This window comes from Mustela nigripes, chromosome 2, assembly GCF_022355385.1.
Source record: "Mustela nigripes isolate SB6536 chromosome 2, MUSNIG.SB6536, whole genome shotgun sequence".
NCBI classification, from domain to species: domain Eukaryota; kingdom Metazoa; phylum Chordata; class Mammalia; order Carnivora; family Mustelidae; genus Mustela; species Mustela nigripes.
The window spans coordinates 171789110-172047515 of record NC_081558.1 but is presented as its reverse complement, the minus strand read 5'-3'; the positions used below and the strand labels follow the sequence as shown (position 1 = coordinate 172047515).

General features: G+C 38.5%; 2 protein-coding genes, 1 long non-coding RNA gene and 1 pseudogene across 5 annotated transcripts; 3 read left to right on the top strand and 1 right to left on the bottom strand.

Moving 5' to 3' along the window:
- The first annotated feature begins 48268 nt into the window (after window positions 1–48268).
- On the top strand, window positions 48269–48540 carry LOC132010584 (non-histone chromosomal protein HMG-17-like; annotated as a pseudogene).
- A 23739-nt stretch (window positions 48541–72279) lies between these two features.
- On the bottom strand, window positions 72280–103811 carry LOC132012278 (uncharacterized). Its single transcript, XR_009402578.1, has 3 exons — window positions 103726–103811; window positions 80675–80765; window positions 72280–72985 (listed from the first exon to the last, which is right to left on the bottom strand). It is a non-coding gene; the product is annotated as an uncharacterized LOC132012278 (long non-coding RNA).
- Window positions 103715–256257, top strand: COL8A1 (collagen type VIII alpha 1 chain). Of its 3 annotated transcripts, none has more exons than XM_059392101.1 (5): window positions 103734–103805; window positions 179883–180057; window positions 204383–204503; window positions 251325–251655; window positions 254336–256257. In XM_059392101.1, the coding sequence occupies exons 4-5, from the start codon at window positions 251328–251330 to the stop codon at window positions 256240–256242; spliced, it is 2235 nt and encodes a 744-aa protein (XP_059248084.1). In that variant the 5' UTR covers window positions 103734–103805; window positions 179883–180057; window positions 204383–204503; window positions 251325–251327; the 3' UTR covers window positions 256243–256257. The 3 variants fall into 3 exon arrangements, with proteins under 3 accessions (XP_059248083.1, XP_059248084.1, XP_059248082.1); XM_059392099.1 differs by having other exon boundaries at window positions 254333–256257; XM_059392100.1 differs by lacking the exon at window positions 179883–180057 and having other exon boundaries at window positions 103715–103805; window positions 254333–256257.
- Window positions 206368–207096, top strand: LOC132012277 (large ribosomal subunit protein uL6-like). Its single transcript, XM_059392102.1, has one exon. The coding sequence runs from the start codon at window positions 206418–206420 to the stop codon at window positions 206994–206996; it is 579 nt and encodes a 192-aa protein (XP_059248085.1). The 5' UTR covers window positions 206368–206417; the 3' UTR covers window positions 206997–207096.
- Window positions 256258–258406: the final 2149 nt, after the last annotated feature.

The following is a 258406-nucleotide window of genomic DNA, read 5'->3' as shown; positions in this document are numbered from 1 at the left end:
GAAAGAAAGAAAGAAAGAAAGAAAGAAAGAAAGAAAGAAAGAAAGAAAGAAAATAAATTAGGAGAGAAAGTGGAAATTAGCTCTATTTCCCATACTTAAAGGCCCTCAATAGGATATATGTGATAGACACTACACGTTTATTTAGTTATTTTTAAATATGAAAAAAGCACATTGTATAAAAATGGTATATATAAGAAGTGAGTTTTTCTGTCACCCCATACCTTCAGTATCTATCCACAGAGGTGGCCACTGTTAATTATTTTGTGCATACTTGTGGAAAATTTCCATATATATGTGAATATTTGTAAATGTCCTCAAGCACAATATACATATTATTTTTCCTCAGGTTTCTTTTTCACTTAACAGTTTACATTGGAAACCTCATAATAATTCATTTTTCAAAGTCTCCATTTGATGAATGTTTCTAGTTTTTTGTTATTGTGAACAATATATCATAAGGGTGAGGGAATACTGATAAAACTGTTCAGCTTTTGACTTTACATGTCAGGTCCCTGAACTGATTCAGTGAGCATGTGTTGGGCCAGAGGCAATACAACTGAAAGTAGAACGTAAGTGGAATATGGAATTTAAAATTAAGTCACTGCAGCATGGAGCTCATTTCATATATATCACACAATAAGTGTTACTTATGAGTCATACCCATATGTAAGAGAGTATTTAGAAGGATATGCAGATGTAACCAATATGTGCATCTTTACCCCCAAGGCATTTACACATACCAATGCTCTTATGCCTCTGAAACTAAATAAAACCTGATCCCCTCTGTATTGACCACATCAATGCGATTGCCTCTGAAAATTTTCAGGTTTTTGAGATTGCTTGGCTGGACGACCATGGACAAGGCTTTAATTTCTGTGGTCCTGTTTCCTCATGATTATAACAAGGCTGTCTATTCCAACTCCTAAAATTTCAACAATTCTGCTTTTCTCAGCTCTCACTGTTAACATTTTTAAGAGTAAAGAAGAAATGAAATGCCCTCTCCTTTCTTTTCCCCACTTTTTTTTTTTTTTTTTTTTTTTTGGATTAAGTTTTAAAGTTAAGGAGAAGTCGCCTTGGGAACTGATTCCCTAATATTTTAGGATTTTTACACTGGCCTCTAACTGCAATCCCTGTATTCTCTCCCTGATCCTTGTGAAGCATTAGAGGTTCTTTAAATCTCCTCTCAGGAAGGAAATTAAAAGAATAAAATGTTGGAGAAAGAGACCATGAGGGTGAAACTCGAACATTACCATAATTTTCTATTGCTGTTGTTGTACAGTCTTCAAAAATTATAATGCAGCCTTAAATAAAAGCTCTATATGCAGTCAACTGCAGTCACATGACAGGTCATGCTGAATTAAGGCAGAAGAAATTGCCAAATTTCAGAAAATATCATAGAAGATGCAAAGTTAAGAGTTTAAGGGAATATATAGGTCTCAACATATTATCAGGCAAATTCTAAGCATCTGGTCATTTAAAGCTCTTAGGAAGTTGTTTAATTTCCAGTGACTTGTAACTCAATTAAGAAAAAAAGCAAAAGGGGCACCTGGGTGGCTCAGTGGGTTAAAACCTCTGCCTTCGGCTCTCAGGTCATAATCCCAAGGGTCCTGGGATCAAGTCCCACATCAGGCTCTCTGCTCAGCAGGGAGCCTGCTTCCTCCTTTCTCTTTGCCTGCCTCTCTGTCTACCTGTGATCTCTGTCAAATAAATAAATAAAAATCTTAAAAAAAAAAAAGAAAAGAAAAAAAGAAAAAAGCAAAAATTTGAGTTTAACCAAAGAGAAAATTAAAATACAATTCTAGAAGCCCTCAACACATTTCAAAATCACTCAATCAATTCTAAAGGTATAACTGCCTAAATTACCAGTATGGATTATGAAAAACCATATCATGACTGCAAGTACCACTACCAAAGATAATCCTATAGAATCTTTAGGAATATGAAAAAAAGCATAGAACAAATTTTAAAATGTTAAAGAAAAGTGGTATGTAGATTTTCCTTTAACAGTTAAATATTCTTAATTTAAAAATTGTGTGTGCATTAACTATAATGTTTTCCCTAGAAAGATTGTATTAAATAAATATTTAAGTTTAGAAGAAATGACAGTTGGCTGAGATATGTTTCAGTGGCATATTACTGAGCTAAAAAATCTAAAGAAATACAGTAAGTACATAGAATTGGCAATCTCAAAGGAGTGATTCATTAATTCAGCTCAGGAGAGTCAAGAAAGTTTCAATATAATATTGCCAAATTTTAAATACATTTGGAAGGATAATACATAGATTCCCAGTCATAGAAGAGGGGAAGGGCATTTCAGGAAGAGAAAATGGAAGGCACAAATGCACTGAGAACTGCTTGGAAAAGAAGGGAAAAATTTAGTATAATTTCTACAACATAGTATATGTGTATAACAGGAAGAGGCAAGGCAAGAATATATGGTAGGACCACAATGTATGGTGGAGTTTGACACATGCTCAAACACCCTGACTTCTTTAATAACAAGCATCCATGCTAAACTATAGACCCATGTGTTTTATCATAGCATTTAATGACCACATGTTAAAAAGGAAGCTGAAAAATAACCATTGGCTATGGCAATGACTCAAACATTCTCTATTTCAGTCTTCAGAGCACCAGCATGCAAGATGACATTTGGGAATATAATCTCTCTCTCTTTCTCTCTCGCTCTCTCTTTCTCTGTCTCTCTTTTCTTTTTAATTTGAATGTAGTTAGTTAATATGCAGTGCAATATTGGTTTTTGGAGTAGAATTCAGTGGTTCATCACTTACATACAACATCCAGTGCTCATCAGAACAAGTACCCTCCTTAATCCCCATCACCTCTCTGGCCCATCTCCCATCCACCTCTCTCCATCAACCCTTAGTTTGTTCTCTATCATTAAAAGTCCCTTATGGCTTGTTTCCCTCTCTCTTTTTTTACCTTTCCCACTTCCCATATGTTCATTCACTCTCTTACTTAAATTCCACTTATGAGTGAGATTGTATGGTATTTGTCTTTCTCCGATTGACTTGTTTCACTTAGTGTAATATATTTTTATCTCCAACCATGTCATTGAAAATGACAAGATTTCATTCTTTTTGATGGTTGAGTAATATTCCATTGTGTGCGTATGTGTATGACCACACACACACACACACACATACCCACATCTTCTTTATCCATTCATCAATCAATGGATACTTGGGTTTTCTCCATAGTTTGGCTATTATTGATAACACTGCTATAAACATCAGGGTGCATGTACCCCTTCAAATCTGTATTTTTATAGCATTTGGGTAAATACCTAGTAGTGCAATTGCTGGATTGTAAGGTAGTTCTATTTTTAACTTTTTGAGAAACCTCCAAACTTTCTCTAGAGTGGCTGTACCAATTTATATTTCCACCAACAGTGCAAAAGTGTTCCCTTTCTCCCCATCCTTGCCAACACCTATTGTTTCTTGTGTTGTTAATTTTAGCCATTCTGACAGGTGTGAGATAGTATCTCACTGTGGTTTTGATTTGTATTTCCCTGATAATGAGTGATGTTGAGAATCTTTTCATGTGTCTGTTAGCCATCTCTATGCCTTCATTGGAAAAATGTCTACTCCTGTCGTCTGCCCATTTCTTAACTGGATTATTTGGTTTTGGGGTGATGAATTTGATAAGCTCTTTATACATTTTGGATACAAGCCCTCTATCAGATATGTCATTTGCAAATATCTTCTGGGAGTATACTTTCTTTACATCATATTAAAATAAGCAAAAGGCCAGCTATTCTAACAAAAGTTAGATTGTAGATTTCCACATCTTTACAATGACTACTGGAACTGCATCCATGAGGTATGTAGATAACACAGTAGTAAAAAATCCCAAAGAAATTAAAATCCTAAAAGAAATTAAAAATAGAGCTTCCCTATGACCCTGCAATTGCACTACTGGGTATTTACCCCAAAGATACAGATGTCGTGAAAAGAAGGGACATCTGTACCCCAATGTTTATAGCAGTAATGGCCATGGTCGCCAAACTGTGGAAAGAACCAAGATGACCTTCAACAGATGAATGGATAAGGAAGATGTGATCCATATACACTATGGAGTATTATGCCTCCATCAGAAAGGATGAATATCCAACTTTTGTAGCAACATGGACAGGACTGGAGGAGATTATGCTGAGTGAAATAAGTCAAGCAGAGAGAGTCAATTATCATATGGTTTCACTTATTTGTGGAGCATAACAAATAGCATGGAGAACAAGGGGAGATGGAGAGAAGGGAGTAGGGAAATTGGCAGGGGAGGTGAACCATGAGAGACTATGGACTCTGAAAAACAACCTGAGGGTTGTGAAGGGGTGGGGGGTGGGAGATTGGGGGAACCAGGTGGTGGGTTTTAGCAAGGGCACGGATTGCATGGAGCACTGGGTGTGGTGCAAAAACAATGAATACTGTTATGCTGAAAAGAAATAAAAAATTTAAAAAAAGACAAAAAAAAAATCCCCAAACACTCATGGTCTCAAGACTTTGTAGCTTTAAAAGTTAAAGTAGCTTTAACTTTTTTTAAGACTCTATGTGTTTTCTCCAGCTATATTCCCCCTTTCCCTAGCCTATTGGTATATTTACTCTTACCCATACATAACCTGGGTTTTGCCAAATTCTGTGTTCATACTATTCTCAAAATCTTCTTTGCCTAATCTATCTGCTCAAATTCTACTGATTCCTCTCCCCTTAGCTTGAACATTACTGAGCATATACAGGAAGCAAGAAATGTGTTTGATGGCATGCGGTGATGGTAAAAAAAAAAAAGGAATGGAACAAATATATACTGAATGCCTAGAACACACCTATCACTGGAGAGAGTTTCAGATCATTAATTTTATGTAATCCTGTGCTAAGAACTATCAGTGCTCTGGAGTCTAGAGCCAAATGCCTGCCAATTTCCCCTTCACTGTTTTAGTCTTATGCAACTCTATCCTCTCCCTCATATCCCTTCTATGATGCTTTCACTAGATTTATTAATATTCTTGTGTTCCCTACTTCCTTGATAGCAATTTTTTCTTCAAACACTCCTTATCCTTTAGTGAACTCAAACTTTTCCATGGTAACCTCAAAGCCCTAAAAATATATATCTAAAATTAAGGATTTTTTTTGAAAAAGCATTATTGCTACCATTACAAAAGGTTCCTATGATTCATTTCTGTCAGCTAACAAAAGAAGAAATTTTCAGGATCATTTCACTAGCCTTTCTTGGATATTTGGTAGTAAATAAGAATTTTTGGCAAGACAAAGAAATAAAAGGCGTCCAAAACAGAAAGGAATAAAGTTATCACTGTTTGCAGATTATATGATTTTGTGTATAGAAAATCCCAAAGACGTAACCAAGAACAGTTGGAACTTATCAACAATTTCAGTAAATTTGTAGGATGCAAAATCAACATATAGTAGTCAGCTGCATATATATATACTAACAATGAAACTTCTAAAAAAGAAATAAAGAAAACTAGCCCATATGCAATAGCATCAAAAAAAAAAAAAAAAAAGACTCAGGAATGTAACCAAGTGAAAAATCTGTACAATGAAAGCCATAAGATTTTGCTGAAAGAAATCAAAGGTACAAACAAATGGAAAGACATCTCATATTCATGAATCAGAATTAATGTGGCTAAAATGTCCAAACTACACAAAGCTATCTATAGATTCGATATAATTCCATCAAAATACTAATGGCATTCTTCACAGAAATAGAAAAAACTATCCTAAAATTTGTGTGGAAACACAAAACCCAAATAGCCAATGCAATCCTGAGGATAAAGAACAAAGTTAGAGATATTACACTTCCTGATTTTAAACTATGCTACAAAACTATAGAAATAAAAACAGTATGGTATTGGGCGCCTGGGTGGCTCAGTGGGTTAAGCCGCTGCCTTCGGCTCAGGTCATGATCTCAGGGTCCTAGGATCGAGTCCCGCATCGGGCTCTCTGTTCAGCAGGGAGCCTGATTCCCTCTCTCTCTCTGCCTGCCTCTCTGTGTACTTGTGATCTCTCTCTGTCAAATAAATAAATAAAATCTTAAAAAAAAAAAAAAACACAGCATGGTATTGGCATGAAAATAGACAGGGACCAATGGAACCGTTATAGAAAGCCCAGAATTAAATCCCAGAAAATATGATCAACTATTATCAGACAAAAGAACCAAGAATACCCAAAGGGGAAAGGATAGTCTTATCAAAAAATGGTGCTACAGGGACGCCTGGGTGGCTCAGTTGGTTAAGCAGCTGCCTTCAGCTCAGGTCATGATCCCAGCGTCCTGGGATCGAGTCCCACATCAGGATCCTTGCTCCGCAGGGAACCTGCTTCTCCCTCTGACTCTGCCTTCCACTCTGTCTGCCTGTGCTCGCTCTCGCTCGTTCTCTCTCTGACAAATAAATAAATAAAATCTTTAAAAAAAAAAAATGGTGCTACAGAACTGGAAAAAGACATGTAGAGCAATAAAACTGGATCTCTATCTCACACTACTCACAAAAATTAACTTGAAATGGTTTAAAGGCTTAAACATAAAACCTGATACTGAACTACTCCTAGAAGAGAATGCAGGGAAGAAACTCTTTGCAATTGGATATGACATCAAAAACACAAAGAACAAAAGCAAAAATCAGCAAATGGAACTACATCAAACTTTAAAGCTTTTGCACAGTAAAATAAACAATAAAATGAAAGGCAACCAACAAAATGGGAGAAAAATTTTACAAACCATAGACCAAATAAGGAGTTAACATCCGAAATACATAAAAAAATTCATTCATCCCAGTAACAACGAAAAAAAAATCTGATTAAAAAATAAGCAGAGGAACTAGACATTATTCTAAAGAAGATAAAATGGCCAACAGGTATATGAAAATATACGCAATATCATTAAGCATGAGCAAAATGCAAATCAAAACCACAATAAGACATCACATCACATCTGTTAGAATGTCTACCACCAAAAAGACAAGAGAACAAGTGCTGGTGAGGCTGGAGAGAAAAGGGAAGCCCTGTGCACTATTGGTGAAAAGGTAAATTGGTTCAGACACTATGACATGGAGGTTCATCAAAAAATAAAAAGTAAATCTATGATATGATCCAACAATTCCACTTCTGGGGATATACTCAAAAGAAATTAGACAGAATACTAAAGAGATATATGCGCTTCTGTGTTTGTTATAATTTTCACAGTAGCCAAGATACGAAAATAATCTAAGGGTTTACCAATGGATGAATAGAAAAAGAAGATTCTGTATATATCTATACAATTCAATATTACTCACCCATGAGAAAGGAAGACACTCTGCCATTTGTGACAATATGAATAGATCTGGAGCACATTACACTTAATGAAATATCAGATGGAGGAAGACAAATACTGTATGTTATCACTTATATGTGGAATCTAAAAAGACCAAAAAAAAACAAAAAAACAAAAAAACTTTAAAAGCATAAGCTGGTGGTTACCAAGAGATGGGGTTGCAGGAGATAGCAAAGATGTTTAAGAGTACAACTTGCAAGGTATAGTACATAAGCCCTAGAGATCTAATGCACAGTGTGGTGAATATAAACAATGATATTATATTATAATCATCCAACTTGCTATGAGACTAGACCTAGTTACTCCAAACACTAAAAAGAAAGGTTCATTATGTAATAGGATAGAGGTGCTTATTATCACTACAATGACAATCATATTAATATATATAATTATATCATATTAACATGCCGTACATCTCAAATTTGCAAGCTATATGTCAAGTATATTTCAATTAAAAAATTAAAAGAGTTCTGCTAAAGTTCTGTGTAATCAATACATTTATGGTCCTGATTTCTTAGAAATGATGACTCAATTACTTCTTAATGAATTCTGGAAGAGAACACTAGGTATGTAAAGGTTGAGGGCACTCTAATCATGATATTATACACCAAGGCCAAGATAATCATTCATTCAAGTGTTTCAGACTCCAAGTATTTTCCCTGCTGGGTAAGTCGACAAGCCACAGGGACTCATTCAAATGACAAGTGGGACCCAAAGATATTAAAACTGACATCAAAGATCAGATGGTTAGGGTCAACGGCCTATTGAGTATGAACTTCTGCATTTTGATGATGAAACTGGGCCATTTTGAATTTCAAAATCTGGTGAAGTTAGGTTTTTAAAACAGTAGTGTTTGTCAGACAAAATTTGTTTTAAGGACTTGGTTACAAAATCTTGCCAGAAACCAGAATCTGGTCTCTAGAGAAATAATAAACTCTGTTTATTCTAGAGTCACATGAAAGCATATTCCAGTGGGGGAAAATTAGTATTAGTAAAATCAGGTAATAAATGGTTCTTCAGAAACTGTGGTGTGAATCATATGAGTCTGCAGTATTTCTGCAACACATTATTGGTTGAGACATCTTGTCTCATTTTGGCCATTGCCGTCATGCCCCCTCTATTTTTCTGTCATCTTAGAGACTAAAAAGGTAACTATGAGAATTTTTTCCATGAGAAAACCCCAAACCAAGGAACTATGGAAGTTGAACTTGAATTTTTTAATCAAGTTTGAGGGTTGTTGGGCAACACAAAGGTAAAGCTGACAAAAGCATGTGTTGGAATAGAAGCAAAAATGAAAAGCAAAGTCATTTCCACACTTTCCACAGACTCAAGAAATGAAAGCAGCTGAAATGAGAACAATTCTCCTTGCTTACCCTTCAGAGACAAAGCAGCAGGAAATTGTGAGATTCCTCCCAGAGCCCCACTTGCGAGGAAGCCCATTTAGCAAGTGGTATGAGTTGTGGGATCTGTTGTTATTGGTTTTCTTCCCTGGGAACACAGCACATTGGGGATTCAGCCGTACCACAAAACGGTCTCTAAACCCTCAGACTTGTCAAATGCAGACTGAGAACTACTCCTTATGGGTTTGCAAAGAGCCATAACTCTCCTTTTTGGCTCCTCATTCTTGGCACTCTCGAATTGCTAGAAGAAAGCTTTTGAACCCAACTTGGTATTATGGGCCACCATTAGCTCAGCCTCCTAACATCTGTTCTGTGTTTTTGTTGCATAGGGAACCTGAAGACTTCAAAATGCAAGTGACAAGCCAGGAACTAAGCCAGGGAGATTCTTCAAGGAGAGAAGCACCCAAATATAGCTTCCATCTTACTACTTACCAAAATTAAGTCACAGTTTTCATACTTGACTGAAGTTCTTCAAAATACAAAAAGGAAACAGGGGCGCCTAAGTGGCTGTCAGTTAAATATCTGCCTGTGGCTCTGGTTATGAGCCCTGGGACTGAGCCCTGCATTGGGCTCCCTGATCAGCCAGAAACCTATTTCTCCCTCTCACTCTGCCCCTCTCCCCAACTTGTATTCTATCTTGCTCTCTCTCTTTCTCTCAAATAAGTAAATAAAAATCTGGGTGGGGAGGAACACCAAAAGGAAAAAAGAAACTCCAAAATAATTTACTAAAACAGAAATATAAATAAAAGCAATTCCCAAATGCATATATTTCAGGGGGTGGGGGTGGATTTCATTATGTATAACATCTAATATTTATTGTTAGTGCCTGCTATAAACCAAGCACTACTATAAGTATTTTATGGGTATGAACTATGTAATTCCCACAATAAGCCACAATAAATTAGCTGGGTGGATATCGGTATCATCTCTGTTTTACTGGTGAAAGAACTGAGACACGCCTCATGTCGAAGGTCCCAAAACTAAAAGTAGCAGAGCTGTGATTTTAATACATGTGTAGGCTGGTTCCAATATCCATATTCCTAGCCATTTGACCATACTGTCTTTCCTGCTTACAAAAGCATAGAAAGTCAAAGGAATGAAAATCAAGTTCAAAGGTTTAAAAACCTCCTAATTTTTACATACTGGTAATTACTCCCACAGGAATCTATGAATATCCAATTTCTTTTCAGGACTCCATATATAGATACACAAGTCGACTGAAAAGTACAGAAGGCATCTTTAGGTTCCTTCTCTTTCATAGACGGGGCATTGCTGGACCACAGCAGGCAGTGGTAATTCTCACTGTGCTACCCAGACTTATGTGAGAGCGAAAGCGAAGGGTTAATATGCAGCTGGAGAATCACTTTTGTTGATAATAAGCCATGTCCGTTAGGAACTGTGTCTCTTTGGTTCACTCTTTGTACGTCAGTGTTCTTTAGAGAAACGGAATCAATAGATTAGATAGATGATAGAAAGATTGATAGATCGATCCTAGTAAATATATGCATACACAGATTATGAGGAATTGGCTCATGGAATTGTTGAGGCTGTTCAGCACAGTCCGCCTTCTTCATGTTGGAGATCTAGGAAAACCAGTGGTATCATTCCAATCTAAGGCAAAACACCCAAGAACCAGGGGAGCAGTGGTGAAAATCCCAGTCCAAGGACAGGGGAAGACGGATATCCCAGTTTAAGCAAACACACAAGAAGCAAAAGGGTTAAATTCCTCCTTCCTCCAGCTTTTTGTCCTATTCAGGTCCTCAACAGATTGGACGATACCCACCCCCACTAGGGAGGTCAAGCTGCTTACTGAATCCACTAATACAAATGCTAAGCTCCTCAAGAAACATCCTCACAGGCATGCCAGATACCATGTTTAATCTATGCACCCTGTGGCACAGTCCAAGCGACACGTAAAATTAACCACAACTGCTGTATCCCCAGTGTCCAATACAGTGCTTGATATATAGTAGCCATTCAGTCACTATTTGTTAGGTGAGTGAATTCAATCATGTGTGTATATGTAGCACATGGATGCCCCATAGGGTGATCTGGGACTATATCATGCACCTGTATCTTTAATTTATTATGGAGAGTTTTAGACAATTGTGCATTCACAGAAAACGCAAACATTACACTTGGTGAAATGCCCAAATAGAAGCAGACAAGACATGTTATTTTTAAAGGAGAAGGAATGCCTGTTTAGATCTAGGTGAAATGAGCCTGACATAGATCAATAGGAAATGGTAAAATATAGATGCTACCTCATTAAAGCATTTTTAATATAAATTATGGACCCAAAATAAATTAAGAGTCTCTCCTTATAATTTTTATCTGCCAACTGTTTATTAGAAAGATTTAACTTGGAGATATTGTTTTTACCATACCATCTTTACTGCCAACAGTTTTGAAAAATATAGTTGATTAAAGAGGATAATTATTCCTATTGAAGACTGCACCAAAATGGTAAAAAATATATCAGTTGTATGTCATCCAGAACAAAAAGAGATTAAATTTACCTCATCCCTGGATGTGGTATTTGGCCCCAATTGCATTTTTGCAGCAGGGTGGAGTTTGAGATCAAAAACACAAGAAATATTATGCATTTAATGAAAGCCAATCTTCTGGCAACTAGGCTAAGCACTCTTTTGTCCTATTTCTGTGGAATTTTGTTCATATTCCAGAGAGCAGATATTCTTTATTCCTACAGAACTATAGCCTGAAGAAAGATGGACACCATATCTGCAGTAATGTTTGAAGGCCAGGTTCTTCATTTGTGAAATAAAAGTACATATGAATACTCAAGCAGAAAACATTATACATTTAGCCCTTTCACTTTAAAAATGAACACAGAGGGGCAACTGGGTGGCTCAGTCGGTGGAGCGTCTGCTTTTGGCTCGGGTCATGATCCCAGGGTTCTGGGATCAAGCCCCGCATCGGGCTCCCTGCTCAGTGGAAAGCCTGCTTCTCCTTCTGCCTGCTGTGCCCCCTGCTTGTGTTTTCTCTCTCTCACTCTCGTTCTATCTCAAATAGATACAAATCTTTTAAAAAATGAACATAGAAGTTTTTCCTGAAAGAAAAAGAAGAAGGATCATTATTTCCTGTCAAAACTATAAAACCATTAATATTTTTAGAGCTCAGAGGACCTTGGAAATAATCTAGTCCCATCTCCCATCTCCTTGGAAAAATCTAGTTCATAAGCAAAGAAACCGGAGTACTAAAAAGTACAATGATTGATCCATAATCTCAGACCTACTGGACAAACCTGAGACCAAGATCCAGGCCTTCTATGTATAGTCCAGACATTTTCTATTGTAATATGCTGTCTCCCTGCAGTGCTTTCCGTCCCACCCTCACACGATTGCTAAGTGGCTTGGTATCCCCAGTCTCTAGTAAGAGTTTCAGGACTGCTTCTCATGTCCAGAGACAAGGCAGTGCCCTGGAAACCCGGCACCAAGTATCCTGGGGTCTCTTTAGAGTTGTTGTCAGCACCACCACCAGGACATTGACCAGTATATAGAAGTTTTATTTCCTTACAGTTTCCTTATAATTCTCATTCCATTGTGAAACCCTGGGTCAGATCCACAACACGACCATGTTTAATTTGTTCTATTTTATGAAAGAAAGAGTTCTTTAAGACAATGACCTAAAAGGCACCTTTCAATTTCAACTTTGTGTGTTGAGTGTGTGTGCGTGTATGTTTTCCTGAATAGCCAAATTTACCCACTGTCTGAAAAGAAACCACTTAACAAACTGCCCTCTGGATAGTTCTTTCACATCTTTTTTTCTTTCTTAATATCTCATTGACTTTTCCTGGAAATCAAATCTATGATAGAGCAGCACATATCGGAGCCAGAAAGACAAAACTCCTGTGCAGCAAAGAAGCTGTAAAGGCTTGAGTTGATTTCCATGGTGCTCTTCATCATATTATTTAAACTGAACCATAATCCCCAAGTCAGGCGGGTTGATCCTCATGGCATCAGGCCACTAAGATCAACTTTGTCCCCACTGACGTTCCTGGCACTCTAGCCTACAGATGCCCAGTGTTCTACAACGTAGTGATGGCTGGGTAGTAGGCATACTCATGTCCATGAGCATCAAACTACTGACACTCTCATCTAGAAAATAAATTCCTTGTAGAATAAAGAATTAACTGGATCTCCTTTATTCTACAATAACTGGAGATTAATAGAATGGAACAAGGTACAACATATGTGATTATAATGAGGAAAGACCCCCTAGAGCTTAAAGTGAATCCCAACACTGTTTTGTAGTAGTTCGATTTCCTAGAACAGATGTAGGTACCATTTAGAGATGCAAAAAGCTGGAGGCTGAAGTAACCATCAACAACTGCCTCAACCCTTGGTTTTGATTGAGCTCCAGGGCTTCAGTTCTGAGAACTGAGGGACTTAGATTATGATACCAGCCTGGTTTCTCATGTGCCTGTCCACAATAAGCCCCTTCATGGTCACATGGTTTTCATATCTACCAACAGAATATAACATCCGCTTTCTCTCAAAAATCCATGTAAATTTTGAAAATCAGTGGGAAAAACGTCTCTGAAGCATGGAGATGTCAGGGTTATTATTGCAAATCCTCAGTTCTACCTATTGGATCTTAACAGAAATTCCAGTTTCATAAAAATTATTGGTAAGGGAGACTAGAGTGACATTTACAAGTTCTTTCCATAACACTTTATGGTTTTGCACATTATAATTCAGTAGTAAGGAGAAAAGAAGAAAACACTGCATATTTTCTCTCATAACTATTCAGAATCTTCAAAATTCTTATGAGAAATTACCAATTTCTATTTTTATGAAATAACCTTAGCCACAACCCATTCTATAAAGGTAGTATTTAATTAAAAATCATTTCCAAATTACTGTAATTATTGACAATAATGACAAATAATTCTTCAGAATATTCTAGCAGAAAACTGTGGAACTTCATTCTCTTTTTCACATATTTAGCTCTTCATTCACTTTAGTTTTATTCTTATAATTTACAACGCAGAATAGTTATTGTGATTCATTTAATTTTGTGCTTATTTCAATCAAGGTCCACACAAAAGCATTCCCCAAACTTTTTTTTTGTAATCTTATTTTATTTTTTTCAGTGCTCCCCAAACCTTGTAATTTGTTAATAATTTTCAATTTTTTTTAAAGATTTTATTTATTTGACAGACAGAGATCACAAGTAGACAGAGAGCAGGCAGAGAAAGAGGAGGAAGCAGGCTCCTGAGGAGCAGAGAGCCCAATGCGGGGCTCGATCCCAGAACCCTGGGATCATGACCTGAGCCGAAGGCAGAGGTTTTAACCCACTGAGCCACCCAGGCGCCCCAATAATTTTCAAATTTTTTTAAACTTTTTGCAGGAGGTAATTCACAGGTACAAAAGGAGCACTTACCTTAATATGCAGAAATATCTCAAAAGGGATAGCAGCTAACTTAGCCAACTCAAAATGAATCAAGGTATCTAAACCTGATGTGGATTTGAGGTTGAAGAGGAAGAATCATACTGATTGGGGTGGAGGAGTGTGGTCTTTGTAACTATCAGGAATTCCTCTCATTACTTACTATCGCTATCATTTGTATTATGTGCCAAACTCTGTATCAAGTCCTTCACATGGAATTTCATCACTCAATTTTCACAATAAACTCTATGGAATAGGTACCCATTTTACTGATGGTGTGCTTAAAGATCTAAGAGGTAAATTGTCCACTAAGCAACAAAGTCAAGAAATGAACCCAAGCTCTCTGAATCCAAGATCAAGATCTTACCTTCTCAGAGTAGGTAAGTCAAGTAAAAAAAGAAGACCCACTCTATCCTTTGACAAAATTTAATTACTAGGAACTGACTGCTACATTATATGTTGAAATCTGGGGTGCCTGGGTGGCTCAGGCATTAGGTGTCTGCCTTTGGCTCTTGAGTTGTGATCCCAGAGTCCTGGGATCAAGCCCCACATCAGCCTTCCTGCTCAACGGGAGGCCTGCTTCTCCCTCTCCCACACCCCCTGCTTGGGCTCCCTCTCTCGCTATGTCTCTCTATCAAATAAATAAATAAAATCTTCAAAAAAAAAAAAAAGGCAAAACAAAAAGATGTTGAAAACTTAAATGGTCAGTTTCAAATAGGTAAGTTCTAAAGGTGGTGCAATGACCCTGAATGTGAGAAAAGATGTTGATTCTCTACTAATTAGGACAATGGAAACTGAAACAGCAATGTATTATCTGTTTTTTCATCCATTACTTTTGGATGTAAGAGTTAAAAATGTTAACAATATCTGATTTAGGTGAAGATGCTGGCAAATGGGCTTTTCTTCCCCGTACTATTAATTGTGACTAATGCTAAGTAAGACATTTTTTTTTAAGAGTAAATTCAACACTTGCAGTTTAGAAAGACATTTAACATTTTGGATGGAAAGAAAAAAATGAAATGTTGATGAAGGATAATATTTCTCAATATTTACCTATTTTCCCTGCATGCTCTTTTACAATTTTTACTCTCCATATTTCTTTAACAGGAAGAATATAGTCATATTATCCTTATGTAATTTAAGACATTTAGACTAAAGAGTAGATCATGAGGGTTCCATCAGCTAAATTGTATCTACTTTTCATTTACCATATTCTTTAATCACCATTTCCTGTTATTCCTGGGATATCTGGGGGAGATTCCAGCTTCCCCTTTTCCTGCCAATCAGAAAAAGTGCTAGTATCAGGGTTCCCTCAGTCTGCTAACACAAAGACTCCCATGGCTAGCCCCTCTATCCGTCCTAAATGGAAAGAAGATACTGAAATTGATCTGAGTTGATTTTCTACTGAAATAGACATACATCAGAAGCCCCTAGAAATACCCACTCCTCTGCCATTGTTGCAAGACTGGGTGGGCTTTTAGGCTTTGTAGTGACATGGTATCTGTTCAAGGCTCAGGATGACCAACATGCTCCCAGGAGAGAGCCCTACACCCTGATCAGCAAACACTTACAGGCTGTGACTCTGACTCTAAGGTTACTTCTTTTCTACCTGCCAAGTTCCAGGTTTTAGATGGTTTATTCCTTCCTGTCAAGTGTCTGCTTATTCCTTCCTTCCTTTGGCACTCAATACTGCTATCTAACTTACCTACAGTGCCTACAAGACTCTCCTTCTCACACAAATTCTCCTGGCCACCACTGCCCCTGAGGGCCTGCCCATCCTCGTATTCCAGACTTTGGGGCTTCAAGAATCTGTAAATTAAACACAAAAATAAAGTAGAGAATTGGCAGAAGGTGGCCAAAGTACCAAGTTTGCCAGGATTGTAATCAGAACAAGTAATACCATCTATTGTCACCATCATTTTATGGAAGAAAGGCATGCTAAAATGGAAAAAGTTTGTAATCTCTGTAAAATAAAAATCTATCTTAATTACAACAATTAGGTGACTGTGGGGAAAGATCTGAGGTGGTGTAGGGACATACAACAAGAAGCTAGCTTACTGAAAAAATAGGCCAGACTATTTGTCTAGCATAGGGGACCCTCTTGGAACCTAGATGGAAGCCATGGGGAATGCAACACTTCCCCTCACAGCTTAAGGTCAATATCAGTGAGTTCCCCGTGCTAAGTTAAGGAGTCACACTAGTTGCTCTTCTCTCTCAGAAAACTCCATCTGTCCATCATCAGCTGCCTGCAGGCCACACTGGAAAATGTCTAGAAAAAAGAAGCTCACTCAAGCCCAGAATTTGCTGCCCCCTTCCCCAATTCAAAGGCAGCTCACAGACTCTTGTGTTTTACAGCCTGGAATACTTTAAGCCCCCCTTGAAGATACTCTTGTACAGTTCTTGTCCTGCAAAAGGCTGCAGAGGTATGGAGGAAAAGCCCCAGCAGAAGTACATGGCTGAAACTAGACACTGGCACCCCTGCAGTGCTCATTCTTGTAATGGACATGAACCTGTCCATGCAAAAGTTTTTAGGGCAATCACTGACACATGACCACTGTGAGACTCTAAAGTCCAAAATGTACTTACTACGGACATTTTCTTTTTAGGTGAACACAGTTCTTGAAATGCAGTTCTTTTACATTTAATAAAATCTATTTTAATATTCACCCTGGTAACTCATCACATATTTGTTCTAAAGTCAAAGGCTAAGTGCCAAAATGGCTTTTTTTTTTCCTCTCTTTCCTAAAAGCCTAATTTCCAACTACTTTACCTAGATTGCCAGCAGTAGAAATATCCTAACCCTCTCAGGCCTCAGGGAACCATATCCCTGACTTTTTATCAGGAATCTGTGAAAGGGAAGAAAAGGAATGGGGCTAGGCCCAGAGCCAAAAAGGAGTTTCAGTTATGAGATAATTGGTCAATTTCAGTGCACACAAGAGCGTCCACAAAGGACAGATTGCATAGATGCTCCTCACTTCCTTGTACAGCAAGGAGATACTAATGGTCAGTTTTTACAGTGGTTATGGCTTATTTGCTCCAGTAACATTTGGTGGAAGAGGCACTGCCTTCCACCCAGGCTTATTGCTAAATAATACAGAAGCTAGAAGGAAATGCACCAAGAAAGTTGAGAATGTGAAACATGTGGTGAGGTCAGGACACAGACTCCCACATGCCCACATAACACATGACTTTGCACTTTCCTCTATCACTCTGAACATGAATGCCATTTCTATCACCATCATTAATTAAAATAAAAGTTCTTAAAACTTGCTGCGCCATTCATCTCTAAAGCTAAGTAGGATTATTCCAGGCTTTCAGCCTGAGTTTTCAAAAAGCCTTGCTGATTAGAAGGCTAAACATTTATATTTTGCCAGCACTGACTATACTGATTGCTAGCAAGTGTTTATGTGATAACCAAGACCTAGCACAGAGATGCAGAAAAGGACAGTGAGCACAATATGCATACGTAAGGGGTACCCAACAGGAACAGAGCTGACTCCTCTTTGGCAAAGGAAGGAGGTTAACTCACAGACTTTGAGGCACTTTCTAGAGCTAACATTTTCTGGCTCTGATTAACAGCCAACTTTTCAGAAGGCATCTACTGCTGAGTAATAGGAGGTTCAAAATCATTCAAAGGCTGGTTATCAATTCTTAGTGCCCCATATTCTTTTTTTTTTCCTTCCTGCCTTTTCCCATGTACTCATTTCTCCTTGATACTGCTAATTAAAGAGGAAAGAAAGAGTTCTGGTAAGTCAAATCGAATGGAATAGAAAGCTGAAGTTCTGAGGTTACCACAGAGTTCTCTACATACTTAAGTTCTCTGAAAGACCTTTTTCTTCTGTGACACCCAGCAGAAAGAATTAGCTGGGGTTGGGACTCTACCAACGCCTAGAGATTTGTCACAAAAGTACCTCTGAAGGAAAAATCTAGGAGGGAATGCAGTCTACTTCTGCGAGAGACCCCACCACAGCTGGCAACCGGGAAATCCGTGGGGTTTGTGATAAGAATGAAAGCAACCAATAGTCTTTCCTCTAAAAAACAAAACAAACCCTGAAGCAATGACTTGCAAGTTTATAGCAAGCTTATCTCCTTCAGTTCAGGAAAATTTGTCTGCCAACTAAGTGTTACTTGTTACAAATACGAAGTTAAATCAACAACTTTCTTGGCATTCATGACGCCGGTAGGTAAAAGAACCTGTGATATGTGGAATTAACTTTTCAGGTTCTGAAAGGGATTCATCAATTTTAGAAAAATAAACCATTTGATGAGTGTTTTGCCGGCTCATTTACACTCCATTCCCAATCATAACTGTTGACTCCCCAAGCAAAGAAACAGAAAGGAAGTGTATTGTGTTCAGAACAGAACTGAGTGCTACTTGGAATAGGGGTTAAACACATATACATTTATTTTTACCATTACTTCCTACTACCATTGTTACTATTATTAACGTTGTACATTAAATAGTTTACCAAGTGCTTTCACATATTTTTCCCATTGGTGCATGACTCTCCCAATCCTGTGATGTAGATAAAATACTTACCTATCTCAAGTAATTTAGCATCTGTCACCATTCCCACCATCACTGGCATCTAGTGACCACTAACTGCATCCCAAGTTGTACACTCAATTTTTTATGTGGATCATCTCATTTAATCCTCACAACGACCTTAAGCAACTGCGAGTATTATCTCTATTTTAAAGATGAAAAAACATGGTTGATTGGGGCCTGGAATCTGGGGCTTAGGAGTCCAAGTCCAGTGTTCTTTTCACATTGTTTTAATAATAGAGTTAAGAAAGAACAAAGAGAATGCTAAAGTTTCCAGTTCATTTCATATCAGTTCCCTTCAGACAGAAATAAAGCAAGAAAGGGACCATGAAAAGAAAGTTAAATTTGCAGCCTCTTCCCAAAATAAATACTTACAAAAATGCAGCAGACAAAAGTATTTGCCAAATCTTCTGGAGCTTTTATAAATTGCAGTAATGTTGCAACTCCACTATACTAGCAGCTAAATGCAAAATTCTACTTTTAATTCTCTTCCTGATCAAAATACCAAACAAACAAACAAGAAAGCTATTAAAATAGAAAATAAAGAGGACTTTGTTAAGAAGCCTGACCATATGGGGTGGCCTACCATGACTGATAAAACTCTTGGGTTTTCAAACCACCCCAGTTGCAGCCTGGTTGGTCTTTGACTCTACCAGATTCAATTTCTACTCAGAAGTATTTAACAAGCACCGATCGCATGTGTGGTGTTGTAGGATATAGAGATGAATAAAACACTTATTGTTCCTGACTTTTTGGAGGTTATTATGAAATAAAGACAAAGACAGATAGGAGACTAATTACAGTGTAATAAGTTCCAGAATAAGGGATTTATCCCAGTACTGGGAATTAGAGGAAGCTTCCCTGAAAAAAAGTGGTATTTAGATGAAACCTGAAGGAACACCAGAAGTTAATCTGATGAAGAGGTAGTGTGAGGACTCAGGGGAGAGGGAAGCTGAAAAGCAAGGTATCCCCCACAAACCTGAAAGATAATCTATATCCTCCAGGAGGTGGAGGTTTCCATCATCTATCTAACCCAGAATGTAAGTTCAGAAGAGAGCAGGTTATATAGAGAGTCCATCTTTAAAACATTTCTCTTACTCAGCCAAGAATTCCCATACTCTTAAGGAACTAGCTTGTACCTCCCCAGCTCTGAAAGGACTGCAAAGGAAACACACTGATCGTTTCTCAGCTCATTACAGCAGTACTTTCACGAATGTCAGAAAAAAGGGAGGAGATGAGATAGTCATTTAACAGGACAAGGGAGGAGGGTGCCTGGGTGGCTCAGTCAGTTAAGTGACTGACTCCTGATTTCAGCTGAGGTCATAATCTCAGGGTCTTGAGATCAAGCCCAGTGTCAGGCTCCACACTGGGCATGGAACATGCTTAAGATTCACTCTCTCCCTCTCCCCCCCCACCCCCCCCAAAAAAATTTTTAAAAAAAATGAGAGACAGAGAAAGAAAAATAATTGGGGTAGGGATGTAAAAAAGGAAGGCATACCCTAAAAGAAATAGACCACAGCAATGAAAAGTTTAAGAATTTATTAAGATGAGCTCTCAGTTACATACCTCTGGCTTAAAGAACTTATAACACATTATTCCAGATTCATTTATACTGCACTTGGGACCACCAGTGTAGCAGATTTACTTTCCTACTTTCTGCTTAGGTTTGTTAAGCATGTGGATGAGAAGCAACACACTAGAAGCCTTTGTTTCATTCTTTTACTTGGTACATCAGTTCCTTAATTCATTTTAACACTCACACAAAAATTAGTGGTTTGTTTTGCTTTTGTTTTTTAATATGAATTGCTAAGGACACCAAATGACAAGATAAGAAAACAGCCCCAGGAGCACTAGGAAAGAAGTAATTCATGTGCTAAATATTCTCCATCTCTCCCTCTAGATACACATATCAATCTTTTCCACCCTGCTCTGTGTTTCAGAGGTTGACCTGCCTCAAGGAGTTCCCGTGAGGTTTCTTTCAGTCAGCTGTGGTCAATGGGAGGCACCAATAGGAGATCAGAGAAGAGGGATCCGCGATTTTGAGGTACTTTGTCATCCCTCATTGGTTTCCATTAACCTTGCTCACACCTTGAAATAGCCCCTTCGTTCATCCCTCCTTACTGGCTTAAGTTGCATCTGCCACTTCTCTCCCCAACCCCGCCCCTCAAAATGGAAAAAGACACTTTAGTCACACAGAAGTACAATGCAAGCTCAGGGAAAGCATGATTGGCAAGAAAAAGGTATATTTATGAGAATAGTATGTTAGAGCAAGAAACCCATTTGAAAATGTGTTTGGAGCATATCCATTGAATTCCTCCTCTGTAGCAAGGAGAGAGAAATAACAGTGCATTGGGAGGAGATGAGAAAAGATACAGCCAGAACAATTTTAGACAATGATTCAGGATAACCACCAAGGGATAGGACACCCAGAGGAAATATTTGGGAGGCATTGATAAGGACACGGGACTTTTCTGAAGCCCCCCGAAATAATAAACCTTCTAAGTATTCACCTCTGCACATTTCCAGAACTCGTTTCCCTCTTGGACTAAGGTAACCCTGGCTAAGACAACCTCAGTGGCCTCACTCTAACCCTTCTTTCCAAAAATGAAGATTTTATAAGAATACTTATCAATTCATCAATGATTTTGTTAAGTTATAGATGACAGGCTGTTAATAGTATTGTGAGAAAAGAAGAAATTCTTATCTCTTTATTACAACAACTATGGTAAAGTTCTACTGGCTTTTCTCAATTACATGCATTAAGGAATACAAATTTAGCTAAAAGTCAAGTACTAGTCAATCAGTGAATTCCTCTCTAATGGGCTTGAGCCAATCACCAAATATTTATTAACTATCTCTTTTTCTTAGATGAAAAAACACATATTATACTATTCAAGGTAAAGCTGCTCATTTTAATTTCTGCCATCTTCCTGTGCCGTTCCTTAAGTAACAATGACAGCTAAATTATTTTTTCTCAGCCCAAGAGTAATGTGTTGGGCTTCCTTTTTAATGACAACAATCTTTTTGTTGCCAAATGCTTCACGTCTTAAATAATGGCTTGAATCTTGGCTGCAATTATAAGATAAGCTTGTTCTCATAACCTTTTCACAATGGATTTTCATCAGCTCCTTTATAAAGGAAATTAAAATTTGCATTTAACTTCAAGTTCATGTGTCTGAAATTGGACACACCATTAGCACATTCAGACATGGCATTTATAAAGAAATAATAATTGCTTTATATGGTTTTGATTAATGTTTTATCTCTCAAGGAAAAGAGAAGGAAAATCTAACTGAAATTAATGAAGAATCAACAGAGGTAGAATGAGAGGGTAACTCAGAAGTGAAGATAATGTATTTCTTTAAATTCTGTAAATATAATGTGCTAACTTCTAAATACACCTCAAGGAAAATCTATTTACCTTCCAAAATTACTCAGTAACATCTGAGATCCAGACAACATAACCACAAGCAGGTTTGATGTATAACAGAATGTAATTTTGCCAGACAATAAAGGCCACAATAGGTATACAGTGAGTGACATGACATCCTCATTGCTCAGGATAGACAGCACAAGAATAGCTATGGTCTAATAAAAGCAAGATGTCCCCAGGAATTAACAAGAAACTCCTTTCAGACAACATTTTCAGCTCATTTTTTCCAGAACCCAAGCTGGGACTTTGCATAACCTGAGAGTAAACATCCCTCATGCCAGGACTTGAGAAATACCAAACTCCAAACTTGTGGAGAAGTATCTATCCATGATCCAGGACTCCAGGTCCCTGGCTTGCCCCAAATGTCTCCTTCCTTTAATGTTGAGCAAGGACTGCCAACTTTGATAGTAGGTGGGATTTGCCCATAATACAGTCTCAAACAGGAGAAAGCATTCAAAACTAAATGAGACAATGGCTAATTCAAAGGCAACATCTGTGGGAAATATGATTGCAGACTAGGAAAGCAAGTTGTCTATCAGGAGACGAGTGATTCATAAATGTTTCTGGCAGGGTCTCACACAGATGGAGTCGTGCACACATGCTATTTTTTTCCTGCTAGGATTTTTGCCCAACAGAGTAAGTGATTGCAGACCTGAGTGACTATGCATTGTGATCGAAAGCAAATGTAATGAACTTTCTGATCAAAGCACCATTGAATCTCTTTCCTTGTGATATTTCCTATTCTGGCTCCTTCCCTTCAGTAGGCAACTTGGGGAGGTTCTTGACTGAAATGTTTGTGCAGATGCAAATGCTGTGACTTCCCTCCTGGCAGGAATTTCAACCCCAAGAGGATACTGCGAAAAGAAAAATCCCAGTATCTACCTCCGCGCAGCTCTGGAAAAAAAATGCCATCAGTCCTGTTTGGGCCAAATGAAGTACAGGAGTTGATCTTTAGTGCAAAGATACTATGCACACAGAATTTGAGAATGTTAGAATTGGGATCTTAAGGCTCACAGTCCATACTTCTCATTGTACGGTGACTGAGACCCAAGGAGATCAAAAGGACTTGCCAAATGTCTCCTAACTACTCAATGACAGAACCAGGATTACAACCCAGTTCCTTTGATTCTAAATTTAGTGGACTTTCCCTCCATTGTGACATAGAAATTTTTTCATTCATTAATTCATTTATACTTCAAAATATTTATTCAGTGCCCACCATATGACAATCAATGTTCTTAGTGCTAGAATAAGAACAAGGAACAAGAGAGAGAAAATCTTTTACCTCAATCAGCTTACATTCTAGCAGGAGAGAATAACAAAATTCAGATAAACAAATAAATATATAATGTTATGTCAGGTAGTGGCAAATGCTTCAGAGAAAATAAAGGTTAAGGGGTGGGGTGGGGGCAGCTATTTAAAAAATGGTGCTTGGGGAAACTCTCAGCAGTGATATTTGAGCGGGGTCTGAGTGGAGTTATGGTGTATGCCACACAAATAGCTGAGGGAAGAACTTTCCAGGCAGAGAGAACAGTATCTACAAAGTTCAGGAAGCTGGAATGACCTTAGAGTGCTTGGGTGGTAGGGTGGGGAAGGGGTTTTTGCCTGGACTAAATGAAAGGTAACAGTGGGAGTGAAGTCAGAGAGGCCACTAAAGGGCTTTCAGCAGGGGAACAACTTGATCTTTGATTTTTTTAACAGGTTTGATGTTACGTGAACAAACTGAAGAGAGGGGAGACAGAAAGGGACCAGGGAGTCCAATAAGAAGACACTTCTGTAAGGCAGAATTTAAGTTCTTGGAGAGCAGAAATTTTTATGTAGCTTGTTCACTGCTGCAAAATCAGCACCAAGAATTGTGCCAGGCACATTACTGAGGTGTTGGAGATGTTTGCTAAATGGACGGATGCCTGAGCCGTGAGATAGAGGGAAAATTGACAGTGGCTTGGATTAAGGTAACAGCAGTAGAGACAGTGAGAAATGGGTAGATTTGGTAATATTTTGAAAACAGAAGTAACGAAAAGCTTCAATGTTGGATATGTATACTTAGTAAGAAAGAACTGAAAAGTTGCTCCTAGGTTTTTTGACTTAAGCCCTCCAGGTGAATAGAGGTAAATTCTCAGAGAGAAACAGATTCCTTGGGGAAAATTGAGAATTCTGTCTTGACCATGTTACATTTGGCCTGTATATTGCTCTTTCAAATGGAAATACTGCGTCGGGTAAGCAGCTGGACTGTCTGGAACTCATGGAAGATATTAATGTTAGAGATATAAGTGGATACCACTTAAAACCACTGAACACAACAATGTCACCAAAAAAATAAGTATTGATGAGGAACTGATAGCATCCAAGGAGTCCAGAATATCCCAATGTTTCTGGGTGGGTAGTGGAAGAAGAACCAGCAAAAGCTTTTGGCCTAAGATGAAGTGGTACAGGCAAAAAAAAGCCTGACAATAGGAAAACTTTTTGGTTTACATCAATTTTTGTTGAGGTATCCCAGAAGCCAAGCAAGGAAATACTTTGAGTGATAAATTGTTTCAGTTATTCCTGAAAGGTCAGGGTGAGGTCTGATAGTTAATCATGGTATTTGTCCACACAGGTCATTGGTGACATGATAGAGACAAAACCCTCACTGGAATGAGTTCAAAAGGAAAGGAGAGAAAAGGAAGGGGATGGTATAAGAATAGATCATCTTCCTCAGTAATTTGTTATAAAACGTATAAAGACATGAGGAATGATTTGGAGAAGATGAGGAAATCAAAGGAAGGTTGGGTTTATTTTTTAGGTGACAGTCATTACAACAAGCTTGTATGCTGATAGGAAGATCCCTTAGAAAGGGAAGAGTTCATGGACAGAAACAGGATACATACAAGGGAGAAGTCCAGGTTAGACAAAAGAAAATGAAATCCACTACACAAGTAGAGACCTTACCTTTAGAACAAGAGCAGGTTTAGTTCATCTGGAAGGGAGTAAAGGCAGAGAACTGGTGAAGGTAGGATTCGGTGGCACCAAAGACAGCAGGTCCCGTTCTGAATGTTGATTTGTTTTTTTTGTTTTGTTTTTTTTTCCCCCCCGTGAAATAACAAGGTCATCTACTGAGAACATGGGGAAGGAAGGGGCATCTGAAATTTAAAGAGGAAGAGATGAGGTGGCAGCTGTAGGAGACTGATTCCCAGCAAGATACTCTGTGCAGCACCGGCACAGAATGGAATACCATTAGAGAATATTAACAGTCATCCAGGTTCCAAAAAAAAAAAAAAAAAAAAAAATAGTACCACTGGCAGAACCAGGTGTGGGCAGTTAGGGGAAAGAAATGGCTCCAAGCAAAAAAGACATGTAGAAAGAGGCAGCAGGAGGTGTTTTAAACAATACTGTAGCAGCCTTATAAATTTCAAAGAGAACGTCAAGATGGAATAGATCAATGTTGCTTTTCATGGAGATGCAAATATTAAAGAGTAATAAATCATTTTTTCCAGGAGGAAAACATTTGCTACCTAAAAGCATTAGTTCTTTCATTTATTAACTTGCAGTGAAATAAGACAGAGCCACACTTTGAACCAGCAACCCTGCATATGTATTAGGACATTTAATTATATAATAATATATCCTGTACTGGACAGAAGGTTAATAACTTGTTAAGTTGAAGCAATTATCTAACAATAATAATTGCAACAGTGACAGAATTATATGTTCAGAGTGCTTAAGAGTGTAGGGATTGGAACACTCATTTAATCTGAAGAGTTCTATTGTTTATTCTCTATGGTAGTTTTTATTTTTAGCTACCTGCTTTTTTGTGGAAGGTTTTAATTAATCCCTTTTACTGTTTTAAAAATCTCTCTCTTAAGTACAGTTTTAGATAACACTGCAATTCAAATCTTTGAGTAGTTTGAAGGTTTCCTTTTTCCTTCAACACTTTTAAAACACATAAGTTCCACTGTGAGAGATCCAAAAAAAGCAATATAAATAGCTTAACAATTCTGGACCTTCTTTGGGTTAAAGGAACCATAACACTGCCTTTTTTTAAATTGGTTTCTCACCCTACTTTGTGAGGGAGGTATCAAACCACACACACACACACAGTCTTAGTTCTATCGGGCTGTTATAACAAAAATATCATATACTGGGTAGCTTAAACAACAAATACTTAACATTTATTTCTCATAGTTCTGGAGGCTGGGAAGTATCAGGGCAGGGTGCCAGCATGGTTGGGTGTCTGGTTCAGACTGTTGACTTCTTGCTGGGTCTTCATATGGTTGTTGCACATGGTAGAAGAGGTGAAGGAGCTCTCTGGGGCTCTCTTTTATGAAGGTTCAAGTCATGAAAGCTCCATCTTCATGACATAACCACTAATCCTGATTACCTGCCAAAATTCACATCTGCTAATATCATCACATTAGAGGGTAGGATTTCAACATATGAATTTGGGGAGACACAAACACTCAGTCCATAACACACACACAACACACAACACACAACACACAACACACACACACACACACACACCCCTTACAGCTTTTTTTCCAAACTCAAATGTATTTAGGGCAAGTAACTGCCTATTCTTTAGATTTCATTGCAAGGAAGTGCCCTCATAATTTACTTTTGTTTTTATTCTGAATTTAAAAATGAACTTTCTATTTGAAACATCTTATATTGTGCTAACCCAGGTCTTAATAGAATATTTTCAAAATGGTTCAGTATATTCTACTAAGTTGAAATTTTTTTCTTTCAAAAGAAAACCTGTTCTTCATTTCCACTATTAAATGTCTTTCTTTTTCTACTGATCCACTATCACATTGAGTTTCTGGAAGAACATCACTATCACCTTTGTAGATCCATCAGATTTCCTTGGATGAAGTAGAAGCCCACTTGTCCCACACAATCAAGACCATGGCTAGGTGTCTAATTTTTTGAATGAGCTGATCTCAACAGGACAAAAAACACAAAAGGATTATTGTTCTATGGTGTTCACTTCTGTTGTGATCAATGTCCTCTCTCTGTGCTGCTGTAATCAAGTAAATTGCACAATCTCAGGGCTAACCAGGAATCTGAGAGGACAAAGTGGGGAGGGGGAGGTAAGATAAAGGCTTACAAGTCCAACTTAGTTACAGAAACAGGCCTGGATTGAGATAATTAGCTAATAACCCAAGGTTACATAATGTTAAAAGCTTAGTGTTTGGCATCGGGACTATATTCAAGTCCTAGCCATACAGTTTGGTGGATGTTTAACCTTTAAAATGTCATTAATTTTTTCTGACACTAGCTGTCAAGTGAAGATAATGGCCTTACCTCAGAGACTTGTGAGAATTTAAAAAAGAAGAAGAAGAAAAAGATGTTTCATGTAAGGAATTAGCATAAAAAGCCTATGTTATGATTTTTTTTTTTTGGCTCAGTTTGTAGAGAATGGATCTCAGCTAATACTCAAAACAGTCCTACAGGTAGACTCTATTATTACCATCTCTGTTTTATAGACAAATAAGTGTCGAAGTACAGAGAGTGTGAGTAAATTACTGAAGGACACAGAGCTAGTCAGAGTTAGAGACAAAATCTAAACCCAGATACAGAATGGTTCTGGAGTCTGTCTTAACCTCTATACTAAACTGTTCCTCATAGCTCTTTGTTCTGAAAGATCTGTTGAAATAGGAGTTAAAACTGTGATTAGAGTCAGTCAGTTGGTAGAAAACAGTGATAACAGGCAGAAGTCAACTTTAGCACCCAAATAGGCATTATGTGCTGTTATGGGTGATATGTCCATACAAAAATGGACATCAGACAATAGGTCAAAGTCCAGGAAAGACTGGCAGAATCTTTTGGAGGAGGGGAATCAATACTATCCAGTGTCCAGCTCTCATAGAATAAAACTTCAAAGCCATGAATACACATGCAGACAATGTTTCAACTGTAGGATGTGAGGGAAGAAATCTTCTCTTTATTGCCCTGCACCTTAAGTCTGATTGGTGGAGGAAATGACTTGGTACACATCAGATAGCTACAGACCTCAAAGAAAGAGAATCAAAGTAAGGACGGACACCATCCATAAAATAGCAAGATTTATTGAGACATTTCCCATCAGCAGCATATTTTATACTTTCTTTCCTCTGTTTAGCACTTTATGGTTACAGATGTAGGATATTAGCCTGGATATGCTTGGCTGAGTTTGCTTAACAGCAACATGACTAGTAGTTCCAGATGAGACACAAATGATTATGCTGGTTTGACCTTTTTTATAAACTGCTGAATGCCTATATCCTTTTGTAGAATTTCCACCCTCTCTTCTTAAATTGGACAGTAGCTTGTAACTGCAAAGTTGTAACTAAATTTCCTTTGATTATGGTTCTGACTTCTCAGAAAGTTGTTTCCTTCAGTGGTTGTTAGATACATGGCAAAACAATTCCAGGACCAGGTTGTCCCTGATTTTCCTCGCATAGTCAAGCTGACACTGGAATTCTCTCTTGATTAGCTGCAAAGGGACTAGAAAAAAACAGCTGCTAAACTGAACATCTTTACCCAGTTCATATTTACACCTATGCTATTCCTCTCCATTCCTTTCTTCTCCCCTATTCTCCTCTTCTCTCCTCAGATGTCTCTAGATAAGACTCACCAAGACTACCAGCTGATTAACACACACTTCTGTTCCCTGTAGGGCAAACAAGCTGTGGGCAGTCAGCACCAAAACCAGGGACAGCTCCTTTCCCTGGGGCTTCCCAGCCTGGTTCCCAGTTGTGGTTTTACTGCAGGGCTGTAGTTGGTAGCTAGGAGGTTCTCCAATCTCCCACCCTCACTGTGGCTTTTAATATTAGAGTCTGTCTGAACTGTTAAGTTTATCTGCTATAATATTTTCAGAGCTCTCAAGGTCTAGTGATAGATCAGTAGAGTCAGCAGGCAGTTACAGGAAATGCTTGATCCAGTCTTAAGTTAGCATTTACAAATCAAAGCTTCTCTACTCCTATTTGTTAATCTAATAAATCTCATATGGTTGCTTGGGTACACTCACAATTATGGAAGGGGTGGGGAAATAATAATTTCTGCATCAGTGTTTCAGAGTCTATCCTGTATGAGTTGAATTTGCTAGGCTGAGCTCCTGGAATACCTACCTCACTGTTTCTAGGGTCTCAACAAGTTCTTCTGATGCTTATATAAACTTTTAAGAGGACAGGAGTTACAGTTCCAGTACTGTCTGGACATAACTTAAAAGCTTAAACTGGCAATTCTAGAGTTATCTGAGCATGCATTGGGACATACCCTATGTTTGGGGGGATATTTTAGATAGTCTCTGGCATTCCCATCATCTCAGACTTATATGATGCAACTACAAGTGACTGAGTTGGAATGTGGTTCAGATGCAAGGGATGTTACATCTTGGAGAGTCGGTGTTCCCTGGGGAAGCTTAGGGAGCCACTTAAGACTTCATTGCTACTAGAAGATACTCTAGTTTGGGAACATTAGTTTCTCCAAGTATAACACAGAGTACTGAGTTGTTGCTGAGTAATCACTAGATTCTTCAACCTACCTGCCCTAGCTCATGGATAGCTTTGTGTCCTGTCTTAAGGGGATTTCAAGTATTTATTTATCTTTTTCTATCAGAATAATAAAGCACTTGAAGATTCTTTTTAGAATCTCATGCTTAGGTCTAATATATAGATATATACATATATATATGATATATATATGTTATATGATATGACATGCATATAATACATATCATAATATCATATATAAATGAAACTAAGCAGGAGCACACCCAGTATGGACTTCATTGGCTAAAAACAGTTTCTACACCAAATGGCTTTCCCAGATTCAATGTGTTCAGCTGAGACCATGGCAGACAGTGCCAAGTGGGCAGACTGACATTTGCTCTCAAATAATACAGGATTCAGTTACTGTAACATGTTTGAAGGAATTCAGAAAATGAGAAGAAGCTAGATACATCAGCTAAAGGACACTGAGTTTATAGTCACGGATCAAGGACTCAGTAGTATGAGTCCAGCTATAAGAATAAGCCCTGTTTAGGGGCACCTGGGTAATGCTACCAGTTAAATATTCAACCCTTGATCTAGCTTAGTCTTGATCTCAGGGTTTTGAGTTCCAGCCCCACACAGGGCTCCACACTGGCATGGAGCCTACTTAAAAGAAAAGTAAAAAGAAAAAAAGAATGGGCCTTGTTTGGCCATATACAGGTTGAGGAGGGAGACACATTTTATCAATCTCAGGAATTCCAAGGAACCTCTAGATCTAGATTCTCCTGGCCAAGGTAAATCTCGATTTAGAAGTATTTACTACTGCTGGTGGATCAAGGCATTTTTCAGGGACAGTATATGTCCAACTATAGGTTACTGTATGCTCCCGAGATCTCAATAGATGGAGAAGGGCCTCCCTTACCATGTACTTTTACTGAAGCAGCATATTCGTATTTGGCCAAGATGTGGCACACTCACAAGTGAGTTTCTTCTGTGAGATATCATGAACTTATTACAAAGTAGGTACTGTACAGCATGGTGATTGTGATCCTAGATTTTTAGGATCTACTCCTAGATAATTCCAGAAATACCACCTAGGGGAAAAAGTTTCTCCTACAGGAATTATACTAATTGTGTCAATATTTTCCATATACACAATGATAACTTCTTCATATGTCAAAATTACTTGAGGTAATGTCTTTGAATGTTTTTACAATTCAGCTGATTCTAACATGAAACCTTCTGTAATCTCAGACAGGGTAAGGGAAGGCCGGAACTAGTGAAGGTACATCCATGGAAACTGACTTGACTATAGATGAAGTCTTGGCCAGACAAGCTGAACACATTTATTTTAGAATTATAAGTATAGATACTCTGCCAGACTTGACCTCTGTTTGAAGTCCCTGTGAACCCCAGAAAGAGGAGACACATGGATTTAGAGCTCAAGACTAAAACCAGAGCTCCAATTATATCTTTCATTTCATTGACAAAACAAGGTAAGTTTCCAAAATCTGACAGGGCCAGGAAATGTCTTGAAAAGCATAAGTGGATTTGGAGGGCCTGTCAGTCAGTTAATACTGCAATAAATCTGCATAACAAACCCACAAAACATCACTGACAGAGAACAATAAGCACTTACTTAGCTCATGCAATGCAAGTTGACTGGAAGTTAGCTAATTCAGATTGGACTTGGCTGGACAGCTCTGTTCCGCATGTCTCTCAACATTCTCCTGGGACTAGCATTAGTCTGGGAATGTTCTCATAAATACAGCAGAAGCACAAAAAAGCAACTGGCACACTGGACTTAGCACCCAATGCTATTGCCCAAAACAAGGCTTATGACCAATCCCAAAGTAAGGGGACAGGGAGGCAAACTGTAGACCTTTAATGGTAGAAACTGAACATAGCAAAGAAGATGAGTACAGGGAAGTTTATCAGCCACAAAGGTGATCAACAAGCATACTGAAAGACAAGGGACCATAATGGGACTTCTGCACAGATGTAAAGATTACCATCAGACCTGCTTTCCCAAGTCAGAGGTGCCCCTGCAAAATGAATTCCCTTCATGTGATACCTGGCCTCTATTACTACTGACTCTAGAATAAGAAGAATGAATATGGAGTTAAATTTCCTCTGGCCAAGGCATACCTTCCAAAACAGCTCTTCAAGAATGAAATGGTGCTCATCATTCCCCTTAAACATTATTCTTTAAATTCACTTAGCATACAACTAATATGTGAATAATTAAAAATATTCCAAATACCTTACAAATCCTTTATTATCTGGACTCAGAGTGGTACACACTAGTTATTGTACAATATTTACATGGAAAATAAACAACCACTATGTCTTTGCCAGGCTTTAACAATCTGACCATCTGGGTGTGGACAGAATGAACTTTGAAATTAATCTTCAGGGACGTCCAAATGCATTAAATTCTCAGTAGGCTTGGCAGTAATTGTAGAAATTACTGTGTTATGACTACCAAGTAAGAAATCTAGGTCTATCATTTGGATACAATGAAATTATTATAAAATTAAAAGCAATTCAATAAGGCTTTGGCAACCTAATATCATGTCCTTGAATTCTGAACAGTGTGTGAATCCATGCAAATTGGCCTTCTCTAGTATGATTTTGTATAATCATAGAGGAATTAAGACAACACTTGACATTACTTTGATTTTTGGACCATACCTTAAAGATTGTTCTGTGTCTTCACAAACTTTTGTACTTGTTTTTCTCTTTTATGTGTCTTGCCAGAATATTTTATCTCAGAATACTTAACCAAGTGCAACTCTGCAGCTGTTCTCAGTTAATATCTTCAGGTTAAATCAGTACACACACTGCAAACTAAACCTGCTTGGGGTGTTTGTTTTTAAAGTCAGCAAGTGCATGCACAGCTTTGAGACTTGTATTTTCCTCCCAGCATTCTCCAAATCAGAATGTTCCAAAGAGATCGAATAGGTCATTGCACCTAGAAGAGTGGGCATATATTTCAAGGACATAATCATCATTAAGGAAAAATATGATGCACATTGTGTTGGTTGCCCAGATTATCAATGATTGTTACTAGAAAAAACGGATCTGCCTGTAAAGCCATAAACACATCTAGAGATCATTAAATTTCATTCTTTAGATAATCCCCTTTATTTTCCTAAACACAGCATGCCACCTAGCCTTAAATAAATATTTAAAAATATTTTCTCTATCATGGCAGCTAACAAATATAAGCTGACCCTATACAGCTAAATTATATGCAGGTTATTTTGACATTTTAATATTTGTTAAAGTAAAAAGTTAGGCCACCAAAAAATTCCACAGGGCATTTGTGACAGTGCAAGCAGAAGTCACAGTGGTAACGAACTCATCAGTCTATGCACCCACTGGCCTAGAGCAGTAGCTTCCACTCTTTGACTATGACACACTGTAAACACACATTTAACATCACAACTCAATACATACGTACTCACATTCTCACACACACATAACTGAAATAATGGTTTTAGGAAATGGTTCTTAAACTCACTATATGATGCACACTCATAATTTTGCTTCTCTATTTCATTATGTTTTCAAATGCTGATAGCAATGTACTGAAAATTATTTCATAGCCCCCTAATAGATTGGGATATTTTTTTGAGTTTTGGAGAAGTTGTGCTTTCATGGATGTGAAAGCCCAGGTTTTCTGGAAATCTGACCCCCTGGCAAAGCTTTAGTGCTTTGGAAGTTTTATCTCAGGAAGGCAAGAGAGAGGGGAAAAGGAAGAGAGTCGGGGGAAACAGAAGAACACATATAAAATGGTGCCTTACTGAACTGGCTGCAGCTTCATAGGACAGCACAGCTGGTTGTCTTGTCACAGAGGACAGACATCTCCACCAAGTCTGCATGGACCGATCTGTGGAGCATGAAGGAGGAAGGCAAGCTATTAATGGCTAGCTTACTTCCATGTGTATTCTCTACTTGGTCAAAATTTGCTCCATTTCAACCCCCCCCCGCCACACACACACATTTCTGCATTATGTCACCCAGTTCTTCTGGGGCAGACTCTCTTCCACTAAGGTCGACCCCAAGCTAAGACTGCTGGGGCACTGCTCTTGGAAGAGATGCTGATATCCAGATCTTGCCCCCAAGGGTGCCTGAGATGGAGGGATGAATATGACAGCTGGTATTTTAAGAACCTGGAGATGCCTCAAGTTGTCATTGTTCTCTAGCCAGGAAGCGGGATGGGTAGCCAAGGTCCAGGAGTCATATAGGTCTGACCACACCAAAATCAGGGCCACAGTATGTGGAAAAGCACAGATCTTCGAGGTGGAAAACCTAAGTTCATATCCCTCTACCTCCACTTCCCATGTATGTGATATCTATGTAAGTTGCTTTACCTCTTTGATGGATATTAGTACCCTTGCAGAGCTGCTATAAAAACTAGAGATAATGTATAGTTTACTCCAAAAAGACCTTTTATATCTTTTATTAGACTTAGTCCTAAATAGGTTATATTTTTACGCTACTATAAAAGGAATCTTTTTCTTTTCATTAATGCAATTAAATTTATATACAGCAAACTTGCTAAGAATTATTCATTTTAGTTTTTATCTGTAGTTTTCTATTCTCTATACAAAGAATCAATATCTGTTAATGACACTTTTGCTTAGTACTTTGCAATATTAATGTCTTTTTTTCAGTTTTACTTCCTTTATTAATTTTTTTCAGTCTTCCAAAATTGATTGTTTTTTTTTTAAAGATTTTATTTATTTATTTGACAGAGAGAGATCACAAGTAGGCAGAGATGCAGGCAGAGAGAGAGAGAGGAGGAAGCAGGCTCCCTGCTGAGCAGAGAGCCCGATGTAGGACTCGATCCCAGGACCCTGAGGTCATGACCTGAGCCGAAGGCAGCGGCTTAACCCACTGAGCCACCCAGGCACCCCCAAAATTCATTGTTAATGCATCACACCCAGTGCTCCATGCAATACGTGCCCTCCTTAATACCCACCACCAGGCCCACCCAATCCCTACCCACCCTCCCCTCCAAAACCCTCAGTTTGTTTCTCAAAATCCACAGTCTCTCGTGTTTTGTCTTCCCCTCTGATTTCCCCCAACTCACTTCTCCTCAGTTCTACTTTCTGTGCTAGCTAGAGCCTTCAGTACAACATTGAATAGACACAAAAATAGGCACACTTGTCTTGTGCCTAATATGGAAGGGAAAACTTACAGTATTTCATTTTAAGATTTTATTTATTTGAGAAAGAGAAAGTGTGAGAGGGGAGAAGGTCAGAGGGAGAAGCAGACTCCCCATGGAGCTGGAAGTCCGATGCGGGACTTAGTCCCTGGATCCCTCCAGGATCATGACCTGAGCCAAAGGCAGTCACTTAACCAACTGAGCCACGCAGACACTCTCAGTGTTCCATTAAATTTGTTATGTGCTGCACACTTTTAAAAAATTCAATTTAATCCAAGGATGACAAACTCCTTTTCATTTCTAATGTGCTAAGAGGTTTTTGTGGGGTTTTTGGGGTGAATGGTTTTTGAGTTCTAAGCAATTATTTTTCAGTAAGCATTGATACATGATTAATTTCTTATCTGTTAATGTGGAGAATAACACTGATTTTTCTCTTTTTTAAAAAATACCCTGCATTCTAGGATGAGCACAACTAAATATCTATACTGTATTTTTTTTAGACATAATTGAATCATCTTTCCTAATTACTGTATCTATATTCCTGAATGAGATTCACCAGCAATTTTTCTTTCTTCCATTGCCCCTATCAGGTTTGGGGGTTCAAGGTTACATGAGCACCATAAAATGAGTTGGGAAATGTTCCCTCTTTACCCTATTTTGGAACAGTTCCTGTAAAATTGAAAGTATTTTTTCTCTGAATGTTTGGTTGGGCTCCATGGTAAGACCACCTAAGGCCTGAGTTTTCTCTATGGGAAGATCCTCGACTACTTGTCAATTTCATTAGTGGTTAGATGACTTTTCATGTGCTCTATTTCTTCTTGACTCAGTTTCATTACGTTAAATTTTCCTAGGAATTTATCCATTTCATACAAATTTTCAAATTAACTGGCATAAAGTTGTTCATACTATCCTTTTATTATCTCCTTAATGCTGGCAGTTACAATTACGATCTTCGTATTGTTTAGTTGGAACAGTTCTTTTTTCCTGATCAATCTTGACAAAAATTTGTCAATTTTATTAGACTTTCCAAACAATGAAGTTTTTGTTCATCCTTTTTATTAAATGCTTCTTTTCCATTACATTAATTTTGGCCCAGATCTTCATTATTTCCTTTCTTCCAAATTATTTGCATATATTCTGTTCTTCTTTTCCTATCCTCTTAATATACCACTCATTGGGTTTTAATCTGTGTTTTTGTTTTAATATAATCATCAAGAGTTAAAATTTCTAACTGCTGCTTTATCAGCATCTCATAAGTTCTTGAGAGCAACACTTTCACTATCACTCCATCCTAAATGTTTTCTAACCTCATTATATTTTCTTTGACTTGTGCTTGATTTACTTAAATGTATTTTTTTTAAACAAGAGGGAGTCGCTCTGCAACAATAGTTTCCTTTTTTTTTTTTTTTTTAAAGAGTATGAGAGGGTGGGGAGGAAGGACAGAGGGAGAGGAAGATAATTTTAAGCAGGCTCCACATGCAGCTCTGAGCCCCACACAGAGCTTGATCCCACAACTCTGAGATCACAACCTGAGCCAAAATCAAGAATTAGATGCTTAACTAACTGAGCCACCAAGGTGCCCCACTTAAATGTATTTCTTAATTTCTCTCCATATGGAATCTCACTGGTTATCTTTTGGTTATTGATTTCCAGCTTAACTACAGTGTGTTCAAAGAACGATACAGAACATTGAAAATTATTAATCATATAATTATTAAAATTATATGATCAATTGTTACAAATGTCCTTTGTGTTCTTGTACTGAACGTATATTATGCATTGCGTGGGCATGCTTTTGTAGATGGCCATCAAGACATGATTTTTAATCATATTCTTTACTTTGCTTACTGATTTCCTATCTGTACCATCAGTTTCTGACAGGTATATTAAAACCTTCTACAACTGTGAACTTATTTATTTCTTTATTAGTTCTGTCAATTTTTGTTTTATTCATTTTGCGATATGCCATCAGGTACATACAAATTTTAAATTATTATATTTTCCCAGTGAATTAAATGTCTATTACTAGGGGAAGAGATTAATTATGTTTTATACTTTAAAACACATTTTTGTGATATAAAAATAGCTACAGCATCTTTCTTTTGGCTGGACTTTGTCTGATTCATTTTTCCATCTTCCTTTTATCAACCAGTCTAACAATCTTCATATTTTAGCTAAATAATTTATTTCATATAAATTGACATTTTTACTTAATACCTACTATTTTGATAGGTATTTTCTATATATTCTGTTTTTTCCCCATTCCTTTCCTTCTCATTTATTACCTTTTAAAAAATTGATTATTTTTTTTCTCACTTTTATTTTCCTTTGGTAGCTTGTGTAGTGTTTCTATTTTTTTTAGTGGTCTTCCTAGAAATTACAGCAAATATGACATCAAAATCAATGTCTTTACTCCTCATATGACACAATTTTAACTTCAGTCACTTCCCTTCCAACTCAAGTTCTATCATTTTCCAATATATTACTTTTGCTATTTCAGTATTTTAGTTTTAACCTACTTCTCATCCTCTTCTTTAAGTTTACCATTATCTTTGTTCACTTTTCTCTTACTGAATCTGATTTTCCATCTAGAATCATTTTCATCATTCCTGAAATATATCCTTTAGAAATTACTTTAGATAATCTTTTGGAAGTAATCTTGATACAGGTTTGCCTGCAAATGTTAGTCTGCCTTTGTTTTTATAGGATACTCTTACTGAGTTAAGAATTTCTAGGGGTGCCTGGGTAGCTTAGTCAGATATAGTCAAAGGGAACTTAAGGCTTCAGGAGAGTCACACAGATATGGCCAGTTTCTAGAGGTAATTTCTGTATATTAAGATCATTCTGGGAACTTATTAAAATGCATATTCTGGGGGTGTATGGGTGGCTCTGTCGGTTCAGCTTCTGTCTTCAGCTCAGGTCAAGATCTCAGGGTCCTGGGATTGATCCCCATGGCAGGATTTCTGCTCAAGCAGGGAGCCTGCTTCTCCCTCTTCCTCTGCCTGCTATTCCCACTGCTTGTGCTCTTTCTATCAAATAAATAAATAAATAAAATATTTAAAATAATAGTTTTTAAAAGAATTTATTTTTATTATTATGGTGATTATTGTTATATACTACTGAGAACCTGAGTAAATCTCTCGAGAATTATTTTGAATGAAAAGTCTAACCTCAAAAGCTTAAATACTGTGCTATTCCATTTATATGGTATTCTTAAAATAACAAAATTATAGAAATGAAAAACATATTATTGGTTGCTAGGGGTTAAGTAGGAACTGGAATGTGGGAGGAAGTAGGTATAACTATAAAAGGGCAATAGGAGGTATCTTTGCAGAGATGGAAACATTCTTTACCTTGACTTCAATGTCAACATCATGGTTGTTGCTACTCTATATGGTTGTACAGATTTTAATATGTTATCACTGGGATAAACAATGTAAAACATATAAGGGATCTCTCTGTAGTATTTCTCACAACTATTGTTGTGAGATTTGGAAACTACAACCACATGAAAATTAATGTTTAATTTAAAAATGACTTTAAAATGCATGATGTATACTACTATTTATAGAAAATTAAATACGTGCATACTAAAAAATAATTCCTCATTGGCAATTATTTCTTCTTGGCAAACTGAAGATACCATTTCACTGGCTTCTGGCTTCCATAACTGCTGTAAGAAATAAGCTGTCAATCATCCCTTTTTAGTGACCCATTTGTTCCTCCTGACTGCCTTACAGATATTTTCTCTTTTGTGTTCTCTGGTTTCAAGCTAATGTGTTTTGGTGAATATTCTTCTTTAATACCTGCTTTGGATTCATTGACTTTATGTATCTGAGGATGTATGTCTTTCAATAATTCTGATTCTCCCATTCTTTTTATTGGCTCATTATGAAACTCAAATTAATCTTGTGGCAGATATCTCACTCTCTCCTTTGTGTCTCTTAATATTTTTCATATGCTCTGTGCATTTGTTTTTAAGTAGGGGCTAGCATTTTCCAGTTCCCTTTACATGGAAGGGAGGCAAAGTGCTCCTGTCCCAGCTTTTGGAAAGAAAGTCCTAGTCCTCTGATGGACTTCACATCTGCATTTTGTTTTCTGTCTCATAACTCTAAAAGGAAGCTGAAGCTGAAGGTTACTAGGTTCAATAAATATCCTCGAGACAAAACTAAAATTTAGAGAAAGCTAGCTCTCTGGATTTCTTTTTTCACCTGCCTTAATTTTAGCCTGACAAGTCCTAACTTTATCACCTGCTCAGTGATGCTTTTAAACACCATTATATAGCATTTTTAGTAGTTTTCAGTGGGAGGATTTCCCTGAGTACCTGGCCTACCATATTAATAGAAACAAAAGGCAAAATTGTTTCTGTAAATTTTCAGGTACAGACAAGGAGTTCAATAAAATTACCTGTATTATTGTTAAACTTGATTCTCCTAGCCTAATTAGCATGTCTGTTACTTTCTTTCCTTTGTGGAAGCATCATTCATTAAAAAAAAATAATAATAATAGATGTTTTTAAATCAGTAAGGAACTAATTCTTCATTGGTTTTCCTATTAATAGAATGCCAAGGCTAAGTTCCGAATTCTAGTAATTTGAACCAGAAAAGTAAAAAACCATAGTTCTACATGTGTCCCATGGTTCTCTAATAAGACAGGAAAAAAAAACCCAGCTCCTTTACTTTAGGTTTGAAAACAATACCTTTGATCATGAAAACACAGTGAAGAGCTGAAAAAAAAAAAAAATACAAAATGTAGACCAAATTATACAGCAAAATTTTTTAAAAAAAAAGAAAACAAGAAACCTATTTTTCAAGTCATAAATATTAGTTGGTTAATATAAAAAGGAATGTGTTTTATGAATGTGTGGCTGTATCTGATCAAAACTCCAGTATTTGGTGAATGTTGCTGTCTCTGTCTAGAGGAATGGAAAAGAGGTTTGATGCTGTAATTTCAGAACTTCTAAACCAAACAGGGTCACTGTAAGGATACATGAAAGTCATCATAATCTTAAATCACAAAAGTAAATATGAACATGCCTAAATGCCAATATCTCCTTACTATTATCTCTTGCCAAGTTTCTGCTGACAGAACTAATTAAAGGAAAAGTGACATTTTCCACATTTATCTCATTGGTAAAATATCAACCATATGACTAGCTTTTGAAGTGTCAGGATAATGGTAACATTTAACACTTCTCAAGGGAATATGTCAAAGAGAGACCCAAACTGTTACTTAATACTGTTGCCCCTTTTCAGATGCGAAGCTATAATTCCAAGGACAGCAGTACTTCAAGAGTGGCACATCTGTAAAAACAGAATCAATCATGATAGAATAGTTCTTTTATTTGTTTGGTTGGTTTTACCATATTTGTTATATGGATCAAAATGTTATTGAAACCCTAAACTCTTACAGCTCTGAATTATGAAACAGTCATTAGTTATCCTATGGAAGGATATGAAAAGTTATGAACACTTGGATATTTCTTCACAAGTACAGGAACCAAAAGGAAAGAGAAGCTTGGGGTCATGTAAGGTGCATCCCCATTCTCAATGGAGAGATGGCCAGTAAAAGGAGGAGAAGTAAGCCAGTCAGGAGACAGTTTGGAGTTAGTGTGAAGTGTACCGAACCACTTGTTTGCAAGTTCCCAAAACCAGCCCCAGGAGAGGAACTGATAAATGGAACTAGAAGAGATCAAAAGAGTGAGGAGGCAGACTTCAGACACTTACCTGTCATATGTGTGAACTTTATTCTAGAGAATCAAAATGCAACAGCAGGACCAGGACCACCATGTACAATCTGCAACAGTTATAGGAGGACAAATATTGGTAACTAGATTGAACACCAGTATGAGTCACACTAAGGGAAAAGCACTAGTTATGCATAATTATATTAAATTTTTGAGAAGCAGATATGATTGCAGAGTTTGCTGATTTCTAAACCTGCTCCTACTCTTAAACCTGAATCATAAGCTAATGGGTGGGGCATTTGAATCATGAGCCATAAGGACTCATAGTTTATCCTAGTTCCAGAACCAAAGTAGGAATTCTGTATTTTAAGTGGGGGGCAATTCATCTTTACATATAATATAAATTGAAAGTTAAACAAGGAACCAGAAAACATTCTTTAAAGAATGCTTTCCAATGTACATAAAGTCCTTAGCTTTTCACTCTCTAACACTGCTTGCTGTTGAACCAACAGTATTGTAAAACCATTCAGTTGAGAAGAACAAATAGGAGCTGATACCTAAAGTGTGCCAAGAAGTCTTCACAAGACAGACAAATAAGACATGATCCTTACCACTGGAGAAAACATTCTTTATCAAGAGGCCATAAAGCCTCTTAAAAGGAGCCTTGTACAATTTCTTACTTTTAGTATTTAGTGTTTGTATCCATGTGACTCTAAGACATGTAGTCACAAGGCAGAGGCACCATAAATGTTATTAAATTAAAAAGTACCACTCATTTGGCCTATGTATTAGTTTTCTATAGCCACTGTAACAAATAACCACAAATTCAGCAACTTAAAACAATAGTCACTATCTCACAATTCTGTGGGTCAGAAGTTCAGCATAATATCTCCCCAGGTATCTCTACTAAGAGATCGTGAGGCAGAAATCAAGGAGTTAGGTGGGCTGGGATTTAATCTAGAAGTTCTAGGGGAGATTCCACTTTGAGGTAATTTCCCTACTGATGTAGGACTAAGATTCTCATTTCCTTAACATGTGGCCCTTTCGTCTTCAATCCAACAATAGCACCTGAAATCTCTGACTTACTCCTCTGCTAGGAGGCAGAGAAAAATGCTTTTTAGGGTTTATGTGATTATATTAGTCCTGCCCCCAAATAATTCAGGATAATCTCCTTATTTTAAGTCTAGCTGATCAGTGACCTTAATTATATTTGTAAAGTCCCTTTTTCTATGTAACATAATATTCATAGGAGTAACATCAGAGAACCAAAATGTTCTGCCTACCACAAATCATTTGATTCCAAGTGATATAAATTATAGTTTAAGCCAAAAGGGAGCTTATTGACTACCTGGGAAATTAGGAAATAATGCTGCCTTCATCCAGGGCAAAACCATGCCTGAAGATTTAGAACTCTGAATCTATCTCTCAGCTTTGTCCCCTGGTGGGTATGGGGGAAGGGCTTCATTTTCTCCTACTGTAGATGGATTTGCTTCAGTTCCTATTTTCTATGTTCCCAGATTAGTGACCCACAGAAAAAGGGAAATTTTCTATTCTGAAGTCCACTCAGAGCTGCATTTTCTGGACTTTGAATTTAAGCAGAGTATTTCAGTAATGGGAAAGTGGTTGGTGCTCATTTATTCTAATACCATAATAACTCATTTTTATACTGAGACCCACTATATCTCTTGGAGCACTCTGGGTCATGACCTTTCCTGACTCTTACCTTCTTGCCCTCCTATAGTAGATGCTGTGGTACCCCATCTATATCTCTTTTACCAGCCGGTGTATTTACTACACAGACTCTTAACAGCTTTATACCTTCAACTTTCTCCAGAATATTGCCCTTGACTGACTGGGATATCTCATTCAGAAATGCCTGGGAGGGTTCAGTATCCCCCACTCCAAGGCAATCAATGATTGACCGATAGGGAGGAATGAAAGTCCAGTCTAAAATACACACTTCCTAACTAAACACAGACTTTACCTAAGACCACATCCTTATGTAGCTCTTTGTTCTTACCTAGACTACTTTCTTCAGTTTCTTACAAGTTTTCCTGAAGAGCAATCCCTCAATAAACCATGGGAACTTCAATCCCCATGTCAGGTTCTGCTTTTAGGGAACCTACCAAAATACTTCCTGACTTTAACTGCCTTGATACCCCACCCAAATTCTCATTTTTGCTCACCTCACCCAGAGTTCATTTTTATTGCCTAAAATCTAAGAATTCCAACTAATATGCTATGAATAGGGAGAGGGAGGAGAGGAGAGAGTGCTTCATGACCACACCACCACTAGGGCCACATAAAGTGAAAAAACAGGTTGTGGTGAGAAAGTTAGTTATTTTTGAGTGTCTTAAATCCCTGACTAGTTCGTATGATTCAAGAGAGCAAGAACCATGTGCTAATCACCTTTTATATCTTCCAGAGCATATAGCACAAGGCCTTGAACAAAACAGATGTTTAATAAATATGAGTGGATCAATTTCACAAAGGTAAATTCTCTAAAGTGATTATGGTTTCAAAAGATAATGTGGAAACAGGTCTGTTGGAAAGGAATGAAAGTGTTTTTCTTATATGGGTCATATTAATTATAATTAATATTTACCTAGTAAATTATAGTTCACAAAGTTCATCTGCATATATTATTTAATTTACCCATTTCAACAATCATGCAAGTTTGAGTTTTAATAATAGCCCCACTTTACAGATGACCTTCAAGGAAGTAGACTTGCCCAAACAGCATATTTCATAAACATTTAACAAGAACATCTGCCCCAAATCCTGTATTTCTTCTTCTGAGCATGATCTCCCTGGCAAAGCGGGTCACCCACACACACCTACAAGGTCTTGTATTTTTCCAGAAAGGACCTAGTGCTTGTTGTTCTTGACACCTGAGATGAAAGAGAGTGACTAGACTGAGGTGATGACAAAGTATGTGGTGCTCTGCAGTCTGTTACTTTTTTTCAAAAAGGAGATTAATAGCAGCAAAAAGTCAAGCCATAGAGGATGCCTAAATTATGTGTGGAAGACAGCAAGGGATGAAGCAATCAGGGGTATATGAAAAAGCAAGGGAAACTTTGCCCCATTCACAGCTTTCAGTCAGATTTTATTATTGCTCTCTTCTGATTCCTGGCATCTATTGTTTCAGCTGGTGAACACTCTGAGTTTCTCCCCCTGCAGAAAAAAGCAAAGCCAATCCAATTTCTCTTCAATTAAAAAGTTTCACTCACATTCTTTAAAACATAATTAATGAGAATGGTGTGTGGCCACTTCCAGACCAGGAGCCAAAACTTTTCCTTTAACTATTAGGAAAACACCTCTCACCCAGAGAGAGCGCTCTCCTACCTTGTTCTCAATGTCAAAAAGCAGAGAGTGAGAACAGGTCATCTGTCTCCAGTCTATAAGTATCATATGGGCCCCTTGTCTGGTCCTTGGGGTCTGACAAAACACAGAATTTATCTGATAAGTTGTTGGAAGATTCTCTGCAAATCTGTTTGAAACTGTCTGCTTGCTGGAGCTTCCACATTCACACTGATGGTGTCTGATTTTCCATCCTTGTTTTTAATAAAACTTTCCAACTAGGGCCACTGATATCAAGCTAGTTGGTTCTAGGGCTGTTAGGCTTCATTCCAGCTGAAAAAAAAAAACAGGCAAACCTTTCCTGGGTACGACATTTGTCCTGTCAGCCCACCATCCACCTAAAGACACCAGAAGTCACTCTCTTCTTGCCTGGCAATGTCCTCAATGTCAGCCAGAAGATCCTACCAAGTAGATTCCAAGCATACACAGAAGACAAAAATCATTCTCCTTGATATATTTGTCCTTTGACCTAGAATTTTAAAGCACCTTCCCAAGAACCCAAAAATGAAATCTCCCTCCTAAGATCCCATTTTATTGGCCAGTATTCTTCCAGCCAAAATGGTGTCAGTCACACATTTGCTTACATTCTGATTTAAAGGTCAAAGAAGTTAAGGGGTGTACTCAAAATCATCCAGGGGCTCAGCAGTCAAAGGTAGAGTTTCCTGTCCACACTACCCTTCCTAGGTCTTAGCATGGTTGTTTACAAAGACTATTTTCTTTGAAAGAGCTTGTAAGTTTTTTTCATAAGTCAAACCAATAATCTTAGTGCCAGATTCCAAATATAGGGACACTTCACCACTTTTTTTTTGTCTTTTATCTTCTCTATTTAAGAAATTACTACTTTTAACTATAAGAACATCTAATGATGTTATTTCATGGAGAGAGGATGTAGGGTTGAGGAAAGGGAAACTAAAATCCATTGGTGGTCCCAGGAAGAAAGTAAAGACCTACTCAAAGTAGAATAATTCAGAGGGAGGTATTTCAGCAAGATGATTCACTAATGCATGGATTTAGGAGTTACAAAGGTGAGTGCAATAACCTGGGGACAGTGACAGCTGAGGTTTCACCACCAGTGGACCAGAAGAGAAAGGAAAGGAAGCAGTTACCAGAATTCAGCAAGAGAGTTCTGTGTAGTCCACTATCTTGTGAACAATTTTGATGTTTTGGTAGAGGAACACAGCCAGGTCTCACAGGGAAGGGGACAAGGAAGTATATCCCTGAGCTATCATCCCCCTCACACAGCTTCCTGCAAGGGCTTCCGTTTGGCCAAACCTGAAAGAAAGCCTGCAGTCTTGGAGAGCCCTGATGACATAGTTCATACAGCTCAGCCTCTCATGGCTGACAATTTTGCTAGGTTATGTGATGCTTGCGAACAATAATAACAAACTGTGTATAGCCTTCCTGATATGTACCAGGTACCCCTACTTTATTTCTTCTAACCCCTCCACCATCCTCTATTACAGGCATTTTATATCAGTCTTAGAGATGTGGAAAGTGAGGTTCAGAGACTTTCAATAACTTGCCCAGTGTTGTCACACAACTGGTAAGTGCCCTTCTGGTTTTGAACTTCATTTTGTCTACCACCAAAAGAACTATTCTCTCTGGTATGTCCCATAGCATGTTAAGTACCCATCATTGTATTTAGTACATAATAAGTTTCAGTAAATGATAGCTTGGCAGATAATACCATTAATGATAACAAAAGAGCTGCCTCTTATCATGCAATCGCTATGTGCTATGTGCTGTGCTAAACCCTTTATATATCTCAGTTAATCTTTATAACCACCAATAGATTTTGTCCAAGAAAAAAAATTTCACTTATCACTGGAGAGATGCACAAATTTTTAATCATGGGCTGTGTTAGCCATTAAAATATACTTCTCAGATCTCCTTCTTCAGGAGCATAATTGACTAAGAGTCCAGGGCTGCATTCTGAAATCTCACTACTATATTTGCTCTGAGGTCACAATTTCCACCTACTCCCAATCAATGACCGAGTGCAATAGAGACACTAAAATCGGGCCCTCTCCTGGGAGATGTCAAATTCCTCTGATAAATAACTTTGGCTTGAAGACTTCTCCGTGGCCTCACCAAACTCTTCTTAAACTTGCAGTTTGGTCTAAGATGTTTCTGGCCAAACTTCATTACAGGGCAGACATGCATTATAGTCTGAAGTTTCTCCCAGGCTTTCCCAGCTTCTTCCCCTTTTTTTGTTCACAGGCATTTACCCCTAAAATTTGCTACAAGTTTAATTCTGCCTTGGGTTTTTGTTTGTTTGTTTGTTTTTTTTTTTTTTTTTTTTGGCAGATCTGTTTCTTAGCAGACCCTGCTAACACAGTAGTCTCACTGAAATTATAGTCTCAAATATACTGTTTTATAGATAATTATTGAGTATCTGTTGTTTACAGAGTTGTATAAAAGATAACTTAATTCAGCACCTATCTACAAGTAGCTTACAGTCTAGCAATACATTTGGTATGTCCAAAGATATGCTGTTGCTGGTTACCTGATATGCCAGAAGGAGAGACCATCGTGGGTGGTCAGATTCCATCCTTTTGTGTTTTGTTCTATTATCAGTGGGAATTCCATGCATGTTCCCTGGCAATGTGTTTCTTTGAAAACGGTTCTAAATCCAATATCAAACTGTGGTTTTTTTGAATTATAAGTGGAAATGGCTTGGCAGAAAGAAAAAAATGAACCAGCTGTCCTTGTCCAACTGTTTGAAATATGGATTTTCCAAGTATCCATTCTTTCCACTATTTTTTTTTTCCCCCAACAAAGACCCCACAAAATATGTTTACACTCAGGAAATCCTCCATTCCTTTGAGGTAAATGAAGGCAGAAACAAAGTCACTGACCTAAAGCATTCTTTTTATTTATAGAACAGTCTACTATCTATGTGCATCCCCCCACCAAAAAAAAAAAAAAAAAAAAATCTTTCCCTGAGATTTTCTTATGTAGATATTTAACCAGTATTCTTTTCTTTCCTCATAAAAAGCTTTGGGATGTATAGATGTATGTAACACACACACACACCAGAAACACACAAAGAGAAAGATAATTCTGGTTGCCTCTCTTTTTGAGTCTGAGAATTTAAAAATGGAAGACAATTCCAAATTTCTATAATTTTCTTGCCAGAGGGAAATCATGGGATTTTATTTAAAAAAAAATAGCCATGAAGTCCTAAAAACTAACAAGCACCTTTTTAACAGGCATGAGTCTGTAACAACTGATGAATCATTCTGGAGGCAGGATGAAGGGTTATATAGCTCACTTTAGTAACCTCTAGTTATGCTAAATTAGTTTAATGATTCAACTGATTTCTCTCCTTTGATATGTTATTGAAAAACAAACACATAAAAATTTAGTCAAACTCAGGGCACCTGGATGGCTCAGTGGGTTAAATCCTCTGCCTTCAGCTCGGGTCATGATCCCAGGGTCCTGGGATCGAGCCCCCGCATTAGGCTCTCTGCTCAGCAGGGAGCCTGTTTCCTCCTCTCTCTCTCTCTCTCTCTCTGCCTGCCTCTCTGCCTACTTGTGATCTCTGCCTATCAAATAAATAAATAAAAATCTAAAAAAAAAAAAAATATTCAAACTACTGAAGGGAAAGAAAGCCTCCAAAACTTTAAGATGTCTTCCCATGGACTGAGGTACCTCTGTTTATACCGAAAACAGCCTACCAAATGTAAGAGGTTAATGGAGAAAGTCTCTGTTTTCTAGGGCTCTTTAAATGATCTGGCCACAGGTCTTCAGTTATTATATTTGTGGCATCTAGCTGATTCTGAGAATCCCAGCATGAGTTCTGATAAGTACTCAAAGAAACATGGGTCTCAAGTTGTTATCCCTTCAACAACTGAAGGGATCTCAGTGATATCTCACCAGCCTGACCAATCAGAGGTCTCTGTCAGTTGCCTGGCATGCAGGACACCTATTTAGCTGAAGGAGCAGAATCTGCTCTATCTTAGGTTTCACTCCAAATAATCACCCTTATTTGAAAATAATTCTTGACAGAAATAGAAGAAAAATAAGAGAGTGTTGAAAACAATGAAATGAGTAAAATTTCATGAACTTTATTAAATCTCAAGAAAAGCCTTTGTCTTTTACAGAACCTTGTCTCCCTTCTCTGTGGTCTGTAAACTTTCACGGTCCTAGCACATACAGTAGTTCCCCCATATCTGTGGGGGTAATTTCCAAGACCCCCAGTGGATACCTGAAACCTCAAATAGAATCAAACCCCACATATACTATAAGTTTTCCTATACATACATACTTATGGTAAAGTTTAATTTAAAAATTAGGAGTAAGAGATTAATAACAATAACTAACGATAAAAGAATTACTATAATAAAATGTATGTGGAGTAGTATGAATAAGTAGAGGTAAGAATGACCCATGCATGGACTGACCAAAGCCCACACTCTGCCACATGCCTGTGTCCAGTGCTTATGTCCACTGCTGTCACCACCATGCCCAAGAGAAAGTCTGAAGGAAGATGCTAAAGGAGATAGAGCCAACGGGAAAGATGAGCCACAGAGAAGATCTGCAAACTTATCTCCTAAACCTGTTCCTCCAAAGCCAGAGCCTAAACCTAAAAAGGCCCCTTCAAAGAAGGGAGGGAAGGTACCCAAAGGGAAAAGAGGGAAAGCTGATGCTAGCAAGGGTGGGAAGAACCCCACCAAACAGAGATGCCAAAACAGACCAGACACAGAAGGCTGATGGTACTGGAGACACTACGTGAAGCATGTGCAGTTTTGATAACTGTGTACTTCTGATGTCTCTATGTTTGAAATACCATTTTTTATCAAGTTTTATAAAAATGCAGAATATTTTTGGTGGGTTTTTTTTTAAGATTTTTTTATTATTTATTTATTTGACAGAGAGAGAGAGATCACAGGTAGGTAGAGAGGCTGGCAGAGAGAGAGGGAAGCAGGCTCCCTGGTGAACAGAGAGCCCGATGTGGGACTCGATCCCAGGACTTGGAGATCATGACCTGAGCCGAAGGCAGCGGCTTAACCCACTGAGCCACCCAGGCACCCCTGGTGGGTTTGTTTTTTTTTTTCAAGCTATGTTGTTAGCCCCAGAACATTTCATTGCTATCTTGGGGAGAGGGCATATGTCACTAATAGAATAGCTCCAAAGCTAGATTGATGCAGGAGAGAAACACCTTTCCTTTCTGGTTTTGAGAAACTTCCTCTTGGTTCCCAGGAGGAGGAATTCCTTAGTGTTGGTTCACATTAGCCACCTTGTCTTATGGTGTGGAAAAACTAAGATTCATTCTTGTGTCCTCTTTGCTCTCTGCCTTCAGCATAGATTTGATTCTCTTAAACCCAGAGACCTGTTGGAACTTGATGCCAAGTAAGGTTCCCAGTGTGTCAGGTAATCTGGAATTTCCAGTGTCAACCACTGGTGTCAACCAGTGTCAACCTTAAAAGACTTCTTTTCTTAGCTTGTGGATCTTCAGATTGATAAATCTGCCATTTTCACATCATTTCCTGAAAGTCAGGGCTGGCTTGTGAAATGTGTTGAACAACATGCTAAATGTGAACTGTCCGCCCTCACTCTAAACTTTCCCTGCTCAGAGCATCACATGAAGACTTCATGGGGTTTTATGATGGCTTTCTGATTTTGGTAGTCCACTGAAGAAGGGCATTTGAAAGCTGCTGTATACTCTTTTTTTAATTAGTTTCAGAGGTAGAATTTAGTGATTCATCAGTTGTGTACAAGAGCCAGTGCTCATCACATCACGTGTCTTCCTTAATGCCCATCCCCCAATTACCCCTTCCTCCTCCCCTCCAGCAACATTGTTTGTTTCATAGAGTTCAGCATCTCTTATGGTTTACCTCCCTCTCATTTTCATCTTATTTTATTTTTCCTTCCCTTCCCCTATATTCATCTGTTTTGTTTCTTAAATCCCACATGAGTGAAATTTGTTATATACGCTTAACGATTGTCCATGTCCTGCCTGAAATACCATGATTGTTTATAAAAAATATCTTTCATAAGATGGATACTTTTTTTTTTTGAAAAAAAAAAGTTGCATGAACATGTCTCCTTTTCTCAAAATACTGTATTGTATTCACACATCCTGTGATGATGTGAGATGAGAAAATGCCCACGTGATGAGACGAAGTGAGGTGAAAGATGTAGACACAGTGATGTAGCATCCTGCTACTCATGACCTCATGAAAGGAAGTCAGAAGAAGGATCACCTGCTTCCAGACAGAAGCTGACTGCAGGTAACTGATATTGGGGGAGTGAGGGATGGGGAGAGGGAGGCGCAGCAGGAAACTACTATAATTTAGTCCCAATCTGTTTTTTTTTTTTTAAGTGAGCTATTCTTATCTTCCTTTACCTTGAGTGTAGGAATCAGCATGTGTGTCCATCCCTATGATCCATCCCACTCAGGAAAATATGCAGTGATTTGCACATAAACCAATAAATAGAAAATGAAAATTGGATGGCCTAGGAAAAATAAATCAATTATTTTTGCTTTCACATATATTTTAACTTTCTGGACTACTGGTGATCAAATTAGTAAAAGAGAAATATTTCAAAAATTCACAAAGTTCTTTTCTATAATATATATTATAGAATATAATATATATATGTGTGTGTGTGTATATATATACACATACACAGATACAGACATTTGTAAACTGAACAATATTTGTCTTTAAATTTCTATGACCAAACTATCTATGTGACCACAGAATTGTTAACTGGTTGTTTTTGTCAGGTAGAGTCTTTTTTTTTTTTTTTTTTTTTAATCTCTTTCTTTCCTGGCTCACCTTCTTTCCTTAAGTCTTTCTGGGAAATTTCCCTTTCAGATTAGGTCAAAAGGCCGTGGACTTTGTACTTTCTGTGAGACAGCCCTCTGGAGGAAAACACGAACTGACCAGGATGGGCAGAGAGAAGATTCCCCTGAGGAATATAGCTGAGCTTCAAGAGGCATTTCCCAGGGTTATATGGCATGACATTTCAAGGTGGTTGAGTCAGAATTGTAGCAGTTGGAAGGAATCAAGATTCTAGCAGGAAGGTTAAAGCACTTAAGAGCTGAGGCAGCGGTGATCAGAATTTAAGGGGCCATCTGGGAAGCAATTCTGACTCCACAAGCAGCAGTCTCCAGCCTACCCTTTTTGTTTCATGCCCAGAATTTTTGGAGCCGAGTTGATAAGAGGAGAAGCTGTGCAGGAAGAAAGAAAGTGCTTGCCATGCCAGTGGCTTTTCTCTTCCTTTTATGCTCCTTAACTCAGCAACAAGCCATAGTCCTTATTAAGCACAAATACAACAGGGGTCATTTTCACCTGACAAGAATTGCACTCTGTAACTGAAAGCTATCATACACTTTTGCTAGCACATTTAGTATTACTAATGACCTGGAATACTGAAAGATTTTTTTCCAATCCCTCAGACAAAAACAGAAGTGGCCACATCAGTTAGGCAGCACTACAGAGAATTTTGAGCATCTGGATATTTAAGTAATTAAGATGGCCCAGAATACTTCAGTCTATTATTAAATGCAGACCAAAAAACGAAGTAGCTTCCACAGTTCACAGATATATCCCCTGCCTTATCTTACTTGAGTATTCTGCAGGCTGAGCACTGGACTCAGAGACCCAAGAACTGCAAATGAGCCCTGGTATCACTTACTATTTTGCAACGTGGGCAAATTACTTAGTCTCTTCAAGCCTGATTTTTCCCATCTACAAAACTGAATTATTTTTATTTGCCTTAGACAAAAGATCTTGTAAGGCTCAAAAGGGGTCATAGATTTGAAAGCATCTTACAAATTCTAAATCATGATGCAAGAGATGTTGTTAAAGGAATTAGCTAGTAGTGGGGGTCCTTTGCTGATCTTTGCTTGAGTTCCATTAACCATCTAACATTTGGGTGGTCCTGACCTGACCACTATGCAGTCCTCAGGCAGACCTTTCATTGTCTGAATCCAGTATTGGGTGGAGCACAAATGAATTGAAATCAAATCAAATCTGCGTTCCGCTTGTTCCTGACAGACCTCCTGGTAATTAGCATTCCAGAATTGTTTTCAAAGATGAGAATTGCAAGAGAAATAAAAATCACATGGCTTTAGGTCCCTAAACTATAGGGAATTGTCTTTCCCATGTATTCTGTTATTTTGGACCATCCAAATTAAATGATATCAGTTTATGTATTCCGTAAGAATCTACATAAATATTCATGTTCTTTGCTCAAGTTCTAAAAAACTGTAGGGAAAAGTTTTCCCTTGCTCCTTGGATCTCAGAAAAGATGTTTTAGCCTTCCTACTAAATCATTTCAAATTATGTTCCATGCCCACAGTGTGCATTATATATCCTGCCAGTCAATAGCTAGACTGCAAGGGCACTCATCCAGATTCTCATTTTTACATAAATGGCTTTAAAACACGTTCTCTATATTACATCCTAATCTCATGCTGGCCCAGCAAAATATACATGATTCAATATAATGCAAATAATATTATGATGAGAAAAAGTTACCAAGGAGTCAAAATGTGTTATAAAGACTTACTATAAAATCCATATGCTCACTCTGAAAATGTTCCAAATAAGCCCTAGAAACTGACAGTTTAATGTGGTACTGAAAAGGTCAGATCAAGAAGCAGGAAGGCTCATGAAACCAAAGCACATGCAAAAGAAATAGCCAAACGAGTATCATGACTCCCATAAAGAATTCCATATAACATGAGGTCCAAATTTCTAGTACCAAACTTAATTTACTTCTGTTCATATCAGAGACAAAATGTCTTTTATGAGAAACACTGAAAAAGCAGAGAAACGTAGCTATCGTGTTTTGCGCTAATCTAAATCAATGGAAAATATAGCCACAAAATACCTTCCTTAGAATAAATGTGAACACCTACATTTTAAATCTTCCCACATACCAAAATTTTACATGTCCATCTGCCATTTAATTCAGTTGTCTGATGAGAATTCTCCATGTGCATCATACTTGACTATGTTTTCTATATAGTTTGCAGCTGGCTTTCTAGAATAATGTTTCAGGTATGATTATTGGTTTATATAATCTTCTGGTGTTTTTTCAGAATGTACATCTTAAATAAGTTTTGCTTACATAAGTGTAGCTTCAAATATGCATCTTTTAAAAAAAGATTGAAAGATTTGCCAACACCTTCTAATTCAAACTTCTGGCCTATCACACCATTCCTGTATTGTATCACATTCCTATAGTCCAGATGGAGAAACTGAGGCAGAAAGGGGAGACTCTGATCCAAAATATTCAGTGATTGAGTCCAGCAAAAGAACTCCTGTTTTCAAATTCCTTTTATTATAATAGTTTTCTTAAGTTGCCTTAGAAGATCTTCCTCCAGGCATGATCAGAACTCTGACAAACAATGAACTACTTTGAAAAACAACAAATTGTCTGCTGGAATGCCTTCAAACTGGCATATATGAAATCAAAAGCCAATAGGACCAAATAACCTTCACTCAGGCTGCATGACCATTCCAACAGTAAAACTCTGAAACACAAACATGCAACCGTTCAGAAAAAAATAAGAGCTTCAACATTTCTCTCAATCCAACATAAATCAAAACAAACAATAATGGTCATGAGAGGCTTCAAAACCATCCTGGACAAAGCAAATCACTAAGCTCTAATGTAAAATAATTGCAGACAAGCTCTCTTCTCTGAATCAAGCAGCAAACCCAGGGGAACATATCCCTTCCTCTTCTACTTTTCCCACCAATAGAGCCACCTAATCAATGTGAACTGGGGGTATACCCACTCCAGGGGGAAGTGGAATCCAACCCCCACCCTGCATTTAAATTATAATAGGGGCCAACAAAATATTTGATCACATATTTTTTGCATTGAGGGAAAGCACAAGAAAATCAAAAAGGAACACAGAAATCATAGGCAGAAAGCAGGCTAAGCCAGCATTCTCCTAACTCTAGAACGAGAACTTGGAACAATGACAGGGAAAGATTGAATTCTGAGGATACTTTGGCTTGTGGCTACTGTTAAGTACCCTTATATTTTGATTCAAAAGCTATTTATTAATTCTCATAGCAACACTAGTAGCAATGTGCACTTAGGAATTTGGCCTTCCTTTTAAAATCCAAAATTGATAGACTATTTCTGTCTCAAAAATATAAAGTGAGAATCAGTAAAAGACAAACAACAGTGTCACAGCAATCAGTTATAAGTCAGCAAAAATAGTAACAAAGGAAACAAAAATCCTCACTTGCTAGCTGAGAGACACCACTCCCTCCCTTCAATAATGTTTGTTACAGTATAGGTATAATTTTATGTTTATGTTGCAATTACTTCATGACAAGTTCTTCCTCAGTCTAGGAGTCATTTTGGAAATGTTTTGAATGGCGAAGTGTGTTTTGAATCATTCAGGAATTCATAGCAAATTAAAGTATGCAAAACTAAATTTCATACATCTTCTAGACCTATTTCTAAACTGAGAGTCATTCAAAGAAATTATGTGTTCATGTATATTTCATCTGTTACAAATTCATGACTTTTTGAAAGGAAAATGTTTATAACCGGCATAGAATCATAGGCTTGTAAGCTAAAAGGCTTTGGAGACCACCTACTACAGTGTACTCAACAGAAAAGGAGATGGGGTTAATAGGCCAAACCCTAACCTTCAACATGACAGTTTCAAATAGAAAATAAATCTATTAAGACATTGCCAATTACTTTGTAAGTCATATTGCAAGCTATGACATTAAAGCCTTGTTCCAATCCTTTCTCACTAACTCCAAAAGAGAAGTCAGATTTGATATTTTATAATTTATTTCCTAAATATAAGAAGCCATATGTACACACAGCAAGCCCTTTATAATTCTGATTTTCATATATTATTTGTATTTTTTTATTCCTGATGATAGCATTTTCAAAATTGTGAGTAGGAAATATGTGTTTGTCTTTAAGAAATATCGTGTGCACAGAGGAAATTTGAGAAGGTGCCTCTCTGTAGCCTCTGCAGAGAGCAAGAATTAATATTCATGGTTGCATGTAATGAATTTTCACTGTCAAAATCATTGTGACATTTCAAGGGAAAAAAGTTCCACAGTTTCTGAATACCTATAGTGAATGTACAATTTATGATATTACACCAACTGATTTATACTTTCTTCCTGCAAAGAGAATAAACTGAATGGGTGGGTAACAGCAAACGTATCAAAATGGGCCATTTCCTGGATCTCCTTTCACTCTAATTGATAACTAGTCTTTTATGCCAAATAAACTCAGATCTTAAGAACCCTTATTTCAGTAGTTAAAGGGCAGATACAAAACAGCCTGATTCCTGCCGATCCTTCAAAATTTATCTGTTAAGGAACTGCCGAATCCTAAACTTGAGACCATCTTGTTTAACATCTTCGTTCCCAAGATGAGAAACCTCCATCTAGAGAGACAAAGAGCCTCGCTCAATGCCCCAGACAATAAAGTATGGTTTATAACTAGAACTCCAAAGGCCAGTGTTCCTGATTGGCTCTTCTGAATGATAAGTGCAATGAGACAACATAAGAGAAGTGTCTAGGGGGCTTCCTCCTCAAATCAGAATGTGACCTCCATGTATACTCACATCTTTTCATCTGTCATTTCTGGTTGGTACTCAACTATCCCATTGAGTTGATATTCACATGTTTATAAAATAAACCTAAATTCAACTCCTCTAGACTATTACTACTTAAAACACACATTTTGTTTCTTCAGACTCCAAAACCTTGCTCTTAAAACTTTCACGTAAAAGTCTCATCTGTAATTTAAAGATATCCTACATCCGTCTCCTCCAAGATGATGTCCTACAGGCTTCAGCCAAAAAAGGAAACTTCTAAGCCCTAGGATATCCCACTCACACCTCTTCTTTAGCATTTGTCACATGCTTCTTCTCTGTAGTGATGTTTTCTATGTGCATTTCATCTGCCCCACCTTGTCTAAAACACTTTAAAGTTAAGCCAGGACAGTATTCCTCCTTCAGTTACAGTCTTAAAGCACACCATTTATCTTTTGGGGAAGCCTATCAGCCCCTGTGAGATCACAGGGACTGATGTGTATTACAGTGAATTATTTATGAATCTGGATCCTGCAATAAATTAAGAAGCCCTCATTCTTTGGGGTTATGTTTGTTTTTAAAAGCTCTCATTACACTTAATCTATTAATTAATTAATCTTTATGGACTTTTACCCTAAAAATCACCCGTCTGTACAAAATCGTACAATAAAAACTACGAGGCTTCTCTTGGTATGGGGTTAGGGGTACAACTTCAAAAAAAAAAAAAAGACAGTATTTAAAAAGAGAAAGGAAATAATAAAAACAATGGTAGCACAATTTTATACATAAGTGGTTAAGAAATACATAAATACAATAGATATGGCAAAAAAAAGACCTGACATTTGCTTGAGGAAGTGGGCATCAGAAGCACTGTCGCTTGTGAGTTATTATAAAGTGGTAGAAGGAGGGTTATCTAGAATCAGATGGAAAGTTTAACACCAGATGTAGACGGGTGTGGCGCCTAACGCACACAGAGAACTGAGGTAGTTGGAGATGTATGAGGTGTCTATGTTTTGTGTTTTCCCAGGCAGCTTGGTTCAGCTGGGTGCAGTTTCCTGCCATCCCTTAGTATTTCTTGCAAAGGAAATTGTGCATAAGCCAAAGCAAAATTCATGTTATGCTCAAAGTGTTCCCTAATATATCAATTGCATTGGAACAAGTTCACATTTTTAAAGTAAAGTGTTATAACAGAAGTGACTGCTTATGTACCTTTAGATGCCAGCGCTTTCATTCCTATGGATTAGATTTCCAGGATAAAGATTGATGGGTTGATGGATTTGTGTCTGTGTTTATTTTGTTTTGTTTTGTTTGTTTTCTTAAATATTGCCAGATTGAACCCCAAACAGTTTTAACAAGATATTTTCTATTTTCACAACCTTAGAGAAAACAATTCAATCCCATACCATACATCCCGTGCTTTTCTCAGTTTGAGATAACAACTGTGTGACTGAGTGAGATTTCCAGGAAAGGATCCTGGATCCTGCTTTGTACTAACCAAAGCAGCCAAATGGTTAACCTAAAAGAACTAAGCTTTTCCTAGGACAGCTAGGGAAAAGAGCTACTCCTACTCATCTGCCATTTACCTCCATCTATATAACTCAGGACGTAAAGAAGATTCTTAGAAGATACTTCAGACCCCAAGGTACTTTTTAAAATAACGTTTTTCAGGTTATAAAAATTTGAAGATTCTCTTTGGGGCAGTGCTAAACATATTTTAAAAAGAAAGGGAAAATAATATTTACTTATGACTCCACCAGGTGGAGATAGCCAATTTTAATATATTGGTGAAATCTCTCATCTGTTGACATAATGACATTTAATTCTACCTTTACTATTTTCATGTCACAATTATTATTAAGGTATTTTATAATTAGCACTATATACTTGTACAATACCCCATTTTATAATACATTTTAAATTTAGACATTTTTCTACCATTAAAAATTAGATTTTTTTCAAGTGTATTCTATTATAAATATCTCTTCCATTTTTGTGTGCATATAAATATAGGTATTTATATGTATATATATATACACACATATATGTAGTCTACATATATTATATACATGTAACTATTTCTTTAGAATACTTTACAAGGAGAATTCCTGGAGTAACATAAAAATATGTTTAAGGCTACTGACATACTTTGCAAAATTCCTTTTCCAAAAAGGTACACCATTTACAATTCTACTAGTCCAGCCTTATTAGATTTTAATATTTTTTGTAAGCCTATCCTAACTTGAAATACTACATTTCATTTAATTTGCATTTCTATTACTTACAAGAATAATTTCTTTTTTAATTTCTAATAGTCACTTTTTTTTTTTAAGATTTTTTTTATTTATTTGAAACAGAGAGAGAGAGGTCACAAGTATGCAGAGAGGCAGAGGCAGGCATAGAGGAGAAAGCAGGCTCCCCGCTGAGCAGAGAGCCTGATGCGGGCCTCGATCCCAGGACCCTGAGATCATGATCTAAGCCGAAGGCAGAGGCTTAACCCACTGAGCCACCCAGGTGCCCGTCACTGTCTTTCTTTTTCTGAAAATTTTCAGGTTCTATTTTGTGCCTTTTAATTAGAGACATACTTAATCTTGACATATTCATTATATTAGTCCTTTGTCTATTATATTTACTGCAAATATTTTAACTATTTATCTTTTTATATTTTGAAGTTTTTTATATTACTGACATTTTACTAAAGTTTTAAATTTTTATCTCATTAAACTTATCAAAGTTTCCCTTGGGTCATCTCAACTTCTTTGCAATTTGAGATTTTTTTTTCCATTTACGGTCGGTAAAATTCACCCTTGGTGATATAGGGTTCTATGGGTATCAAAAAATAAACGGAGCCCTTTAATACCACCACAGCTGAGACAGAAAACCATTTCACCACAGCATTTCCCTCACGCGCCACCTCTAACCCTGAGCCCTAATTCCTGGCAATCACTGATCTATTTTCCATCCATGCAGAATTGCTAAGATGTTATATGATGGAATCACAACATGTAACCTTTGGGGTCTGGCTGCCTTCAGTTAGCAAGGCAAATTTGAGATTCATCTTTGCTGTGTTAGTCATAATTCATTCTTTCTGTTGCCCAGTAGTAGTTCCTGGTACAAATGTACCACAGTTCGTTCATCCGTTTACTACATGAGGGACAACTTAGTTGTTTATAGTTTGAGGCAAATATGAATGAAGGTACATTACCTTCATTACACATTACACATTACCACACAGACTGTGTGAATGCAAGTTTCCACTGCTCTCCGATAAATACCTAGAAGGATATCTACATCATATGGTAAGTTCATGTTCAACTTTGTAAGAAACTGCAAATCTCTTTTCCAAGTGACTGTAGGTTTCTGCATATCTATGAGCAGCGGCTGGCAGTGGCAGTTGTTCTAATCAAGGTCAGTACTTGGTATTATCAGTTACTTGTTTTTAGCCATTCCAATATATAAAGTGGCCTCTTATTGTGGTTTTAATTTGCATCCCCCTAATGACTAATGAAGTTGAGCATATTCTCATATGCTTATTTACCACTGTGTATTTTTGGAAAAGGGTGTGTTCAGAGGTTTGTTGTTGTTATGGTTACCCTCAACACACCTCATTCTTCGAATACTTTAACAATACCTTTAGGGTACAGACACGTTTTTCTAGAGGGATTTTTATCAGTATCTCATCATCCCTCAGTCTTAGACTACCCTTTGCTTTACCTCAGAGAAGGGATGGCTCCATATTGTTGCAACCAACCCCACCTCACCCAGGAGTTTTCAGCTGGTATTTGTAACTTGATACTCAACTGCACTGCAGGAGGGGTGGTATGGAAGCTTCTGTTCTAATGAACACTTGGTGTTAGACATGCTCTGTGTCACTGGGTCTGGAATCTGTTACTTTCAATGCTCCTATCCCTTCTCCAGCCATAGTTCTAGACCTGGGACAAATATATACATGTGCTTCCTTCAGAGATAGAGGATTTTTTCTGTTCACTTCCGCCAGATGCAAAAGCTTTTTACCATTGCCCTTCCCCACACACACATTAAGGCTTTTGCTTTATAGAGGATGTAGGAAAGAAGTGTCCTGGTGAGGTTTTGGTCATTCTGCAGTGACAGTAGCTCGATCAGTCTTGGGGAGTGAGATCCCATACTGTTGGACTTAGACATAACCTCCAACCCTGGCACCATAGCTCTTTGTGCCAGTACTGGGAGACCAGTGACAAAGGCTAGCTGACAATTGGCCAAGACATTGTGTCCATTGTGTTTAGTACTGATTCCTTGGGTGATGCCTTCTGGTAAGAGTTAACATTTCATAAAAGGACGTCCATACTATTTTCCCACCTGCTAGTTCTACCATGCTAGTTCTAGTTCTACCATGTGCCTCTTTCCCAGACATCCTTTTCTCTAATATCCCAATATTTCTCCTTTCACCATAGCCACCATCACCCTGGTCCAACCACCAAACCATTAGCTACAACTCAGAAGTCCATGCATTTCCTTATCTCTGGCTGCTTTTCTTTCTACACAAAGTGAATTATGGAAGCTCTGCTTATTAGGAGAATTTTCCCTCACTACTCTCTTTCAGAGTTATCCCAAATGGGATAGCAGGAATCCTTTTATAGCCTGCCTTAATATATCAAGCCTACACATATGTGAAATAAGCTCTGCTTTCATTCTCCCTCCTTTGGTTGATCTTAAGGAATACCTCATGATTGTAAAATGAATGAGAGGCTCTGAAACAAGTTTTAGATGGCATGTGTCTATGGACAACCAATTCATTCCTGACCCTAGATATGCTACTCCCTTCTTAAAATGTTTTACTGTTTTCTGGCTGACCTGATAGCTTTATGAGTCTGACATTATTCTGCTAAAGATGATCAGCCCTTGTGACAAGATCACCCTATGTCTCAAGGTAAGACAATCTACCTCCACTCATACTCAGCAGCAAACCAAGAGCTATTTCCAAATGGCTTATAGTTCTCCACCACAAATGCATTACAACATCTACTGCAGTACAATAATTGTAGATGGTATGTCACTACTTCAAAACCAAAGGTCTACATTGTGATTCCCCTACTGGAGCTTTCCATAATCTCCACGGGATATCTTCTCCTACCACAGGTACTTTATGACCAAAAGGTCTGCTGAACTGCAGGCCCAAGTGGCAGGGCTTATAAAATAGCCTGAGCTGCCACCAAAGCCTTTCCTCCTCTGGGCCTCACTCAAAGCCAGCAGTCTTCTGTGTCAGCTGGGAAATGTTATCACAGTAGTATGTGTGAAATATGAAAAGTACGAAATATACTGCTTTTGAACCAGAGAGGCCATCAAGGTACTTTGCTTCATTCTTAATGGTAGGAGTTTCTTTCATATTGGAGGGATATTCTGGTCACCTCACTAATGTGCTGGGAAAATGAATGAATCCGCAGAGTTTATTTCCTACCATGTATGTTAGCAAGGCCTTGAACGTACTTGTTTGGTCCAAGTAACATGGTATTATCAATAAATAGGTGTGATATTTTATGAGACCTCCAGGTGGTCCAGGTCCTATTGGACCACATTATGACAGAAGATGGTAAAGTTAACAGGACCCTGGGGTAAGAACAGAGATGTATACTGTTGTTTCCCTCATGGGAATTAGACCTGCTTCTATCTTCCTACTAGGTATAGAAAATAATGCATTTTTCAGATCAGCCTTGAACCTAAGGTTCTGCTCTAGCAAAGATATGGAAGCTATAATTGGAACTACCCTTTGGTTGAATTTACTATCCTCTAAGATCGAATCTGGTTTTTGTAGGGGCCAGAGAGGTGAATTAAATGAAGATGTGATAAGGAACTCCTCCTCTGCATCCTTTAACTCTCCAAAGGTGACATTAATATCTGTCACCACCCCTCTACTCAAGATATATGTTTTTAATTCACAATTTTGACAGTGGAGTGGAGGACAGTTTCAGATGCGTCCACTAAATCTTTTCAGTGGAAATTATAATAACAGTTTACCCCACAGGCTTAGAACCCAGTATGTATACACTGCCAGCTACCAAGTATGTCTATTCCAACTATACATTCAGCGACTAGGGAAATAACAAGGTGACTCTATGTCTCCAGTGAATCCATGTGATCTAGTCCTAGATCAGGACTCCATCTCTTACCTGGCCTCCACTCTGACAAGGGTACATGATGATGTTTCAGGTACCTAGGTATCAATGTCGACTGGACACTGTCCACCAATTCTCAAAGTGTTTAGGTACTACCCATTTCCCAGTGGACAGCTACCTGTGTAAATAGTCCAAGTCCCTTTGGGAAACGATTAAGGGAACTATTACTGTATATAATTGCCATGGTGTTGTGGACTCCTTCCTCATGGGGCTCAGGCTTCTACCTGTGTCAGTGGGTCTTAAAAGTACAACTTTCTTTTGGATGTCATTGGCATCTTTGATCATCCATTCTTGATTTCTTTATTTAGTATAAATTAATATTCTTATAAGAAATATTCTATGGGCGCCTGGGTGGCTCAGTGGGTTAAGCCGCTGCCTTCGGCTCAGGTCATGATCTCAGGGTCCTGGGATCGAGGCCCGCATCGGGCTCTCTGCTCAGCAGGGAGCCTGCTTCCTCCTCTCTCTCTGCCTGCCTCTCTGCCTGCTTGTGATCTCTTTCTGTCAAATAAATAAATAAAATCGTTAAAAAAAAAAAAGAAAGAAAGAAATATTCTACCCATCTATTTTTCCCCGAGCTCTATCTTGCACCAGAGCTCTATGCAGGTCAGGTCCCCTGGCTGCCAAGCTGACCATGCTATTCATTAAGATAACTACACATACCTTATTTAGAGTTCAGTGCTCCCACCTGGTCTTTTTTACCAGCCTGTACTTAAACAGGACAATGATCAATCAGCTTCTCATCCATGCAGGTGCATGTCTTTCAAATTCCTCACCACTTTAGTGGATAACATGTCCATCAGGTCTTCCTGAAGTATAGTCAGCTGGTGGATGTTTCAAACTTAATTTAGATATCTACTTGAGCAAGCCCTGATCTCCCAGCCTTTTGATCCCTGCCTCTGCGGTCTGCCATAGGAGTCCAGACATTTCTACTTCATTTAACATGGGTTCTCATTTCTCCCAAGATTCCAAGAGCCATCTGAGCAGTACATTTTCTTCATCTTCTGAGTTTCTTGAAATGTGTTAAATCTTATAACCTGGAGGAATGTTCTCATGTAGATAAATTCTCCCTTATCCAGCATGATGATCTACCTCTACCCCTTGATCCAACATCCTCAGGATATAAATATATTACACACACCCTCCTGGCTCCCACCAGTACATATTAGCCTGGACCTATAGTTCCTTGGGTATATATTGTCTTTGCTCCTTTAGTAGACCCAGCACTCCCTAGCTGGATTAAGTTGTAAATTAACCCTAGTTCTTGATCCAGGAATGTAGGTAAGGGTAGTTCCTGAAGGGAGTGTGTGTTGTCTTTGAAATCCTGTGTGTCATCTTCAAGAAGCAAGGAGCACTAGCATTTAACAGTGTGGAATGGGCCACTTTCATGGTTCCAGAGCTAAGAAGATCTGAAGATTCAAGGCTTCTAAAGACATAAACACAGATATCCCCATTTCTAGTCTCAGGATCCTACTGCTTTCTAACCAGAGCCCTAATCTTGTTAAAGGAGACTTGTTGGGGTTGAAAATTCAATCTTCTCTGAAGTTCCACTATGCATATAATCAAACCCTGGACTTGATCCTCAAATTTTTCCTCCTCTGGTTGTAAGAGATAAAAATTCTCTGCTGCCAAGGCAGTCCTCTGGTTTGCACACTATACCTTAAATTTGTGATTAACCATCCTTAGCTTTTAATTGATTTTTTTTTCCCAATGCATCGCTTGCACATAGCAAAAACCAGCCAATTTCACTGGCCAAATAATCGCTAATTTACTGTAACTTCTCAAATGCCTGAGATACTGACCCTACCAGAATATTCCCTTTCCTTGTATCCCATCTCAATTCACCACTTGAGAATGTTCTAACTGCATTGCTACAGCATGCCAGAGGTTCAGTGTCTAACACACCATTAGAGATGGGGTTGTCATTGTCCTCCTGCCAGTAGTGATTCAGCTCCAAAATTCCATTGTAGAGTCTCAGACCACTTCCGACCAACTAGTATTTAAGCTGGGTTCCCCAGAAAACAGATGCACAGGCTGAACAACACTCACATATGAGTAAGTTGGACTGTAGTACAGTTGTAACAGGGGCCTTAGCCAATCCTATAAGAAGCCCTGGAGCTAAAATATCTATTCAGAGCTTTCTAGAATTGAACCAAGGAAGCAGAGTCTTTGTACCTCCACATAGGTCAATGTGACCTGTCTCCAGGGACAAAGGTACCCTTAAACAAGGCAGCTCCCTTTGTTCTAGAGCAACTTCCAGAGATACTCAGGTGTAAGGCGTCCACAGCCATTACTCCCCACAGGTGTGGGAATAGGTGCCACAGACCCTTACAGGATGAATCTAGATGATACATTAAAGTACTCATTACACACTTCCACAACAACAACAAAATTGTAGTTGGAAGATATTTCTAAAAGTCAGTATACTCTCTCTCCAAAATAAATAAATAAATCTTTAAAAACAAAATCAGTTTAATGATCAGGTAGGAGAACAAATAATGTTCTAAGTGGGGAATTTCACATGCCCAAGCAAAAGCAGGGTCTGACTATTACAATTATCAGTAAAAACCTTTCATAGAAGTCCACAAAATGAACAGGTATGAGAATAACTGTTATAAGTGGAAAAATTAATATCATACAGTCACTAGTAAATAAAAATAGGAAGGGACCAAACAAACGCATGCTGAGAGATGCGCTCTCATGGCACAGGTCGGCAGTGTTCGTCACACAGCCTCTGCCAAACCTGAATCCATCTCCACCTTTCAGCTGGTACACTGGGTCTAAACAAATAAACCCTGCCTATCTTCCCTGCTACCACTGCCTGTGTTCTCCCTCAAGGGCAGGGCAGACATGGTGGGAGGTCTGATTCCAAAACGGATATTGTTCTGCGCAATTACATCAAGGAATACTCTTCCGTCAGCTCTCTACTTTCACTGGGAAAAACCAGCAGAGAAGAGATGGAGGAGGGGCATCTAGCTGCCGGTACCTCGCACAAGTAGCTTAGAAGCCACCACTCTGTCCCAACAGCAAGCAAAAAGCTGAACAGACTTAAAAATCAACATCTCCTCTTGTATCTGTAATAGAAGAGAGAGCACAGGGCAAACCGCTGCCTCCATTAGTCAGAGGCAAATAGTGGGAGTGACGGCTTCCTGAACGGAGACCTACCTTGGAAACCAAGTGCGGCCTAGGAAACAAGGAACCGTCATGGTCGAATTGTCAGAGGCTCCGCCCCGACAAGTCTGAGAGCTAAAAACTCCACAGGGATCCGGTCATAAGGGGACACCACAATATTGTGAGAGCATCCAGGAGCACCGAGCAGATTCCCTTAGAAAATACCAGGGGAAAAATTCTCTTGTGCTTCCAGCAGAGAGGAAGAAAGGAACCATTTTGAAATACGCCAGCATGCTCTCTGTTCTTCTCGGACACGGAAGGGGAAACACCCAACTTCAGCCCACACTAGCCATCCTGTACCACCTAAGAGGGTAGAAAAAGACCGGCAAAACTCTTGTGAAATTCCCGGTCCAGGGGCAGAGGCTCACTCAAAGACTGAAACCTAATCATAGGACTGTGGGATGCTTCCCGTCCCCCCACGCCCAACCATCACCTTACTAAAGATTCATTCTACAGCAGTTTCTTTTGTCTAGTACATCATGTCCAGCTACAGAGAAAAAATTATAAAGCATACCAAAGAGCAAAAAAAAAAAAAAAAACCAATTTGAAGAAGCAGAGCTAAATCAGAACCAGACATGGCAGGGGTATTAAATTATCAGCCCAGGAATGGAAAACTATTATTAACATGCTAAGAGTTCTAATAGATAAAGTAGACAACATGCATACAAAGCAAAATAAACAGAGAGATGGAAATCCTAAGAACCAAAGAAAAAAAAGTACTAGAGCAAAAACACTATAACAGAAATAAAGCAGGCCTTTGGGACACCTGGGTGGTTCAGTCAATTAAGCATCTGACTCTTGGTTTCAGCTCAGGTCATGATTTTAAAAAAAGAGAATGCCTTTGATCGGTTTATTAGTAGACTAGACACAGCTGAGGAAAAATCTGTGCGCTTGAGGACATCTCAATAGAAACCTTCAAAACTGAAAAACAAAGAGAAGCCTTAAAAAAACAATATCCAAGGACTGTATGACAATTACAAAAGGTGTAGCTCTTGTGTAATGGGAATACCAGAATGAGAAGAAAGGAACAGAAGAAATGTTGGAAAAAAAGACTGGCAATGTCTCCGAGTTCATGTCAGATACGAAACCACCAAATCCAGCAAGCTCAGAGAATACCAAGCAAGATAAATACCCAAGAAAAGAGACTGAAATTACTTGAGTCCATCCCTTCCCTCTGTCCAATTAATCAGCATAGATTATAGAAAGCATGCATTTCACAATTCTGACCATTATCTAGATCAGTCTTCTTCATTCCGTTTGATGTGTCAGTTACTCTAATCAGAGACTCCTGAGATCCACCAACCCCACTTCTCCTGCTGGCCTTGCCAAAGAAACTTCTTAGCCCTGTTAATGGTAGGAAAAGTACAGTTTTAAATAAACAGAGCTGAATGAGGTGGCTTCTGGACTTTATTAAATGCACAGATAAATTATCATGCTACAAAAAGCATAGAAATTGTTATATTGTAAATATAAATATTCTACTAACCCATTCAAGGCCAACTTTAAGCTCAGAACTGGCAATATGGGCCAGCAGTGATCTTTGGCTTTAAATAAACCTAAATTCAAGTCCTGGCTCTGCTTCCCTATAACTTTGTTTTCATGGGCAAATTATTTAACTGGACTAAGCTTCTGTTGCCTCATCCATAAAATAGATACATTAATGACACCAACTTCACTGAGTGCAATAAGGATAATTTTGCAAAAGCATATGCAAATAGCACCGGACACAGCACTTAACTCCTTAATTAATGATACCTATGCTAATTTATTATTATTGGTATTACTATTAGCCACTATGTAAGCAGTCTCCTTTCCCTGTGTTATGGGTTTGTCAGAACACAGCCTACCAACAACAAGAGTTGGTTTTTTAGTATTTTAAATTGTGGCCCTCCAGAGGACCAGGAACCCAACTGTTCTTGTTTAATGTGGTTTGTTCTGCACCATATGCGTGTGGGCTTTTAATAAATGCTATTTGATGATGATGATGAGTTCCTGGAGACAGAGCTGTGTTCGGCAGAGTCACTACATTATGCTTGGCCTAACATTCTGCTACTCAACTCCAGGAATGCTCTTCTGAACAGTACAGAAACTTCTGAAATTTCCATTTGAGGTGAAGTACCACTGCCAGGAAACCTCACAAAGGGAGTCATTAACCCTCACCTTTTCTTCTTGTGGCCCCTTCCAAACTGACCCTCAGAAGAGCTTTCTCAGCAGGCTTCCCTGGAGCTCTCAGCAGTCCTGTGCATTCCACAGCCCTGCTATCTGCATGCTTCCCGGGAAAGCAAGGGGCTCAAAGCCACTGAGCTCAGTGCGCCAACTCCCAAAGTCCAAACTGTGGAGAACAGTTTATGACAACTCCAGCAGAAGGAAAAACACAACCAAGGACTCAGACTTCAGCCCCTAATCAATACAAAATGAGTTTACAGCTTCAGGGATTAAACTCAAACAAGGATTAAACTTTTTAAGAACAATGTTTGCATTAAAAACAGTGATGTATTAAAACACCAAGCCTGAAAACTAAGATCAAAAGACTTTTTTTCCTCATAACTTACGTTAAAGTGACTGAGGCAGGGGGGCAGGTAGGAAGGGTTTTTTATCCAATGTGGATCAGGCCCTTTAAAGGGCACAAGCTCTTTTCATAAGTAGTTTGTATTCCAACCCAGGAGGGCTTGGGTGTTCTGTTGGTAAGTTCTCCTCACTGCTATAAAACTAGATATGCCAGCTACATTTGAATTAAGTCTTTTTTGTTTCAGATGTGCCCCCTTTATTTTTGGAAGATAAAGAATTTCTTCTTGGGTGAAATGTAAAATTTCTTAACCTATGAAATTTCTACCCTCCTGCCCAAAAGTTGAGTTGGAAAGGGTCTAGTGACTCCTGGTCCATCCTTTCCAAGTAGGATGCTTTGAACAGAGTGCTGTCAATGAACAATGCTTCCTTTCAGACAACCTGGCTTTTCCAAACATAGAGATAGCTGTGATGCTTTGCCAGACCAAGAGAGAGCCCTGAGTTTCACAGTGATGACCTGGACTTGAAGCAAAGTTATGAGCTTTGCAGACAGTCTGTCTATGCAAGCTTAGACCTGGTTCCCAAGGTTCGTTGAGTCTACTCCTTATAGCAGGGAAGAATGAAAAGAGATTCAAGAAAGTAGAAGGACATCAAATTACATTTGAGGGCAAAGAAGATACAGGGAGTGGCCTGAGATCACTTGTCTCTCCTTGGAAAACAACAAGACTATGAATTTAATATTGCAAAAGTCATAGAAAAGAGAAATCTTGCCTTAGTGCTCCTAAATTTATGTTTGTTGTTATATTCCAAGCCATTTAATCAAATTTTACAGTCACTTGATCAATCATTTCATCAAGTTTTTAAATTCATCCACAGAGATTTTGCAACAATATCTTGGAGTTTTTTGGGGTTTTGGTTTTGGTTTTTTTTTGTTTGTTTTTTTTGTTTTTTGTTTTTTTTTTTTTTTTTGCATTGTGGACAAGCTGTTGTTACTGGCAATGTGTGTAGGAACTAGTCCTGGTGACCTCTCTGTGAACCCACCAAAAGTCAAAATTTGCAATTTCTTGTTCAGTGTAAAGCTGAGCTTTGACCTTGAGGACTTTGTTGTGGTGGCTTTCCCCAGGAAATCAAAGAGACTGGTCATTTCCCAAGTCCCCAGAAGCAGTTCTGTTGTCAGAATCTCTTAGGGGCCTCTGAGTAAGCATCTTTCAACTTAATGGTTCAAGTACAAATTTTTCATTGGTATAGAGAAGCTAGTTTCTAAATTTCAAGTCTTGCAAGAGGTATCAGGAAGACAAAAAGGAAGTAGGGAAAAAAGGGAACTGGTTTTGAGAAAAGAAGTGAGAGGCTATAAAGTATGAGAGGAGGGGGTCTCTTTGTGCTGTATCAGTCTTTCCATCTTTTTTATTCCAATCTTTTTGGAATGTCTCCCTTCTTTTGTCACATACCTTCCATTGTTCTTGCTGGCTCTTCTTAAGTAGAGAGTAAATACTTTTCCTGCCAATTACAACAGAATGTCTCACACCTCTGCTGAGAACATTCTGTAGGTTGGACTTCATTCCAATTTACTTGGATGCCCTTCCTGTTGACCTTATTTTCCTTGTGTCTCCCGTATCAGCCCTCCCCAAAAAGCCAGGTACTGCTAATCTACAGATGTTGACATAACTTTTGTCACCAGCGATTTTACTTGTCAAGAGCAGTTGTGCGTGCTATCAGATGTCCAGAGCCCAGAGGATCTTCCTTAGGATAAACTTCAGTGAGACGTTCAATTTGTAGATTTATTCACCCATTTCCTCTTCCTCTTGTTTACCTGGCCCATGGGACAATTTTTCTCTCTAAGAAGCACATGGCTTTGTGAAGGCCAACATCAGTAAGACCGTATTAATTGAAAGAGCATCCATTATTTGCCAAACTTTGTGAGAAAAACAAAATGTACCTCATGCACAGAGCTGAAAAGGACCCTACAGCTTCAGTCTAAAAGTATTATGTCTCAAACAAAGAAATTGGGATCCAAAAAATAATTTTTTCAAATCATCTTACAATATTGTGGTAGAACTAAATAAAAAAACAGTTCTTATCACAGTTGCTGGTCTCTCACATGCTCATGGGTCTTTCAGTTGCAATGACAAATTCTGTAACATTCTTAAATTATGTAACATTATTTTTATAAATTAATTTATTTTCAGAAAAACAGTATTCATTATTTTTAAATTATGTAACATTATAGCCTATTTCCATATAAACTCACATGGTTCCTCTAGTTTAAAAAAAAATCTATGCTGTTTGAAAATGTTTATTGATGGCTCATCTTCCTAATGTTCTCTATAAAAGCAAACTCTAAAGAGTTGATGCATTATTCTATTCTTTCCAATATTCAAATTCTCACAGACCTCATAGGTCCCAGAAAGTCCTTTCTATCAACAGTCCTAAAAGAGTCATAAAAGAACATACAAGTCAGCAGTGACCTCAGTGAATACAAAACTGCATATGACAGGAAGTCTGAATGGAAAGCTTCAGAATTATATGTAATAATTGAAAGATGGTAACTCTTATTCTGATCAGTAAAAATTATGGTAAATTAGGCTTAGTAAAGCATTCAGTAGTGTCCACATTTTTTTTTTAATTTTTTAACAAATTTTCCAGGTATTTTTTTCATTTTTTTATTTAAATTCAATTAATTAACATATAATGTATTTGTTGGTTTCGGAGATAGAGGTCAGTGATTCATCAGTCTCATATAATACACAATGCTCATTTCATCACATGCCCGCCTTAATGTCCACCACCCAGTTATCGCATTCCTCCACCTCCCTCCCCTCCAGCAACTGTCAGGTTATTTCCTATGATTAAGGGTCTCTTATGATTTGTCTCCCTCCCTGGTTTCATCTTCTTTTATTTTTTCCTCTCTTCCCTTTATTGTGTTTCTTAAATTCCACGTATCAGTGAGATCATATGATAGTTGTCTTTCTCTGATTCACTTATTTTGCTTGCCATAATACCCTTTAGTTCCATCCACATTGTTGCAAATGGTAAGATTTCATTTATTTTGATGGCTGAGTAACATTCCATTGTGTGTGTTTGTGTGTGTGTGTGTGTGTGTGTGTATACCACATCTTCTCTATCCACTTACTCCAAACATTGCTTCCAAATTTTTAATCCAAATAATCCATTTACTACTAAACACATGTGTCTCAAGTCTGTCCAGAATTCCTTTGAAGGAAGCATGTGTGTATGCATGCACATGCATGCATGAAACTTTCACTTAGTGAGACTTTGTGGAATAACTACAACATGTAGAATAGAGGGACTTAGAGAAAAAACAAGAAAGCACATTCTCTGTTTTAGAAGCCATGTTGCTCAGCCCTCAATGTACCTGCCTTCATCCAAGTGTCTCATCTTTTGACTTGGACTACATACACCCCAGGTGTTGGGAAGAAAACATATAAATAACAGTCCTCACTTCAAGTTTTTCCTCCCAATACCTAGTCTATGCTGAAGTTCATTCTCGCTTCCAGTGTGTGTGGTACTACTTTTCACATCTTTTGAGTTCAAATTCTCAACTTCTTGTACAGACTCTAGGCCAATATTACTAATGCTGTATTTTCTGATACTATCTGGACCCTGAGTTCTTAGAGTCTCTCTATTTCCTGGCTTGTGTTCACTGTCTCTGCAGCCCCCATTTCTTACTGACTTTAACTCAATCTGTAGTCTTCACCAATGGTGCCCTTGATACTATCATTGCTAGACCTTTCAGACTTTCCAGTATCTTCTATTCCTGATATTTTAAAAAGAAATTAATCTTAACAAATAAGACATATGAGTGAGGTCTTTAAAAATATCAAGGTGCATCTGATCTAAAAAAAAAAATTTAAAAAATCAAGGTGTAGAAGAAAACCCTCTGGGGCATAAGCATGATCAAAAGTCATTCATTAAATTTAGAACTGCCCATAAACTAGCAGACCTACATAACTCTGACTTTCAAACAATCCAAACATTTGTGTAGTATTTTCAACATTTTTTCAGAAAAATTAAAAGGCATTAAAACAAACTTACATAAGGAATTTGGTCTAAAAATTTTCTCCCAGATATATGTCCTGGGGTCAGTAAATATTCAGAATGATCTCTTGCATTCTATCTAGTCAGTTCCAGAATCTCACACCAATGAGCCTAGAGCAATGACAGTCATTTCTTCATTGATTTAGGATTAAAATGGCCCTATGGCCTCACGTAGACAAAAAATAGTAGCAGACATTGATGTATGTTGAAATAATTTTCAATACTAAAAGTTTGATCCCTTTATTTTTCAGAAAAAAATTAGACAATATTAACTTCTAACATTCCAGCTGAGATTTTTAAATATTGAATACAATGGAAATCTATTATAACCTGCTGTATTAAATACTTGGGTATCTGAAAAATGAGTGTCAGTTCCCTAAAATATGCCTGGTGTTGAGATAATATCACTAATCCTGCATCCACCAGTAATTATATTTTATCAAATAATTTAAAGTCTTTAAGCTTCAATCCTCTCATGTGTAAAATAGGAAGGTATTTGTTCAAGTGAATGAAATTTAAAGTCCTTCCAATTTTGAAGTTATTTGATTATGTATATTTTATAACATTATTTGTGTATCACCCAAATTTTAGTCCTGTCCTTTGGCAAAAATAAAAAAAAAAATTTAAATAAGCATAAAGTGAAGTTTCATACAATGTCTCCATGTGCTAAAAGCCTGTAATTCTCATTGACTCTGAAAGGAGTTCTGCAGATGTGGAAGGAAGAACATAAATACTGTGCCTCTGTGAAGTGAAACTGAATGACTGTGAACCAGCCAGCTGCATCAGGAATGACTTCACTTGAGCTGTGCTCTGGTGCCTTGCACTCAAACCAACTGTGCCACAGTCTTGTATCCAATTTTATTTAGGATGAGAAAGTGTTAGGAGAGACAAGAGAAACTATTTGCCTGCAGAAGATGAGAGACTGAGAGATATCACAACTAACTGGCAAGTCATTGGTGATTAGGAAATTTCGCAGAGACATCTGCTAGGTTTTTCTGTTTTGTTTTATTTTGTTTCAAAGTAATATCCAGTTGAATATCAACATATACCAGACTCCATAGGAACAGAAGGATAAATAAGATCTAACTCTTGCCTTCAACTCTGTATGGAAATAAGACATATACAAATAGATATAGCACAGTGCAGTAGAGACTGATCCACAAATAACTGATAGAACATTCTCCAAGAACTCCAAATAGGTCTTAGGCTAATCATCATCAAGTCACTGTGATATGCATCACATATACATAAATGATATGCACACACACACACACTTATTGTAAGCCAAGAAAAATGACCATGGTAATTAAATATTTTTAAAATAAAAATACTGAGCTGGATAAACTTGGGGAACATTCAGTGAGGCATATAATTATAACCTTAATGACCCATTTTACCTCATTAATAAAAGTGTTGGCATTTGTTGTTCTAGCAGAGATCAATAAACCTGTTCAAAGCAGACATTTCATACATGCCCCTGTATTAAATGAAATGTTTCATGGAAACACTAACCTAAAAGCAAAATGGGTGACTCCATCCCAACACACTGTTCCTTGGAATTCCTGATAATCTTGTTTATAAATTAAAGCATTAGAGGGGTGCCTGGGTGACTCAGTCATTAAGTTTCTGCCTTCGGCTCAGGTCATTGTTTTAGGGTCCTGGGATCAAGTCCCGTGTCAGGCTCCCTACTCAGCGGAAAGCCTGCTTCTCCTTCTCCTTCTGCCATTGCTTGTGTTTCTTCTCTCGCTGTCTCTCTCTTTCTGTCAAATAAATAAATAAAATCTTTTTTAAAAAATTAAAAATTTCTAATTTTTATTGTTCTTTTCATGTATATAAGTTTTCAATGGAATCTTTAATATCTAATGGAAATGGCACATTTAGTAGAAAATACAAAATAAACCTGAATGTCTGTAACAGTTTAAACTTCCTTGTAAGACTGGCCACACACATATAACTCCTCTTTCCAACAACATGCTCAAATGTCAGTAAAGGAATAAAAAGATGTACATATTAGAAAAACAAAAATAATGAGAAAGAGAAGAACAGAGTATGAGAGAGTTCAACAATTTATTAGAACACTGCTGGGCAGTGTTTATTAAGGTAATTAATAACTGATTAAGGAATAGTAATTAAATTAACTACAATCTGAAGTGCTTGCAAAGGAGGGCCTGAAGTCACGTTCCTTAGAAGCAGAGACTGAAAGAGGAATTCCTGCACAAATCATTTACTGATAGTCCACTCTCAGGAGAAACTTATAGAGGCAATGAAGCTAAATCAAGCTAAAGCAGAAGAAAAGGCAAGTCAGCCATGTGAATTTAGAGGACATCTAGCCTCACCCTGATTCCACAGAGTACACTGGAGGATAAAGTGTATTAAAAGGTTCTCCTATCCAGAAAGAAAGGCTGGGCTGTTATATCCCCGCATAGTTACTGCATGGCCATGGGACTGTCCCAGGCAGAGAGAGAAAAGTGCCATCTCCCTCAGTCCTGGATCATTCTGCAAAGAACAATGTGCAGGTGTGAGCCATAAGCAGTCAGAATCTGCAGCAGTAGGGCGCCGGTGTACATACACTCCTAGTAAAAGCGATCTGAGAAGGGTGCCACCAGCATCTTGTACAGTCCTACCCTTGCCCAGCTCAGTCTGCTGGCTTCTCACTTAAGTTTACCCCATCTGGTCCCTGCTTTTCCAAGATTCTAGTTGGCTGCAGTTTCCAATACAACTTACAGGAGAAGAGTTAGTGGGATGAGCTATTGTATCCCTGCTGAAGTTGCCCCAAAATCATAACTGACATACATCTCCTTCTGCTATTGATATATACAACAATGCAACAACATGGCTGAAATTCAGCATAATTATGCTAAGTGAAAGAAGACATACACACACCAAAAAAAAAAAAAAATTAGCACAAGTGTTATGAATCCCCTTATAGAAAACTCTAGAAAATAAAATCTAATTACTAAAAGAAAGATTAAGTGTTGCCTGGAGAGAAGTTATATGGACAGAAGAAGAAGGAAGTTATTTTTTTTTTAAATGACCAGCATCCTCCCATTTTCTTTTTCTTTAATTAATTTTTTTAATTTTTTTATAAACATATAATGTATTTTTATCCCCAGGGGTACAGGTCTGTGAATTGCCAGGTTTACACACTTCACAGCACTCACCATAGCACATACCCTCCCCAATGTCCATAACCCCACCACCCTCTCTCGACCCCCCTCCCCCCAGCAACCCTCAGTTTGTTTTGTGAGATTAAAAATCACATATGGTTTGTCTCCCTCCCAATCTGATCTTGTTTCATTTATTCTTTTCCTACCTCCCAAAACCCCCACATTGCATCTCCACTTGGAGGAAGAGATTATAAGGGAGCAAGAGGAAATTTTGCAGAGCAATATATGTGTTCACCATCTTGGTTGTGATAATAGTTTCATGAGTGTACATATCTAAACTTATCAAATCTTACATTATAAATATACACAGGTGACTGTAGTCAATGAAAACTCAATAAGGCTCTCAAAAATACACTCAAAAATAAGGGGGTGGTATATTATGGACATTGGGGAGGGTATGTGCTTTGGTGAGTGCTGTGAAGTGTGTAAACCTGGTGATTCACAGACCTGTACCCCTGGGGATAAAAATATATGTTTATAAAAAATAAAAAATTTTTAAAAAATGAATAATTTTTAAATAAATACAGAAGTAAATAACCCATTTTATTCCAATGTCATTAATTCATTCATTTGATGGTTACCATATAGTTCCATTCTGTGAGACATTGTGCTAGATGTTGGGAGCAGAAATATTTCTAGGTTATGATTTCATTTCCTAAGGACTTCACAAATTTCTGAAATAATAGTCACCTAATATTTGAGAAAAATTAGCTATGATATTTGTTTCAAAGATGGTAGTTAATGTTCCTTACATTTCCCTTATATCAAAATATTGAATAAACTCAATAAATAATGTTAGCAGTCCTTTTCACGTAAAACCTTCTTGTATTAGTAGCTGTTTCTGTGTTTCACTTTACTAACCATTGCTCTTGGGGTGTCAATAGTATCTTCCCCTTTTAATGCTAGTATATTTATGTTCCAAAATTATCACAACTTATTGACCATCACTAATGATGCAGCCAACTCTTGATCCGTATTTTGACAGTGGATTTTCCAGAAACCTAGCTTTCGTCTTTGCACCCTTCTGCATTTGGGGACATTTCATTGCTTGTTAGCTCCTCCATCAAGGGTATTCATTAGGAAAGAAAAAGCAAACAATCCATCCAAAAATTCTGCCAAGAATAATAAAATATTAACATTGGAAGTAATCTCCAAAGTAATCTATTCCAACAATTATGCAGTGCTAGAACTTCCTCTAGCCTGTCCCTGATATAGTCATCTAAACTAGATCCTGCTTGAACATTCTGAATAATAACAGAGCCAATGCTTGTTTACTACATTAAGAGCATTTACAGTGCCCTGGTTTTGCTCACCTTCATGGTAGCAGTTCAAATAGAAGCTCCAAGGTGGTTGGAAACAATTTTAAATTTGGTTAGGAAATAGTAATAGGTATGTTAGTTATCATACATACACACACGCCATCACACAATGTTTGGAGGAAGGAAGGAAGGGAGAGAGAGAAAAGGAGTGAAGAAGGAAGGAAGAAAGAGAGAGAGAGGTTGGGAGGGAGGGATGAAGGAAGGAAGACAGGCAGAGAGATGGGAGGAAAGAAAGAAAAGAAATAAAAAAAAAAAAGAAAAGAGGAAGGAAGGAAAGAAAAAGAGAGATAAGAGATAAAGAGGAAGGAATGAAGGAAGATAGGAGGGAAGATAGAAAGATGGAAGAGAGGAAGGGAAAGGGAAGGAAAGTGAGGGGAAGGGAGAAAGAAAGAGGGAGAAGGAAGGAAAGGAGGAGAGGGAATGAGGAGAGAAAGAGAGGGAGGGGAGAAGAGGGGAGAGGAGAGAAGAGGAGAGGAGAGGAGAGGAGAGGGGAAGGGAAAGATGGAGGAAATGTTAAACTAAAGAACAAGTCCATTAGTTCTATGGGCTGAACTGTATCCCCTCCAAATCCTCTTGCTGAAGCCCTAATCCTCAATGTGACTGAATTTGGAGATAGCGCTTTTGGGTTCAAAGAATTTATAGGGGAAATTTCCTAATGTGATAGGATCAAGGGCCTTATAAGGAGAGGGAGAAAAAAAGATCTCTCTGTCTCTCTCTACTCTGTGAGGACATAGCAAGGAAGTGGCCATCTGTAAGGCAAGAAGAGGGCCCTCAGCAGAAACTGACCAGGATCTCAGACTTCCAGCCCTCGGAAATGTAAGAAAATAAAATTCCTTTTGTCCAAGCCACTCAGTCTATGATATTTTGTTATTGCAACTCTAGCTTTTTACTAACAAATTCAGTCTCAGGAAGACTTTTTGGAAGTCCATTAAGGCATTTGAGAGCTCAAAATACTCTTTTGTATACCTCAAGCCAACTGAAAAAATGTTTAAGATTCACTTTTGTTCGCACCACTTATTCAATCTTAACTTGATTTGGGGGTGGGGGGAGAAAACAAAAAGAATATGGGAGAGAAAGGAACCCGTAAAAGGGGAGATTGGACACCAGGATCCTGGACAATATCCTCTGACATAACTGACGCTCAGTTGCTCCTCTATAAAATGTACGGCTGAAATCTTAAGTGACTCCAAAGCTTTCCTCCATTTACAGACTCTCCAAACCTTTCAATCTTAAAGGCCCCTGTAATATTGGAGGAAAAGGAACAGATTTGTAGCCAGTTTGGCTAAATGTATAAAGGACTTTCTAACCAGATAAGAGGGAATGATGACTACTTACTAACAATGAGCATTATAGAATTCTCCATAAGGAAGCTCAATTTCTCCTATTAAGGATTAAAGTGCTCTAAAACTAAACCTTATTATTATTTGAAGCTCAAGTGTGAAAAGAAAAATGATACTTGAGGCCTCCAAAAGTTTAGCCTGTAATTTCCCCTTCTATATAAAATGATTCATTCATCCAACATACACTAGAGACTTAAAGTTAGCTTGATTCCAACACTGAGAGTCAAGAACTGGAAAGCACTCTATTATTAGTTTTTCTAATGAACTCAATAAATATTAATAATTGGAGGTATGTATATTTTGATGTACAAATATAATCTTTCTATTTAATATAAAAAAATATGTGCACTGAAAGAGAAGGATACCCTCGATTCAGGGAATTTAAATGTGGGAAGACACTTCAATTACACTCTTTCCTGAAATCACCTCAGATGGCTTCAGAGATAGCAAGGTGCCCCCTTGTTGGAGCTTCCAACAAGGAGCTTCCAACTGGAGCTTCCAGTATTTGATTCTCTCCCCTGTAACTGCATCTTGTTACATTATAATATCCATTTAAATATGTCTAGAGAGTGTGGTGCCTGGGTGGTTAAATGTTCAATTCTTGATTTCAGCTCAAGTCATGATCTCAGGGTCGTGAGATCAAGTGCCGTTTCAGGCTCTACTCTGGGGCTGGAGCCTGCTTAAGATCCTCTCTCTCCCTCACTTTCTGCTTCCCCACCACCACCACCACTGTCGCTCAAGCTTTCTCTAAGAAAAAAAAAATTTTTCAATTAAATATCTGTAGATATTAAGATACATCAGACACAGGCACTAAACCTTATACATCTTTGTTTCCAGAAACTTGCACCACATCTGAGACATAGTTTGTGCTATTTTGTGGATTAAGAAGAATAAATCTGTTTAAATAGGATGAGGCTGACGCTCACAACTACTTGTCCAAGGTCTAACAGACAGATGTGACAGAACCAGATCTAGGCCCCAGATCTAAGTCTCAAAGTTCAGTTTTCCTGCCTTCAAAATAGCTTGCAGGAGGGACACCTCAGTGGCTCAGTCAGTTAAGCATCCAACTCTTAGTCTTGGCACAGGTCATGATCTCAGGGTTCTGAGATGGAGGCCGACACTGTGCTGAGCTTAAAGCCTGCCTAAGATTCTCTCCCTCTCCCTCTACCTCTCCCTTACCTCCACCCCTCCCCCAAAATGAAAAAATATCATGCAGATAAGAAACTGGTATCTCACTCAAACCCCACTTCTGTGTTCACTTGAGAATAACCAGGAAAACTAGCAATATAAAGAAAAACAACAAAATTTAAAACAAGAGGAGATGGTGTAAAAAGAAACTGATTTGAATAGAAACTTCTCTAATAAAGAAGATATAGAAAAGATCAATAAGCATATAAAAAGATGCTCAGCATCATTAGTCACCATGGAAATCCAAATAAAAACCCTAACAAGTACTACTTCATACTCACTAATATGGCTGTAGTCAGAAGACAAACAATAGGGTCATAATAAAAAAGGTAGCAGGTGTTGACAAGAATTTGGAGAAATTGGAACCACTATGCATTGCTCGTGGAAGTGTAAAATAGTGCAGCCATTTAGAAAACAGTCCAACATTTCCTCAAACAGTGACTTGTTACCGCAATGCATAGAAACTCCACTCCTAGGATATACCTAAGAGAAATGAAAACATATGACCACACAAATCACATACATCAATGTTCATAACAGCCAAATAGTGGAAACAATCCTAATGTCTATCAACTTATGAATGGATAAACAAAAATAGGGTATATATCCATGTAATGGAAAGGTAGTATAGCAATAAAAAGGTGGTACAAAGTACCAATGCTAAGCACATACATGCTACAACATGAATGAACCTTGAAAACATACGCTAAGTGAAAGAATACAGACTAAAAAGACCACAGATTGCATGATTCCATTTATATAAAGTGTCTAGGACAAGCAAGTCCATACAGAAAGAAAGTAGATTAGTGAGTGGTTACCAGGGACTTGGAGAAGGACAGAATGGCAGGTGACTTCTAATGGTCTTTTGGGAGTGATGAAATGTCATGTAATTAAATGGGTTACACAATTTTGTTAATATAACAATCACGAAAATATCTCAAAAACATGAATTTTATAGTATGTAAATTATATCTCAATAAAAATTGTCAAAAAAGGAAAGGAAACTACATAAAATGGCCAAACTTATATGAAATAAATTTCTTTATGAGATAATTTTTTAATGGTGCTCTGTAGAATCTGGTACAAAGTAAAATGAAATATTAGTTACTATTAAGTCTCACAAAAGAAACTGAAGGAACCCAGTGTTTATTTAGAGCCTGATTATGCCAGTCCCAAGATAAGGGCATTTTCTACATTTATCTCATTCATCTTTTGAGCACTTTATTACACATTTTATAAACAAGAAAACAAAGTCTCAGATAGATTAACTAATTTTCCCAAGATCACACAGTAATGTAGGGGAGACCTGGGAATCCATTTCAGATATACCTAACCCCAAAGCACGTATTCTTGCCACTCTAGCACATGCTTCCTCAGATAGTTTTCAAATTCTATAAAATTCCATTTCTTGTAAGTTCTTCCAGAAGTTGTGAAGTAAACTAGAACAAACTTATCTTCAAAGGCCTATACAAATCCTGGGCAAAACCGATAAGCTCAATGCACTCCTTTATTTGTCCTACCTGCCTTCTTGATCATCAACTTCATGATTGCCAAAGTTGGGGAGAGCAGTTTACCACAAAGCCCCTTCCCATACCTGTATCCCTGCAGGACATCTAGTTCATCATTATGGTTCCCAAGCCTTTAACTATACTCTGCATTCAGTAGGAGTTCCACATGTAATTGTGGCAATTGAATGAATAAACCTTTTCTTCCCTTTACGTTCTCGTAATCCTTTAGGGAGAAAAGTTGAGGCTATAGTAAAGTTAACCATTTACTCTTTCAGGACCAGATGCATCCCAACAAACTTTCTTTGCAGGAACACGTAACTATGGACAGACTTGGTAGATGGGAAGTCGTTCCCCAGTCCTTCTTGTAGAGGGTTACAGACTGATAGCAATGGCCATTGTCCACGTAATTGATGGGGTTATACCCTTTAGTCCTCTCTGGCAGGATCATGCGGCCAGTTCTGGAGAACAGGATGAAAGTCAAAGGAACAGATATTACCTGTTGCTTGAACATAATTCCTGATTTCCTACACACCTCTCAGCAACTGCTGAGGTGGTAGCTGCTCCCTCAGGCACAGGAAAAAGTGTAGAAAAGAGCCCTCAACTGACCCACGTGGACATTTCATTAACCACTGAAATACTGAGGTTGTCTTTCTTTCTACAGCATGACCTAGCCTATCCTGACTAATTCAAGACTCTGAAGTCAAGATTATGTGTGAGAAGAGTGAGCAGTACAATTTAACCGGAACATGCTTGACTATGAAGAACTGGAGAAGGCAGGGTCAGGAAGATAGCTTGGGTCAGAAAATGCAAAGTCTTGAAACTCAAACTAATTTAGAAAGTGTTTTGAAAGAGGAAAGTATTACAAAAAGGAAGAATAGTTAGAGAGGTTAGAGAAACTATTGGCAGAAAACAAATAAATGAACAAACCTAAAAGAAGAAGAATGCACAATCAGTAGCAGACATCAAGACATGGGAGATGCCTTCGCTTTGAAAGTCAAGAAGGGTTGAAGGTAGACATCTGAGGAGAGAAAGCAGGCAGGCATTAGGCAGAAAATGCTAAAAATCAATCTGAAAAGTACAAAAGGCCATGGCTAGAAACAGAGCTGCATTAATTGCCTATTGCTACTGTCAAGTTACCACAAATTAGTGCTTTATAAACACACAAATGTATTACTTTACAGATCTGTAAATTAGAAGTCTGACTTGGACCTCACTGTATAAAATGAAGGAATCAGCATGTCTTTGTCCCTTTCTAAAGGCTCTACAGGATAATACATTTCCTTACATTTCTTAGCTTCTAGCCACCATTTGCATTGCTTGGCATGGTCTTCAAAATTAGCAAGGTAGCATCTCTCTGACCTTTCTTCTTTTGTTGACATCTTTTTCTCTTAACACAGCTAGGAAAGGTTCTCTCTTTTTTTTAATTAATTAATTAATTAATTTTATTTATTCATTGTTTATGCACCACACCCAGTGCTCCATGCAATACGTGCCCTCCTTAATACCCACCACCAGGCTCACCCATTCCCCCCACCGTCTCCCCTCTAAAACCCTCAGTTTTTTTGTGAGAGTCCACAGTCTCTCATGGTTCATCTCTCACTCCAATTTCCCCTACTTCAGTTCTCTGTTTTTAAAGGCTCATGTAATCAGATTGGGCCCACTCAGATAACCAAGATAACCCCATCTCAAGGTGCTTAATGACATCTGCAGAGTCTCTCAAGCCACACAAGGCAATGTATTCACTGGATTGGGGGATTAAGATATAGTCATCTTTGGGAAGCCATTATTCTGCCTACCCCTGTAACCAATCATAAAGAGTGAAAGGAGTCAAACAACCAAGAAACAAGACTGAGGTACTAGACAGGAGAATGGCTCTATTTTAATGTACTCCAAGCTACAGCAGGCCAGCCCACTGTGCACGGTGGCTCTTACTCTGAATCCCCAAAACAGGAAGTTCAATGGTTGGAATGAGAAGGGATTAGATTCTACTTTGGTAGTAAAAGGGAATGTGTAGCACAGACAGCAGTGTCCATGATGCCCTGAGATTAACCCTTGGCATGCACGACACATAGGTTCCATAAATACAGGCTGAATGAATGGATATATGAATGAAATGTTGACTAAATAAACAGGACTCAGCAGTAGCCTGGATACAGAAGGCACCAGAAAGAGAAGAATAAAAATATTTGACAGTCAGTGAAGCAGCTAGGAGAGGTACAGGGCTAGACTTTAAAGAAAACATGGGAGAGAATTAAATGGAATTTCTTCCCAGCTGCGCTCTGAAAATTTTATTGTTTTGCAGAATTTAATTTCTTCTACATAGCTGAAGGAGCAGATATGCTGGCAAATAGATGTAAGCTAGAGAACTGTAAGAAATCATATTAACTATATGTTTAGAAAAGGATTATTGGGCACATATTTTCCAGGAAACCAAAACTAGACATAATATTTGTGAGAAAGAATTGGGGAAACTCCTAATTAGAAGAATGGGATCATTTTTAAAGGAGATTTTATCTTTAAAGAGATCTAAAGAGATAGGACCATGTTTTAATTATGAAACAATGTTTCTGAATGCGTGTGCCTTAGATCTCTCCAGTGGAGGTATTCTGCATCTGGGTCTATTGACTCAGTAACATGTAGTGAAAACTGAAAACTATAATAAATCACAATCCCTGTGGGCAACACCCGATTAGATTTCTTTCTGGCCTTTGCACGATGGTGGCAATGGCTGTAACCCAAAACATAAACAAAAACTCACATGGAAGCAACAAACACATTTTTTAAAATTATATTATTCCCCAGTCCAAAGAACTTTTTGTCTAAGACTTAGTCTGTGGTTTATTTATATTACTGAGTAACTCCACCCAGTGAACATAAAGCAGAGATGACTCCAAAAAGGCAGCATTTATGTAGTCTAATGGTTCCCATGTATGGATGATAAATGTGCACTCCAAGAAGTTTGGCAATTCCTTTTAGGAAATTGACTTAATAAGATGGTGACAAGTGAAGTGTACACATGGTCAGTCCCATGATAACCCAGACATTTCTGTTCTCATCTCAGGAAAAGCAAGCCATTCGTTCTCCATTAACAATGTGCTGTAAAGCAACATGTAAATAATGGGCAAACTGCCACAAGTTAGATTTGCTAAAAACAGTCCCATGGTATAAATAGAAACCAGAGCTACAACCATTGCTAATGCAATATGATAGTTGATGAGAATGACACAGTCTTAAACCTCTTGTTTCTCGAAACAGTCTAGAGAACTGACAAACGGTGATAAAACAAGAACCAGAAAGAATCAATTTGGCCTGTCACTTGAATTATGAGTTTTTCCAGACATCCACATTCGTTATCCTAGTAATGTAAATTGTCTCTGGTTAAACTTTAACCTTACAATGGTTTTCCCCACCACTCAATATATTTCTTGTTTACTGGGCATCTGGGTATGACTGTGCTACTTACCTAGGAGCACTACCTACATAGGAGATAAAATAAGATTTATATTTCAAGTTGGGTCTTTCTATGACTTTATCAATGTCTAATGGGATTTGCCTAACTGGGGATGTTATAAAGATTAATCGAGAAGAACTGACCCCCTACTATGGAATAGTTAACAAGCACATGCAAGGGTACATGCATATAACATACAAACATGAGAGTACTTAGCTGGAGTTTACCACCAATCTATCAAGCCTTTAATAAGGGTAGCTAGACTCTAAACACACCCTTGGTCTTCTTCTGTTCCGTTTCCAACACTATGTCGCTTCTACTCCAAGCAAAATTTGGTACAATGAGGTTTCATCTTTTCATCACTGGTGCCCTCTCAGACTGGTAGCATAACACCCAGATTCCCATCTTGCTTCTTACTTCCAGACATCCACATTCGTTATCCTACTAATGTAAATTGTCTCTGGTTAAACTTTAACCTTACAGTGGTTTTCCCCACCACTCAATATATTTCTTGTTTACTGGGCATCTGGGTATGACTGTGCTACTTACCTAGGAGCACTACCTAGCGCCTGTCATTTTTATTTATCAATATATACTTTTCCATAAATATTTATTGAAAATGACTGTGTGTACAGGCACCATGGCAGGTACTGGAAATGTATTGGAGAACAAGACACAGGTGTTTGACTCTCAACTTTCCCTCACAGTTTGAATCTTAGCCTGATTCCTCCACTTATGCCCCCTCCTCATCTCAAATAGTTCAATGCCACAAGAGGACTCCATGGTGCACTACCCCAGCACTGATCATTGGGCAAGCATCCCACCCAAGATGTCCTTTTTCCTCCAATGGGGACACAAAAGACATTTGTACAATGACAGGACCTCTGCCCTAGATTGGCACTGGACTGTCTCCCTTTGGTGTTGAGGCAGATGCTATGAAGCATTTGTAGCCACTCACCCTGTAATTTCTCAAAGGTTAATGTTGAAACTATGTTGAAGAACTCCACTGCACTTATTTTTTTTTTACATTGGTAACTTTTTAATTTGTGCTCTTAATAGTTTTGTATAAATGGATGTCATTCTGGAGCATCAGGAGATGGTTCTCTTGTGCACTACTTACTCCCCTTACACAATACCAGTGTCTTCTGCTTCAAAGGGAGGGGTATGTGCATGGAAGAAATGGATTATGTATAGAAAGAAATGCCTTTTTAGATGTCTAGAAGACTCACAGTCCCCTTCCTCTCTGTCTCTCCAAACATCCCTTCAAGGGAAAAACAAAAACAAAAAACTCTGGTTACTAAACTAAGTCTACAGACTCAGATAATTAACTGCTGCTTAACTTTTGCTTGCCCAACATGTTTACACCCATCCAAAGAAAGTAGCCTCATGTTACTATCAAATGGGGAAAAAAATCATACACAATAATGAGAATTTAGTGCAAACTACACATATCCAAAATATAGGAATTTCCAAATATAAATTAGGAACAGAGGGAAGTTTCCAAGATTTTATTTATTTATTTGACAAAGAGAGAGAGAGACAGCAAGAGAGGGAACATGAGCAGGGGGAGTGGGAGAGGGAGAAGCAGGCTTTGCTGCTGCACAGGGATCCTCAAATAGGCCTCAATCCCAGGAGCCTGGGATCATGACCTGAGCTGAAGGCAGATACTTAACATCTGAGCCACCCAGGCACCCCCAAGGTAAGTTTCTAAACCATCCAGTGAGTTGTCTATGTTAAGAATTTCTAACAAATATGCACAAAATTCTCTTCTATAATAAAAATGCTTTGACTAAATTTCAAACCTTGTCTCCAATTTTCTCCTAATTATATTACAGTCTAATACTGAGTCAGTCTGTTTTACACAGACAAATGTCATACTGACATGGAGTCAAATTACCTGTAGTCTATCTCCCTCCACATGGGACAGTATCTGAAACTATGTGGATATTACCTCACAGAGTAGAAAACATTTCTCTGGGTAGTGTTTAAAGGGAACAAAATGTTGGCAAAATAAAAGCAGGAAAAAAATCCTACCCTTACAATCCCAAGGATTCTCTAGCCATGCACCTGTGTTCTCTTTACCTCTACCCAAACCAATGATTTTCTGACACACTAAGGCAGAAAATACTGAAATAATGTATCTCTTCTCTCATCCACTGGGCTTCCCTACATCAATCACAGGTAATGAAAATGAAATGACATAATACATATGAAAATGCTTTGAAAAGCCTTAAGTGCTATCTATACTTAAGAGGGAGTGGAGATAGTGATGTTCCTAGAGGCAGGAATGTGGCAATTTCTTTGACAGTGTTTCCCAATTTAGGGCATACAGAGAACTAGTTTTGTGAAAAGACCCTTGGAAAGGCAGTTCAGTGTGGGGTTGCATCAGTAACCAAATGATCCTAGAATTAACACTATGTAGAAGCCAGATGGTGGAGGAGTAGAAAACTGATATAGCATTAGGTCCCAGGAGTTCAGCTGGTAGTTATCAAACCATTCTGAACACCTACAGGTTCCTAACTTAATAGGATATAGAAGAGAAGAAGAGCAGCAATTCTAGAAACAGAAAATCAACCACTTTCAGGAAGGTAGGATGTGCAGAGAAGTGAATCTGAAGCCACAGGTAGATAGACCATGGAGAGAGGGGCTGGCTCCCTGCAAGTGGTGGAGCAGCAGAGCACAAAATCAGAACTTTTATAAGGCTGCTCACTGAAGGACGTGGCTCCAGAAGCTAAGTGGGGGTGGAGCCCTTGCAGAGACAGTGGGGGCTCAGAACCAGCCAGGTCACAGGAAGACCGGAAGTGACTGAGTGTGGCAGAGCTGTCAGGTATCAGAGCAGAGAAGTGGGCTACAGAGACAGAGCATAGCAGTGCACTCTCAGCTCGGGATGACCTTAAACTGTGATCCAAGGCACAGTGAGGCCACTGCTCTTCATGCAGGGACCCCACAAGTGGCAGATCTGGGGAAACTCACCTTCTTCCTCTGGGAAGACTGCCACAGAAGCATGGCAGGAATCTGTTGGGTTTAGAGATGCCAAACAAGGCCATGCATGAGAGACAGAAATGCTGGGTCACAGGCTGGGTGAGCACAGAGTGTTGCCAGAGACTAGAGAGATGGGAGGGATTGACTGCTTTTCTCTGAGGGCATAGTGAAGAGTGGAGCCCTGACCTCTCGGCTCTTACAGACTGGAGATTCAGAGGCCACCGATTTCATTCCCATCCTCCAAAGCTCTACAGAAATTGTTCAGGGAATAAAAGCTACTGAGAGTGAACCCAAGCAGATTACTTAGCTGGTCCCGGCAAAGGCGGTGCAATTCCGCCTCCAGCAAAGACATTTGAGAAGCACTGCAATAGGCTCCTCCCCCAGAAGATCAGCAAGAACATCCAGCCAAGACCAAGTTCACCAATCAATGAGAACTGTGGAACTCCAGAACTAGGGGAAAGCAACACATGGAATTCATGGCTTTTCCCCCATGATCTTTTAGTATTGGAAAGTTAAAATTTTTTTTATTTTGTTTTTTTCTTATTCTATTTTTTTAACCTTTCCTCTCTCCTCTGTTAACATTTCTTAACTATTTCATCTTATCAATAGCTTGTTTTAAAAAATACTTTTAAATTTTCAGCGTTATAGTCATATTTTATCCATTCATTGTATTTAACCTTATTTTTTGTAAACATTTAGGTTTTGTTGTTTTTTGTTTTTTCTAAAAATTTTGGGATACAATTTCTTCTAATAGATCAAAATATACCTTAAATATAGCTCCAGCCTGATCACATTCTGTCATCTTTTTTTTTCCAACCAATTTATCTTATCAATTCCTTTTTTTACAGTCCCCTTTAATTTTTTTCTTTACAGTCATATCCCATCCCTTCACCATCTTTACCCTTATTTTTGTGTATATATATAAGTTTTTCTTTAATTAAAATCTTGGGAGATAGTTCCTTCTAAGACACCAGAATACTTCCAAAATCAAGTGGGTGGCTCTGTTCTATTCACCAGTCTAATACATATATTTTTTCCCCCTTCCTTCTCCCCCTGTTTTGGGTCTCTTCTGATTTCATTAGCATATATTTTTCTGGTGTCTTTGTCATCCTTTTAGTATTTTACTCTCTCATTCATATATTCCTTTTTTTTAATATTTTATTTATTTATTTGTCAGAGAGAGATATCAGAAATAGGCAGAGAAGCAGGCAGAGAGAGGGGGGAAGCAGGCTCCCCACTGATCAGAGAGCCCAATGCAGGTCTTGATTCCAGGACCCTGAGATCATGACCTGAGCAGAAGGCAGAGGCTTAAACCCACTGAGTCACCCAGGTGGTCCTCATTCATATATTCTTATCTGGATAAAATGACAAGGTGGAAAAACTCACCACAAAAAGAAGAACTAGAGCCAATAACTACAGCTAGGGACCTAGTCAACATGGACATTGGTAATATGTCAGAACTAGAGTTCAGAATGACGATTCTCAAGGTGCTAGCTGGGCTTGAAGAAGGCATGGAAGATATTAGAGAATCCCTGTCTGCATAAATAAAATCCCTTTCTGGAGAAATAAAAGAACTAAAATCAAACCAAGTTGAAATTTAAAAAGCTATCAATGAGATGCAATAAAAAATGGAGTCTCTTACTCCTAGGATAAATGAGGCAGAAGAGAGAATTATTGATATAGAAGACCAAATGACAGAGAATAAAGAAGCTGAGCAAAAGAGAGACAAACAATTACTGGCCCACAAGGAGAGAATTCAAGATATATGTGATACTATAAAATGAAACAATATTAGAATAATTGGGACCCCAGAAGAAGAAGAAAGACAGAGAGGGGCAGAAGGTATATTGGAGTAAATTATATTAGAGAATTTCCCTAATATGGCAAGGGGAACAAGCATCAAAATCCAGGAGGCACAGAGAACTCCCCTCAAAATCAATAAAAATAGGTCCACACCCCATCATCTAATAATAAAGCGTACAAGTCTCCTGAAAGCAGCTTGGGACAAGAGATTTGTAACATACAATGGTAGATAGATTAGATTGGCAGCATACTTATCCACAGAGACATGGCCAGCCAGAAAGGATAGGCATGATATATTCAGAGCACTAAATGAGAAAAATCTGTAGCCAAGAATACTATAGCCAGGTAGGCTGTCATGGACAATAAAGAAGAGATAAAAAGCTTCCAGGACAAACAGAAACTAAAAGAATTTGCAAACACCAAACCAGCTCTACAGGAAATATTGAAAGGGGTCCTCTAATCAAACAGAGAGCCTGAAAGTAACAGACCAGAAAGGAACAGAGAAAATAGACAGTAACAGTCATGTTACAGGCAATACAATAGCAATAAATTATTACCTTTCAATAGTTACCCTGAATGTAAATGAGCTAAATGCCCCAATCAAAAGACACAGGTATCAAGGGGGAAAAAAAAAAAAGGACCCATCGAAATGCTATCTACAAGAAACTCATTTTAGATCCAAAGACACCTCCATATTTAAAATGAGGGGGTGGAAAACAATTTACTATGCTAATGGACATCAAAAGAAAGCTGGGGTGGCAATCCTTAGATCAGTTAGATTTTAAGCCAAAGACTATAATAAGAGATGAGGAAGGACACTATATCATACTTAAATGGTCTGTCCAACAAGAAGATCTAACAAATTTAAATATCTATGCCCCTAATATGGGAGCAGCCAATTATACAAACCAATTTTTAACAATATCAAAGAAACACATCAACAATAATACAGTAATATTAGGGGATTTTCATACACCCCCACACTGAAATGAACAGATCATCTAAGCAAAAGATTAACAAGGAAATAAAGGCTTTAAATGGCACACTGGATCAGATGGACATCACAGATATATTCAGAACATTCCCTCCCAAAGCAACAGAATACACATTCTTCTCTAGTACACATGGAACATTCTCTAGAGTAGATAACATCCTGGGTCACAAATCAGGTCTCAACCAGTATGAAAAGACTGGGATCATTCCCTGAATATTTTTAGACCACAATGCCTGAAGCTAGAGCTCAATCACAAGAGGAGAGTTGGAAAGAACTCAAATACATGGAGGCTAAAGAGCATCCTACTAAAGAATGAATGAGTCAACCAGTAACTTAAGAAGAATTGAAAAAATTCATGGAAACAAATGAAAATGAAAACACAACTGTTCAAAATCTTTGGAACATAGCAAAGGCCGTCCTGAGAGGAAAGTATATAGGGATACAAGGCTTTTTTCAAGAAACAAGAAAGGTCTCAAGTACACAACCTAACCCTACACCTAAAGGAGCTGGAGAAAGAACACCATGGAAAACCCCAAACCCATCAGGAGAAAAGATATCATAAAGACCAGAGCAAAAATCAATGCAATAAAAATTAAAAACACTAGAACAAATCAATGAAGCTAGGAGCTGGTTATTTAAAAGAATCAATAAGATTGATAAAGCCCTGGTCAGACTTATCAAAAAGAAAAGAGAAAGGACCCAAATAAATAAAATCATGAATGAAAGAGGAGAGGTCACAACCAACACCAAAGAAATACAAACAATTAAAAGAACATATTATGAGCAAAAATACACCAGCAATTTTGACAATCTTGAAGAAATGGATTCATTCCTAAAGACATACAAACTACCAAAATGGAACCAGGAAAAAATAGAAAACCTGAACAGACCCATAAACAGGAAGGAGATTGAAGCAGTCATCAAAAATCTCCCAAAAAACAAGAGCCCAAGGCCAGACACCTTCCCAGGGGAATTCTACCAAACATTTAAAGAAGAATTAATACCTATTCTCCTAGAATAAATGAAACAAGATGGGATTGGGAGGGAGACAAACCATAAGTGACTCTTAATCTCACAAAACAAACTGAGGGTTGCTGGGGGGAGGGGGATTGGGAGAAGGGGGCAGGGTTATGGACATTGGGGAGGGTATGTGCTTTGGTGAGGGCTGTGAAGTGTATAAACCTGGCGATTCACAGACCTGTACCCCTGGGGATAAAAATATATTATATGTTTTAAAAAATTAAAAATTAAAAATTAAAAAAAAAAACCCTATTCTCCTAAACCTGTTCCAAAAAATAGAAATGGAAGAAAAACTGCCAAACTCATTTTATGAGGCCAGCATTACCTTGAACCCAAAACCAGACAAAGACCCCATCAAAAAGGAGAATTACAGACCAATATCCTTGATGGACATGGATGCAAAAATTCTCACCAAAATACTAGCCAATAGGACCCAACAGTACATTAAAAGGATTATTCACCACAACCAAGTGGGATTTATTCCAGGGCTGCAAGTTTGGTTCAACATCCACAAATCAATGTGATACAATACATTAATAAAAGAAAAAAACAAGAACCATATGATACTCTCAATAGATGCTAAAAAAGCATTTGACAAGGTATAGCATACTTTCTTGATCAAAAGTCTTCAAAATGTAGGGATAGAGGATACATTCCTCAATATCATCAAAGCCATCTATGAAAACCCACAGCCAATATCTTTCTCAATGAGAAAAAAACTGAGAGCTTTTCCGCTAAGATTAGGAGCACAGCAGGGATGTCCATTATCACCACTGCTAATCAATACAGTGCTAGAATTCATAGCCTCAGCAATCAGACAACAAAAAGAAATTAAAGGCATCCAAATCAGCAAAGAAGAAGTCAAACTATCACTCTTTGCAAATGATATGCTACTTTATGTGGAAAACCCAAAGACTCCACTCCAAAACTGTTAGAACTCATACAGGAATTCAGTAAAGTGTCAGGATATAAAATCAATACACAGAGCCCTCCTACACTGTTGGTGGGAATGCAAGCTGGTGCAACCGCTCTGGAAAACAGCATGGAGGTTCCTCAAAAAGGTGAAAATAGAACTACCCTATGACCCAGCAATTGCACTACTGGTTATTTACCCTAAAGATACAAACATAGTGATCCGAAGGAGCACATGCACCCCAATGTTTATAGCAACAATGTTTACTATAGCCAAACTATGGAAAGAACATAGATGTCCAACAACAGATGAATGGATAAAGAAGAGGTGATATATATACACAATGTAATACTATGCAGCCATCAAAAGAAATGAAATCTTGCCATTTGCGATGACGTGGATAGAACTAGAGGGTATCATGCTTAGCGAAATAAGTCAATCAGAGAAAGACAACTATCATATGATCTCCCTGATATGAGGAAGTGGAGATGCAACATGGGGGCTTAAGGGCGTAGGAGAAGAAACAAGATGGGATTGGGAGGGAGACAAACCATAAGTGACTCTTAATCTCACAAAACAAACTGAGGGTTGCTGGGGGGAGGGGGTTTGGGAGAAGGGGGTGGGATTATGGACATTGGGGAGGGTATGTGCTTTGGTGAGTGCTGTGAAGTGTGTAAACCTGGTGATTCACAGACCTGTACCCCTGGGGATAAAAATATATTATATGTTTATAAAAAATTTTAAAAAATTTTTTAAAAATCAATGCACAGAAATCAGTTGCATTTCTCTACACCAACAGAAGGACAGAAGAAAGAGAAATTAAGGAGTTGATCCCATTTACATTTGCACCCAAAACCATAAGATACCTAGGAATAAACCTAACCAAAGAGGCAAAGAGTCTGTACTCAGAGAACTATAAAGTACTCAAAAAAGAAATTGAGGAAGACACAAAGAAATGGAAAAACATTCCATGCTCATGGATTGGAAAAACAAATATTGTGAAAATGTCTATGCGACCTAAAGCAATCTACACATTTAATGCAATCCCTATCAAAATCCCATCCATTTTTTTTCAAAGAAATGGAACAAATAATCCTAAATTTTATATGGAACCAGAAAATACGCCAAATAGAGGAATGTTGCAAAAGAAAGCCAAATTGATGGTATCACAATTCCAGACTTCAAGCTCTAATATAAAGCTGTCATCATCAAGACAGTATGGTATTGGCACAAAAACAGACACATAGATCAATGGATAAGAATAGAGTACCAAGGAATAAACCCTCAACTAACCTTCGACAAAACAGGAAAGAATGTCCAATGGAAAAAAGACAGTCTCTTCAACAAATGGTGTTAGGAAAATTGGACAGCCACATGCAGAAAAATGAAACTGGGCCATTTCCCTACACCCACACAAAAATAGGCTCAAAATGCTTGAAAGACCTCAATGTGACCTTCATCAAAATCCTTGATGAAGTCAGCAACCTCTTCGTCCTCAACTGCAGCAACTTCTTCCTAGAAACATCACCAAAGGCAAGGGAAGCAAGGGCAAAAATGAACTATTGGGACTTCATCAAGATCAAAAGCTTTTGCACAGCAAAGGAAACAGTCAACAAAACCAAAAGACAACTGACAGAGTGGGAGAAGATATTTGCAAATGACATAACAGATAAAGGGTTAGTATCCAAAATCTATAAAGAACTTACCAACTCAATACCCAAAGAACAAATAATCCAATTAAGAAATGGGCAGAAGACAGGAACAGACATTTTGGCAAAGAAAACATCCAAATGGCCAAAAAACACATGAAAAGGTGTTCAACATCACTCAGCATCAGGGAAATACAAATCAAACCTCAATGAGGTACCACCTCACACCAGTCAGAATGGCTAAAATTAACAAATCAGGAAATGACATGTTGGTGAGGATGCAGAGAAAGGGGGACCCTCCTATACTGTTGGTGGGGATGCAAGCTGGTGCAATCGCTCTGAAAAACAGCATGGAGGTTCCTCAAGAAATTGAATATAGAGCTATCCCATGACCCAGCAATCGCACTGCTGGGTATTTACCCTAAAGATACAAATGTAGTGCACGAGAATGCTTACAGCAGCAATGTCCATAATAGCCAAACTATGGAAAGAACCAAGATGTCCATCAATAGAATGGATAAAGAAGAGGTGATATATATATATACAGTGGAATACTCTGCAGTCATCAAAAGAAATCTTGCCATTTTCGTTGATGTGAATGGAACTAGAGGGTATTATGCTGAGCAAAATAAGTTAATCAGAGAAAAACAATATTCATGTGATCTCTCTGCTATGAGGAATTTGAGAGGCAGGACAGGGGTTTATGGGGGTAGAGCAGGAAAAAATGAATCAAGATGGGATCGGGAGGGAGACAAACCATAAGAGACTTTCAATATCACAAAACAAACTGAGAGTTGCTGGGAGTTGGAGGGGGAGGGATAGGGTAGTTGGGTTATGGACATTGGGGAAGGTATGGGGTATGGTAAGTGCTGGGAAATGTGTAAGCCTGATGATTCACAGACCTGTCTGTACAGGGACAAATAATACATTATATGCTATGGGACAAATAATACATTATATGCTATTATATTATATGTTAATAAAAAGTTTAAAAAAAAAAAGAATTAACACTATGTATAATGTCTACCTTTCAGAACTTGAAAAGACAAATTAGCCATTGAAGGTTTGAAATAGCCCTGCAATGATGAAATCTGCCTAATCTTAATAATTCAAAATTTCTGCAACACAAATGCTTTCAACATATTTTTTCTACATAACATTTAGTAATATTCCTAGGGCTAGGGGCGCTTGGGTGGCTCAGTCAGTTAAGCATCTGACTCTTTCTCTCACCTCAGTAGTGATCTCAGAGTTCTGGGATAGAGCCCCACGGTGGTTGGGCTCCACACTCAGTGGGGAAACTGTGTGAGAATTCTCTTCCCTGTCTACGGCCATACCACCCTGAACACACCCAATCTTGTCTAATCTCGGAAGCTAAGCAGGGTCGGGCCTGGTTAGTACTTGGATGGGAGAATTCTCTTCCCCTCCCTCTACTCCTCCCCCTGCTGGTGTGCTCGCTCGCTCGCTCGCTCTCTCTTTCAAATAAATAAAATATATCTTAAAAAATATTCCTAGACACTGGACTCCCACAGAGTGTTACTAATATTATTATTACTATTACTATTGTTATTATTATTTATAAGGAACAAAGAATTAGATTCTTACCTCACTGAATAGGCTAACTTCTTGCCCTCATGAGACCCCAAATTCTTGCCTAACAACATGATAGGTGGAATTCTTAATTTATGAGTTAAATTAGTGAGCCTGATATTCCCATGGGGCGCCTGGGTGGCTCAGTGGGTTAAGCCTCTGCCTTCGGCTCAGGTCATGATCCCAGGGTCCTGGGATTGAGCCCCACATCGGGCTCTGTGCTCAGCAGGGAGCCTGCTTCCTCCTCTCTCTCTGCCTGCCTCTTTGCCTACTTGTGATCTCTGTCTGTCAAGTAAATAAATAAAATCTTTTAAAAAAATAATAAATTATAAATAAATAAATAAATAAATAAATAAATAAATAAATAAAATTAAGACCCAGATTAGGACCTAAAAGCATTGTCCCAAAACCCAAAATTGATCATTTTTTATGCATTTGCCTATATATATTTTTGTTATAAAGAGGAATATTCAGATGAAAATATATTCATAGGTATATTCATGGATTTAAAGATGGTAGTCTTCATAATCTCAAAATGGAAATTAACCAACAAAAGTTTACTAGTGCAGTTAACCCTATGCTAGTGTTTTGAGCAACACAGTTTTCTGCTTTCAAGGAGCTCGCAGTCTTTTTGACTTCTCAAGATGTGGAATTTATAATCCAGAAGGCAGAAGATAGCACAAGATAACACAAATTAAAATAGCAAATAATATTCATTTGTGTTGATACAAATATGTCTTATCCTTATTAATGTCCAGTAAGAAACCCTCTCAGTCTAGTCAGTGAAAGTGGGAATGGGGAAGCCCAGCTGATCCTGAACAATGGTCTTCCTGTGCCACATGGCCAGATGCGATATCCGTATCCACCTGAAACTCTCTGATTAGTATAGCATGGAAGTCTAATAAAAATTAAGGTTCCAGAAAGGATGCAAAATATACACAACAAAATAACCTAAACTGAAAACCAAGATAATGAAGAATTAGAAGATAGAAGAAATGAGGATGGGAAAAATCAGATGAAACCAATACAGAGTGACACACTCCTTCTCTAATGTCCAATGGAAATAAAGCTGTAAGAAACAACTTACACGAATTTCAAGGGACCACTTTTTGCACAGAAATTTAAGTCTCACTTCTTAACAGGTCATTTCTCTTCCAACCCCATTTCATAGTAATCCAAGGCCCATTTAACCAGGTGTCAATAACTGTGATGCTTTTACGGTTTCTTGCACATAGATTTAACCATTTCCTTTTGCACTGAGTGAAACTCCACGATTGTGACTTTCCTTCTAAAAAAACAAACAGGCTGCCAGAGATGAAGAGATCTGGTATGGGCATACTGAGTGTACTCACAAAGCCATATGACGGCCTTAAGCAGAGGTGGTAAGGGATAACCATTATTGTTCACATTTAAGAAATAAATTATGAATAACATAGTAGTCAAGATATGTAGGACTCTAAATTGCTCCCCTTGTTGTCATGGAGGCTCTATAAGGACATCTTGTAATATGTTTCCCTTACAAGGAAATAGATGAGAACGAGAAACCATGAGATGGTATTTAGCCATCATGGAGGGTCCAAAAATAAGTGGCCACAGTTCTTAAGTGCATTCAGCATTAGCTGCAGTCTATTTTCCATTCATTCAGTCAATCAAATGGATTATAATGTGGGGCATCTGGGTGGCTCAGTGGGTTAGGCCTCTGCTTTTGGCTTGGGTCAGGATCTCAGGGTCCTGGGATCGAACCCTACATCGGGATCTCTGCTAAACAGGGAGCCTGCTTCCCCTTCTCTCTCTGCCTGCCTCTCTGCCTACTTGTGATCACTCTCTCTGTGTCAAATAAATAAAACCTTAAAAAAAAAAAAGGATTATAATGTGATGGTGTATGCCAGAAGAGTATATTTGGCCCCTTTTTATTTCAAAGAAATACTGAAACACATCTGCTCAAATAACACTTGTACTTCTACTGACTTACCAGTCAGGAAGACTCAGTTTTTAGGCCAACATGCAGACTGACCCTCCTTATTTCCAACGAAAAAACATAAAGCTTATATTCTATTTTCACCCTAACAAGTAAGGACGAAGCTTTTCTTTTCTGTGTGTTTCTTGATTCCAACTTCTGACTTACATTTTGCATTCTGAGTTATCATCTCAAAGCTCCTGGTAATGAGTAAAAACCTCCTCTGAGCTCCTGTCATAGAGCCCAGGATTTATCTTGCCCATAGAATTTGCCATGTTGAATATAAAGGATCCATTTACCTCTGCCTCCCTGACAAGATTTTAAATTCCTCAAAAGTGGGAACCAAACAAATTGGTCTTTGGGACTTCAGCTTGTACAATGATGCCAGAAATATACCAACAGCTCTAAATGTGTTGATGTTGTTGTTGTTGTTGTTTTGTTCAGTTTTTTTGTGTTGTTTTGTTTTGATGAGCTAAATAGGGTGTAAGGGGCTAGGAATATAGAATGGTAGGAGAGAAGTTAATAATTAATTTTTTTTTAAAGTTCCACAATCCACAAACTTATATTGACTACCCATTCTATGCTAGGCCTAGTGTCAGGAAAAGGGGTTAAACCTTCAAGAAGAAGGCAGTGAAGTTAAGGAGAAAAGAGATGAGCATATGTAGAAAACTCTAGATAGCAAAAAAATTTCATAAGAGAAGTGCTTACTTTCCTGGGAGCTTCAGAAAATGGATCAGAAAACAGATCTTCAAAAAGGTGGTATTGAAGTAATAAAGGATGTGAGCATGGGTCCATACGTGGTTCTGGCAACAGGAGCTCCAGGCACCACCACATGGAAGATGAAGAGTCAAGCATTATGAAAAGCTAACTGTCTCTCCTAACAGAAGCATAGGGTATGTGAGTGAGGCTGGAAATGAAGACTGAGCTTGAATCACTGGGCAGGGGGTGGGGGTGAGGACCTTGAATGTCAGAATACAAATTCAGATTTTTTAAAAAATATATTTTATTTATTTATTTGACAGACAGAGATCACAAGTAGGCAGAGCAGCAGGCAGAGAGAGAGAGGAGAAAGCAGGCTCCCTGCTGAGCAGAGAGCCCGATGTGGGGCTTGATCCCAGGACCCTGGGATCATGACCTGAGCCGTAGGCAGAGGCTTAACCCACTGAGCCACCCAGGCACCCCCAAATTCAGATTTTTTTAAAAATCAAATAATGTTCTGCCATTAATGGTGTCTGAATGCAGATATGGCATAATCCTTGCGGGATTTAAGGTCATTGCTCTCAAGGCAACATTCAAGGTGATCTGGGGACAGCACATGGCAGTCTAAGGCAAGGGTACTTCTTAGATCTCTCATCGCAGATAAACATTTTTTTTAAAGATTTTATTTATTTGACAGAGAGAAAAAGATCACAAGTAGGCTGAGAGGCAGGCAGAGACAGAAGGGGAACAGGCTCCCTGCCGAGCAGAGAGCCTGATATGGGGTTCAGTCCCAGGACCCCGAGATCATGACCTGAGCCGAAGGCAGAGGCTTAACCCACTGAGCCACCCAGGTGCCCCGCAGATAAACATTTTTGCCTGTCAGACTGGAGTTCTTCATGGAAATCTTGTATTAAGATGTAACTAACTCTGATCAGGAAATAGGGGATTTATTATAACTGAACATGAGGTAAATATTAACAAGTACCTAAGAGAGCAAACCATGATCAGAAAGATTGGAAAATAGAAGTTAAAGAAAAGTTAAGAGTTATTTAGCAAGGGCATGCTAGAATCAAGACAATTCCCAGACAGCAGATAGGGTCTAGGGTGCCATAAAGTAAGGGTGAACTATATTTTACTAGTACCCTGGAAGGCCTATACTTTTCCACTCCTGAATAAGAAATAATCCCTGGATTATATCACCCTTTCTTTGCTGCACTGGCCCCATGAAAGAATTTCTACAATGAAATTTTTTTAAGGTATAAAAAAAGAATAGTGACTCTAGTTGTCACTGGTTATGGGGAAGGTGAGAGCCAGAAAAAGGCTCACAGACCCTAGTAAAAATCTAATCATTTGGGAAACTAAAAGAGCTATAAAAAATTTAGACTATATTGAAAAGGGCAACCAAGATTTTCCCCATTAAAGAAATAAAGAGGTAAGGCACTGGGGAGAGAGAGGACTATCTAGTGAGAGACCCTTAGAGAGATTCTTAGGAAATTAAATCAATTAATATCCAAATTAATTAATTTGGATATCAAGTATATCTTGGGCAATGGACAGTGTTTCCAGAAACCAGGGATAGGTGTGGTGTGGTCCCATTTCCAACAGGCAAAATGAGAATTACTCCTTGATTCAGAGAAAGAGAGTTGAAATGCTTCCAGGTTTAGAGGCTGACAGCTGACATAAGAGACTTCCACCAGTCCCTACCACTGAGAGCAGCAGTGCTTACAGGTAAGGGCTAGCTAAGTGGCTATGGTACACCACTCTTAGGGATTCTGTACCTGAAATACAGACAAGGTTTGATATTGGGGTGTAATCCCCTTATAGCAAGCACTGGATTCATGCATTATGAACTCTTACTCCCAGTCGTAAAGCTAAGCATGTGCATCACTGAATGTTGGGTTGACTTCACGAGGAAGAATAAAAGGATCATCTACCCGACTGGCACAGAGCAGACCTCTGAAGGGTGGCAAGACATTTGGAGAATGCCTGGTTAAGCCTTCTTATTTTGCATACAGACACTAAATCCAAAAAAGGATAAAACACCGTCCCAAGTTTTCACGGGTAGTTAGTGGTTGAGTTGGGACTAAACCCCAGATTTCCTGACTCTCTGTCCAGTGCTCTTTACAAAGCCAGCAGGAGTTGTGAGGCAGTCTTCTGTAGTATCACCCGAGTCAGCTCTCTACCATCTGGGCCAACAGGAAAACAGTGACTCACAGAATCCAGCATTCCTTTGGAGTGCAGGAGAGGTGTGCCTTTCTTCTACATTCTGAGCCTTTTCAATTTCTGTAAATAAAACCCTATTTTAAATGCCCTGGGAGAGTTGGCAATCGTGAGTTCCCCGCAGGTCAAGATCATATTTAGAACATTAGAACAAGCTTAGGCTGACTGACTGATAGATCCTTTGATAGATGAAGAGCAAATGACTGTACATCAAACTCCAAATTGTCAATAATTTTTGCTTAGACTAACAGCCATGTTCATACATTTTGAAGCACTTAGGAGTGGCACAAAGAATGAGAGGCTGAAATTTGCCAAGGGTAACACATGTAAAATCATTGCAAGTTAGCTGTTTAGAAGCATACATGTGAAGATACAGCTTTTAATGTCAGGTTCCACTGTTCTTTAATCCAGGACACCTTGAAAACTCATGATCTCATTCATCAGACCAACTATCAGAGAGTGGGTACTTTCTGAGAGCTTTAAAACTGCCACGGGTAAATGACACACAGAGCGGACACCACCCTTCACATTAATTGCATCCATCATCCTGGCTGTACTCTGGGAGAGCCCTGCCTTTTTCTCTCCTTACAACCGCACAGGGCACTGAGAGCAATAGTCACCACTCTTTCTGCCACCTCTCATAGGCCTCCAAATCCGCAGGACATAAGACACTCTGATTTCTTTATTTCTAAGTATGATAGTAGCCCTAACCATATCCCTCGCGTGTATCTGCAAAGCTACTATAAAGACAATATTCAAAGAAAAGCAAAATTTAATAGTATGCCATTCTACTGTTCAAAAGTGTTCAATGACTTCTCACTGCCTACAGTACACAGCTCAGACTACTGAGGTGACACATAAAGCCTCCAGCAGGCTGATCCCACCTCTCCTTTCCTGTTTCTTAGCCTCATTATTCTGCTACATAGACCCTTCCCTCTTAATCATGCTGGTCAATTCACTGTTCCCCCAAATAATCTTGTGCCTTCCTCAGCTGAACACATCCTCCTCCTTGCCCTACTGTTCATCACCCATGTATCCAAATGTGACTTTCCATGGCTCAGCTCACTGCTAACTTCTCCTCTTTGCTACCCAACTAATAAAATTTCATGCTTCTTTTCTTCCATGAGAACAGATCTACATTCTTGTTTTCTTCTGCTTTGAATATCCCACACTGTCTGGTATCCATTTTTAATAAACATGTGTTAATTGATTAATTCCAAAAAGGGGGGGGTCCATATTTAAGGCTCTTTAAAATATGGTAATAATCTGGAGCTGTTATTATATTATCCACACAATGGAAACTTCAGAGCATCTAGTATGTTGTCATTGGATTCCTTTCTTTCCACAGAAAACCAAACTAGGTCATTTCAAACCTCAGTCACCTTCAGAGAGATTCTAGGAGGGCACGCTAAGAACCAGCAAAGAAATCACATTCCTGGATTCCTTACTTGTTGTCCAGATCTGCTACTGAATCAGATTCAGGCAAGTGTGAACTGGAGAAATGAACTAATCATTAGCACCAACCAAACAAAATGAAAGGAGCTCTTTTGTTATGTTGGCTGGATATTCAGGTTTGAAAGGAGGGAGTGAAGGAAGAAAAAGGAGAAGAAAACTAACAGCCATCAACTGTCTTCCCTTTGAGTGTACCTTTCTTGCCTTTTCTGTTTATTTTTTTTACAACTATGTGATAGAACTGGAATATTTGGAAGGCATAAAATTGGAATTGAAAAGGTGATTTGCTGTAATCTAATGAGGATAATTCCTAACATGTTTACCACCCAGATGCTCCTCTAACTGGGTCTTGTTTAGTTTGCCCAGAATACATTTCTTTGCTAAATTAAAAAGTGCCTAAAGTGGTACCCTGCCTATAAAATGACATCTGATTTCAGGAGTCACGCCAGAGTAGTCAATGCAGTCCTGCTTGTAGGTCTAGTAACAAGGGTTATTTATTTCATAAATTTAATTTCATGGGTTTGGCCACATCCTTAAAAGACAAACATACTATTTGGAAATAGGAAAACTGAGTTATTAAGGATGAGAAAAGAATAAAACCAAAGAGCAAATAGGCAAAAAAAGTTAATGTGAATATTCTAGCTTCCTAAGCATTCATTAATTCTTTTTTTTTCATTCATTAAACTAATAAATAGTAGTCATTTTCTATGTATCCATGTTCCATAGTGTCATTTGTTCAATTATATTATATATATCCATTGAGTACTTGTTTTCTTCCAGCTAGTTAACCACTAGATATAACTTCTTTGCAGCCTAAAAGTTACTGAAAATAATGCAAATTTGGGGATATATATGAAAAATTATAAATATTAAAGAAACAATTTCCAAAAAAATCATACCATCTGGAATAATTGTTCCAAGGTCAAATTTGTCTATGATAAATTTTAAATTTTTCATCTGGTATATCACTAATCTTTCTTCATAGCCCCAGCACATGGGGTTCTACTTTGTTAATTTCCACATGTATCCAATTGAGAATAAGCTTAGTTACAAAAGAAGCAATGGAAGCCTTGGGCTCCAGAGGCAAACAGATGGGAATATGGCTATGGGAAAAACTAAATCCAGTATAAACTTCGCGCATGTAGCATGTCGCATGTAGTATTATTTTTACCCAAATGCCACTGTTGGGCATTTTCTTAATGGAATTCTTTTTTTTTTTTAATAAAAAAAATTATTTATTTATTTATTTATTTGAGAGAGAGAGAGAGATCACAAGTAGGCAGAGAGGCAGGCAGAGAGGCAGGCTCCCTGCTGAGCAGAGAGCAATGCTGGGCTGATCCCAGGGTCCTAAAATCATGACCTGAGCCACCAAGGCACCCCTTAATGGAATTCTTTAAATCCTTTTTTTATAGTTGTGACCTTCTTTAGACCAATGATTCTTATAGGGAGGAGAGAATTTTGCCTCCCTACTCCAAAGACATTTGTCTAAGTGTAGGGACATTTTCAATTTCACCACTTAGGAAGGAGGAAGATATTGGCATCAGGTCTGTAGAAACCAGAGAGGCTGCCCATCACTATGCAGTGCAAGGGGGGAAGTCCCCACAACATAAAATTATCCAGCCCAAGATGTCATAGTACCCAGTTTGAGAAACCCTGCTCTTGACCATCATTTTTCCTTCTCTTGGAGCCTGGTAACCCTCAAAGACATCAGGATCTAACCTGAGACCGGGCTAGGTGTTGTGTTTTGTTTTGTTTTGTTTTGTTTTGTTTTGTTTTTATGACAGTCTGGTGCCCAGCTCACAAGCTTTGAAAGCTCAGTAGCTGTGACATCTTGTAAGTTTGAGCTAGTGGCTTAATCCCTTTAAGATTCCGTTCTTTAAAAAACAAACAAAGCGAAGTAAACAAACAAAAAAACACTACATAATACCTCATAAGGTCGTGGTGAACACTAAATCAAGTTTTCTATCTATCTATAGGTAGATATATTTATGTAAAGACCTAATCAGTGAAAGCCCTCTCGTTCTTCCCGGTCCACTCACCCCACCCGACTCCTTTCTTTCCCCTCTCAATATCCCCCATCCTCAAGGCTCAGGTTCTCCCCTTTAAAAGGTTTTAATTCCTTTGGTGGCTGAGATCAAGTTTGGGCTGGGAAGTGAGTCACCGCTCAGCAGCTAAAGGAGCTTGTTTTTCTTTCTCTGAATGTATTTCTTAAGAATTTCAGCCTGATCCTTCAGCCATTTGTTGGTCGAATCCTCTCTTAATGTTCAAGACACACAGAGAGTGAGCTATGGCACTAAGACGGTTTCCAATTGTTAGGAATGAAAGTTTTTTAAATACCGAAAATAACCAGAGGGCAGAGTCCTGAAATCCTGTTACATAAGCAGACGTTGGAAGACCGAGGTTGATTTTGAGGTTCCTTCCTCCACAAGCCAATCTCAGCTGATCCTCCCCAACCTTTGCTGGATTTACCTTAATGCTGCAGAAGTCTCAACAGGGGCCTCTGGATGCTGCACGCTACCGGCAGCACAGGGAGACCTTTCTTGACAAATAAGCACTGCCGGGAGTGAGGAGCGGAGGCGGGTTTTACCCGCGGACCGACCGGGGCTGCGGGCGCAAGCTGCACCCGCTCCGCGCCGCGCGCTCGGCTCCGCGCCCTGGGCTCCGCGCCGCTGCCGGGCGGGCGTCCGCCAGCACTTGGGCTGTGCTCCTCGGACGCCCAGCGGCCCCTCCTTGGCCTCGCTTAGGAACCCTTCCGTTTTCCTGAACCGTTATTTAGTTTTTCAAATTCACAGAAAACACCTTTAGTGCTAACAGTCACCCACAAAAATAATAATAATAATAATAATAATAATAATATATTTTTTAAAAAAAAGTCACACAAAAGCAAAAAATAATCCAGTTCTCCTTTCCTTCCAGACCTTGCGTGTTTGTCTCTCTCTGTCCCCTATTCATCTTTTCCCCAACCCATTTGCCGTCTTTGGTCTACATCCCTTTCTCTGTTGTTCTTCGTTCCCCCTTTTTTCTTTCTCTTTCTCCCTCCCTCTCCCGTTTCCATTCCTTCCACCGCTTCTACAGCCTCCTCCCGTCGCGTCTCTCCTCCCTCTTTCGGGCTCCTGCTCTGCCCTCTCCGCCCCTCCCCAGAGAAGAGTGTCCAGCTCCTCCCGGGGCTACCCGCCCGCCGCTCCTTTCCTTCCCACCTACTATGAGGAGCAGCTCCTCCCACCTGCCCATAAAAGCCAAGTGCATGTTACCAGCCGCGGATCAGAGCACTTTCCCGGTCCTCTCCTGTGGGAGCCCCCTGAGCCTTTCTCCTGGATCTTACGTGCTCAAGGTAAGACAACACTTCTGCAGGCATATGACCTACTAGGGGTTGCTGCGGGGGTGGGGAGTAAGTCTCCTCTGGTCAACACGCTTACTGTTTGGTTCGAGCTGACTCCTACGGATGCCAGATCAGCTGCTCCTTTAACTAGCAACTGGTTTAAAAACAAACTTCTGTTTGAACGGTAAAATAAAAGTTCATTTTGGGCAGAAACAGCAGCACAAATACTGCAAAAACCTTCTCTTTTTAAATCACTCTTCCCCCTTTGCCGACTGTTGCTGAAGTTAAAATGTATCTGTGTGGGGTGTTTTACTGACGTTTTTCATTGTAAATATTTCCTATATCAGTGGGGGCAAGGAAAACTTTGTCCCATTGTCAAAAATGTACTTTAAAAGAACACAATTAGTTTCCTAAAAATAGCACAGTCAAAAGGTCTGCTAACAATTTAGCAATGTTTTCGAACCCCCAAAGACAGCTTCTGTGAGTCCTTTAAAAAGTATCTTTCCAGGTTTAAGTGCTTGGAAAAAATGATGTGAACGGGTGCCCTTTGCACAGAGACGGTAATCAGGTGGCTGGTAGATAGGAAAGAACAAATCCAAATTTACAAGCTGGGGCAAAATGTGCTCTCACAAAGCTATCTTTTCAAGACTTTTCTAAAATGAGAATGGTGTTGGAACCAAGAAAGTATATAAAAGAACTTCATGAATTTCTATACATACACCTAAACATAAAGCGTTTCAATATGTTTCACAGCAAGAGAAAAATACAGGCCAGATTATACAATTCTTCTGTGTACACCAGACGGTTGTAAAGAAAGATCAGCATAAAGGCTTTGGAAGTTTGAACCCTACTTGCCACCTTCTTTTCCCTCATCTAGTAAATTAAAATCCACCTGACTAGCACCCGGTTCTCAGAGTTATCCAGTGTTTAAGTTCCATCCCAGGTGAAGACTGCTGTATCTTCCCATTTCTGAGGTCAAAGAAAGAGTCCCATGCACCTGTGACAGGAAAAACATACTCTACAGTTACTTCTGTAAAAACCAGACACTTGGTACATGAAGTTTGCCGTCAAAATCTGTGGGCTGTGTGGGATGAAACTCTCTCATGTGGGAGAAAAACCCTCTTCAAATATTTCCTTTGGGGAATTAATTGCACAAGACCACATAGAGACGACAAACCAAAGCTGGCAGTCAGGAAACCAAACCACTATTTCAACCCTTAAGGTTCTTAAAGTAAAAGAGGAAGAGTTTCACTTTTTTTTTTCTTTTTTGTTTGTTTATATCATTTCACTTAAAAAGGGGAAACTCACCAAAGCTGTAAATAAAACTTCACCATTAAAGAAAGTACAATCATCAGAAGTTTAACGGAGGGTCTTTCAAAGCTATTCTCCATATCTTTTGCATATCAAAAGAAATAATAAAGATATACTAAAATTCTGTTGGCATGGAGGGAATGCAGGGCTATTATTCAAATGAAAGACTTACCCGGAAAGCTTTGTGTCATGCAAAATTTTGCTTCATTGGAAAAAGTTATTGCAAGGAGTATGGTTTCCTTAAAGAAAATGATATAAAATTACTATTGGCCAATAGTATGTGACCTGAGCATATTAAAATACCTTTCATCTGGAGCCACAACGCAGACTGCTTGCTTCATATCTGATGTTAACTGGGTAACCAACCACGACAAGAGCACAGGTATGGGACAAGGCCAAACCAAATGTGTGGCGTGTCCAAGTTAATTCTTCTTTTATGGTAGTACCGAACTCATGCTATCATCACAAGGGTGAAAAGACACTACTTCATTCACCAGATTTCCCTTGAGGGAAGTTATCTTTCCAGAAAGAAAAAAAGAGACAGAGAGAGAGAGAGAAAGTGCTCCCAACGTAAAAGAGCTCCTGTTATTCCTAAATTTGGGGATGAAAAGTGTTCTCCCAGAGTTAGCTTCTGCTTTTCCTGGCAGCTGATCCATTCTACCAGCTTTGAACCACTTAAGAATAACGGCCTCCCCCTTGTGCCATCAAGTTCAGCACCCTAAATAACTGGGTGAGATCATGGAGATCACTCATGACCTAACTTTCCCAGGGCCCTTTACTGGACTCTTAAAGTGATTCTTTCCCTATAGCATACACATCAGGCATGATGATTCTTCTCTTAAGTTTTTAGGAAAAGCAGTGCCGGGGTTTCATTTAGTTACTTCAGTATCTCCCCTTTGCACCCTGTATGGAGACCTCACGTGAGTCTTCTCTTTGTGCCATTATATAGCTGCTCCTGGATTGAGTTCATGGCCATAACCTAAGTGACACCGTTCCAGCAGGCTTGCTGGGCTCCTTTAATGGTTCTCAAAAAAGGAAAAAGGAGCAGCTGCCTGTTTCACTAGAGACACAGGGAAGGTGTACCACCAATTGCAAGGGCCTGCTACACCTAGGGAAACACACATTTGAGATTTTCTACGACTCACAATTCTAAAACGATATTCTTTCCATGACCAGCAAGTATATCCCACTTTCTTCCATTCATGCTACAAAAGTCAAAGAGAAGAGAATGGGGATGAGAGCTGAGAGTGAAGCCAGGAGGAATCTCTCATAGAAAGTGCTGTAGAAGAAGAGAAAGAGCAGAATCTCTTCCCAATGCAACTTCTTTTTGCTTTAACTGATGTGGGACATGAAGAGATGCAGAGGGGCAAATATTCATACGTGATCTTGGCTTCTGTCTTAAATTAGTAAAAGTATTTCTACTAATACATTAAAATCTATCTCTGCCGTGTCCTTCTGGAACAGAGGAGAATAGCCCAGTTCTATGGACCAAACGATTTCAGGTCTGCCCCCCATTAAAACCCGTAGGACCTTAACAGTTACAATTTTAAAAACTATACGATGAGTACAAAACAGAACATTAATGGGTGGTTTACATCAACAAACCCACTTTCCCAAAGGGCCCAATGGTGGGTAATTATTTGCAAGTGAGAAGTTAGAAGCAACGGTGTACTCCTTTTTATCTGTGGTCACCCACTTCTGGTATGGCAACTTGCAGAGTGATGGAGATGTGGACCTATTTCCCCACCTCTGGTCCTCCCAGTAATCCTTTCTTCCTGCATTGGCTTCTTTCTCTTCCACTGAGGCTTCATAACCATACATACACATAATTTAAAGAAAGTACAGATCTTGGGCGCCTGGGTGGCTCAGTGGGTTAAGCCGCTGCCTTCGGCTCAGGTCATGATCTCGGGGTCCTGGGATCGAGTCCCGCATCGGGCTCTCTGCTCAGCAGGGAGCCTGCTTCCTCCTCTCTCTCTGCCTGCCTCTCTGCCTACTTGTGATCTCTCTCTGTCAAATAAATAAATAAATAATCTAAAAAAAAAATAAAAAATAAAAAATAAAAAAAGAAAGTACAGATCTTGAGACTAGAACTCAGTCTTCTGAGAGGTGCACTGTTCTCATTTATTGAGTGAAAAGGAAAACAAAAGGAGAGGAAAGGAAAAGATGAAGGGGATGAATGAATGTTCTTTGGAACTTAGAGAATGTTTTACTTTAGCATTTTGTGAAATGGACCTCTTAGTAACCAAAGCATCCAGAATTTTTAAAAAATAATAATTTTTTTAAAAGATCAACTCACTAGTTGCTACAAAATGCTAAGGTTATAATGAAAAAGATCTTCAATGACCTGGCAATCATTAACAGCAGTTTATACCCCCAGTACTGAATGAAAGCTCTGCGAAACTTGCCTTTTCCAGAGTGAAGAGTGAGAAAGAAAATTAACCACATTTCAGCACCAACAGAGAAGCCACTAATCAAACATTCCACTATTGCTTTGGTAACTGTGTTTGCTGTTTGAGGAAGGAGGTTCTTTATAGTCTATTCTCAAGCAAATAGTTGTGCAGTAAAGGGGTTAGAGGGGGCCCTTAATCTGGGGGCCCTGTAGACACAAATCCACAAAGCCACTGAAATTGTGTGACACCCACTGAAGTGACTGAAACAAAAATGTTCCTGAAAACTGATTACAGAGAGTAATTAGCCAAAATAATACTGAATTCTAACTGTTCAATGTGGCATAACAGCAAAAGCACCTCACAGCACCTCTAGCTGATTATATATGATATTAAAATACACCTGAGGGTTCACATTCAACCTCCTCTATTAATTTTGGGTTCATTGCCATCCTTCTTCCTAGAAAATGAAAACTTCCATTCTCCCCTTCAGCATAAGATCTCTCTTCAATTACTACAGATTAAGTTCCTGGAGTACCACTCATACTTGTGGATTTTCTCATTACCAAAAGTCTCATACTTCTCTTAAACAGGATGTAAATTTTCACTCCGGCAAATAAGAAGGCTTTACATTTTTGTAAACCTTAATTCATCTATCTAGAAGAAAGGTAATTTAAAATTGCCATTGCCTCCAACAGGCCCTTCTGAATGACGTTTCTAAACACTCTAGTCCCTATTCTAATTTCTTGGGTATTATACTGAGAGAATAACAGAGTATAAACGCTGGAAGGATCTTTGGAGCTAATTTTAACTGCAGTTAATTTAACAGGTGAGAAAAGGTCAGGGAGGTTGATGTCATGCCGAAGTTCACCCAGACATGTGTAGCAGAACTCGGGCTCCAGTTCAGCTCTAGGTAGCTAGACTCTTTGAACAGTGCTCTATCTTGGCTAACCAGAGTGTGTTTTCCCAATACAGTATGTGTCAAAGATGTCTTAAAGTCTCATTAAAATATTTATGTGACAGAACAAATGTATTATTTTGTGATGGTTTAATAGCATAACATTCTTCTTCTCCCACCGAGTAGACAGTGTGTTGGCCTTATAATCACCTTACTCCTCCCCAGGTCTTTAATGAGAAAAAAAGGCAAAATATGCATAAAGAACAACCAGAGGAAACTTTGAGAAACAGACAGATTGAGGAATATAAGCATGAAATATGTTCTGTCAGAGGAGAGGGGTCAATGACCCAAGAATATAGAGACAAGATAGTGCAGCAAAGAGGGCTCATTCCATCTTCGATAGAAGAGGGAGAAACTTGGTAGAATTTTGAGGTACTAGAGAAGAGATTTTTAATATGCCTGATCCAAGAGTCTCTCAAATGTTTGGGAGATAAAATCCTCTTTGGGTCAGGCTCCTTTCAGTACAATGCCATTTGAGGACTGACTCACAGGGGTAAAAGCTTTACAAGTATTCCATCTTGTTAAAATTCTTCTTAACCCTTGACTGGGAAAAGAGCCTCATTTGACCTCTAATTCAACTGACTTAGCATACTAACTCTATAGATGTCAAGGCATCAAAATGTTTTTCTGCTAAGATAACGATATAATTTGGGGTGATACATAAAGTTATTCCAATATAGAAAATGATGAAGGTAGAAAAGAATATTCTTGTATCATTTCTGGAAATAATTTACCCTGAATAAGTGGACAGATGTTACCCCAGATGCTTCTTCACTTTCCTCTAAAGCCTGACAATTGTTTGCATATCTTTGAAATAGTACTTGTGTTTCTGAAATTGATTTATTGTATGTTAAAATTTACATAGTCTATGACAGCATCATCGTGAAAACATTCTTTTAAGTAAGTCTCTTGAAGACTGCCTCTCTTAAGCTCTCTATTGATGTGTTTACATCACAGGATATTTAGGCATTGGCATCATTTGATGTGCTGAGATTAAAGACAATCACTTCATGTGCTACTTTTCCAACTCTAACTGAATAGGCTTGGGTGTGGGTGTCAGCTGTTGGCTTCTCCAGGAAATAAAATGTGTCCAGCCTGTTACGGCGCTTCCCCAGTCCTCTCTGTTAGCTAGATAAAACAGCTGTTTTGTCACTGAGCCAGTGACCTCCATACTTCAGGCTTCGTACCAGGGCAACTATGGCTGGTTTATGCAGAAATTTTATGCTACCCAGCAGCAGAGTGGGTAAGTCACAACTGCCTTCATATCAATAGGAAGACAGTGAATCCTAAGAACTGGTTTGAGAGCATTGTCCTGGGGCAGCTGGGAAACATTTTGGCAACTATTATCCTGTTTGGTTCCTCCAGCTATCCTGCCATGCGCACTCGAAAGATAATCTAAACTTGGTTCATAAGTTCAAAGTGATGACTGTACATTATTCTATCTCTTTAAAGATCTTTACTTACTGATAATCTAGTCTTAAAATCCAGCCGTCATGGTGTTCATCCATGCTATAAATCCAAAGAAGTGGCCTCCTGTTAAAAGGCAGATGCAAAGTAAGTCCAAGACTGATGTGAAGCGAGACACTAGGTTGGGCTAAAAATCTGTGGCTTAGGTGGCCAAAATCGAGGTTGGGAAAAATAGCAGATAAAAAGAGAGGTACAGAGAAAGTATGCTATTGGATCTATAACTCCTGATTTAACCGGAGTTCCCTTCCTAGCTCCCAGTTTATTCTAATCCAATGTTCAAATGAGTGGGGAGGAAAGTCAATGACCAGTAGAGGGAGCCACGGGGCTGAGTGTCTCATAAACAAACAACAAAACAAGCAAAAAACCTGACTTGTACCGGAGGGGGCCTTTAGAGTTGAATTTTTCCTGATAAAAGGCAGTGACAGGTGTCCTTTGTAGCCAGTGGCTAAGATATACTAAAGGAGTGTATCACATTGTGGTTTTCTTTAAAAAAAAAAAATAATAATAATAATAATAACCAATATAAGCCTCTAGGAATAAATCACCTGCATTTCAGCAATGCCAGAAATGTCCAGGCTTGTAGAGGTTTGTTTGAAAGAAAACCAAAGCAATCTTAGAAAATGGTCTTTCCAAGGCCACCACTAGCCAAGACTAAATGCCCACGACTAAATGCTCAACTCAGTAAAAAACAAACCCTGGCAGCTGGGGGTCGGTGAGAGGAGGGCAGGGAAGCTCAGGCGCTTGAAAGATCATGAGCTAACAAAGGGAGTCCTGGTGCCCTGCCATGACTAGTCCTTCCTGACAACAGGAGCAGGAAGGGATCTGGGAGGAAGAAGGAGGCAGAAATGGGCCAAACAAGGTTCTCTGAGATGGCCTCAAACCTGCACTGTTGGATCCAGGTCTCTCCAAGGAGAGGCCAGGGCCTTGCCGAGACCGAAGTGAATACCTTTCCGTTGAACATTTCCATTGCACAGCTGTGTTGGGGATGGCTTGTTAAGACTTGAGACACTTGCATAATTCAGAACCCTTTGGGGGATAGAGATCAATTAGGACCATAAAAGAAAAATCCCTGGCACACCAGAGAAGGGCTGCTTGCTTTGTACAATTTATGACATTCACAGGAATACAGAGCAATCCTCTAAGTCTATGTCTGATGTCAGCAGAGATGAACCTATGAAGTTGGTACGCAGAGGCCTACGAAGTCCCCATTTGAGAAAATCATGTGTCTTAATCTCAAAAACACCTTGACTCTTTCTGGGGTCTTAGGAAAGTCATTAATCATCTCTGTGTCTTAATGTATTTATCTTAAATAGGAGAACAGTTTTCAAATAACCACTCTCTTTATCATTTAGAGACACTTGAGGTCTTGCCAGTTATTTTACGGAATGATGCTGCTTAAAGCATACATTGTTTCTGTTACTTATGTAGTGAGTGGATTATACTCAGAACACCTGGTAATGGCTCACAGTGTTGTAAACAAAATCAAGTCAAAATGGAATAAAATTCCAACAAAGCACTTAACCTTTCAAGACACAGCACAAGCATTTTTGTTTCTTAAAATACAAAGGACAATTCCTTATGTCTCAAAGAGCCAGACAAGGTCAAGTGTAAGTAGAAAAGGGAAGAGAAAGAAGTAAATTATGGCTTAAGAGTCTCAAAAGACCTCTGTGTTCACTTGTCCATAGTTTGGCATTAATTAAAACCTAATTCTTCCCGCACAAAAAAGTTTTTTGTTTTAAAATTCTGTTGTAACTAAAGAAAGATATTTTTAATAATGATATTATATTATGTAAAATCTGAATGTTGCTTCTTCAACATTTTCCAAAGTGTGTTTCAAAAACAGCAGTACCTGGGATATTAACATGTGTTTATACAGAAAAAGCTTCTATGGTCAAATAATTTTAGAAATACTCAATGAAACAATATTATCAGTTCAATTCACTGCAAGTTTCACAAAGACCTTACTATGCTAATTATATTTTCATTTTTCAAAAATGTGACAGTAAATAGTGTGCCCTAAACTTATTTGCTGACAAATCTTCCCAACCTGAGAGCATCTCTTGGGACTGGTATTCTGTGGAACAACTTGGGAACAGTTTAGGAATCACTGTCCTCTTCATTATCTGAAATCTACTGGGACATGGTAATTTCAGTGTTGCTAGTTATTATGTAATACACATTGAGTGTTAGTATAGATTATGTGCTATGCCAAATCATAAAGTAAGGAACTATCCCAATGTAACTTCCATAACCAGTTGAAAAAGGAACAAAAGAAGATGAATGTGTCTTGGTTCAATGGCTCAGTTCTTCATAATAAAAATAATAGCAGAAATGCCAGAATAATTTAAGTGTTTTGAAAATCTAGAAAGATAGATGATGGAAGAGAGGAAGGAAGGAAGGAGGAGGGAAGGGACATTGGACAGATTTAAATGATCTATTCCTTCCTTCTTCTTTCCCATTGTCTAGATATTGTGTGTAGAGAAATGACCATCAATAAGCAATAAATTCAGTAAACAAGGAGCCTACGTAATTTCACAAATTAGCTCAGCAATCTCTGATCTGGTAATTCTGTGTCACAAATTAGCTCAGCAATCTCTGATCTGGTAATTCTGTGTCACCTTAACCACTGGTAAGGATCTCTAGCCAAACTTCTTCCTTGAGCATTTACTTTCTCACCATAAATAGGAATCTAATTCCCATAACAGGATCACACTAACTGGTATCCTAGTGTATCTTGCTCTATCAGGGATTATTTGGCTTATTGATGACACTCAGACCTCCAACTCCTATTAAATTTCCTGTTTCTCTTAGGGCCATACTCTGGGAATTCTCTTTCCCCTCCACAAAGATAATGCCCAGAGGTCAGTATCCTAAAAATGTGAGACTGGAGCATCCTCTCCTTTAAGAAAATAAGTATTTCATAGTCATCCAAACGAGTAACTCAAACTCATCATTAGTAGTTATAAAAATAGATACTATTGATTAAGTGTCTAACAGGATCTGACATTGTATCATTATCTCTGTTCCTTATATCAACCCTATGACAACAGTATTATCATTCTCAATTTTCTTAATTTTTAGTTAATTATTTATTAGAGGGAGAGAGAGAGTGAGCCCAAGTAGGGTAGAGCAGAGGGAGAGGGAGAAGCAGATGCCCCACTGAGCAGGGAGCCAGTGTAGGCTCGATCCCAGGACCCTGAGATCATGACCCAAGCCAAAGGCAGGTGCTTAACCAACTGAGTCACCCAGTCTCCCCATCATTCTCAGTTTAGAGATGAGAGAAATGGAGCCTCTACTTGGCCAAGAGGCTTGCCCAGGGTCACACAGCTAGCAGGTGGCAGAGCCAGTATTCCCATCGAGGTCACACTCCACACTGCTCCTCCACACTGCCTTTCATAGTGTCTTCTAGTGTCACAAAAGGGAGAAAAAACATCAATTCCCTGTGACAATGCCTCTGACTCATAAAGAAAGTGAGAGAATTCCAGTGGCTCTGTTCCTAGACACTGCCGACTGGCTCTGTTTCTTGTTTAGTACTGTGATTTTAATTTCTTTCTCTTTTCTGTATTTTTTTCCTAAAAGCATGCTGTCATTTTGGAGCCAAAAAAGTAAGGGCTGTGTAACTAGAAAAACCAAAAAAAAGCTATCATTTCTCCCTAGAGTAATTTGTAAGGGCTAAGGTTTCTCCATAAATTCTCCCCAAGTGATCCCAAGTTGCTTGGCATCAGTCTAGAAGAGAGAGTGACAACCTAGCATGTCATTCCTAAGGCGGTAGAAATTCCCATGATTATATGAGGAACAGACAGAACAAAAGCATTACAACATGTTAAACGAACTTGAATCTGGCTCATCAGATCATTCTCTTTGGCGTTACTTTTATTATCATCCATAGCCAGATGATGAGAGTCAAGACAACTTAAATGATTCCCTCAAGCCATGAGAGTCACCTAGAAAAATGTCTATATTGTCTACACCTGCTGCTTAACTGATATATATGGGTATATATGGAAATAAGTATACCTCGAAGCCTTCCTCTGTGTCGTGCCAAAGACTTGAGAAGAAACAGGGCTAGTTCTTTCCATATGGTCACATCCTGCATACTTTTTTTTTGCCTTTGTCCTTGACCTTCCCTTTCTGCATGTGGTTTTTCCTAGTTAATCTACAAAATTAAGATTCCTCCTCCAAGTTTCAGATCCTCCAAGATCTGAATCAGGTATCTTCTGCTTTGAGAAGACATGCTTACTCCCTGCCTGCCCCAGGGTCCACTGTACAGCTCTGCCATGTTCCCTAGCCCCCTGGGCATGGCCCTGTCATGGCCATGTCCACGCTGTGATAGCATTGGCCTCTTCTATGTGCAAGACCGGGAGCTCTTTGCCAAAGGCTTCAGGTCCTGCTTATCTCTGCACCCTCAATACTTAGCACATAATAGAAACCTAATAAATGTGAAAAGGAGGAAAGGAAAAAGGGACGAGGCAATAGAATACAGTGACGGTGAATGAGAAGCCTTTAAATGCTCTTTTCTCTATCTCCATAGATTGTTCCAAGAAGACACAATTTTACCTAAGTCCATTCACACCCGGGCACACATAATTAGGTTACCAGTATGACACTTTTTATAGTGTTAAACTTCTGGAGCTAACCATGGCGCATGGGATGAACTTCCATTGGCATGCTAATATTAAATATTAACCTTCTATCTACTAAATTACATAAAGAAAAATTTGTTGGGTGATGCCACAATCCCAGGACTGTTAGTACTCTGCTCATAAATATTAGTGGCATCATGAAACATGGAACAAACACCTTAACTTGCCAGTTAAGCTCAGGTACCTCAACCTCTCTCAACCCAAACCACCTTTCCATCTTCAACCCTCTCTGGTCTACAGCAGGAATCAGGCCTAAACCACAAACATTATTATTCCCCAAAAATCCTCTTTCCTTTTCTCTACTGAATGTCCCTCATTGTTCTTAACACTTGACAAAATAACCATAAATTCAAGGTCTCATTAAAGTCTTCCCAAATATTGCAGCCTGCACTGATTCTGGTTTATTCTCAACTGACAAGCAGTTGCTACAAATGTCACTTACATGTTGCCTGTACACAAATCAGAGCTGTCTGCTAGACGATTCTGTAGTGAAGAAATGTGCCCTATCTGAGCTGCACAGAATGATAGCCACCAACCACATACTGGGAACTGAGCACTTGAAATGTGGCTAATGCAAGTCAGGTCCTAAATTTTTAAATTCTATTTTATTATAATCTCCTTAAATTTAAAATCAAATAACCACAGGTGGATAGTGCCTACTGTATTGGACAACACAAAATATTTACATTTTCATGTGCCATGTCTTGTATTCCTTGATGACCACATAAACTACTCAAAAGATGCTTTTCTGTATCCTGAGTGAATGTCACGACCACAGTAGTGTTTTTTAAATATTGTGTTCAGTGCATGGCTTTCCTACCATGCCTAGCATACATTATCTTAAGGAAGTCCTCTTCCCTACATATATAATTTTAATAAAATACTACAGATGGTATTTCCTTTTTTTTTTTAGTTGCTTTAACTCACAGAGAACGGCACTGTAGTGTTATCTAGATCCTTTATCACTATACAAACAAAATGAGATAAAGAATGATTTGAACCGAGTCTTTCAAAGAGAAAGTTCCATTATACACTGCCATCTCTTTTCCCTTTTATAGGAAAAAACACGTTTTATATACCTGTTCATAGAATTGCTTCAATTTTCAATACGACTATTTCTACAGATAAAAACTGTCCCGGGGTATCCAAAACAAGTTCAGTAAGAGATTTTTGCCTCTATCTCCCTCTGAAATCCCATGACTCTCTGAAGGAAAGTAGTTCTTTATCATAGATTTTCCCAGAGCATTTTTGTCCCTATTTCTAGTGATCAAGCTGAGACTCTTTGAAGAAGGCTAAACCCTCTACCAGAAGGTCAAGGGAGGTCACATGTCTTTGGAATTTAACAATGATGTGCCCCTGGCACTTGCTGGCTTACCAACGGCCCTTCAGGAGTCATCATGCCAACAGGCCAACCACGCAATAAAATCCTGTGCCTGGCAAAGCCAAGAGCAAAGTGATCAAACAGTCTGGCTGCAGATTAGATTCTAACTTATTAATAAGCCTTCAGAAAATAAACCAGAGTGAGTCTTTAACAGCAACAGTTTACAGGAGATGTTTAATGATTTCGGAGGTCCGCCACACCACATGCCTTCCTTCTGACTCAGGGAAGAGCAGGATAGGGCAGAAGACACGCTCAAGAAGCCAGAGCCATCAGCTGTATCTTTTCCATTTACAGCTAAGTCTATCTGGAGTGACTGGAAAAATTTTCAATGAAAACTTTTTTAAAATAATAAAATAAAAGAATTTACCCAGCTATCATGAGCCAGACAACATCAAGAAATAATTATGAGTGTGTATTTTCCCCTGCCTTGTAAAGTATTTACAAATTATAGCATGAACAAACTCTAAAGTAAATGGTAAAGATAGCAATAACATTTAACTTGTAAATTTTTTATATTTAGCCATAAAAGAATCACCATGTGTTTAAATTACATTTGAATACATATAAATAAAATTCTCATCTGTAGACATGAGCCACTGGCTGCAGAAAGAATCCATGACTCCTTTTTAACATGGCAAGAACACTGGAGAGGCTTAGTACCTGGTTTTTATAAAATAGAATTCATTATCACCAGGTCAGCAAAAGTGTTAGTAAGTATCTTAATTTGGAAACTTTAAAAAATGAAGAGAGTGATACTGATAATAATAAACTCTGTAGAGAAATTTACTGTTTATGATGTATTTTATATACATTCCTTCATTTGAATTAGACAGAGGAAGATTTTATCTATGTTTTACACATAAGACAGTGGAGGCTTAGAAAGATTAAGTAAATTTCACATCATTTAGATAGTGAATGTTTTGAGCTACAATATGAAGCTGAATCATTGAATCCTCAAACAGACCCCCCGTGAGTGCATATCCCCAGCTCAGGGCTCAATCCTAGAACCCTGAGGTTATGACCTGAACCGCAACCAACCAACTGAACCAAACAATCCATTTTAAACCTGCCTATAATTGTTGAAGCCCCCTTTTCATTAATGCCAAAATAATGTCCTTTAAGGGGGAAGAAAAGAAAAGATCTTAAATCATCTATGAAAAACGACTGTAGTGTCACAAATAAAAGTGCTGAGCTAGACATGAAAAGTCATGGGATCAAGTCCCACTTTTGCCACCTAAAAAATGCAGCCACCCTAGCCAAGTCAGTGAGTCTCACTGAGTCTTTCTTTCCTCTGCTCCAAAATAAGTCTGCCTCTCCTGACTGTAATGGATGTTAAATGAGATAATATGTGAGAAAATGTCCGAAGCTCATAAGGTGTTCAGTAAACGTCATTTGATAGTAATCACTACAAATTACAGAATGCTTACTTAAGTGTCAGCATAATGGCCCCTTTCCTGAGTAGAAGCTTCGAGCATTTCTTTCTATATATTGCAGATAAGGGCACTAAGGACCTTTATGCCTTGTAGTTCATTTGATGAACTCTGGACTCCCACTCTAGGATGAGGCTGTGAACATGTCATGGTGGCAGTGTGGGCTTTTTATGGTCTGATCTGTATCTCTGGTCTTTGGGGTTTGGAGTTGGGGGAAGGTAGAAGGGTTGTTTTTTGTTTTGTTTTTGTTGTTGTTTGTTTGCTTGCTTGCATTAAATGGCACCGCATCCCTCTTCCCCCAAGGTAGGAAAGTCCATGATTGCACAGCCCCTTCCCAGTTCAAGGCCTCCTCCTTCTTGTGGCAAAATCCATCATGCGCAGACAGCTGTGGCATCATCAGGAAAAAGATGGCTGTCCTGGGTGTCTCATCTAAGGTCTTAGCTCATTCTACAGTCTTTCTGGAGTTTTATGCTGCTGTATCCTTCAGTCCTCCCACCGAGGCTGCCAGGGTTCCAAATGCATCCTGGTCCCTGCATTTTGATGCAGAAATATGCCTCCTTAAGCCAAATACATGCTCCCCATAGCATTCAATTGGCATTGAACATCAAATCCTCCCTTACACATGAAAAATCCTCCCTTACATACGTTTCATTTTCCTGATAAAAATGTCCTATTTTTTTTAATCCCTATGCCTCAATTATCAAGAAATCTTTCAATCCAGGTTCCTTCCAAAAATGGTTCTAAGAAACCCAAAGTTAGAATAAGGAAAATTGTAAGCTATAGTGGAAGGCATTTTAGTTCATAAAGACAAAAGAAGACAGACCACAAGAGTTTTAAGACTTTGTCAAATTCAGTTACCCTAGTTTCATTTCTTTAGGACTCCAGTCTCAACCTCACTTGTTCATTCCTTCAACACATAGATACTGGGGACCTACCATGTGCCAGGCCCTGTACTAGACACATCTGCACTCAAGATCTGCCACTGAAAGGCATAGGAACCAACAGAAAGTATAAATGCACAGAGAATCTAAGAACCCCCTTCTTTATCTTCAAAGGGAAGGTCTTTTTCTACACTAATCAAAGTGCTCTGAGTATTCTCTGAAGCCATTGTCCTCTTACATCCCCATTCAGTGAATATTCTGACTCAATGTCAAGGATAATAAATTTGAAACCCATCCTGCTCATAAGGTGCCAAAAAAGTGATAAATCAGCACTTTAATAAGCGTATCTCAGACATGCAACACACATACATATTAATGTACAAAAGAGTAAACTTTTAATTGATATTCTTTCAAGCAAAATTATTGTGAATTTTTAATTTTGTTGCCAGAGAGATGCAATTAATACTAATGGTCCTAGAAAGGACAGTGAGAGATCCCAAGGTCCTGGAATAGAGTCAGGTTCTTTATTTCCAATAAACCCTTGTTGGATGAAAACTATCTGAATCACTGAGAAAAAATAGCTTTTCCCAAGCCAAGTCGTAAATTAAAATGTATGTAACGTACATTTTCATAACCTAGAATTTTAATTTCTGAAAACTTCAGCCCTACAGAATACAACTGAAGACAAAAAAGAAGTCAAACATGCTCAGTGGTTTGAAACAGAGTGGTCCTTAAGGTTCATACTCATAAGCCATTACATGAACTTCTCACTTCAAAACTATTTGCTTCCACTTTGCAAGTCATCATAATGAATTTGGTTCTCTGAGTCCTCAGATCAGAGCTGTCTTGAGGTGCCTCATTAGAATAGGGAAAAGGGCTACAATAAAATAAATGCAATTCCATGGAAGTTTGGAAGCCTAACAATAAGGGAGGAGAAAAGGAAACTGTAAAAAGATAAGTGTATCTAAAGCATAATGGCATTCATTGAGGAGACAAATAGCCATATAGCCTTAGGAAGTTTTTCTTTCTTTCTTTTTTTTTTTTTTTTGTAGTATTTTATTTATTTATTTATTTAAGAGAGAGAGAATGCATGCACGCACACACAAGTGGGAGGGGCAGAGGGAGAGGGAGAGAGAAAATTTCAAGCGGACTCCCCGCTGAGCCAGAGCATCTGACATGGGACTCTATCTTATGACCCTGAAATCATGACCTGAGTCAGATGCTTAACCATCTGAGCAACCCAGGCACCCTGTTTGGGAAGTTGCTGAGGGAATCACTAAATCACAGCTGAATATAATTATTGACATACTTAGTGATGTCTTTAAGAATTAAGAAAATTTCATGTTTTTAAATAGATCCTATCAAAAGAAACATCTTGGTGCTCACAGATGTAAAAATACCAGCTTCGGGAAATGTTTAATTATCCAAAATGTCTCATTCTCTAAAGATTTGGGGCAGCTGAGTAAGCACATACATCCACAATTATGCATATGAATTATATTAAGTAGAATTCATGGTAAGCTAGAAAATTTCATGTCCCTAACACAAAGTATAACGGATTATTAACTTTTTGGTTGTCAGCTTCCAATAAAAGCATGATCAAAGTGGTTACCTGGAATCCAAAACCTTGAGTTCATGCTTTCTTTTCATCTACTGCAGCCGAGACCAGGGAAATTACCTCACTGCTCAGTGACTCAATTTATCTATTTGTATAATGAGAAAAACAAAAGCTTACCTCACAAGGGTCTGGTGGTCTTTGTTCCTGTTTCAAAGCTTGGAAATGCTTAATATAAATCCCAATAATAGCGTGGTTTGGGGTTATTATTTTTTAAGCAAACACCCCTCACGGAAAAGATGCAAACTAGTCCTTCCCTGCTTTTCTTTCCTTGCAATCTTTCCTTTCCAAAGATCACCACAAAGAAACAAAGAGCCAAACACACTGACTCACTGTCTTTTTCTAATAGTGTTGTGGTCAATTTGCTCCTGCATAAAAAAGTAGTAGTGCAGCTTTGAACTCTGGGTTTTGGAAGGCCAAGAGTGGAAAAATGTCTTTAGCAGCAAGAGCGGCACATTCCAAATCTGTCCAAATCTGTCCAGTGTTAGAAAAGTCCGATTGAGCGTGCAGTTCCCATCGAAGTCTTTTCTGTTATCAGAACTTTCTGACAGAAGAAGGGGCTGAATTTTGCCTTTTGATGAAATGTGGAGTCGGGTATTTTTTTGTCATGTCAGACCTTACTCATTCAAGCCTTAAGATGGTTTCTCAGTTTGAACTTGCCTTTAGGACTGATGGGAAAATGGAGTGACTTTATGCCTGGAAAAGCTGGCTCCATCCTTCTTTGGGAGGAAAAGTTCTATATGGTTCAGAAAGCTGAAGATGTACTAAGAGTCTTCACACAAATTTCTAATTCTGATTACATTCTGTCATTGATCAGAATGTCATGCTTTTTTTTTTTCTTAGATGTTGCTCTCTTAAAGTCTCTCACAATCTAACATAGTCATATAACTTTATAGTCCTATAATTTTATGAGAGTACATTTGCAATTGGAAATATATGTGTATATAAGTCTTGATACATTCCTAAGTGGCTGGTGAAGTTCTTTGTCTATTAAGGTTGAGCAGCTGGCCTATCCTACATATCACCCAACTGAAGAATTTATCTCAGTACTAAAATCTTATCACCTAAAGTACTTGAAGGACATCTCGGGTGTCTTCACTCTTTTCTCTCTGGGAGGAAATTTCCATAAAAACACTTTCAACGTACTGTTCCCCACCACATACCTTACCTGCAGACCATCCTGCCCTTTGCCCCTTCCCTCCTGTTACAGTGGAAGAGATATTCCTCCCATATTCCCTGGGTGTTCCTTAGCCACCCTGCCTGCCTTCTGGGGGTTTCACTCTGAATCATTTGCATCACCTGTCTATGGTAGCTGTAGTGCTCTTTTTCAGCACAACCCAGATAGTGACTCACCTCTGTTTGAAATCTTTAAGAGGTATTTCATGGCTCTCAAATTGAGAGTCTGGACTCTTGCACAGGATTTACAAGACCTCTTATGGTCTAGGCCTGCCCATCTTTCCAGATCTTTTCCTTGTCATGCCTCCCATTGTCCCCAACCCCACTCTACAGTCACTTTCTTTTCAGTGCCATAGCTCTTCTATTTTAGGGTTTTCTTCCACACTGTCCTGTCATTCTGCCTAAAACACTCTTCCTTCTCATCACCTCCCAACTACCTGATCATTCCAGAAGTCTTCCTTAACTCCAGGACTGGATTAGCTGGCTCCGTTGTAGGCTCTCACATTGTCCCAACACCTCTCTATGGCATCAAACACTTTCACGGTGAATGTTTCCTTAACTGACTGTCTCTTTGGCTGGTCTATAAAGGCTGTTATTACCTGAATTGAATCTGTCTTCTAAGCAGTGTGTCCCCAGCACAGGAGTCTGAGTACAGATTTTCAGTATTTGTTGAATGACAAAACAAATGAAGGATATATAAATGATCGTCAGAGGAACACAGTTAAGAGACAAAGCAGCAGATCTGAGGATTAACCAGAGTTTTAGAAAAGGAGAGTGGTCAAAAGCCTGGCCAAAAAGTCAGAAATCAAGAAGTCTTGCAACCAACAGTGCAAGATTGGAATAAAAGGTCAAAGACAGGTTCTTAGCAATAATATATTGTAAGCAAAAACTGATAATCACAATACCCAGCCAGACTCTCTTATCCGCACCTTGGGCAAAGTTTCCTAGAGTGCGTCATGGCATGGCCCAAGGAGTACTACGTCGGGTCCACACCCCTCAACTTGTCCTACTGACTCAGTATTTCATAGGGCGGGCCAGAAACATACATTTTAATCAGTATCCCTGGGGATACTAATGCACCTAAGGTTCTAAGCTTGAAGTGAGGACAGTTACAACAACTGATCAAGTAGGAAGAACAAGAATAAGAAGCAAATACCCTTCCCAGTGGTGGTTGAGTATTGTGAACTTCCAGCTGCTCTACATGAGGTATGTGACTCCTGTAAAAGGACATCTTTCACTTGGTTCATTGACGGGGAGCAAATGCATATCTGTCTCATGGTTGGCCCTTAGAAGTTCCAACAAGTCATATGTATTGGCGGAGGGCTGCTTTCATGGCATTTTAGTCATAATTCCCACTTAACTTCTCACTGTGACCTCCCTTCTCCTGTTTGAATCATAGCCTAGTCTAATCCATCTATGCATTCCATCTGGACTAATGAGTACTTAACCAACATTCAATGAAACAATATTTCCTTGTCCATGACCTGGACAAAGGGCTAATAATAAATAACTATGAAAAATTCATTGTAAGCTATTACTTCTCTGAGAAAAACAAAAATGCCCCCTTTATCCCCAATGAGCCTGTGGTTTTAAAGGCCTTTCCAATTTTGCATTATTGTCAAAGAAAAATAATTAGATATGCCTGACTAAAAAAAAAAAAACACAAAAAAAACCAACAAAAAAAAAACATCTAGAAAGCTCTATCTGAGGAAAAGAAGCTCACCTCAAAACAACATTTCCTGTTATGGTCATATGCTCCAAGCAGTCTCGTTTTTTCCTTTGGGTTTCACATATAGTTTTGTCATTTATGGGCATGGCTATAATCTGTCATGCTCACAATGAGTCCAGAATAAACACTGACTTTTGTTGCTATTCTATCATTTATAGCTTAAGATTACTCTTCACCTTTCTCCCAAGACTCTCTTCTATCACTGGCCATTTGACGTCAGTACACTGTACCTTAAGTCCTCCATAAACCAGAATGTATGTGATGTGGGCAGGGAAAAAACTACATCTTGACTTTCCCAAAGTAGTTTGAATCAAATGTTTTAAGTATAATTGAAAACATATTTTTATAAGCAAATAGAGCCAATAAACTAGAAAAGCCATATAGAAACACCAGGCCCCACTTCTCTGGTTTTTAATCAACTGCAGCAGAGGTCCTTAGGAAGAGTGAGACACTCATGTGCCAGCATGGAATCACACAGAAGGACAAGTGCTCCTCCACCAGCATGGTTCATCTGTTGCAAGTGCTCTGGGCGGAAACTTTAGCAAGGAAAGAAGAAACATGAAGGCCACCATGACTTTTTATAACCTTCCTAATGTCAGTGTGGGGATCTCATGGGGCCTTACACAGCTAGTATGATTGAAGGGGAGAACATGCCTGCCTTTGTCCCCTTCTGGTCCCCAGATATAAAACCCTTACTATCTTCCTATAATTAGTACTTTAAAAAATATAACTACAAAGGAAATATCCTCTGGACCTGGTCCTTTTCTCAATTGCTGTGACATGACTCCTACCAAAAGCGTGGGTCACTGTTGCTCTTCATCCCAATGCTAGCTGGCTTGGCCTCTCTAGTCCCTAAAACTAGAAGTCTCTGGTGCTGCAGTGGGACTGGCAATGGGAAAGGATTCTGGGCTAAGAGACTGAATCCTTGGCATACACTGACTCATCTGGCATACTGGTCTCCTCTATAATTTCTCTCACTATGAATTGGAGTGGATTTATTTACTCAATTTATAAAACGGCACCATTCATTCAAGTAAATCACTTGAGGTAAAAGAACTAATTATAGAGCTTTTAGTCAAAGTAAAGTAAAAGCTTTTACCTCTAGGCCTGGGGGCTCAATGTCTGAGTTATAGGTTTTTACTGCATGTGTTAAAGTTCCAAGGGACATGATTTGACCCAAATTTGTTGAATCGCTAACCATGATGTAACGGGCTCTTACTGTTTGAAAAACAGAGTAGCTATGTATAAAAATATCCCTATCAATGTCTACATCAATTTTTTAAATCTGTCTCATGCAGTGCTGACAAGGGAATGGAGATGGGGGAATGGTCCTACATTTATTGGTAAGATTCTAACTTGATACAACTTTCAGAAGTTAAAATAGCAATTCCACCCAAGAATCTATCTTACAGAAATACTCACATGTTTGCCTTAGGTCATAAGAATAATAATATTCATCAAAAGATAAAATTCAGAGTGAAAAGGAAGCCTATAGAATGGTAGGAAACATTGGTAAATCATGTATTTGATAAGGGGTTATTAGAGAACTGCTAAAACTGAACAATCAACAAAAACAACAAAATTTTTAATGGGCAAAGGCTTGAATAGACAGTTCTCTAAAGAAGATAAACAAATAGCCAATAAGTACATGCATAATGAGATGCTCAGCATCACTAATCAGTAAGAAAACACAGATTAAAACCACAATACGACACCCTTCACACCCATTAGCATATCTAGTATTTAAAAAAAATAAAACCGAAAATAACAAGTGTTGGTGAGGATGTGGCGATATCAGAACCTTACACACTGTTGGTGGGAATGTAAAATGCATAGCCCCTGTGGAAAACAGTATGGCAGTTCCTCAAAAAATTAAAAATAGAATTACCATATGACCCAGTATATACTCCACCTCCACCCAAAATAATTAAAATCATGATCCCGAAGATATATTTGACACTCATGTTTGCTACATAGTACCACAATTCATTCACAATAGACAAAAAATGGAAGTAACCAAAGTATCCACTGATGGAGGGATGAAAGGATAAATTAAAGATGGTATACATATATAATGAAATATTATTTAGCCTTAAAAAAGAAAAAAATACTCACACATGCTATAACTTGGATGAAACTTGAAGACATTACACTAAGTGAAACAAGCGAGCCACAAAAAACAAATATTGTATGATTCTACTTACATGAGGTACCCTTGAATAGTCAAATTCATAGAGACAGAGAGAAGGATGGTTGTTGCCAGGAACCGCAAGAGATGGGGAATGGAGAGCTATGGTTTAATGGGTATGGAATGATAGTTTTGTAAGATGAAAAGAGTTGGGGATTGATCGTACACCAAAATGAATGTACTTAACACTCCTGAACTATACACTTAAAAATGGTTAAGATGGTAAATTTTAGGTTGTATTTTACCACAATTAAAAAAAAAAAAGAAAAATGGTGTTGATTATAGTAATAGCACCCATTGAAAAGATGTTGTATATATACATGTATTAACTTAGAAGAATGTAAAGATCTATGTTTTGAATTAAAAATCAATTTTTAGGACATGATTATAATGACTGTATTAGTTTGCTGGGGCTGCCATAACAAAGTACCACAAACTGGGTGACTCAGAACAATAGAAATGTATTGTCTCACACTTCCAGAGGCCAGAAGGCCAAGATCAAGATGTCTAAAAAGTTAGTTCTTTTGGAAGGTTGTTAGTGAGAACATGTTCCATGCCTCTGTGTTAACTTCTAATGGTCTTCTGGCAATTTTCAGCATTCCTTTGCTCATAGATGATGCATCACCCTCTCCCTTTATCTTCACGTGGTATTCTTGTGTGCATGTTTAGCTTTGTGTCCAAATCTCCCCTTTGTATAAATAAGGACACCAGTTGTATTGGATTAGGGGCTCACCCTACTCCAATATGAGCTCATTTTAACTAATTATATTTGCAGCAAACTTATTCCCAAATAAGGCCACGTTCTAAGGTATTGGGAGTTAGAAGTTCAACACATGAATTTTGAGAAGACACAAGTCAACTCAACAATGATGTTATATATGAATATATGAAGGCCTGAATGGTACCTATCAAACCACTAACTTGAGTTACCCCCTGGGAAATGGGGAGTGAGGAGAGTGCATAGGCAATCCTTACACTTTAATCTCCACACTTTTGAATGGATTGAAAAGTGTTCAACAAGCATGTATAACTATTGCAAATATAAGCAAGCAACTTAAAAGCTTTTAAGGCACTTTGTAGATGTCCATCACGGTAGATATTAGGCTGCCTTGGAGATAAGTGACAGCAACAATTAAGTGATCCAAAACTGCTAGAATACTTTTCAGATATCAATGTGCAAAGCAGTAGTATTTTATATGTTCACCAAAAAAAAAAAAAAAAAAAAAAAAAAAAAAAAAAATGGAAGAAGAAAGAAAGAAAGAATGTGAGTCAGTGGTAGAGTGGAAATAGCACTGCACTAGAGGTCCAGAGAGCTAGATGGAGTTCCATTTCTGGCAGTAGCTGGCCATGCGACCGTAGGTTCTTAACCACACTGGAATTTGCATTTCTGTCTTTAAGTATTTATATAAATTTCAGATATACAGTACCTTGTCCTATGTTTATTCACATCTGGCTGATATATGTATGTTGTGCATCAGCACAAAATTTGACTGAGCCTAAAAATATACAACCATCACCTCTAGACAATGATCTGAATGAACATAGGAGGCCACTGACCTGACCTACGTGCTTGAAGGACAGTATTTCGATGTTATATGATCAGACAGCCCAATTCTTCTGTTCTGCCTCTCCAAAGAGTCTATACCACTTCCACTATTGCTAAGGGAAGGGCAGGTTCCACCTCAGACCCATATGACAAACAGCTGAATTCTTTAAACTTGTGTCACTCCTCCAGAGCTTCTCTTCATTCCTCCATTTAATTGGGAAATCATTATTAAGTACCCACTATAATAAGCCAAGACTATACTAGGCCCTGGGGATTTCATGATCAGAAAAAATAAACTAGGCCCTTACTCAGTTCCACTAAGGTCAAGAAAACAATGTGAAATGCATTTTGGTAAAGGAATTACACGGTGTCCTGGGTGGGATGGGGAGAACGGCCTGCTCTCTGCATTCGGGGCTCCTAATGCAGACTTAAGACTTGAAAAGTTTTCCAAAGACTTCTCTTCCCATAATGGCATCAACTCAAGCTTTGAAATCATGAGGTAACTTAGCTTACTCCCCACCAGCTTTCCAAGAAGTCTGTTTTCCAGTTGTCTCTATGGCTCCTAGAGAAGGACATGGCTCGAGCTGGGAGTAACCAAGCCATTGTGGTTCAGCTGCTCAAAGAAAGACAGTGGCATCTCTGACCAAAATGTATTAGCTGTTCGGGTAGGAGAATCCATTCTGCCAAGTCCAGGTATAAAGGGTTTCAGGTATTTGACCATAAGACAAGAGAATAATGAGGAATACTGATTCTTTCCTTGTCAAAGTCAGTATCTACCATAGACTAGCCTCACTTTTACTAAACATTCCATCAAACACAAAGCATCCATTTGGAAGTCCTCAGAGTACATGTTTATCCATTTCTCCAGGCATAGCACATACCAAGGTGATAGGGCTCACATCCCTTCTCTGTTTTTCTCCAAGTCGCTTCAGAATTCTTGTTTCCTGTCCTCATAATGTTTTCTTTAACATTGGGTTACAAAGCTCAAGTAAATACACAGTTGTTGATTTGTTGTTGTTGTTGTTGTTGTTGTTGTTGTTGTTGTTAGATTTCTTTATTTTTAGAGAGAGAAAGTGCTAGATCAGGGAGATGGACAGAGAGAAAGGGAAAGAAAGAATCCTCAAACAGACTCCCAATTCAGTGGAGAGCCCAGTGTGCGGGGCTCAATCCTAGGACCCTGGAATCATGACATGAGCTGAAATCCAGAGTTGGCCGCCTGATCAGCTGAGCCATGCAGGTGCTCTGTTGTTGATTTTTGAAGGAGTCATGATCAAAGAGGTGGAGGCAGTGTTTTGTTTTGTCTTTCCACTGCAATATGCTTGATAAATTTACCAAATCCTAATTAAGCTTATGTCTCAGTCTTTGACATTTAACTCTTATTTTCCAGCAACAACCATTGTCATTTTTTCCTATAATTGATTTCTAAAATCATGAAAAACTTACACTAGAGGAAACAAGCTTGATGAGAAGGGGATGAAGATGGTTACGTTTTTGTTTGTTTGTTTGTTTGTTTTCTCCCTCAGAAAGAGATTTACCTGGATCCCTTACAGAAGCCAGGTTTCTCTGAAACTTCTAAAAATTTAGAATATTTTTTAAAAATTTTCCTAACACACATTTCTTTTAAATAATCAGTTTAAGTTTTTTTCTAATCCTGTTCCCATTCTGTAAATTCATCTACCACTGTTTTGTTTGTTTTTTTGTTTTTTTGTGGGTTTCTTTATACAGCAGAAATTACATCAAATTCATTTATTTAGAGATTCTGGGTGCCCCTTCCTGCAGGCATTCTCAACTTTCACATGAGGTTCTTGGAGCTCCTAGCTCTCTGGCCTTTGGGGAGTGGAAAGCATCCCCCAGCTCCCTCCTTCACACAGGAAAAGCTTCTTACCATGAGCACTGCCTCCCCCATGAGCTGATGTTCTCAGTTCCTACCTCCCCATCTCAGGTCCTACCTAGTTTCTCAGATAAAGTGGGATTGGGGTAAGGGCTGATGGGGAGAAGGAGAAATGTTAAGCTTGATTACCCCATGGATGGTACTTCTGGGGTCACCTTAGTCTGGACACATTGGGGTGTGAGAAGCAATTGGTGAATTATTTTATTACCACTTCTCTGTTTTCTGCTGGGACCCCACACATCAATTTCAGTGCAACAGGAAAAGTCCCATCGACATCTTGATATTTGTGGTACCAAAAAAAAAAAAAAAAAAATGGTCTGTCTTTTATTCCCATCACTCAGAGCCTAGCATAGTACCTTGTTCTGTGAGCAGTGATGGAAACACTCAAAATACTTCTTAATTCTTATTATGGAATTAGGTATTTGAGACAGTGACCAGAAACTCTAGATCTCAACCTGAAAAACCTGCTGAAATTAGATTGTAGGTATCATGTAATGTATCCTGATGAAGTCACAGAGACATCCCACCCAGGAGGGAATTCCTAAACCCCACTCTGAACCTTCCCAGGGTTGTCTCAACCAACAGAAAAATCTCCCATATGGAGAAAGAACAGGGGCCATGTTTTAAAAATGAAATGCATGCTTACTGAGAAATGAAAAACAGAAACTTGATGAGACCATCTTTTATCTCTTTTTGAGCAAGCTCCTTGAACTTCAGAACGTTTCCTTAGCTCCTGGAATCTAATGTCACCAGAGTCCCAAATGGGAAACATTTTGCCACAACTCACAATTCGTAAGTAAGAATTCTCCTCCTTAAGATTTGATTCATATTGTGGGCCTCCTCACTGGGTTTTCTCCCTTTCACAACTCAGATAAATAAAGTGTGTCTGTCCATGTGGTTGTATTTTCATACTCACAGCTTCAGTGAACATTTTTGGGTCATCACTGAACACATTAGATACATCCCTCTGTAATGTATGCACTCAGAGAACAAAAACAAACTAGTGTGGAAGTTTTGGGAGAGGGGTGGATTTATCTAATTTTGTTGGTTTCAGCTTCCTATCGAAACTCATTTCACATCCTTATATAAACCAATTTTCCTCTCTGTACTTCCCTCACTCTCCCAGTAATAAGGGACACGTCTACTTTTATCAAACAAGTGCCACAGCAATTCAAGAAAAAAGTAGTTTGGGGACACCTGGAGGGCTTAGTTGGTTAAGCGCCTGTCTTCAGCTCAGGTCATGATCTCAGGGTCCTGGGATCAAGCCTGAGTCAGGCTGTCTGCCCAACAGGGAGCCTGTTTCTCCCTATCCCTCTGTGCTCTCTCTTGCTCTCACTTTCTCTCAAACAAACAAACAAAGAAATAAAAATTTTTTAAGAGAAAAAAAGAGTTTTAAAATAAAACTGAGTTTATGGAAGAAATCCTCTTTGTTCCATCAAAAATTTTGCAATTAACCATGTGCCCCTGGAATGTCTTCACCTCCAGTCTTCATTTTCCTCATCTATCAATGTAAAGCCAGGCTAATTTATTATCCATTGATTGCTTATTCTATAATAATTCCATGGAGGGCACTTACCATATGTTACCATTTTTATTTTGTATTCACAATAATGCTATATGAAAGGAATCCTAATCTGTATTTTATAGATGAAGAAATAGGTGCAGGAAGGTTAATAGCTTGCACAGCACATGAATAATTGCAAAACCTGATTCAAACCCTCATTCATTCAATTTTAAAGCCCTGGTTCTATGTGCTATAATATGCTATCACCTAATTGAGCTCTGTACTCCCTAAACTATTCCTTTAGTTCTAGTTCTGAGCCATGAACTCATTTCAAGAGGCATCATTGGTAAATTATTATTGTTGGTTTTATTTATAATAAAAAATAGTATACCTTAATATTTTGTAACAACTGTCATGCCATGAATGGTGGGGAAAAAAGAAATACACAGCCTCCTCAGAAGACCATCTTTACTGTTGGGAAGAGGTTTTTCTCCATCTGTGTCTCCCTTCTATTCCAATTTATTGTTTGTACTTTAGAGTGAATTTGATCATTGTTTCCTATCCCTCTCTTATGATGGGAAATATTAGAACAGGATGCGCTTAGGGGGAGATACAAAAATATTGTATTGAGACACCGCAAGGAATGTTAATTCCTTCTTTCAGTCACCGTTTCAGGAGTTGTCTGTACAGATTAAAAATAGAAGGAATGAAATGTCCATAGATGGACACATGAGGAGCCCAAGGCTTATGTAAAAGGGTTCTTCATCATCTACTCTTTTTGTTTTTTTCAATTTTTTTTTCTTGTGACGAGAACTTGCAAGATCTCTTTTAACAACTTTCAAATATGCAGCATTGTATTAGTAACTATAGTCAGTTTGCTGTACATTCCATTCCATGACTTATTTATTCTCTAACTTGAAGTTTGTTCCTTTTGACCCATTTAGCCCACCTTCCGTCCTCCACCCCCCAACTCTAGCAGCCACCAATCTAGTCTCTGTAGCTATGCCTTCTTCTCCTCTTTTAAATAGCAAAAATTCAATATCATCTGTGCCTGCTTTTTTTGCCCTTGGAGAAATAATGGTTAAGGAAGAGGGTGGAGAGGAAGGAAAGGTAGCTCCAACTGATAATTAACTGATTTAATCACAAATTATCTAATGTGCTTAGTGAGAATTATCTTCTCCATATGTGCTGGCTCAGAAAATGAAACACATCTTGTCCATCATGATTTTCCTATCAGCTAAACACTCGGTGAAAGGGAAGAAATATTTGTAAAGATAATACAGCACTTAAAAAAAATAAGAAATGAATGAGAATTTGTAGACCTCTTTTTTAACTTTGGCAAAGCTATTATAAATAGCATTTTTAAAAACCGTCTGGCTAAAACAAAACAAATGTTTCCTGTCAGTATGGAAAAAGAAATTCCTGTCTAAAATTATGTTATCATGTTATCTGGCTTTTAGTCCACTTAATTAAGAAAGCTGTTAAATGTCATGCTACCTGTCATCAAATGCCCTTTTTAAAACTGATTTCAGTTTTTCATGAGTTCATTCCAGTTTTGTGTTTTCACTACTTAATTCTTTAGGGTTTTTTTTAAGTAAAGAATCATTTTTAGAAGTCAAAGATACACTAGTCTTGCCATAATTACTTTTTGCATATCAGAGTTTAAAAGATACCCTAATATAGAAATACACTGAAGACCAAGTCGTCTACTAAAATATGATATAGCTTCACACATGGTATTACCACTTATTTTTAAAGAAAAAAAAAAGATACAGAAATTGCTTGACCTGAGTTGAGCTACATTAAGTCTAACCCTCTAATTTTTCACATTAAAAAAAATTTGAGGTTCAGAATTTGAATGAAATAAAGTTACAAAATTGGTGGCAGAAAGCTGAGTTCCTTTCTGCAAGTTGTGGACTTGCTTCATGACTACAGTCTTCAAGAAACTTTATTAAGCCACTACTATGTGCCAGGTACTGGGTTAGGTTCTCATGATACAAAAGTAAACAAACAAACAAAGTAAACAACACAGGGCATCCAATCTGAAGAAGCTTATAATCCAATGGGAGAGTAAATAAATAAATTGATAATAAGTAAGTTTTTATTTAAGAATCTACTTAAAACCTTAGCAGCTTAAAACAATCTGCAATATACTTCTGTCATTTCACAGATTCAGTGGGTCAGGGATTGGGCATGATTTAGCTGATTCTCTGCTTCAGCATCTCTCACAAGGCTGCAATCAAGGTATTAGCCAGAGCTGAGGTCTCATCTGAAAACTCAACTGGAGAAGGGTTCACTTTCAAGGTCATGTGGTTGTTGGCAGGATTCAGTTCCTGCAGCCTTTTAGACTGAGTTCCTCACTTTCTTGCTGGCTATTATCCAAAGGCTATCCCCAAAACCTTACAACATGGATCTCCCCAACATGGTGGCTTCTTTTATCAAAAAATGCAAGTCCAAAGGGCAACAGAGAAAGTTTACTAAACAAGTGGATTCAGGGATAATTGGCGCCATTTTAGAGTTTATCCACCACAGAGTTTCATAGTAAAACATGATTAATGCTGTGAAAGAGAAAGGCATGAGGGCAGTGGGAATACAGGGGTTAGACTTTGAACCAGACTAAGGAGGCTGGGCTGTCATTTGAGTTGAATTTAAAGGATGAGTATTTATCAGATCAATGAAGAGGAAATGAAAGTGACTCTGGACAAGAGCAAGGTCTGTAAATGCATAGTATAGACTCTAGATGGTGAAAAAAGTCTCAGAGACATTAAGGCTAGCACATGGTAAATATTTAATAAACATCAAATGAATGAACAAAATGCTTTTGTAGCACTAGAAATGAGATTCCTCTTATAATAACCATATAAGTCAATCTCCATATCTTTAAGAAAGATAGAAGAGAGAAAATGACAAGTGTTAGGAGATAGAAGGAAGATATGTTTTATAGTAAGGAGAATTCTTGAGAAAGCCAGAAACAAATGAAAAAGGAACAAAGTTTAGATTTCAATTCTAATATCTACTTAAATAGAAATAAATGAGGGAATTGCTGTGGTGTCATACCAGCTGGCTCTTTGTGGGGAGGGGAGGCATGGAATGTTTTACAGGAACATAAGATCATAATGAAATCTTTACAAATAGTTGTCACTCCATTCCAGGAGGAAAAAAGTTTTCTAAAGCCTTTTCGAGCTCACCAAAATCCTGTACAATTTCTGACTCAAACACATAGGTAATACATCACCTCTAGGACCCAAGACAAGAGATGGTGTATAGTTCACATGTTTATATCAGACTTAGTATTTTGCCTTGATATGCAATATATATATTTCTACTCTAGCTGAAGAGCATATTTTTCAAATAAGGTAAAAAAAAAGAGTATTATCACTTATATTAGCAGTAATTACATAAAAGGCTAATATCTTTAAGTTATAACCATTATAGAAATGTTTTAATTGAAAAGCTGAGTGATAATCATATTTCTTTTTGCATGTCAAGTATGATTATATGAAATATATTGAATAGGACTACACATTATGGTCCTTCCATTCATATAAAGTCAGACTTAAAATATTAGTCAAAGTTAGTCATACTGTTGTCCAATGGTGATGGGTAATCACACGTGGCACCAGTTTTCAGAAAAAAAGCAGCAGGCTCTTAGAGTCCATTAGTGAAGATATCCTCTTTTTACTGCCTCTTCGAATGCTGGATTCTTTGCCTTCTTTTCTTCACCATTGTGGCACACGCAATCTCTTCTGATTGTATGTGTGTGTGTGTGTGTGTGTGTGAGAGAGAGAGAGAGAGAGATACTTTGTAAGTGGGCATAGAGAGAAATTTAAAAAGTACAGTTCCTTTCTGCCAATTCTCCACAAATCTGCAACAGAACCAAAATCCTTGAAGTAAAAAAATTTTTATAGAATATGGAGCATGGACAGGTGGGAAAGAAGATAATTTCATTATTTTTAAAATATAAAAATAAAGGTAATATTTAAGACATAGGTGATACCAAAACATTCTTTGAGAGTATTATAGAAAAGACAAAATCTTCAGGTGACTTAAGGTTCAGAAATATTTTTTAATTTCTTTGATGTGAGGATGTTCTAAGGTAGAAAACTTAACAGCTCTTGATTATGTACACCAAATTTTGAAAGAACTATGTATTCAATTATGTAGACTATCTCTCTTAAACCTGCTATAAAGGAAAAAGGCAGGACTTTGGGAACTTTAGCCAGTTTATTAATCTATAGAACACGCTAATTGAATTATAAAGAGTTAATTCATTTTAGAGCCTAAGAGCTTTTAACAGGGAAAAGACACAAGTAACCTAGAAATGGTAAAACCTAGAAGGCTCTGGTGAGGCATACACAAAACAAACTAATCCATAAGGAGTCTCCCCAGCTCAGGGTAGGAAAATTTATTTAATAACACCTGCATTTTGAAAAAAAGTTATTGAAAACCTATTCACTATTTCAGAGTCTAAATTTCCTAGATGACATCACTTGTTTTATGGAAAAAATAACTATTGCTTTGATTTATAAGTAAGATTTTGTTCCCTCTGTTAGATGTGTGTTGAAGCTGCCCATCCCTGACTTCCATGCTTTCTTAACTCCTCTCTTCCATCTCTTTATGTCTTCAGATTGCATTTTGAGTGCTTTCCTCATGCCTTCAGTTTATCTAGTACTTGGTTTAGCCCATCTCTTGAGGTCTTATTTTAATAACATATTTTCATTTTTAACAAACACATGGCATTTCTGTAATTGGTATTTGATTTTTTTTTAATCTGCCCTTTTGTACAATATGCCCTTCTTTTCTTTCAGGATTTTCTTCATTCTTTTATCACTAATCATTTTTTTTCATAGTTTATGTGCTTTTTTTTGTTTTGAAATGTCACTTTAGGGGTGCCTGGGTGGCTCAGTAGGTTAAGCCTCTGCCTTCGGCTCAGGTCAAGATCTCACGGTCCTGGGATCAAGCCCAGCATCGGGCTCTTTGCTCAGCAGGGAGCCTGCTTCCCCCTCTCTCTACCTGCCTCTCTGCCTACCTGTGATCTCTCTGTCAAATAAAAAATAAATAAGAAATGTTACTTTAAATATTTCTGCTATCATTTATTCCTCACAATACTACATGTATTTTTTAAGGCTTTAATTTTTATTGTTTTTATTGGATACTAAATATATAAAAATAACTGTGACTTGTGTGTAAGGCTTAAGAATAACAATACCATGAACATTGCTATATTCACTCTCTAGTTTTAAAATGACTGTTAATCAGAACAAAGACTTGGAACCAGATTCACTGTGTGGGCCTCTCCAGTTCCTTCCCTCTCTCTTCTTCCCCAGGTAACCATGATCCTGAATTTTATGCTTATTTTTCTTTATGATTTTATCATTCCTAACACAATTATTTTTACATGTATTTCAAGCATCTTTTAGATAACTACACTATCAACAGTTTAATTTATCTTATAGAATCCTTCCATTGGTTGCCTCAACTAACTCTTAAGCAGTGAGTTCCTGCTTGTGCCTTATAATTTCTGTCTGTGAGCTTGACCTCAGAGAAAGCTGCCTCTCAACATCATCCTGATTACACCCTGAAGTATAGAGATGGCTTTTGGAGACTAGCTTTGCATTTCTTCTCCTGGAGCTCTACAAGTTTCTCCAGTTCACCCCAGCTTTATCTTAAACTGCACCACTTGGATTATTCCAGTTCAGGTCCCACAGGCAGCCTAGACTGGATTTCCAATTTCCAGGGGTCCTTCTACCCACGGCGCAGAGCAGACAATCTGTTTCCATGCTGCATCACCACGCAATATACCAGGCCTGTCTCTGGACCAGAGTTTCCTAGCTCCCTCGATGAACTGAAAAAACTATTTCCAGATCTATTTCCCATTGTACAAAGAGCTTTAGACATTAGCTTTATATATCCATGCAACTACCTTTAACCTGCCTGGCATCAATCATCACTCATTATTATGAATTAAGTTCTCTCCCTTTCCTGTGACTTAGAGATACTCTGTTCTGACATTTGAACTCAGCTTTATAGCTAATATTTTATAACTTCTTTTGTAGCTTTTATAACTTCTTTTATATTTCAAGTTAGAAGATACCTTCCTTACATCTGCTTAGTCAACCAACCTTTCCAGAAATCAATACTGGAACTAAAAAAGTAAATTTGGGGATCTTTATAGGATTTTGCTTAATACTTTCTTGAAGTACTGCTTTGTAAGAAATAGACTCATTTATCTGAATTATCAAACTTCCGTTTCTGTTGAATCTTCTGGGGTTTTTTGTGAACTTCTTTATTAACATTAAGAAACACTGTTGGGACACCTGAGTGGCGCAGTCAGTTAAGCAGTTGCCTTCTGCTTAAGTCATGATCCCAGTCTCCTGGGATTGAGTCCCACATCAGGCTGCTTGCTCTCGGGGGAAACTGCTTCTCTCTCTGCCTCTCTGCTTGTGCTTCCTTGCACTCGTGCTCTCTCACTCTCTCTCTGACAAATAAAAAAGAAAGAAAGAAAGAAACACTTTGTTGTGAAAAATGATACAAGATCTTAAGTCTGTTTAAATTACTACATGTGATTAGTAAGTGGCCAATACATAGTTGAATATCACTTACTTTGGCACACAAAATATGAGGGAGAAGGGCTTGCTTACCCTTCTTCGTTAATAGTTCAAATCTTTAAGTCTTCTATTAAAGAGAGATCTGAGTGAATTTTCGGACTCAGATATTAGGGACATCCTTCCTCCTTCCAAAAGCCATATGAAACTACCACCTATGAATTTGTCTAAGTCATTTTATATATCTTTATATATCGAAACAGTTTTTGCCTTTGGTGTGACTAACATGTCCAGTATTCACCCTATTAATCTATTTCCCTATTATAAGTCCTTAACATAAATATGTGAAAGTAGATTTTGAAAAACACTACTTTGAGAGAAAATATTTTTCTTCTTGTTTTTTACTATTATTTTATTTTCCTGCCTTCTGATTTGGGGGCAATTGCTGATTTAGGGGTATTTCTTCTAAAAATCTCATTTTATGTGCCATTTTTTAAAGAAGTAGCAAGCATATGTGTTAAGATTCCCAGTTCTGGGGACACCTGGGTGGCTCAGTGGGTTAAGCTGCTGCCTTCAGCTCAGGTCATGATCCCAGGACCCTGGGATCGAGCCCTGATGAGGCTCCTTGCTCAGCAGGGAGCCTGCCTCTCTCTCTGCCTATGCCTGCCTCTCTGCCTACTTGTGTGCTTTCTCTCTCTCTTTTTCCTGACAAATAAATAAATAAAATCTTAAAAAAAAAAAAAAAAGAAAAGATTCCCATTTCTGGGGTCGGACTGCCTATGTTTCTAATCAGCCTCTACCACTTACTATGAATTGAGTTACCATAGCAAGCTTTTTATTTTTATTTATTTTTTTAAAGATTTTATTTATTTATTCGACAGACAGAGATCACAAATAGGCAGAGAGACAGGCAGAGAGAGAGAAGGAAGCAGGCTCCCTGCTGAGCAGAGAGGCCGATGCGGGGCTCCATCCCAGGACCCTGGCATCATGACCTGAGCCAAAGGCTTTAACCCACTGAGCCACCCAGGCATCCCCATAGCAAGCTTTTTAGCCCTTGTGTTCTCATATTCTGCATCAAGAAAATAGGAATGATGATGCTAGTGATGATAGAGCCTACCACATAGGGCTGTTACAAGGACTAAATGAATTAATACACATAAAGCACTTAGAACAGCCCTAAGTTTATGTTAATTATTATTATTATATTTCAAATATCTGTAACGCTTTTTGCACAGGCATCTCTAGAAAGTGTTCCTAGCCATAATCTAGCCTAATGATTTTGTAGTTTTATGGGAAATCTCAAGGCACAATATCTTGAGGGATATAGAAACAATCCTGTGTTACCACTTTTCATGATCTCTTGCTTTTTTCATGAATGGATGCCTTAAAGGTAATGAATCCAAATAACCCTCATTTTTTTTTTTTAAATCAAAACCCTTTGTTGAGACTATTTACAGGAACTCTCTTGGGAATGGAGGGAGTTGAGGCAACAGAAGAACCCTTCAGCTTTGTGGCCAGAGAGGGCCCTCACCCCAGCCCTACTGGTCCTGTGGGCCAAGATAAACATGCTTGGCAAAAAGTGCCTTGCTCACTCCACCCTGTCAACTCAGAGGTGAAGGTTTTGGACTGTGGTATTGCTACTCCACCCAACTTCTGTTCCATTTTTAATATACCTTTGTGATAAAATGTATTGTACCCATTTAAAAAAATGTCTTGAAGGTGTGGTTGACAAGAAGAAAAGCAATATCCTGCCACTGCCTCAGACATGAAAGGCACTCCAGCCCCAGCTCATGGCCCACCCTCTCTACTTGGCTGTACAGTTCAGACTCCACATTTTGTTCAATAAAAGCAACAACATTCACATACTTCACCACCTGGGAAAATGCCATAAATTGTCCCAGTCATGTGTGCCCTGGCAAACACCCAGGTATTTCACTGAGCCCTCAATAGCCAATCACAGAAAGAATATCAGCACACCTTGCTTTTCTTAAAAAAATGTGTTGCTAAAACTATATGAAAATAAGATGTTTGCAAGTTAAATCACTTCTTAAATGCATTAAGGATTTTCTGCTTAATGAATTCTTTGGAGGACTATTCACTGAATAATAAAATTCCTTTGTAAATTAATAGTGACCTTATTTTGTAAATCTGATTTTCCTTAAAGCATGATGTACCAATAATTCTAGCTTCTCCAGTGTAGGTGTCATGTAATCTTTGGGTGATCAGTTTTCTTTAGGGGAATATTAGGGCACAAGATTCAATGGCCTCTGCAAGTAACTTCAAGCTCAAAATGCACTGTCTTCCTAAGGCAGTCTAGGAATAATTAGAGGAATGTCCTTTTGTTTGCTTATTCTTTCTGATTTATCATTCTCTCTGTAGTACAGGGAGTGTGAACTTTCTACTAGCAGTTTCTCAGACAGCTCCATCTGATACTTCAGGATGGGACTGGCCCGAATGCCTTGAGGACATAAGAGAGAGAATAAGAACCATGGTAAACTGACATTCTGTGGCTCCCTCAGAAATCTCTTTCCATGACTATCTTTCCATTTTGGCACAAAGAATAAATCATTAAAGGTCAGGAGTGCCTTTAACAATTTTATAGGTTAGGACCTTCTTTCTGGATGATTCCAGAAGCATAAGCTATTACATACAATATTTCATCATTTGCCATGAGCATCGGTGATGTCCAAAAGGAAAACTGTATTAACTCCCCTTCAGATGCTGGAAAAAAGTACCATGAGGTAATTAGGTTACTTGCCCCAGAGGCTAAAGATGCTGAATTTTGTGACAGAATTACTAAACTATGCTGCCTCATGTTGAAATGTCTGACACCAGAAGAATTTTAGTTAATAACTTCCCCTGTCACCCCCACTGAACATCACACTCTTCATGCAGGAATTCATAAATTCACCCACTCACCACTGGAATAATCTCAAAAGCAAAAGACAGCTGAAAAGGTAATATTTTAAGCATTAATGAGATATTGGTGAACCTCAGTTCACCCAAGCCACAAGCCTCTAAACACAAACATAACTAGTATTTTAACTCCCCCTCTGGCTAAAGAAACACTTCCATTAGTAGAAACATTTGTAATCACAGAGATAAAAAGAATGTGTGATTCACATAAGTATTATTTCATCTCATCTAATGACATAAATAAATGTGATAATCAATATGAAATGGCTTAGCAGGCTTCAAAGAATGAAGAATCATTTTTGGCATTATTAGTGGTTGTATGAATAATAGCATTGTAAACTATAGGCTGACATTAAAAAGACTATTCAAAGAAATTATAAAACACTTTATGCCAGTAAATATGACAACTTATAAGAAGGTATTATCGAACTGACAAAATATGAAATCTGAATGGTTCAATTACATTAAAGAATTTGAACTTCTTTTTATAAACCTTTCCACAAAGAAAACTCTACATCAAGATAGTTCACCTGTAAATTATCACAGAACTTGAAGAATAAATAACTCCAATATAACACAAACACTTCCAGGGATAGAAGAAAAAGGTAAGAAACACTTCTCTATTATGTATGAGCCCAGCATAATCCTGATGCCAAAACCTGACAAGGATGTTGCAAGAAAGAAAAACAGCAGACACATAGATGCAAAAATCATAAACAATATTAGCCTGACCTAGTGGGCTTTATTCCAGGAATGCAAGGTGGTTTATGATTCAAAAACCAATGTAATTTACCACATTAACATTAAAAAGCAGAAAATTACATACCAAACTCAAATTCAGAAAAAGTACTTGATAAAATTCAACACCCATTGATGATAAAAGTGTCTACAAACTAAAGGGAATTTTTTAATATGATAGCATACTTAGAAAAATTTCTTCAGCAGACATTGTCCATGCTTGTAACTTTGGGGACAAAACAAGAATGCCCACTATCACCAATTTTTTTTAATCATACTGGAGGCCCTAGTCAGTACAATAAGGAAAGAAACAGTAATAAAAGGTATAATAATTGAAAAGTAAAAATATATATATACTACTTCCATTAATCATTATTGCAAGGAAGAAGTGCATTTATCATGTCTATTGAGTACAAGGGCCAATGTTCAAAAAGTGATTAGCTTCTATATACAAACATTAGACAAATAGAAACTGAAATTTTTAAAAGATGCCATTCACAATAGCATTGAAAACACCCATTTAGCATGTATGTGCAAAGGAATTTAAAAAATAAGGATCAAGAAATTACTATTATAAGAGTAATAATAATCTGATGAGACCAGCGCTTCAAAATAAATCCATATTCTGGGAAACAGTATGGAGATTCCTCAAGAAGCTAAAAATAGAACTACCATATGACCCAGCAATTGTACTACTGGGTATTTACTCTGAAGATACAGATGTAGTGAAAAGAAGGGGCACCTGCACCCCAATGTTCATAGCAGCAATGTCCACAATAGACAAACAGTGGAAGGAGCTGAGATGGTCTTCAACAGATGAATGGGTAAAGACGATGTGGTTCATACATATAATGGACTACTACTCAGCCATCCAAAAGGACGAATACCTCCATTTACATCAACATGGATGGAATTGGAGGGCATTAGGCTAAGTAAAATCAGAGAGGGAGAAAAGTCATGACAGACTCTTGACTCTGGGAACCAAACTGAGGGTTGCAGAATGGGGGGCTGGGTAGATGGAGTAACCAGGTGATGGGCAGTAAGGAGGGCATGTGTTGTGATGAGCACTGGGTGAAATATGCAACTAATGAATCATTGAACACTACATCGAAAACTAATGATGTATTATATGTTGGCTAATTGAATTTAAACTTAAAACAAAACTTCTGTAAACATAACCAATTTTTCATAATTATTTTTTAAAACCAATATCCAAATCTTTCCTTTTCCTCCTCCTCTCTTTTGTTTTCTGCTACATTTCTTAAAAGCAAGATATCACAGTTATTTGAAAATTCACCAGTGATTCCCTAATGACAGCAGAAAATAGAAATGGAATTCAGGAAACTTTTCATAGAAACCACTGTTTTTAAATTGGCTTCCTGTTTTACAAGGAGACTACCAAAAAAGACTGAATTAATCTATGACAGTCACAGGTTACTCTGGCTTTCTTAGAAGTATAATCTTCCTCTTAATCAGATAGCTTATTCATACAGAACATCTTATAGTATATCTCATGAAAGTATACAAGATGTCTAAAGAAGCAATTTTGAACTAATAGATAACTTCTGAATACCACCTTGCGCAAACTCTACTCAAATATTTTGTGACTTTCTGATGAAGATGCTGGACACTGAGGCCTTCTGTACTCTTCCATACAATTCTGCACTCAGAACAGCTCCAGCTGTCTATGGGAAGCCTCTGAAAGACAAAGAACTAGGATTTGGCTGTTTACACATAGAGCATAAATGAATTACCCAGAGTGTGTTGGCAGAGAGATCTGAACTTAAGGACATGGGACAATCTGCACAGGTTGCCAATGGTTGTGAGTTGTGAGAATAGAAAAGAGAAAATTTTTTTAAAAATCTCGCTGGCGTAATTTACATTGGACCACATGAGCACATTCCAGTCAACCCACTTCATAGACATGATCTCACTGGTCTCCCCAACATCCCTACAAGGAAATGAGGGGGACAAGTGTGACTCCACCCTTAGGCCAAAAGCCCCATCCTTCCCTCCCACTTGTGGCTAGGAGTAGGTGGAACACATTTATACAGAAGAGCAAATTACCATCTTCCTTGTTTTCGGTCCCCTCAACATGTGGGTGAACAAGTTTGCCTTTCATTGCTTGAGGCCATACAATTCCCAAAACAACTTGTCTGAAAAGTTGGGGGCTGAGTCACTGGCCAGTGATAATTCTCAAACAACTGCTGGTTTGTTTCTCAATTATTGTTTGGCCTTGCTGACTTAGATTCAATACACCATGTAATGTAAGTGGCTGGGAGGAAATTTTCCTCATTGACCTAGAGGAAGTTTTTGTTTGTTTTGCTTTGTTTTGGTTTTTCTGAAAAGTAGCTCCTTAATGTTTTATTGTTGTTGTTGTTTTTGTTGTTGTTGTTATTTGAATATAGCTGACACACAATGTTATATTAGTTTCAGGTGTAAAACAGAGTGGTTCAACATCTCTCTATGTTATGCTATGCTCACCACAAGTGTAGCTACCATTCGTCACCAGGCAACACTATTACAATATTATTAACTAGGCACCCCATGACTTATTCATTCCACTGAAAGGGAAGACAATAGTGAATTTGGAAGGTGGGACACTTTACACCTTTGCCCAAGAGGATATGTTGATAGCCCTATGCTCATCTAGAAGATGAGATTTAAAACCAGAAAGTAAATACATTGGGCGTCCAGAAGTTCTCCCAAATGATAGACTTGGTCTCCATTTTTCTGTTGTTGGGGTTTCTTTCTGTATCTCTATCAACCATTCAAAACCTCACTCTCCTCATGGGTGATTAAAAGAAAAAATCGGTGGCAGAATTATTCAAATTCTCCATCAAAACCTATACAATCAAAATTGTAATTTTGAGGAAAGGTCATTGAGAAAGAGAAGAGCATATCAAAAATATATATATATTGGATAGTATTTTTCACGTTGGGAAATACAAGTTAATTTATTTAAAAATCAACTCCTTAGGATTCATGTTTGATCTCTTTTACTTAAAAATATGTTTGGATTCTTCTTTTTCCCACTACAAATAAAAAATGTCCCAAATATTAAGGAATGAAAAGTACAAAAGATCATTTTCCATACAAATATTGATACACATACTCACTATACCAACATATGGCTATGTCTTACAGATATAGAACTCAGCAGCATAGAGCAGTTTTCTGAGATGAGCACCATATGTGACATAATAATGCATTATTTCACTAAAGCTTTCAAAGCTTAAGAAAATAGCCTGAGGAATAAGACTGCTCCTTTCTGAGCCAAGGTTGCAATCTTCTAAGTCCAAGACGTGCTTGAAAACGGTCATTAGGTAATTGTAAAAGCCAAGGGAAATCAGTTTAAGAATATGAAATAATATTACTACTGACTGCCCTTTTCTGTGTTCAATCCAAATGGAAGCTGGGCACATGGGAAGTGACATTTGTAGAACAGCAAAGCAAAAGAGAAGGAGCAACCTTCCTATCTATGCTTTCTTTGTAGGGATTTATTACTATCTGCTCTTTCTAATGCCCAGAAAATGGGACTATTTTTTCTGTTCAATAGGTTATGGAAATCCTCCCTCTGTCTTTTTATGGCATAGTTTTATTTTATTGTTAGGAAATTTCATTTCACATATCAATAGTAGCCTATTAGCTTATTCAAGTCAACAACATGAAAAGGATATCTTGGTATCAAATAAAGAGCCTTCAGTGGAAATCCGAATAGTTCACTTTCACTAACTTGGTGTATGACCTTGAGCAAGTCACTTAACATCTCTAAGCCTTGCTTAACTGTCTGTCAAATGAGAAAGATGAAAAAAAATTATCTCCCCTGGTCTTTCCAGAATTGTTCTATTCTATTCACAAATCAATTTCTGTTTGCAGAAAGGGTTCAATCTGTTTCTGGCACAGCAATGACCAAGTTAGAATCTCTATTTGGGATAGTGAGAAAAATAGTCCGTCACATTTACAAGATGAATTACTGCAGCCAAAAGATACATAAATATGGACTGAGTCTATTTTTAATATCCAGAGAAATTTCCATCTCTGAATTACTTCATTAGCAACTGTTACTTCACCAATCCCTGGCTGAGATTTTCCAGTAACACCAGGTCAGCAATTGTAGACTCTATTTTCTATGAAAAATCTGTATTTTCCATCTGCAAAATTTTCACACCAATGGTCTTGTTCCTTAAGGGTCCAATGGAGACTGAAAGATTAGAGGGAGAGAAAAAACAAGGTTTATGTAGAAAGAGTTTCTCACTTGGGAGTGTATTTAGTCCAGAAACAAAAACTCTGAAGTGTGGCTGGCTTGGTAAAAGTCATCAAGAATATGAAGGACCAGCTGCTCTATATTTCCTCAGAGACTAGAACCTGAGGAAACTGCTTTCAATTACAGCAGAAGGCTGTGCTTTGAGTTGGACCCAAAGAATTTCCTAGGTTAGGTCTCTGAAATAAGTCATTAAGGGAGATTTTCATCACCCTCAAGGATATCTTGAGACTTGGGACAGCTATCACCAAGTGTTAGTCCATGTGTGTTCAGGGCTCCTATATTCAGCCTCTATACCAAGTACATTGTTTTTGCTATCTACTTTTTTTTCCTATTATTTATTTTTAAATTTAAATCCAATTAATTAACATATAATGTATTATCGGTTACAGAGGTACAGGTCTGTGATTCATTAGTCCTATATATTTGCTATCTACTTTTATCAGCATGACAGCCCAGGAGAGAAATGTTATTGTTATTCTCACTTTATTGATGAGAAAACTACAGGGTTTTGAGGGTGGGGGGTTGTTTTTTGTTTTTTTTGGTAGCCAGCAAGCAGAGGTGTTGAGATTTTGAACCCAGAGCCGGGTCTGTTCACCATTAGCTTCTAATGTCTCTCTGCAGTGGATTGACTCTCACCTACTTAGTTGCAGTTTTATTGGGAATAACAAAACAAAGCTACTGGATTTGACCAAATGTAGGAACACCTTTTATACAAAGAAATACAACCTGATGTTCTTCATCTCTACCAATTCCAAAATCACTGCAAATTTAGTGGCTTGGAGTTGTATAAAGACCACAGAACATGATAATTTACTAGCTTTGTGACCTCAGGCATGTCACTTAACCTCTCTAATGTTCAGTTTCCTCTTTCTTTTTTTTTTTTTTAAGATTTTTAAAAATTCATGTATTTGTCAGAGAGAGAGAGTATATAAGCAGAGGGTGTGGCAGGCAGAGGGAGAAAAAGGTTCCCCACTGAGAAAGGAGCCTAATTCAGGACTCGATCTTAAGACTTGGGTCATGACTTGGACCAAAGACAGATGCTTAACTGACTGAGCCACTCAAGGGTCCCCAGCTTTTTATTCCACCTATTCAACACTATTTACTGAGTACCTACTTACATCAGAAATTCAATGGTGAATAAAATATGGAAAATGAAAAAAAATACAAGTACCCCCTCTACATTGCTGTGTTTCCCATTCGGTCAGTGTGCCTTCCTTTCCCACTATCCCTCCTACACGAGGCACTTATGTCATGGAAGGAAGAACTTCCTGACATTAAGTATTGTGAAGTATGCTTCTAAATATAGAAAGGGAGAATAAAGAATTGTTATCTTCTGAATGAAAGGTCCTTTTCCAGAGAGAAAAAACACCAGCAAAGGTTTACTTCCTTTCTCCTCTGTACTCTCAGAGAATGTTTTCATCTATTATACTGTTTGTCATATTTAAGTTATTCTTTTTCATGTCTTCCTTCCTCATGAGACTCTAAATTCTAGAAGACAAAGTCTATCCTTTGCTCCTTTCTGTATTTACCAAGATCATACCAAGCCCTGGGTCTGGCACACCATGCACACATAAAATATTTGTTGAATGAATGAATAGATAAGTAGGTAGATGGGCAGGTATATGGATGGATGGATAGATAGATAGATAGATAGATAGATAGATGATAGCTAGAGGTTCCCGATTAGAAAAATGAGAATAAAATCACAGGAGAGAAAATAAGAATTGAAACTTGCTTCACATGCTAAGACTAGTAGACCATTTGTAGTTTTTGCTTTATTTCAATGTATAAGAGCTATACCTAAGCAAGATACATAGTGTCCTTCATGAGTGTTTGAAATTTCCAGAATTCCCTTCTCAGCAGTGTTTGGAGGGACAAGATAAATTCTAGTTTGTGAAAGGAGTGGGTGGTCCTACTGGGAAGCAGGTGGATGGAGCTACATGATTTCTTCCAGCCTGAGAGCATCAGTGACTCAGTAATTCCAAATGAACCCTCGGGAATCCTTCCAATCAAATGATTTTTTCCAGTTACTCAGACTGGGCCTTAAACAAGCTCACCTTGAAAGAACCCAAACATTTAACCCAATATTGTTATGTTGCAAAAATTGTTTTTACATCAGTGATTTCCCTAGGCAAGAGAAAGTGCTGTGAATGTGGGCAGGGAGAGGCTGTGACTTTGTCTTTAGGAAATCAAAACAGGCTGAAAAGTTGAACATTTCATGAAACGAGATTTGGAAGCCAAGATCTGAAATGAGCTAGTTTTTTCTTTTTAAGTGAATTCATGAAGTAAACTCTTCAGAACAGTCAAACAGGTTGGAGTCCTGGGACCTCATATCAGTGACATCAGATCTGAAATCCTCCAGTCTTCCTGCATTCACACAGGCCATTCAGCGGCAGACGATGCAAGCCAGCCATACCAACAGGGACCACACTTAGAATACGAATTTAGAAGAAGGACTCTCTTCTCAAGTTTAATCACTGGGTATCAAGTGCCTCCTGAGTGCCTAGGGCTTTTCTAAACATTTTACATATTCTGTCTAGAACCCTAAAAACAATCCTAGAAGGTAGGGCTCATTATTCCCATTCTATCTGGAGAAATGAGGCTTCAGAAAGGTTATACAAACTGCCAGTGCTCCCCAGCCACCAAGTTAGAGTCAGGATTTAAGTCCAGTGAATCTCTCTGCTTCCCTTCCTAAATTAGTTGGCGGATTGTTGGATTATTTACAAGCATTTGAGCTTAAATGCTGTGAAAAGATAGACCAGTAAACCCAAAGCCTTATTTTATGAGTCGTTGCTATTCTTTAATAAGAGTTTGTCATTTGGTTCAAACCAGTTGTACATCTTTTTCCTACTGAAATGGAGAGTTGTCGAGCCTCAATAACCCATTTCCCGCTGCTATTTGCAAATTGTCAGTATTGTTTTATGATAGAATCATTTCTTAACATAGAGTTGTGTGTTTGCTTTTTAATGTCTGAATTTGGCACCTTGTAGAATAATTTTCTGAACGGGAATTGTGCTTCCATTACCTAATTGCAAAAAGTTGCCAAAATTTTAAAAGGCTCTGGGAAGGGGAGGCAATACAAGAATTCAAGTGACCTCAAGGTCTGCCTCTTAAAAGAAATGGAAATATTTTTGGACTGGATCTTCATCCTATTTGTTGGTATAACTACAGCTGGAAAGGGAGAAGAAAAGGCAGTATTTTTCTCCCCACTTTCTCCAGTGACACCTCGGGCTGAATTATGCTATTCATAAAGAGAATATTTCCGGGTAATTTGCAAATTTTACCATCTTCTAAAAAAATGTTAATGTACTCACTTAATGCCTCACTCTGAGGAAGAAATAAATTTATTCTTAATGTAATAAAGACTCTAAGGGAAAAAATGCCAACCAACTAAAGTGAAAGCTCAGGGAGTAAGAAGACAAATGTGAGTAATGCAAAGTATGGTGTCAAAAGCTGATGGAGGGGCGCCTGGGTTGCTCAGTGGTTTAAGCCTCTGCCTTCAGCTCAGGTCATGATCTCAGGATCCTGAGTCGAGCCCCGCATCGGGCTCTCCGCTCAGCGGGGAGCCTGCTTCCCCCTCTCTCTCTGCCTGCCTCTCTGCCTACTTGTGATCTCTCTCTGTCTATCAAATAAATAAATAAAAATCTTAAAAAAAAAAAAGCTGATGGACAGAGATACCATTCACACTGTCTTGCTATCATCAAAAGAACAGAGAGGAAAGAATCAGAATTTGCATACCCTTGATGTACCCAAAACATGAATATCCTCCAAATGCAACACATTTCGGCCTTTTAGTTTGGATTTTATTTTATGTACATACCAATGAAATAATATTAAGTTAATCACATTCTACTGGATAATAAAATTAGTATGTTATTATTTGCATCCTCACTAATCTGTCTTTCTCAGTTTCCTAATGAACTTAAAAATTTGCCAAATAAAAATGCGTCAGTACAAAGAAAAGAAATGAGACAAACCCTTCCCTGTACAGTCTATGACATACCTTGTGCCCATTGTGCACTTTTCTCCCCTTTTCTCTATGTTGTAGAATTTTAGAGTTTTCTTAAAAGTTTTCCTGTATTGGTTTTCTATTTATAATTCTTCTGATGGCTTTCCACCAAGAATAAAAGATTTTGCCCTGATTACTAAATGCCTATGTCCAAGTCATGTTGACTTTGCTTATTTAAGTCTGTAATATCGTCACAAATTAAATAGGTTCTTAGTAAGAGGGCTAATTCATCCACCAGAGCAGTTTTCTGTGACTAAGAAAATATGGCTGTAAGGGTCGGGCTACCTTACCCATGTGAGGTACTCAGCTGGGGAATTGAAAACAGTCTCAATCATAGAAGTGCTTTTGGTTTTGTCTTTTTTGTTTTCAATATTACATAAAAGAGTTTTACCTCTAATAAACATCTTAATATCCTTCTTCTTCATCAAATGCTGGTGCCAAAATCCCCCAAAGGTTGCTACTTTTAAAAATTTCACAACCTCGCTTCATTAGAACTAATCTTGTAGCCCTAAATTGATCCTACAATTTCCCAGAAAAGGCAAAAAACATTTAAAGAACATGTTGCATCTTTAAAGCAATAGTAGAATGAAGGGTTACGTATTTTACCAAAGACCTGCACTGAGCTTTTAATAGAATTACCACAATACCATATAATATTAGTGATAAAACTTTGGTATTTGGTATAAGACATTTTAAAGCATATGAAAATGAAGAAAGAGAACAATTAAGGAGTTGATCATTTATTTCACTTTCATGTTGGTTTATTTAATAGGTTTCAGAGATGTAAGTCTATAAAATGGTCCACAAAGTAAGAAGCAGAAGAGCCTAGGGAAAGGATTGTACTAAAGCCAGAAGCCAGAGAAATATTTTCTTCCCCTAGCCTAAGAACAGTGAAGTTTCGAGAGGAGACCTCCGAAGATCCAGAGGCAGAGAAATAGAGTCTTAAAAGCAGGAGAACATTAGAGTCCAGCTGTCTGGGCCACATAGCAGGGCTCTCCTGTCCCAAATGTTCAGTGTGACCACCACAATGAACTTGGCTGAGCTCTAGCCCTGTCCCTTTCTGCATGTCCAAATGCCCATGAAGGAAAGCTTGAGTTAGCTTGAGTCTATCCACCAGCTGTTACACCCACCAGCATATGCTCATCTGTATGATCATCGATGTTGATGCAAAACCCCAAAGTGCCTCCCATACCCTTAGAGAAAAATATCCCAAATAACTATCGGTTTAACTGCATTTTGTGTTCTAATACACTAAAAATCTGAAATCTGACCTTCCTGCTTCCCTTTGCTCAGGACCCTTGCGGTTAGCTTGGGCCCATCCAGACAATTCAAGATAATCTTCCCATCTCAAGATCCTTAACTTAATCACATCTGCAGAATCCTTTTGCTTTGTGAAATAATACATTCCCAGGCCCCAGGGATTAAGTCATGGACATTTTGAGGGTCCAGTGTCCAGAATACCACAGATAGTTTATTGTGTTATCTTTACTTTTTCCCTGAAGGAAAAGAGTGCATTGGAAGCATTAAAAATTTGGTCAAATACATCAAGTGAGCCTGTGATTGAGCTCTGCAGTCATTATGCCGAGTTGTTCCTGCCCTGTCAGTCTAGCCTAAGTTCTCTCACGCTTAACACTATTGACATTTAGGACTAGATAGTTCTTTGTCGTGGGTGGCTGTCCCATTCATTCTGGGAGTTTTAGAAACACGTGTGGTGTTTACCCACTAGACCCAGGAGCTCTGCCCCCACAGTTGTGACAACCAAAAATGTGTTCCTATATCACTCAGTGTAGCCTGGGTGGAAAAGTATTCTCAGTAGAGAAGTATTCATCTAACAGAAAGCAGCCAAATTATTGTAATGGTCTCTTTGACTCACAGAAGGCAAAAGATCTGATGGCATTTTTTTAGATTGATTTATTCATTCTGGAAAGCATGAGCAGGTTGTGGAAGCAGAGGGAGAGGGAAAGAAGCAGTCTCCCCACTGAGCACAGAGCCCAACACAGGCTTGATCTCAGGAGATCAAGACCTGAGCCAAAACCAAGAGTCCTACACTTAAATGACTGAGGCACCCAGGTGCCCCAAAAGATCAGGTGGGGTATTAATTGATGGCCAGTCTTAAGGGGCCAAATGTGGGTTATTTATCTCAGCACTGTAAGCTAAATTTACCACTTATTTTATTTGTCCCAAAGATGAAAACTCAGAGTTAAGTCCTATTCATTGACCCCAACCCATCTATGTAATGTGTCCAGTGTAGGTTGTGTATGAAGCTTTCAATTCTTTGGCAATCAGGCTGAGAGTGGCATCTCACTATGCTCTGTCTTCCAAAAGTTGTGAGCCCTTCAGTGGTAGAAACCGTGTCTTATTATGCTTCTTTCCATGGACCATAATCTCCTCAACCTGGGTACAGGAACCTTTTCATTATACTAGGGTGCTCCTCAAACATAGGGATGTTGGTTTTTCTAGAAGGATACAGGCCAGGCCCTAGCATTTGCATCTTGGCTAATTCCCCAGGCATTGGTGCCCAAGCTTTAACCATTTGTACTCCTCCTTCACAATTTCTTTTTGCCATTTTTTACTTGGCATTTGTCTTCAAATCTACGTATGTTTTTCAAACATAAATTCTACTTTAGCGATTGTATATATTAAATCATGTTTCAGAATGCTATTATAATTTTTCTAAAATGCATTAAATTAAATATATAACTATAAAATATTTCTTGTTTGTCCATGTGCCATTTAAAAGAAGCTCACTGTTAGATACATGTATGATACTTCAAGACATATTGCAGTAATGGACAATCAGGTAGGTGAAGGGGATTAAGAGGTGTAATCTTGCAGTAATAAAATAGACAAAACATGGGGATATAATATACAGCATAGAGAATATAGTCCATAATATTGTAACTTTTTGTATGGTGATGGATGGTAACTAGGCTTATTATAATGATCATTTCATAATGTGTACTTATAAAAACTCTGCTGTACACCTAAAACTAATATAATATTGTATGTCAGTTATTATTCAATAAAAAAAATACATTGTCCTGGAGACAACTAACTTCAGCAAAAGCAGACATTTATTTCTAATTCTAAAGATGTTTTCCCATCTGTTCAACTTCCTCACAAGTGAGGAAACATCAAAGTACAACAAACCATTCTGCTCACAGAGAGATGGTGTAAGTTCTCACAATGGAGGGAAAAGTTCAGGCTACTATTTACACTGTTTCTTAAAAATATTCCTTCTCATTTTTCTTTAAAATATTCAATAGTTAAAATATATGCCCTTACAAAACAGTATTACCAAGTAGTTTGTCCTGATATATTTAATGTAAGATATTAGCCAGATAACCACAGAAAAAGCAAACTAAAAAAAAATTGGGAAAAGTAATCCAGACCAGTGTTTCCCAAAGTGCATCTCATAGAAGAGTAGTTCTACAAAATCTTAATAGACATTACATGAAAGAAAAAAAAAAAAAACAAAGATAAGGGGGAAGTTTGGGGGAGATCTACAGTCATATAATTTTGGGAAATTCTTTTAAACAAAATGAAAAGAACTTTTTTATTGCAAGACTTTTCAGAGATTTTCATATTCTAATGTGCTTTGTGAAACTTAAGAGAAGTGTGTATTAAACAGACAGTCCTAAATTTACTTAATGACAAAATCCTTTTTTATTTCTTGGGGCTAGTGTTCTAAGGAATGTATTTTGGGAAATGCTGATCTATCTAGATTAGAGAAAATTTTGTTTTCCTGAGATGAAGAAGAACAAACTTTAGGGTAATGGATATTTAAAAATGCATGCTATCTTATTTTTCTGAAGTATATAGAAGTGTAGATTATCTTTTCTGGATTAGTTTTGTTAATCACTACCTTGCGCCCCCAAGGACTCAGAAGACCATTACTGGATATTAATGATAAATGAACATAAAAGGCAACATGGAAATTCTCTTACTGGCTATAGCATGGTTTATATACCTCTTTGCTTGAGAAGTAATTAACTTCTTTTTATATTAACACATAAAGCTCCACAAAATATGGGCCCTGACCATCTAAAAACCCTTGCTCTTGGTTTTGGCTCTGATCATATCTCAGGGTTCTGGGATAGAGCCCTGAACTGGGCTCCCCAGCTCAGGGTGGCATCTGCTTGGGGTTCTCTCTCCTCCCAGTGCTCTCCTGTTTGTGGGCTCATACATGTGCATGGTCTTTCTTTCTCTCTCAAATAAATAAATTAATTTTTAAAAAAAAAACACTTGGGGGTGCCTGGGTGGCTCAGTCTTTAAGTGTCTGCCTTTGACCTGAGCCTCAGGTCCTGATCCCAGGATCCTGAGGTCAAGCCAGGCATCGGGGCTTCCTTCTTGGTGGGAAGCCTCCTTCTCCCTTTCCCATTTCCCCTGCTTGTGTTCTCTCTCTCACTGTGTCTCTTTGTGTCAAATAAATAAATAAAGTCTTTAAAAAAAAAAAAACAAAAAACTTTGCTGAAGCTGATAGCACCTGAATAGCATTAATGGACAGCTATTAAAATTCATGGAATCAAAAAAAAAAAAAATCATGGAATCAGCAAATAGGAATTTTCCTTAGCAGACTCTTATTTTCTCTCCATGCACAGTGTATAAATATGCAAGTGTCATTCTAAATGAAGATTAAGTCCATGAATTGAAAATTAGTTAATTTGTCAAATTTAATATTTCTAGCCACTACTACACAGGGTTTGACATGATACTGAAAGTGAATGAGATAATGTGGCCAAAACACTAAGCCCAGAGGTTCCTAAGAAATCTGAAGCCACCAAATATTGTCACCTAGAGTGTTAGCATGGGGAAGGATCTCAGAGATGTAGAAAGAGACATTGTCATCAAATTGTTAGTGCTAATATCAGGAATTCTTGTACATGGTGCACCACTCAATTATTGTGTGAGTTTGGGAAAATCACTTTGCCTGTGTAGGACCCATTTTTACCTGTTGAATGAGAAGGCTGGGCGGGGGGGAGTTCATCTAGCACCTTGCTCCTCAAAGTGTGATGCCTGGTCCAGTGGCATCAACATCACCTAGGATCTTGTTAGACACGTAGAAACTCGGGCCTCACCCCAGATCTACTGAGTCAGAATCTGCATTTTAACAAGATCCCCTGATGAACTAGTAACACTGGTTTTCTAGCACTGTTCCTAGCACCTCAAATCACCCCTCTCTACAAACCCTCTCTACCACCCAACTACCCTCGTGGACAGGGAACCTAAGGGCAGAATCAGCAGAAGGGATTAATTTTTTTAAAAAGCTCTGGTAAAACCCTCTCTTTAGACAGATAAGAAAACTGAGACCCAGAGAAGTAAAGCAGATTTCCTGAAACCACACAGTCAATTAGCAACAGAATGCAGATTTTATTAGCTTTTCCAGTGTAGTTAATTGTATTGCTTCACAAAAAGGTTACTAAAATGGTGGGATTAAATTGCCAAGTGTTAATGTTACAACAAAGGAACAGGAGTGCTTTTCTTCTCTCAGAAAAAAACTTCTTTTTCAAGTTTAAAAATGACTGCTTTTTAATGAAATTATGTTATTCCTGGAGGTACTTAGAGAAGAATCAAGTTACAGGGTGTCTCATTTCTCTTCCAGGCAGTAGAAAGGCCTCTATACTCAGGCCAGACACTTACTCGCCCCTTTCCTCCCTCTCTCAACACCCACTCAACCCTCCCACGCACCCGCACGTGCACACACACACACACTCACACGCAGACAAATACTCCACAATGATGACATATAATTCAATTATGAATAACTACAGAAACCACATGAGCCCTGATCCAGGATGCCCACAAGTCCAGTTTTAGTGAATAACCTCTTAGCAACCAGCAACCTTGTCTGAAACAACAACTAAAACCTCTGTGGCTTGAAAACCAAAGGGATCTCAAATAACCACGGGAAATGGATGAGAATATTATGATTATGTTTAAACAAATTTCACTAATTGAACACTGAGTTATACAGTAGTCCTTCTCCCTTACCTAAGACCCCCAGAGGATGCCCGAAACCAAACAGGACCAAATCCTTTATATGTATATACCATGTTTCTTCCTATACAGACACACATATGATAAAGTTTAATTTATAAATTAGGTACAATAAAAGATTAATAAGAATAACCAATAATAAAATAGAACAACTTTAATAATATTCTGTAATAGAAGTTATGTGAATGTGGTCTCTCTTGCTCAAAAGATCTTATTGTACTGTACTCACCCTTCTTGGGAGCACATGAGATGATAAAATGCCTACGTGATGAGACCAAGAGAGGTGAATGACATAGGCATGGTGACATAGTGTTAGGTTACTGCTGACTTCTCACAATATGTCAGAGGAGGATCATCTGCTTCTCGATGGAGGATAACTATGAGTATGGGAAGAGAAACTGTGGAGAAGGGCAGACTACTGTAATGGGCATTTGTATGTGCCCCAGAGACAAATTTCTCTTTTCACCTTAGGACGATCTTTTCTCTTCTGTTTTGTTCCCACTCCTCTCTTCACTATTTTCACTGAGTGGTGGCCTGGGAACAAACGATCTTAGACTGCCAAAGCCAGGAAGAATAATGAAACCATTTGAATGAACAATTGAGCATACTGTATCTGGCCTTAGTAATACTGTCAGATACTTTCTTTAATTTGCCTCCAGACCATTCTGGGTTTTGCCTGGAATTAAAGTCCCAGGAACTATATTTAAAACAAAGCAGAGGGGCACCTGCATGGCTCCGTCAGGTAAGCACCTGCCTTACGCTCAGGTCGTGATTCCAGGATCCTGGGATTGAACCCCACGTTGGGCTCCCTGCTCAGCAGTGAGTCCGTTTCCCCCCATGCTCATGTTCTCTTTCCCTCTCCTCCCTTTCTCTCTCGGTCTCTCTTTCAAATAAATAAATAAAAATCTTTTTTAAAAATGGGAAAAATAATTACATGGTGCCATGTTTACCCTTTGAAAATGATTTTTTCATTTCCTTCTCCTTCATACCATTATATCATCTGGGAAATGTCAAACCAAATGTGTCAAAACAAAAGTTAATTTCAGTATTTCTTTCATGTTTGATAAATCATAAATATCCTTCTCACTCTTCAATTCTTTACTCTCTATAAATCCTTGTAAGCATGGGGGATTCTTGTTCTTAATCTCTTTTTCTTATACAGAATTGTGAGATTTTTTGATAGACCTGCAGCAATGAGCATGACAAGATTAGGTCACTAACAAAGTATAGCCAAATAATACAAATATCTAGCATATGGACAGGAAGCAAGGAATAGATCATAATGCATACTCCCTCTTTTCAAGAAATTTTTGTCTACTGGCAGAAGTAAAAACTGCAGTGGATTTTTATAAAAGATGTTAGGGGATATAATTAACATCCACTCTAACCAAATTATATATTTGTCTTCTTTTTTGTAGTAATTGTTAGGGTGTACATCTTAAATTAGAATACATCTAAAAATAAACAAATTTTCATTTCCAAGATTCTATAGAAGTCAACTCAATAGAAATGTGAGAGTCATATATGTAATTAAGAGTTTTCTTACAACCACATTTAAAAAATAAAGTGAAACAGGTAAAATTAGTTTTGGTAATATATTTTATTTAATTCAATATGTCTAAGATATTATCATTTCAACATGTAATCAGAATTAAAAATTACTAATGAAGTGTTTCACTTTAGTCATGGTAGCCTTGACATAGCATGCTAATCTTACAAGATTAGAGGGAGAAAATTGTTATAATTTAGAAAAAAAAAAATGTAGGATTTTTAAGCTTGCCCTCCTGCCTGACATATGAGAATCACTCAATACTTGTTAAAATAATTTAAAAAACAAATTAAGGAGCATCAGCTAGATCAATTTAAATTATAGGCAAAGATCTTTTTTCATTAACAATATACCTAGAATTCTAAATATTACCTATCCTAATGTCTGAATTGGGGGAAAAAAAAAAAGCAGAGCGAGTCAATGTATCACAATATTCAACTTCAATTGGATATTTTAAAATAATTTCTTCTTCCAAATGTCAAGATTAACAAGATTTAAAGCTTGTCTGGGTCCCACCCCCCCCAGGGTTAGGAAGGATCTGCTAAGAACAACTACATGAGAAGCCTGGACCAAGGAGTACAGTTCCGAGAGTTGAGATACTTCCACCCAGAGCACCCAAGGGCAGCTCAATCAGGGAGAAACCCTGAGACGTGGTCAAAGGTGGAACCAAAACAGGTCTGAGTGAACATCTGAATAATCTGTCTGAGAAGACAGACAGAGAGCACAATGTCTAGAAGGGTTGGGAGCCTGTTTGCATGTAGCCAGTGGCTCACCAGAGACTAGAACTGCCAGGTCCCTCTGCACAGACACCCAGAAATCTCTCCTCGGGCCCCAGGGTGACAGGGTTACTACACCATCATACCAGAAATGAACACCAGGCATGCTCACACCAGATTATGACTAGCAGACCTTAAGATGCTAACCAAGGTAAAAGCAGGAGTACTTACTTGGGAATTCATGTGACAGATTCCAGCATAACTGATTCAGAGCTGTTCTGTCATACCTCCATCATCTTCCTCCCTGACCCACTTTTTTCTTGAGTTTGTTCATTTAAGAGATTTCCTGTATAGTAATTTAGTCAGTTTGTCATTCACCTGAAATATATAAAGACATAAAATCACATATAAAAATCTGCAGGCCTATTTGAAGTTTGAAATATTTCCTGTCAACCCCATGAGAAATTAAAGGATGATTACATCTGTTAATAAACTTTATAGGTTTATGTCTCAGAATTGAATTAGTCAGATTAGAAAGTTAAAAGGAAAATAACCAAATTGTTTAAAATGCTGGCATTACTAAAAAGATCAGGAAAGCTGAGATAAAAGCATGTTTTAGGGAGTTTACTGGAAATACTTTGGCACAAGAGAGGTGGTTTGAGAATCTTTCAGCACCTAGGAGTGACTCTAGCTTGAAAAATACACAATTCTAACAATGAGGGTTATAAATTCTCACTGACAACAGAAAAAGGAGCCTGGAGATACTCAGGAGTCATGTACTGCTTACATCTAGAAGGCCAGTTTCTTTGGGAAGATTTGTGAATACACATCTGTGCATTTCTTCACTTCCTAACATACAATCCTCTTCATACCAAACTATATTTTCCTCCATAGTGATACCACTACTGCTATCTGGCCAGCAAAAAATACAAATATTAGTATATAGGAAATACCAGAGTTGGTCATAGAAAAGGATCTAGAGTAAAGCATTCAACAGTCATTTATTCAAAAAAGAAATCTGATTAAGATCTGACTCTGTCATCAGTAGGGTATACTGTTATGAAAGATGCCAAAATAACATAGAACTGGCCTACCCCTAGCAGTGACTAAATGGCTCAGATGTTTGAGCATCCAGCTCTTGGTTTCTGCTCCGGTCATGATCTCAGGGTTGTGGGATCGAGCCCCTTCAGACTCCACACTCAGTGAAGAGTCTGCTTAAAATTCTCTCTCCCTCTTCCTCTGCCCCTCCCACCACTCTTTCTCTTTCTCTCTCTCTCTCTCTCTCTGTCTCAAATAAATAAATCAATCTTAAAAAAAAGACTGACCTACTCTTAGGAACTTATAGTCCAGTTGGGAGAGAGAAAACAGCTACAAGCTAAAGCACTCCATTAAAAAAACCTCAGTTTCGATTACATCACTTTGTTTTATTGTCACTATGTGAAGCTGCCTTATATATTTATTTATTGTATCTTTATTTGTTGCTTATGATGTATCTCTCCCATCAGAATGTAAGCTTCATGTGGAGAGGGATACAGTCTGTGTTCCCAGGGCCTGGAAACAGAACATTAGTTGGATGAGTGTATCAACAATGAATGAAACAGACCACCTGCAGCTGTATATCATTAAGTACTTGATGAGTGATAAAGGACAATAAGAGCTCCGAGCATTTGGCTTAAGAATAGAATGAGATTTTATTGTCGAGGAAAGCTCCATAGAAGAGGGAAAAGCCTTTGAAGATAAATCCGATTTAAAGAAGTGGAGAAGGAGGACCATTACCAAAGTGAGGTAGGAAGTTAAAAAGAGAAACAAGTACTACTGGCAGGATTGCTGTAGGTAAGCTCCCGAATTTCTCCACGTGATAACTGTCTGCTGTTAAAACCTCCCCTTGCTTCATCCCTCTGCTCTTTAAAAATGCCATTTTTAAATATGGCACCACATATGCTCACAGCTCTGTGGCCACCTAAGACTCCTGTCCAACCTTCATTACTGCCCTGGAGGCAAGGAGTCCCCAAGTTCTAGAGAAGACTACTCCAGCCATCTCTCATTCTTCTCTACCCTCTCCTCTACTCACACTGCCAACATCTTGACCAAGCCCTCATTAGCATTTATTTGAACCGGTCTTCAAAACCCCAAATATTACTTTCTAAGACATGATTGTTTATCCCAGCTCTGTCTCTACCTGTGTGACTCTAGATGGAGATCACCAGTCTGTCTAAGACTTAGTCTTTTCATCTGTACAGAGAGGACCTGGGATGGACTAGACCATCTCCATGGTCCCTTCTTATTCTCACACCTTAGAATTTTAGACTCCTTGGATATCTGTCCTCTGCAAACCCAGCATTGTGCTTTGGAAAGAAGGAATGCACAAAGTTTATTTAATAATTAATTAATTAATTAATTAATTAAATTGCATGTCATTTTTCAGATACTGCTGAAAAATTATTTTAGAATTTCAAATCAAAGACCCTTTAAACATTATTTTCCTAGGCTTATTTTACTTTTTCAAATATATTTTCACTCTAAGCACAGGGCTATCTCTATTCTAAGAAAAACAAGTTTTCATTCTAAATAAAAAAAAAGTCAAGTAAAAAAAGTTTAAAAGTCTAATTTTTAAAAACCTGGCTATTTCTCTATTTTACATAAAAATTTCTCCCACATTCTCTATTGCACATACACATGCACACACAATCACACACACACGTGTTCTTACTTCTTTTAAGTGTAGATTTTAATCTAGTCATGATCAATATAGAGTCATGCTTATAATGTGTTAATGATTTTGATTAAATTAGATGAATAAAAAAGAACATCAGAGCAATGCCTTTTAAACATTAATGTGCACATGAACCATCTCTGGGTGTCATTAAAAGACAGATAATGATGCACTTAGTCTGGGCTGAGGCCTCAGATGGCATTTCTGATGAGCTCCCAAGTGATATTGACGCTGCTGCTCCAAGAACCAAGATGCTAAGCAACAAGGTGTGAGAATACGGGGACCTTTAGAGATCATTATACTAAACTTCCTCATTTCCACAGGAAAGTTGAGGCCTAGATTGGTGAAAGAGTGTGCCCCAGTCCCTCCAGAAAAGGAAGCCAAGCACGGATGCACAGACACACAGACCTCCCACTGGGGCCATGCCCCCATGCTGCCAGCGCAGAGTGCCACCGTGTACTGCTCTCCCATATGACCCATGTGGTATGAGAGGTTACACTCTTGCAAGACAGCATGTTTCTTACCACCTTCAACGGTGAGAGGAGATAAGTCCTCAAATCTCATCTTCTTCACTTACTAGCATTAACCTCCAACCCACCAAAGGCAGAATCAGAAGGAATATTCTTAATTCTGCCCAATCAGCTGAGCTGCTTTTTCTCTATTTTTATCAAAAACTTGATAGAAAAATACGACTTCTTGAATTGCCAGATTCCTTCTCAGACTGCTTCTGAATCCCATGACACTGTAACCTAAGGTATTTATGAAAACTTATGGCCACTTCCTTTCCCCCTCCTTATATAAAAAGTAGGGGGCGCCTGGGGAGTACAGTCGGTAAAGCGTCCGATTCTTGGTTTCAGCTCAGGTCTGATCTCAGTATAGTGAGCTGGAACCCTGCTTTAGCTGTGCTCAGCCTAGAGTCTGGTTGAGTTTCTCTCTCCCTCCTCTTCTGCCCCTACCCCCACTCATGTGCTTTCTCTCTCTCAAATAAATAAATCTTTTTTAAAAAACCTCAGCTATCAACTTGCACTTAATTATGGAACTCTAAAGATCATTAATTTTAGCTCTGGAAAATCATTGGACATCATATCACATGCATGTGGGACTGAGGCCTTTAGCAGTGAAATAGTAATATTTCTTAGAGGCAGGATCAGAACTTCTAACTCACAATCCTATGCTGTTTTCACTGTATCCGTTTTACAAGAAAGAATGAAAGCGTTAACTGGAGAGTGCTTTGGTGTTATTGGAGTCTATTATTGACTTCTGCCCTCCCATACCTGTTATTCAGAAGGAGTAAGCTTGTAAGTTAAGAATGAGGTGATTGAGGGCCAGGAATTCTCCCCAATAATGTCACTCAAAGTGCAGTGGGAAGATTTGCTTCTCTGCCTCCCCAGTTCTACCACATTCCAACAGCTTCTACCTTTAGGGATTCTGAGCATCAGGTTAAGTATTACTCTGTCCCTACTGTCCTATCTTCAAATTCAAACATTCTGAGAGAGATGATATTTTAAATCACTAACAGCTAACTTTGAATTTGTTTACAGGGCAACTTCTCTCCAGGATGGGAGAAGTAAGACTTAGTCTAAGTGACAGAAAGCTCAGTAAAGAGAGAAAAGTTAAGGGGCACCTGGGTGGCTTAGTGGGTTAAGCCTCTGCCTTTGGCTCAGGTCATGATCTCAAGGTCTTGAGATGGAGCCCTGCATCGGGTTCTCTGCTCAGAGGGAACCCTGCTTCCCTCCCTCTCTCTCTGCCTACTTGTGATCTCTCACTTTCTCAGTCAAATAAATAAAATCTTAAAAAAGAAAAAGAGAGAGAGAGAAAGGTTCAGAAAAGAGAGATGAAGTATGCCAAACTTTACTGCTTCACTCTTACATAAGCCAGGACTTGACCATATTAAAACCCTGTTGACATGTCATAATACACAAGGCACAAAATCCACATAGATTCTAGTTGCCTCTAGTACTATAGCTAAGGACTGACGAGTACCCAAAGAGAATGTAAAGATCAGTAGTCATCTGCAATTGACAAAAAATTTTTTTGGCAACTAACATTCCAGAGAAAATCCAGGGGAGATTGCACTTCATGTGAGATAATTAATAAAGATGGTGATGACAGTGATAACAACAGGTACCCTCAGGTATGGCAGGTACTATCTTGAGTATATTCATTAATTCATTTATTCATTCATTCATTCATTAAATGCTCATTCAGTATTACTTTCTGTGTGTAAGGCATTGTTATGGATCCTGAGGATTTAGTGGCAAAAGAAAAAGAAACTTCTTACCTTGATGAAGCTTGCATTCTAATGGGAGGCAGATAAGAAGCAAACAATTAGATGCATTACATGTCAGATGGTATAAAGTGCTATGGAGAAAGGAAAGGAAACAAGTGTTGTTAGATGGAATTACTTTATCTTTTTTTTAAATTATTTGATTTGTTAGATAATGATAGGAAAGGAACAAACAATAGGCAAACATCCCAAGATTCCTAAATTTGGTTACGTGGTTTTTTTTGACCTTTTTAAAAATTTTTTTTAATTAATTCATTTTATTTAAACTAAAAAAAAAAAATCACCCACTTCTCACACTTCCATCTCTTACAAACCGCAATCTGTTCTCTGTATCTACGAGCTTGGTTTTTATGTAGTTTTTGGATTTTACAGGTAAGAGAGAGCATATGGTATTTGTCTTTCTCTGATTTATTTCACTTAGTATAATGCCCTCAACGTCCAACTGTATTGTTGCAAATGGCAAGATTACATTTTTTTATGACTGAAATATATATATATATATATTTTACATATATACATATATATACACACATTCATATACATATGTATATGCATGCATACACAAAGGTATGTACATATATACAAATACATATGACTAATATATATACATACACATACATCATAATTTCTTTTTCCATTCATTCATTGATGAACATAAACACTGGTTCCATATCTTGGCTATTGTAAATAATGTTGCAATGAACATAGGAGTGCATATATCTTTTTTTTTTTTAAGATTTTTATTTATTTTATGACAGAGAGAGATCACAAATAGGCAGAGAGGCAGGCAGAGAGAGAGAGAGAGAAGGAAGCAGGCTCCCCGCTGAGCAGAGAGCCCGATGCGGGACTCGATCCCAGGACCCTGAGATCATGACCTGAGCCGAAGGCAGCGGCTTAACCCACTGAGCCACCCAGGCGCCCCTTGAATTAGTATTTTCACCTTCTTCAAATAAATACCCAAAAGTGGAATTGCTGAATCACATGGTAGTTCATTTTTAATTTTTTGAAGAAACTCCGTATCATTTTGCACAGTGGTTACACTGATTTATAGTCCCACCAACAGTGCAACAATTCCCTTTTGTCCACATCACCACCACCATTTGTTATTTCTTGTCTTTCTAATAATCGCCATTCTAACAAGTGTGAGGTGACATCTCACTGTGGGTTTGATTTGCTTTTCTCTGATGATTAATGATATGGAGCATCTTTTCATGTATCTATTGGCCATTTGTATGTCTCCTCAGAAAAATGCCTATTCTGATCGTCTGTCCATTTTTTAATCAGATTGTTTGTTTCTTGGCTATTGAGTTGTATGCAAATTTTTATATTTTGGATATTAGTCACTTATCAGATATATGATTTGCAAATATTTTCTCCCATTCAGTAGGTTGCCTTCTCATTTTACTGATGGTTTCCTTTGCTATGCAGAAGATATTTAGTGTGATGTCCCACTTATTAGTTTTTGCCTTTGTTACTTTTGCTTTTTGTGTCAGATTTAAAAAATCATCACCATGATCTATGTTAAGGAATTTACTTGCCTATGCTTTCTTCTAGAAATAGAACACAACAAAATTTTGTGTATTGATCTTGTATTTTACAACTTTACCAAATTCATTTTTTTAAGATTTTTAAAAATTTGACAAAGGGAGAGAGTATAATCGGTGGGGGGGGGGGGCAGGCAGAGGGAGAGGGAGAAGCAGACTCCCCATGGAGCAGGGAACCCAATGCAAAGTTTGATCCCAGGACCCTGGGATCATGACCTGAGCCAAACGCAGACACTTAACCAACTAAGCCACCTAGGCATAACACCAAATTTGTTAATTAGTTTTAATAGTGTCGCGGCCAGGGCGATGAATTGACCAGGGTAACCGTGGGGGCTAAGAGGATGATGAAGAAAGGTTAAGAGACAAAGAGATGGGGGCAGGAGGGTCACTGAAGATGATGTCCAACAGTGCCAAATTTATTCCACATCTTACAAGCATTTATAAAACAGACCAGAATAGGAGTAGCATTACATCAGTACCTAGTCAGATGACCGCAAGTTCCTATAACAAGTTTACATTAACTACAAGCAAACCTCATGAGGCCAGGTAGTTTAGGCTAAACCCATTAGCAAGACAATCAACCAGGGAGTGGATCATGGGAGGTACAGAACAACAAGGATTAACTAAGAACTCAGGACTCTGGCCACATTGTTCCCTACTGCAGGGAGAGTGTGTGGGAAGTCACGTAGGCGAGAGCACTCAACTTTCCCGTCCTTAACGTTGTCAAGGTGTCCGGACTTTGAAGGAGACACAAGTCAGGGCCTGGTTTGATCCTCGACTCCAGCCATGCCGTGGCCTCCAACAAATAGTTTTTTAATGGAGCCTTTAGGATTTTCTATATGAAAATATGCCACCTGTAAATAGTGACAGTTTTACTTCTTCCTATCCAATGTGGATTACTTTTATTTCTTTTTCTTGCTTAATTACTCAGGCTAGGCTTCCAATGCTATGTTGAATAAAAGTGATGAGAGTGGACATCATTGTCTTTTTCATAATATTAGAGGAAAACTTTCAGCTTTTTACCATTGAGTATTATGTTACCTCCAGGCTTGTCACATATGGCCTTTATTCTGTTGAAGTACATCCTCTCTATGCTCTCTTTGTTGAGTTTTTATTGTAAATGAACATGAAATATTGTCAAATGCTTTTTCTGCATCTATTGAAATAATTACATGATTTTTATCCTTCATTTTGTTAGTGTAGTGTAACACATTTACTGATTTATAGAATGTTGAACAATCCTTTCAACCCTCGAATAAGCTTTACTTGATCTTGGTATATAATCCTTTTAATGTATTGGTGAATTTAGGTTGCTGATATTTTGCTGATGATTTTTGCGACATTCATCAGAGCTACTGGCCTGTAATTTCTGTGTGTGTGGTTGTGTGTCATCTATGTTTGATTTTGATAACAGGATCATTATAGCTTCATAAAATGTATCTGAAAGACTTGCCATCCACCTAATGTCCCCCTCTCTGACCCTGTTCTACTTTTTGGAAGACACTAAAAAGGGTTGGTATTAATTCTTTGAATGTTTCATAGAATTAACCTTAGAAGCTGTTTGGTCCTGGAATTTTGTTAATTGGGAGAGGGTTTTTGTTTTTGTTTTGTTTTGGGTTTTGTTTGTTTGTTAAGATTTTATTTATTTCTTTGAAGAGAGAGAGTGAGAGAGAGCATGAGAGGGGAGAAGGTCAGAAGAAGAAGCAGATACCCCATGGAGCTGGGAGCCTAGTGTGGGACTCCAGGATCATGACCTGAGCCAAAGGCAGTCACTTAACCAACTGAGTCTCCCAGATGCCCAACTGGGGGGTTTTTGATTACTGATTCAATGTCCCTGCTAGTAATTGTTCTGTTCAGGTTTTCTATTTCATCATGATTCAGTCTTGGTAGGTAGTACATTTCTAGAAATTTATCCATTTCTTCTAGGTCATCCAGTTCATTGGCATATAAATGTTTATAGTAATCTCGTGATCCTTTGCACTTTTGTTAAGTAAATTGTATCATCTCCCCTCTTATTTGTGATTTTATTTAAGTGCTCTACTTTTCTTGGTGGGTCTAGCTAAAGGTTTGTCAATTTTGTTTATCCTTTCAAAGAAATAGCTCTTAGTTTTGTTGATATTTTCTATTGTCTTTTTAGAATTTATCTCATTTATTTCTACTTTCACCTTTATTTTCCTCCATTCAACTTCGGGCTTTGTTCTTGTTTTAGTTCTATGAGGTGCAAAGTTTGGTGGTTTATTTGAGAATTTTATTTCTTTAAGTAGGCATTTAGCATTATGAATTTCCCTCTTAAAACTGCTTTAGTTATATCACATAAATTTTGGTATATTACATTTTTATTTTTGTTTGTCTCAAGATATTTTCTGATTTTGATTTGATTTCTTCTTTGACCCACTGGTTGTTTGTAATATGTTGTTTAATATCTATATATTTGTAAACTTTCTAGTTTTCTTCATGTTATTAATTTCTAGTTTCATACCATTGTGGATGGAAAAGAAGCTTAGTATGATTTCAGTCCTTTTAAATTTATTGAGACTTATTTTGTGGCTAACATATGATCTATCTTGGAAAATGTTCCATGTGTACTTGAGAGGATGTATATTCTGTTGCTCTGGGATAGAATGGTCTATAAATATATGCTAAGTCTATCTGGTCTAACATATCATATAAGGCTGATGTTTCCTTATCAGTTTTCTGTTTGGATGATCTATCCATCAGTAGTAGAATATTGAAGTCCCCTACTAATATCATATTGTTGGGCATTTCTCCCTTTAAGGTCTGTTAGTATCATATATATATATATATATATATATATATATATATTTAGGTGGTCCTACATTAGGTGCATAAATATTTACAAATGTTATATCCTTTTGTTGGGTTGACACCTTTATTGTTATGTAACATCCTTCTTTGTCTATTAAACAGTCTTTGTTTTAAAGTCTATTTTGTCTGACATAAATATAGCTACTCCAGCTTTATTTTGGTTTCATTCACATAGAATATCTTTTTCTACCCCTTCATTTTCAGTCTGTGCATATCCTTACACCTAAAGTGTGTTTTTTCTAGGCAGCATCTAGATGGGTCTTATTTTTTTATTCATTCTTCCACTATATGTCTACTGATTGGAGAATTTAGTCCATTTACATTTAAAGTAGTTATTGATAGGTATGTGCTTACACATAATTTTGTTCATTGTGTTCTGGCTGTATTTGTAGTTCCTCTGTTCCTTTCTTCTTGTTTTGATCTCCTCCATTGTGGTTTGATCATTTGTGTTCTTTATACTTTCTCTTTTGTGTATTTTCTGCAGGTTCTCACTCTGTGGTTACCATGAGGCTTATATATAGCATCTTGTATGTATAATAATCTATTTTAAGTTGATAATAACTTAAGTTTGATCCCATTCTATGGTTTAAAATTTTCACTCTCCTCCACCCTATTTCTTATGTTTATGTTGTCACATTTACATCTTTTTGCCTTGTGCTTTTCTTAACAAATTATTACAGTCATATTATTTTTACTATTTTTGTCTTTTAACTCTCATACTAGCTTTATAAGTAATTGATCCACCATCTTTACTATTTTTTTTTCACTTTTCCAGTGAGATTTGTTGTTCATTTGTGTTCTTGCTACTTATCAGTATCCTTTCCTATAAGATTATGTCTTATAAGATCAGTTTAGTGATGATAGATTTTGTTTGTCTGGAAAACTCTCTCTTGCAATTCTGAATGTTTTCTTTGCCAGGTAAAACACTTTTGGTTGGAAGTTTTTTCTTTCAGCACTTAGAATATACAGTACCACTCCCTTCTGGCCTGTAAAGTTTCTAAATTTAAAAAAAAAAAAAATTTTTTTAAATGCTGATCATCTTATGGGAGTTCTTCTGTATGTAAGAAATTGTTTTCCTGTTGCTGCTTTTAAGTTTCTCTCCTTGTCTTTAACTTTTGACATTTGGTTTATAATGTGTCTTGGTGTGTGTCTCTTTAGATTCATCTTATTTGGTTGAAACTCTATGGGATTCCTGAATCTGGATGTCTGTTTCCTTCCCCAAGTTAGACAGTTTCAACTACAATTTTTTCAAATAAGATTTTTTTACCTCTCTCCCTTCTCCTTCTGGGAGTCCTGTAATGCAAGTGTTAGTCTGTTTTATGCTGTCACATAACTCCCTTAATCTATCTTCATTTTTTTATTCTTTTTTCTGCTCTGATAAGTTCCACTGCCCTGTCTTTAAATTCACTAATTCTTTCTTTTGCTTCATCTAAAACCCTGCTAGTGCATTTTTTTCAGTTCAGTCATTGTGCACTTCAGCTCTGTGACTTCTGTTTGGTACTTTCTTGTGTCTTCCAACTCTTTGTTGAAGTTCTCACCATATTCATCCATTCTTCTCCCAAATTCTGTGATCATCTTTGTGACCATTTAAAATCTTTATCAGATAAACTACTTACCTCCATTTTGTTAAGGTTTCTTTCTGAAGTTTTATCTTGTTCTTTCACTTCAAACATATTCCTCATTTCTTCATTGTGCTTAATGCTCTGTTGTAGTTTTAACAGAGTATATGAAACAATCCCCTCTCCAAGTCTTGAAGGAGTGAACTCATGTAGGAGATGAAACTTTTGTTCAGCCCTACCCCAGCTCTTGGTCATTTTTTTAAACCCTTATGTTTGTTTAAGTGGCTTAATATATTGTTAATAGTGCCTAGTAGCTGAGAGTGTGCCAAGACCTGTCAGCATCCCAGAGGGGAGGGTCTTAGCACCTAGGTTCAGGCTGACTAGAAGCTATACCTACAAGGAGCAGCTTTAAAGTACACAAATATATATGTCCTGAGAAGCCACAGCATAATCCCTGCTGGCCACCAGAGAGAGGCAATCTTGAGGTGTTCCCTTGGTAACAATCACAAATACTGGGGCTCCAGTGTATAAGCAAGCTTCTCTGAAGAGCTAGAACAAAGCAAAGGGAGAGTACCAAGATGGCATCCATAGCCTACACTTCTTGAAAGTAGCTCCACTAAATGTGTGCCAAATCTGAAGCTTACCTCTCAGTCTGAAGTCCCAGGACAAGCAAAATAATCTCCTTCACAGAAAGATTGGAAGGTGTGCCTCAATCCACTATCTGTGCAATGCTGTGGAAGTGGTAGCCTGCCAAGAACTGTCTTGCCTTGTCTTTGGGGGCCCAGGAACATAAGCCTTTCTGGCAACCAGAGCTAAGTGATCAAGAAGCATTCCATAGGTATTAACAGCAAGAAGTAAACACCAGATGTATGTAAAGTTCACCCAAGGAGATAGTGGCACTCTGGAACATGGCAGAGAGTGAGCATGAAGATATCACTCACCCTCTGACGTCTCTGGAAATAACTGTAGTCAGTCCTTGGGTGTGTGTTTAATTAGAAATCTGTCATTCGGGTCATAGTCATGATGATTACCTAATATGCCTCCCTCACAGAGTCATCTCCCAGGTCTGTTGCTTCTTGCTGTATCCTGGAAGGGTGCTAGCTGTTTAAGAACTCTCTCTAATTGGTTATTATCCTATAGGACCCATGAGCATAAGCCCCACCGGACACCAGAGCCAACTGATACAGAGGAAACAGTCATAAAACTCAACATACCAGACAGGGGTATGAGATCCTTTTTGGGCAAACCAACTATTACAGTCACATGTGACCAGGAACACAAGCCCCCCTGACCTCCAGAGTCAGGCAACCAGGAGCATTCCCTGGACAGCACAAGCTCTCTTGTAAGGGTCTCTTCCAGAGGATACTGGTGTTTTAGAGTGTGGCAAAAGAGCAATTAAAAATTGTACCCACAAAAATATATGTTTATAAAAAATAAAAAATTATATTAAAAAAAAAGATAGGATTGGGAGGGAGAGAAACCATAAGAGACTTAATCTCACAAAAGCAACTGAGGGTTGCAGAGCGCGGGGGGGTGGGGAGAGGGTGGTTCGGTTATGGACATTGGGGAAGGTATGTGCTGTGGTGAGTGATGCAAAATGTGTAAACCTGGTGATTCACAGACCTGTACCCCTGGAGCTAATAATACATTATATGATAATAAAAAATTTAAAAATTTAAAAAAAAAAATTGTACCCACCAACCAGTCTCTATCTCTGGAGAATACTCCAGCAGATCCCAGATGTGTGTATTAAATCAGAAGGCTGCCTATCAGGCCAAGGTTTTAATATAAACAGGCGAGCCTCATCTACTTCAGTTCTAGGTGGGATTTGTTATCTCTGAGCTGGGCCCTGGGCTGGGTGAGTCTGAGCACACAGGGTCCTTTAAGATCTGTTTGCCAGATTGCCATTTTGTGGATTTTGGCACATCTGCCCCATTGATGTTCACAATTTTAGATGTTTTAGGGTAAAATAGATGAAGGGGATTAAGAGTACACTTACTGGGACACCTGGGTGGCTCAGTAGGTTGTGTCTGCCTTCAGCTCAGGTCATGATCTTGGAGTCCTAGGATCAAGTCCTACATCCAGCTCCTTGCTCAGCAGCGAGCCTGTTTCTCCCTCTGCCTGCTGATCCCCTTATTTGTGCATGCTCTCTCTTTCTGACAAATAAATAAATAAAATATTAAAAAACAAAAAGTACATACTTATTGTGTTGAGACTAAGTAATATATAGAATGACTGAATTCCTATATTGTGCACCTGAAACTAATACAACACTATACATTAACTATACTAGAATTAAAATAAAAATAAAATAAAATTGATATTTTGAGGATTCATCTCTCAAATGCTTGTCTTAAATGTTGAGGTGCCCAATGTGAGGTTTAAATACTTTACTCCTCAGGGAGAAGCTCCAGGTTTTGAGTTCCCTCCAGTTGTGGGTGAGTGTGGTAGAGGTGGGGTTTATGACAAGATTGTGTCTCAACCTCTTCAACAGTCTTTGATGTACTTTTCTTCTCATTTGTTCAAGGCATAGTTATCACTCAGTCTGATTTAGGTTTTTTAAGAGAAAATTGTTCCATATGTAGCTTTAGAATCAATGTGTCTGGAGTACATGAGTTCAGAAACCAGAACCTGAAGTTGTTTTTTTATAGACATAATCAAGGAAGGCCTCAGTGTAAAGGTCACATTTAAGCAAAGATCTAAAGGAAACAGAGGGAGCTCTGAATATTTCCAGGGAAGAGTGTTTTCAAGAAGAGGGAATAGCAAGGACAAATCTCCTGAACAGGGGTGTATGCTTGGTGTGTTTGAAGAATAGCAAGAAAGCCAGAGAAACTAGAGTTTCATAAGCAAGGAGAAGAATGGTAGAAGCTGAAGCCAGAGAGATCCAAGCAGATCCTTATAAACCATCACCAGGACTTTGGCTTTCACCCTAACTGACATGGGGATTCTGTGGGAGTGTTGAGTAGAAGAGTGATTGGATCTGACTCATGCTTTAAAAAAATCACTCTGGCTGCTCTGTTTAGATTAGACTTTAAATATCTAAGGACAGATGCTTGTATTAACTCACGAAGTATCATGAGTTATGAGATTTGTGCTATTTTCCATTTTGCGCATGACAAAACTGAGAAAAGACAGATTGTAACTGGCAAAACCAGGATAATAGCCCAGGCCAACCTGGCTCCAAAGGTCATGTGTTTAATTTCTCCACTCTACCACTTCTCAAGATAGACATCAAAGGCTGAGGCGAGGAAAATTTATGCAAATGTCATTGGAAGGAGACCACTAGGGGTAGTCCTAATTGAGACATTTTGCTTCATTCCACTCCCATTATCTCATGGACTGTATTGCACTTTGTAGACAGTGAGTCAGAAAGACATGCCTGGGTCAAATTGTTTTTTTTTTTTTTTTTAAGTCTATTACAAGTCAGGAATATAGGAGTTATTGGCAGAACCAAGTAATAACTTTGTAGCAGGTATCTAACCTGTCAATTACAAGAGTGGAAGGGTACCTTGTCCATTTCCTTGCTTGCACCTGTCCAAAGTTAAGCAAAACATGGAAAGGACAAGATTCCTTTTCAATGATCACTCTGTCAATATTACTTATAAGGGATTCTCACCATTCATTCCCAGATAACCCAGATTTCTCCAATTATTTAAAACTTATAAAGAAATTCTTCACAAAATTTTTATTATAATTCTGCCAAATCTCCTCTATAATACTTTTAAAGGTTAGACACCTGTCAAAATTTTGATGAGAAAGTTATCATCATTAAATCTTTTTACCACCACCCTTGCTCACAAGGAAGCATAATTAAATTAGCTCCTTCTGTGATATCCCAGAGTTTTAGATCTCTCAAAATGAGAATTCATAATATTATTAAAAAGCCCTCTTTTTTACATAAATAATTATGTAAAATGTTTATCTAAATTGTTAGGTTAAAATGTGGTTACTTGTACATAAATAATTATGTAATAAAGGTTATACTTCAAGCATGGTGTTTTCTTCTCATTCATTTTTTAAAGATTGCCAAGTCAATTAAGTAAATCCCACCACACAACCAAAACCCAGTTCAGCTCAACGAGAATCTGCTGAGTGCCTTAACACTTTGAAGGAGACACTAAAAAAGTACTACATGGAGGGTTTTCCTAAACTCAAGGAATTTACAACCTGATCACAGAGCAAGTGTATATATCTTATATCAAAAATGAGGAGGGGTACCTGGGTAACTCCATTGGTTAAGCATCTGACTCTTGGTTTCAGCTCAGGTTGTGATCAAAGGGTTGTAAGATAGAGCCCCACATAGGGAACCATGCTCAGTGAGATGTCTGCTTAAGATTCTCTCTCTCCTGCTCCCCCTTGCCCCAACTTGCACAAGCACTCATGCTCTAGCAAAAAAAAAAAAAGGAAAAATGCAAAGATAGTAGTTAATAACACTCTTGAATATGCAGTTCAGCTGACCCTGTTCCTCAGAGCAGTCCTGGACTCAGCTTCCAGGCAGCTCAGCGCTACCTCTGCATTCACTCCCTCCTGCCAGCAGGATACCTCTATTCTCTCTCCAAGCCCTACAGACTATGGACAATCTGTTTCATGTCATATTATTACACTTCTGCATTATCCTCCTAAATCTTGAAAATTACATACATACACCTTAGGAATGTGCCTCTTTCCTCCTCTCATCGTTAGAGCACCCCTCCACTGATAGCACAGGAGTTTTGATAGAATTGAGAGAAGAAAGAGGCACCAGTACTTTTGAACATGGATACCGAGAACAGGTATCCATCACAGTTCGCGGCCAGGTACAGTGGAGGCAGCTTAGGACAGCAAGAAGGTAGGTGCTAGATGTTGGGAGTTTGGGAAAGAAGATATTAAAAGATAAAAGAGTTACCCAGCAAGGCATGTAGGTGGGTGTTCTTTCAGATTTGACAGGCAGGACCCTCAAACCTAGGAAACAGATAGCAACTTTATATGTTATTCTGCTCCTGGTCCCCACAAAACAAGCTAATGGTAGAGTTATTTGATTCCTAAACCTGGTTTCCTATTACAATCCTCAGGTAGTTCTAGTGGACTGACTCACTGTGAGAGTTTATTTATTCATTTAACAAATGTATGGATCTCTATTATGAATTAAGTATGCCTCAGCGAACCAGATTGGTGCCCAACCTCCATACTTCTATAGGCAGTCAATGTTCTGAGTTCCCGACCACTGATTTCCCAACAACCATTGGGAAGTCTTCTCAGAAGTAAATAGAGGGTTTCTTATATTCTTTCTCTATTAGAATTTTCATGTTGCCTTCTTAATTTAAGGACATCACGAAAGTCCAGAAGAAGGGTACACCACTTGATTTTATTTATTTCTCTCCCTTTGTATTTGAATTATTTGAATGATGGGAAAAGCTCATGTGACATCATTTTTTAAAGATCCCAAGACAGAGATCTATCACAGTAGGGATTGAGAAAACTGCAATACAAGGCAGATCATTTGATTTCCATAGTAGTCTGCCCATAAAGAATATGGTTTATGTTTTAAAAATCGAAAGAAGTCATAAGTTCACTTTTCTTTAAAAAGCAGGATTTCATTCTGATTTGCTTGAATAAACCCCTGCCCCCAGGTATAATCTTTTTGGGAGCATAATAAACAAAGTAAAAGATGAATAATTTTTTATTTATTCAATTCACCCAATTTTAACATCTTTCCAGCACAGAGCAAACATTATGATAAATAATAATACCTATTTTTAAATGTCAGTATATTTTTTCATAGCATACAATATTTTTTTTTCTCTTTCTATAAACATGTTAGGCATTTTAGGAAAAAGTCCAAATTGTATGGTTCATAACTATAGTGAACTGGATGACAGGTAAGTAAATTACTGTTAGGTCAGGAAAAAATGTAGGCCATGTGCATACTTAAGCGGAGCAAAGGGCAACCTAGCCTTGTCCTCTCTACAACCCCCCAAAAAACCACACACATTTGTGTTTGCAGTTGCCCTCATTAGTACTGGAAAAACAGTAACTGCGAACTCTTGACAGAAACATCAGAAAAGATGTTAATCTCCAAGTTCAGGTCTTCTATTTTCCTAACATAATCTTATTTGAAAGAGCAAGGAAATTTTTCTCAATGAAAACCAGCTTTGTTTCCAGAGTGGTTTTCTCCTCTTCTTTTTTTTCTCCTTAGTTAGAACCCAGCTAAGTAGAGTGGAAAGTTCAGATCCTTTTTCTAAAACACAGTGTACTCAACCATACTTGATATGGTCATTCTCCCAAGGAAAAATGGAGAAAAGTTGCTGAACTCTGGACAGTATTCCAGAGTGAGAATTCCAAAACTCTAAACAAATTTTCAGACTGATGGCCTTGTGTTCTTACAAGATGACCCTTCTGTTTGATCATTATGAACAGTTCTCCTTAACTTGGTTAGGACAGTTAAGTTTGGAATCAGCCAGCTGCCATGTCCATAGAACACAAGTTACATCAATTCAGTCACCTAAATGTGCATATTTTCATGTCATTTTAAAATAATTAACTCAGACCTTGGACATTTATACCTCTACACTGGTAGATTTAATAACTACTTAAGAAAGGTATATAAATGTGGCTGTTCACTAGTAATAACTGGATTTACTTGATATCTCTGCAAAGGGGACATTCTCATATAAAATGCCAAAAGAGAGAGCTAAATTTATGTAAGGGAGTTCCCAGGATCCTCATCAATCTCACTGAATGACCAACACCTTGGATTGACTTAACATAATATATGTTTTTTAAATGTTTTGCCTTCCCTGTTCCTTGGGGCAGCTTTTAATGAAACAGACAATGCAGTAAGATCGATTAGGTTAAAGAGAAAGGAAGAAGAGGAGTCAAAGAGGAAATAGGAGTAGAAAAGTAAAAGGGAGTGTGGAGAAAGAAGGTACACCAAATGCACATCATGACAGGCTGTATAACTGTGAGGGGTAGGTCATGCATCAGGCCTGGATCTTCCCAGCAGACCCTGTGCAAAGGGAAACACTATCAGTTATAAAAATTCACACACACACACACACACACACACAAAACTAACCCTTTGCTCATACCATTGCTGATACCAAGAGGTAGAGCTGTGCTGGTGTGAGGAGAGGATTACAGCACACCAGTCTGGGCCAAAGAACCAGACCCTCAGGCCCTGAGATGACATCAGGTGCCAGTTCAATTTCACATCTCACGGAAGAGGACCTTCCTCTTTGTAATTCTGGTGAAACCCAAACTCCTCAAAACCTCAGCAAGCTGAGCATTATCCTCCTTCTTCATCCTGTAGCAACCCATCGTTTCTTAGAAAGAACAGGTGCACAGCTCCCTCCCAGAGAAGCCTTGTGGGCAGCTTCAGGAAGAGGTCACTGCGCTGTCTCTTGCTTTCATTTTGTTTTGGTCCTGATGCATTAGACAGGGGTGTAGGAAAGTCACTCTGATCCACATGATGGGGCCCAGGTCCTGCTTAACATGGGGCATTATTCCAAGAGAGAAATTTGGAGAAAGTGCCAACAAGTAAGGAAAATATAAAATAAAGAAAAACAAATAAATAACTAAATTAAATGACTGCTAGTCTACATCAATGTACATATGTTTAACAAAATTATAGTAGGCACCTATTAAGCACTTCTTGGTGCACATACTGCTCTAAGAACTTTGCATTCATTCATTTAATCCTCCCGACAGCCCTGTGAGGTAGATATACTATTACATGTTTTGCAGATCCATACCTGAAGCACAGAGGATGGGTTTTCTCCACAACTCACACTGTTAGTAAGAAATGCAGCCAGGTTTAGAACCCTATGGGTCTCACACCAGAGCAGAGCTTTCCCATCTGTGAACTCCAATATCCACTTCTCCTCATCCTTCAGCCTCTGACACACATTCCTGAGGCTACCACTTCGGACCTCATTTCTTCTTGGGTTAGCCTGATTTCCCCAACATTGAAAAAAAAAGAAAGGAGGGGTGCCTGGGTGGCTCAGGTGGCTAAGCCTCCTACTCTGAATTTCAGCTCAGGACATGATCTCAGGGTTAAAAGATGGAGCCCCTCATGGGGCTCCCCACTCAGTGGGGAGTCTGCTTAAAAGTCTCTCCTCTGCCCCGCCTCCCAGCCACAGCCACATACACACACACACACACACACACACACACACACACACACACACACACGTGTGTGTGCTCTCTCTCTAAAAAAAAAAAATTAAAAAGAAGAAGAAATGTTAAGAGAAAACCTTGGAATGTTATTTGTGCTGCCCATACATCATCCCCAACATTCTTCTCAAAGACACAGCTGCTGGTGATATGTAATGAGCAGGCAACTGAGGAAGGACTGAGCAAGTTCTGTTCTAGAACTGGAAACTGGAAAGAATGCCAGAGACCTCAAGACAGTCTGTGGTCAGGGACGTAACTTGGATGAGAGTGGCTATCCCTAATTCTTTATTTCTCCTTCACTGCTGGGTCTCCATTCCTCTTTGCCTCACATGATATAACTTAGAGATTCACTTTTCTCTCTTGGCCCAATGACCTGCCTTGCCAGAAACTCACCAGCTTGAATTCTTCTGATGGCAAAACCTTACTCCTGAGGTAGAGCCCACTTCTTCCACCCATCTTTGACCTCTGCAGAATTTCTCTTTTTTGGAAAAACCATATGGGCAAACACAGCAAGCATCTTCCACATACTTGAGATTCTACAGCAGCTGTTTTGGAACCCCACTGAATTTTACATGTTTCAGTAGAGCTCTGATGGAGAGAGCCCCCAGAGACCTGTTGACACCTCACGGCAGAGTTTCACAAAATGTTCTAGGAAGAGATAATTTTCTGATTATACCACCAAATCCTGCTTATGAAGGCATTTTCCAACCACTTCATTTCCAGTGATGGGAATGTCTGAGGGTGAAATTAGACCCGTGGTGCATACTTTCCTTTCTCCCTGTCATTTTTTGGTGTGTGCGTGTGTGTGTATGTGTGTGTGTTTCCATTTTGGTGTTAGGAAGTTCTGCCTGAAAAGCTAGGCCTTGCTTTCCAAGCAACCCTACAAAATGTTCTTTTTCTCAAACATCTGGAAGCAATGGAACTAGGAGTTTCTCCCTGGACATACTGTGTTCAAGTCCCCCTAGAAAGGAAGTCCATCATTCTGTGTCCCTTTTGCCCCTCTGTAACATATTTCTTCCTGCTCTTGCCTGACTGGACAGCTCTTCTCCAACCACCAGTTAGAAAGGCAACTCCTGCTCACCCCTTAGACCTTGGTTGAACTTCAATACTCAAGGCAGCCTTTCCTGAGCCACTCCAGCAGTGTTTCCAAAGTGTGGCCCATGGACTACTACATAAGAATGACCAGGGACCAGAAAAACAAATTATAATAAATTCCTAGGCGATTCATATGCACAGGAAAGTTTAAGAATCTCTGCTCTATACTGAATTAATTCCCATGCTCTACCCTCCCCTAGTCCCTGTCTACTCCTTCCTCATACTGGTAATTGACTTGTTCAACATCCTCATTCTGTATCAGACTATAATATATATTCAGGGACATTCCTGAATTTTAAGACTTTGGCATTTTCTAGTTTATAGTATATGTTCAATACATATTTGTTGAGTTGAACTGAAGCAAATCAATTTCTTAGAACTGTTCTTTTAAGTAATCTTCAATTTGAGGAACTAGTCTACTTCCTTTTTTTTTAAGATTTTATTTATTTATTTGACAGACAGAGATCACAAGTAGGCGGAGAGAGAGAGGGAGGAAGCAGGTTCCCTGCTAAGCAAAGAGCCAGATGTGGGACTCGATCCCAGGACCCCAGGACCACGATCTGAACCGAAGGCAGAGGCTTTAACCCACTGCCACCCAGGCTCCCCTCTACTTCCATTTTTAACAAAAAGTGATAAAGCAAATAAAACAACTTGATATGAACAATTTAGTCAGATACCAGAACCAACAGGGTGATCATGTCTTTCTATGTTGAATTTGACTTCCCATCCATTCTGTTTGGTCTATGTGATCACCACCAATGTTCTGAATGGCAACAGAGGCATTATCTGGTAATTAAAAAGTAATTTTTACCCAGAAGATAAACTTTTGTCATAATGTATTTTGAAAGATTTTCAAGAACAAAGCTTAAAACAAAGCATTTTTTTTAATGAAAATATAGTTAAAGAATGACAGTGATGCAGAAGGAAATTCTTTTTAATCACACATCCAAATCCCTTTTCTTATGTGAGGAGAGACTGGCTATTTAACTCACTAAAATGTCATAGCTCAAAAATTAACCAGTCAGGAAATAAGAGGTGTTGGCAAAGATTAAGAGAAAAGGGGAACCCTCCTATACTATTGATGGGAATGCAAGCTGGTGCAGCCACTCTAGAAAAGAGTATGGAGGTTCCTCAAGTTGAAAATAGTGCTACCCTATAACCCAGCAATTGCACTACTGGATATTTACCTTAAAGATACAAATGTAGTGATCCAAAGGGGCACATGCACCCCAATATTTATAGCAGCAATGTCCACAATAGCCAAACTATGGAAAGAGCCTAGATGTCCATCAACAGATGAATGGATAAAGAAGAGGTCATACACACACACACACACACACACACACACACGAATACTATGCAGCCATCAAAAAGAGAATCTTGCCATTTGCAACAATGTAGATGGAACTAGAGGGTATTATGCTAACCGAAATAAGTCAATCAGAGAAAGATAATTATGTATGATCTCACTGATATGAGGAATTTGAGAAACAAGATGGAGGATCATAGGGGAAGGGAGGGGAAAATGAAACAAGATGAAACCAGAGAGGGAGACAAACCACAATAGACTTAATCTCAGGAAACAATTTGAGGGTTACTGGAGGAAAGGGGAGTGGAAGGGATGGGGTGGCTGGATGATGGACATTGGGGAGGGTATGCACTATGGTGAATGCTATGAATTGTGTAAGACTGATGAATCACAGACCTGTAGCCATGAAACAAATAATACAGTATATATTTTTTAAAGATTTTATTTATTTATTTATTTGACAGGCAGAGATCACAAGCAGACAGAGAGAGAGGGAGGAAGCAGACTCCCTGCTGAGCAGAGAGCCCAATACGGGGCTCAATCCCAGGACCCTGAGATCATGACCTGAGCTGAAGGTGGAGGCTTTAACCCACTGAGCCACCCAGGCGCCCCTACAGTATATGTTAATTTTAAAAATATCGAAGAAAAATGTCATAGCCCAGAAACAGAATTCTGGATTATGTATTAATCCAGAGAAAGATGACCAAGGAATTCTGAAGCAAAGCACTGTCATCTATGAATCTGGGATAATTCCCAGACCTTGATGGGGACTCCCCAAATATTCTCTCTCCACACACCAACTCAGAAGGAAAGTAGCATCCATGGGGGAGGAGCAGGTGGTGACAGAAGAAAAACCACAGTACATATAAAATAAACCAGCTCTGTTATGTTCCTGTATTCTCCAAGTACCAATAACAGGATTTAGTACAGAAAAATAACAAAATTATAAAAAAAAAAAAGTTTTAATGCTAGTATCCACATAGATGTAAATGGTAAGTATTCACCCTTTCTGGTGACTGAGTAATATTCCATGGTAGGTAGATATATAGATACAGATAGCTATAGCTATCTGACAGTGGGGAAAGAGGGAGAAGCAGACTTCCCACTGAGCAGGGGGCCCAACATGGGACTCAATCCTGAGACTCTGGAATCATGATTTGAGCTGAAGGCAGACATTTAACTGATTGAGTCACCCAAGCACCTGAACACTGGCTGTTATATGCAACTGATGAATTATTGAATGTTACATCTGAAACTAATAATGTACTATATGTTGGTTAATTGAATTTAAATTTTAAAAAAAGAAAAAAAACAATATTGCACTATATGTTAACTAAGTAAAAATTTAATTTCACTCTTTTCTATTTCTATTTTAAATAGAATAGATTCTTTTCTATTTCTATTTTAAGTGAAATTTTTAAAAATAAACTAAAATAAAATAAAATGCCAGTTGTGTCCAAATTAGAAGGACTTTGTTACTGGACATTGTTTCCAGTACCCCATAAATAAAATCCCCAAAACACAGAATGAACCAAAGCTGAAGAAACACAAGCATAGAGGGAGAGGTTTTCACTGACCTTCCAAGAGTTAAATCTACTTGGTAGCTATTGTCAGGAGGACCGATCAGTCTGTTGACTTTTAATAATAATGTTAATAATGTTAATGTTAGTAATAATAATGTTAATAATAATGTTTGGGCCAGGCACTGGAATCATTATTATCATTATTACTACTACTCTTGTAATTATTCTTATTTTATAGGTGAGACAATAGAGTTAGAGACTCTAAGTATCTGGCCCACAGTCACACAAATGGAAAGTGGTAGAGTTAATATCCTGGCTCTATGAGACGAGGCCCCATGCTATCTGCACTGTGAAGGACTTGGGAAACTTCCGCTGTTAAGTCATAATTTCTTGATGAACTGGGAAAATGTAAGGTAGGAAAAAAATACCATATTTTGTTCTATGATTTCTGGTCCCCTCTGGGGTCTCACCAATGGGAGATGACATTCACCATTTTGGAATTCTTTCCGGGTACTAAAAGGCAAACCTGTCCTCAAGTCAGAAATGGTGAAAGGTCCTGAGGAACTTTGGTTGCCCAGGCAATTTATTATGACAATTCTAAGACTCTTTTCTAGGTATTTTTCCCCCAATGTCAAATCTTTGCAGTTGACGGGGCACTGATTAAGCAATGCCCTTTCACTTCTTTATCCCACATATGAAATCACATCCTTTTCTGGTTCAGGATTAAGAAGGCAATTTTTAAATCTTCTTTTTTGACTTGGAGAAACAACAATAACAAAAGTGAGAGGAACAAAGAAAATGACTTGTGATAGCCATTCAGTAATTACAGAAAAATGGAATTAAATTTTAGTCTAAAAATGCAGAGAAAGTGAGCCACCTTAATAGAAACAAGTGTAGTCACCATATGATTAATTGTTTTGTTTTCAGCCCTCTAAAAACCTTTGTCTTGTCTTCTCAAAACCCTTTCCCCTTTCTTTCTTTTTTTCAAAACTCCTGGGATTGTTTTTTTTTTTTTTTTTTTTTTTTTTTGCACATCTGCAAAACCAATGTTAGTTCCAGGTTCCTATTCTGGTGATGAACCAATCTGGCTTCCAGTCTCAGAAAAGAAGCCAGTTCTGGCCAGACAAACAAATGGAGGTGACCTAATACCTGGGGGAAGTGGGAGGTGGGGCCTCTTACTGATAAACTGCAAAGGATTTCAGGCCCGTCTGGTCCTCAGACCACAGACAAACTGAACCACATCAGAGCTCAGAGGCCATTGATGGCATTGTGGAAAAACAGGTGAATTTTACTTTCAAAGCACAGGGAGAGAATATGGCTAGAGAAAAATTCTAAGAATAAGCTAGGAGAATAGTTCTTTTTTTTTTCTTCAAGACTTTATTTAAATTCCAGTTAGTTAACATACAGTGTATTGTTAGTTACAGGTATACAATATCTCCATAATGATGATTTATGCCTTCAAACTAAGGCTGATTTAAAAAAACAAACAAACAAACAGCATTTGATGCTATCAATAAAGAGAAGTAATGTTCTTGGTTTGTGACTTCTCTTTACACTAATAAAAATATTTGAGTCTGTCAGGTTTTTGTTGATCTCTATTAAATTCAGGTAAACTTGGAAGCGAACAAAACTGAAAATCTGTACTCTTTGGAAAGGGACAAAATTATACTTTGGAATAAGAGATTTTTAAAGGTCAGAAGAGAATGCTCTTAGGGCCTTTAGGGCAGAAACCAAAATCAGGTTTATTCTCCTCACCAGTGAAGAAAAACTAAGCTATTTGTGACTATCAGAGTGGTACTTTCTTTGAGGAAAAAGATTGCAAACAATTCTTGGAAATGCTACCTCTCTAAGAAGATGGCATTTTTATGAGTTGAGGGAAAAGGCATGAGCAACATATGGAGTACATTTCCCCTTATAACACTGATCTGTTTAAAATTGAGGGGAAAACCTCTTGGCAAGGTGTACTGGCCAAGCCAATGGCAAAAGTCATTTCAGTTTATCCTGATTCCTTTCCATGGTCCACCTCCCAGCCTGCCGGACATCCGGGCCCTTGATTTACAAGCACTGAATTAAAAAACAAGCCGCTGAAGATGCCTAGAGAACCCCTCTTTCCCTTGGCCTGTGTTGTGTTTTTGCCCCATGTCTGCTGATGATGTAAGGGAAAAGATCTAAAGATTTTCCAGAAACAAAGTGAATTTCAAAGAGCATCAGAAGTGACTGGTTTTTGAAGTGTTGCCTAGCCTAAGGAAGACCTCACAGAACGGGGAATCTGGTATGGGACATTTCCAAAGGCAGTGACTGCCCAGTGCAGTTTGCCCTGGTCTCTCCTGGTTTGGGCACTGAAGGTCTGGTGTCCCTGGGAACTTCTCAGTCCCAGACAAACTAGGACAGTCAGTCACCCCAGTAGGAGCCTCTGGATGTCTTTGTGTCTCAGATGTTGAGAAAGAAAAGTCTTAGCAGTGATCAGAACAACTTGTCTAATCTGAACGAGGGAGAAAATAGAAATAAAAACTTTGAGAATAGCAGTTCACATTCATAGAGTCCTTGTTTTGTGTCAGGACTCTGCTGGATGCTTTGTAAACATTATTTCAATTAGTTCTGCTTACATCATTGAGAGTCATTTATTATTGTCCCCATGTTGCAGATAAGGAAAGTGAGGAACAGAAACATTCAATTAACTTGCCCAAATTCACACAACCAGTAAGGAGAGGGCCAGAATGAATATCATAAAGTACCCTGAACTAGACCAAGAGTGATCTCTCCCACCCAAATTCAAAGTCTCCTCACACCCCATGTGCAGCCTGTTTAAGCTTTAAGATGGAAATGGAACAGACATATTTCTTCTTTTTTTGCTATCCTAGGAACTGCTAAATGCCAGATGTTCCCTAAAGGGCAGAATCCATAAGTTTCTATGGAAGAAAGCTTTAAACTCTTACAGCAAGTTTACTTGAGTTCTGCATCAGTTAAGACCTTCAGTACCTTCTCTCTGAAACATTCTTTTGGTTGTTGATCCTGGGCACTGGGCAACCTCTTGAGAGCTAAGTACCCTGCCAGACGGCTGCCTGGGAGCCCTGTGTAATCCCTCTCTCAAGGAGCAGTGGTGTTGTTTGAGTAAAGTTGCCACCATAATCCCTTGGCTTACTGTTTAAGAGTATTACGGGTTCTTGGAATAGACTTGTGGAGAAAATACAATTAAAAGAAATGTTAACAGTGTTGTATTCGAATACAGAATGTGTAGTTGCGCAGGAGGAGACAGCTTGCCCCAGACTGGCCACCAGAGGATTTACTTAGGGAGAGAAGCTGTTTTACTTAATCTGGTTTCCTACATAAAAACAGAATGCCAGGAGCTTGTGGCTCTGATAGGAGGGAAGGAGAAAAGGCATTTTGGATGTTTCTCCAGGTTAACACTTAAAATTGGGCAAATGGAAAACACATCCAACTGGGAGTCTAACCATAGATATGTTTGAATGGCAAATTCAGACTTTCACATTTTAAATGAGAGCCCTTGACATCTCTCTCTCTCTCTCTCTCCCTCTCTACATGTCTAAAAACACATGTATCGATGACTCGTGGGCCAGAGACCACCACCACGCATTTGTAGTGTAATGCAAGTGGCTCTATTCTTTTTTGTATCCAGACCATCTGTTTTTGACTTAGTGCTCTATTTGACTTCCGAAAACTTGACCCACCTCAACGTCATGACATTCTATTTCCCCCAAGGGCACCCTCCACTATGAAAGTAAAGCAGAAGCATTAGGAGCAGCTGGCTAGAAGGAAGCACTTTCTAAAGCCAGTCTCATAAAGTTTCCAGATTCTCAAGGAAACAAATGACTCATGGAGCTCTTGGTGTAGGCATCTAGTGCTTCCCAAAATTTCCACAGACGTAATGATGAAATGGAATCTATCTGAGGAACCGACCTTTGTTCTGGGGCTATTACAACTTAAATACACTTCTGCATCTTACTGGCCACCTGTGAGCAGCTCCCTTTATGTTTGTTGGCCACAGTCTCAGGGATCTATTTCCATCCATCTGTCTGTCATTCATCTCTCCCTTCACCCACCCATTCATTCATTTAACAAACATTTAGGGCCTGATTATAGGTGCTGGGAGTATAACAAAGAATAAGACAGATAAGGTTTATTCTCTAAAGTAGTTCAGAGTCTAGTAGAGAGACATTAAACAAGGAAACAATTAAATAAACAAAATGTTTTCAATTAAATAAACAAGTGCCATAAAGAACAAATAAAGGGAATGCTATAGAGAATGATGTGGGGGAGAAGGAGCCTCTTTACACAGGGAATGCCCTTTTAAGGAAATGACATTTGGGTTCAGATGGGAATCAATTAAAATTTTGAAAGATGGAAATCACAGGCCAAAGGAATTATAAATGCAAAGTTCTTGGGGACAGCAATAATCTTGGTGAGTTACTGGAACAGCAAGAAGGTCATCATGATTATAGGAAAATGAGCATAGTTGAGTCAGGTATTCGATGGAGCTGGAGGTTCATATACGGCTTTTTAGGCTAAGGGGAGTTTGCATTTTATTTTAAGTGCATCAAAAATTCATTAAAAGGTTTGGGGGTAGAAGAGTGATATGATCTAACTTATAATTTTAATGATGCTATACAGCTGCTAGGTGGAGAATGAGAGGTCAAGTGTGATGGGGGTACAAGAATGATTGAAGGAAGAACATCTAAGACACTATTAGAGTAAACAAATGAGAAATGACAGTGACTTGGACTTATAGTAGAGACCGTAAGAGGTGAATATGTTAGTAATAGGTTTGAGATAAACCTGACAGGTTTACCATGATCTAGATACGGGAGATGAGACAAGAGGAGAATTAAGGATTACTCTGAAGTAGTGGGTTTATGCTCTTGGGTAGGTGGTATTGCCATTTCATTGCTCCCCATCAAAAATCTTAAGTGGTAGGTAGAATGAGTCCTGCTAATTTTTCTCCCCTTTATTCCATGTTGTCTTGGGATGCAAGAGGCTATTTATGCTTCCTGTGGTTAATATCTATAGTGAAAGCCTTCCAATGCAACCTATTTCTACACATATCTCACAACAAGCAAAAACTTGTTGGGGCCAGAGCTACATAAACTGTCAACAGAAAGAAAATACTTTTTTTCTTGGGATCTGAGAACATGAGAGAATGAACAAAGGGTGGCATTCTGATTCTGCAGTCCTCCTTTGCTCCTTGAAAGAAGTAATTTGATTGAGTCATTAGTAAGTGGGAATGCTAAAAGTGACATTGGGCGACAACCTGAAATGTTTTTTCTCCAGACTAATCTCCAAAGCCTAATAGACTCCCAGAGACTGCTTCTCTGAAGAAAGTATTATATTTCCATATTTCATGTAGTTTAAGAGAGAATATAAAAGGTCTTGTGCATTCACTCTGGGGGCACTTCTCAGATTGCCTTTATTAAAATAATTACTCTTCATACTAGTATAACCCTTTTCTTCTAAAGGTGGAAAATTTTGTGGTCTGCAAACTCCTTACTATGTGATATCCATTTGAATCTAAATTAATTCCATTTTACCATACTCTGGCACTTACAGAGGTTGGTAACCAGAGACCAGAAGTAACCCGGTACAGGAATAGTTCTCTAGTAGACTTATGAACTGCAACCAATTGGTGCATGAAGTAGGCAAAAGACTTCTCTGAGAGCATTCTAAATTCTCCTGTTGGTTGGGAGCACCCTGTTTATCTGAATTCCTTCAGCCAGCAAAATTTCATCCATCAGCTCAGCATCTTGAATAAGCACCCAGGGTGTTGCACTGGAAAAAATTACTTCTAAGACAAACATTCCATCAGAATGATTAGAACCAAAATGCAAAATCATTGACTCCATGAAGATAATACCTAGAGCCATTTAGTAATCCTGGCAGTGGAATTTTTATATGCATGCTTTAAAATGTGCCACAAAAAAGAAGGCTTTTTAAATAGAATTTCAATCTGCATGCCTTGTCGACAATATTGGAAAAAATAGAAACCCAGGTAGAAAATGTAATAGGTAGCCTTTCTGATACAGCAGATGACTCATGACCACCCCCCTCCTCAGAAATCTCTTAAAGGCATAAGCCACAATTATAGCCAGTCCTCAGCATTGCTTTGCATGACATTTGAACTTAGAAAAAAGAGTATTATGCTAACCCCTTGGTGCTGAATGTTTGACCTTGAGGCTTACTCTTGCTCCTTTTTTGTCTCAATCCTCGTGACTGCAAATGCTATTATTAGTCATAAGATTGCTCAGTCACTTTTAAATTCCAGCCATGGTATTTGACTCTCTGGCCTAAATATATAAGGGAACTCAAACTCTTAATTATTTCTAAGGGGCTAATTCTTTTAATCTTTCCTATATACTCTAAATTTTCCCAGCTCCCTATGGAACTGGGAACATAGTTTTTAGCAATGTATGCCATTAATCCTTCACTGAGCAGAGAAAAAAATGCAGAGGACATTCAGCATTGATACCAATGAGTTAAGTTACTTGAGGAAAGTCATGAAACCTCTGTTTCACATAATAAATAGAAGATAAGGGTTATTATATAAGGGTTATTATGAAGGGTTATTATATAAATGATATATATTACATGTAAAATTCCTGGTACACAAAAAAGCATTCACTAATTAGCATATATTAGTGATTATTACTATATCGTTTCATTTATGTAAAGGTAGGAGCTGACTGAACATGATTTTCCATTTTAGTCTATGTCTGGTAAGGCTTATTTTAGCCTTAAAATCTCTTATATTATGACTTTACTTTTCATGACCACACAAAATCATAACACATTCAATATGCTATTTAGAACAATCTGTTTAAGAGAAACTCTATTAACTAAGTTTAGTCTGAAAGTCTATCCCAGTCCATCCATAAAACATCATACAAGTGCAAAAATGCAAAAAGAACCATAAAGTCATGAATCTTAGAGTTCAAAGTATTGTTAGAAATCAAATAGTTCAAAGCCTATTACCTACAGATGTTGAAACTGAGGCCCTTTATAAAGATAAGCAACTTTGGGGCACCTGGGTGGCTCAGTGGATTAAAGCCTCTGCCTTTTGCTCAGGTCATGATCCCGGGGTCCTGGGATCAAGCCCCGCATCGGGCTCTCTGCTCAGCCTCTCTGCTCAGCTTTCCTATAGAGGAAAGCTCTCTCTCTGCCTACCTGTGATTTCTGTCTGTCTAAATAAATAAAATTAAAAAAATTAAAAAAAAGATAAGCAACTTTTACAAGACCATGGGACTTAGTGGTGAGATAATATCAGAAGACTAAGCCCCAGTTAGGTTTATAACTAGAAACCTCTCCTACTCTTTTAACCTAATGATAATCTTTCAGAGAGCTTGACTTGCATGGTATTACAAATCAGTGATAAATTTGGGGCTAGATCATTTGTTATCAGTGAGAATTACCCAATTCAGATACTCTCCAAGGGTTCATCTAGCTCTAAATATTTTATTATTCATCTGTTTGTTATTCAAGGATACCCTTCACAACATGGACACATGTTGTTCATCAACCTCCAAAATATTCTGCTCTTCTAGCCAGACATTGTCTTATGATCCCACAAATATTTATTCCATTGCCAAATCTTTCCCCATATGCATAATGACCTCCACTTTCTTCTTTGTTTATACAACTCCTATTCATTCTGCAAAACCCAGTTTCCCACCTCCTCCCCAATACCTTTCATTTCTCTGGCTTTCATGACTCTTCCTCTCTTCTGAACTCTTATAGTCTCCAAGGTGTGTCTATATAACTAAGAACACAATTATCTACTGTGTAGGACATCCTCCCCAATTGTTTCTTGTGTACATCTTATCTTCCCAAATAGATTGGCTGCCCCATGAAGACAAGTACCACAGTTTAGGCTTATCTAATTGCAGTAAAGCAGAACACTGAGATGAATGCTCATAGCAGGTACTCAATTAACATTCAGTTGATTGGGCAAGGGGGCAGAGAGGAGAATAAACACTTTCTTGTTTCTCTAACCATTCTCAATAAACTTGAAACAGCTAAGTTTGATTGAGGTTTTGAAATAATTACAACTAATAAGGAAGGATAGGGAAGAACAGCACTTAGGCTACTTATAATCCTATCCTACAATCTTTTCTTTGAAATGTAGAGAATATTCAGTTGAGAATGCCCAAGGGGCTGATCGTTGTTTCTAAAGGAGGTGTCCACTTCTGCATCATCAGTTTCTGGTGATAAGTCTTACCCTTGGAAGCATAACTTATTTTCTGGGGTAAGAAAAACCTTATTGAATCCCATGTGATGAAAGATGAATAATATGGAGCTCTATGAGCCAAAATTAGTAAAAGCAAACAAACAAAGCATACTCGTTCATATCAGAATGCCACACCTTCATTATATAAGCATGAAGTAGCATCAGGCACATCTTAGGAAAAGAGTTCTTATTCCAGCTTTTTTTTATTTTTTATGTATTTACTGAGTGCCTCATGGTAATAATAATGGAATATTAAGTATTAAATAAATATAATTCAAAAGTTAAGAGGCCCAGTGCAAGAGTCAAACAGTCTTGTATTCTGGGCCTATAACTTGGTAACTTTATGGGCAAGTTGCTTAACATGTCTGTACTTTACTTTCCTCACCTATAAGTAGGAATAATAATAATACAAATTTAAAGGTTTGTTGTAAAGATTAAAATGAGCTAACACATGAAAAAACATGGAATTAAGTATGTAGCACTTAGTAAACACTCAGTAAATTTTATTTATCATTATTAGTATTAAATATAATGTCATACACTGTGCTTGGCAATTAGTATATATTTATTAGATATAAAATTTGTAAAAGTTTATGAGGGTGCTCATTGATATATTCCAACACTAAGAGGAGATCCTAGCCCATGGGAGGCACTGAGTGAATAATTGTTAAATGGATGACTGGTTTCATTTGCTCCACACAACGGCCTTACAATATGGTAGTCTCTCAGAATACAACGCTGAGCAAGACAGAGGCCTAACCTTCAGGTCTAGTGCAGAGAAAGAGAAGGACATGCAAGGAAGGCAGAGAAGTCAACAGAACGAGTCGTATACAGGGTAAGCGCTCTGATAAGGTGATATAGTGCATTTGGGTAGAGGTATAATGAATACCTAATTTAAACTCAAGGGAACAAACAAGGCTTTCTGAAGGAAATGACAGCCATACTGACATGTAAAAAGTAACTCAGAGTTTGTCTGGGAAATTAGAATTACAGCAGTCCCCCCTTATACAAGCGGGTTATGTTCCTAGACCCTCAGTGGATGCCTGAAGTGGTGGATAGTATTGAGCTCTATATATACTATGTTTTTTCCCACCCATACATACCTATGATAAAGTTTAATTTATAAATTAGGCACAGCAAGAGATTAACAATCACTAGATTGTTAATCACCAGAGCAATTATAACAATACACTATAATATAAGTTACAAAAATGTGGTCTCTCTCAAAATGTCTTATACTATACTCACCCTTCTTCTTGTGATGATGGAGATGACCAAATGACTGTGTGATGAGATGACATAAGGTGAATGACACAGTTGTGACATAGCATTAGGCTACTGTTGACCTTCTGACCACACACATAAGAGGATCATCTGCTTCTGCACTGCAATTGACCTTGGGTAACTGAAATCCAGGAAAGCAAAACTCCAGATAAGATACTGCAACAGCATAGAGTCAGTCCAGAAGGTGAGAGAGTGGGTCACTTTCTTTAACTGTATGTAGCTCAGTATAGATGCAGTGAGAGGGGAGAGAGGAGAAAGGACACTGCAGAGGTCAGCAGGGTGCTGAGTATAGTGCCAGGGATGTGGACTTGATTCTGATGGCCATGGGACTGCTTCAGTGGGCTTTAGAATTGTCACTGATGGCTTCCTCCCTTTCACTGGGTTCTCAGAGTCCTAACAGTGACCCTGAGCTAGATTAACCTTGGTATTCATTTGCATATTTGTGAGTCCACATTGCTAGAATTATAATAGTTTATGGCCTATTTTTTACCATCTTTGTGTTAGAGATCTCTAAGACCAAAACTATCTTGAGTCTTACAGAGGTTGGTGGTACTTATCAAGAGTAGATCCAATCGGATCTGTTACTCGTGTCACAGAACTTGTCACTTGGCTATCTCACTAATACCATATTATGATTCAGTCAGTTGATCTCTCTGGGCTAAGTTTATAGCAAGGGTGGCAAGTTAACTTATTGTTCTTGGTTGATTCAGCCTCAGAAAGAGTATGTTTCATATTATTTTGTAGTATTAAATGTCAGTGGAGAATTTTCAGGGAAGAAAGTGAGTGACAAGATGTGGAACAAAAAAGTTCCAGAATCCTGTATACCTTTCATTTAACATGTTCTTGATGCCAAGCTTTAATGTGCATGAATACTGTATTACTCTGGATGACTTTCTAAGTTGTCCTCCAGCCAACCTGAAATTCTCTTTATCAGAATTCAAGGTGACAATGTTACATAAGGAGAATACTGACAGATCTTCAGCAGGGGATTTCGAGGGAATTATATTCACCAAAAGCAGACTTTCATGTAAATGGATCATATAAATTGGCATAAATATCTGACAGAATCTAAATTAAAACAATCCTTTGCCGTCATCCTGAGCCATATGTGAACTGGTGTATCATTGAAGAATGAGCTGGTTACTGGTTAATGTCTCGGGAAAATTAAAGAACAGGGCATGTGTTCAAAACTGGAATCTGGTCCTGAACTATGAGCTAAGAAAAGGCAAGCTTTGTTTCTGGAATTAAAAACTGGGGGTATGGGCGCCTGGGTGGCTTAGTGGGTTAGGCCGCTGCCTTCAGCTCAGGTCATGATCTCAGGGTCCTGGGATCGAGTCCCGCATCAGGCTCTCTGCTCAGCAGGGAGCCTGCTTCCCTGTCTCTCTCTCTGCCTGCCTCTCCGTCTACTTGTGATTTCTCTCTGTCAAATAAATAAATAAAATCTTTAAAAAAAAAAAAAAACTGGGGGTAAATATCATATAAGTTGTGACCTTAGAAGGATGATGAGGAGGAGCACATGGTCAGTCAAGCGTCTGCCTTTGGCTCAGGTCATGATCCTGGGGTCCTGGGATTGAACAAGCACATCAAGCACCACCTTGGCTCCCTGCTCAGTCGAGCTCCCTGCTCAGCCTGGGATCCTGCTTCTCTCTCTTCCTCTTGTGCTCTCACATGGGTGTACTCTTTCTCAGATAAATAAATAAGATCTTAAAAAAAAAAAAAAAGGGATGGTAAGGAGCTTCAGAGAACCTAAACAAATAAGGGGGAAAATCCTTTTGATGATTCTCTGAGCCCCACTTCCCCCTCACTATTATGTTTTGATTCCAGAGTGATGAGAGGAATGAGGGCTGGGAGACATAGGAGGGAGCAAGGGTGGGGAACTGGAGGTAAAGAAAGGAATGACAAGATGAAAGGAGTGGTGGAGAGCATTCTCTAAACCATTCAGAATTTAGGGAGTAGAACTGAAGATAGGGGAGCGCAAGCGTGCCATTCCCCTTGCTCACCACCAACACGAACACCAAGCCAGGAGGCACGCCTACTGGTTGAAAGTACAAATGTCACTCAGGGACAAGTAGGTCAGCTATGTGGTGCGAGACGGGACAAAACATGAGAAGAACCTTTAGAAATGTCAGCTGACGGCTAAGAAGACCCGTCAGCCAGCCAGTGAGTCCAGAGCACTTGCTTTGTGTTCCGTTGCTACAAAAGCCACCACTGCAGCAGCCTCCATGGACAGGGCTGAGAGAGGCCTGAGCAGAGGAGCACGGTGAGGCCCAGAGTGTGGGGGAGGCAGTGGCTTATAACTCAGATAGATGTGTTGTTTGAAGCAGGCAATAAATTGCTAGCACTCTCCTAATAGAAAGAATGGCTCAAATGTGTACCATTTCATTCATCCCATTTTGATATCTGGAATATGATAAAATTCAGACTTCCCTTGTTTAATTAGCCATTAGGCTTGATGAAGAACATTTTTCAGGTTACACAAAAAATGATGGAAAAGTAAGTTGTGTCTGCCAGAGAAGAGGCAAAGGAAGGCCAGCCTGAAAAGGCAAAAGAACAGAAGAAAATAGCCACCTTTACTCTAAAATCCCTGAGAACATTTCAGCAGACACTGGGATTTTTAACTGAAGGAGGTGATATGGCTAATCCTGATGTGCCTTCGGATGCTTAATTCAAAGTTCAGCAAAAGTTTAAAAGGAAATGAAGTGAAAATTGATCACTTGGTATATAATCACTGGAGAAAGAGATCCACCCCAAAAATATTTCTGCCATGGAATTTTTTCAATGTCCTACTTTTGAGAATTCTTTCAATAATAGAATTTTTTTTTAAATTCCATACTAAAGTGTTTGAAATAAAGGAATTATCTTTTAAAGGGAACTCGCTGTGTCATTGTATTCTCAAAATGCTCATTTTTGTTTGTATGTGCTTTAAAAGATTACAGGGCATAAAAGATGGGGAATATATCCTTGGGGATAAAGATGGAGAATTACAGACTCCTTTCCAGTAGACTGGAAGCTAGTTAATAAAAATACCCATATATAATATCAGTGGCCTTGCAAAAACATTTAGGTAGTAAACTGAAAAATGATTTATCACAGGGAAAAACTTGTATCCTTTGACATTAGTGCATAATATAAGCAGGAGTATGTACCCGAGAGGACTTGTGTTAACATATGTAAGTAATACCGTAATAAAAATTTTTTGAATAGTAACTAGAGGTTCTGGCTTGAGAAATCAGTAATAGGGTGATGCACATTGGCCATTGTGAATAAGAATCAGGGTAGTTAAGGGGGAATAGCTCCCCTTTTTTTGGCCAAAGAACTACTTAAAACATAATCTTAGCCTTTTGGAACATTAAAGGTGATTAAGACTTTAAAATTATTTTGTTCACCCCATTTTATAGTTGTGAAAAAAGGCAAGGCATTCCCCGTGTTGTGATATCTAGAGGTAAATTGCTTGCCTGAGGTGCTAAGGGCTAGGAAGCAGCCATTAATAGATTGAGACTATCATCTCGCCCTTTCCAAGAAAGCATACAATATAAATTCCAATGTGCTTCTAGATTTTCATGACCTAATACATAAGATCTGATTGAAATTACAGAAATGGGACATCTTAACATGTCAATGTTTGTAGAATGAACCTCACAAAATCATTATGTTAAGGGATCTTACCTTGAGAAAACAGAAGCCAATGGTGGGGGGGGAAGACATTATAAATAGATAACATCTGAAACAGAACTCCTTTAGGTCCAGGAAGGAAGCCTGAGGTGGGTATTCAACAGCTGTATTTAGAGGAATGATTACTGGGGGTAGTACTCTCCTCCTAATGAGGAAAGAAGAGGAAATGAATTTAAATTACAACCAAAGGAATTTAAGTTAGATGGAAAGATCTTATTGGCAGTGAAGGTTTCATGAACCCTGGAAAAGATTCCTGGGGAGGTTTTCAGATTCCCTATCTGGATATATTTAAAAGAAGAGAGATCTCTATCAGCCCAGGGTGGTTGAGGTAGAAACCTGCCTGGAATTCGCTTTCAGCTGAATTCTGTAAATCCAGATTAACTCCTGACGATGCTGACGATGTCAGAGACGGTAAATGCTAGGCAATGGCAAGAAACTTGTCCCTTAAAAAAACAAAAATCTCACCCAAAGTAATCATTTCCTTGAAAAATCAACTGGCGTGTGCTAGTTGGTTATAAGTGGAATGAACAAGTATAATACATTCTGGCTTTTATTTTCTTTTTAATCTGGTTTCCAATGGAAAGAAGCCTTATGAAATCTCTCTGTTAGTCTATGCCCTGCTTAATGCATTTTTAGTTTTCTTCTTTAGGCTGGTTACAACCAAATCTCTTAGAAGAAACTAGCCTAGATAGCGATATATGTGCCCCCGGAGTAAACAATTTCAGAGGAAATGACCTCTCCCCAACACTCTAAAAGAAAACTTCTTTCCCTCCTAATTGAAAGAAACATGAGCAGCTGATTCCTCTACTATTATCATCTCTCCTTCCTTACCCTCACGCAGGCTCCAGCAACTTCTCTGCAACTTACAGAATTTCCCCTTATTTCCAGCATATGAACAGCACTTACACTCACAGTTCATACCAAAATTCTCTCATTTGTTGTACTTGTCTGTTTATACAGCTGTGCGTCTATTTGCCCCATTGTGTTAACCCCCTCTATTGTCTGTTTTTTATTGTGAGCTCCTGGAGGCGAGGAATGAAGTCTGTTTAATTTGGTTTGCACAATGCTGCGTCGACACAGGTGGACCCTGTGTGACTGTGCTTGACGGTGATGGTTCCTGGCATGACTAGATGCTCCAAAAAATAATGATAAAATGTAAACGTCATGGGATAATCAAAGTTGGAGAGAGAGGACTCAATTCAAAGAGTCTGTGTCATACCATGATCTTCCTATATGCAGTACACGAATGACATAATGGGTGTCAGGGACCACATTAAGCAGTGTGGACAAAGGTCCAGTCAATGACTGGACAGTCTATTAAGTAAGGGTCTGAAACCACAGAAAACAAGATTGAGTTTATTTGGAAGCTCACCCTCCATCACGGCCATCCTTTCCCTTGTTACATAAGCCCAGTCTTGCTGGGATTCACAGCTCAGAGCATCATCTGTCAGCGCCCACTGCCATATTTGACACTCCATGGAAGACTACCAAGGTCATACAGTATCTTGACCTTCTGACTTCTTTGCTTATACCCCAGAAAGAACAAAAGTCATTTTCACCATAACTAATAATTCTTCCTTCCTACCAATCAATCACTGCACAACCCCCTCCAACCTAACTTAACACCAGTCTTCCTCCCTGACCCAAGAGGAGAGAGACAAGTTGATCCATGATTCTTAGTTGCGTTAAAAATTTCCTGTGCCTATTCATTCCTAAGAGTCTCAAAGTTACATCAAAGAGCACAATGATTGATGAAAACCCTTCCCTCAGGGGATGCACAGGAAATGACATTTCATTTAATTCAACAAATATTCTCTAGGCACCAATTATTTTTAGGCACACTTGTTGTGGCTAGGGAGGGAGAAGGGAGCAAAACATACTCAATCTTCAAAATGTGTGTGTGTGTGTGTGTGTGTATGTGAGTTAATTTAAGGTTTAAACAATCTTAAATATAATAAGATTGCTTTATTGTAGAATCATGGTGAACATTAGATGATGCAATATATATGTAAAATATAGTTAGCACAGAGCCCATCACATAAGTCATTCTCAGTAAGTAATAGCTGTTACTATTATCACTGAGTTATGGTTTCTTTTAGAGTCATTTCTTTTAGAGGTCTCCCTTGGAAACCAAACTTGACTTTAGAATATGAGCAATATAACTTGACAGTTATACGGTTAGGGGAGCCATCACATTCAAGTGCAAAAATAACCTATCATCTAGAACATGGAAGTAAATATCTATCCACCAAAATTGGAGCTCAGCCATGTCTTGATGTCTGGAGACAGTCTGGTTCTCATCCTGTTTTTCTTATGAAGCTTCTGGAGTGTTTCAGAATCTCAGTCATATCCCCAAAACACACATATTTTCCTTCCTGCTTCCTCCTACATGCTTTGGAGCATGGTTATTCCATAAGACAAGTGACTAGAAAGACACACTTACTTCAAAGGTATATTTTTAGGGCATGATTTTAATTAGTTGGCTGTTACTCAATCAGTATCATCAATTCGAGTTAGACAAGAATCAGTCAACTTTTGGGTCACCTGGGTGGCTCAGTTGGCTGAGCTCTACCTTCAGCTTAGGTCATGGTTCCAGGGACCTGGAATTGAGCCCTGCATCGGGCTCCTTGCTCAGAGGGGAGTCTGCTTCTCCCTCTCCCTCTACCCCTTCTCCCACTTGTGCTCTCTCTGTCTCTCGCTCTCTTACTCACTCTCTCTCTCTCTCTCAAATAAATAAATAAAATCTTAAAAAAAATAAAAGAATAAATCAACTTTGGGGGGACCTGGGTGGCTCAGTTGGTTAAATGTCTGCCTTTGGCTCAGGTCGTGATCTAAGAGTCCTGGGATCCAATCCCATGTCAGCCTCCCTGCTTGGCAGGAAGTCCGCTTCCTTCCCACCCTGCTCATATTCTCACTCTCTCTCTCTCTCAAAAAAATGAATAAAATCTTCTTTTTTTTTAAAGAATAAATCAACTTTTTTAAAAATGTACTTTTTTATTAATTATTTTTATTAAAATATAATGTATTATTTGTCCCAGGTGTACAGGTCTGTGAATCGTCAGGCTTACACAGTTCACAGCACTCACCATAGCACATACCCTCCACAGTGTTTAAAAGAATAAATCAACTTTTCACTGGAAATAAAACAAAGTCAAATTTTAATCACCCAAGATTTTTTTTTTTTTAAGAATGGCAATTTTTTTTTTAAGATTTTTTTTTTTTATTTATTCTTCAGGGAGAGAGGGAGAGAGAGCGACCACAGGCAGACAGAATGGCAGGCAGAGGCAGAGGGAGAAGCAGGCTTGCTGCTGAGCAAGGAGCCCGATGTGGGACTCGATCCCAGGACGCTGGGATCATGACCTGAGCCGAAGGCAGCTGCTTAACCAACTGAGCCACCCAGGCGTCCCGAGATATTTTTTTTTTAAACTTGCCCAAAACAAATTGCTTCACAGGTCAACTTGATGAGGTATAGTGTTTAACTTACCAATTACTCAATTGCATAGTTAAACATATGAATGGACCATAATGCAAATGGCAGGATGATTGAATCCAAGGATGTCATAACAGAGTTAGCCCAAACAAAGGAATCCACTAACTTTGTATTTTTTGGTTCAATTTCAGCAGTGCCCTTTAGTGCCAAATATCTGGATAACCAAAAAGAGACTTCAAGCTAGGAGAGCTCATACGTGTACTTCATACATGACCACACCTTAAGTCACCATGATAGTACCAATATTTTATCCTGTCTGAAGTTTTATCCAATGGCTTCATATGAAAAGTGCTATAATTTCTTGGCAAGGATGAGGAATTTCAGGGAAATACTTAATATATTTCTATCTGTTGCAAAAGTATTAGAAAGATGACCTTGAATGAAAATATCAGACCATTTTCTGTCAAATATCACCTCTTAAGATGTATGAGGAGGGCCTAATTTTCAATTTCAACCCATGAAGCTGCAGCTCTCCAGTTTTCTGAACTAAAGTCACTATTTCTCAATTTATTCATCTATCGAAGTGTTAATTTCTCACTTCTACTTTCCTGATTCCAAAATAATAGAATCCAAAGATTTCAGATATACTTTAGCTATTTAGATCTTTTCCATCCTTTCATCTATCAGATCATTTAGATTTGGCTTCTTTGAACTGTGTGATCATAATGTGGATCTTATAAACAAAGGAAAATCTCCAATGATAATGTACTTAAAAGAAGACCAGTGATCCAGCAAAGTAGACCTTCAGTAATGGCTTTGTACAAGCTCAGAAGATTGTTTTTTTCTCTTCCAATTTCTCAGGACTCGTTGATAATCATAGTTGATCTTATTTTAGTGGAAATGGAACTCACAATCCTAGTTTTTGTCTTAGGAATACAAGCTTAAGTTTTTGTAGAAATCAGCTGAAGGATGAAGTCGTTCCTTCAAAGAAGGAAGACTTGGGGAAGAAAGGGAAATGAGCCCTTATACCCTCCAGTTCTCCAAACATTATTACTGAAATCAAATCAGACACACTACTCTATGAGAAGATAAAAATAGCTTCCAGATGAAATCATAGAGGGAGGCAAACCATAAGAACTCTTAATTATGGGAAAGAAACTGAGGGTTGCTGGAGGAGAGGAAGGTGAGAGACTGGAATAACTGGGTGATGGGCATTAAAAAGGGCCCTGATGGAATGAGCACTGGGTATGGTACGCAACAGATGAATCACTAAACTCTACTTCTGCAACTAATAATACAGTATATGTTAATTAAATTGATTTTAAGTTAATAAAAACAGAAAGAGAAAAAAAATAGCTTCCAGAAACCCCAAATTGCCTCACCCAATTGTTTTTTTCTAAACCCTGGCATTTTTAAATAATTCAGATGCACAGTTTTAAGAAACTCAGATGCCCAATTTAATAACATTATTAATCAATGAACATTTACCTTGCTCCAGACAACTGCCTGCATTAGTAAAGTAAAACACAGTGTTGAAAAATTTGGAACTAAACCCTGGGATAATATCAGTAGGATAAGAACAGGCCGTTCCTTCATTTGCCAATTCCTGATTCACTGACCTTCTTCCACACTGTGTAAAAGAATAGGATCTGTCTTCTCATTGCCTTTATTCATTTTTTGCACAGTTATAAGGATTAAATGAAACCATACAGATAACACAATTAGTACAACTGGCCCAAAAGACATGTTTAATAAACATGTATTTCCTTTCTCTTCAAGAATCATAAGAATGTGGCCAGCCTGCTTTGTGGAGGAAATTCAAAACTGGTGAGGACAGACTATGTTGAAACACTTATCCAAACTTGCGCCTGAGTGTCTGAATGTTATATAATTTTCTGAAATGGTATGGCATACCTATAAATAGCAATTCAGATTTTTCTCGTGGATTTTATAGAAATGGATCTAATTACTGTAGAATCTGTGATCGTCCCTGACACTGAGGCCCAGCCACTGAGGGCTTGCCATCCCCAGATTGAGTGACAAGAGGAGCATTTTTAACTCCCGTCCACCCAACGGGATACTTATGACATCTCTGCGTTCTAGAGGCTTGTACTTAACCAGCCTCAAAACAGAAACCCTGTTTTCAACACTTTCAGTGCTGAAAGAGGATCTTTTACGAAGACTTGTTCCCTATCCAGTAAATAAATCACATGCCTTGTAGCGGTAAAAATATTGGTAGGAGGTGCGTATCCTTCATTTCAAAGCAAGAAGCCTGTTGAGTGGTGGTAGGGTTTTAAAAGTATCTGATTTGACAGGAGAGCTCTCATCACACTCCTGAAATAATTTTACACTGTTATGATTTTGTTTGCGGTTTTTTCTTTTTTCAAAATTGAAGCAATGTACTTAACTTTAATCAGAACCATCAAAGCTTTAAAAAATGCCCATATAACTTAAAATTTCTGGGCTTTTTTTTTTTAATGATGTCAAATCCTGTTTCTTTTGCACTGCTAAGCTATGTTTCCAAACTACAAGAAATATTTCCAATGCATCCAGCAAATATTTGTGGAAGGCCTACCATGTGCCAGGCCTACTTCTCGTTGCAAGGGATGTAAATATCCCTTGCAGGAAACACACAAGTTCCCTGCTCACAAGGTGGGGTGGAGAGAGAGGAAGCATTGGTGTTGAGGCAGATTATAAATGAGTAAAAATGCATAATTAAGCAAGGACGATAAAACTGCTACTCTGCAACTAAAGAAGATTAGATTAGAGATACATGAAGATGAGCCGTTGACTTCAGGTTGAATGGTGAAGAGAAACCTCTCTAAGGAAACAATATTCACAGTGAGATTTAAGTGGCGAAAGGCCCAGCTATGCATGGTTCTGGGGAGAGAGCTTTTCAGACAAGGAAGAGCAAAGGCCTGAAGGTGGGGCCCAGCAAAATGTTTTCTATAAGGAGAAGACCAGTGTGGCTGGAGAATAAGAGACAAGGGGCAGAAGGGGTAAAATCAGGAGGTGGGCCAAGTAGGAATCATATTGGTCATGGAAGCCAGAAAAAAAGTGTAGGTCTGTTCTAAGTGCTATGAGGAGCTATTGGGTGCAAGGGGCTGGGGTGGTTAAGCAGAAGAATAGCATGATCTGATTTACTTTTCCAACATTCACCCCATCTGCTGTGTGGAGATTGGGGCAAGAATAGATACATTTTTTTTATTTATTTTTTTTAAATGCAACTAGAATCATTGAAGGATGGTAAGCAAGAAAATTGATGGGATTGCATTTGCTTTCATTTTTGAGATTTCTCTAACGTGTAAGGACAAGACAATGGTGGAAAGCGATGTAAAGAGGGAACCAGAGTGGAAGAAATTTTAGTAAACTGGGAATTAATGTGAATTTGGATATGGAGCTCAGATGATGCCTCAGATTGTAAGAAAAGAAACAACACATATTAAGAAACTACTATGCTTATTTTTACAAAAGTAATCTCTTTTAATTATCACTACCACCAGTGGTATAGTTACTTAGCCCCATTTTTCTTATCTGAAAACTGAATCTTGGGGAGAGATAAATCAAATTTCCAAAATATCCAGTCAAAGTAAATGGCAAATCCGTGATTCAAAGTTTGGTCTACGTGACTTAAAGCCCTGGTATTTTTCTACTCTATTATGGTATCCCTAGGTCAGAATCAACAAAATATCTTTGAAATTTTATTCTAAACAATAAAATAATATTTTATATTATAAAATACATGGTTTCTTTAATGGTACTGATTGACATTTAGCTTGTTTCTATGTTTTTGTTCCTATAAACTGTGAAAAACGTTTTATATGTTATTTTACTTCATTTCTGATTACTTTCTCATCCAAATTCCTAGATTCTAGTGGTATCAAAGAATAGGATATTCTTAAAACTCTACTCATGTAATATCAATTTATTTTCTAGAAAACTTGTGCCATTTAAACTGCCACTTAACCTAAATCAACATTAAATACAATTTTTTATCTTTGCCAGTTTGATAACAAAACTTTTAACTCTATTACTTAATTCACACTCACTTTACTTTCTAATGAGATTGAACATTTTTTACATGTTTCTTAGCCTTTTCATTTTTCTTTTGTGAACTTTATGTTCACTTAATTGTCCATTTTCCTACATGGTATTGCTATTTCTTTCTTGGTGATTTGTAAGAGCTCTTTATATAAGAAGAATACTAAGACTGCCTTTAACTAATCAACTTTTGCAAATAACATCCCAGAGAATATTTCACTTTAGTTTTTAAATTTTCATTGTAAAAATACCATACATACAAGAGGCTATGCTCCAGTTACCTATTGCTGCATAACAAGTCATATCAACATGCGGTGGCTTCAAACAAACATTTTATTTTTATCTCATAATTTTATGGGTCTCGGCTGGTTGCTTCTTCTGCTCTTATGGCTTACTCGCCTGGCAGATCGGCTGTTCTAGAGAGCCCCAAATGGCTTGACTCATAGGTTTAGTGATCTGGTGAGAGTAGAAGGAAGACCGAGTTCTGCCGGCCTGGTCACCTGCAGCACCAGTGCATGGCTGCCCAGCCACATGGCCTCAGGGGGAGTGACACGTGTTCCTTAGAGGCCCAGGACTCCAAAAGACAGCATCTTAGAAACCAGGCAGCATCTTTGTTGCTGGGCTTGTATGAGCCTTATATGAGCCAAGCTCACAGGTCATATAGTAATATCTCCATTGCACCCTATTGGTCTAAGCAGTCACTAGTTCTCCCAGATTCGATGGGAGGGAACACAGAGAAGGACCAAAGAATTTGTGGCGATGTTTTCAAACCCTCAAGAGGGTATCAAATTGCTTAAAGAAGTAAGCAAACTCCCCTTTACCTTTTAATTTTGTTCATAATTTTCTTTAATTTTTTAAATTTCTTTTCAGTGTTCCAGAATTCATTGTTTATGCAGCACACCCGGTGCTCCATGCAATACATGCCCTGCATAATACCCACCACCAGGCTCACCCAACTTCCCAACCCCGCCTCCTCAAAACCCTCAGATTGTTTTTCAGAGTCCTGAGTCTCTCATGGTTCATCTCCCCCACCATAATGTTTTTATATGCAACTGGTTTTTAAGAATTTATATCACTCATCTCTTTTTTCTTTGTGATATTTTCCATTGCTTTGTAATTCATTTCTTTAAATTATTTCCAAAGTGTCTGTCTACAAAATCAAGGACATTATCAAATGACATATTTGGAGAAATGACTTTAAGGTCTTTAGATATTTTATTATGTATTGTAGCTGGATTCACTTAATTTAATTCATAATCCTTTTCATCCTTAAATTGCCATCACTGACACATTTGAAAATTCAATTAAATATGCAGGTTGAACCATACATCTAATTATGCGGTTGCTGTGTGGAGGCAAAGAAAAAAAAAGAAGTCTAGCTAAATAGTTCATGCTTAGTACTTGGCCACATTTCTGGCTCACGCTTCCGAAATGAACTAAAATACAATGAGCTACTTTTGGCCCATGTAGCCAGTAGTTCTTTTCAGGTCTTACAATCCATGTTTGAATATTGAATAATTTGATTTATTTTTTGAGTGGTGATGGTAGCATACTCTCTTACAGTGTTTTAATTGGCAAAGAAAAAAAAAGTGTTATCCATAACAGCAACAAAAAAGCATTAATTATTTTAAAGGACATTCTTTTGGCTACTAGAGAGGAAAGAACTCATTTTAAACATGTTGTAAACACTCAATAAATGCTAAGTGATGATACTCATCTCATGTTCTAAAAATGCCATTGGGGTCTTTTCTTTTATTTTCTCTGCTTCCAGAGTTGCATTTCAAAAACTGGTTTTGTCATCTATCTGGGTGTGGAACCATGAAAATTACAGAGAGATGTAAAAGGAATAAGATGTATGACACACACCTGATAGTGATGCTCAGCATTTCTGTCCATCCTATGTATCTTTCTCCTATTTTATTTTCATCGTATCTAGGAAAAAATGAATTTTGGAAGAAGATACTGGAAAATAATACAGTTAACTACCATGAGAGCAAAGGGCTCTATTTTTTTCCCAACATTTATGCACTGTGCCTTGTACATAGCAGTGCTCTGTGAATATTTATTGAGGAATAATTTGGGCAAAGGCACAGAAGAATTATCAGTCAGTCTGCTCCTCCTGTCCAGTGTGAATCTGAAGAGTTTCTTTTTCATGGAGGCAGCTGTTGGGCCAGTATCTCCTTCACGCCTGTCCTTGTTAACTGCCAGTCACACTACACAGCAACAAACTAGAAGTCAATCCTTGAGTCCACTTACCATCATTGACCTTTATTGCAAGAGATCATTTGAGATCCTGCAGCTTTCTAGAGTCTGTGTTCTCAAGTTACCTGGGTGAACCCAAACTTGAGTCTGAGCATCCACAAGTTGAGCCAAAGTTCAGAGTGTTGGTGCGTCCAGCCATCAGGCCTATGTACATGAGTCAGAGCCCGGGTGTTTTGGGAACACTTACGTTTTATTGACATTTAGCGGCTAGAACACATTCAAGTACTTCTTCATTTTATGTCAAATACAGAATAAAAAAAAATTCTAGATCTATAGTCTCCATTAGCCACAAGTAGATCTTTCCATTTAAGTTTATTAAAATGAAATAAAACCAAAAACTCAGTTCCTCACTCATACTAGCTACCTTTCAAGAACTCAGTAGTCATATGCAACTAGTGGCTAACACAGAGAATAGTGAGTTACGTAACATTTCCCTTATCACAGAAAGTTTTACTGACTATTACTACTCTAGAATATATCACATATATCACACTGCAGAAATTCTAAATTAGATACCCAATTCTCCACTTACTTCTTTTTTTTTAATTTCTTTTCAGCATAACAGTATTCATTGTTTATGCACCACACCCAGTGCTCCATGCAATATGTGCCCTCCCTAATACCCACCACCTGGTTCCCCCAACCTCCCACCCCCACCCCTTCAAAACCCTCAGGTTGTTTTTCAGAGTCCATAGTCTCTCATGGTTCACCTCCCCTTCCAATTTCCCTCAACTCCCTTCTCCTCTCCATCTCCTCATGTCCTCCATGTATCCAACCAATAATGACTTTCAAACCTTTTTAATTATCTAAATGTCTGAAGTTGTTCCTGTTTAAATCTTTTTTAAGAAACAAATGCAGAGAATATGTCCTAAACAAGTCTCTGTGAAATATATCAAAATAAGCTAGAGAGTATCTATTACACAGTTAAATTTCTGAAAATTAAGTTCATGTCGAGAGAAGTCCATATGATTTGTAAAAAGTCGGGCGCCTGGGTGGCTCAGTGGGTTAAGCCGCTGCCTTCGGCTCAGGTCATGATCTCAGGGTCCTGGGATCGAGTCCCACATCGGGCTCTCTGCTCAGCGGGGAGCCTGCTTCCTCCTCTCTCTCTCTCTGCCTGCCTCTCTGCCTACTTGTGATCTCTCTCTGTCAAATATATAAAAGTCTAAATTACAGATGACTTAAAAAGCACATTTAATTAATTAAATTAAAGCAAAAGCTCAAATGAAAACCTGAAAGTGTTGCCAAATTAAAGTTCTATCAGATCTGACTTGATAAATAACAAAGAACAATTTCTAACTCAAATGCTGTTGTATGCAAATTAGATGGAAACCTGTTGCTGGAAAAATTTACTTTTCTTAAATAAGTTTAACTTTTCTCCCTTAGGCATTACTTCCTCATAAATTTGCTTCCTCTGTAGCAAATGCCAAATCCTTTCTAAATTATCTTAAATCTGTATTAATGGGAATTAAATGAATGAGAACTTAACACATAATATAACCATGAAAACCAATAAAGGCATACAATAGATTGATCATCTGGACAAAAACCTCTATAAAGTACATGTATTAAAATAAATAAATCTATATTTGTATATGTAGAAACACAAAGAATTATTCTCTCCTAATCACTTTACGAGAATCTCTGTATCTTCTAAATGTACACTTACATTTTGGTAAATAATATTTTTTACCGAAGCATGTACTTATACAATCTTATATAATTTCTCCTTTGACCCCAAAACAATATACTTTGATAATTACTCAGCTTCTTGTTGTCTTCCAAATGAGTAGAATTATCTTCTTTTTTCCTACCTCAGAAGCTATTCTGGAAAGTGAAGCAGCATCTGGAGAAGAAAAAGAAACCAGCTGTAGGCGTGCCACAAGAAAGCACAAGCAAGGACACCGGTTCTTGATTCCACAGGCTGGCCAAGTCTAAATGTAAGTGTGAGAAGCAATGGTGGGTGGTGCAGTGGCCCGGCCCTGGGTGGTCCACAGGCCAACTGCGGACTGAAGTCACTATCCCTGAGCACAGGGGCCATTGGCAGACACTGGAGTATCCGGCCTACCTGCAGTTCCTATGTTCCATCCACATCTTCACTGCCGCAAAAAGCCTGGAGACCATCACTAATGCCAGGTTTTAAAATCCCCCAGGGTAAAATACATGTGCAGAGTGTGATTCTAGCTGATTTTTAAGCCCAAGCATGTTGAATAGAGTCTTAAAATAATTACTTCCATAGGACCTGACTAGGTATCCAAGTGTTCACCAGATGCTAGCAGCTAGATTTTGCAGAGGAAAATTGCTAACTTAAGCTTCTTTTCATGATTCAGCAGAGGGTTTTAAGTAATAAAAGATCTGGAGATTTGTAAAATAAATAATTCCAGTGCAAATGGGAAAATTAAAATAATCTTATCATCTCCCAGTCATGTCTGTATGTGCTTTTCTACCATTATCAAATTTCTCTTAATTGGGCCAAGGTTTTGTTGGCTTTTGCGGGGGGGGGGGGGGGCTGGCTGATACTTTATCGTTTTGAGTTATGAGCTGAAATGAAGAAATGATGCCTTTCAGATGACTGAAGTGACATGTATTAAATTTCCCTAATGACAATCTAGGATGTGTGAAACAGAGTGAGATATAACAAATGCAGCTTTATTCATATAATATTGAGTATATCCACAATTAAAAACCAACAACATGCCAATATTTCTTATTCTTTGATTGATCTCTTAGTTGAAACAATTAAAACATCAAGTACACCATTAACTTCTGAACTTTGACTGGAAAAAGGAAAAACACCATTCATTTCTGACGAGTAGACATTATTTCATAGTATCCGCAGCCATCCCATGGTTCTTACCATTGCCTGGTCTTAAGTGTGACTTTTGGATACCCAACTCAATATTTCCTGATATTCAATAGCACAATGGCTTTTCATAGTCTATTTCATTTTATTTGGTAATTTGAAGACTAAAGAGTTAAGATTCCTCAGATTTTTACATCTTTGCTCAAGGTGCACTTGAACAAAAAGAAAAGCATAGCATCGGACCCTACGGCTAATGCCACAGGACCACATCCTGTCTAGAACGAATCCGTTCAGAATTTTTGAAGAAATGCAAATACTTTAATGATTTTCCTAAGGTATCACATTTTTACTACAGGTACCTCTAATTGTTTTGGCTGGATTCCATCAAAGCCAGATGTTAATCAAATGAAATATTTATAATGCAAAACCATTGAGTAAAAAATAGATGTCCGTTTAAGCAAAGCTTAGAGGACTCAAACCAATCATGTATTTTGGAAAAGCTGATGAAGGAGGTATGACTCTGTTACATTCATAATGTCAGGGTAAGGCTCTGAACTCAATCCAAAGAAATGTTATAATTGTTGCAATCAACTACAGGCTCGGCTTCTGGATTTCTGCTAACAAAATCTTGCTGCCAAGGATATTGATGGGCTCACCCAGTAAAAAATTATAATAATAATGTTGAACTAAATCATAAAAATACAGGAGGTGGTTATTATAGGGTAGAGGAGAGGAATTGCTTGTAAAGTTATGGTGGAAATATCAAAAATACATTTTATTGGACTTTTTAAAAATTAAGCTTTGTTTTTACACCAGAGTGCAAAAGCAATAAAATGTAAAGGTTACTCAAAAAACGATTTCATTCAATAGTCAACAGCAATGATTCAGCAAATGAAAATAAAAATTACATTCATTCAACATAGTCATCAACTCAGGCAGGCCAAAGCTTATATGTGATAACTTTCTAATAAAAATAACCAGCGAGGGCCCAGAAGGGTTACAAGAACGTGATGACGAACGACGCTCTCTCTTTGCCGCATCTACTGCGAGGATGAAGACCATTCTCAGCAATCAGACGGTCGACATCCCGGAGAATGTCGACATCACCCTGAAGGGACGCACGGTGATCGTGAAGGGCCCCAGAGGAACCCTGCGAAGGGACTTCAACCATATCAACGTAGAACTCAGTCTTCTTGGAAAGAAAAAGAAGAGGCTCCGAGTTGACAAATGGTGGGGGAACAGAAAAGAGCTGGCTACGGTTCGCACCATCTGTAGTCACGTGCAGAACATGATCAAGGGCGTTACACTGGGCTTCCGATACAAGATGAGGTCTGTGTATGTTCACTTCCCCATCAACGTTGTTATTCAGGAGAATGGTTCTCTTGTTGAAATCCGAAATTTCTTGGGTGAAAAACACATCCGCAGGGTTCGGATGAGGCCAGGTGTTGCTTGTTCTGTATCTCAAACCCAAAAAGATGAGTTAATTCTTGAAGGAAATGACATTGAACTTGTATCGAACTCAGCTGCTTTGATTCAGCAAGCCACAACTGTTAAAAACAAGGATATCAGAAAATTTTTGGATGGTATCTATGTTTCTGAAAAAGGAACAGTTCAGCAGGCTGATGAATAAGATCTGAGTTGTCCATCTGCAGAAACAGCAAGAAGCCGGATGATTTTTCAGACTTATTTGTGATATTTTAAATATGCAATAAAAGCTATACTGATTTGTGGCTTAAAAAAATAAATAAAATAACCAGCTGAAAGTCATTTTAAAGAAAGAATTTTGACAGATAAAAGAATAAAGAACTTTTTTTTAAAGATTTTATTTCTTTATTTGACAGAGAGAGATCACAAGTAGGCAGAGAGATAGAGAGAGGAGGAAGCAGGCTTCCCGCTGAGCAGAGAGCCCAATACGGGACTCCATCCCAGGACCCTGAGACCATGACCTGAGCCGAAGGCAGCGGCTTAACCCACTGAGCCACCCAGGCGCCCCAAGAATAAAGAACTTGTTGAATGGGTTTCTTCTCAGTGAAAACAAACTTGGTTTGTACCTAATTTCGTATAGTATACAGCTCTAGATATTTTGTGTGGTTTTTCAAGTTCCATGATGAAATTCATTTGAAATGAATTTAGAAAAAAAAATGTAAATATAAAAACCATGATAGACTTACAGTTAGAAAAATGGAAATAACTCATGATAGCTAATCCTCTGTGTGCTCTCCAAAAGTAAAGAATGCTAATTTTAAAATTATTGAATAATCTGGAGTTACCCTTCTGATCATCTTTTTACTTTCTGAAAATATAGATTATGGAATCATATGTCATAGACATTTTGGTAGAGATTTCCATATTTTCTTCAAGTTAAATAACATATATCTCTTAGTGACAATTATCATGGAAATAAACTGCTTTCACTCATTAAAATACCTAATGGGCCTTACACACACTTAAATAGTATGGATTGAACGGAATTATTCTCACTTTCTGTTCAGAGATAAATGTATCTCTTGCATTGACACTAGAGAGGTATCTCACATGTGAGAATTCATGAGCTATATCTGTAACCGAAAATATCCATGGAAAATCTGCTAAATTGATCCATATCTGTTTCATTAATCAAGCCCACTGCAGAAGGGCTTTCTTGTGGTTCTACTATATTTTGGAGGTAAATAGAGTAGGGAAACAACAGTTCAATTTAGAAGTTTTCTGAAATATTGAAGAACATAGGGTTTTAGACTATATGACAGCAATAAAGTCCAATCCTTGATGGTTGTAATTCTAAGTATATAAATATCTTATATGTATCATTTTAACTTCAGAACATTATGAAAATTGTCAAGAAGACCCTAACTATTTAAGATGGAATTTACTTCTTATTGACACTCTCTTCCTTATTTCTTTTTTGAAGTAGAAAAGTTTGGAGTTTTTTTGTTTTGTTTTGTTTTTCTAAAGCTGGCTTGGTACGAACAACTTTAGTTGAAGCAGATGGCTAGAAGTCAGAATCCCCAGATTCTATCCTTGATTCTCCTACCAACGGGGAATGTGGCCTTCGGCAAGTCATGAGAGTAAATCTACAATAACAGGGCTAATAATGCCTTACATATGTATGGTGCTTTCTGATCTAACAGAGCACTTACACACACAGTATCTTACTTAATCTTACACCCAGCCTCCTAAGAGGAATATTGCAGTTACTAACAACCTCCATTACAGAGAGCAGAAATTTGAGGCCCAGAGACACTAAATCACTGTTCACAGCCACTTCGATATCAAATGTCAGAACCAAGAACAGACACACAAGATTCCAAGCTGGTCTCTGTCTCCTCACCTTTACGCCATGCTGCCAGCCTCTGGTGCCTCCAAAGCTGAAATGATTAGAGCAGCACTGCCCAATATGGTAGCCATAAGCCACATGGCTTGAGCACTTGAAATGTGGCTAGTCCCAGTTGAGATGTATTGTGAGTGTAAGACACACGTGAGATTTCTAAGACTTTGAATGAAAACACAAAGAATGTAAAATATCTCAATACCTCTTATATCGATTGTACATTAAGACGACCATATTTTGGGGACGCCTGGGTGGCTCAGTTGGTTGCATGACTGCCTTCAGCTCAGGTCATGATCCTGGAGTCCTGGGATCCGGTCCCGCATCGGGCTCCCAGCTCAATGTGGAGTCTGCTTCTCTCTCTGACCTTCTCCTTGCTCATGCTCTCTCTCACTGTCTCTCTCTCAAATAAATAAATAAAATCTTTAAAAAAAAAAAAAAGATGACCATATTTTGGATATCTTGTGTTAAATAAAACATATTTAAATTTATCTCACCTGTTTATTTTAACTTTTTTTTAAAAAAAGATTTTATTTATTTATTTGTCAGAGAGAGAGAGAGCACAGGCAGACAGAGGCAGAGAGAGAAGCAGGCTCCCTGCCAAGCAAGGAGCCCGATGTGGGACTCAATCCCAGGACGCTGGGATCATGACCAGAGCCGAAGGCAGTTGCTTAACCAACTGAGCCACCCAGGCATCCCTGTTTTAATTTTCTAATGTGGCTACTAGAAGATGTGAAGTCCTATATGTTTCTCTTTGTTTCTATTGTCTGAAAGTCTTTCATCGTTTCTACCGGATAGAGCTGGACTAGAAGATTCCAATGTTCAGAATTTCACGGTACTGGGCTTGTTTATGCATCTGTCTTGATATGTTTGAGGCAAATTTCCAAAGATTCTGTCACACATAGAACAATGCAGATTCACAGCTGTAATTTGGTCATCAATTTGGTAATTCTCATATATCTTCCATATGTAGGGGAAATGTCAGGCATCATTAGCTGATGCTTCAAATTACTCATTCATTGAAAGGGGTCATATTATACTTGCTGAATGCTTGAAAGGCTTAGAGTACGAGAACCATGGAAAGAACTATAAATTATATTTATGACTCTGCAGCACACTATTTTAAAATATGTTCCCATTAAACATTATGAGTGAATGAGACATTGGAGTATTAGGTGATACAGGCAATGTAAAATAGCAATTACATATAAATTTATTATAAAATATGGCATATTTTATTCTCCCTACCAACTCTGTAAGACATTTTATATATAACCCCTGAAGCAGGAACTTATTCCTGTTTTGAAAAATCTAACTGAAAGTCTTCAGGGAAAAAAAATGGATTCTTATTCAGGAGAAAAAAATATATATATAGTAAAAAAAATAGTCCAATCACTGAAAGCTAACATCTATTTGGCATTTATTATGTGGACTCAGCACTCTGCTGAGAATTAGACCAAGATTATCTCATTTGGGAATTTGAAAATCCACAGTGGGGAGCAGAAGCTAAGCTCTTAACCATTGCTGTCTGTTACTGCAATGCTATTAGGAATCACAGAGAAACCTATCAAAAAATATTCAAATATTTGGAATTTAGTCTCTTTTATCCATTTTAAATCCACAAGCATTTATCCAGCAAATACAGTGGATCAGCTCTAGACATTGAACGAATAATGAGTCATAAGACCAGAGCCCTGCCCTCAAAGAGTAGAGAGTTGGTAGGCTTGAGAACAGGTTTTTGAAAAATACATACCACCAAACAAGATTATATGAAGGTGGAGTTACTTTTTACTTTTTAAAGGTTGCAATAAAAATCTTTGTTATTTTCTTGATGTTACAATGTTTTTTTTCTATCTTGATGTTACAATGTCTTTTTCTATAGTTATGACAGAAATCTTTTTAGCACTGCTCTCAGTGTGTTGAAACTTGCCGTTGTTTATAAAGCAAAGGTCTCAGGTTAAAAAACAAAAACCCACAAAACCCCAAAACAGTGTGGTATGAATTTCAGAGGTGCAATTCCCTCTCTATTTTATATCCACTTGGAAGAAAGTGGGCTGAAATGATCTTAAATATTTTCTGGAAAAAGGAAAATTAAAACGAACAAACAGAAAGGGACTTAAATCAAAATGTCACTGAAAATCACAAAACAGTGAAAACTAAAGAGTTTTATAACTTTTTGTACGATGATAGTAATATGTTACCTTTGAAGGTAGGGATTAAAAGTTGTGTAAATTAGCTAATTATATATTAATTTTTCAAAGAATTTGTCAAATTGCCAATTCTCTAGTGTTCTTGCTTACCTAGAATAAAAGAAAAACAAAATAACCAACTGTGGGTGGCAGAATTGTAGACATCTCAATGTCCCTAATTACACTTTTCTGTAAGAGTTTCAGAATAAATATACATTGCTTTTATAATAAGTGAGTAGAAAAACTTCTGTAATCAACTCCAAAAGTGCCTATAAATGAAAAAGGCAAAAATTGAGAGGAGTAAAATGCAAATTTTGTTCTTAATCACAAAATTTATAAATAATAATACATTTTATAGGTTCTTCTTTCAGGCATTATTACCCTTCCTTTATTGAAGATAAATCACCCTGTGTACTATTCAAATTCTCTAGACAAGAAAGGTGAAAATTGGGTTAGGTTTTCTAGACTTTCTTAAGAAAGTGGTTTGCCCTCAGCTGTGAATACAAATGTTAAGATCAAGGTCACAATATGAGCTCTGAAGCTCTGAACTATTATTGCAGCAATCAGAAAAGGACAGCACCATGTAAAATGCAACTTGTCCACCTTGAAACAAATTGACCATTCATCATTGCCAAAGGCGTCTGCCTAAAACTGGCCTTGGTTCTTAGGCCAGGAGATGTGTGAAATGTCATGTGAGAATATATCATATAATCACATCTTTGAGCTGGATAGGTTCTTAGAGATCCTCAAAGGTGAAATGTAAAGTATTTAGGCATCCCATTTAAAAATTCCTGGAGAAATATTTGGTTTGAAAACTTCTTTTATGGAAACAAAACTAAAATTTTACTACAAAAAAAAAAAAACCCTCAGAAATGAGTTCTTTGGGCCATTTAATCATTAAATCATAAATCCACCGAAAGGAGCCTTCTCGATTATCTCATCCAATATCAATATCTTGCAGATGAGAAAACTAAGGAGCAAAAAAATTAATTTCTCAGGAAATTCCTTGAGTTAAAAAAGAAAGGCTATCAAAATCCTCCTGATTTTATGCATTTATGAAAATACACTTATAATAAAATTATATGTATTAAAAACATTCCTCTCACCTCAAAACTATATACTTACTATGCATTATGGAGATTGTTGTGGAACAAGTAAATATCAAAACTCTTTTTCCAAGTTCAATATCTGTCTAAGAAATGGAAAATAGTAACACTTGATTTTAAGGAAAACAGAACAGTACATGTGTTTCTATTATCATCTATAAAATAGGAATAAGAGTAGAGGATCACAAAGTTGTTTAAGAATTAAACTAATAGGGGTGCCTGGCTGGCTTAGTGGGTTAAGGCACTGCCTTCAGCTCAGGTCTTGATCTCAGGATCCTGGGATTGAGTCCCACATCGAGCTCTCTGCCCGGCAAGGAGCCTGCTTCCTCCTCTCTCTTTCTCTGCCTGACTCTCTGCCTACTTGTGATCTCTCTCTGTCAAATAAATAAATAAAATCTTAAAAAAAAAAAAAGAATTAAACTAATAATACATGTAAGATGTTTAGTGCAATACTTGCTTGCTGCATAGTTAAATTCAGTAAGTGTCAGCTATTAGTAGTAGTAGTGATGTCATTATTATTTATAACATGGTAATTCCTCCACCTCCATACACCCTACCCCTCCATCAACCCCAACTCTTGTGATTCACCACACTGTTTCATGGCCCCACGCCCTTACACATGCTGGTCTCTTTTTTTTTAATTTGGTCTCTTTCCCTGCTTCTCCTGGTGAATTCCTACCCACCACCCCGAAGTTCAGCTCTGAAGCTTCCTCCTCTTACATATCTTCCCTAAGATAGGTAAGATACTGTCTTTGCCTATCTTATTTACTCTCATCCATTTTCCAGGGTACTCTGCATATAAGCCTCTCCTATCAATTGAGAATGTGGCTTTTTTTTACTTGATCCTCTTGATCACTTCCAACACACACACGCACACGCAAACACATACACACTTAGGATTGAAAATGCATCACACTCCATTTTTTATCCCTGTAGAAATGTCAGTTGTAACGAATGAACCAACTCCTGTATAAGAAGATACTTTTTTTTTTCCCCTTCGTGAGTAGGAATAAGGCTAGAATGTGTACTTGGTAGCCTTAGTTGAGAGGGGGAAATTGGGTGAGGGTTGGAAAAACCGGGGAATGCAACTTGGCAGCCCTGGGACCTGGCTCTGCCACAAGCTTAACCCTGTGGTCTTTAGTGAGTCATTTAACTTCTCTGGACTCAGTTTCCTTCTCAGCAAAATGAGCGGGTTGTGCAAAATATCCTCTGAGGAACCACCCAGTGCCAACATGTATTTGATGTTGAACAGTGATTCATCTCAGTGGTTCCCTAACTTTAGCAGACGTCAGAATCATCAGGAGGACTTGTTAAAACACTGATTCCTGGTCAGCAGGTCTGAGATGGGGAACAAGTATTTACATGTTAACAAGTTCCCAGGTGATGCTGAGAGACCCATTTGGAGAATCACTGATGAACCTTATTAACACAGGACGGGGACACTGTCCTGTAGTTACCTGGCTAAGAGCATTCCTGATACGCAAATTCACGATAGGATGGAGGCAGGGAAATGCAGTCTTCTGTGACACACCATAAGGAGGACTGGGAGCCTGTGGGTACGTCCCAAAAGTGGCCAGAGAAGGCAAATTTTGCTGATCGAAACTGTTCTGTTAAAGACCCACCTTGTGGGGAAGAGGCAGCCTGAGTTCGCAGTGCTGTGAGGCACTGAAAATAGACTCCAAGGTTTGACCCATCTGCTAAAACCCATGGCTGCTGAAGTCACAGTGGATTACAGTTGCCATCTAGCGATGGTTTTCAATTACTACATCTAGAGACGACAATGAAGAGTTTTCTTTGGAACAATGCTCCCCCCCCCCAAAAAAACTGTGTTCAAGATGAGAACCCCTAAGAATAGGCTCTAATGCACTTCAGTATTGTCAACGTTTGTATCCAGGTATAAATGTAAATATGTATCTAGCACTTCCTAGGTACCAGGCACTGCTCTAATACTTAATATATGTTCAGTTATACATAGCAGCCCAGTGAGTTCGATACAATTATTATTCCTGTTTTCCCAGAAAGGAAATATAACAAGATTTTTTTTTTTAATTTTAAAAACTTAAGAACCTTGCCTGAGGCTGCCCAACCAGTAAAGCAGTACAGCTGGAATTGAACCTAGACCACTCCCAGAGAGAGATTGCTCTCTTATACTGGCAATTTAAAACAGTTACCCAAACAATCATTACCTGTAAATAGTTATGAGGTCCCAGGTCAATGTCTGAAAAAACTCATAAAATATATTCTGACGCAAGAGTTTTTTCTGATTCTTTCAAATAAAATCAATTGATGTAGATAAAGACGTGCTTCTACCCACACAAAAAGAGGACCAACTTGGAATTAATTTCCAACTTGTTATGCATCCTTAGACAACTCATTTAACCTCTCTGGGCTCCACTTTCTTCATCTATAAAGTAGTGGAAAAATTAAAATGTAATTTACATTTTGGGGGAGTTCTTTAAAACAAGACTGAATTTTAGAGTTAGAGTTATCCAGGGTATGTGATCACAAAAGAAAATACCGAGAGGATGGGCAGTAACTGTATGGGTTTTTCTTAAATGGTCCTACATGTGAGAAAAGAGCCAGGATGGAAGATTTGATCTTCAGGTCTATTGCCCAGAAGTGCAGTAAATAGCAACACTCATGGAATTTGTAGTGAAGTGAAGAGCTCATCCAGTTTTGCTTGTCTTCCGGGATGCTGCCCTTGTCCTGTGCACCTGAACTCTGTGCTCCTGCCTGTTTCAGCCTCCCAAGAGTCCTCACCAAAGGGCTCCTGCAAAACACTCGTGTCTTTGCTGATGGATTTAAATTCAACCCCACTCACTTCAGACTCTTTTATTGGAGATTCGCTTGGATTTAAAAACCTGGCCCTTGCTAATTCTTTGAGCTTCTTGTGTAAGACTTCTGATACTAAACTATTTCTTACCTCAATAACCCAAACACTACAGAACAGTTACCAAAACAAAGTCCTAGTGGTTTCTTTATATTGTGTATTTATAATATGCTAAGATATGCTGATATAAAGATTCTTGATAATGAAGGAAAATAAACATGTAGACAGAGCTATAGAAACAAAGGGTAATAATTTAAATAGAGTAAAATATCACTATCTCACTTTAATAGATTTTTATGTCATTCCAAGTATATGCATATATTTAAATCAACACAGCAAACTCAGAATTAAGCTAGAAAAAGTTTATTTGAGAGCTTTATTTGAGAAATGAAGGAAATTGAAGCACAGAAATTTTAGATTATTGATTTATTTATCTGACAGAGAGACACACAGTGAGAGAGGCAACACAAGCAAGAAGAGAGGAAAGGAAGAAGCAGGCTTCCTGCTGAGCAGGGAGCCCAACCCAGAACTTGATCCCAGAACCCTGGGATCATGATGGGAGTGGAAGGCAGACACTCAATGATTGAGCCATCCAGGTGCCCCAAAGCACACAAATTTTAAATAGCTTCAGAAAAATAAGGTCCATATAATCCCAATTTTTAGGTCTCTGCTTACCCCCAAATTATGGTTTCTTTCAACAATAAAATCTTGACACAAGATGACTACCCTCCGACACTTTGAATGAGAAAGAAGTTCCTTGTACAAATATGGTAGAAGTAAAAGATTAATTAGACCTTAAGCATAGTAAAAAGTATTAATTCACTCAACAAACATGTGTTGAGAATCTACTATGTGCCTGGCACTGTTTTAAGTTTAGGGGATTTAGCAGTGAATGAAGTCAAAAATGACATTCTACCTTCAGAGCTTACATTCTATCTAGTTGAAGAAAAGATAATAAATAGGAAAACAAATAAATATGTAGTACTGTGTCTGGTAATGAAGAAAAAACATTACCAGGGGCATAGAGAGGATCACTTTAAATCGAATGATCCAGGTAGACCTCTCTGTGATGACATTTGATCAGGGGTCTGAAGGAGGCTAGCTTGTGCAGAGATCTGGAAGGGAATTCAGGCAGAGAGAGAAGCAAGTGGAAAGTCCCAGGGTTGGGAGCCAGCGGGGCTTGCTCCAGAATAGCAAGGAGACCACGGGCCAGAGCACAATGACTAACAAGATGGTGTTCGGGAAGAGGGCAGGGCCATGCCTTGTGGGCTGTGGAGGCAACTTGGAGTTCACAGAAATTCAATAGGGAGGCATGGGATGGTTTTGACAGGGCCTGGTCTACACCATTAAATCATCATTCTCGTTTCTCTGGGCAGATTAGACCGGGGCAAGAGTGGAAACAGAGGCTTCAGTGAGGGATTATAACAATGATCCAGGCAAAACATGATGGTGCCTTAGTAATAGTGGCTCAGGTTGCATTTTTATGAAGAGGTCCTAAAACTGGCTGATGCACTGGCTGTGTGAGAGAAGGACATCTCAAGCACAATTCCTATGTATCTATGTATCTAAAATAGTCCATTCATAGAAGCAGAACAGAATGGTGGTTGCCAGGCACTGGGGGGAAGAGGAAATGGAAAGTTGTTATTAATTATGTATAAAGGGTCAGCTGTTCAAGATGAGTAAGTTCTAGAGATCTGTGATATCATGTTGTGCTTATTGTTAACCATATTGTCTTACATTCCTAAAATTTCTTAAAATTTTATTAAGAAAGTACTAATAAATATAATTAATATAATTAATAAATTTATTTTGTTTATGAATTAATAAATCGATAGAATATAATTAATAAATTAATAAAATAATTTAAAAATTAAAAATTATTAAGAAAGTAAATCCCATGTTACTTGTTCTTACCACAATGAAGAAGAAGGAGGAGGAAGGTGGGGAGAAGGAGGAGGAGGAGGAGAGAAAAAAAGAGAGGAAGGGGAGAAGAAAAAAAGTGTTGTTGTTCTCCAAATAACACCAGACTTAAAAACTGCAGTAAGTCTGAGAAATTCTTTTTTTAGGGAAATGAAAGAGTTTTTCAACATCTTCTTTTGTGAGTCATGCAATGTCATTTAATCATAGCTTACCTCAAAACTTAAAATTGGAATGTTATTATGCATTTATCAAAATAAATATAAATTTGAAAAAGGGCTATATAAACTTTCAGAATCTTTGATGGAAAAAAAAAAAAAAAAGAATGTCTCCTAAACTTGGAGCCTGAACTACAGAAGTAGTAATATCATTTTCCAAAGTAGGAAAGCCTGAGGTACAATTAGTTTTCCAAAACTTGTAGCCCTTTAACCCTCTAATTGTATTAGTTAATCTGATTTCAGAGTTTTAAATTCAAGAATCTTTAAGCTACATTACCACTTTTTAAAGAATGAGCCATGTACAGTACCAGTGATACAGGCTACCACAGGGAATTGCACTCTGAGAGAATTCTGAACCAGACAATTAGCCGGAGCTGCTGTGAGATTTCTAAATGTTCTTTTGTAAAATAGTTTCAAAGACCCATGACTAGAGAATTATAAAACCATGCCTTCTGTTTACGACATGTTTAGAAATATGAATAATGGAAGCAGAGCTCTCCAGGCTCTCGAGAAGCACAAGGTACAAATCCACGGTTCAGTTCAAAGGAATGTTAAATATCGGCCTGAGATTTATACTCTTGAGAAAGAAATGCTACAGTGGAATCAGGGAAGAAATGTGCTGGGTTTGTGAGCCAACAGCTCTTTCGTGGGAAGCACCATCTTCATCTGAGTCAGGCAGCTGTGCGGTACTGAGATTGGCCTCAAAGGCATGGGACATTATCACCCATGCCTGATTGATAAGAGCAAGAAAACACTTTTGGAGTGCAAGGACTTAACCAAAATCACCAGTAAATCTAGGATAGAGGCAAAACTGAGTGGACAGTAGTTGTTAAATGGACACAGAAATTACTGGATTCATATGTAGAGAAAACCAAAGGGACACTGAATTCCAAGGAAATTGGGACTATGGTTCCTTTGTCAGGTCCCCACTCATACAGAGAATGGCTCCTTTCAACATTTTCGCTTGCCTGGTGGATACTAACTACCTATGATCATTTTTGTAGAAGAAAAAGAAATGGAATTTAATGGCATATAAATTGTATAAAGACAGAGGCCTGTCTTTAGTGTTGTGTCCCCAGCAGTTAGAACTGTCCTTGGTACCCACTGAGCACTGAGCAAATCTTCACTGAATGAATAATTAAAACCTAAAAGCTGGAAAAAATGGTTAAATCTAAGGAAGGAAAAGCATCGTTTTATTTGTATATAAAAAAAAAAAAAAAAAAAAAGCCCCGTTGTCAGGTGAAGCCTAATTAAAATGACAAGAGAAAAGTGTCTGTGGGACCAAGACTGGCCTAATATACTCTTTACTTCTGGTGTCACAACAGAGTTCTCATTGTCCTATATATTTACGTCATTCACTGACATGGACCGAGCCTTAGTGGGTCTTTATCTTTCACTGGTTTTTATGTGGTTCACATTTCCCATCCCTTCTCCATACTCTTCGGTGACAGGGATTACCAACCTGAAGAGATAAAAAAGAAAACTGAACAATTGACTGGCTGTAGCTCTTGACCTTGGGTTTTTGGGTTTTTGTTTTTGTTTTTTTTTTTTTTGGTTGTTTGGGTTTTTTATGACCATCATCTCAACTCTAAGAGTCTCAGATCTGTGTCTAAGACTCAAATTTGCCTTAAGCTTACATCACTTCATTCACACTGACCACTTCTGACCTCATCCTCTGGGGCAGCCTTCTTTCCATTGTCATCATTCTATCTGGTCATTCTGTTGAGTGGCTAAAGATGGAAACGAGTAAGGGCAGAAAAATAAGAGCTTAAAAGGGAACTAAATGGGTTACATCCGTTCCCAGACCAAGACCTCTTCAGGAAAACATTGGCAGCCTCTCTTATAGCTAAGCTGGCCTGGAATCCAGTCTGGGTGTAAGAGGCTGTTAGCACTCAGCCTTGAGCAGGAATCTGTCCTTATATCAAATATTCTTCGAGATCTTTGCATCTAAGACCTTTTAGAAATGGATGTAAGTCATTCTAAAGTGAGAAAACAAATGGGATGCAGTCTAGTCTAGAAAGCCACGGAGAGATAATAAAATAAATCTTTCCCATATCCCTTTTTGATGACATTACACTTTACACTTTAAAAATAGGTACAGGGAGGAGCCCACAGGAGGAATTTCAGTTAGGCAAATTTACTTACAAGTAGAATTTCTTCCAGGATACAAGAGCCTTGGCAAACATTGGTTGGCACATTCTTCCTAAAAGGTAAAAACCTTTTTTTTTTCTGGCAGGTTTTAAATGACACTTAAGAGTGTCAGACAAACCTTCCAAACCATAGCCAAAAGCAGATTTATCCAAAACACACAACATCCTCAGCCAGCTCAACATCAACAAAAAAGTTAAGCCTAACCATTACAGAATGTTAATTGTGAAACAAAATTCCATGATATTTAGGTTCCATAAACTGGACAAAGCTACTCTTGAGTACTAAGAAGTATTCCTTTCTGTGGGACAACTACTCATATTTGATGCTGTAACACGTGCTGCATTACAGAGAACCATGAGTTGGTCACAATCTGTGCGTGGACGTGGTTCTCTACTTTTAATGAACCCAAGAAGGAACAGGAGCAAGCTTACAGAAAATGTGCATTTCTAGTCCAGTCTCCACACCTATCCAGATGGATTCTGTTAGGGAGAGGACCGGAAAAAAGGAAAGCCAGTGAGTAAGGGGCAGATGATCCATAAACCAGAATCGATTGAGAATCACTGCACCAGAGTCTGAAGTGAACCTCCTGAAGTGGGGACGGTCTCCGTGCAACCCTCCATGCACCTGGCCCTGACACTGGCACCTGGAAGATATTTAATGTTTAATAAATGAAAAGCAGTTAGCATTTATGGATGCCAGGCACTGTTCTAAGCATTCTATACATATTAACTCCTTTAATCCTCACCATAAGGGACTGTTATTCGCCTCGACACCTGTTAGGCACACTGCCTGCTCACGGTCCAGTGTCCCATGGCTGGTTCCTTTGTTCCATTCAGCCGCCCCCTCCTCAAAAGACTCCCACTGTCTGTCTAAAATTGCATCGATCCCACTCCCATCCAATCACAAGATCCTGTTCCTTTCCTCTATTGCCCTTGCCTCTATGTAAAATTATCTGGTTTGGCTTATTGTTTGAATAATAAGCCCTCCACTGAAATGCAAGCACCATGAAAACAAGAATCTTGCACGTCTTATTTGTCACTATATCTCTAATGCTTAATTCATAGTAGACACCAAAGAAATAATATGATAAATGCAAAACAAGGAAATTGTGTTTGCCATGTAATTCCTTAGTTCTCTCAGAGCTTCCAGATTTTACGACGGTAAGTGTAAAAATCAAAGGAAAGACTTTCTAACCTTCCAATGTCCTCAAAATAACTCCCTAATCTCCTTTGTCCCAAGTCATAGCATGGACGTGAGGAAAAGTAAAAACTAAGTAAGTGAAAGTGGAAGGTTTGGATAGATTTCTCACTCTATGATTTCAGTATTTTATTTGAAATGAACTCTTAGGACATCAGACACTCCCATGGTCAAACATAAGTAGAAAATACATTCCAAGATCAATTTAGATTAACCTGTTTTTATTAGCTACACAATGACGCGGCTTTCCTAGTTCAGAAGACTCTCCGTGTGACACCAAAAGAGCTAGTTATAGCAGTGAAACAAAAACCAATTACCTTAATAGTAAAAAGAATGGATATACCAATTCACTCCACATGGCAAATGTGTCAGAATCATTGATTTTATCCTGTGCCAACAAAATCAAAATCAGGAACTGACTGTAGACTAAGGAGAAAGGAAGAAACTCATTTTAAATGGGTTTCGCATGCAGTATGTCTCAAAACCATAGTTCCTTTGAAGAGAGTCACTTGCTAGTTGACCTCATATCAAAGCTAGCCAAGCCTGTGGAGGATTCTGACCGTGGATGTTCAAAATGATCTCCTCTTCATGTGTGGTGTAGGTCTCAGACAAACGAGAGCTAGGACAGAGGGATTGCTGCTGAATGAAGCTTTTTGTTCCAAGTAATTTTTACCACTTATACTAAAATGCAAGAGAGTGAATGCTGTCGTGATGTTGTTGGATAAAGCACAATCAAAAACAACTAGAAACTTTAAAAAAGAAGAAGGAGAAGAAGAAGAAGAAGAAAAAAAAGAAGGAGAAGTTTTCCTCATTTTGGGTTTTTTTGTTGTTGTTGTTTTTGGTTTTTTGTTTGTTTTGTTGTTGTTGTTGTTGTTGTTGTTGTTTTGGGAATATCTTTTCGCTGTGATCATGCAGGAAGTTAGCCAGACTGGGTTGGAGTCATTAGTCATCTCAGATAATGTAGCTAGGTCTTGGGAAAATCTTTTGATTTTTGAGGAATTGCTGATCCCAAATCATATTCATTTAGGTCAGTCACTGGGTCTTAGTATGAAACTTGGAAGTACCAAAGTAGATGTGGGAACGGGATGGAGGAAGCAACGGGACCAACACTGAAGTCTCTTCCTACTACAGGAAGGTGAAGATCCTTTACAAAGACTTCACCTAGAACAAATTTTGCTGCTGCTGCTCCTCCCCCATAATCGAAAAAGATTTAATCAGAATATTTTAAAAGATAGAGAAGAATTTATTTTCATCCTAAAAATGTACAAGTGCAATCCAGTCAAAAGCAAAGATGATTTCTGAATTCACTACCCAAGCCCTCAAAACCATCTGGGTTAACTCAAAGCCAGAGTTAGCACATTTTGCTTTCCATTTTGTGAGAAAAACATGATTTGGATTACAAATTTCTCAGAGGTTCATGCATATAGCTGTGAGATGCTGTCATTTCCTTATCAAAAGCAACAGGAGAAATTCCAAATATGAAGAATCACAGAGATTTATTGCCTCAATTCCCAACCTGACACTTGGCTCAGCACAGAGGGTAAGCAGCCAAAAAGAAGTCCTTTGCTAAGGTAGGAAAGGAATTGGCTGCTTGTGAAGTCCAGACGTGGGAGTGACAGAAACGGGGGTTTGGGTTTTTACACAGCCAGCAAAACCTAGTCTGCTTGAAGTCGGATCAATTGATTTCTTGAACATTTCAAATAAGCAAAATTCTGCAGGAAATGGAAGCCAGATGCATTTTTAACTCAGGAGATCCTTGGAAGACAGGCAGAAAGTAATCAAACAACATCCTCTCGTTTCATTTCGGCCGTCCTCCTAAGACTTCCTCTCCATGCTATACATCCTACATGACGTAGAGACAATGAATGACTAAGTCTGGGGAGGGGGAGGGGTACAAGTAGACATTTACTTTCTAGATCATTTAAATATATTTAAATAAGAATTTTAAATTAATTCACATGTTCATTTTAGTAAATTAAGAAAGGAAGAGTATGTGTTTGATATAAATGTATACCAATTTTAAAACATTATGCTATCTGGAAGAGGATCTGAAACATTTTAGGAAGCATCTGTTGGTGAAGCAGGCACTGTGCTGGCAAATTTCACAATAACCCCCTGAGGGAGCCTGTTAGTGTCATGGCGCACACAAAGAGAGAGGCTAACTGAGATTCTGGTGATTTGCCAGAGGCCACAATGATTATAAACAGAGAGGCTGAGATGGACTTATCAAAGGAGTCCCCAGCTGAGCCTCAGGACTGAAATCTACATGGAAAGAATCTGGTTTTTGAGACTAGGTTTCTTCTACACTAGCAATTGCTGATTTCCCTCTCCTAGTGCATGGTACGGGAATCAACTAGCCACTGGTGTTGAAGCTGGAATCACCAGGTTAGGAGTAGTTGATACTTGTGTGCATACCAGGAATAATACCACCATGCCAAGTAGGCACCTGTAACTCTCCCCCAGGAGCTCTACTGGGAGAAGGAAGGGCTACTCTCATCTCTCCAGTAAGCTTCGGCTTCAGACATTTACAGGAAATAAAAGAAACCTGAAAAGAAGAAACAGGCTCACCCTGCCACGCCCAACTGCTACCTTGTTAACTAACACCTTGTTCTTCGTACTTGTGACTTTCACAGAAGACAGAATAGTTCTTTCCTCTTAACTTCACATATGCTGTCCAGAAGCCCCCAGGTTTCCTGGAACTTTCGTTAAGAATTCCAGCTATTTCAGCAATAATTTTCAGACACCAAGCTTTGGCTGACAGAGAACAGATAGAACCAATGTCTGGGGATTTTCCCTCCGCTTTCTTCTTCTTTCTCTTCCAATGAAACTGTCCCATTATTGACTTTGATTTATTCACTGTGATCATACCTTCCTTTCCAGAGCCCTTTCTTTGCAAGACAAAGAAAGAATAAAAATAGTAATGGATAGTCATCCACGGTATTTTTTTAGTTTTTCTCGGCTCTTGCTTTTGAACTATCTGCTGTTTCTTGGCCACTTCTGTGTCAGTAAAGAAAATCATGGCCATGGGACTTTTTTTTAATGTGTACCTGCATTAATTGGGTCCACCCCTAATACTTGTGATGCTTTAGGCAAAAGTACAAATGGAGGCCCACATACTATACATTTAAATCTTTAAAAGTTAAGAATCAAGCCAACTGTTAAATAGTTTGTGTTCTATCCCTCCACCTTGGCCAATCCACATTTGTAACAACATGAAAGGCCATGTTCAAATTTAGAATTCTCTGACTCCTTGAATTGCTACAGCAGAATGTAGAGGCTCAGAGAGATCAGCCTACTCTGGGTTCATTTTTTCCCAACTCCAGCTTGGTCCTTGACTATGAAACATAGACCATGAAGGTTTCACAACCATGCATGTGAATGCCCTATCTGTACAGCCAACTGCATCCACGATCCCTAACAAACTGCTACTCCCAGCCTTGTTTAGGACCCAGAGGTTGCACAGCCCAGGAGGACAGTTCATCTCCGGAAGGTGAACCCTGAGAAAAAGCCTCTGTAGTCACTGGAATGAGCTCAGGATCCTTTGGGTAAAGAATTCTAAGGTCTTGCATATCCAGAGTAGGGTCTAGAGGAGTATGGGCTCCGGACAGCACAATTCCTTGGCTCCTCACCCCCATGGCAGTTGGAGGAGGCACAGTTTCAGGAAGGTCAGGGCAGAGGCTCCTGTTGGCCTTAAGTGGTCCTCAGAGTTAACATCCCGCTGTTGTAATGGCTAAGTGAGAATTAACCTTATTGACTGGACACTTTTCATCCATAGCTTCCAAGTAAGAGTGAAAGGCCTCTGAGAAGAAGATTTAGAACCAGAGGCCCAAGATCCTACTTTCACATAAAGCAAGGCATCTGTACCTCAGTATCACTGAGGATTATGCAATTTGCTCTTTGAATTGCAAGTACAGTCATCTGATTTCCTGCTCCAGTTTCCATGGTCCCAGGCCAAAGAAGAAATAGAATCTGTTAAATATTTGAGAGGTGACATCATTAACAATGAATTATTTTCTAACATGGAAGTAACTTTAATTAAGAGAAGGGAGTACACACACATATTTCATTGTCGTGCATGTCTTTAGAAGATGAAACAAGCAGGAATCAGAGAAATGTACTCTAGGAGATGAGAGGGAGGGAGGCACGGTTCCTTGGGTTTATATTTCTTCCATGTGAGGTAGGCTATTCTTCTCCCTGCCCATCTAATCCCCTGGACCCGCTCCTACCTCTATCAGTGGTGATAGCAACAATACTTAGCTAATACTTACATACCACTTACTCTGTGCAGGACATCATTCAAGGTGCCTTACCTGTTTTACTTATTTAATTTGTACAAAAGCCCTATGAGATAGGTATTTGTATTACTGTTTTCACTTTAAGAAGAGGGAATTGAGGCATAAGAAGATTTTTTTAAAGCAACAAACTTTGCCTGGGGCACCTGGGTGGCTCAGTCATTAAGTGTCTGCCTTCTGCCCAGGTCATGATCCCAGGATCCTGGGATAGAGCCCTGCATCAGGCTCCTTGCTCAGTGGGAAGCCTGCTTCTCCCTCTCCCACTCCCCTTGCTTGTGTTTGCTCTCTAAGTGTCTCTCTCTCTCTGTCGAATAAATAAATAAAATCTTTTTTTAAAAAAAGATTTTTATTTATTTATTTGATAGAGATCACAAGTAGGCAGAGAGGCAGGCAGAGAGAGAAGAGGATGCAGGTTCTCTGCTGAGCTGAGAGCCCGATGGGGGGCTCGATCCTAGGACCCTAAGACCATGACCCGAGCCGAAGGCAGAGGCCTTAACACACTAAGACACCCAGGCACCCCAATAAATACAATCTTTTAAAAAAATTTTGAAAAACCTTGCCTAAGGTCTTATAGGAGGTCCAGAGCTGAGATTTGAACACAAGAGGACCCTTAGAGTCTGTGCACTCAGCCACATGTCCTACTGCTTCTTGAGATGGTCAACCACACAGGGACTGGCCAGCTCAGCTATTAGTCACTCTCCACTCACCCTGCTTCTCCAAGTAAATGTGCACTTGTCCTTAGTAGTTTCAGGTTTGACTTGGAAGATCAGTTATCTCTTTGGCTAACCTGGAACTTTCCATTTCCTGTGGGATAAGGACAGCTTCCCTCTTCTAAAGCCCAATGGCCATCACCCACCAGGGGCACAGAAACCATAACAACCTCCAATTTTCTCAACATCTAACTAGACTTTTTTTTTAAGCTTTTATTTTTTTAGGGGTGCAGTGATGGGGAGGGAGAGAGACAGAGAGAGCAAAAGGTAGAGAGAAACCCAAGCAAACTCCACGCTGAGTATGGAGCTGAACAGAGGGTTCGAGCTCACAACCCTCAGATCATGACCTGAGGAGAAACCGGGAGTCAGATGCTTAACCAGCTGCACCCAGGCACCTCTTAACTGGGCTTTTCTAAGAGGAATTTTGTATATGAGAATTTACTTATTCTCTTGTCTTTAAGGTCCCCAAAAGAGTAGGGGTTGTGCCTTATTTTTATTTCCTGTTCTTATTAGTGTTCTTTATTTGTAAGAGGTGTTCAGAAGTATTTACATAAATGAGGTTTACTGTATTCTTCAATAAACCTTAATTTTAATCTGGCAACTCAATGAATATAAAGAGCAGAAAATTTTCAAATTCAGGGTGCCTGCATGGCTCAGTCAGTTAAGCATCCAACTCTTGATTTTGGCTCAGGTCATGATCTCAGAGCTGTGGGATGAAGCCAGATGTCAGGCTCTAAGGCTAGGCATGGAGCTTGTTTAAGATTCTCTCTCTCCATCATCTCCCTCTCCCCTTCTCCTCTCACCACCCCCCCACAAAAAAAGTCCAAATTCAATCATTACAGGTGGGCATGAATATGGAAACTTTATATATATATAAAACTTTATATATATATATATATATATATATATATATATATCTCCCAGAGTCTATTCTGTACTTGAAATTCCTATTCCAAGAGGTGATATGGCATGGTAGTTGGGTGCCTAGACCCTGGTGGCAACTTCCCTGAGTTCAAATTCCAATCTTGCTCCTTACTAGCTATGGGACTGGTGATAAGTTGTTTAAACCCACTGAGGGTCAGTTCCTTCATAGGTAAATAGGAATGGTTATGGTAACAGTCTCCATTTCAGGGAGATTTTTCTGAAGATTAAATAAATTAATAAACACAAGGTGATTAAATGAATTAATCGGTATAATGTGGGTTCACTACTACTTGTCAAATAGGAAGTCCTTCATGAATGCTGGCTGTCATACCACGCCATCCCATAATTTAAACACAAAAACGTAACTTTTAACACATAAAATAGTTGTATTTTTAAGGGATTAGTAAAGTAGTTAACAATATTTTCTCTTTATGGTTATCAGAGAATAGTTATTATTAACAATAGTTAACAGGATACAACCAGGAATAACAGAATATAATCCCTGCTGCATTGGCCTCCAAGTGTAGGCATTGTAATAAGTTTGTAATAAGTTATGTTATGAAAATATAGATCACAGAGGCATGGTCTTGGCTGTCAGAGAATCAGCTGATTCCCTAACCTCTCTCCTCTGATCGGGCTTCACCTTCCTGAGCTTATAAGAAACAAGGATGAGGGCACCTGGGTGGCTCAGTCAGTTAAGCATCTGCCTTAGGCTCAGGCCATGATCTCAAGGTCCTGGGATAGAGTCCTGCATTTGGCTACTTGCTCAGCAGGAAGCCTGCTTCTCTCTCTCCTTCCGCACCCCCCCCCATGCATGCCTGTGCTCTCTTGCTTTCTCTAAAATAAATAAAATATTTAAAGAAAAAGACGAAGGAGAAGAAGAAAGAGGAGCAGAAGGAGAAGAAGAAATGACATCAATCTCAACTGTAGTCAGCTACAATTGCTCCAACTCACACCAATAAACACCAAGGGGATAAACATTGCCAGACCAACATCCCATCCATTCAGCAAGGGTAACTTGTGAGACAGGTCACGCAATGGGAATCCACAAGCATGTACTTTTTTTGTTGACATTTTCTACAACGAAGCCAGATGGCATTACAGCAGGACAGCAATATTCAAAATGGACTAAAACATACACAACAGTTTAAATCCTTTTTTGAGCCCAAATTCCTTCCCTCATGATCTTGACCCTTGCTATACAAATTCTTCCCAAATTCCTTCAGAGGCCATTCTTCAAGGTGAAGCTTGGAGCATTTATTGTACTATACCTACTTATTGTTTACTTCATTGGCATGTGGTTTTTCTCATTATAATATCATTATCATAAGTCAGAGGGTTCTTGCTGACAAAGTGACCAGAGTAATGTTTGGTTGGTCCTTTAAATCCTTCTGGTCACATCCATGTTCTTGGATTCCAGTCTAAGAATGTTAACGTTTCACAGCTTCCTCCTATTTCTTCCATGTATTTCTCCATTTAGTCTCATGGCCTATTACTGGTTTTCCTAAATTATTAACATTTCATTTTATTTTTATAAGGTATCCTCAATACCTTTCTCTTCTCCAACACAACAGATTTCTCTTCTGATGCCTACCCAAAAGCATGAAGGTTAAATTTTTCTTTCAGGAGAGCATCCCAAACATCCCTCAATGCAAGCATTTATATATCACATGCTAGTTCAGCAAACCCAGATCAGATTATTTCTTTTAAAGATGGTTTTGTTTATGATTTAGCCTAAGGTACCAGAATTTGTTGTTAAAAGATCCATTAATATCCTATTGGTTCCTAGAACTATAGTCATAGCAAGAATATAGAGCTACATAAAGTTTATTATAATAACTACCCTTTATTGAATTTCCACTAGTCGTCAGGTAACTGTCAGACATTTGTTATCAAATAATATCCCAATAAAAATGATCATTCTCATTTTCTAGGCTAGGAAATGGATGTTGCAAAAGTTACACACCTTGTAAATGACAGAGCCAGGATCCAAATCTGGGTGGTCCGGACCCCTCAGCCTACAGACTACGGCTATTTTGCAGGCTGCTTGTCAGCACTTCCCCTATCACTGCAACACACTTGGAAAGGAAGAACTGAAAACCCAAAGAGCTCAGCCCATCTGTGCATTCAAAGCTAGGAAGCAAAGGATCACTAGCATTAACCTAGAAATAAAAACTTAACTTTTTATATTCCTGATTCATTATATAATCCTTCAACAATATTTTATTTTCCTCTAGTGTTTTTCTTGAAAAAGATAATAAATCTCAATGGAAAATATGGTGCTATTAAAATTAATACTCACCATAATAATTGGATTCAACTTTTGGAAGCCATTGCTACTGATGGTTAAAGATGATGTCCTCTAAGGGAAGAAACCCTCTTACAGCATTGCATTGCACATTTGTGCAAAGCATTAACTGCTTTGGTTCTTTCAAATGTTTTTGTATGTATGCACTAGTTTAATAGTAAGTGTAGTACCATGAAGCCCTTAAAGAGATGGTGAGTTCTCCAAGCCTAAAACAATCTATGATCAATCTTTTTCCTGTGTGTTTTATCCCACAGCTGAGAATGTGACACTATGTCCAATACAACCCCATTTCTCTTAGAGATGTTTTTCTCTGATGATTTGGGATCTTACCTATTTTGCTACAGTTTATTAATCCTGGAGTTTCTTAGACACAAGGTTTTCATTTAATATTTAACTTTGGCACAGAGACATAGTCAAGTTTCTCCAGCCCAAAACTTGGAAAAGAGCTCAAGAAAAGTAGCCAGGAGAACTCTACAACAATATTTTTTAAAACTTCATATGTCCAGATTTAAAAATACATACATTTATCTTTTCTTCAGGAATAGCAATAACTCTTAGATGACAAGATTTTTAATAATCCTCTTGGTAACAGCTGGCAGACCCAACATGTTTTTTTTGAAAAGGAAGGAAGAAAAGAAGGAAGAAAAAGGAAAGGTTGGAGGGAGAGAGGATGGAAGGAAGGAAGGAAAGAAGGAAGGAAGGAGTAACCTCAAATACCTCCTATTTACCCATGATGAGCTGGCTCAGTCCTGGAGAGAACTAGGAGCATTTATTTCATAAGGTCATATTTCTTTTTTTTTTTTTTAAGATTTTATTTATTTGTTTGACAGACAGGGATCACAAGTAGGCAGAGAGGCAGGTGGTGAGGGGTGGGCAGGAGCAGGCTCTCTGCTGAGCAGAAAGCCCGATGCAGGGCTCAATCCCAGGACCCTGAGACCATGACGTGAGCTGAAGGCAGAGGCTTTAACCCACGGAGCCACCCAGGCGCCCCATAACGTCATATTTCAATAGGATGAATGTTCTGCTCAACCCAGCTGCATTGCAGATCATCATTACTATTTCAATTGATTATCCAAAAGCAGATTGACACATAATGCCTTCTGCCACTGGGCCTCTAAATCATGATGTGCAAAGTATGGAAATATATGATCTTTCAAAAACTAAAGAAGATGTCCCAAAATAAAGGAGTGAAAAGTAAAGACAATACTAATAATGATCATGAGATGTATTTCTTAGAATTAACGGGGATGAGAAACCAATACTACAAGAATGATTTGAATTCTAGGACCTGTGAAAAGAATATTGCCACATTCTCCTTTTGAATGTGAGGTAAGGAGATTGTCACAAACTCTAAAATGCAGTGAAACTCATCAGCACATATTAAAATTTGGTTAAGATTGATGCATAATTAATCTCATTTCAAATGAGATAAGCTATTACAAATAGTTGAAAATTTTTATTTTTTTTCAAACTAAAAAATTGATTGGTAACATTAAGGTAAATTAAATGAGTTGTAAGAGTACAATTGAAGTTCCTTTGAGAAAAAAAGATCTTACAGTCCTAGATATGGGGTCTCCACAAACCCAAACTCTAGAAAAGCTAACCTCCAAAAGATTCTACTCTCCTTTTCTCCTTTTTTCTGTGTAATTGTCCCCACAATCAAGCATCAAAACACGCAGTCTGATTCTACCTATTCCTAAATGACCACATAAGATGCACTGCTTGTAATCTGCTGATAGCAGAGGGGGACCCTCAGGTGGTTATGGGCAACTGCTCACCAAAGGCTGACATTTATGGATTACCAGCTACAAGGTACTATAAGAGCACTGTATACAGAAAAACCTCATGTACTCCTCACAACACCCAAGTGTCATATGCAGAGAGATAAAAAATTACACAAGGTCACACAGACTGTGAGCATCACAGGCAGCTGTGCCTCACACCGCCCTTCCAGTCAGCCTACCAGTCAGACTTCCCAGTAAACTGCCTTCTGAATACCTGATACAAAAATGTCAGTGTAGACCCAGTTCAGTTAAGTTCCCAGACCATTGCCCTTACCTTTTTCATGGCCCCAAGCCTCTTACTCCACCCAGGTGTTTCCCCTGAAGGGCCTCACCTTAAAAAATTTTCCATCTGCCCAGCCCTACATTCCTACCCATAACTTCTCATGGGATAATGACTTCTATTTGAGAATAAGTAAAAGTCAATCTTACCAAAATTACTAACACTAAGGTGTGGATGACTTAGGAGGGTAACTCTATCACAGTATTTGCATTTCAGAAAAGGGTTTTATTAACCCAGATGAATCCCTGGTTGGGGGGGGCGGCATTCTGTTATTTGGTAGTTTTATGGTGTCTATGTCATGAAGAGCACAGCATTTGGAGTCAGAAAGAAGTTGAAATCCTAGTTCTGCCAATATCAGCTCTGTAACGTTAGGCAAGCAAGTCAATCTTCTGAGTCTTTGGTTTTTTATTCACTTTTTTAAAAAGGGCAATAACTTTTAACAATTAAATAAGATGCTGTATGTCTAGCACCTAACATACTATCTAGTACATGGTAGGCATTTAATCAATATCAGTCCTTGTGCTTTTCTGCTAGCACTTTCCAGAACACCAGAACTATGAAGCTAACCCTTGCCATAGACCATCATAATTTTACAGAGGAAACCAGACTGACAAGGCTTCTTGTTGTTGGTATGGGCAGACATTCTGCTATCTGCCTTGTTGGCAGCCTGCCCTCCATTCATGCACTTACTGAAAAAGGAAAATGAGTCAGCAGGGACTTTGAAAGACTGGTGAAATTACAGCTTTGCTAGAGATTAGTGTTCATGATGTTGGCATTGTGTTGGATTATACACCAACAGGGCATAACCTGTTTTTTAAAGAGATTCATCAGCATTGCCCACAAACTTAGCCATTCACTCAACAATATGTATTCACCAATGACTGTGTGCCAAATGCTGTGTGCCAAAAGCCCCCGGGAATACAGAAATAAAGGTGGATAAAAGTGGTCAACGAACTGCCATGTGCTACCTGATAGCAGAGGTGACAACAAAAAAGAGAATGGAAAAGAAGGGCTTCCTTCTAGAGGTGAGAACATGCAGGCGCACACACTCACAAGACAGAGTCATACCCAGAGAACATGGACTGCCATTCATGGTGTCATTCATTCAATTATTCATTCTCCAAACTTTTACTGAGTATGCATCATGGGCCAAAACCTGTGGGGATACCACAGTGAACAAGATAGGCCAGGTCCCTTCTCCAGCAGAGGCATGGCAAGGGAGACAGACAATGAATAAATCTCTCTTCGCCGTTTGCTCTGTGTGGAGAGCAGTGTTTCCAGCCTTCCTGACAGTATTTGTAGTGATGGAAACAAACAACCCAAACATAGCAATGATCCTAGGATATATTTTAACTTAGTTGGACTGTCTTCCTTAAGCATTGATGACTCTGATTCTTCTAGTAGCTTTAATCCAGAGTAGTCCTAAAGAGTGAAGCCACTGAAGTTAGGCCATCAGATTTGAATCCTGCTATGCTACCTACTAGCTGTGTGACAGTCTCAAGAAAGTTACTTAAACTCTTAGGGTCCTCATTTTCTTGTCTATAAAATGAATATAATAGCATCTGCCTCCCAGAGTTGTCTGGGTTGTATTAAATGACATCATTGTACAGTGTCTGGTACTTGTATACACTTATTCAGAGTTTGTTACTCTTGATATTGTTAATATTAATAGAGTCAAACTGTGTTTAAAAACCCACAAGGAATATGTGCTCAATGAATTAATAATAACAAGAATTCAGTTAACCCCTGATAGTGCCAAGGTCGGGGCAAAGGATAATACCTGGTTTCCATGTCCCAGTGAGCAAATTATTCCAGATGTTGAGGGCAGTGGTAGCCAAGAATGAGTCAAGTTCTCCTTTAACAAGATTCTGCTGCACTTCACATGGTGGTGCTTCTCTCATTGTTCTCCATATCTACATGTCTCATGAATCCAACAGGACATGAAATAAGTGAAAATCCAGGCTATTATAATTACTATTCACTAAAGAGCTTTCCTTGAGGATCTTTACTTTAAAAATAACTTTATAGAAACTTGAGCTCTTTGAAGGAAAAGCCTCACATAAACTGTAAGACATAACTGTATTTTCTGTGTTTATTCCAAAGGATCCTTTAACAGATGCTGCAAATACCCAAGTCCATATGCAACCAGAGCTCAGAACTAAATAAATAGCCAACCTGTGTGCCTCTGTATCCCTATGACCACATTGATAACTACAGGTAGATGGGGAGAGAAATGATAGACTGGAAAATAAATAGGTAGTGGGAAGATGATAGACATATCTAAAGAAGAATTTTCTTCTTTACGTTACGTTATCATTTGATTGGGGTAGAAGCTAAAATAAGTAAGTGTTCAGCAGTAGGAACCTAGTAAGATTCCTCTGGAAAAAAAAAAATCCAGAGTATCATTATATACTAAATAACCCATAGGTTTAGCTCTTCTTTGCCTGCCTCAGACTTCTTATGGATAATTCGCTTTTTTAATGTTGTTCTGTACAAGACCAGATGCTCATAGAGATAATTCAAAAATTATCTATGTTTGTTAGCCAATGTCTTGTATTTGCATTCTTTGCAAGTCTTGTTGAGACGGATATTAAAATAAGTTTGTTTTTTGTGGATACACATCAAGGACTAGAGTGCAGAAAAGGCCTAATCACATGCTGGAAGATGGAGGCAAGCCAGTGTGAGATTGTAAAAATGCTGGCAATTATCACGCAAGTAAGTCGGTCAGCCCAAGACACATGAACAGGAGTTGCATGTTTCCCTGTGACTAATTTCACAGAGATGGAAACTGATGCAGGGAAGGAGTCTGGGCAGTCAGTTCCTCAGCCAGCCAACCCTTCTAGCCTGTGAGTCATTCTAGGACAGGGACCTCATTCTCCACTCACTGTTGTGTCTACAGTGCCTGGCACTTGCTAAGGACTGAACAGTGTTGAATGAATGGATCAATGAATTAATCAGTTAATGGGTGAGAGCATTTCTCTACAGTCTTTTTATCTTGGATCTCTAATCACCAAGGAGAGCACTGAGGTAGGGCCTGGAGGCTGTTGTGCAAACAAAGGCAAAGGGCCAAGCAGGGTTTATCAGGGAACGTTTACAGAGAGAGAAGCAGTAGCACGTATGAGGGTGCTGTGTTGTCCTTAGCACATTCCAGGCTAGCATCATGCACAGATGTCCGGCAGGCCTGGAAGTCAGACTCCAGGAGGAGAAGCGTGCCCTTTGGACTTCAGGCATTTAAACTGTATGACGAGGGAAACACCAGCCCTTCCCCTGGTGTGATCAGAGCCCAAGATGTAATATCAGTATCATATGGCAAAACTTTGGCTCCAGACCTCTCCAGGCTTCCCATCAGTCATGGCTGAAGAGAGTGCCAGCCCTTCTCCTAACTGGAAGACGGGGTTTGGGCCTTATAAATAATTAGGATTATTGTCTTAAGCACAAATTTAGAGCTGGGTTGTAACGAGTTTCCACAGAGCTTTTCTGAAGGTCAGTTCCCTTCCTGAGAGTCCAACCTAAAGGGGATCCCTCTTGAATGTATAAACTCTTGCCTCCCAGTGATAATGTGGTAGACACAAATTAATCATGCCATCATGACCAACCATTCTCTTCAGGAGCTGCTGAACTTGTGACAAGGCTAGGAGTCCTGCCTCCATTTCATGCTTCTGACTTCCCTAAGATACCTGTTACTTTGCTCCTCCACGTTACTCTCTACCCATTCCCAGCCAGACCCCCTAGAGAGCTCCAGGCCCCATTCTCCTAAATTCTAAGTCCTAAGTCCTTGGGCCCTGTTCTCCATTATCAATCAGCCACTTGTTTAAAAAAAAACCTTTGGAATGTATTAAATTTCCCAGATTCTGAAACTTCAACAGAAATTTTGGGCACTCAGCAGACTATGGCAGAAGTATTTTGGTTATAGATAAGGATGGGTGCTTTTTAATGTCACCCTAGTGATACCCCAGTGATATTTATTCTTTGCTTATAAGAAGTATGCCCTTGAATCCAGAGAGAAAGGAAGGTGATTTGATCCATGCACCCACTGTGGCCCTTGAAGACACTAGTTTTTATCTGGACTCAGGTTCAGAATGGGCTGAAGAGGTTATAAATTCCAGGTGAAACTCAAAACCTGGAAAAGAGCAAAGGAATTATGGATAGAGTTGGGAAAGGACGAGGAAAAGGGAACATATATGACAGAAAAGGAGGAAACAATGCCAGGAAGGAAGAAAGGAAGAAGGACCCATTTCTTTGTCTTTTTTAAATACATTTGTCTTTGCATCGCATTGCCATTGAGGCAGAAATGACATCTTAGTCAGGCTTGAATCCTCTAGAGTTGCTAGCCTGGGGGTTCAAAATATGTTTATGAATGGGATGAACAAGAAAACTGAAGTGGAATGTGAGGATGAGCTTAGGTCATAATGACACCCCCCCAATCCTCACGGCATGTTAGCTTCACTTTTTAAGCAAGCAAAAGAGAGAATTAATGAAAATAGCTTAACCTAGTGATAATTTCCATGACAGTAGCTGAAACCCCTGTCTCTGGGGATTCCCCCCCCCCCCCTCATATCCAGATTCTATTACTCTTAGAGCAGAGAAGCCTGAAACCCAGAAAAACTGAAACCACACAAAGGTAAGTGTCAGGCTCAGGACAAATACTCATCTTTTCCAACTCTCAGGGCTAGGACTGTAAGAAGAGGAAACTGAATCTCACAGGGTGTTCTGCTCAGAGCAGACAGAGATTAAATATAAGATTCAGATGAATTAATAAAATATAAAATGTGGGGAAATTAAAAATAAATTGCAGACTACACAAAGTTGAAATGGGATCATGATACCCGATCCGTAATCTGTTTGCTATTAGGGTGGAGAACAAGATCATGTTCTGCTCTTCTGGAATTCAGACACATTTTCTATTTATTATTTATAAATTTAAAGATTTAAAGGAATACGAGGAAAGCTCACATGGGCTGGGCCTCTTTGTAATGTAAATACCTTTCCAGCGGGGTGGGGTGGGGAATACTGAAAGATGGTAAGTTTGTCTTCTGATAATATTTCCCAGACATTTTTTATTATTAGCAAAGCTCTCTTGGAGTGTAACTAAGAGTTTCTGAGGAATGGTAATTTTAAAGCAAAGGAAAGGAAAATTTCAATAAGAACCAAACTACCCCAACTCCCCCTTTATTTTTAAACAGAACCATCAAAGGGCAGCTAACGGAAATATACTTAAGTGGCATTAATTCATCCCTAAGAGGACTCTCCAAGAGTTTTATTGCTACATAAGGGAAAGCCATAAACCAGCAGGAGGAGAAAGCAAAGAAAATAAGTCTGGGGAGTCGTCTTGTGTAAGAAAGTGAGCAGGTGGTCAATAATGTGTCCTTGGCTGGCTTCCACAGCAAGGAGACAGAAATTCATGGCAAAGATGTGGCCCACAAAAGAGGCAGTCACAGGAGAAAGAACCACTGAACTTCGAAAAGTACTCTTGAAGGGTTTCCATGAACATGAAAATGGTAAAATGCCCCATCTCTCCTCCTCTTCTCACCACCCACCCAGTTTCATATACTTGACTTCACAACCTGTTGTCTGCCTCTTGCTGGTCTCTGATATGATTAGGACAGACTGAAAAAGGACTAGGTTGGATACGGCCCAGGAGAATGAACTTTTAGACTGAAAAGTAATAACAATGATCATTTAGTCCAATACTCTTAAGTTTTACAGACAAGGAAATGGGTTCTCAGAGATGCTCTCATGGAGAGAGAGAACTTCAGAGATTTTCCCCTGAGGTCTAAAGCCCTAAACAGGATGTGAAAACTGGGGATTCAGAAAAATACTTCCATTATACAGTCATTCAGCTCAAGCCAAATCAAAGACCTTCAGAGTAGCCACAGAAAGACTGCAATGAGTGAAAATGATCAACAATCACACGGTTATTTTACCTTCAACTAATACTTCCTTTTCTTTAAAAGGTTTTTTGTTCAATCAAAAAGGGCATTCCTCATTAATTTCTAAGGAAGAATGGCTATTAGGTAGGATTTTCCATTCTTGTGAGCTGGCAGCAGACACCTGGACACAAATTCAGGAGGATAAGAACGATAATAGTAGGCAGAGAGAAGAGTAACATTGATTCAGTGTCGGGAAACTGTGAGGTCCTTCACTCAGTCTTCCCACTACTCAAGATCTTATTTTATTAGAAAAGAGGGGAGGGCGGGGATGCCTGGGTGACTCAGTCAGTAGAGCGTCTGACTCTTGGTTTTGGTTCAGGTCATGATCTCAGTGTTGTGAAATTGATCCCTGCCTCAGGCTCCATGCTCAGCCCAAGAGTATGCTTGAGATTCTCTCTCCCTCGCCCTTGCCCCTCCCCACATATATGTACACACACACACACAGACACACACGTACTCTCTCTCTGTCTCTCAAATAAACCTTAAAAAAAGAAAAGAGGGGAGGAGATAAGGATGGAAATATGGCACCATTCATATATTCATTCAACAATAATTTATAAAGCCTACTTTGTATACAGTTATGAACTTGGTATGGAGAGAAGTCTCAGAGATAAAAGTCTGATTGGAGTCCTCTAGACCCTTGAGAGAGCTCTTACATGAGGATTTCCTCCTCATAACCAGCTCCCAGAATTTATGACCCAAATTCCTCTTTCAAAATAAAATAAACTATGGATTTGCTTCATTATTTGGGAAACTGATGTTCTCTATTTAAATAAGTGCTTGTGGCTAAACACAGTTTGGGATTTATTGGGCATTTTGGTTTGAGGTTACCTTTGCACTAACTACAAGTGAAGTGTGTGTTAAACTGAATCTGTATTTTTTGGGATACAAAACTCAGTATAGTTTTGAATTAAGCCAGGGTCTTGGCTTACTGGATCTATGATGAGGGGTGGGGTACAAGAATCTTTCAGACACTAGAATATGGTAAACACTAAATAAGTGTTAGTTATAGCAATATTGTTATTATTCCAATCTCCAAAAATAGCATGAAAAAGATTCTTTAAAAAGTAACCATGAGCTGATTATTTCTCTGACTTAAAAGTCTATTACTATTATTACACTTGTAAATTTTACTTCCCTTCAGCAATAAAATTAGTTTAACCCTGCAGTGGCTCCCACAAGGCCAACCTGCTGCTATATCACCTGCAAGAAGTGGCTTAGGCTTTCTGAATTTCAAAGCCAAGCCCTTTGCAGTCAGTACAGAAACCAGTTTCTCAGGGGTCAGGTCACTGAGGGAAGTGGAAAGATATCCAACATTGGAACTGGAGATCTAGTGAGACAGGAGGGTAGGGCACAGGTCACACTGAGAGGCGGGAACTCAGACACAATACTTGCTATCCACTTATGAGGAGCTGTTTTTACCTAAATGTCCTTAGACTCTCAACTAATTTTCATAACAGGTCTGGGACAGAGTGAGGACATAAGTCATCATCTTTCAAATCTTCAAAAAGAGGACAGCAGTAAAGCGAAGAAAGTGTCATGGAGTGTGTGCTCATGATCTCCTCTGCTATGACTGCTTCTCCTCCTCCTTCTCCTTGAAGTACCAGCTAACACCTATGAAGTGCTTCTATGTCTAGGCACTGTTTTAAGCATTTTATGTGTACCAATTCCTTTTATCTCCTCCGCAATCTCATGAGACATGTAATGTTATCAACATCCAGGTAGGCAATGGAGGCACAGAGAAGTCAACTAACTTGCCTAAGATCACAAAGCTGGTAAGTGACAGAATCGGGATTTAATTCAGGAAGGTTAGCTCAGTATTACCCTCTCTCCCCCACCCTCACAGCTGCTCTTTACCAGTTTTAAATTGCCAATGCCTGCTTTTAGAAAATTTTGAGGAAGGACATGAAATGTCCTTCATTCACTCTCCTCCTTCTGCTGCTGGACAATTCTTATTTATCCATCAACCTTTAGTTCTAAACAGTGTCCCTCAAGGACCCTGTGTCTGACCAGTGCTATCCATCCACCCACTATATCCAGGTTAAGATGTATTCTACTTGAGTGAGACACTCATACTAGATCAAGATCTGACTTTCAACAGTTGACTGGAAGCTTCCTGAGCGTAGATCTTTGTTTTACCTGCACTTATTTTTATATATTTCCAGCCACTAATGGGGTAGTGCTTAAAATTTCAATATAACATTGTTGAATTTAGTAATTAAACTAAGCAACCAATGTTGAGTAGAGAAACCATGCCACTTAGAAATTTAAGCAAATGGAAAGCATGGGAGAACCCCATACAGTCTTTTAGAACAAGAGAGATGTTTAAGACCATTTGGTATAAAAGTACCAGCCTTGGTTCAAAGCTGGATGGGGCAGAGCTCCCTCATTCATCACAAACTCTGGCCAGTCAACTCCCTCACTCCTCTCGCTCCTTGCTTCTCCAGGTACTTGGCCCCCTCTTCCCTTTGATTCATTTTTCTCATTTTATAGGTTAGGAAAATGAGGCCCTGAAAGTCTCACAAGGGTGTCATGTCAGAGTGACTATACCCCAAGTCTCTCATCTCTGACTCAGTTTTCTACTCATGCTGTAGGCCCTAAGAAATAACATTTGTGAAGCATGTTTATCAATGAAGTTCCATGTTTCTATAAATTCTTGGGCCTCACAGCAACGTTCAGTCATAAAAAGAAGTTTCTTACCCACTCCCAGCCTCCTTCCCAGATGTATCCCCAAGAACTGGCATGGATTACATAATTCTTTGTCCTTTCCTCTCGCCACTGCCATTTGCTCTGAAAAATGTTTAGTGAATTAACTGTGAAAACCTTGTGATTTTTCCTCCCAGACAGCACATCCATCTCTCTCTCCTTCAAAATAAATTCCACCCTTAGAAAAATGGAACTTTCAATACCAAGATAGCTGTGGTTTGGTTGCTTCCAGTGTTCTGCCTGTATTCAAAGGGCTGGATGTGATCACATGGGCTAATTACTTAGATGGAGCTGTGGTAGAAAAGTAGTGGATTTCAGAGGCCGTCCTCTGCATGGCTGACAATTTATCACAATTTGGTGTTTTAGGCTTAGCCCCAGCTTGAGAACTAAAAAAAAAAAAAAAAAAAAAAAAATTTTTAATTTAAATTCACTTTTGGGAACAGTCTTATGGAATGATCTCTGCTACTCTTGAACTGTGTAACAGAGAAAGAACAAATTCACATTTTTACTGACCAAGAAATTGTCGAGATTTTTTTTAGTTCTTTTACTAAAGTTTGGAAATTTCCAGGGCTAAAGATCTCAACTCCAGTAGGGTTACTGTTTTGACTAGAAACTAGTTCAGGGTGGATGTTGGGGGGCAATTTTGGAAGACATTGATTAATTATTTTTATTTCCAAGTGCTGTTGATTTAATGTTTTGCCCATGTGGGATAGAAATTCTAGGGCTTGACTTTTAATATTAAGTCATTCAAGGTTATGTGGCTCAGGGCACTTTTAGCTAAATAAAACTTCAACACTTGAACCCAAAAAATAACCAGCTCAAAAATGAAAAAGAAAAGCCAATAATTGGCTGCCTCATGCCCTGTACCTCTTGTCTTTAAACCCACAAAGACACATATGCACCACATAGTAATTTAATTAATAAATATTTCAGTATTATGGAAGATGGGAAAGACTAGGATTTTGTTCCTTGGTTCAAGGAATTTTGTTTGTTTCACAGTTTTCTATAAAAATACCAAAATGAACTATCTACTGCCATAAAAGCCTGCTAATAAAAAGAAAATGCTAACACAGGATGTTGGCTTGCTCACTTAATCTTCTGGATATACTGATAGAGAAGTACTAAATGCCAATCAGAGTGGGACAGGGGAAAAAAAAAGATATTTCCATACTTTTCCATCCTTCCTTGTAACCATTTTAGGGAAGTACTGGCAGAAACATCTATGGTGGTAAAGGGCTTTCTCTCCTGCTTCCAGGAAGCACACATGTTGGCTGGGAACTGAGCACAATGTTCTTTTTATTTCAACTTTCTCAATTTTCAGAACTTTCGCCAGAAGTTTTTGTTGTAGAACAACCACTAACTCATTTGAGTTTCATGTAACCTTTCAACCTTTCTTAAGAATAAGAATGCCGGGGTGGCTCAGCCGGTTAAATGGCTGCCTTCAGCTCAGGTCATGATCCCAGGGTACTGGGATCTAGTCCCGCATCAGGCTCCTTGCTCAGAGGGGGGCGTGCTTCTCCCTCTGCCTCTGCAAACCACCCTGCCTGCTTGCGCTCTCTCTCTGGCAAATAAATAAATAAAGTCTTTAAAAAAAAGAAGATGCTGAAGAATAGGGAAGCATCTAGAAGGCATACAGAATTATAGAAGAGTAGAAAAGGCAAGAGCTTCTAATACGTCAGTCTTTCTCAGAAAGCTGGAGTCCATAAGCAAGCCATCTACTCCTCTCCTCCCTCCCACATCTAGAGATTGTCCTAGGACCCCAACCTCTTACACTTCCGCACCTCGATGGCCATTCAGGTCTATGTACTCCTGTCTTTTTGCCCAGCTTGGTTTAAACTTTCTATTCTCTACAACCTTAGATATTTCAGGAATGAGCATAATTTTATCAGTTTATTTTGTTCAGTTCATTTGTTACTTACTTACAAAAACCTACTTCGAACACAACTACTAAGTTTTAACTGTCCCTGTGACAAGGATATTGCTGAGTTCCGTTTGGTTGAAATTCACTCATAATCCCATTGGTCTGAAGACGGGTTTCAGGGCGAGATCAAGGTGTTTGTAGTGAAAGGAAGCAAGAAAGCAAAAAAAAGGAAGGAAGGAAGGAAGGACGGACAGACGGTAAGAAGGAGAGGAAGAGAGAGAGAGGGAGAAAGAATAAGAGAGACAGAGAAAGAAACAAAGAAAGAAAGAAAGGAGAGAATAAAGAAAAAAGTGTTTGCAGTGTACAAATGTTCCATGGAATTTTTATTTTGTATAATAGATCATAGCCATTTGCTCTAAATAGTAATTTTACAATGTCCAGTTTGATGGATTACATTAGATGAACCTTTCCCATACATTGTCCTTTGCAATGGCCTAAAAACAGCTTTAGTTCACATTGTATGATTGACATAAACTGTAGTAGTACAGAGAAGACAGAAAGATGCTCTCCAGAGTGCTCACCAGGCCTCTTCGGGACTCTGCCAGGAAGGAACTAACTCTGCTGCATATCACCAGACCCATAGGATGAGGAGGACCTTATTCTTGGGATGCTCTCATCACAGCCACTTTACTACAGAACGAACTGTCTTTAAGTTTTACATCTTCAGTTTTTCTTACAAAATGAGCATTATTCCTCCTAAACAGATGACTATGTCACACTATTCACTGCCCACTTCTTCTTCCCAAGATGCATATTCTGTATTCATTTCTCGTTTCTCTGACAAGAGGCATACATCAATACTTGCTAAATGACTCCAAGGGAATTTCTGAGCTTGCACACTGTACAGGACAGGAAGATTTCATTTGAGTTTAAACATTAAACTCACACACTGTAATGTTAAGAAGTTTTGTTTTTGTTTTTTTAATCATTTGTAGCCACTTTTAAAAGATTTAAGTAAGCTTCAATTTTTATCCAACCTTTAAATATGTAAAAATATATATATGTATATATAAATCAAGGTGCCTGGGTGGCTCAGGGGATTAAAGCCTCTGCCTTCGGCTCAGGTCATGATCCCAAGGGTCTGGGATCGAGCCCCAAATCGGGCTCTTTCTGCTCAGCGGGGAGCCTGCTTCCCCCTCTCTCTCTGCCTGCTTCTCTGCCTACTTGTGATCTCTCTCTGTCAAATAAATAAATAAAATCTTTAAAAATATATATATAAATCAGATTTTTATCCCTAAACTTCATTTTTTATTGAGGTCCTTCTTTTTGTTTCTAGTCAGGTGTGGCTCATTTCATCAGAGGAATACTTACAGGGAGGGGACATTACTCAAACTCTTCCTGTTCCATCTCCAACTGTAAGAAGGGAGAGAGAAATGTTGAAAGGTAAAGGAAGTGTGAGATTAATTAGCTTTATGACATCCAAAAGGCTTGAGCCTGTACATTCATGAAATCATTTATCTACGAAGTATGGGTATGTATTTCATGTCCCCAGCTACCTTAGAATTTTAGAACTAGAGGAGACCTTGAAGTCATCTAGCCAGTGTTCCCTTCTGCAAATGAGGAAATTCATGCCTCAGCAGAACAGGTGCCTACATCAGAACTAGAATTTAGGTGCTCTATGCTCTGAGAACAGTGCTTGGTCATGTTATGGGGAGAAAAGCAAAACAAGGCTAAAAAAGGAATCCACTTTAGAACTTTCTCTTTTAAGAATCCTCTCAAGTATTTTATAAACTATTTGGCAGATGACATGATTCCATTTAGAGAGACAAAAGGAGTTAATTGCAGACTTCAAATATGTGAACTATTATTTTAAGAAAAACATTCTCCAGATGTTTCCTACCTCCTTTGAGAATGGAAAAGAGGAAATGAGTTTAAAGTTCAGCAAGAAAGATCCCGATTAGATATTAAGAAATGTAGGTCTATGAAATCCTACAGTTGGTTACTGGGGAATGTGGTGAAATTTCCTCTTCTGGAGACCTTGTGGAATGTGGGGATTGGTCATTTGTTTCAGAGGGTTATGTGGGTGGCCCATTTCTAGAGGTGAGGACACAACCTAATGGACATCTCAAGTTCTGTAGGTCCCATGACATATGGTCTGCCAATAGCTAGTAGGTGAGCTTGTTGGCTGCTTTTGGTTATAGCAGATTCATCAGTGAAGCATTTAATTCAAGCTGTTTTATATTTATATCAGTCCTGATAGATGTAAATGGGCAGATTAATTAAAACTAATGAGTGCTTATGGGATGATCTTACCCATGGCCTTCACTGATAGGTTTATTTCTTTAGGATCTATCCTAGCATATTCACCTTATGTTAGTGGCTTTCTAACTTCATGAATACCTTCCAAGCTTGTGTCCTTAATCCAAAAAGAACAAAGGAAGGGATCCAGTCCAGTATCACATCCTATATAACAGAGAAATTCTTTCTTTCAGCTAAAAAGTCAGTCTTGGTATTTGGAGGACAAGATGGAGAAAAGTAACAGTATAGTTAGATCTGTACCTTGTAAAACAAAGTAAAAAAAATTGTTAGCTAATGTATTGGGTGACAGCTCCTTAAAATAATCATTTAAGAAGTTAACAATTTTAACTCGGATTCTAATAGTCTCCAATTTCAGTAAAATAGTCAATTTTATAAATATAGGACAGAAAGATTTCATTTGAGTTTAACATTAAAAAATCTTAGTAAGTGGACATAATAACAACAATAACATAAAAGCGTAAGTAAAAACATAATAACAATGTACTTGAAGTATGATCATGGTGCTGGCATAAAGTAAGTGCTCAAAAACATAGCCAATATTATTACAACTTTTATGTTCATTGGCCTGACTCACCCAGCCATCCTCTGGTTCTGGTTTTCTGATATTCAGTCACCAATTTTACCCTTGTCACCCTGGAGCAGCACTGAACCATTCTTCCACCTAACTCCCCAAAAGCCATCCCCACGAAAGAATTAGGTTTTCTTCAGAACAATTAGGGTTTCTTCATCTCTGAGGATATAAAGGAGGGATTTACAACCTATAGCCTATAATAAACATAAAAAGCTTGTCTGAAACGAGTTTTTCTTTTCTTAACTGCTCCTCTACTGGCGATCTACCTTTTCTGGCACTCTCCTCCATGTTGCAATCAACTCTGCTCACATTTAATCTCCTCCAGAATCCCCCATAATTTCTCCATCCTCTTTTAGAGTTGCTTCCTTTAAAACCCAGGGGCCAGCCCACTCAAGCACAGAAGACTCAGTTTCTATAGTAAAATGGGTTTCAAAGAACATAACCTCAACAAATAATAACCATCTACCTCCTTACCTAACCTCTCCTGCTTTGTTTTTCTCCATACTATCCAATGCTGCCTATATTTAGGTTTTGTTTTTTTTTTTTAAGATTTCATGTATTTATTTGACAGAGAGAAATCACAAGTAGATGGAGAGGCAGGCAGAGAGAGGGAGAGGGAAGCAGGCTCCCTGCTGAGCAGAGAGACCGACGCGGGACTCGATCCCAGGACCCTGAGATCATGACCTGAGCTGAAGGCAGCGGTTTAACCCACTAAGCCACCCAGGCGCCCCTATATTTAGGTTTTTGATTTTTTTGTGTGTCCCCACAGAATTCTCATTCACAAATGAACATGTCAAAGTTTTATTTAACATGATGACAAAGTGGGTTTGAAATAAAATATTATAAACCTGGGTTTTTTTATTGTAATGAGCTTGTTAAAAAGAATGCTGAGATAATGCTAAGTTAGATAAAATATTGGTTAACATAGTAAAGGGCAGTAGAACCAAATCCTGGTCAACATAGTTTAGAGTTAATATCTGTAATGTTAATCAATTATGCAATAAATTTCCATATCCCTAAGATGATCCTAAGGTGGGCTTATTGGCCTGATATTAAAAGGTCATGTAATCATTCCTTTTTTGCCTTAGCCAATTTGGTGATGTATTTTTAATGTTCCTTTCCCAGCTCCCACTAAAAGTAAGCCACATGTGCACTGCCATTCTGAATCAGCTGCTCAGGAAATAAAAATAACAACAGAAATTGTATGACATGGGGCGCCTGTGTGGCTCAGTCAGTTAAGTGACTGACTCTTCGTTTTGGCTCAGGTCATAACCTGAAGGTCATGAGATAGAGCTCCACATTCGTTTCCATGCTCAGCAGGGAGTCTGCTTGAGATTCTCCCCTCTTCTCCCCTTATGCCCCTTCCCTATTTGTGCTCTTTCTCTCTCCAAAATAAACAAATCTTAAAAAAAAAAAAAAGTTGCACATGATAATAGGTTGCTTTATGAATGTTTCTACCATTATTAATATTCAAGTTGGAAATATGAGGGCTTTCTGTCAGCAACTGTTGTATACAGGATTCTAAATGCAGAGTGAGGCTGAAGGAGATGTTTTCTAACGCACCTATCAATACCAAGAGTTTCGACTGTCAAGCTCTTTCAATAAATATAAGAAAATCCAAAGAATATCACATATTTCCTTGTCCTCAGGAAGTTTGCAATCATGTTGGGGTCCTGTGGACAAAAAAAAAAAAAAAAAAAAAACAATAGGAAAAAACACACTGTTGATGAGCTGCATTTAACTTTTGTTGAATTTTCAGTAGGACAAGTAAGATAATGATGGTTAAGGTGGGGAAGACTTCACAGAAGAGGTAGGAATTAGGTTGCTCTAGAGGAATGGTTGATGATATGGGCTGAGTTTTGTCCCCCTCGTTCCTATATTGTAGTCCTAACCCTTAGTACATCCAAATGTGACTGTATTTGTTTTTGTTTTTTAAGATTTTATTTATTTGACAGACAGAGAGGCAGAGAGAGGAAGGGAAGCAAGCTCCTGGCCAAGCAGAGAGCCCAATTTAGGGCTCAATCCCAGGCCCCTGGGATCATGACCTAAGCCGAAGGCAGAGGCTTTAACCCACTGAGCCACCCAGGCGCCCCATGTATATGAAAAGAGGTTTTTTAAAAGAGGAAATCAAGTTAAAATGAGGTCAGTAGGAGAGGCTCTGACTGAACATGACTGGTGTCCTTATAAAGGAAAGATCATGTGAAGATCATGTGAAGACATAGAGAGAAGATGGCCATCTACAAGCCAAGGAGAGAGGTCTCAGAAGAAACCCACCATGCCAACATCTTGTTCTCTGATTTTTAGTCTCCACAACTGGGGGAAAACAAATTTTTGTTGTTTAAACCACCCAGTCTAAGATACTTGGCTATGACAGCCCTAGCAAACCTATACAAATAGGGCTGAAATCTGGAGAAAGATTAAAAAGAAAAAAAGAAGAAACCTCCCGGGAAAAAAAAGAATACAATAGAGAAGTCAAAATGAGGATAGCTGAAGATGAAGAATTGAGTTTTGAAACAATGGTTTACATTAGTGAAGGTCACCTATAACTACCATTTTGATAAATAGGACTTTCTGGGGGTTTTTAGTATTGTGTCTTGAAAGACAAATAAGCCTCCCAACTTTCACATCTCTAACCAAAATTGGCTTTCTCAGAGGTGTCTTCCACCACCCTTTCCAAAGCAGCGTCTTCTACCTCGAGTCATTTTTGAACCCTTCCCCCTGCTTTGTCTTCTTCACAGCACTCAAATCTAAAACTGAAAAATTTATCTTCCAGTTGTTTATTATTGCCTGTCTCCCCCCACTGGAATGTGAGTTCAACTAATTCACTCCTTTCTCTAGTACCCCTCACGGTAACAATTAATAGGCACTCCTTACCTACCTACGCCAAATGAATGAATTGCTCCGAGAAATGCAAACAGGACAGAACTTCTTTAAGAGGCATGGGAAAGCCAGGAAGACAATTCTGGTGAATATTGCAGGGGTAGTATTCTGTCTGACTGCCCCTTGCTTCAGGAGCGATAAATCTGAGGATGTGAGAAACCATAAATCCTGCGTGAAGGGCTGCCCAGCAACAGATGAGAGAAGCTTGTTCACAACACTCACACACACACAAACGCGCGCGCACGCACACATGCAAACACACACATGTGCGGATATGCACACAGTTTTAGCACCATGTGAAAGGGAAAGTTGGACTTAGGGCAAGAACTGAAGGTTCAAATACTTAAACATTATTCTGCACAGCAAGCCAAAATCTCACAGGGATAAATGTACAAATAAAATGCTGAGGAGCGTCTAAAATAATATGTATCACATTATTCTGTTATATACATTACAGGTCACATGAGGAAACTGAAACTCTCTGCAGCCCTTCCCAAATACAGGGAACTATTTAGGGCTGTTCAAAATGATTAGGATTGGCGATTCTGACACCAGAATGAATAACTGCCTTGGTTCAGCTGTTCTTTTTTGCCATTTTTAACAAGTACATTTTAACGGCCATTATTGTTTTATTCATCTTGGGTTTATCATTACTGCAGTTAACCTCACATTTATTTTGGCTAGTACCCTTCTTTGAAAGTCTTTGACATTTCAGTTGGTTTTGATTTGTCTTTTTGGTCACAATCCATTAATAATAACTTAAATTAGTTGCTCTTTTATAGGGAAGGAAACTGAGGCTTAGTAAAGATAAGGGACTTGCCCCAAGTCGTAGACACAGTGAATGGCAGCACTACAACTCAGCTCCAGGTCTTTGGTTTCTTCTACATAATGACATGAAACCCATCACTGGTTGGGCTGACTGGCAAAGATCCACTGTCCACACACATTATGTATGTTTATGTTCATGCGTAGTCAAGTGCGCACACGCACACACACACACATGCATGTTATCAAATAGAAATCTAAGAAAACAGTGACTGGAACAGCAACTAGAACACAAATCTAAGAAAACAGCATTATTCTGTTGTGCATCCCCAGAAAAAGGAAAAAGAGGCAAGAAAACCCATTACCACCATTTCTCCCAGCAGAAATTCCAAGGCTCCTTCCCCCCACCAGGTGTTTGTATAGCATTAAACAAATCTGATGTTCTTTTGAGTGATTTGGGGAGAACCACCACACCACTTTGACCACCAAAAATATCCTCAGGGACAAGAGGGAAATTAGTAAGGATAAGTCAAGAGGTAAATTCTAACCAGGGCCCCTATATAAATACTCAAGTTGAAACTGAACAAAGTTTATTTAAATAAAGAGCCAAAGAAATGGCAGATGGCAGACCAAAGGAGGTGGTTTTCAGGAGAGAAAGGCCAAGCCTGCAAGAGGAAATAATTGTAGTAAAGTAGGATCCCACTGGGCCATTGGTATTCAACTGGTCTTCTTCCCAGGCATTTCACTTCCTTCCAGTTTTCCAATGTTTCATTAGATTGTCCTGGTTTAAAGATTATTAAGTATAATCCAACACATTCACGGAACTGATGGAAAGGTGAAGAGCCAAACATGCTAGTTTATTCTTAAAGACATCTCCCCAAGTTCAGGATTTAGTAATTAAATTCCGTCATCCCCAAAGATAGAATTAAGTCCCAGCTTAGACATCACCAGGTATCACCATACATTTCTGGTCTGGGTTAGCATGTTCAACTCTCTAGTGACTGCCTTAGACACTGAATGTTAAGGACGTTAGAGAACAACCGGGTCTTATTTTTAACAAATAAGAAAGTTGAAGGGATCTGTTCAGACACATAAAACTGAGAAATAAGGTCTGAAGTTCCAGTTTTCTGAGTGGACAAAGAAAAGAATAGTGGTATGTATAGTATACTGTAATTTGTGTCCTAAAGGTGTGTGTAGTATATATGCATATTCTTAGAACATCTCCAGAAACATATGAGGAAAATGGGAAAAGCTGTTACTTCCAAGGGAAGGGATTGAAGCCACTAGATGGAAGTGGGTGGGAAATTTACTTTTGTTGTGGATATCCCTTGCTACTCATGAATAGTTTATACATCTGTCATGCCTACTAAAAAAGTATAACTTCTGTGGGGGCAGGCCCCATTGACCATTTTATATTTACCTTTGTAGTCCCTGGATGGGTTTAGCATTGTGTTTGGTAAGTAGTTAATAAATTTATCATTGAGTACTTACACATGTTCTTCTTTTCCCATCTAGAATAAAACTGACTATTACCAACTATAAATCAATACTAATTTTGTAGCTCTTTCCAAATGGTTTATAGTAATTATTCTTAGACAGAAAATAACTACTTTCTATCTCCTCCCATTTACCAACACATGTATTATTTCGAGCACATTTGAATCAAACAGTTCTTGAGACTTTATGAAATGGAGAACATTTTATAAATCATTTTGCTGACAGATGTTTTGGGGGAAAATGACTAGTTAGTATACTGAGAAAAATTGTAAAGCAGTGACTTTTGTGGTAGAGATTCCATTAAATATTTTCTTAGGTGCTTTTTATTAACCAATTCTTCTTCTTCTTCTTCTTCTTTTTTTTTTTTAAAGATTTTATTTATTTATTTGACAGAGAGAGATCACAAGCAGGCAGAGAGGCAGGCAGAGAGAGAGGAAGGGAAGCAGGCTCCCTGCTGAGCAGAGAGACATGGGGCTCTATCCCAGGACCCTGAGACCACACCCGAGCTGAAGACAGAGGCTTTAACCCACTGAGCCACCCAGGTGCCCCTTAACCAATTCTTCTGTAGCCTGTTCACACTCTTGGCATTACTCTTGAATAGGATGTTGCAAAGTCAACACATATTTTCTAAGAAGTGGAAAACTATGATCCAGAATTAAGTAAGACAGAAGCAAAGAAAACAAACTCACAGAATGGAAATTACAGTTATTTAGAGATAGGAGTTTATTCAAAGTTCTTACATTAAAAATTGCGAAAACCTTGCCATTTCTTTCTCCAGCATAATCATGACACTCCACTGAGGATTCAGATTTTCATCAAGACCTTTCAAAAGGTGTGGGAAGCGCCTTACAATGCCCAGTACCCGGGAGAACAGACTTCAATATGTGCCACACTTGCCCTCTAGTGGGCCTTCGTGGGCATTGCAGTTCCCTGGGTTTTTGGGTTTTCAGCCAGAGGTCTTTTTGAGGTGTTTTTTTAATAAACATAAGCCCCAATAATATTTATTCCACTAACTGTTAAATTGCAAAGGATGCTGTTAAAGGGATTTTCCAGTTCATTCTCATGAGTGGCTAAATATCGTTGTTTTATTTACACAACTAGTTTGCCTTGTAAACTCCTTTCTTTCGTAAAAGTTTCTTTCATAAAAGAAAAACTTCAGTGCACTCCAGGTCCAATGAGGCAAATTCCAAATTAACGACTTTATAGTATTTAAGTAGAACAAAATGGCATTCCATTATGTGAGTAATTATAATAGTGATTTTTTAAATATTTTGGGACTGTCACATGAAGTACCTTCCTTCCAATTCAGAAGACTTGTGCAGTTTTCATTATTGTTGTTTGCTTGCTATTTAACACTTACATTAATTTGTGACCGCACCAAAGCAAAGGACAGATGAAAAATCTCAGCCTATCAATTACTGTTTCCACTTAGAATAGAATTTCGGCACGTACTAACAAATTCCAACTTACCACCAAGTTTGCCTCCTTTTGGCCAACGTAACCTAACTATTAGGAATAAGTTTAGTGTAAATGTGTGACACTCAAAATAACAGTAATTTAAAGATGATGATAAACCTTTAGCTCTTTATTGTGTAAACAAATTTCAAACCTAAGAATTAATAGGGGCCTTCATGTTCAGCAAAGGCTGAGGTTTATTCTAGCTTGTTACTAAACCATGCACAGTACATGAATTTCACTTCCTGGTCCATGGTTTCTGATCTGTTTCCAGGTAACATATCCACACAGCAGCCAGCAGCAAGGAAGAGGAAAAACAGGGCCACTCTTCTTTAGGATCCTTCTTGGAAGTTGTACCCGTTACAACTACATCCAATTGGACAGAACTTTTTCACATCACCACACCCGGCTAAAATGTCTTTATTCTGGGTTGCTCTGTTCCAGCTAAAAAATCAAGAGTTCCAATACTATGGAAGAAAGCAGAATTGATATCTGGGGACACACAGCAGTATTTCCCACAGTTTATAATCCCACTGATTGCCTTCATTTGACAGTTCCTACTCTTTTCTGTTTTTTGCATGTTTTCTACTGAGAGGTAACACCGTTCTTCTTTTCGTTTGTCTTCCACAGGGGACGTTCTGATGATAAAAATTGTTTCCTTTTTCTCCCTCTTCTTTCTCTAAGTAAACTTGTCACTTGGCCTGCCAGTTTTCACCATGTTGGTGCATTCATTCCTTCCACAGGCGATGGCTGTACCACCTGGCCCTCTGCAGCTGCTGGGAGTGCTGCTTACCATTTCCCTGGGCTCCATCAGGCTCATTCAGGCTGGCGCTTACTATGGGATCAAGCCGCTGCCACCACAAATTCCTCCTCAGATCCCACCACAAATTCCACAATACCAGCCTCTGGGCCAGCAAGTACCTCACATGCCTTTGGGCAAAGATGGCCTTAGCATGGGCAAGGAGCTGCCCCACATGCAGTATGGCAAAGAGTATCCACATCTACCCCAATATATGAAGGAAATTCAGCCAGTGCCAAGAATGGGCAAGGAAGCAGCACCTAAGAAAGGCAAAGGTAACATCATATTCCTGTCCTGTTAGGAAACACCAGTTTTCTAAAATCTGAAACTATAAGATCAGGGGGAGAAGCTAAATTTTAGAAATTTTTATTTTGGAAAGTGTTACTGACAGTCATTGTTTATGGTGCCCTCAACTTTATCCTTGAAAAGTTCAGGACTCAAAAATACAAACAAAATTACTGTTTTATGTTGTGCTTTATTATTTTAACAGCATTAAATGGCACAAAACATATTTTTACTCCCTTATTCATTATCTCTTCCAACATTTCGCAACTATTTAATGAGCATCTATTTTTGTGTCAGAAGCTGGGCCAGATGCGGGGGAATTAAAGCAGGCAGGGGTGGGGGCAGTGACAAGCCTACAGGAAGCTGCTGGAAGGTGCAGAGAGCAGGAGTGCTCTGGCCTCTTCCAAACTTGTCTTCCCTGACCCTGAGGGAAACCAATCCAGATTCACTCCCTCTCACTGACACTCACGCAAAAAGGACACCTCTGCTTAAGACGGTTGAAACTAGAGATGAGCAGGTTTTCAATGAAATTTTCTCAGCATGACGCACGAAGCCCTCGAGTGAAAAATCACACATGACTCAGTGCAGCAATATATTATCAGTAAGAATTAAAAAACAAAAACAAAAACAAAAAAACAATGGACATTGGGGAGGGTATGTGCTATGGTGAGTGCTGTGAAGTATACTGTAAACCTGATGATTCACAGACCTGTACCCCTGGGGCTAATAATACATTATATGTTTATAAAAATTTTTTTAAAAATTATAAAAAAGAAAAAAGAAATCCATTATCTTAAAGAAACAGCTTTCAAATGCTTTTCGGCGGTTTTTCAAGAGCACAAGATTTGAAATAGGAATAAATTCTAGTTCTTAAGAACCAACAGCCTTAAAAGATTTTGAGGAAAGTTTACAGCATCATCTAGTGTACAAAGAAAAACTTGTGCTAGAATACCTTTTAAAAAGTATCTTTGAATACCATTAAAACTGCGTTTTCCCCAACAATTACCTGGCTGACTTGTTTCTGCTTCAGTAAATAACTTTGGAAAACTCAAAATTAAAAAAAGTGACTAGTCAGTCTTCTTTAATGGGAGAGCAATGTTGTTAAAGACCTACTATGTTAGGAATATATAAATATAAATGTAAATATAAATATATATATTTATATATATGTCTATATGAATGAAAGCACTTTGTGAACCAGGTGCTGGATAAATGCCAGTGTTTTGAAGAGTGCTTTCATTAAGCTACTACACCTATTAACCAATAAACTGAGAGGAGACCGTGAAGGCTAAGGACTGAATGTAGAGATGACAATTTTTCCCACTGTCTTCTAGCCATATTCACTCGTTATTCAACACCTACAAAATGCTTATCACTGTGAGAGACACTTTCTTAAAACTTCATGAGGTTCATCTGGATTCCTAAGAAACTCAGCATTTGTAGGAAAGGAATTGCATCAACATAGCAATTCCCTTTGAGGAGGTAGAGGCCATTCCTACTGGTCCCTAAAAAGGCAGGAACTCTAGGTCTGGGGTACTAGTGAATTTGGTGTTAAGAGGCTTAGAGGCCAGAAATGAAAGACCTGGAAATAACATAATACTGTATGTAAACCATATTTCAATTAAAAAAAAAAAAAAAAGAACACCTCTCTGAAACTAGTTGTCTTCGTCAGTAAAATAAGATTTGTTGAGAAAATCAATGGCATGGGTAATTAAAAATGCTAAGTAAATATTAAAGCATCATAAAAACTTTTGAGTTGCTAGAGCTGGTCATTCAGGAAACCCTAGCTAAGAACAGAGTACATGCCAGGCACTGTGCTGGACACCCAGGACTCCTGATGAGGAAGACATGACCCTGCTCTAGATGCTCTTGATATCGTAGTATGTCCTACACACTGCTTAGAAATAACATGCTGTTATCGTACGAGACTGTCTACTTAGCATAAATGAAGTATTCCCAATTTGCTTCTCTTCGGGAGCTGATATTCCACTTCGGGGATTATCTCAGCCATTTCTTTCCCTTCCTTTCTTGGGGGGCCTGCCTGACTTTTGCATCATACTATATTTCAACACAAAAGGAAATATTATTTAGCCACAAGCTATTATATAAAAAAAAATCAAGGACATGAAAAAATACAGCATTATGTAGATAAACTAATAAAAAAATAAAAATGGAGAATGACTCCATTCTTTAAAATACACACACACAGACACACACGCACATACACACCCACACCTAGAACACATGAGATGGAAATACATATAAATATCAAGTGATTACAGGCAAATTTGATTTTTCTTTATCTCTTTTTCAATTTTCCAAAATCCCCATACAGAACACACCATAACAAAGGTTTTGTACTTAGAAAAATGTTTCTTCCTTATTTTTTTAGCTTTTCTCCTTAACCAATGTTGATAAAAGCAGCTACAGATATCAGTTCTCAAACACTATTTCAAACATAACAAAGCAATTATTAGCTTGATTGTTCTAAGTACTGATAGTCCTGGAAGACGAACACATTATTCCTAGTGTTTCCTCTCGATAAGTAATAGACTAAGGTGTCAGAACTAAATAATGATCATCATGACTTCCTTGAAGAATAATAACTATTAATTTTTCTCTCTTTTTCCCCCTTCTCCCTCCTCCCTCTCCCACTCTCTCTCCCAGTAGAAATACCATTAGCCAGCTTACGAGGGGAGCAAGGTCCCCGTGGAGAGCCTGGCCCAAGAGGACCACCTGGGCCCCCCGGCTTACCAGGTCATGGGATACCTGGAACCAAAGGAAAACCAGGGCCACAGGGATATCCTGGAATTGGAAAACCAGGTATGCCTGGAATGCCAGGAAAGCCAGGAGCCATGGGAATGCCTGGAGCAAAAGGTGAAATTGGACCTAAAGGGGAGATCGGGCCTATGGGGATCCCAGGGCCGCAAGGACCTCCAGGGCCTCACGGACTTCCTGGCATTGGAAAACCAGGTGGTCCAGGGTTACCAGGGCAACCAGGTGCAAAGGGAGAGCGAGGACCAAAAGGACCACCAGGACCTCCAGGCCTTCAGGGTCCTAAAGGAGAGAAGGGCTTTGGGATGCCAGGTTTGCCAGGCCTAAAGGGTCCTCCAGGGATGCATGGCCCTCCTGGTCCTGTTGGACTTCCAGGAGTGGGCAAACCCGGAGTGACAGGCTTCCCTGGGCCCCAAGGCCCCCTGGGAAAGCCAGGTCCTCCAGGGGAACCTGGGCCCCAAGGCCCTGTTGGAGTCCCAGGAGTTCAAGGACCTCCTGGGATACCTGGAGTTGGGAAACCAGGCCAGGACGGGATCCCTGGCCAGCCAGGATTTCCAGGTGGCAAAGGGGAGCAAGGACTGCCAGGGCTGCCGGGACCCCCAGGCCTTCCAGGAATTGGAAAACCAGGCTTCCCAGGACCCAAAGGTGACAAGGGCATAGGGGGTCTTCCTGGGGCTCTAGGACCAAGAGGGGAGAAAGGACCAATAGGTGCCCCTGGAATAGGGGGTCCCCCAGGAGAGCCAGGCCTGCCTGGAATCCCAGGTCCTATGGGTCCTCCAGGTGCTATTGGTTTCCCTGGACCCAAAGGAGAAGGTGGGGTTGTAGGGCCACAGGGGCCACCAGGTCCCAAGGGTGAGCCAGGGCTTCAGGGCTTCCCAGGAAAGCCTGGTTTCCTTGGTGAAGTAGGGCCCCCTGGCATGAGGGGTTTGCCAGGTCCCATAGGGCCCAAGGGGGAAGCTGGTCATAAAGGTTTACCAGGGCTCCCTGGTGCTCCAGGGCTGCTGGGACCAAAGGGAGAACCAGGAATCCCAGGGGACCAGGGTTTACAGGGCCCTCCAGGAATCCCAGGGATCGCAGGCCCAAGTGGGCCCATTGGACCACCTGGAATGCCAGGCCCCAAAGGAGAACCTGGCATCCCAGGGCCCCCTGGGTTCCCTGGAGTAGGGAAGCCTGGGGTAGCAGGACTTCATGGGCCTCCGGGGAAGCCTGGTGCCCTTGGTCCTCAAGGCCAGCCGGGACTTCCAGGGCCCCCAGGCCCACCAGGGCCCCCCGGACCCCCAGCTGTGATGCCCCCTACACCACCACCCCATGGAGAGTATCTGCCCGATATGGGGCTGGGAATTGATGGAGTGAAACCCCCCCATGCCTATGGGGCTAAGAAGGGCAAGAATGGAGGGCCTGCCTACGAGATGCCTGCTTTTACAGCTGAGCTGACTGCGCCTTTCCCACCTGTGGGGGCCCCCGTGAAGTTTGACAAACTGCTCTATAATGGCAGACAGAACTACAACCCCCAGACGGGCATCTTCACCTGCGAGGTTCCTGGGGTCTACTACTTCGCCTACCACATCCACTGCAAGGGGGGCAACGTGTGGGTTGCTCTGTTCAAGAACAACGAGCCCATGATGTACACATATGATGAGTACAAAAAGGGTTTTCTGGACCAGGCGTCTGGGAGTGCAGTGCTGTTGCTCAGGCCAGGAGACCGAGTGTTCCTCCAAATGCCCTCAGAACAGGCTGCAGGACTATATGCTGGGCAGTATGTCCATTCCTCCTTTTCAGGATATTTATTGTATCCCATGTAAGAAAAAAAAAGAAAAGAAAGAAAGAAAGAAAGAAAAGAGATTTAAAGAAGAAAATGGCACACCGAAAATATCCAAATGAAAAACATAATTGCTTCAAAACATTTATATAGTTGGAAAGTTATATTTAAGTGAAAATCTAAACCATCATGTACAAATAAAAACTAAGATGCATGTTGAATGCTCTGCATAGCAGCCTGTAATTAAAAATGATGGGATAGATTTATGTATCAAGTACTGACACTTGTGTTGTACCCACTGGAATCATATTAGCTGTTGTATTGTTATATGCTTCCATGATAACCTGCTTATTCAGATCAGTCAATATATTTCAGTATGGAAGATCATAGCTAATGAAAGTCACTTGCTCATATTGTTTAAAGATTTCTAAATATGGCTTAAGGAAATGTCCATGATAACAATTACCGTATTTATTTGCATAATTTCCTCTGTCTTTGGGCAGATGTTTTGCCAGGAAGGTGGGGGAGGAGTCCTGTTGTGTGATAGCCCCAGTGGGAGGGAGTCAGGAGAGCAGAAGGTTTTTAGCCCAAAGGCTATTTCCCTCCTGTCAGAGGCTGTGTCTTTTATGGATGCCAAGTCCTCCTCAGAACTGTGTATCTCCTGTCTCTAAAAGAATAAGTGAGCCAGTCACCTGCGGTGTAATTTACTCAGTAAATTCTGTGTGCATCGCACTGGATGAGACATGTGAGGGACATAAGACAGTGCCCCAAAAGGAGCTAAAAAAAAAACACTTGGGAGACAGGAGCCATAATTAATTCACTTATTTCTCAAGGATCTTTTTTGTTTTGTTTTCTATAATTTTTTTCCTTCCTTCCATGTAATTTCCATGATGACTCAACTAATATAAACTTGTGGAAGTCTTAAGAAAAAAATAATAACTTTCCAGTTTTGTGGAATGTTCATTATCAACATCAGTTTTTAATTGTGTTTACATGGGTATAAAAATTCCCTTCCTTTCCCTACCATTCAAATGACTACAATGAGGTTTCACCCATGAAGGGACTATTGCTATTTTTCAGTAGCGGTTGAATTTTGAAGAAATTTCTTGGTGTAGTATCTATGCAAATTGGAATGTTGTCTCAGGTTCCAAACTCAATTTCCAAAATCCAAGCCATTCTTTATTTGGGGAAAAAAAATTTTTCAGAATTACATAGGAAAATAACTTTTTGAAAAAATAATTTCTTAAGTTTTAAATTTAAAAATGGATCTACTACTTCCGAGTGTAGGTACTAAAATTGTAGGAAAAGAAGTTTGCTTCTTTATAAGCAAACTGTGGAAGAGCTATGTGAAATGTCAAAGGGCATAAGAGCCCGTGCTGCTTCTGTCCCCTTATACTCAGCACAAGTCAAGAGTCAATAGAAGTTTAAAGAGAAAAATAAGTATCTTTTTTTCTAGGTTTTTACTTAGGTACATACTAACCACTGCAGGCATTCAAATCTGGTTTCAAAACATAGGCAAAATATTTCAGTCAGCTATGAGTCTGCTGCTGATACTACAAGCAAAGGGGGAAATGATGTGGGGCTGTGGTGGTAGAATCTTGTATCTGTTTCTCAAAATTAAAAGTGAGAAGTTAAGGGGAAAGATACAGATGGAAAAATACACAAATAAATACGGTATATACACACATGGAAATGTGTCTCTGTCAAATCTGAATCACTTTAACCATCAAGAAAATTCTCATTAACCTAATAAGTGTCTTTCCCTTATATGGTATATGAGCACCATTTCTTCTCAAATTCTTAAGAAGAGAAATGAGTTCATTACCAGAGGGTTTCTTATTCACTGCTTTTACATGACAAACTTTTTTCATCAAAAGATATCTGACCCAACCTTCATTTTCAAAGCAGACAGCGTCTATGTGGTCAAACATCCTTCAAGTTGGTCTTGAGGATACTGGTTTTGGACTGATGACTATGGGAGGCAACAGGGATCCATTGGGCTCCTTCTGCTGTATAGCTGCATTGAAACGGCTTGGAAGCAAGTCTGATCAGCTGATCTGTAAATCCGTATTTATCTGTACATGTATGGGCTTTTTATTTCCACCAAGTTAAGAGAGACAGTACCTCTTTAGTTAAGATCAAACTTCTTTTAAAAATACCTTCCAACTTATTTATTGGTTGTTACTCAATTGCATATGTATGTATAT

Bases quoted from the DNA above. Each gene is read 5' to 3' on its own strand.
- LOC132012277 (XM_059392102.1), top strand. From the start codon at position 206,418: ATGAAGACCATTCTCAGCAATCAGACGGTCGACATCCCGGAGAATGTC.
- COL8A1 (XM_059392100.1), top strand. From the start codon at position 251,328: ATGGCTGTACCACCTGGCCCTCTGCAGCTGCTGGGAGTGCTGCTTACC. The intron at 251,656-254,332 runs GTAACATCATAT...TCTCTCTCCCAG, and splicing joins AGCACCTAAGAAAGGCAAAG to TAGAAATACCATTAGCCAGC.